The sequence below is a fragment of the Podarcis tiliguerta genome (assembly GCF_965153285.1).
Source record: "Podarcis tiliguerta genome assembly, chromosome: 16".
Lineage (NCBI taxonomy): Eukaryota > Metazoa > Chordata > Lepidosauria > Squamata > Lacertidae > Podarcis > Podarcis tiliguerta.
In genome coordinates, this window is record NC_139549.1 from 4103386 (window position 1) to 4390820 (window position 287435).

The 287435-nt window shown below is 48.1% G+C and overlaps 3 protein-coding genes and 3 long non-coding RNA genes across 9 annotated transcripts in view; 4 read left to right on the forward strand and 2 right to left on the reverse strand.

Annotated features, from left to right (window-relative positions):
* Positions 1–1406: 1406 nt before the first annotated feature.
* Positions 1407–130356, reverse strand: SEMA6C (semaphorin 6C). 3 transcript variants are annotated; one of them, XR_014505754.1, is made up of 19 exons: positions 130024–130356; positions 53615–53793; positions 52516–52630; positions 51463–51520; positions 50690–50746; positions 49350–49451; positions 48364–48454; positions 45535–45657; positions 44983–45071; positions 42646–42863; positions 41221–41352; positions 38392–38547; positions 37309–37482; positions 34635–34772; positions 31416–31493; positions 27732–27787; positions 26930–26980; positions 2582–4894; positions 1407–2535 (listed from the first exon to the last, which is right to left on the reverse strand). XR_014505754.1 is itself a non-coding variant. In XM_083416499.1 (19 exons), the coding sequence occupies exons 2-19, from the start codon at positions 53712–53714 to the stop codon at positions 3657–3659; spliced, it is 3132 nt and encodes a 1043-aa protein (XP_083272625.1). In that variant the 5' UTR covers positions 53715–53793; positions 130024–130347; the 3' UTR covers positions 1407–3656. The 3 variants fall into 3 exon arrangements, 2 of the variants coding, with proteins under 2 accessions (XP_083272625.1, XP_083272626.1); XM_083416499.1 differs by adding an exon at positions 22572–22727 and having other exon boundaries at positions 1407–4894; positions 130024–130347; XM_083416500.1 differs by having other exon boundaries at positions 1407–4894; positions 130024–130350.
* Positions 80836–81724, forward strand: LOC310665929. The gene is made up of 3 exons (XR_014505720.1): positions 80836–81282; positions 81341–81397; positions 81603–81724. It is a non-coding gene; the product is annotated as an uncharacterized lncRNA (long non-coding RNA).
* Positions 130357–226195: 95839 nt separating the features above from the next.
* On the reverse strand, positions 226196–228561 carry LOC310666269. Its single transcript, XR_014505830.1, has 2 exons — positions 228074–228561; positions 226196–226877 (listed from the first exon to the last, which is right to left on the reverse strand). It is a non-coding gene; the product is annotated as an uncharacterized lncRNA (long non-coding RNA).
* Positions 228562–237611: 9050 nt separating this feature from the next.
* On the forward strand, positions 237612–239387 carry LOC310667183. Its single transcript, XR_014506183.1, has 2 exons — positions 237612–238221; positions 239258–239387. It is a non-coding gene; the product is annotated as an uncharacterized lncRNA (long non-coding RNA).
* Positions 239388–242566: 3179 nt separating this feature from the next.
* PIP5K1A (phosphatidylinositol-4-phosphate 5-kinase type 1 alpha) overlaps positions 242567–287435 on the forward strand; it is a 171129-nt gene continuing 126260 nt past the window's right edge. The window contains exon 1 of the mRNA XM_083416564.1: positions 242567–242570. The gene's annotated coding sequence lies outside the window, so the exon portion shown is untranslated. The remainder of the gene's footprint in view (positions 242571–287435) is intronic.
* TNFAIP8L2 (TNF alpha induced protein 8 like 2) overlaps positions 283593–287435 on the forward strand; it is a 12184-nt gene continuing 8341 nt past the window's right edge. For both annotated transcript variants that reach the window (XM_083416855.1, XM_083416854.1), the window contains exon 1: positions 283593–284006. The gene's annotated coding sequence lies outside the window, so the exon portion shown is untranslated. The remainder of the gene's footprint in view (positions 284007–287435) is intronic.

Sequence of the window (287435 nt, forward strand, 5' to 3'; positions counted from 1 at the left end):
AAATAACCCAGAGATGCATTTTAAATAAAAGGACACATTCTACTCATGTAAAAACACGCTGATTCCCTGACCGTCCACAGGCTGGATTGAGAATGCGATTGGGCCGGATCCGGCCCCTGGGCCTCAGTTTGCCTACCCATGTTCTAGAGTAAGTATATCAGTATGTAATGAATGAAGCTTTGTAGGGTTAAAGAAATGGAAAAAACGGTGCAAAAGGTGTAAAGATAGAGGTGATTTACATTAGACACAACAATTCAGAAAGATTAAAAATTTTGAGGTCTCAAAACAGAGGAAGGAAGTCGATGTGGATGTGTATTTGTACGTAAAGTTTGTAAAAATAGCATGGTTTTCTTTGCAGGTTTGTTTTTTGTCCTTTTTGTTTCATTTCCTCCCCCCTTTATCAATTTTATGTTTCTAATTTTTGTTGCAATTTCGCTTTGGAAACAAATAAAAATAAAAATAAGGGGGGGAGTTGGTCTTGTGTTCGAATCCTGATTGTAGGTTTTCCACAGGCATTTGGTTGGCTGCTGCGAGAAAAGATGCTGGACTGGATGAGGAGATTTCACCCCTCCCATATCTAAGAATCTCCTGAGCAGTCTGCTGATTCTGCAGAGAGGAGGAGGCGTGTTCTGATATCTACATATTCTGCTCCAGCACCACAGTCAGAGAGTGAGTCGGTCAGTGAAAGAGAGAGTCGGTCAGTGAGTGAGTCAGTCAGGGAGAGCATCTCCATTTGTATATAGTTTGTGTAGTACAGTAGCTGTTAGTGAATAAAAGAAGATATTCTTCAGCACTGTCGTCCGAGTGATTTATGCTCTGCTGTACTCTGCTGTACAACGACTGTCTTCTTGTTGGAGTGATTTGCGGTGCTCACAGCTCTGAGTTGTGAGTCCACAGCACTTAGACCTGTTCCTGAGAGAAAGGTGGTCTTCTGGAAGTGCTACCCAGCTCGCCTAGCCCAGTCGGGGCTGAGTGGATGAGTCCAGTTAGTGGCACTGGCTCAAGGGCGATGCTGACACTGGATGGGCTCCCTCTGGCCTGATCCAGCAGGGCTTTTCTTATGGAATCAAGAGCCCACCAACTGCTGTATAGATCTCTGTGCAATTCCAGCTGGAGGGGCAGGTATATTAAGGGTGCAGTTTTATGTACCAGAGACTGGGAGCATCTATTTCCCCCCCTTTCTGGTGCTGCTAGGCTCCCTCCTTCTTTGCTCATCCCCTGTGGTCAGCATGACCAATGGTTAGAGCTGATGACGGGAGATGGGAGTCTTTCAATATCTGGAGGTTCCCCACCACCACCAAACAAGATATAACCCAAACTGGCAACTCCGGAGAAAACTCACAAAACAGGGTCTCCACAGACGTCCCCGTTTCCAAATCCCGCGAGGAAAGAACGCAAAGAAACGGTTCTTCAAGACACAAAGAGATTATACATATATTTCAAGCATCGACTTGGGACAGATAATTCTGGATACCAAATGTACAGGTCCTCAGCTCTGCCGGACAGGGCCTCCGGATTGGTGTTCCTACACAGTAGGATATATTTATGGTCTCTGCTCTTTTCATATATGAAGTTAAACAAGGAAATATACACATCTATGAATACCTATGTACAACGCTTTTTTAAAAGACCTTCCGAGAGCAGTGTGCCAAACCAACCACCCTCCACGCGTGTTTCCCCCCCTCCTTTTTTTGGGGAAAAAAAGATTTGGAACGGAGGTTTTCGACCTCGTCTGACACCCTCTCGGTTTGTATTCGTGGCAGGATCAACTGTCCTTTCCAAGGCTGCGGAAGCAGACGACGGCTGCTGAATCCATTCCAAAGGAGAGATTTCTCCCCTCTCTGCTTCTTGAATTGCTATCAAACCCATAAAGGATGCAGCCAGCAGTTTTAGGGACTGATGTAAACACCTACAGAGATTCAAACGGGGGTCTATATTTTTAAAAAGAGAACCCCCTCCCCGCTTTTTTTAATATCTCTCTTTTTTTAATATGGTTGCGTCTAATCAGCAAGGGAAATGGGGCTTTAGCCAGGCGTTCCCTGATTGCCTCTGGCGAGTCAGAAATGTTCCCAGGTGACCAAAGCTGAACTTTTGTAAACTGGGGAGCTAGCCTGTCCTTCCTGTGTTTTGCTTGCTAGTCACCAACCTATGCATGTTCTTATACATGGGGCAAATTCCTTGGAAACGAGGCCGCCGGAGGTCTTGAGGACTAGCGACTTGTGTGAGCTTGGTTTGCAAAACCGGCTTAATTCGGGGAGCTAAAAACGAAAGGAATACAAAAGGAGGGGTTGAGGGCCAAGGGAATAAATGGACGATCTTAACTCCGGTTGGGAAGGTGGTGGTGAAAAGTCAGTGAAGGAAATATACGAGGTTTAAGGGGATCTCAAATGCTACATTCTGCTCTCCAGGAGGTGGGATCCGCACAGTCCAGAATATTCTTGCCGAAGAAGTAACTCGGAAGCAACTGTCCAAGAGTGAGCCACAGGCTTGTCCCTGTCCCGGCTCCACCTTCGTTCCAAAAGCCAAGCCCAACAACTCGGAATAGTTCTGGAAACGATTTCTCCAGGGAGACTGTCCCCACCTTTCAGAGTCCTCTATTTCACATTCCCAGGATGGCCGCACCAAAGAAATAAAATAAACGGACACCACGTTCTGGTCTCGAAGAAAGAAAAGTGCTATAATTTTGGTTTGGGGGACAAGGTCTTCCCTCACTGGGGGGGCACCCAACATGCTACATTCTAGACTCAAGGAAGGGTGCCGATAAAATGGCTCCAAAGGCAGATTTTGTGCCGGAGGCGGCCTTGGCCACGTCAAGAGTCTCATTTCCAAAAGCAGTCCTCCTGTGTGTGTATAGGGTACCCAGCCCCAAAGCTAGCAAGGCCTGGGCCATTGTGGCTGTGCAGCCTGCTCTGAGAATATGGTGAACCTCAAGATCGGAAGCCAATTCAAGGTGAAAATAGCCGAAATTGGCCAAAGTGGTGAGCCTACCGTGATTTTTGCCCAGAGGGTGCAGAAATCCAACATTCTAGAAAGCTCAAGAGTTTGCGTTCTGCTTTAGCGAGCTTTTAGTCCTCAAGTCCTCAAACGGGGGCGATGTGGACACAGAAGTCGCCCGGACTTCTCCTACAACAACCAGTTGCTACTTTCCTTCTCCCTTTATGAACCCCATCTCGGCCATCTACCTCCTTGCCCCCCAAACGAGCCTGCCCGAATTTTCGGAAGCAGAACTGTGGTAACCTCTGTTGGTGTATCAATTGCGGGTGCCCGGGATTCAGGAATGGCCCCTCAAAGCCACCTGTCTGAATGCCTTCGAAGACAGGAAAAAGGAGCGGAATCTGCTTGTTTTGGCAACTTGGCTCAGTGGTCACGGGGAGGACCGGATAGGTCAAAAGAACTGCCTGCAGCAGGAGGCAGCCAATGGGGAGAGAGGAAAACCCAGCGCTTCCCCTCCCACCATTTCCCGTATGCAAACGCCTCCCCCCCCCGGCGAACCGCTGCAAGGCACGCTGGGAGTTGTAGTCCAGTTTTAGGCAGGTTGGCAGAAGCGGGTCTGCTTGCCTTCCATCTTGAACGGCTACGGCGGCGGGGGACCCCAAATTAGGCCTCGTTCGCCCCCCGGCACAGCTCCGGGTGTCCGAAAAACAAACCCTGGAGGCTCAGTAACTGAATTGCCTGGAGGATTGGGCCGGGGGCGAGGACGGCATGAAAAGCCCCTGAGTGCCCCCTCCTGGCTTGATCAGGGAGACCGAGCGCTTGATGCCCCCGTGGCCAGCCAGCGGGACCTGTTCGCCGTAGCTGTGCTGCCGGGAGAGGAAGATGGCAGGATGGGCACCCTCGTGGGGCACCGAGGTCCCCGTGGAGTGCATGCGAGTCAGGAGAGACGAGGGCGGCCGGCCCGACTGGCCCAGGCTGTGGTGGCGCGACAGCACGCCCCCGCCAACGTTCACCAGCTTGGGGGCGGCGCAGAGCGAGTGTCTGTGTGGCCGGGCGCCCGCTTTCTCGCCGGCCGCAGGCGGGTCCGGCGGCACGTCCAGCCTCCGCGGCAGGCTGTCCCTGGGCAGCGTGGAAGAGCTGTAGTACGGGGCGCTCTCCACGTCCGGGATCTGGGGCTGCACCCGGTTGGCGAAGGAAACGGCCGCGGGGGCGAAGCGGGGGCCGGCCAGGCCCTTAGCCGAGGAGCCCTCAGCTTCGTGGAGGTGTTTGAGAAGTTCCTCTAGGGCGGCCACCTCCACCCCTTTGGGCAGGTAGCACTGGGAGTGCCGCACCAGGACTCGTTCTGGGTTGGGGATTTTCTTCTCGTCCAGGTAGCCCGCCAGGGGGGCCTCGTAGCCGCGCAGGTGGCCGGGCCCCGCCACGGCGCTGGCGAACGGGAAAGGGTGGGCATTGGAGACAGGGGTGTGGAACAAGGGCACCTTCCCCTGCGACTCCTTGGCGTTGTTGAAATTCTGGTTCTTCTCCCACTGGTTGCGAATGGCTTTCATGTTCTTGACGGGAAGCTCCGGGGTGGATTCCGGGGTGGGCAAACCGGACAGCTCCGGGTGGTGGTCCTTGACGCCCGCCTTGGCCGCGACAGAGGTGGCCGTCGGTTCCTTCTCGCTGGGCAGCAAGGTGGTGTACAGCTTGGTGGCGGCGCCTTCGGCCAAGGCGTCTTTGGCCTGCGCCTCCAGCAGCCCGTTCATCTTGGCCAGGCTCCGCAGCGACAGCGGGCGCTGGAGGCCGCCCTCGGAGTCCTTCCCAGCCCTCTTGGCCTTCTGGAAGCTGTGGTTGCAGTAGCAGGAGACCAGCAGCCCCGAGAGGAAGGCCCCCAAGACGAAGGCCACGAAGATGCATCCGATCAGGAAGGTGAAGTGGACCGTCGGGGCGTCCTCGCGACCGCCCGACTCCTGACGCACGCCTGGAGCCAGAGAAACAGAGAGTTAGGGGGCTAGGCGCCAACGTGGCCGACTCGCATTACCTGGCAGGTGTGAGGGCGTCTCCGGCCTTCCAGATTGTAACAGCCACCTGACCTGCCGGGGATTTTTGAGACGTGATCCGTACATCTCTGCGGGTTGGGCTAGATGACCCTCGGGGCCCATTTCAGCTGTCCAATTTTATGATTCGATGTGGCCGAACTACAACTCCCATCAGCCCCTGCATGCATAAGGAAGGATGATGGGAGTTGTAGTTCAACAACATCGGGGGGGGGGAGCAAATTTGCCTCGTCCGTATTATACTGGGTTGTGGCCAATGCAAGTCTTACTCAGAGGAGGCCCACTGGAATGACTAAGACTAGAAGTAGAATTGTAGTGCTGGAGGGTCAACCTCCTGCAGCGCAGGAAACGTTTGTCCAACAGGGGACTCGAACCCACAACCTTGAGATTAAGAATCTCGTGCTCTATCCCATCGTCCTGTTCATTAACTTCTATGGGTCTACGCTGAGTAGGGCTTGCATTGTGTACAGCCCACCGCTCAGGTCCTTCTGAATACTAGGGAAGACTGGGAAGAGTTTCAGGGAAGGGGCAGAAATTGTGGACTTATTCCAAAGTCTTTCCTACTTTCCAGCAGTTGCAGCCAATTTTTTAAAAATAGAGTTACTACCGAAATTTCACCTCAAGCAGACGTGAAAAAAAGAAGAAACAAACCCTCAACGTGGAAGACTCTCATATGAGAAATTTGGAGATTAGCCCAAATGAGAAGAAGGTTTTGCTGTAAAGATTAGCAGAACATCACAGCTAGGAAGAGAGCGGTGGGCGTATGACTAGCCAAATATCTGGATTTTTTTCTGTCTATACATCAAAACAAAACCCACAGAGGTCACATCCACACCATACTTTGAAGGCACATGACACCCCCAAAAAGAATTCTGGGAACTGTAGTTTACCCCCACGGCACTACAATTCCCGGCACCCTGAACAAACTATGTTTCCCACGATTCTTGGGGAGAAGCCAGGTGTGTTAAATGCGCTTCAAACGTGCGGTGTGGCTGCGCCTGCTCTTTCTCCTCCGTGGAGAGACAGAATGGCGATGAGGTGGGATAAGGAAGGTTGAGATGGCTGATGGAAAATGGAAATGGCATTTGGTGGTTCAGCCGGGTGGATTTTGCAGGTGTGGGGAGACGGCGCCCCTCTTTACCCAGCCGTCACAAAGCTTCAAGGCTTCTCCTCCTCCTCCCTGTGTGTCCAAGGAAAGAGCCGGTACGATTCACAATGTGGCCCTCTATAGGTCTACTTGGAAGTCAGTTCTGCAGAGCTCCATGGGGCTGACCCCTAGGAAGTGGGGGGCTGGATGAAAATGATGTATAGATGGTATATCACTCCTGTTAAGCTAGCGAAAATGTATAAAACTAGTAATAAATGCTGGAAACGTAAAGAAAAAGAGGGAACATTCTATCATATGTGGTGGGAATGTAAAAAGGTGAAATGTTTTTGGGAGATGATATATAACGAGTTGAAAAAAATGTTGAAATATACATTTATAAAGAAACCAGAAGCATTTTTACTGGGCATTGCGAGGAGTGAGATAAACAGAAAGGAATGTAAGCTCTTTTTATATGTAATAACAGCAACAAGAATATTACTGTCCCAAAAATGGAAGCAAGAAGAATTACCGACGATCGAAGAATGGAGGATGAAGTTAATGGACTATGCAGAACTAGATAAACTAACAGGAAGGATCCGAAACCGGCGGGACCAGAAATTCACGGAAGACTGGAGTAAATTTATGGACTATTTCAAAATTATTTGTGAAGATCAGTTTGTAGGTTTGCAAGAAGTTTTGTGAGGAGTATTATTGGAATTATTACAAAAATGGATAAAGGGGAGGATGATTCGTTAAGATGGAGACTTAAAGGTAATATAAAATTGAGAAATGCAGAAGAAGTAATTACAGTGGTGGATTTTCAGAGGTGCTGATGGAAGTCTAAAAAGATTGTATAAGTGAGGTACATTTTATAATTTATATGTTAAAATCAATAAAAAATATATTTAAAAAAAAGGAAAGAGCTGGTATGATTCACAATGCAACCCTCTATAGGTCTACTCGGAAGTCAGTTCTGCAGAGCTGCATGGGGCTGACCCCTAGGAAGTGGGGGGCTGGACCAGGTTGGAGGAATTTCAGTCTATTTCCGGTTTGTGCCGATGTTGCATTGGCCACCCCCAATCTGTGGCCCGATTCCCCCCAGAAACCAGCCTGATCAATAGCCAGAGAAGTTGGGAGTTATAGTATGGCAATGCTAGGACGGCACCAGGCTCCCAATGCTGTGTTCATCGAGAGCGCCTTCCTTTCCTGCGGAAGGTCCTGGGTTCAAGTCCCGAGATCTCCCGGTGGGTCTGGGGACAGACTGTCTGCTTGAAACCCCGGACAGCTGCTGCCGGTCTGTGTAGACAATATTAGGCGGAACAGCAGCTCTGACTCAGTGCTCCCAGGCTTTGCGTATGCTCAAAGGTTCACAGAGGCCTTGGCCCTGGAAGCACAACAGCAAAACCTTAAAGCAGATTAAAAATGCCTTATGCCTTTTTAAACATTCTTATTTTAAGATACCCTTTAACGAGCCCTTTTAATGAGCTCAAATGGTACAATTAATAGAAAATGGATCATTTAATATGGCTTTAAAGGGCGCTAATGTAAAATTTCCATTTATACCGCACTTTTAATGGACCAGAATAATATATATATTGCTATTTAATAATAATAATAATAATAAAATCTTTATGCTATGGAAGATTGTGTCTCGCTTACCCAGGGCACGGGAGAAGTCTAGAGTTTTAAAATACAATATTAATCTCAATTATTTTTAATCTTGCCGCTGCTTTTTTTTACAGAAAAAGATCTTTACTGCTGCGTCTCTACTGCAATTTTGCCAGGGCGGAAAAGGCAGAACATTATATGTATTTTAGTAATGAAGTTCATTTATTTTACTGGATTCCTTCTCCCTCCCTCCTCCCCGGTTAATTATCTTTGATGCTTTCACTTTGGGCTTTTAGAAGTCTGAACGCCCCAATTTAATTAATTTCAGTATTTGAACCCGATTCTGCCTTCCCCTGTGTAAATAACGATCATTGAGGGAAAAGACTTTTGAAAGGCAGAAAATATGCTCTCATTTAATATGGGAGGAGGGGACCATTGCTCACAAGCGGCCCTCCACACCTCTCCTCTGGCCCTCAGAACTCTTCAATCCTCCTTGAAGGCTTTCGCCTGCCTGGAAGGAGACAATCACCTCTCTCTTTCTATCTGCAAATATCGTGACTTTTCCATGGGCGGAGCCTACTATGCAACAGGGGGAGTGGCCTATTTGGCCCCGCCCACTTTGGCCCTTGACCCCGCCCACCAGATTCGGGGCATGTGTGTGTGATGGAGGAAAGAGCACAAAAGCTCAGGAGAGCGAGAGATGGGCATTCTGCACATGCTCAGAGGCTTTTCATGATTCGGCCTTCTATTTTCCTACAATTCCCTTTTAACTGTTCTGCTACTTTAATGGGTTTCATTGCGCTTTTCTAAAATAGCAGACGCTTACTTCCGTGTTTCGATGCAATGGTTTGATCGTGTGTTTTAAATGCGTGTGCTTATATTTTTTTGGCAGGTGATTTTCCGCTTGCAAGTGGCTGGGGGGGGGTCACCTTGACAATTAAACAGTAATATATGATTATTAATGATGATGGTGATACTACTCATAAATTACATTTATATACTGTTCAATTATTAGGGTGACTTCCAAGCAAATAATAATAATAATAATAATAATAATAATAATAATAATAATTAGATTGATATCTGGCACTGTCAGCAAGTTCAGAAACAATAGTTTGTCTCGAACTGAGTTTTACTCAGAGTAGAACCTATTGAAACCAATGCACGAAAGGGAGCAATGTCAATTCACGTCAAGGGCTCTACTCTTAAGCAGGCCTAGCAATGGATCTAACACTTTGGTCCAGTGGGAGCCTAGAACACTAATGGAGTGTTAGGAGAAAAAAAATATATATGTTATTTTTTTTGAGCGGGATAAGTTAGGGTGTGTGTGTGTGTGTGTGTGTGTGTGTGTCTGTGTGTGTAAAGAATCCACATGCTTTAAATTAATTCAGAACCAGAGGCAAAGACTCAGCCAAATGGCTCTGGGATGCGTTTGTTCCTCACAGACCTGGATGATCAGGAAAAGCCATCAAGGAGCTGACCGTTTCGTTGTTAAAAATGTGGAAAAAGAATAAGACTAGGGGTTTTTTTTGGGGGGGGGGGAAGAAGGCGAATAGGGGGGAAAGGAATAAAAGAAAAAACAGATGGCAGGAGGGGGGAAAGGACAAAGGAAGGCCTAAAAAGCAAAAATTTGTATGTAAAAAAAGGAAAATACTAGGGGAAGATGAGAAGGGAAATGATGGCTGCTGCCTTTTCCTCCTTGAGAGGGTCAGTTCCACCCTGAATTGCGCCCGACAAGTTTCTCTCCTTCCCACTTTTGGAAGAGAGGAGAAACGGGCGCCTTCAAACTGGCTCAAACTCTGCAGACACCAAACTGTGTAAGCACCCAGGTTTCACAGAGTTCTGCGTCACATGCGACGAAGAGCTCTGTGTTACCCAGAAGATTGCATTCAGCGACAGAGGTCTGCATGGTTTTGACCTCACCGCTTTTAGAGGGGTGGGATCCAGCTGCCGAAGGGGTTGCTGCTTCTGACAAGCCACCTGCGTAAGCCTCGGCTGTGACCCTCGAAGGTGGATGTGAACCGAACGCACATTTCTTCCGTTTAGCCTCCCTGCCCCCTCTCCTCTCTAACACCTCGTATGTGGGTCAATTTCACCTGCTCAGGCCTGGCCATGACCTGCCGAAATTGGGGGTCCCGTTTCGGAATGGAGGCTCCTAGGGGCCAGAGACCTACCTGCCTTGACAAACAACCTTCTTTTAACTACGGATATTTATGAGGAGTTACCCACGCTGGAAGAATGGCAGATGAAAGTTATGGACTATATGGAATTGGCAGAGATGACTGGCAGAATCAGAGACCAGGGAGAAGAGACGGTGAAGGAAGATTGGAAGAAGGACTATCTACAGAAACACTATAAGATAATGAATGTCTGATGACACCAGATTGAATGTAAAAGGTTATTAGTAAAAAATGTAAAGATTAAAAAAGAACCAATATTTCAAGATATAAGAAAATACAGTTATATTAAGATATAAAAATTATGACAAAATCAAAGACAGAGGGAAGGAATTTGCTGATAGAATATATGATCTGGAATACAGGGAAGGGAGGTCTGGGGAGGTCGGAGAAATAAGTTAATGCCAAGAATATAATGAGGATAAAAATTGTTTTTGTTTTCTATTTTTCTCTATTTGTATTTTTTGCTGTTTTGTGTTTGTGTGTTGTTGTATTCTTTTGCTTTTGCTGTGTTGTGGTTTATTTTTTCTTGCTTTTGTCGCCTTATACTTATTGTAAAACTTAATAAAATGATTTTTTTAAAAAAAATTAACTACGGATATTTATGCTGCTAAAGGGGACGGATCTTCGACGAGGGAAGGTATTCGGGACACCCAGTGAGGAGGTGGAGAAGCCACGAAGCTTCGGGGCCCAATAATAGTCAAAAGTGATCAGCTTTGGGGGGGGGAATGGGGGCCCCTCTTCTTCCCTCCCCTCCCAATCCTGTGCTCCTTTTTCAGAAGTCTTGATGGTGACCAGGAAGACACACAGAAAAAGAATTAAGCCCGATATTCACTTGAACCAGACTTATCGGCTGCCGGGGAGAGGGCTGGCTCCAAAATTGAGCCCATCCACGTGGCACCTGGTCTCCTCTGCTCCTCGCGTGAGCAGAAAAGTTGGGGGTTTTTTTGTGATGATCCAAAGGCCACGGAAAACTCTGGACCATGGCATTTCCAGACACAAAGGCACGTCCGGTGGGTGCCAAATACATGGCCCGCCCCCCTCCCTCCCTCCCGGCAAAACACATTTTTCGTACGATGCACAACCCGGGATGGGAAGAACAGGGTGAAATATTTTGCAGAACGGGCCGGCCTCTCCTCTCGAGGGTGCAATAAACCATGCGGTTAGTAACCGGGAAAATCTCTTTCAGGAGAAGCACAGACTCTTAGCCCCCGCTTTCCCCCCTCCTTCCCCCCCAAGGTTACCCGGAGCAAACGTGCACAAGTGTGTTAACACGAGGGTCGTGAGACACGTGCGGAAAAGGGCACCCGTTCCACGGGGAAGCTGCCAGGCTGTTAGAGGAGGGTGCAAAGAGCTGAGAGGACACACGGAGCCACGTCAGACCGGCTGCCACGCATAACCAGAGCACGTGTCGCAGGGGCTCACGTTCACCAGCCAGCGGCGTCACACGATGGTGCTACGGAGAGTCTGTATTATCCAAACAGATCCCATCTCTTCTGCTCATCTCAGCAAATTTCTCTTTCTGGGCCTCCATCTGGGGACGGCCGAATTCGAACCCGGTGCCTTTGTCCCCTATTGCCTTCCCGGCACCAGTCGGATAAACACTACTCAGATAGATGCTTCTAGGAAGCATACAGTCACGCCTGTTAATTGCAAGGGAACTACCCTCGCACGATGCAGCGCTTCATCCTCTAAACCAGCCTTTCTCAACCTATGGGTCCCCAGATGTTGTTGGACTACAACTCCCATCACCCCTAGCTAGCAAGGCCAGAGCTCAGGGATGATGGGAGTTGTAGTCCAACAACATCTGGGGACCCACCGGTTGAGAACCGCTGCGAAACTCTCTTTAAAAACCTCTCCCTCCTTCAACGCTGGAACCTAGAGGGTTATCTGAAAAGGCTTTTCAGACTCAGGAGCGGCTTGGTGATGGAATGCCTAGTAGGATGGAATAAACCTGCGGAACTCCAGGCCACAAGATCCGGCGGTGGCCGAGGGCTTAGAGGGCTGGGGAAAGGATGAAGAGAGGTCGTAAGAACCTAAGAAAACTGTGCTGAATCAGGCCAGTGGCCCATTTAGTCCAGCCAGAAAGATGCCGCAATGGGAAGTGAGTGCGACTCTCCCCATTTACGACCCCCCAGCAACTGGTATTCAGTGGAGGCTGATAGGCCGTCCATCAGCTCGTGTAATTTAAAGCCCTCCAAGTTGGTGGCCTCCTGCAGCAGCGAGTTCCGCAGTTTTATCCATGCTCTGCGCATGAAAAACTCCATCTCCCAAACTTTGGCCTCCTTGGATAACCCTGCGATGGGTGACGATAGGGAGAAAAGCGTGTCCCTCTGGCCCCTTCCTCAGTACCGCAAATAATTTGAGACGCTCCTTGCAGCGTCTCCCGCTTCCTGGATTTATCTTTTGAGATCTCTTCCCCTCCTCTAAGTTCATTTGCAGCTTAATAGGCCCAAAGTACGTCAGCCGGCGCAGCAGAGATGATCTCGCCTTCGGATTTTTCCCGCGGACAAACAGATTCTCCCACCGTCTCTGCCCGGCAATTTCTATCTTCTGTGTTCTTCAGGGGTCAGCGGACAAAAGGATGTGTCCCCCCCCCCATCGCATTATCCGTGCCTCAATTACCGCCCCCCCCCCCAGTCCGCAGAACAAAGTATGAGGTGCGCAGGTTGGGGGCCCGAATTTTGTTAGCTTTCGGGAGTTGCAAAAATCCCGTCGTTTTGTCGGAAAGAAAGAAAAACCATTTCCCACGGAGAAAACAATGAAGCGCATAAAAAAAGGGCCTCCATGGAAACTCAATTTCTTTCTTTGCTTTTTTATATTATTATTTTTTTGTAAAAAGGAAAAGCACTGGGCGAGCGGAGGAGAGAGGGACAGAAATAAACAAGGCGGCTTTAAAACCCAATGAATGTCAAGGGCTATATAGCTAGCTAGCACTCAGCTTTTTCAAAAAAGGGCATTTTAAAAAAAAAAAACGACAAGAAAAGGTGCCGGTGCTTTAAAAGAGTAGATTAACCAACTATTTGTCGAGTTGATTAATCTGTCAGGACCCATTTGTAAGCATGTGGGCAGGAGAGTTTGAAGGACAAAGTTGTTGGTTTTTTCAGAGGCGGCTTGGGGAAAAGAGGAAGGAACAATATGTCCAGCCAGGCAGCCCTTTTTCTGCTCACAGCTGCCATTGAGCTCATCGTGGGCTGCACAAAAAGATCTGAATCGAGCCTTGCTTACGGTCCTGCTTCTCCAGCAGAGGCGAGGTTTGATGCCTTGGGGGGGCCTCCAAAAAACCAGGGCATGGAAACAGCTGTTGTTACACCTGCTATACTGCTCCTGGATCTGGAGGCTCCATTTAAGTTCTCAAGCCTCTGATCAGCCAATCTGCCCTTTCCTAGCTGTTATAAAAAGGTAAAGGGACCCATGACCATTAGGTCCAGTCGTGACCGACTCTGGGGTTGCGGCGCTCATCTTGCTTTATTGGCCGAGGGAGCCAGCATACAGCTTCCGGGTCGTGTGGCCAGCATGACCAAGCCGCTTCTGGCGAACCAGAGCAGCACACGGAAACGCCGTTTACCTTCCCGCCGGAGTGGTACCTATTTATCTACTTGCACTTTGACGAGCTTTCGAACTGCTAGGTTGGCAGGAGCAGGGACCAAGCAACGGGAGCTCACCCCGTCATGGGGATTCGAACCGCCGACCTTCTGATCAGCAAGCCCTAGGCTCTGTGGTTTAACCCACAGCACCACCCGCATCCCTAGCTGTTATATCGCTTCAGAAAACCTGAGAGATGCCCCTTGTCTAACTCGCTTCAAGCCCTCTCCTTGAAACCTCGTCCTTTCTGCAACTCTTTCGGCAGAATCCTCTGGTCTCTGCATCCTGCTTTGAAACCAATACAGCGGTATCTTGGTTCTCAAACTTAATCTGTTCCGGAAGTCCGTCCCAAAACCAAAGCGTTCCAAAACCAAGGCATGCTTTCCCATAGAAACTAATGCAAAATGGATTAATCCGTTCCAGGCTCTTAAAAACAACCCCTGAAACAGTAATTTAACATGAATTTTACTGTCTAACGAGACCACTGATCCGTAAAATGAAAGCAATGAACAATGTACTGCGATCCCACAATCAATCAATCAGTAGCTGAACTGGGTTGCACACAGTCGCAAAACCAAAACAAAAAAGAGCTACAAAAATGCAAAATAAATAGCAAAAACAAACTCAAATCGGAAGCGTAAGACTCAAAAGTTGCCCCGTTGGACGTTCGGCTTCCGATAGAACGTTCGAAAACTGGAACACTCACTTCTGGTTTTCGATCGTTCGGGAACCGAAACATACGAGTTCTGGGGCGTTCGAGAACCGAGGTACGACTGCACAACTGTAAGCCCTTTGGGGCAGGGAGCTACAGGGTTCCCCATTGTAACGCCACCATGTGCAGAGACCGTGCTACGTAAGCAAGTAAAAATATATATTTTTCTAGCTTTAGGTATATATATTTCGCAGTGTATCATCCTCTCCCCTAAAGCTGGATGTGGGTGGGGGTTTAAGGCCTACTGAAACCTTGCAACAGGAACATAACATTGCTAACTATTATTTCTTGACTACTTCCACCCATTGCATCAACAAACAGGACTAGCCTCTTTGGATTCTGCAAACAAAATCCAGCTATTGGGCTGGTGGTTGAGGAATAATATCTAACCATCTCCCTCCTGGCAAAGTCTGATTTCTCTCCCCCCCCTCCACTTCAGCTCACCACTTCCTGTATAAAAATTGAATTTTTTACTCCTCGTTTTCCTGGGACACCCCCCCCCCAAAATCCCTCGGACATTTGGAGGAATTTAGCAAGCAAGGCCCAGAATCTATTCAGACGCTGCAAGGTCCACAAGCATTTTGACAGGCAAGGGGGGTGGAATCTGTGGCCCTCCAGATGTGGCCGGAATCTCAACACCAGTCCTGACCATTGGTCATGCTGGCTGCTGTGAGCAGGACTCCAGCAGCAACATCTGGAATGCCACAGATGTTCCCCAACTCTGCTCATTCATAAAACCCTGGGTGAATTTATTTTGTTGACTATTATGGCTCTGCACTAATAAAAAAAAATTTCCAAACCACTCCCCCCTTGTAAGGACCTAATTAGAGTCTGGTTTCTGGATGAGGCCAGATCAATCGAGTTCAGTATCCTATTCTCACATTGGCCAATCAGACGTCTCTTTCGGGAAACTCAACATTTTGTTCGTCTTTTGGGGGCGAAGGGGAGAATGTCATCGCAAAATTCGGAGAGGTGTGAATTTCAAAGCTGCCATTCGGTTATTGAATTCTTTCGGGGAGAGCGAATTACTTTTAAAGACAGAATTAACTGAATTCTTTTCCCATCACTAAGCACTGCCTTGTTTTATAACAGGAACAGCCTGGTGCTCTTTGGAACGCTAAAATTATTTCGGAGGTGCTTTTGAAAGCAGCCCTCGCTTTCGGAAAGAAGATTGACAAGCCAGCGGTTCCTTCGATAAATACTCTCTTTCGGAGACCCCTTTTCTTTCTCCTTAACCCCCTTCATGGAAAACAGGAAGTCTCAAGTCTGGCGTATTTTTCCTGCCTTTTCAAAACTTCACAATAAAAGTCTCCCTGGCTGCAAGCCCAGATAGCAGCAGCCAGCGGTCTTATTTTACTGCCTCCAAGTCACAACCGTAACTTAAACCAGAGAGGCTTTTGCCCGGCTAAGCTCTACTCAGAGTAGACATGTTGAAAATAATAATAATAATAATAATAATAATAATAATAATAATAATAATAATACTTTTATTTATACCCCGCCCTCCCCGGCCAAAGCCAGGCTCAGGGCGGCTAACAACAGTAAAAATACAGTAAAAACATAAGGGGGGGGGGGGAACCAATTTAAAATACAGGTTAGAATGCAATTTAAAATGCAGCTGTATTAAAACCATAAGGGGAGGGAAACATAAGGGTCAGACTGAGTCCAAACCAAAGGCCAGGCGGAACAGCTCTGTCTTGCAGGCCCTGCAGAAAGATGTCAAGTCCCGCAGGGCCCTAGTCTCTTGGGACAGACCGTTCCACCAAGTCGGGGCCAGTACTGAAAAGGCCCTGGCCCTAGTTGAGACCAATCTAACCTCCTTGAGGCTCGGGACCTCCAAAGTGTTGTTGTTTGTGGACCTTAAGGTCCTCTGTGGGACATACCAGGAGAGGCGGTCCCGTAGGTATGAGGGTCCTAGGCCGCATAGGGCTTTAAAGGTCAAAACCAGCACCTTAAACCTGACCCTATACTCCACTGGGAGCCAGTGCAGTTGGTAAAGCACTGGGTGAATGTGATCCCGCGGCGAGGACCCCGTAAGGAGTCTCGTCGCGGCATTCTGCACCCGCTGGAGTTTCTGGGTCAGTCTCAAGGGCAGCCCCACGTAGAGCGAGTTACAATAATCCAGTCTGGAGGTGACCGTCGCATGGATCACTGTGGCCAGATCAGGGTGAGAGAGGTAAGGGACCAACTGCTTAATACAGTGGAGATGGAAAAAGGACCTTTGTTTGCCATGCCTGCTAATTTCAATGGGGCTACCCTGAGTAGGGCCCTTGCAGGACACAACCCTCCAAAATTCTCTTTGAAAAATCCCTCCCTTAGAGGATACTAGAACTTGCGGATCGTCTTGGAGAAACTGTTTTGCAGCATATTTAGGAGTAGCAAAAAAAGGAAAGGCTTCACTGTGGAATGTGTAGTAAGATGGAACAAACCTGTGGAACTTCTGGCTACAAGATCCGGCAGTGGCCAGGGGCTTAAAGGGCTGGAAAGAGGATGAAGAGAGTTCATAACCTAAGAAGAGCCAGTCACCCATCTAGTAGTTTAGCATCTTCCTCCTCCATGATTTATCTAATCCTTTTTCAAAGCCCTCTGAATTGGTGGCCATTACCGTCTCCTGTGGCAGGGAGTTCCACAGGGTAACTTTGTGCTGCATCTATGGAAACAGAAACTAGAGAGGTGGCGGGATACATTTAGCATTGTAATTGTACGGGTCGCAGAAAACCGCTTTCATCAGCACAGGATTTCATTGTTCGGGAGTTTTTTTTTGTTTTTTTAAAGTGGCATGCTGTCAAATAATTAAAATAAGGCCGAACGAGAAGAGCATCTGAAAACGGCACACGCAAACACCGTCCCGTTCACGTGTCCCAACGAAATCAGCTGATCTGGCAGCCTCGGCAAAGGCAGGCCGAACGGAAGGTTTAACGCCGAACAGCTGATCTCCAGAAATAAAAAAAAGGGAGAGCGTCCTTTTTAAAAATAAAATAAAAGACACGTTTGCCCCTTGGCAAGAAGATTGCAAGCTAATTAGCGGCGGGCCTCTGCCAAGCCTGCCTTCCTCTCCCCGCCCCAGTCAGGGCTGCGCAACGGTTTGATGTTTCGTTCCTTGAAAGCTGTTCTGTGAGTAGCTGTGCTTTTCTTTGCTCTGAATAGGAGGAAGGCCTCGGTTTGTTCAGAGGTTTCCCCCCTCTAACGGCATGCCCGTTTCCTCGAGTGCCGTGGGGGCCTGCGTGTTTGGATCTGCACGCCAGGTCAATAAAATGAGCAGAACCCAGAGCTAAGGGTTTGGCAGCCTCGGGGGGGCTGCCTGGCCCTTGGAACTACATTCAGGCCATTCGCTTTCTCTCTCTCAACCACAGCTTTATTTGCAACCCAAATATCCTTTGCCTTTCTGGGACATTTGCCTTTCTGCAAAACACTACTAAACCTTAGGGTACGTAAATACAATCCTGGTAACAACACACACAACGTAACAGGCTGTTTTTGACTATGCAACTTCTATTTCAAACACAATTCAACATATAATAAATAAATAAATTTTATTTATACCCCGCCCTTCTCAGTTCAGAAAACCGGGCTCAGGGCGGCTTACAACAAATTTAAAACACTTAATTGATGCAACAAAAAAACAGCATAAAATGCAGTATAAAACAGGAACAACAATAAATTCAGAATTCAAAAATCAATTTGGGGGGGGGGGGGAATCCATCCAATAAACATTGGATGATCACCAGGGCTAGCTGGCTAAATTAGTCCTGTTTGGGCCAGCGAGACGACCAGGGGAGAATTAGCTGTGGGGTGTCAGAGCGGGTAATCTTCATAAAAAGGGGAGGGGGAGGGAAGGAAGGGGAATAAAAGATCAGGCTAAGTTCAAATTGAAAGCCAGGCGGAATAGCTCTGTCATACAGGCCCAACGGAAGGAGGTTAAATCCTGCAGGGCCCTGGTCTCATGGAACAGAGCATTCCACCAGGTGGGAGCCATCACTGAGAAGGCCCTGGCCCTGGGGGAGGATAGTCTGGCTTCCTTAGGGCCCGGGACCTCTAAGCTATGGTTATTCATGGACCTTAAGGTCCTCTGCGGGGCAGACCAGGAGAGGCAGTCCCATAGATACGAGGGCCCTGAGCCATATTATATCTCCCAAATTGTAATTTGATAGACCAACCCATAATGAAAACAGAACATGGCCACGAGACCATCCATTGGGCTTTAATTTCTCTTGACATGTTCTGCTTGCATGATGTGTTGGTCTATGGAATTACACTTTGTGAGATATTATATGTTGAATTGTGTTTGAAATAGAAGTTACATAGTGAAAAACAGCCTATTACCTTGTGTGTGTCGTTACCAGGAGCTAGCCTGCGGCAGGAAAGTAACCTCTCCATTAACTGGACTACTCCCTTTTACCTCTGGATCCGTCCCCCATCAGAATGCGGCCCACAGGAGGTTTCAAAGAAGGGAAAGTGGCTCTCGGAGCACTGCTGGCAGTCAAGATGTTTTGACAAGCCAGAATTTGCTTTTGCTTCCAAGGGTCTGGAAACCATGCCGGATGAGGAATGGTTGAAGGAGCTGGGTTTGTTTAGCCTGGAAAAGTGGAGACTGAGAGGAGATACAACAGCCATCTTCAAATATCTCAAGGGGCTTCATCTTGTTTTCTCCTGCTCCAAAGGATAGGGCTTGCAAGAAAGGAGAAGAGGGCCTTCTCGGTGGTGGCGCCCGCCCTGTGGAACGCCCTCCCACCAGATGTCAAGGAGATAAACAACTATCTGACGTTTAGAAGACATCTGAAGGCTTGCAGATTGTTTTACGAAATGCCACAACCCCCCCGGACCTGTTCAGTCAGATGAGTGTACGGCTCTCACCCCTCCAAATTGAGGATTTTCCTGCAGCCAGAGAAAAGCTGCCCTATTTTCACAAGACCCAGACATGTGGGCAGGTGTGAGGGTGAGAGAAGCTAAAACTGGCTGACCCAGTTTGGCCTTCCCAAAATAAGGATCTAGTCCTCATGGCATTGGGGGAGAAGTTAATGGCTGCCATTTATGGCGAAGGGGCAAAGCTGGAACAAGCCGATGAGATGTCTCTCGTTATATATACATATAAAGGAAGATGAGCTATGTCCCAAATTCCTTACAGGCTGTGTGTCCCGTCCCCCATTCTGCTTTATTTAGGATTACAGGAACATATACTGACTCAGGCACTTGTTGTTGTTGTTTAGTCGTTTAGTCGTGTCCGCCTCTTTGTGACCCCCTGGACCAGAGCACGCCAGGCCCTCCTGTCTTCCACTGCCTCCCGCAGTTTGGCCAAACTCATGCTGGTAGCTTCAAGAACACTGTCCCACCATCTCGTCCTCTGTCGTCTCCTTCTCCTTGTGCCCTCCATCTTTCCCAATATCAAGGTTCTTTCCAGGGAGTCTTCTCTTCTCATGAGGTGGCCAAAGTCTTGGAACCTCAGCTTCAGGATCTGTCCTTCCAATGAGCACTCAGGGCTGGTTTCCTTCACAATGGATGCATTTGATCTTCTTGCAGTCCATGGGACTCTCAAGAGTCTCCTCCAGCACCACAATTCAAAAGCATCCATTCTTCGGCGATCAGCCTTCTTTATAGTCCAGCTCTCACTTCCATACATTTCCATACTGGGAAAACCTTTATATAGCTTATAACTATACGGACCTTTGCTGGGAAGGTGATGTCTCTGCTTTTTAAGATGCTAGACAGGCACTTAGGCCTGTCTAGATCAATATAGCCCACACTGACTGGCAGGAGCTCTCTAGGTTTTCAGACGGGGACATTCTCAGCCCATCCAGAGGGTATAGCGAATGAACCGGGGAACTTTCCCCTGTTCTGTCGCTGAAGTAGGTCCCTTTCCTCCTTGTACAGAGAGGCCACATTTCTGCTAGATGCGAAGCCTGCAGATTCACAACAGATCAATCCATTTTATTTAATCCTTTTTTTAAAGCCTTTTAAAGTGGTGGTCATTACTGTTTCAAGTGGGAGGGAGTTCCGCCGTTTAACTATGCACCATGTGAATAAATCTTTTCTTTTATCGGTCCTGAGTCTTCCAAAGTTCAGCTTCATTGAGTTCCAGTGCTTGGAGGGAGCAGGAGAAGAAATTCCCCCTCGCCACTCACTCTGTGCCATGCATAACTTTATAATTTTACAAAATGCAGATTATCACGTGAGCTTCCTTCCTTTGCTGCACGTCTGCCTTAACTACTGATAACTGCAACCCTCATCCTAGTCTCTGCTAGACCAGCCCTCTGCGGTTCTTCTCTGGTTCAAAAATGAAGAGACATACAGACCCCTATAATCGTAGCAATGGCTCCCACTGCCCTGCCGGGTGGGAAGGGAACCTCTGAGCATGTACAGAGAGGGACCTGGACTCAGAAGAGGAAACCATTCCAAAACCAGATTCTGCCTCGGGTTTGGCAAGAGAGAACGCTCACAAAACGCTTTCCCAGGAGACCTGCTTCCCCCTAAATTGAAAAACAAAATCCAGCTTATTTTTGGCGGCTGTTCTCTCCCCTCGCACACCTTTATCTTCCCTGCCAGCTTAATTCTCTCATTTCTACGCAGCTGTCTGGGGGCATTTTGTTTGCAATTTGAGGGCTATTTTCTCCCCCTTGCCAAAAACCCATCTCCTCACATTTTGCTTCGGAGTGGGGGCGGAAATATATATATATATATGCCTTGTTGTGTTCAGGAGAGAGCATGTTTGCAATACGCATTACGCCTAATTCTCCCAAAATGGATCAGCTCTTAAGAGCTATTTCCGCTGGGGGCCGTTTCTCTGTTCTTTCTCTCCTGCTTCATCAGGGTTATTTCCCGCCCCCCCCCCGACGCACAAAAAGCTTGCGGTTCCCTTCCTCTCCATCCCATCAAGTCCTCCTCAAACTCTGCCTGCCAGCGAGGCGATAGTGCCCACCACACAGCACCCCTGCGAGGCGAGACACACCAATCTCAACAATTTAATGTATTTTTAATCTTTTGTTGGAAGCCACCCAGAGTGGCTGGGGAAACCCAACCAGATGGGCAGGGTATAAATTCTATTATTATTATTATTATTATTATTATTATTATTATTATTATTATTATTTGCAGATGGGAAGACTGCAGACAAGACTCATTCAAAGCCTCCGCACGCCAGCCGAATGTCACAACTGAGCTGAGCCTAGAGGCTTGAGGCTTGAGAAGGAATTCGCTAAAGCGAGATGAGCGCCACAACCCCAGAGTCGGTCACGACAAGACCTAATGGTCAGGGGTCCCTTTACCTTTTTACCTTCACCCCGGTATGGCTCCCCTTCATCACATACACAGCCCAACAAGACAACGACATGAATCCACCAACAGCATATGAATCAATATGGCTAACCTGACTCAAAAACAACCACCCCACTCACACACGAAAACCAAGTTCAACACAAGCAAGCGCCCTCGAGGCCAACCCCAATTTCTCTCACCGCCAAAGGAACACAAGCGAATAGCAACGAGAACCTGCGCAAACGTCGCCAACACAAAAACACACACATACATTAAGCAAAATAGAAATATCGCCTCCCGACCCCACCCCCACAAACCATGGCCCCCTCCACCTCTTATCCTCTTTTTTCTTCCTAAAGATAAGAGGACCCCTGACCATTAGGTCCAGTCGTGACCGACTCTTGGGTTGCGGTGCTCATCTCGCTTTACTGGCTGAGGGAGCCGGCGTACAGCTTCCTGGTCATGTGGCCAGCAGGACTAAGCCGCTTCTGGCTAACCAGAGCAGCGCACGGAAACGCCGCTTACCTTCCCGCCGGAGCGGTACCTATTGATCTACTTGCACTTTGACGTGCTTTCGAACTGCTAGGTTGGCAGGAGCTGGGACCGAGCAACGGGAGCTCACCCCGTGGCGGGGATTCGAACCGCCGACCTTCTGATCGGCAAGTCCTAGGCTCTGTGGTTTAACCCACAGCGCCACCCACATCCCTTTTTTCATCCTAATGTCTCAACAAATGAAACTGACCTATGGAAAATGTAACTGGAAGAAAGAGACGTTGCGCGCATACCTTTGTACAGCAAGAAAACTTAAATAAAATATTATGGAAATAATAATAATAATAGAGAGACAAAGCTTTCGCTTCCGGTGAGCGCAATCATATCTCCCACCCGGGATCCTAAATAAGACTTGCCATCTTTGTCCTTTGCTCAGAGAGAGGCGACCGTGCGCGGCTTGCGCAACCCCTGCTCCCCAACGTGCAAGACGTGGCGGCGCAACCGTTTCACATGCGTCTGCATTCCAGCGCGCCTCCAGACCCTCCCCGCGCAAGTTAGTGGTTCTTGCACAGCTTGCTGTTATCACGGGGGTGCCATACTGCAGGGACGGGTCGTGGGGATACAGCGCATGTGTCTGTGTGTGCACATGCGGGCAGAAAGGGTCAGGGGTCAGGTGATCGGCCCCTTCTTACCCTGCTTGCTCACAGCCACGTGGAGGGTGGAGCGTGGCCCTCCTGCGCCCGGGGCCAGGCGGGCGTCGGGAGCCAAGCTAGCGGGAGGAGGCCCAGTGGGCGCTTCTGGGAAGGGAGAGGAGAGAGCGGCGGCGGTGGCGGAGGTCTGCGTCTTTCCTGCGTTGCCGGTGATAAAGATAGTGTCAGGAGGAGGAAGCAATAAAATGATGACATTTTTTGGGGGGTGGCGGCCAGTTAGGGGGTAATGGGAGGAGGGCCCCTCCGAAGAGCCACGGCGAAGGCTGCGGACCCAGGAAAGATCTTCGCAAACACCGTACAATCACATCTTATGCAGGGGATCAGTTCCGAGGTTTCCTCAAAAACACACACCGTATTTTTCCGTGTATAAGACGCCCCCATGTATAAGACGGCCCCTATTTTTTTTTGAGCCCCAAATTAAGAAATAAATAAATGCAACATTCTGTGTATAAGGCAACCTCCAATTTTAAACTTATAGTCTTATACATGGAAAAATACATATTCAAGCCACTCCTTTGGTTTGCGCCACTGCGCAAAGATTTCTAGACTTCCATAGTTGGCACGCTGAGCGGGCCTCGCAAGGCTAAAAAGCTGTTCTTTTTGCGCAGAGTAACTCATAGGGATCAGGTGCGGAAAGAGCTTTTATCCCTCACCTGCCAAGGCATATGGGGAAACCGTTCTGAAAGGGTTGGTTGGTACCCAACTAAGTTCTACTCAAGAGTAAACCCACTGAAATGAATGGGCCGAAGTTAGTTGTATTCATTCATTCCATGGAGTCTGCTCCGGCCGTGACTAATGTTGGGTGCAATGCGAGTGTCGCTGAGAGGAGCCCCATTGAAAATAAATCAACACGACTAAGTTCCATTCATTCCAGTGGGTCTACTCTGAGTAAGGCACACACCCTATGTTTAAGGCACTGTGATATGGCTTTAAATCAGCCTTTCTCAACCTGTGGGTCCCCAGATGTTGTTGAACTACAACTCCCATCACCCCTAGCTACCAAGGCCAGAGCTCAGGGATGATGGGAGTTGTAGTCCAACAACATCTGGGGACCCACAGGTTGAGAACCGCTGCTTTAAATGGTCAGGGCCTCCCCCAGAGAATTCTGGGAACTGCAGTTTGTTGAGGGTGCAGAGAGTTGTTCGGAGACCCCTATTTCCTCTCCCGGTGCTACAAATCCCAGAGGTGTTTAATGATTTCCCCAGGAAGAGGGAATGCGCTGGGAATTGTAGCGCCAGGAGAAGAAATGGTGAGCAGTCCTTAACCAGCACCCTTAACCAACTACAGCTGCCAGAATTCTATAGGGGAAGCAATGATGGTCGAACGTGGAATTATTGTGCTTTAAACGTAGCCTGCAAATACGGCCTTAGTCAGATATCACCCAAAAAATGTCCCCATGTGTCTCTCTCCTTCCTCAAAATGTTATGTGTCCTGGGCTTTATGTAGGCGATTAAGAGAAGGTTAAAAAGCACCCCCCCCCAAAAAAACTGATCGGCAGAGTTTGTGCAACTGTTTTGCAATCCGCAGAGCCTCCGTCTGCTTGCGTGTCAGCTGCCCCCCCCCAAAAAAACGCCGAGCCAGCCAAGTTGCCTAATGAATCCCAGACACGTGTGTGTCCCCCCCCCCCACGTCCCCCGCCAGCCCCACAGTCCTCGCAGGAAGTGGCGAGTGGAAGCGGCCAAGATTTGCAGCGAGACAGGGATAAGAAGCGGGGAAGGGGAGGAAGGGGGAGGCCTGTTGCTCCAGAAGACCCCCCCCCTAAAAAATCACCTTCAGCTGACCCCGGAGCCCTACTCAGAGCAGACCGTATCTGTTGCATTTCAATGGGTCTACTCTAAGTAGGACTGAGATCTGAGACGAGCCCGGAAAAGGACCGGTCTCGGGTCAGGAGAAAGGGGAGGCTTGAGAGGGGCTAGGAAATATGTGCGCACCCCCAAATTTTGCCCTCCTCCCCCCGCAAAAGATGCTCACAGAACACAACAGCCTCCTGTTCCTCCTCCTTCCCGCTCCTTCCTCCCCCCACCCATTAAATCAAGAGATTTCTCCCCTGCTGGGTAATTAATGGAGTCGCTTCGGTTTTAATTTCCTTCCAGGCGTCGGATTGGCTCTGGAGCTCTCTTGCTTGGGGGAGCTGGACTCAGGGGGTGAGGTGGGGAGGGCAGGGAAGCAGGGCCTCCTGCGGGGAGATGATTGCCGGCGCAGAGAGCTTCATCGCCAGAGCTGCTCGCCCCATCTAAGCTCTGGAGTGTGTGTTTTTCGGCATGCCAGGACGCCTGGGTTCTGAACAACCCGGACGCCTGAGTCCCGTATTCCCCAGGTGTCTGGGTTCCTCACACCCCGGACGCCTGGGTCCCGTATTCCCCAGGTGTCTGGGTTCCTCACACCCCGGACGCCTGGGTCCTGTATTTCCCAGTTGTTTTGAGTTCCTCACACCCCGGACGCCCGGGTCCCATATTCCCCAAGTGTCTGGGTTCCTCACCCCCCCCCCGGACACCTGGGTCCTGTATTCTCTAGACACCTGGGTTTTGTGTGCCCTGGACTTACTTATTTAACTAGAAGGTGTGCTTGTGTGTGTATGAAAAGGTCTTTTCTACCCTACAAGCTCAAATATGAGATAAGAGGGGGAAATACGCTTTTTTAAAAGGTTCTGAGATATGGGGCACTCAGGTGACATCACCCGATTTTAAGTTACGTAAGTGATGAGGAAAGGATTGAGGGGAGATATTTAGAGGCCTCCCGTATCCGTTCCATCCTTGACTTTGGCATCTTTTACCCCTCCGGAAAAACCCTTCGCTTAGAGTAGAGGGAGCCTGTGGAAATCAAGTTCCTATTGGTCTCCCCTCAGGTCTTGGATTATTGAAAGGACCATGGCTGAAGATCTAGGAGGACCATGGCTGAAGTTGCAGAAATTGCTCCCTCATCAAATAAACAGAAGCCACGTTTCCACCATGCATCTTGCTTTGAACGGTCATGGCTCCCCGCCCAAAGAATTATGGGAACCGTAGTATGTTTTAGGGTGCTGAGAGGTGGAAGAAGGACCCCCCTCACCCGTATACCCCCCCCAGAACTACGATTCTCAGAGTGGTTTAATGACCAATCCCTCTTCACGGGGAACCCTGGGAACCGTAGCTCTGAGAGGGCAAACGGGGGTCTCAGCACCCTTATCAGACGACCCGTTCCCAGAATCCTTTGGGAGAAGCCATGACTGTTCAAAGTTGCATTATAGAGCTTTAAATGGCACAGCGTGAGCGTGGCCCGGAGTTGGTTCGATTTCAACCCTTCGGGCTCGACATAAAAACCGCAGCTGCGTTTGTTAAGGGAGGGTCAAATTCTGCCCCGGGAGAATGACACACACACATAAAAAAAAGGAAAGGTTTCTTGGTTCGCACGGAGACCATCCCTCTCAAAAGCCATAAAGGGGAGAGTGGGTTTTATACACAGTCTCTGGAAATAATACAAAGAGAGCGGCAGGGGGTTGGTTAACCGTAACAAGACCTTCCGCCGCCCACCCCTGCCGTAAATGATGGGAGTGGGATGTTGGTGGGATGGATGAGGAAATGGCGCTTGACATGACAGGAAGTGAGCAGTGATTTGTCCCTTGTTAGTTTTGAAAACCAGTTTGTGGGAATTCCCGCATTCCCCAGACGACAGAAGCGGAGGGTATGGGGTTCCACTCTTCCTCCTCCTCCTCCTGTTGCTTTTGAGGAAAGAGTTTGCCCCTGTTTAAGAGAATAAACCTTCAATGGACTTGGCCGGCAGCCATCTTGGGCCTAAGCAACCGGAGGCTGGTAACCGTGGCAACGGGGAAAGGCCTTGAACGGAGGCGGCTTTGTCCCAAGGGGTCTTTTGAGACCCTCGCGATGGAGAAAATAGGACCATCCTGTCATCAGTTCACATACCAGTAGCCTTTTTGCTAAAAGAAACAACCACTGGAAGCTGACTGGATCCTCTCAAGATGGCGCCTCTGATTGGACGTCAACGTGGAGGATCCCAAGATCCAATGGCTTGGTCCTGCTTAGGGCAGACGCGTTGAAATTGACATAGACATGGCCAACGCAGAGGTCTATTAATTTCAACGCCTCCACTAGCAACAGAGCTAACCCAACAAATCCAATGTTGAACCGCCATGATAGTCCCATCCAATATGGTGGCCTTCCCCCATTTGAACCTCAATGGCCAAGACAGGCTTTTGAGTGTTGACAAGGCTGACCTCTACGCCACCGCTAGAGCGTGGGGCAGCGGGTGATTGGGTTTTTGGGGGCGGAATAAGCGGCGGAAGGAGACTGGAGGGGTAGAAAGGACAAGGAGCTTGGGGAAGGAGGGGAGACGGACGTACTGACCATATGCAGAGTCGCTGGTGCCATCGCGGCTCCCGGGGGCCGTTACGACATCTAAAAAGCGAAGGGGGAGACAAGAGACTGGGTCGGGGATAAAGGCAGAGGAACAGGGTGCTCCTAGGCAGCTAAGCATGGGGCAATCTGGAAAGGAAGAAGCCATTTGCTTGTGCGTGGAGACATCAGCCCTGGCCCTCCGGGTCTCTCCATCTGGCCCTTGGAAGCCTCCTCAGACTACTCATGGCCCCTACTTCACGCCCCGAGTGTCTTCTCCACCCTCGAACCCAAGACAGCGCCTCTCGCCAAGAAACGAGTCCGCTGTGCAACCACTTTTTCCTACGGTCCCGTCCGCCCCAGAATGTGGCCCTCGGGACAGTTGCTTGGAAGCGGATGTGGCCCTCGGGAATTAGCGGGTGGAAAGGGCCAGAGAGGCATTTTAGTGGAGCGTCAAAAACAAGCTGACTCGGTGGTCAACGTCTCGGAGTTCCATGAGGGACTCAATGGGGTCAGTGGAGAAATCTGGAGTGCGGCCAACTCAAGGCAAAAAAGGGAGAAAAACCCTCTTTAGGGGACGAGCCGTTATTTCCTACACAAAACAGCTTTTCAGACGCCCGCCAACGGAGCCGATGTTTCTGTGCGCCAGCAACAGGAAAAGGACACACGCCCAGCCATTTTCGTTCGGCTCAGTGACTTTTATAGCAGGATCGGAACTCAGAGCAAGCACCGGTCCTCTGTGCCAAAACAGCAATGTGGCTTCCTGGCCGGTCCGGCTGTGCAAAAGACCCCCTTACCCCCAGAAGACTCTCACCTTGGCAGTTCCCCACGTACTTGACGGAGCCTTCGACGTCTTGCTCAAAGCCGCCTCTGTGGATGGAGGTGGGGGAGCGAGAGAGACAAGGGTGGAAGAGAGAAATCTCATTAAAACGGAGCTTGCCGGCTTGATTAAATCCTCCGCTAATTAATCAATTGGCTGGCACTCAGGGAAAAAACGAGGTGGGAAATTAAAGAAAGCAGAACCCGACAAGTTACGAGCCCCCAAAGAGCCAGACAATTCACCCTTCTGTTCCCTTCCTTCGCCAGTCAGAGATGTTTGAGGAAACATGCCGGCATGGGATGGCTGTGGGTCAAGGAGAATATTTAGAAAATGGAGCATTGTGGGGGTCTGGGGGTTTGCGGAGAGGGAGGAGGGATGGGATTCGGGGTGAGGGGCGAAAAGAAGCTCTTCGCAAAATCAGCCAAGTTCTTCGGTGACCCTAAAGGCCCCTTTGGTTCATTGTTTCCAAGCAACAGAAAGTCAAGTTTGTAGTCCTCATGGTGAGGCAGAAAGGACGCTGGGGCAGAGACAGTTGAGGATGCTCAAACTGACCGGGCGGGGGGGGGTGCGTTCTTGGGGTTTCTAGGAAGCACCATCAGATCCAAAAGTGGGGGTGGGGGTGGGGTAGAAGAAATGAGGAGGAATTGGGCTTTATCTGTTAAATAAATCTTTACGTAGCCTGCTCCCCCTGTGTGCATTCAAAATGGTTCGCAGCGGAGGGAACAGCAAACTTGCATGTACTTCCAGCTACCGAGATAGGAAATCATTAAATGCAGGAGGGGAAAGAAGCAAAAGCATATAGTGTATTTAAAAAAAAAAACCCTCAAGAAAATGCATCTGTCAGCTGGAAGAGAATCTCTTCAGGAGTTTGGTCCAATTGAGAGAAATAAGATGCTTTTACAGCCCTTATTTATTTAACAGAATGTGTAAGGCCACTGAATCGTAAAAACTTCTAAGCGGCTTGCCGAAAATATGAAATATACATTAAGGCGATCATAAAACATTCATTAAGATGATTGATAAGAGTCAGAAACAAGTTTCACCCAAAAGCAAATTATAAATGTAACCAGTAGTTGAAATGTACGTCGTAAAACGAAATTACGTATTAAAATGCGCGGTCCTGACATATCTAAATAGGTTCATCTCCTAGCAAATAGAAGGGGAAGAAATGGAGGCAGTGAGAGATTTTACTTTCTTGGGCTCCATGATCACTGCAGATGGTGACAGCAGTCACAAAATTAAAAGATGCCTGCTTCTTGGGAGAAAAGCAATGACAAACCTAGACAGCATCTTAAAAAGCAGAGACATCACCTTGCCGACAAAGGTCCGTATAGTTAAAGCTATGGTTTTCCCAGTTGTGATGTATGGAAGTGAGAGCTGGACCATAAAGAAGGCTGATCGCCGAAGAATGGATGCTATTGAATTCTGGTGCTGGAGGAGACTCTTGAGAGTCCCATGGATTGCAAGAAGATCAAACCTCTCCATTCTGAAGGAAATCAGCCCTGAGTGCTCACTGGAAGGACAGATCCTGAAGCTGAAGCTCCAAGACTTTGGCCACCTCATGAGAAGAGAAGACTCCCTGGAAAAGACCCTGATGCTGGGAAAGATGGAGGACACAAGGAGAAGGGGATGACGGAGGACGAGATGGTTGGATAGTGTTCTTGAAGCTACCAGCATGAGTTTGACCAAACTGCAGCAGGCAGTGGAAGACAGGAGGGCCTGGCGTGCTCTGGTCCAGGGGGTCACGAAGAGTCGGACACGACTAAACGACTAAACAACAGCAACAACAAATCAGAAGTTTTTAGTAGGCGCTGAAAACAATGCAGTGAAGGCTGTTGTCAATGGGCAGGGACTTCCAAAGTTTAGCAGATACCACACTGAAGAAGAAGAAAAGATATCCAGAAGCAGGTGTGGGGAACTGTCGCCCCTCCCTATGTGGCTGAACTACAACTCCCATCATCATCCCTGACCGCTGGCCATGCTTGCTAAGGCTGATGGGAGATGTAGTTCAAAATATCTGGAGGGCAGAAGGTTGCAGGCAGTGTAAGAAAGAGGAAAGGGAGTCAGAAGCCAAAGAATGAATGAGAAAACTGGGTGTTGGAAAAGGAAGGAGCGAAAGGAAAAGGGGTGTCAGAGGGATAGATATAACATATACCGTATTTTTCGCCCCATAGGGTGCACCGGCCCATAGGGCGCACCTAGTTTTTTGGGGGGGAAATGAAGGGGAAAAAATTATTTTTCCCCCAGGCGCGGGGCTGGGGTGGGGGAAGCCGTGAGCTTCCCCCGGCACCAGCCCCCAGAACAGGCTGCTCTCCGCAAGCCATGGGAGGGCTCCCGTGGCTTGTGCAGAGCTACCCGAAGCCTGGGGCGCAACTGCTCAGTGTGCCCCAGGCTTCGGGATGCAGGCAGCTCTCTGCAAGCCGTGGGAGCCTGACGGGAACTTCCACGGGCTCCCAAGGCTTGCGGATAGCTTCCTGAAGCCTGCATTTGCCCCATAGGATGCACACACATTTCCCCTTCATTTTTGGAGGGGGAAAAGTGCGTCCTATAGGGCGAAAAATACGGTATGTTCAAAAATACAGTAAAGGTTCACTATCTATGCTAGCATCTGATTGATGTTGGAGAGAAACTGAGTTGAGAAATAAGATTAAGTGTACGTATTGATATGGGAATGTATTAGACAAAATGTAAAGAAATATACAATAATAAGAGTACGTTCATTTGTAAAAAAGGAATATACAGCAGGATTGACAGGAAGTCCGTAGTGTTGGTACATATATGATTTTGGAATAGCTTTTTGTCTTGGTTTTTTCCTTTTTCCTTTCTTTCGGTATATAAATTTTGTATATAAACTTTGCATACACGTTGGAAATTATATTATAACGAGCCTTATAATGTAATATGACAATGTATGCAATATGTAACGTAAGAACGTTGATAAATAAATAAAATGGAAACAAAAACAAAACAAAAGGAAAAGCGGTGTCAGAAAGTGAGGAAAGGAAGGAAGGAAGGAAGGAAGGAAGGAAGGAAGGAAGGAAAGGGGTATCAGGAAGAGTAAGAAAAGGGAGGTGTTAGAAAAGGAGGAGGAGAGAGAGGAAGAAGAGGTGGCAGAAAAAGAGAGAGAAAGCGGGGCAATTAAAGGAAAACTTTTAGAGAGACAAAGGTCCTTGGCATAGCTGTCAACCGTCCCTTATTTGGCGGGAAAATCCCTTATCCCAGTGCCGTGTCCCGCTGCTGTCCCTTATTGATGATGTCCCTTAAATTTCCCGGGTTTCAAAGGAAGCAGCTCCTCTCCCTCCCTCCCTGCCGGCCAGGGAGGAGGGAGGCTCCAACTGTGTTGCTTGGCTGCATTGCTCACCCAATAAGGAGTCTCAGAACGACTGGGGGGTGGAGCTTGCATGCCTTGTGCCGATCAAATCGGCCGCGTTGCCTGGGGACTCGCCTTTGCTCAGCGCTTCCCAGCGGAGAGGGGACGGTGCTTTTCCTTGCTGCATCCCCTTTGCCGGGTTGCTGCGCTGTGGGAACCACCGCTTGAGGCTTCGTTTGGCTGCTGGTTGACTAATATCCCTTATTTTGGCTGCTGATCCCTTATTTTCAAATCTGTAAGTTGACAGCTATGCTCCTTGCCCACCTGCTTTGTAAGAACAGGGATGGCCGCCCCCCAAACCACCTCACCTGATCTCGCTGCTGAACGCAACGCAGGCCCCCGGGCTCAGCCAAATGCAGTACGGATCGCGGGATCCCAGGCAGCTCCTGCAAACGGAGAAGGAAATAAACGTGTTCACTCGGAAAGTGGGAAGGTCAAACTGTGCCCCTGAAGGACCAGGTGCGCAGCCTGGGAGTCATTTTGGACTCACAGCTGTCCATGGAGGCGCAGGTTAATTCTGTGCCCAGGGCAGCTGTCTACCAGCTCCATCTGGTACACAGGATGAGACCCTACCTGCCCGCAGACTGTCTTGCCAGAGTGGTGCATGCTCTGGTTATCTCCCGCTTGGACTACTGCAATGCGCTCTACGTGGGGCTACCTTTGAAGGTGACTCAGAAACTACAACTAATCCAGAATGTGGCAGTTAGACTGGTGACTGGGAGCGGCTGCTGAGACCATATAACACTGGTCCTGTGAGATCTGCATTGGCTCCCAGTACGTTTCTGAGCACAATTCAAAGTGTTGGTGCTGACCTTTAAAGCCCTAAATGGCCTTGGTCCTATATACCTGAAAGAGCATCTCCACCCCCATTGTTCTACCCAGACGCTGAGGTCTAGCACCGAGGGCCTTCTGGCGGTTCCCAGGGAACCAGGCAGAGGGCCTTCTCGGTGGTGGCGCCCACCTTGTGGAACGCCCTCCCACCAGTTGTCAAAGAGAAAAATAACTACCAAACTTTTAGAAGACATCTGAAGGCAGCCCTGTTTAGGGAAGCTTTTAATGTTTGAGGCATTACTGTATTTTAATATTTGGTTGGAAGCCGCCCTGAGTGGCTGGGGAAGCCCAGCCAGATGGGCGGGTATAAATAATACATTATTATTATTATTATTATTATTATTATTATTATTTGTGTGTGTGTGCAGGGGAAGTGGGATATGAATGCAACAAACACACATGCCAGCTTTCGTTTTGCTCTAGCCACTAGTCACCGCTTCCCTGCCCCGATTTCTGCAGAGCTGACGGGAAGGCGAGCCAGGATGCCGCCCTCTGTTGGCGCAGAGGCTGCTTCTCTCCCTCCTTCTCCGCCCCTAGAGATCTTTGGGTCCCTGCCACGCTGGGATTTAGAAAGGGGGACGTGGCCTTTAGGAGAGCGAGATTGCAGCTGGCTCAGTTGACCATTAAAGGAAGTGGGCAGCTGCGGCCAGAATATCACGGCGAGCGGCATTTCCTGGAAGCGGCGAGGTCCGGCAGCCCACACCTGTTCAGGGCAGGAGGGGCTGGGTGGGACGGGTCACGCAAGGTGAATCAGGGGGCCGTAGGCAGCCCCTTGTAAGGACCTTACAAACACACACACACACACACACACACAACCTCTGTTGCCATGTCGCAGCGTGTCGAATGTTTCAGCTATCAAATTCCAAAAAGGAGGGGTGCTAAAAAAAATTGCAGCATCCTTGGGAATTCAAAAGACATTTTGGTTGAATTTATATCATATATATATATATATATATATATATATATATATATATACACACACACACACACACACACACACACACACACATATATATTCGTTATTTTTGTTGTTGCTGCTGTGTGGAATATATATATATTAGTATTTTCCACACAGCAGCAACAACAAAAATAATGAAAATTAACAATACACAAAACACAAAAACAAGCATTCTAAAAAACCCACACAAATCCAAATCTTACAAATTAATAATATAAACACTAAAAAGAAAAACAAACAGTGACTTCCACCAATCCGTCCTTTACCTCTCATTGTGCCTTCCAGTTTTCCTTATCATCTCTATCCTAACATCTAGCTATAAATCCCTCTTTCTTCTCCTTTCACTTCACAAGGTTATTCCAGACTCAGCCAGATTTCTGTCCTCGAACCTTGGCTTTTAAGGTATTCGTTTAGACACTCCCATTCCTTTTTCGGTTTCCGTCTTATTATATCTGCCAATTTGGCCAATTCTAAATATTCTGAAGGCTTACATAATATAATTTAGTTTCGCTTGTTAAGATTGCACAGAAATCATTAAAGGTGATTGCCAATGATAACCGCAGTCAACTCCCATGCAAAAAAAAAGCAAGAAAAAAAAGGCCTGCAAACACTCCCTAAAACTTTAGAAAAAACCAAAACTACACCAGAGAGGGATGCTGGTCTAATCGGCCTCCCACCTTTGGCTGGTTCTTCCTAGGTTCTTAGGAAGCCTTGGAGAGCCGGGTAGCATACAGACAAACAGGCTGATTTGGTATAAGAGACCTCCCTAGGCTCCTGTTTCAAATGAGCCCTTGGAATCATGAGGACCGGAAACTTGGCTTTATTTTTAGGAAGAACACCTGCTTTGTTGGGGGCGAGGAGAGGCCCCAGGTTCAATCTGCAGGTATGGGGCTGGGAGAAAGTATTGTATAATAATAATAATAATAATAATAATAATAATAAATTTTTTTACTTATATCCTGCCCTCCCCAGACGAAGCCGGGCTTAGAGTGGCTAACAACAGTAAAAATAACACAGCATTCTAAAATCAATTCATTCTAAAATCAATTCAGAATCAAATTGATGGCAACCATTGGGCTAGAGTTCTGTGAAGAATTGCCAAAGGAGGGGGTCAGGCTGTGCCTTGGCCCAAGGCCTGGTGGAACAGCTCCATCTTGCAGGCCCTGTGGAAAGATGTCAAGTCCCGCAGGGCCCTAGTCTCTTGGGACAGAGCGTTCCACCAAGTCGGGGCCACGGCCAAAAAAGCCCTGACTCTGGTTGAGGCCAGCCTAACCTCCCTGTGGCCCAGGACCTCCAAGATGTTTTTGTTTGAAGACCGTAAGGTCCTCCGTGGGACATACCAGGAGAGACGGTCCCGTAGGTACGAGGGTCTTAGGCTGTATAGGGCTTTAAAGGTTAAAACCAGCACCTTAAACCTGATCCTGTACTCCACTGGGAGCCAGTGCAGTTGGTAAAGCACTGAATGAATGTGATCCCATGGCAGGGACCCCGTAAGGAGTCTCGCCGCAGCATTCTGCACCCGCTGGAGTTTCTGGGTCAGCTTCAAGGGCAGCCCCGCGTAGAGCGAGTTACAATAATCCAGTCTGGAGGTGACCGTCACGTGGATCACTGTGGCCCGATCAGGGCGAGAGAGGTAAGGAGCCAACTGCTTAGCGAGTTGTGGCCAGTCAGCGTAGATGGGCAGAGTTAGGAAAGGAGGAAGAGGCAGAAAGCAGCAAAATTAGGTTATCCCACTAACCTGCGGCAGGCGCTGTAGGCAGCGCAGCGACTGAGAGGGACTCGCACCACGCACCCAGAGAAGGCCACGTAAACAGCGTGGTTGGCTTTGTCAATTTCGAGCCCCAGGACGCGCCGGTCTTCCCTCCTGACGCTACACCTGGGATGGGGGCGGAGAAAGGAAGAGAACACCAAAGAAACGCAAGATTATCGAAATCAAATCAAGCATTGCAGCGGGTTGGGCTGGATGACCCCTGGGGTCCCTTTCCAACTGCACAGTTTGATACAATAATCTTTATTGTTATTGTCCCATACAGAACAACGAAATTGAAAAAATCTACATCAGGCATTCAAAAACCAACCAGCCTGCTATCCCAGCCTGGTTAGCCCCCTAAAAACTCTGATACCCCATAATTAAATACAATATACTCCCATAGAGACTCCTTACACTGCGATTAAAACCAAAATCACATTTGGATAAAAACTGTTTCTCGGCTAGTCCTAGTCTTTATAACCGTGGACCTTCTTCCAGAAGGCAGAAGCTGAAAGAGGTCATTTCCGGGGTGCGCACTATCCTGCGCTATCTCTGCAGCTTTCTTATGGCACCTGGAAGCAGAGATTTGATCCAAGGTGGGAAGTGTGCACCCAATTATTCTCTCCGCAGTCTTTACAACCCTGGACAGCATTGTTTTTTCCCTGACCATGAAGTTCCCAAACCTGTGTTCTGCGATTCTCAGTCCATCTCTCTACCAGATGTCCGGTCAGAAAATTTCCCCTACGGGAAATTCCCAAGACATCTGGAGGGCCGAGTTTGGGGAGTTTGGGTTAGGCCTGCAACCTTTCTCAACCTGTGGGTCCCCAGATGTTGTTGAACTACAACTCCCATCACCCCTAGCTAGCAAGGCCAGAGCTCAGGGATGATGGGAGTTGTAGTCCAACAACATCTGGGGACCCACAGGTTGAGAACCGCTGGGTTAGGGTCTTTAGAGTATGCCACGTAAGAGGAAATGGTCGTGTTTTATTAGGCATTTTAGCTGCGGTTGCAGAAAATTCAGGGAATGTGGGGGTCGGGTGAGCGGGGTCAGCGGATGGGTGGGCAGAGGGCACCCCAGGGAGATAAGGAAATGGCGACAGGAAGTTGCGCAGAAGGGGGGTAGGAAACGGCTCGCCTCTCCAAACTCCTTGAAGCGCAAAGAAATTAAAAATGCTAAGACAGAACCCTTTCCCTCCTCCAGACTCCGATAAGATAAGGATGTTATTGCCAATTAAACTAGCTGTTCTATTTTTGCCTCGGTGGCTCCTGCCGATAATATTTAGAAGGCTAAAAACAGCAGAATTAAGGGGAGTTTGCATAATACGTGTGTGTGTGTGTGTGTGTGTGTGTGTGTGTGTGTCTGGAATCGTAGGGGGTAACACCCCCCCCCAAAAAAACCTACCCTCCATGCCCCTTTGCTGAGACGGGAAGCCAAAAGAGACCTTTTACGCCTCCTCAGATGCAGTAAATTTCCCCACGCTAGAACACCTGCAAATGTGGTTAGTAAGGCTGGGGAGAAGGTTTCAAATTCAAAATAAAACAGGTTCCTGCTGCGCGAAGAAGGAGCCTAATTGAAAAGATAGTGTGGGTGGGGAAGGGCAGAGTTGATCTTGCCGGAGGCGGGGAGGTTCTGCCAGGCTTGGGCTTTTAAAAATATTTTTTAAGAGAAAGACTTGAAAGCCGTGTGATGAAAGGTACCATTTGCTGGGAAGTGCCCAGGTTATCATTTCCCCCTCCACTGATGTCTTGGTCAAACAGGTCCAGCTGGCTTCTGAGAAGCACGACAAAAACCTGCTGGACCTGATGTAGTAGGATAACAAAACTTGGAGGTGGACTGATGCCGTTCCCTTTCAGGCACTCTCACATTTCTCATTGTTTCCTAGTTTTTAAGTTCAGTTTGCCACAATTTTTCTCTCCCAAAAGTCCTCACAAAAAACATCAGTGGTTTAGTTAGTGTACGGTGCAACAGACAGTTTTTCCCCCCTCCAATTCAGTTCCGCCCCCCCCCCCGTAATGTGTGGTTTTTCTTTGTTTTTTTCACTAACCAATGCATTTTAATGCACACATTTTTTTCCAGAGTTGGCGAAACTCTATTGCAAAATTCGGAGAAGAGTGGATTTCAAAGGATAGCTGTGCCACAGTTCACATATTGCTGTGAATTAGGCAAATGCACATTAATATACCAAGCAAATAGAAAAGTGCATTCAATTCCACATTATGTTTTGCATTGAAATGTGCATTCAGTTCCACATGACGTTTTGCATTGAAATGTGTATTCAATTCCACATTAAGTTTTGCATTGAAATGTGCATTCAATTCCACATTATGTTTCGCACTGAAATGTGCATTCAGTTCCACATTACGTTTCACATTTCTCTATTTAAATGGCCATTAAAACCCATTAAGATCGGCACTTCACACTGAGATTTGCATTAGATTTTGCTTTAAGTTTTGCATTTTGCCTTCAGATGTGCATCAAATTTTGCATTAGAATGCAGACCAAACCAAATTCTGCCCCCATCCCAACTGTCAACGCTCTGGAAGGAAACAGTGGCTGAGCTCCAATCCTGCAAGCAGAAGGCCTCAGGTTCAGCCCCATATATCTCCAAATTAAAGGATGGAAATAAAAGAGCGTGCATGGAAACAGAGGGGCAGAACTCACAGCGATGGGTTGTAGACAGAGATTTCCTCCAGCAGCAAAGTCTCGACCGTGGAATTCTCGGTGGTGGCGGAAAGGACCTTCAGCACCGTGCCATCTTCTGAGCCCAGAAAGAGGACCGTGTAATTTCGAAAGGGGCCGGCCGTTGTGTCCACAGCCAGACGGGTCAGCTTGTACCTGGGAGGGGAATGGAAGGAGCCAGGAGAAAAGACCACACTTTGTAGATTTTGCAAGGCTTGTTTTAAAGAACTTGCAAAAGGGGACAAGGCTTTCAAAAGCTGGCGGTTCAGGTTGTACGATGCTTCGTTTAAAAGAAGGTTTCGCAGGAGAATTTACCCAGCCGCTAGCTAGCAGCTCAGGTTCTGCAAGGCTTGTTTTAAAGGCCCTGGTTCACAAGGGGAGATTTCTCCCTCGCTAGCAGCTCAGGTTCTGCAAGGCTTATTCTAAAGACGCTTGTTCACAAGGGGAGATTTCTCCCTAGCTAGCAGCTCAGGTTCTGCAAGGCTTGTTTTAAAGGCGCTTGTTCACAAGGGGAGATTTCTCCCTAGCTAGCAGCTCAGGTTCTGCAAGGCTTGTTTTAAAGACGCTTGTTCGCAAGGGGAGATTTCTCCCTAGCTAGCAGCTCAGGTTCTGCAAGGCTTATTTTAAAGGCGCTGGTTCACAAGGGGAGATTTCTCCCTCGCTAGCAGCCCAGGTTCTGCAAGGCTTATTTTAAAGGCACTGGTTCACAAGGGGAGATTTCTCCCTCGCTAGCAGCCCAGGTTCTGCAAGGCTTATTTTAAAGGCGCTGGTTCACAAGGGGAGATTTCTCCCTCGCTAGCAGCTCAGGTTCTGCAAGGCTTGTTTTCAGGTGAACTTCTTCCCTTCAGCTAGCAGCTCAGGTTCTGCGTGGCTTCTCTTCCAAGAAAAGGAAAGCTCAGGTCTTGCAAAGCTTCCCCCAAAATGGCTACTATCGAGGGGAAAGCCAACCTCAGTGGAAACAGAGCTAACTCAAGAGAAAGGAATACCAGGAGCAGAGGGGGAAATTCAACAGAACGGCACATGAGCTCCCAAACCTGGCTGTATCCATGACTGGCAAACATTTACCTGCTGGTGGTCTTCGTAAACCAGGGCTGCTCCGTGACCGAGGGCACAGCTTCATCGAGGAGAGGGAAGGCCTTGATGAACCCAAGCATCTCGTCCGGGAAGCTGTTGGAGGTTTTGAAGCCGGACGCTTTCCCGATACCAGCACAGCAGCCCGGCCTGGAAGGGAAGTGGGAGATCCGGAGTCAGGACCGAGTGGGCGTGGTAGGAAGAAACATATAAACTGAAGAACCACACACATAACCTGTTAGGATATTTCCGTTCCACCTTAAAAGGGAGCAGGATGTTTGTGTCACAGCCTGCGCATTTCCTGTCTCACAGGATGTTTCTGTTGTGTCTTTGCTTTCGTTCTCTCTCTCTCTCTCTCTGCCGGAAACTCTCAAGCAAGCAGTCATGGTTTTCTTTGTTCTGACCAACGCTAAATAACCTTCTATATAATGCTCTCCTGACTGCATCTTTCGCTGTGTGCATATCTGCTGATAAGAGCGTGCATCGGCTCTAGAATGTGGGAAGCTATTTCTAGAGCTCCTGTCGCTAATTGCTGATACTGCGTGTCTACGGGAGATCGATGGACGTCCGGAGACGACGTGGAGTCAAGATGGACTTTGTCTCCCTGGCAGTATCCCAACAAACCCAAACTCCAAGCCCCACTCCTGCTTCTGCACACAGATTTCTACACACCCTGCCTACATGTTTGGACAATGAGGACTAGAATCTTGCTATTTTTTAAAATTGTGATGTGCTTGCAGGCCTCTGCACATGTTTATGTGTGTGAGTCAACGAATATTTGAAATTTTGAGAGACAAGGCTGATGGTGCATTTCCAGTTCTGGGCATGGCTGATTTCTTTACACTCTCTGCCTTCCAAACATTTCTTTACAGTGGTACCTCGGGTTACATACGCTTCAGGTTACAGACGCTTCAGGTTACAGACTCCGCTAACCCAGAAATAGCACCTCGGGTTAAGAACTTTGCTTCAGGATGAGAACAGAAATCGGGCTCCGGTGGCGCGGTAGCAGCAGGAGGCCCCATTAGCTAAAGTGGTGCTTCAGGTTAAGAACAGTTTCAGGTTAAGAACGAAGCTCCGGAACGAATTAAGTTCATAACCCGAGGTAGAATCATAGAATCATAGAGTTGGAAGAGACCACAAGGGCCATCGAGTCCAACCCCCTGCCAAGCAGGAAACACCATCAGAGCACTCCTGACATATGGTTGTCAAGCCTCTGCTTAAAGACCTCCAAAGAAGGAGACTCCACCACACTCCTTGGCAGCAAATTCCACTGTCGAACAGCTCTTACTGTCAGGAAGTTCTTCCTAATGTTTAGGTGGAATCTTCTTTCTTGTAGTTTGCATCCATTGCTCCGTGTCCGCTTCTCTGGAGCAGCAGAAAACAACCTTTCTCCCTCCTCTATGTGACATCCTTTTATATATTTGAACATGGCTATCATATCACCCTTAACCTCCTCTTCTCCAGGCTAAACATGCCCAGCTCCCTTAGCCGTTCCTCATAAGGCATTGTTTCCAGGCCTTTGGCCATTTTGGTTGCCCTCCTCTGGACACGTTCCAGTTTGTCAGTGTCCTTCTTGAACTGTGGTGCCCAGAAGGTACCACTGTACTTGAACCATGCAGCTTAAAAAAACTAAGAAAAAACCCTGATCTTTGGAGGAACATATACAATCATACCTCGGGTTGCGAACGCTGTGGGTTGCGAGTTTTCAGGTTATGGATGCGCCAAACCCGGAAGTACCGGAATGGGTTTTGGCGCTCGCGCATGCGCAGAGACCCTAAATCATGCTTTGCGCATGGGCAGAAGCGCCGAATTGTGTCACGTGCGTGCGCAGATGCGGCACTGCGGGTTGCGAACGTGCCTCTCGCACGGATCACGTTGGCAAGCCGAGGTTTCACTGTATATATTATCCTAGTAATAAAGTTCTGTAAACCAGAAAGTGAACAGCGCTGCTTACAATTATTTAAAAGAGTGGGAGAGGAGGTTAGCAACGGCTGAGGATGCAGTTTCAAAAACAGCTGCCATCTGCTCCTCAAATTCAATTAAAAAAAAGAGAAAAAGGCAACATGTACCAGAGAGAAATCTCTCCTTGCATTGCATGACAGTCTGCATGCTCTGCCCAAATGATGTGAAGAATTGCTACTGCTTCTTCTGCGACTCTGAACAGCTAAGGACGTCAGGAGAGCTTGGTGGATCAGGCCCCTTCGAGTCCAGCATCCTGTTATCACAGGCAGGTGCCTTTTTGGAAGGAAACCTGCAAGCAGGATTCGAATAAAAGACCGCTCTCCCTTTCTTGCCTGAAGGCGGGCACTCCTCCTGCGAGTACTCAGGTCCCTCCTTCTCTCGGACCTCAGTCTCTGCAGCTCGGGAGACGTTGGTGGGTTACTAGACCCAGAAGCTACCTCAGCCTCTCCTGACCCAACTGGTAGTGGAGCAGCTGTAAGTGATGGCCCAGCTGGAGGCAACGAGGTCATCCCCGCATCTGGAGCCAGGGCAGGATCAGGCCCCGGACTCGGCCCAGCTGGTGCTTGTTGCAGGGGAGCCTGTGCAGAATGGGACTCTTCAGGATCAGGCCCCAGACTAGGTTCAGCTGCCGCCTGAGGCAAAGGATCCACTGCGAACTGAGACTCCTCTGGCTCTGAGTCCAAGTCCCAGGCCATCACACCAGCGCTGCATATGCTTAAACGCTGCTCACATCTGGCATGAGGCCTGAGAGAGATTACCCCCTGTGGGAATATGCTACCATTGACAAGGAAAAAGAGCTTCTCTGCCCCCAATCTGTCAGTTCCAGGGGTGGGTGGGTGGGCAGGCAGGGGACGTTCCTACCTCGGCCGTGGTACTTTCTCCTCTGGGATGGGGGTCCAAGCCGCATCCGCGTTCCTCTGCTCCTTGAACTTGCCGTTGAAGACCCTCTCTACTTCATCCATGTAGAAGGCGCAGACAGCCGAGCCCGTGATGCTGGATGCAGAGGAGAGCAAGAACAGGGCAATCAGTGAGGACTAGCAACTTGCGACGTCTCCCCCCCCATATTTTATTACATTTCAAAAATTTCACATATATAATGATTTGTTTTGTTTTGTCGACTTCCCACCCCATTTTCCATGGTTTTTGTTTTTTTAAATTTCTCCCCCTTACTTCACCCTGTCTTCTCCCTATCATAACCACAATACAATAACAATAACATTTTAGAGAAGTTTTTAATGTCTGATGCTGTATTGTTTTTAATATTCAGTTGGAAGCTGCCCAGAGTGACTGGGGAAACCCAGCCAGATGGGTGGGGTATAAATATTATTATTATTATTGTTGTTGTTGTTGTTGTTGTTGTTGTTGTTAAATTATTATCTCTAACTCCTTCTGTAGCTCAGAGTTCGAATCCTGCTTGTGAATTCATCATGCTATAATGTTTCTTTAAATATTAAAAAAAGGAAAAAGCTTCCATTCTTCCACAAAGAATCTTCATTGGGTTCTCTTATTTTGGCTGTTAACTTTGCCAATTCTGCATAGCTCATCGCTCTAATGATCCATTCTTCTTTGGTGGAAATTTCTCCTTCCTTCCATTTTTGTGCATAAAGGATCCTAGCTGCTGTTGTTGCATGCATAAACCATGCGCCGTCTTTAGGAGGGAGAGCTCTCGGCAGCAGAGCAGCCACGCAGACAGTCACAAATTCAATTTCCAGGAATGACCCGGGAACATCCCCTAGACAGCTGCTGCCAGTCAGTGTGGACAATATTGTGCTACATGAACCAACGGTCCGTCTCCCTCTAAGGCAGCTCCCTGTATCTCTCCGAAGCAAAGCAGCCTCATCTTGTCGCGTGTTACAGCCGCTAGGATGCAAAACTGCAGCTCAGGTCTTGCAAGGCCTTGCCAGAAAGACGAGAGTCATACAAGCTAGCGGCTCGGCAAAACTTACTGACCACCTGTCCCATTCGTATCCTTCCTTTCCACCAAATGGTGGCTAATAGCAAGGAAGCCTTGTAAAAACAACTATCAGCTCAGGTTCTGCAAAGCTTATTTTAAGGCTGCCGGAAAAGAGGCAAGACTCATGCAAGCTAACAGCTCAGGTTCTGCAAGGCCCCTTTCAACCACCTGAGCTCTGCGCAAGACCCTTTAATTCCTTCTTGCTAAAAGAGAGAAGATCCCTTCGAATTAAGCGCTCAGGTTGGGCAAAGCTCGTTTTAAGGACCCAGACAAACTAGCAGCTCAGGTTCTGCAAAGTTTGGGGGAAGGCAAGGCTTTGCAGCAGCGGTTACCTGTTGGACTGGGTGGCAAAGACCCCGAAGATGGCCGGCCGGCCATTCACCTGCGTCACGTCCGTCACAGCCTGAAGGACATCGAAGTAGAAAAAGGAATCTCCAGGGACAGAGCAGTTGAGGCGAGCTTTGAGGAAGGAGGTCCAGTATTTTTCCAGCACTCGGGCAGAGCCCCCCATGTCGTTCTTGCACACCCGCCCCACCCGGGAGAAGATAACCTGGAATCGGAGACGGACGGGAGAGAGATCAGGGCGGGTTGTTTTCCCAGAGGGATAAAATGCATCTCTGTTGGAATAGCTAAACCATGAACCTTTGGATATTTAATAATGTTATCAAGTAGCTATTGCTGCTCATTAGGCTTCATTCGTCCCGTGCTATCATATCACAATCAAACAGCGTCATCATAAATTTGCTTTGTTTTTATACTGTCATGATCCACCTTGTAATAAAGAACGCCCTCCCCCCAAATTTAATAGTCTATACATTTAATAAGGGGACGCGGGTGGCGCTGTGGGTTAAACCACAGAGCCTAGGACTTGACAATCAGAAGGTCGGTGGTTCGAATCCCCGTGACGGGGTGAGCTCCCGTTGCTCGGTCCCTGCTCCTGCCAACTTGCAGTTCGAAAGCACGTCAAAGTGCAAGTAGATAAATAGGTACCGCTCCGGCGGGAAGGTAAACGGCGTTTCTGTGCGCTGCTCTGGTTCGCCAGAAGAGGCTTAGTCATGCCGGCCACATGACCCGGAAGCTGTACGCCGGCTCCCTCGGCAAATAAAGTGAGATGAGCGCCGCAACCCCAGAGTTGGTCACGACTGGACCTAATGGTCAGGGGTCCCTTTACCTTTTACATTTAATAAGCTACTGTATAAGACACACTTTTTTCTTCCCAAAAAGTAAGGGGAAATGTCTGTGCATCTTATGGAGCAAATGTGTGGTCCCTGGAGCCGAATTGCCCAGGGGCAAAAAGCACATTATGTTTTTTTTTTTCTTTGAAAGAGGGAAGAGGGTGTTGAAATAAGGCCGCTGATCGTTTGCCGATCGGGGAGAGAGATAAGGGACGCTAGAGATAAAGGAGGCTGCCTGGGAGGGGGGAGGTAAAGACAGCAAACTTGCAAAGGGGGGAAACAGGAAGACTAAAGCAATAAGGAGAGAAATTAGAAGAAAAGGAGGAGCAAAAAACTGCTCCAGCTAAGGGAAAGACACTAAGGCAAACAAGAGGGAAGAGAGTGTTGAAAGGAAACAGCTGATTGATGGGATCGGAAGAGAGATAAGGGACACTAGCGGAGGCTGCCTAGGAGGGGGGAGGTAAAAGCCCATGGATCCTCAGGATTTTTACATTGGGTCACCCCAAATTCACCATCCGATCACATAGCATGTCCATGGCTATAGCCTGCACCAAAAAAAATCACGCACCCACTGTTTCCTGGGGCTGCAATGGTGCAAAAATGTGGTTACAAAGCACAGATCCACATGGATCCTCAGGATTTTTGCATTGGGTCACCCCAAATTCACCATCAGATCACATGTCCGTGGCCACAGCATGAACCACCAAAAATCACACATCCACTGTTTTGTTCAGAATATTTTTTTTCTTGTTTTCCTCCTTTAAAAACTAGGTGCGTCTTATGGTCAGGTGCAACTTATGGAGCGAAAAATACGGTAACACACCAATGCTCCCAGTTACAGGAACAGACTATTTCTCCCAACCAAATCTCCTAAAAATGCAGTAAGGTTCCAGTCCTCATGGTCAGAATAAGAGAGGAAGCCACCTTATTTTGCATAATTATAGAGCTGGAATGGACCCCAAGGGGGAATTTTTTATATATTTAATTTTTTTTAATTGCTGCTTTTATTTCCCACCCTTTTCCCTCCAAGAATTCAAGGCGATAGTTTTCTGTCTCCCCGTTTTATCCCCAAAACATCCCTGCTAGGTCGCGCTGCCCCAAAGTCACCCAGGGAGTGTCATGTCTGAATGGGGATATGAACCTGGGTCTATCTCCCAGATCTGACACTCTAATCACCACAATAGTCTTACGGCAAAGCTGCACAATTCCCCTAGAGAGAAGAAGCCACGGCGGTTAAAAACTAGTCGAGGGCGGGGCCCGCGCATGTGGCCCTGTTGAACACGCACACTCGAAACCCCAGAAAACTCATGCACGCTGTCTGCCATCTTGGATACCCCAGAAAACTCATGCACACTGTCCGCCATCTTGGTTACCCCAGAAAACTCATGCGCACAGTCCGCCATCTTGGATACCCCAGAAAACTCATGCGCACTGTCCGCCATCTTGGTTACCCCAGAAAACTCATGCGCACTGTCCGCCATCTTGAATACTCACCCGTCCCAAGGTGGTGTATTCCATGGAGATCTCCCGGAAGAAGAAATAGACGTAATTGCCGTACTCGAGAGCATGCAGGAAATGTGGTTCTGGAGGGGGAGAAGTTGTTTTTTAAAACGTGGGCGCCTGGCGATTTCTCAGCAGCGCCGCACCGTCCCGCCCGACGCCGTTTCGTTTATCAAGGAAAGGGAGCAGAAATTGAGCAGTTACTCCCATTCTTGCCACAGGAGACTTCGTTCATTTCCCCTTCCACCGCGCCATCTCCCCGCATATGCGCTTAGCAGAGCACGTTCCCCTCACAGACGCATTTCTGCCGGAGAACGGCACTGCAAAATTTGGGGTTTTTGGCCTTCCGGTTGGCGGACCGCTTCCGAAAGCGTAAGTTGGGTCGGTTCCCCTTCCGTTGGCGAACCGAATCGAGCTCTTCCCCGTCACCCGAACTCGCTCCCCCTTTCGCCGTCTCCGGAACGTGGCAGAAAACGAGGACTCGCGAATCGCATCTGTTGGTCACACTCCGCCATCAACAGTTCCCGCTACACCCCCCCCCCTCACCTCTCAGCCACTTGGAGTCATATTTGACGGTCCTCAGCACCGGACTCCTCTCGCCCAGACTTCGGTAAATGACGGTGTCACTGGCCTGGAAGTCTGCCACCGTGGCGGAATAGAGATTTCCTTCTGCGAAGGAGAGGAAAAAGAGGGAGGGGGGTCACACCCCCAAATTTCCCATGAGGCTGCATTCAACTGTGCCAAAACCTCGAGTTATTAACTCCTGTTACAGTGGTGCCTCGCAAGACGAAAAGAATCCGTTCCGTGAGTCTCTTCGTCTAGCGGTTTTTTCGTCTTGCGAAGCAACCCTATTAGCGGATTAGCGCTATTAGCGGTTTAGCGGCTATTAGCGGCTTAAGGGATTAGCAGATTAGCTGCTAAAAGGCTATTAGCAGCTTAGTGCCTTAGAAAAAGGGGGTAGGGAGCGGAAAAAAATCGCAGGAACTCGCAAGACATTTTCGTCTTGTGAAGCAAGCCCATAGAGAAATTCGTTTTGCGAAGCACCTCCAAAATGGAAAACCCTTTCGTCTAGCGGGCTTTCAGTCTTGCGAGGCATTCGTCTTGCAGGGCACCACTGTATTAACTTCTTTCATAATATCAAAACAGAAGTGGGAACTTCAGCAAAGATGTTCAAAGGCACGCAACATCACAAGCACGGGACCAAGCGGGAGCTGCAACCGAGTGTTGCAGCACAGAGAGAGCTTTCGTTCGGATGGTCCATTACCATTCGCCACCTTGAGCTGCTTGAACATCATGTCAATGTAATGTTTTTTTTCAGGATGGGAAGGAGACTTTTATTCCAAACCGTGAGGACTAGAATCTTGCTTTTAGGGAATCTTTTTGGCCTGCCGGGCCAGATATTTTACCCTACACCCCACACCCCACCAGGGACCAACTTTGACAGGTAGGTGGGACCACCACCCCTGTCCGTCACCTGCCGTCAGAACGATGCGCCAGGTGATTTGACACTTGTCAAAGCACAACAAGAGGTTGCTAAAAATGGAGTGTTTTCCCCTCCACAGAAAAAGCAGCTTGTATTCAAATGGAGCACCTTTTCCCTTTTTAAAAAATATATATATCTTTATTGACTTAAAATAAATACATTTATGAAAAAACAGATGGATAAACAAGTAAACAAAAATACAAACAAACAAAAATACAAACAAACAAACAAATAACAGAAGAATCAAACCAACCACCACACTATAAGATACAACAAGATTAATATAACTGCCATCGTTATATACTCCTGGTACTGAAAGCAATTATAAAACTTATCGAGAAGAAAACTAAAAATGACTTCCACTTAATCTCACTGTTCTTTATCCTGTTCCATTACTTTATACCGCACAGTTACATATTTCTTATACATTTTTTTCCTTCCGTAGAAATTTGCAGAGATCTTTGCACAATGCTTCCCAGGGCCCCTCACTAGCCAGATGTGGAAGTCCGGCGGGTCAAATTTAGCTGGTGGGCTGGAGGTTCCCTGCCTGATTTAGGGGGGAAACCATAACTCACTCAGCATCTTCCAGGCAAGGCTAAGATCCCAAGGATGAACTCTTAAATATTCCATCCCACCTTTTTCTCCAAGGAGCTCAAAGTGGCGCACATGGTTATCTCTCTGTCCTCTTCACCCTCACAACAACCCTGCGGTATAGGTCACCACATTGAGCTGCATGATTTGAACCCTGGTCTCTCCTGCGTCCTTGTCATATACAGTCATACCTCGGGTTACAGACCCTTCAGGTTGCGTTTTTTCAGGTTACAGACCGCCGAAACCCAGAAGTACTGGAACGGGTTACGTTTCCGAGCACAATTCAAAGTGCTGGTGTTGACCTTTAAAGCCCTAAACGGCCTCAGCCCAGTAGACCTGAAGGAGTGTCTCCACCCCCATCGTTCTGCCGGGACACTGAGGTCCAGCTCCGAGAGCCTTCTGGCGGTTCCCTCATTGCGAGAAGCAAAGCTACAGGGAACCAGGCAGAGGGCCTTCTCGGTAGTGGCGCCCACCCTGTGGAACGCCCTCCCATCAGATGTCAAAGCGATAAATAACTACCTGACATTTAGAAGACATCTTAAGGCAGCCCTGTTCAGGGAAGTTTTTAATCTGTGATATTTTAATATATTTTTTGTTTCTATGCAAGCTGCCCAGAGTGGCTGGGGAAACCCAGCCAGATGGGCGGGGTACAAATAATAAATTGTTATTATTATTATTATTCCGGGTTTCGGTGGTCGCGCATGTGAATAAGCACTAAATCGAAGCACCGAATCGCAACCCAAGAATGCACAGACGCAGGTTGCGAACGCTGCGGGTTGTGAACGTGCATCCTGCATGGATCACGTCCGCAACCCGAGTGTCCACCGTACACTCTAACCACGACACCACACTGGCTCGAAGCTGGAGACCTGTAGTCCAGGTGGGACGCTGGTGGTGCTGTGGGTTCAACCACAGAGCCTAGGACTTGCCGATCAGAAGGTCGACGGTTCGAATCCCTGCCACGGGGTGAGCTCCTGTTGCTCGGTCCCTGCTCCTGTCAACCTAGCAGTTCGAAAGCACACCAAAAAGTGCAAGTAGATAAAGAGGTACCGCTCCGGCGGGAAGGTAAACGGCGTTTCCGTGCGCTGCTCTGGTTCGCCAGAAGCGGCTTAGTCCTGCTGGCCACATGACCCCGAAGCTGTACGCCGGCTCCCTTGGCCAGTAAAGCGAGATGAGCGCCGCAACCCCAGAGTCGGCCATGACTGGACCTAATGGTCAGGGGTCCCTTTACCTTTACCTTTAATAGTCCAGGTACAAAAACACACACCCTGAAACGCACCACACAAGTTTCAAAGATGTACCTGCGAAAAGCGCCACGTTGTTCTGCTTTGCGTCGAAGGGACACCGCGCTTGTCCGTTCAGCTCCTCCCCTTCCTGCTCCAAGTTGCTGATCTGGGGGCCACGGAAATTGGGGTGAATTTAGTCAAAGGCTGACACCCTAAGCCACAAACCCAAGAAAGTTCCCCACACGCTCTGTTTCGCAGTGCCACAACGTCCCAGCATGATTCCACCCAATTTGCGACACGAAGGTGTCTCCCTTTGCGGGTGAGGACTCTTCCTTAGCGCAAGGGCCGCAATGACCGCTGAGGGCCGCATGCCAGAGGTAGGCGGGGCCAAAGGGGGCGGGACAAAACACATGCAAATTTCGCACGTGCAAATGCATTTGCAAATTTCACCGGTGTAAATTTCGGAAAGGCAAATCTCCCTGTTGTATGGCAGGTAGGGTTTCCATCTTGTCTTAAACCTATTTGTTGTTGCCGCTTTTAGCAATCTTATGCGTCAGTTGCCTTGAGGTGGTTTGTTAAGAAGGCGGTTAAATAAGCCCATGACAGTGAAATAAAATAAAATAATTAAAATAGAAAACAAAACAATAAAACAAAACAAAACAAATAAATTAAAAAACAAAACAGAAATAATTAAATTTAAAAACTAAACAATAAAACAATTATATTACGTTACATTAGAAAACTAAAGAAAACAAAAATAAATAAATTAAATTAAAAAACAATAAAATAAAATAAAATAGGGGCTACTTTTGTCACCCTCTCACATTCCCTTCTCCATTCAGAAAAGCAAGAGGCATTATCAGATATTATCCAGCTGGTCAAAAACCAATCTGGGAGGTGGTGGCTTAAGGTCAGTGGAGGGGCGTGGCTTGGGGACAGGGGGCGTGGCCAGGGGCGTGGCCAAGGAGAGTTCTGCGGAGCAGAGCCAGGTGGCCGCATTTGGCCCCCGTGGGTTACGGTTCCCGACCAATCCATCAACTGGTTCCAAACCAGCTTCCTACCTTGTAGGTTCGGCACATGGGGTTGAAGGCGTTTGTCCCACAGGCCAAGAGGGTTTCTTCGTTCTTCTGAACCAAGACTTTGATGTAGTTGTAACATTCATTCTGGAATCGGGGGAGAGCGAGAAAGATCAAGGACTTGCCCCCAGAGTTGGGGGAAGACTTAGAATAATTTTTTATTTTCATATTGTGAATTTATGTTGTAACTGCCCTGCGACCTGCAGGTATATTTAATAAATAAGTAAATAAAATAATAGAATAATAGAACCGTAGAGTTGCAACCCCCTTCAGTGCCTGGTGTGCCTGGAGGCGGTTGGAGGATGGATGGCGGCTAACAGATTGAGGTTGAATCCTGACAAGACAGAAGTACTGTTTTGGGGGGACAGGGGGAGGGCGGGTGTGGAAGACTCCCTGGTCCTGAGTTGGGTAAGTGTGCCCTTGAAAGACCAGGTGCGCAGCCTGGGAGTCATTTTGGACTCACAGCTGTCCATGGAGGCGCAGGTCAATTCTGTGTCCAGGGCAGCTGTCTACCAGCTCCACCTGGTACGCAGGATGAGACCCTCCCTGCCCGCAGACTGCCTCGTCAGAGTGGTGCATGCTCTGGTTATCTCTCGCTTGGACTACTGCAACGCACTCTACGTGGGGCTACCTTTGAAGGTGACCTGGAAACTGCAATTAATCCAGTTCTGGTTCTGAGAGATCTGCATTGGCTCCCATTATGTTTCCAAGCACAATTCAAAGTGTTGTGCTGTCCTTTAATGCCCTAAACGGCCTCGGTCCAGTATACCTGAAGGAGCGTCTCCACCCCCATCATTCTACTCGGACACTGAGGTCCAGCTCCGAGGGCCTTCTGGCGGTTCCCCCCCTGCGAGAAGCTAAGCTACAGGGAACCAGGCAGAGAGCCTTCTCGGTGGTGGTGCCCGCCCTGTGGAACGCCCTCCCACCAGATGGCAAACAGATAAACAACTATCTGACATTCAGAAGACATCTTAAGGCAGCCCTGTTTAGGGAAGTTTTTAATATTTAACGCTGTACTGTTTTTAATACTTGATTGGGAGCCGCCCAGAGTGGCTGGGGAAACTCAGCCAGAAGGGCGGGGTATAAATAATAAATTATTATTATTATTATTATTATTATTATTATTATTATTATTATTATTACTTCAGTGGAGATTTCTTTCACACCATGAGGGGCTCGAACCCACGACCCAGAGATGAAGCATCTCATGCTCTACCCACTGAGCTTTCCCACCTCACATAGGCAAATGCCACTGTCAGTCCCAAGGATAATCAGGACGCAGAAACGAATACAGATCCTAGAACCGAGACACCTGCGGTTCTTACCCGGAGCTTTCCTCTCATCGCACAATTTTCCATGTCTTGCGTCTTCCATGTGAGGTGCTGAGGGTGCGGTGGAGGAAAGAGAAATTAGAACAGGGCAATGGTTAGAGGGTGGTGAAATCGTGTTCTAGGTGATACATGATCTAGAACAAGCAAGGCAAGGGACTGGTTTTCAACGTTGCAGACATTTCGCAGAATTCTTTCTAGGTAGTATGCTCTTCTCAGTGAAAGAGCGGTACGAGGCAACACACAAAGGATCCCACTGAGAATGTGGTCTAGGTTCCTCATAGCAACAATGACAGGTTCTAGGTAGCACAACTAGGTTCTAGGTAGCTGGACTATAAAGAAGGCTGACCGCCGAAGAATTGATGCTTTTGAATTCTGGTGCTGGGGGAGACTCTGGAGAGTCCCATGGACTGCAAGAAGATCAAACCTCTCCATTCTGAAGGAAATCAGCCCTGAGTGCTCACTGGAAGGACAGATCCTGAAGCTGAGGCTCCAAGACTTTGGCCACCTCATGAGAAGAGAAGACTCCCTGGAAAAGACCCTGATGTTGGGAAAGATGGAGGGCACAAGGAGAAGGGGACGACAGAGGACGAGATGGACAGTGTTCTTGAAGCTACCAGCATGAGTTTGGCCAAACTGCGGGAGGCAGTGGAAAACAGGAGGGCCTGGCATGCTCTGGTCCAGGGGGTCACGAAGAGTCGGACACGACTAAACAACAACAGGTAGCACAACCAGGTCTTAAGCCATTGGGTTAAAAAACAACAACTCACCCTTTTTGGAGAGAAGTCGTCTTTGGTCCGTCGGAGATCAAAGGCATAGACGTGGTCTCTGATGGCCGGCAGGGTGGTAGGGAGAGAAAAGAGAAAGAGATAAATAATTTCCTCACTTGTACAACTCAAGCACTGCTGAGGAAGGTAAAAGGTGAGAGCCACTTTGCATTTGAACAGTCTGGGATCCGGTAGGTCCTCCATCTTGGAATCTCTGTATCCTGACTTTATTACGGCTTCTGCTGGTCCGTGGCTGGTTCTCAGCATCAAAGGGCAAGATCCTAGCTCAGACCAGATCCCAGGAGCCCAAAGGTTGGAAACGCAAACAGAAGAAAAAAAAGAGTGTTGGAGATGTGAAACAGAGGCCCCGTTCTATCCTATGTGGTGGGATTGTAAGAAGGTAAAATCCTACTGGGAAATGATATACAATGAATTGAAGAAAATGTTAAAAATAACTTTTGTAAAAAAAAACAGAAGCCTTTTTATTAGGTAATTTAGGTCAAGACATACCAAAAGAAATGAGGACTTTATTTGTGTATGTCACTACAGCAGCAAGAATGTTGATTGCACAAAATTGGAAGACTGGAGAAATACCAACTTAAGAAAAATGGCAAGAGATACAGAACTGGCAAAAATGACAGAAAGACTAAGAGAGAAAGACAACAGAGCCTTTGAGAAAGATTGGGAACCATTCACACTATATTTGCAGAATATAAGGCAATAGACTTGATGGCAGGATTTAAATAAACATCCACATTATCAGCATCAGAAAATGTTTGGAAGATAGTGAAAGCGATGGTGTATTTAATTTTATTTTTATGTTTTTAAGGTGTGATGTTATGTTATTAATAACTTTTTCTGTTGAGAGGTAGCAAAGCGGGTGAGAATAGAAACAAACCAGAAACACAAGTCTTGGAGGGGAGGGAGGGAGGAATATATAGTAACTGTTAAGGATTTGAGATGTATGTAATGAATGAAAAATGAATAAAATAAAGTAAAAAAAGGAAACGCAAACAAAATGGCTGCCAACACAACCTTCCCCGCTCCGTCACTTACCGCGCGGCAATGAAAAGGGTTTGGTTGAGTCTCAGCATGCTCTGGAAATCCAGGCCTAGCTGGGCAGTGTCATTGTCCCCTGCGAGGCCACGGAAAACAGGATACTGGGATGTTCCTGGTGGGTCGGGAGAGAAAGAATGCCCTATTAGAAAAGAAAATGCCTCCTTCTACAGGAAAAGCATCTTCGGGGCCATTTCTCCCCTTTTTCCTCCATTCTCTCCAGTCGACGGAGGATGGGGGAAGCAACACCTGTTGAATACCTGTCCGCCTGTTAGAAAGAGTGCTTCCTTCCTTAGGAGACGCACCTTCAAACAGAGCCAATTGTTTTCCCACAATCCAATCCCTCCGGTCAAGGGAGGATGGGGAAAGCAATACCTGTTGAATACCTGTCTGCCTCTTAGAAAGACTGCTACCTTCTTCCTTCCTTAGGAGATGCACCTTCAAACAGAGCCGATTGCTTTCCCACTCTCCATTCCCTCCGGTCAAGGGAGGATGGGGGAAGCAACACCTGTTGAATACCTGTCTGTCTGTTAGAAAGACTGCTACCTTCTCCCTTCCTTAGGAGATGCACCTTCAAACAGAGCTGATTGTTTTCCCACCCTCCCAATCCCTCCGGTCAAGGGAGGATGGGGAAGCAAGACCTGTTGAATACCTGTCCGCCTGTTAGAAAGACTGCTACCTTCTTCCTTCCTTAGGAGACACACCTTCAAAGAGAGCCAATTGTTTTCCCACCCTCTAATCCCTCCGGTCAAGGGAGGATGGGGGAAGCAACACCTGTTGAATACCTGTCTGCCTCTTAGAAAGACTGCTTCCTTCCTTAAGAGATGCACCTTCAAACAGAGCTGATTGTTTTCCCACCCTCCATTCCCTCTGGTCCAGGGAGGATGCGGGAAGCAACACCTGTTGAATACCTGTCCGCCTGTTGGAAAGACTGCTACCTTCTTCCTTCCTTAGGAGACGCACCTTCAAACAGAGCCGATTGTTTTCCCACCCTCTAATCCCTCCGGGTCAAGGGAGGATGGGGGAAGCAACACCTGTTGAATACTTGCCTGCCCTGGTTTCACCGTGCAAATAGTTTGAAACTGGGCTGCAGACTCACCTGCCCCGCCGACGGTGCTGAGCGGAGTCAAATCCTTAGGGAAGGAAGTCGCAGACGCCAGGAAGAATAAGAGGGCAGCCTGGAGAAAGGGAAGGATCATTCTCAGAACTTTCCCGGGAGGAGAGGAGAAGCGAGGCAGGCAGGTCCTAGGAGCGAAACATACTTCCCTTTGGCAGGCCCTGGAAGACAGCAGGAAAGAGGAGGGTTAATAATAATAATAAATTTTATTTATACCCTGCCCTCCCCAGCCAAGACCGGGCTCAGGGCGGCTAACACCTGATATAAAAACCAATTGATTGAAATACACCTTAAAAACAAGATTAAAATACAACATTAAAACATTAAAATAAAACCTCATTTCAATGGAAACTCAAATCAAAAACTTTTTGGGGGATGAAAACGTCAAGGCTTCACCAAGGCTAACTATCCAGACTGGTCCTACATGGGGCAGAAAAAAGCCAGGGAAGTCCTCAAATAGAAGTTCCATCACAGGAGGAGAAAGGAAAAGGGTTCCAAAATCTGTTTTCTTTTTTAAAAAATCCCCCTCCCCATTTATTTTGGAGGAATGAGTTATCTATACTTAAAAACAAAAACCATTGCAACCTCCCACCCCAAATTTCACCAATAGTTCCCACACCAAATTCAACAGAGATTTTTTCGTAGCTTTAAAATCTGGTTGGTTTTTTTTAAAAAATCTATTATTTCCCTATTTCGGAGGAACGACTGCTATTTGCATTCTTAAAAACAACTGCAGAGTAGACTGGTCTTCAGCCCAAATGGTCCCCGCACCAAATTTAGTGGAGATACTTCATTTTCTAAAGTTTTAGTGCATTTTTTAAAACACAAAACACACTTTTTTGCATATTTACACATTTTTTTTAACACATTGCATGTACTTTTGTAAACCAAGAAATTTTTAATAAAAAATTGGGGGGGAGGGAGAGATATAGCAGCGAGAGAGTTTCCTATCTCCTTTCTTTTCTTCTAATTTCTCTCTTGTTATTAGACTTTTTAGATTCGTCCGTTCTTTTTATTTTATCACGGGAAATTTCAATAAAACTGGATTCCCAGCAAAAAAATAAAACAAAAGGCGTGTATGTCAGGCAAAAATTCATGCAGAAATGTGCGTATTATATTAGGAGAGATTTGCGGATATACTTTCACGAGGATTAAAAAAACCACAACTTTCCCAAAGTGATGTATGATTGCTAATAGGTGGAATTAATGAATGAATTTTATTATTTCGGTCAGAGACCAGTTCCAGCCCACATACAATATCAAGGAAGTCATAAAACACGATAGGGATACATTTGAATTTGCAATTAGGTATAACAGGGGCAATACAGTTAACAATAAAATACAGTTAAAAATTTATATAAATATATATAAATTAAAACTTAGCTAATAGGAGGAACAGCCCAAACGTCAGAAATTAGGTGGCAACGATTGGATAAAATAAGTTCAGACATTGATATATCGGCCCATTCCTCTCCAAGTGCAGTCAAGCTGTGGGAAGGTAAATGAACTCTGTGTATGCTCAGATGCACCCAACACACTTGCTGGAACAGAGCTGAAAAACTGAAACAGCTTTTGGGGGGCAGGGAGGGTGAACCCACAGATTTTGGGGGGCAGCTGCGGCTGCAATCAAGCCCCCTAAAATTTTCCTGCGGACCCGGAAAGAAAGGCGGGTGCAGCGTCTGCTAAGAGAACCTCAATGCTCACAGAACCAAACGCTATAAATATCTAAGGTGTGCCCCCCCCCCGATTCGTTTAGTGAATTTACAGTGTGTACAATTAGTCTATTTCTGAATGCGTGGCCACGAATCGGCGTAGGACAGCTGGCGTCCTGGATCGGGTTGCAGTGGAAATCCTCTTCCACAGATCGGATGGAAACAAGCTCCACCCCCCCCCCCAAAAAAAAAATATTTTGGGGAAATGGGGACATCATCCCAGAGCCCTAGAGGTCAGATTGTGTGGGGCAGGATGGAATACGGCAAGGATCAATTAAGGCTCGGAGTGTCTCTCTCTTTTAAGTTCCCTCTTTTCTTATATACATTGTATGTATATAAATAGTTATTTCCTTAAACAAACAAGGCAATTGCAAATCAGCACCTCCAATACATAGGCAACAAGTGTAAATTAGCATTCCCTATTGTTAATATTGCCGGGGACGCTGGTGGCGCTGTGGGTTAAACCACAGAGCCTAGGGCTTGCTGATCAGAAGGTTGGTGGTTCGAATCCCTGTGACGGGGTGAGCTCCCGTTGCTCAGTCCCTGCTCCTGCCAACCTAGCAGTTCGAAAGCACGTCAAAGTGCAAGTAGATAAATAGGTACCACTCCGGCGGGAAGGTAAACGGTGTTTCTGTGCGCTGCTCTGGTTCGCCAGAAGCGGCTTAGTCATGCTGGCCACATGACCCGGAAGCTGCATGCCAGCTCCCTGGGCCAATAAAGCGAGATGAGCGCCACAACCCCAGAGTCGGCCACAACTGGACCTAATGGTCAGGGGTCCCTTTAGCTTTACCTATTGCTATTATGCTATGCTATGGTTTTCCCAGTAGTGATGTATGGAAGTGAGAGCTGGACCATAAAGAAGGCTGATGGCCGAAGAATGGATGCTTTTGAATTCTGGTGCTGGAGGAGACTCTGGAGAGTCCCATGGACTGCAAGAAGATCAAACGCATCCATTCTGAAGGAAATCAGCCCTGAGTGCTCACTGGAAGGACAGATCCTGAAGCTGAGGCTCCAAGACTTTGGCCACCTCATGTGAAGAGAAGACTCCCTGGAAAGACCCTGATGCTGGGAAAGATGGAGGGCACAAGGAGAAGGGGACGACAGAGGATGAGATGGTGGGACAGTGTTCTCGAAGCTACCAGCATGAGTTTGTCCAGCTTTTGGGGGGCAGGGTATAAATAATAAAATTAATAATAAAATTGTTGTTGGTGTTGTTTGAGAATAGGATGTTCCTATTTTCATTGGAGAAATGTTGGAGGGTATGTAATAAATAATAATAATAATAATAATAATAATAATAATAATACAGCCATTAGTTTTTCAGAGTATAATTCCTCTCCCAAGTTATCGCTCATCTTTTTTTTTGTAAAGACTACAATGCACAGGCCATCGGCAGAGAAAACAAACAAGCTCTTATTCTCCGCAACTCCCAGTACTAAATAATTGGCAACTGTGGCATGGATGGAGCTCCTATTACATACAGGCCTTGCGCTAAATAATTAGCATTTATAGTATTTATGAAGCTCTCGTTACCTGCAGCTCCCAGCTCTGTAATAACAAATCAGCACATTCATCGTATTTATGGAGCGCTGTTTCTGTACAGCTCCTAGCACAGAGTAATAACGGACACGTCTAGCATTTAAACTCTTTTTGCTTTCCTCTCCAAGCGCTTAATAATTGGTTAGCTTTTATGAAGCAGTGATTATTACAGCAATTACAGGCTGCTCGATAGCCCGCGCCTCTCCGAGAGGTTTGCAGACCATAAGATAATTATTTTAAAAAGTCAAAGTGGAAATCAACAAATCAAAGTAACAGAATTGTGTAAAACCCGCAATAAAACCAGCAGCGATGACTATAAAAATCAAATCAAATTTCCTACATGGGGATTTCACTTTCCGGACAAACCTATAATGAAACGAAGGAAAAGCATCAGCTAAATATTCAGTTCACTGGGTTCGATACCAGCAGAGCGAGAAGCACAGAATTATCTAGGATTTATTACAGCGCAGGCTGAAATCCACAGGATCGGACGAAGTTTCTTACTACGTAGAGCTCCTGGTGCCAAACTGTTAAGACTGCATCCGAAAAGGTCCTACTCAGAGTAGGACTCTTAGCCTATAAATTTCAAGCAATCTATTCTCATCTTTGAAGAGACACGGGTGGCACTGTGTGTTAAACCACAGAGCCTAGGACTTGCCGATCAGAAGGTCGGCGGTTCGAATCCCCACGACGGAGTGAGCTCCCGTTGCTCGGTCCCAGCTCCTGCCAACATAGCAGTTCAAAAGCACGTCAAAGTGCAAGTAGATAAATAGGTACCACTCCGGCGGGAAGGTAAACGGCGTTTCCGTGCACTGCTCTGGTTCGCCAGAAGCGGCTTAGTCATGCTGGCCACATGACCCGGAAGCTGTACACCGGCTCCCTCAGCCAATTAAGCAAGATGAGCGCACAACCCCAGAGTCGTCCGCGACTGGACCTAATGGTCAGGGTTCCCTTTACCTTTTTATTCTCATCTTTTCTTAGTTGCCCAGTTCTATGCTGTAAGCTCCTTGAGGGCAGAGACTTCCTGCACCAGCCCTGATGAAGAGCAGTCGAGCACTGCCACAAATTACCATATTTTTCTGTGTATAAGACTAGTCCCCCGCCCAAAAAAACCAAATGTCAAAAATTAGGGGGCGTGTTATACATGGATGGTGTATTTAAGATTTTCTTAAACCTGAGTCCCCCAAAATAAGGGGCATTCTTATACATGGGGGCATCTTATAGACAGAAAAATATGGTGATTCAGAATTTTAAAAGGAGTTGTCCCCTAAGGCCTTTCTCTCTCTCTCTCTCTCTCTCTCTCTCTCGTTTCCAGCTCTTCTTCTTCTTCTTCTTCTTCTTCTTCTTCTTCTTCTTTGACGATCCCTCGTAACCGAGTAAGATTATCTTCCACAAACACGGCTTTAACAATGAGTCCGTAAGTGACTGTGGATGCCAATTCGGGACCCACACGTCCTTCCACAGTGGGGACATTAGTTTCCGGGCGGGAGTTGATCCCGGTGTGGATTTGCCAAGCATGCCTTCCTCCTAGCACGTTTCTCCCTTGTGTCCTGAGTTCGAGTGTCTACAAAGCCCATGACACCTTTGGTAAAGGCTGTGCTCCAACTGGAGCACTCGCAGGCCAGTGTTCCACACTTGTCAGTGTTTAAGCCACTTCTGCCCTACGGAGGAGATGGGGTTGTGGGTTTCACGGCCCCTCCACGTTTGCAGGGGCTGGAGCCCAGAACCCGCGTAATTGGGGGGATTCCTGGCCGCATCATCCCCTGGATAGCCAATCGGCTGGCTCAGGGGGTGTGGCCTGTCCTATTTAAGGCAGGACGCAGCCGGGGATCTCTCTCTTTGCCGCCCGCCAGCTGTTCCTGCTTTTCTGCCGTTTAAGGTTTTCGTTCCTTGGCCTTGCTATGGACCTTGGTTGGTCGCTGTTGAGGGGCCTGGTAGGAATTTTCCCACATGGCAAATTGGCACCAGCCACTTGGTTTTCGCCTAAAGTAAAAGGGACCCCTGACCATTAGGTCCAGTCGTGGCCGACTCTGGGGTTGCGGCGCTCATCTCGCTTTACTGGCCGAGGGAGCCGGTGTACAGCTTCTGGGTCATGTGGCCAGCAGGACTAAGCTGCTTCTGGCAAACCAGAGCAGCGCACGGAAAAGCCGTTTACCTTCCCGCCGGAGTGGTACCTATTTATCTACTTGCGCTTTGTGCTTTCAAACTGCTAGGTTGGAGCTGGGACCGAACAACGGGAGCTTACCCCGTCATGGGGATTCGAACCGCGACCTTCAGACCGGCAAGCCCTAGGCTCTGTGGTTTAACCCACAGCGCCACCCGTGTCCCTTTGGTTTTTGCCTACCTCGTAGCAAATCGTCACAACTTTCCTGGTATTGGTGGTTAGGCATTGGTATAGTTCTGAAGGTGGAAGAGGGGAGGTAGCGCCATCACCTGCCCCACATATTGAAGGGTAGTCCGGTAAAGGATTCCAGGGGGCGTGGCCCTGTCCAAAGCCTGGGGAGGTGAGGGCCTAAGGTGCACCCCCTATCGGTGACCCTGGGGGAGTTCCTAGTGATGTGCATCAGCAGAACTCCCCCTACTGGTGGTTAACCCTTCCTGGACTTCAAGCGGACCGGCTGAAGCCGGATATACAGTTATACTTCAAGTTGAATGCGCTTCGGGTTGAGCTTGTTCGAGTTGCGTTCCGCAGCAACCTGGACGTAACGGAGCGTGTTACTTCTGGGTTTCGCCGCTTGTGCATGCGCAGATGCTCAAAATGACGTCATGCGCAGTAGCAGGAAAACACGACCCGTGCTACGCAGCCGCATCTTGCGTTCTGTTCTGGATGTGAACGGGGCTGTGGAACGGATCCCGTTTGCATCCCGAGGTACCACTGTAGTCGGTTAGGACCAATGCCTAAGCCAATACCGCTCATCACCTTTAATCAATAAAGTTGTGGCCTTATTTAGCCCATTAACCTTAATACAGTGGTACCTCGGGTTAAGTACTTAATTCGTTCCGGAGGTCTGTTCTTAACCTGAAGCACCACTTTAGCTAATAGAGCCTCCCGCTGCTGCTGCGCCACCGGAGCACGATTTCTGTTCTCATCCTGAAGCAAAGTTCTTAACCTGAAGCACTATTTCTGGGTTAGCGGAGTCTGTAACCTGAAGCGTATGTAACCTGAGGTACCACTGTAATTGCGTCATGTGTCATTATTTCCTCGGGGGGGGGGGCGGGAACTCGCCACACAATACAGTCTTTAAACCTCCAGCCCCGCTTAACCAGCCCCCCCCCTCTCCCCACATGCTCCTGTCTCTCTGGATCCCCAAAGTCACAGAAGAATCGGTCACCAGCAGTCTGGTGACGTGAAAGGAAACTCTTGTGGGAACTGTCTGTCTCCTTTCTCGACGTCTACCTGGCGTAGTTTCGCATCCTTGGGGAGCGCAGTCTCTCTCTGTGTGCGTGAGCCAGAGGCCCAGATGTTCCTCCAATTACTGCAGGGAAAAAGTTGCACAGAGAGAAAACGGGATGTGTGCCTTGCCGGCAGGATGGGACCATGAGATTCAATCCTGCTTCTCCGCAATATGGGGAGGTATTGTCTAAACAGCGCCTAGAATAGCCCTTTTTTAAAAAATAAAAGAGGGGCTGATTTCTTTTGTGTGCTGCAAGTTAGGCTGCCTAAACACACCATAAAGCACAGTCCTTCCTCTAAGGAATCTGGGAACTGTAGTTTACCACTCCCAGAGCTACAGTTACAAGCATCCTTAACATACTATCAGTGGCGTAGCATGGGTTGTCAGCACCCGGGGCAAGGCAAGTAATTTGCGCCCCCCCCCCCGCTGCACTGTCCCTCCCCCAGATAGTCCCTCGCTCTCTCTCCGCACCGCACCGCACGCCTGGCACCCTCCCCTCCACAGTGGGCGGCGACCCGGCGGCTCGGATCGGATCCGCCCAGCCAGCACTGCAGTGAGAGAGAGTGAGTGAGCCAGGTAGGGGCAGAGAGCTGCGAGTGCGAGCGCGCCCCCCCAGATGTTGCGCCCGGTGTGGCCAGCCCCCCCTGCGCCCCCCACGCTACGCCACTGCATACTATAGTTCCCAGGAGTCTTTGTGCTTTGAATGGAAGGTGCGTATGCAGCCCTATACTACGTCATAACAGAGTAAAAAGTTGAAACTGTAATAAATACTGACTAATAACAATAATAATTTCAAATGATCTATTGCCCTTTATCAAAAGATCTCAAGGCGGTGTGCAACATTAGAAACATATTGCAAAGCATCAATGATAAAAACATTTTTAAAAATAGCAAAAAGCATGCTGGCAGGCTGCCTAGTCATGGTGAAAACTACCTCTTCGAAATAAAGCCTCCTAAGAAGGCTGATGGCCGAAGAATGGATGCTTTTGAATTCTGGTGCTGGAGGAGACTCTTGAGAGTCCCATTGACTGCAAGAAGATCCAACCTCTCCGTTCTGAAGGAAATCAGCCCTGAGTGCTCACTGGAAGGACAGATCCTGAAGCGGAGACTCCAATACTTTGGCCACCTCATGAGAAGAGAAGACTCCCTGGAAAAGACCCTGATGGTTGGGAAAGATGCAGGGCACAAGGAGAAGGGGATGACAGAGGACGAGATGGTGGGACAGTGTTCTCGAAGCTACTAACATGAGTCTGACCAAACTGGGGGAGGCAGTGGAAGACAGGAGTGCCTGGCGTGCTCTGGTCCAGGGGGTCACGAAGAGTCGGACACGACTGAATGACTAAACAACAACAAAAAAATTAAAAGCTGTCTATTTCAATTTCGAATCCTAACCAAGCCGGAGCATCATGACTAAGCCGCTTCTGGCGAACCAGAGCAGCGTATGGAAACGCCGTTTACCTTCCGGCCAGAACGGTACCTACTTATCTACTTGCAATTTCACGTGCTTTCAAACTGCTAGGTTGGCAGGAGCAGGGACCGAACAACGGGAGCTCACCCTGCCGCGGGGATTCGAACCGCCGACCTTCTGATCAGCAAGTCCTAGGCTCTGTGGTTTAGACCACAGCGCCACCCTCCACCAACACTGTACCCCCACAAATCAGAGAAATAACCAGAAGCCATTTTACACAACTTCAGTCCAGTTCCCGATACAGTGAAGGCTTGACATCAATTGGCAGGGAGTTTCAAAGGGCAGGAACTCCCATAGCTCACTAGTAGAGCATCTGCGTTCCATAGAAAAGGTCCCAGATTCAACCCCCAATGTCACCAGGGAGGGCGGGGGGTGTTCCCTCTGTCTGAACCCCAATAGCTGCTGCCAGTCAGTGCAGGGAATACTGAGCCAATGGGGCAACAGTTCGACTCAGCTGAAGTCTTGTTTCTAACATTAGGAAGCCCTTCTGATGGTCTGAACTGCTCAGCAGATCTCCTAGAGCCCCACGAATAACCCAGAGATGCATTTTAAAGAAAAGGACACATTCTACTCATGTAAAAACAAGCTGATTCCCGGACTGTCCGCGGGCCGGATTTAGGTGATTGGGCCGGATCCGGCCCCCGGGCCTTAGTTTGCCTACCCCTGTTCTAGAGTAAGTATATTGGTATGTAATGAATGAAGCTTTGTAGCGTTAAAGAAATTGAAAAAAACTGTGCAAAAGGTATAAAGATAGAGGTAATTTACATTAGACACAACAATTCAGAAAGATTAAAAATTTTGAGGTCTCAAAACAGAGGAAGGAAGTCAATATGCACGTTTTTTTGTACGTAAAGTATGTTAAGATAGCATGGTTTTCTTTGTAGGTTTGTTTTCTGTTCTTTTTTTTTTCATTTCCTCCTGCCTTTTTTTGGATTTTATGTTTGTAATTTTTGTTGCAATTTCGCTTTGAAAATAAAATATAAAATATATGGCCTAGAGGTTTGTAAGCAAAAGGCTGGCGGCTGCCTGATTGCTGGGTTTCCTGCGCCGGTGAGGGGGTGGACTAGATGTCCTTGAGGGAACCCTTTCGGCTCAACGAGTTGAACTCCAGGTGGCTTCAGCATTGCTGCAATAATTCAAGCCCCACGGCGGTTGCAGATTCATCCCAATTTCACTTTACTGCTGTGCTGTGGTTGTTTTTTTTTAAAAAAAGGAATTTGCCTACCTCGAAAGGTCGTTGTGGAATAAGATCCACAAACGGAACGTGAGGAGAAGGAACACAAAGTGGATTTCCAACGCCCTGGGCAGCGGGGCAGCCAGCCCAGATTGAGGGGCAAAGCGCCAGCCTTTATAAATAGCCCACGGGTGGCGCACGTTTTAGCCATGCATGGCAATGAAAACAGCCGTGTGATATTTATGGAGGTAGAATCGCCTGGCCAGGGAGAGGGAGGAGAGATGGAAAGGGTCTGTGGGGGGAAAAACACTGGGTGGCCTTTGGAACGAAGAGGTGAGCCAACAGGAGTTTCGCACAAAACTGAGAAACGCTGGACTTCTAATTTATTTTTAAATGTCAAGTTCATAGTCCTCGTGGCAGAAGAAAACAGGTTGCTTTTATGAACAATAGTCGTAATTATTTATTCTTTATTCTTTATACCCCGCTAGAGATGGAAAGGCCGGGGGGGACGGGACGGAAAAATTGGGGGGGAAACCAGTTTTCTCCCCGTTTCCCCCCCAGAAAAAATGAAAAAAAAAGTTTGAAATAGTTTGAATTTTCCACACACCTCCTCCCCCAATATTTTCCTGAAAAAGTGGCTTTGGGGGGAAACGGGGTGGGGGAACCTGCCCCCCCCATTTTTCCATTCCCCCCCCCCCAGACTTTCCAGCACCCACACTTTGGAGCGCCCTGTGGCAACAGCTCGAAACATTTTTGTTAGGACCAACCCATCTGAACATGCAGATACTGCAAGCGATTTACTTCCTTTTAACCACTGCTGATTTTAATCATCTTTCGAATACTCTCAAATACCTGCTTTTAACTGTGTTTCATCAATCGTTTTAATGTTCTGTTGTACATTTTTGCAAACTGTTTAGAAGCTCTCTTTCCATCAAGCGGTTTATAATATATAATAACAAATTCTATTTAAAACACACACACACTTCTTTTCCTTTCAAACAGAGTTTGAGCCTTAGTGCAACATATTATTCAGTAACTGGATGTTGGTTCCTTCGGGGCCTGCCATGCAAAAAAAATTGCCTTATGCTTTGCCCTGGCTGTCCTCAAGTAGAGATGGGAAGAAGGCTGGGGAAAAGCCGGAAAAATTGGAGGAAAAAACAGGTCCCCCCCCCCCGTTTCCCCCCAAAGCTGTCCATGAGAAAAATGACGAAGAGGAAGAAGAAATGGAAAATGATAGCAGTAGTTCAGAAAATGAGATAGAATAAACTGCATGTATATGTTGTGTTTTTTTAAACTAATCCACAATGAACTTTTTTTCAATTTTTCAAAAATTTCCATTCCCGCCCCCCCATGGCTTCAAAATTTCCAGAAATTTTGCATTTCTAACCCCACCCATCTGGCTGGGTTTCCCCAGTCACCCTGGGCGGCTCTCAACAGCCTATTAAAAACACGATAAAACATCATATATCAAAAACTTCCCTAAACAGGGCTGCCTTCGGATATCTTCTAAAAGTCAGATAGTTCTTTATTTCCTTGACATCTGACGGGAGGTGTGAACGAAATTGGTGTGACCTGAAACTGTTTTCATCCCTTTTCGGACGTGCACTTTGCACAAAACTGAGAAACCCTCGCCTTTTTGATTCTAAAGAGCCATGTTCCTAGTCCTCATTTCGGAAGGCTGGCGTTAATCCCTTTTACAGAGGGAATAGTTTTGAGGCCGATTTGTTCCCCCCACTTTTAAGACGCGCATTTCTTTTAGGGATGCTTTTTATTGTATGTTTTTTGGAGGAAGCGATTCATGAACGGAACAAACAAATACTGTATTTTTCGCTCTATAAGACGCACCAGACCCCAAAACGCACCTAGTTTTTGGAGGAGGAAAACAAGAAAAAAAATATTCTGAATCTCAGAAGCCAGAACAGCAAGAGGGATCACTGCGCAGTGAAAGCAGCAATCCCTCTTGCTGTTCTGGCTTCTGGGATAGCTGCGCAGCCTGCATTCGCTCCATAAGACGCACACACATTTCCCCTTACTTTTTAGGAGGGAAAAAGTGAGTCTTATAGAGCAAAAAATACGGTATTTCCCCCCACCCCCAGCAACCAACACCCAAGGAACTCAGAGGAGACTCACTAAAAACATCTCCCCGAACACATTCATTCCCCGAACTCTTTCTCTCTCTCCCATATTCCATCGCTCCAGGATGCCAGGAACTTGGGCAAACTGCTCCCGCCCTCCCTCTCCATCACGCCCCCCCCCCCCCGCACAAACTAGCAATCAACCATCTGAAATGAGTTTGCCAGTGAACAGAACAGGCAGCCAAGCAACCTTATTTTGGCTCCCAGCTCACCCCTCCCTCCCTCCCACCTTGCAGACGCCACGCATCCTTTTCTCAGGGAGCCTGAAAATTAATTTCCACCAAAATCTCCTTCCTTGAAGTCTCCTTAATCCTTCGATGAGGCGCTCGCTCGCTGGGGTTGTCTGTGGGTTGTTGCAGAGGGTTGTGGGGTTTTTTTTTGGGGGGGGAATATTACACACACACACACAAATATATATATATATATTCTCCCAAGACGCGGACGAGGTGAGAAGACTGTGATGTCGGATTATGTTTACACTTGTTAAACTGAACTTTCCAGCTGGTATATAATTAGAATCCAAGAAGCGAGACGCCAGAGATAGAATTGGTTTAATAATAATTCTATATCACGTATTTATATATCGTATCGGGAAGGAGGGGAGGATTCTGGGACAGCACAGATACAGAAGGGATGGTGCACTTCTGGTCGGCAGGTCAAATCCGGCCCCCCTAGGTAGCAGAATACGGCCCCCGGGACCCTTGCAAGGCCATGCCTCTTTTTCACTTCCAAATACAGTGGTACCTTTCGTTCCGAAACTGAATCCGTTCCAGAAGTCCGTTCCAAAACCAAAGCGTTCCAAAAGCAAGGAGCGCTTTCCCGTAGAAATGCGAAACGGATTGATCGGTTCCAGACTTTTAAAAGCAACAGCAATTTTGCATGAATTTTACTACCGAATGATCCATAAAATGAAAGCAATAGATAATGTACAGTGGTACCTCGGGTTACAGACACTTCAGGTTACAGACCTTTCAGGTTACAGACTCCGCTAACCCAGAAATAGTACCTCGGTTTAAGAACTTTGCTTCAGGATGAGAACAGAAATCATGCTCTGGCAGTGCGGCTGTAGCGGGAGGCCCCATTAGCTAAAGTGGTGCTTCAGGTTAAGAACAGTTTCAGGTTAAGAACGGACCTCCGGAACAAGTTAAGTTCTTAACCCGAGGTACCACTGTACTGCAACAAAACACCACCACCATAAACTGGCTTATAAATATAAAACCAAATTTACTAGAATAATAACTGGAATAGACAATGCACAACTGTATCTCAACATCTTGTACATTTATCCACTCCATGTTTACAGTATCTCCAGGCTTTGTTTTGCAAATGGCACCTTAGAATGTTTGTTGCTTGAATGTTTTCAAGTCTATCTCTATTCTACTAGTGGTGTTGCTGTTTTGTTGCATTAGTATTACTGTCACCACATTTGCTACTTTGTGCATATACCACTGTACTGCAGTCACACAATCAATCCATCAGTAGCTGAACTGGGTTCCACACAGCCGCAAAAAACAAAACAAAAAGAGCCGCAAAAACAAAAACACAAAATAAACAGCAAAAACAGACGGACCTCAGTGTAACACTCAAAATGGAAGTGTGACACAAAGCCACAAAAACGCAAAATACCGTCTTTTTCGCCCCATAGGGCGCACCGGCCCATAGGGTGCACCTAGTTTTTTTGGGGGGAAATAAAGAAAAAAAATTATTTCCCCCCCAGGTGTGGGGCTGGGGTGGGGGAAGCCCGAGCTTCCCCCAACCCCAGCCCCCAGAACAGGCTGCCATCCGCAAGCCTAGGGAGCCCGGCGGGAAGTCGAGCCAGTCTCCCCAGGCTTGCGGAGAGCTGCGCGAAGCCCGAAGCCTGCAGGCAGCTCTCTGCAAGCCGTGGGAGAGCTGCGGGACTTCGCGCCGGGCTCCCACGGCTTGCGGATAGCTTCCTGAAGCCTGGAGAGCGAGAGGGGTCGGTGCGCACCAACCCCTCTCGCTCTCCAGGCTTCAGCGAAAGCCTGCATTCGCCCCATAGGACGCACACACATTTCCCCTTCATTTTTGGAGGGGGAAAAGTGCGTCCTATAGGGCGAAAAATACAGTAAACAGCAACACTCAAAACGGAGCACGTTCGGCTTCCAAAATATGTTCGCAAACCGGAACACTTACTTCTGGGTTTGCAATGTTTGGGCTCCAAGTTGTTTTGAGTACCAAGTTGTTTGAGAACCAAGGTACTGCTGTATCAGAAACGTTAAGCTGGCGCAAGCAGGCATCACCAGCAAACCTTCCTTTTTCTCTCTCTCCTCTAATTCTTCAATTAGCACAGGGGTGAAAAACTTGCACTGTGGCTCTAACTATCAGCTTGTGGGAGGCTTTCGCATCCCTCTTTTCAAGGTGACTAAGCGTTGGCATTTCACGCCACACCAGATCAATTATATTATTATACAGAACAGGTGCGACCGACGCCTCCAAGCGCGCTGGCCAGATTTGGCACGCGGGCATCTTCCCTCCCCCCCCCTCCTGGCCCGTCAAGACCTCACTGATTTGGGCCGACGGGAGCAGCAAGACGAATGGGATTCAGGATGCGGCCTGGACTTTGGCTGACGCCAGAATCCTGAAGTGAATCGGGTCAGGGGATTTGAATCGCCTGGGCCAGGTGGAGACATCCTGGAGTGGTAGAGAAGTCACTGGAAAAGCAGACCCCCAGCAGGGCCGAATCCTGCACCCACCAGCTGCGGAGTGCAGGATTAAATCCCGTGGGTTGCAGGAAGCTCCGTTACAAGCGCCTTCCGGGGAAACAGTGTCTCCTTCTCTCCCCCTCCACCAGCCCCACTCCTGAGTGCGTATTAAATTTGGGTTTAAATCCCTAATTAAACATTAGCCCCCCAACCCCTAATTGATCTGGGTCAGATGTTCCCCTGGAAGCAGGCCAATCTATGGTCCCCAGTCGGATAGAAATTGTAGCCCTGATCAAGATGATGATGATTATCAATTAGTGATTGTTGTTGTTGAGTCGTTTAGTCGTGTCCGCCTCTTTGTGACCCCCTGGACCAGAGCACACCAGGCCGTCCTGTCTTCCACTGCCTCCCGCAGTTTGGTCAAACTCATGCTAGTAGCTTCGAGAACACTGTCCCACCATCTCGTCCTCTGTCGTCCCCTTCTCCTTGTGCCCTCCATCTTTCCCAACATCAGGGTCTTTTCCAGGGAGTCTTCTCTTCTCATGAGGTGGCCAAAGTCTTGGAGCCTCAGCTTCAGGATCTGTCCTTCCAGTGAGCACTCAGGGCTGATTTCCTTCAGAATGGAGAGGTTGGATCTTCTTGCAGTCCATGGGACTCTCAAGAGTCTCCTCCAGCACCAGAATTCAAAAGCATCAATTCTTCAGCGACCAGCCTTCTTTATGGTCCAGCTCTCACTTCCATACATCACTACTGGGAAAACCATGGCTTTATTACAAAAATCAATTTGTAATAAAGAATAATAATTTATAATTTGTCAACTTGAGTTCCCTAGAAAGAGGGGGTGGCTGTTTAACCACTCTGGGAACTGCATGCCCTCCAACATTTCTCTGATGAAAATTGGGGTGCCCTATTCAATGATAATGATGATGATGATGATGCTGATGATGATAATAATAATAATAATAATAATAATAATAATAATAATAACATTACCCCATCCATCTGACTAGGTTGTCCCAGCCCCTCTGGGCAGCTTCCAACATATATAAAAACATAAGAAAATATTTAAACGCTTCCCTATACAAGGCTGCCTTGAGACGTCCTCTAAAGATTGTATATATAGCTATCGATACAAACTGCCCCCTTCCTGATCGTCAGATCAATAATTTGATGATGACCTTCCACCTTCGGCAGCAGAGAAAAGGGAGACACTTTGTGTGCAGCACACAAACACACACAACATGTGAGAACGAGCGATGACCACACGCACTCCTCGCTGCATCCCCCTGTGGCCCCTGGGTGGGCGGACGCGGCCCTTGCTATCCTCCCCACAATACACAGCGGCCACTTCCTGTGGGAGGAATTTATTATTTCGCCCCCTCCCTCTCGCTCCCTCCGCCAAGCCTTCCATTAATTAAAACTTGTTCCTTGCTGCGGAAAAGGAGAGAGACAAGGAGGGGAGGGGGAGATGGAGAGATAATCGCAACGGAACAGATGGGAAGCAAGATGGTTCTGGAAGAGATGCCCATCTAGCTGTCCACGGGGCGACAAAACACGGCCCAGCACCGAGGCCTGAGTGGGGTGCGAGGTTTGAAGGGCACAATGCGAATTCACAAGGGTCGGGGATCTCCTCATCGCCCCGGCAACTGCCTCTGCCTCTTCCTTCCGACCCAGATTGGTGTGGTGGCATTTGGATTTGATATCCCGCCTTCCAGGGACACGGGTGGCGCTGTGGGTAAAACCTCAGCGCCTAGGACTTGCCGATCGCATGGTCGGTGGTTCGAATCCCCGTGGCGGGGTGCGCTCCCGTCGTTCGGTCCCAGCGCCTGCCAACCTAGCAGTTCGAAAGCACCCCCGGGTGCAAGTAGATAAATAGGGACCGCTTACTAGCGGGAAGGCAAACGGCGTATCCGTGTGCGGCTCTGGCTCGCCAGAGTAGCTTCGTCACGCTGGCCACGTGACCCGGAAGTGTCTGCGAACAGCGCTGGCTCCCGGCCTATAGAGTGAGATGAGCGCACAACCTAGAGTCTGGCAAGACTGGCCCATACGGGCAGGGGTACCTTTACCTTTACCTTTTATCCCGCCTTTCACTCCCTTTAAGGAGTCTCAAAGCGGCTAACATTCTCCTTTCCCTTCCTCCCCCACAACAAACACTCTGTGAGGTGAGTGGGGCTGAGAGACTTCAGAGAAGCGTGACTGGCCCAAGGTCACCCAGCAGCGGCATGTGGAGGAGTGGAGACGCAAACCCGGTTCCCCAGATTACGAGTCTACCACTCTTAACCACTACACCACACTGGCCATCTTAGCAATTTATTTTGCTAAGTGTAGTATAATGGTTAGAGTGTCGGACCAGGACCTGGGAGACCAGGGTTCGAATCCCCATCCGGTCATAATAATAATTAATAATAATAATAATAAATTTTATTTATATCCCGCCCTCCCCAGCTGAAGCCGGGCTCAGGGCGGCTAACAACAATAAAATAGTACAAAATTCTAAAATCATTCATTATAAAATTAATTCAAAACAAACTGATGGCAACCATTGGGCTAGAGATTCTGTGAAAATTACCAAAGGAGGGAGTCAGGCTGTGCCTTGGCCAAAGGCCAGGTGGAACAGCTCCGTCTTGCAGGCCCTGCAGAAAGATGTCAAGTCCCGCAGGGCCCTAGTCTCTTGGGACAGAGCGTTCTGGGTGTGACCGTGAGCCAGTCCCCGCCTCTCCCAGACTAAACCTACCTCACAGGATTGTTGGTGAGGATCTGTGTGTCCGACGAGGAGCTGGGTTCTAATTCTACCTCAGCCATGGAGATCACTGGGCTTGATATTGGGCCGTCGCTGCCTCTCAGCCTAAACCAACCTCACAGGGTCGTTGTGGAGAATTCAGCGAGGAGCGGGGACAAGCAATATTCCGCATCATCTCCAGCCCCCTGGAGAAATAGATGGGATTGCAACGTGGGGAAAACAATCCCCGGGTTTCCGATCGGGGAAGAGAAACTGTTTGCATTGCCATGTGTTCTGGAGACTTCTGCGGCTGAATTTAATTTTTTTTGGAGGGGAAACAAGAACCAGGAAAGGGGAGGGGGAGAAGAAAACACACACCACAACAACAACAAACAGTGCAAGAAGGATAGACCTGTGTTATCGAGTGAGATACTGCTAACACGACAGTGCCTGGGAAAACCATCTGTCAGCCTCAAATGCTTCGGCGCTATAAATACAACCACAATCGAGGCGCTTGGCTCTGCGTTTTATCCCAGGATCTCAGTCTACAATAGGAGGATCCACACGCCCAACATGATACAGTGCCACTAACTGGACTCATCCACTTCAGCCCTGACTGGGCTAGGTGAGCTGGGTAGCACTTCCAGAGACCACCTTCTGCACAGGGACAGGTCAAAGTGCTGTGGACTCGCAGCTTAGAGTTGTGAGCACCGGATTCACTCCAACAAGAAAACAGTCGTCGCACAGCAGAGTATAGCAGAGTATAGCAGAGTATATAAACAACTCGGAGAGCAGCTCTGTAGAATATCTTCTTTATTCTATCTACAACTATTATACAACTATATACAGAGCTAAATGAGCCTAAGCATAAAGAATGCTAAACCGCACTGAGTGTCTGCAGCTGCTCTTAGCAGCAACCTTATCTAAACACACAATCTCTCTCTGACACTCTCTCTCTCCGACACACTGACTGACTGACCGATTCACTCGCTGACTGACTGACTCTTTGATGTGGTGCTGGAGCAGAATAAGTAGAGAGCAGAACATGCCTCCTCCTCTCTGCAAAATCAGCAGACTCCTCAGGAGATTCTTGGATATGGGAGGGGTGAAATCTCCTCACACAGATGCGTCCGTGGCGAGGAAGGGAGAGAGTCTGGAGAGTTCTGGTGCAGAACCCGAAACCCCAGCCCTACAAGAGTTGCAAGTTCCTAGAAACACACACACACACAAACACAAACACAAACACAAACACAAACACACACACACACACACAGAGAGAGACATACACCTCTGTCCAAGCAAGCCAGAGGTATTGTGCTGGGCCCAGGAGTTAACCCGAGCAATGCGGTCCAAATCCAGTCCTGAATCCAAGGGTTCCTCAAGGAGTCAGTCCAACAGGGCCAAGACAGGAAACCAGGCAAGGACAGGCACAGGGTCACAGGCAGGTTCTGGCAAACAGCAACGTTGCTCCCGCAACCTGGGGCAGGGTCCAGCAGCCCTTTATCTTTGTCAGGGTAGCAGCCGGTCCTGATCCCCTGGCGACTCACCTCCCTGTCTCGCCCGAAGGCGAGCATCCTCCTGCGAGTACTCAGGTCTCTCCTTCTCTCAGACCTCAGTCTCTACAGCTTGGGAGACATCGGTGGGTTACTAGACCCAGGGGCCGCCTCAGCCTCTCCTGACCCAACCGGTAGTGGAGCAGCTGTAAGCGATGGCCCAGCTGGAGGCAACGAGGTCCTCCCCACATCTGGAGCCATGGCAGGCTCAGGCCCCTGACTCGGCCCAGCTGGTGCTTGTTGCAGGGGAGCCTGTGCAGAATGGGGCTCTTCAGAATCAGGCCCCAGACTTGGTTCAGATGATGCCTGAGGCAAAGGATCCGGTGCGGACTGAGACACCTCCGGTTCTGAGTCCGAGCCCAAGTCCCAGGTCATCACAGGTATCATCATGGCTCAAGGAAACATTCCTGACTGGGCATAACTACTCAATGGAGGCGTGGCTTGGGCAAAGTCCCAAGGGCCAGATGGAGACATTTTGAGGGCCGCTTTTGGTCATAAATGGACAGCGTCATTCGGAAGGAAAAGGAGCGGAACGGGGGCAATTGGGTTCGTAAACGGTAAAAGCTGCTTTACGAAGCAAGGAGCTCTACGTACCCTCCTCTCTGCCCCCCCCCCGCTATAAGATTTTTCAGTCGTCTCGTGGCCCCTCCTGTTTCCCTCCCCTCAATTTAAATAATCTGCGCCCCCCCCAGCCGTATTGTTCCAAAGGATGTTCTTGAGCCAGCACACGCATCGTTAGCAGAGTTAATTACCGCCGCGCAGCCAGCAGCGTCTCAGCCATGCAAAGGCGGTCGCTTTTAATTACAGAGCAGGCCCACGGCCCGGCAAGGGGCTGCGGGGAAGAGGAGATGAAATTGGAAGGCCGGGCGCCGGAACGGGCCACTTGGACGCTTCCCGCACAAATTGGTCGCGGGCCGGCAGAGCCGAAAGCAGCAAACAGCCCCGTTCGGAAGCAAAATAGTTCTCAAAGTTGGGAAGATGTTGCAGTTATATATATATATATATATTGCAGGGACCTACCGGCCAGCAAGAGGAATGCAGCCGTTGAAAAAAAAAAAAAAAAAAGCTGCGGTTGCGGGTTCGCGAAGTTTCCCACGCAATGACATTTGCAAAGGTTGCAATTGCGGGCTCTTGGCAATTTTCGCGCAATGGCAATTCCTCCCCAGACAGAGGGGTGTAGCCAGGATCTTAGAAAGACATGGGTGCAAAATTTGCTGGGTTAATTTATAAGAACAGGTGTTCCTGGGGACTTGAAGAGGCTGGGTGATTTCTCCCTAGGGTGGCCCGCCATTCTGTATAACACAGGATCATATTTCAGTGTAAAATGCTATATCCTGTTTTGATTCAATACAGACCCTCCGAGTGTTCCTATTTTCGAGCGACACTCCCGGATTTACAGAATCATAGAATCATAGAGTTGGAAGAGACCACAAGGGCCATCGAGTCCAACCTCCTGCCAAGCAGGAAACACCATCAGAGCACTCCTGACATATGGTTGTCAAGCCTCTGCTTAAAGACCTCCAAAGAAGGAGACTCCACCACACTCCTTGGCAGCAAATTCCACTGTCGAACAGCTCTTACTGTCAGGAAGTTCTTCCTAATGTTTAGGTGGAATCTTCTTTCTTGTAGTTTGGATCCATTGCTCCGTGTCCGCTTCTCTGGAGCAGCAGAAAACAACCTTTCTCCCTCCTCCATGTGACATCCCTTCATATATTTGAACATGGCTATCATATCACCCCTTAACCTCCTCTTCTCCATCCTGGTTTCTGATTTGATTCCCGAATGTCCCACTTTTCCTTAGGACGTCCCTATTTTCTTCGGAGAAATGTTGGGGGGGTGGAATTATCCGACCCTTGAGCCAGGGAGATAAGTAACTATACAACCTTCAGAAGACATCTGAAGACAGTCCTGTATAGTACAACTTTCCTAGCTTCTTGCAGAACCTCCAGCTGCAGAGGCAGTCTATTGGGATTCCTCTTTGGGGCATTTTGGGGCACCGCAAGGAACAGGAGTCTGGACTCTATGAGCCAGTGGCCCGATGCAGGCTCAGGCCTCTCCGTACGTTCTTAAGGACTAGAAACCCGCAGCGGCCTTGCAGAGACTGTCTGACGCCCCTGACCGCTGATGAAGCCGACGGGCAACGGAAAACCACGCTGCCCAGATGCCCACAAGCGCCCCACATTTGCAGGAAGGCTGGGGTCCGTTGCCTCCGTGTTTTTGCAAGGATGCAAACACACGACGCCGTCGCTTTTCACAAGGCAGTCGCCAGGAAAAAAAGGGTTTCTTTTCCAGTCCTGGGGTGGGAAAAGCGGAGGAGATCTTATCCCCCACACACTGAAAACACTTGGGAAGGGGGGGGGGAGCGTTAAGAAGATACTTTTTTTGGGGGGGGGTGCCTATCAGAATCCAGAGTCCCCTCCTTCGAAATACAAGCGCTTTCCTGAAAATTGGGCATTTGTTGGAGATGGGCTGGAGTCGCAGATAAAGGCAAAAACAGACGCTTCTCTAACCTCGCACCCAGCACAATCCCGGTATCAAAAACTCATTATTATGGTCTTACAGCCTTCCGTGCTTATTACAGAGAGTCATCTAGCGAGATCCACAACAGCTATTTTCTTCCGTCGCCCCCTTCCAGCTTTACCTGAAGGAGAGGGGGCAGCGGAAACGCTCCTCTCTCATTCCCCCACCCCCACCTCCATGCCCAGATCTATTTTTCCCCCTCGCAGCCCCCAAGCAAAAGCAGAATCCCGCTTGTTGTTGTTGTTTAGTCGTTTAGTCTTGTCCGCCTCTTCGTGACCCCCTGGACCTGAGCACGCCAGGCCCTCCTGTCTTCCACTGCCTCCCGCAGTTTGGTCAAACTCATGCTGGTAGCTTTGAGAACACTGTCCCACCATCTCGTCCTCTGTCGTCCCCTTCTCCTTGTGTCCTCCATCTTTCCCAACATCAGGGTCTTTTCCAGAGAGTCTTCTCATGAGGTGGCCAAAGTCTTGGAGCCTCAGCTTCAGGATCTGTCCTTCCAGTGAGCACTCAGGGCTGATTTCCTTCAGAATGGAGAGGTTGGATCTTCTTGTAGTCCATGGGACTCTCAAGCGTCTCCTCCAGCACCAGAATTCAAAAGCATCCATTCTTCGGCGATCAGCCTTCTTTATGGTCCAGCTCTCACTTCCACTTTCCACTACTGGGAAAACCAGAGCTTTTACTATACGGAGCTTTGTTGGCAAGAATCCCGCGATGGCTCCCCTATTCTGAAAGAGGGGCTTCGCGGGGTCCTGAGGGAGACGTGGACATGTAAGGAGGCAGCTGGAGCAGAGCAGCAGTACACCTGCTTTGCAGGAAGAAGGTCTCAGGTTCTGATTAGACCTGAGGATACTTCTAATTCTCATGAAGAGGAAATGTCTCAAATAAGTTTGTGCATTGCAGGCAGGCATCAGGCATAGGCAAACTTGGCCCTCCAGATGTTTTGAGACTACAATTCCCATCATCCCTGACCACTGGTCCTGCCAGCTAGGGATGATGGGAGTTGTAGTCCCAAAATAATCTGGAGGGCCAAGTTTGCCTGGTCTAGATGAGTCCCTTCCGACTCTACAATTCTGTGGTTCTCATTTGACCTGAGGAGGTTTCTAGTCCTCATGAGCAGCGAATGTAGCTTAGCAAAATACAGGCGTGCAGCCAGTTGCTAGACCTTACAGTGGTGCCTCGGGTTAAGAACTTAATTCGTTCTGGAGGTCCATTCTTAACCTGAAACTGTTCTTAACCTGAGGTACCACTTTAGCTAATGGGGCCTCCTGCCGCCACCGTGCGATTTCTGTTCTCATCCTGAAGCAAAGTTCTTAACCCGAGGTACTATTTCTGGGTTGGCGGAGTCTGTAACCTGAAGCGTCTGTAACCTGAAGCGTCTGTAACCCGAGGTACCACTGTACTGCTCTTGGTGTTAATAAACATGAGCAATTTAGGTTCATTATTTTACTCAAACGGAGTAAAAGCTCACAACCAGTGAATTTTGCAAAATGGGCAGCAATCTCTCTAATTTAAGGACTCTAATTTAAGGACTCCCCAACTCAGTAGTCTTGTTTCCACAGCTCACAGAAGCAAACAAGTCGCTAGCCCTCAGTGACTTTGCAGAAGCTGCCAGCATTCAGATGATGCCAAGGATTTTCTGGTGACCCACTCTCACAGCTTCTGCTAACTACTTATACCCCCTTACATTAGGCCTGGATGCTGCTGAGAGATTTTGTATTTTATATTAGGAAGTGGAAAGTGTTTAGGACAGGGTAACACAGCACATAGTTAAAAAAAACACGGCATGCTTCTCATAATCAGTTGCTGAAAGGGGAGAGTTTCTACTCAGGTCCAGCTTGCCAGATTCCCGTTGAAAAATGTGGTTGGGCCACTGAGAGACCAAGATCCTGGGCTAGGTTGGCCTGTCCTAATGGAACCTCCAGCTCCAGAGGCAGTCTATCTGGATACCTAAGTAAAGATAAAGGGACCCCTGACCATTAGGTCCAGTGGTGGCCGACTCTGGGGTTGCAGCACTCATCTCGCTTTATTGGCCGAGGGAGCTGGCGTACAGCTTCCGGGTCATGTGGCCAGCAGGACTAAGCCGCTTCTGGCGAGCCAGAGCAGCGCACGGAAACACCCTTTACCTTCCCGCCAGGGCGGTACCTATTTATCTACTTGCACTTTGACGTGCTTTCGAACTGCTAGGTGGGCAGGAGCAGGGACCGAGCAACGGGAGCTCATCCTGTCGCGGGGATTCGAAACGCCGACCTTCCGATCGGCAAGTCCTAGGCTCTGTGGTTTAACCCACAGCGCCACCCACATCCCACCTGGACTTTTGCTCGACTCCAACAATGCGCCTCCAGCTTCGAGCCAGTGTGGTGTCGTGGTTAGAGTGCACAGTGGACGCTGAGGTTGCGGACGTGATCCATGCGGGAGGCACGTTCACAACCCGCAGCGTTCGCAACCTGTGTCTGCGCACGCGCGGGTTGTGATTCAGCGCTTCTGTGCATGCGCAAAGCATGATTTAGCGCTTCTGCGCATGCGGAACTGCCCAAACCCGGAAGTTCCAGTACTTCCGGGTTCCAGCGATCCATAACCTCAAAAAACACAGCCTGAAGCGAGGTATGATTGTATATGGCAATGGCGCAGCAGAGACCAGGGTTCAAATCATGGAGCTCAATAATAATGATAATAATAATAATAATAATAATAATAATAAATTTTATTTATATTCCGCCCTCCCCAGCCGAAGCCGGGCTCAGGACGGCTAACAACAATAAAACAGTACAAAAGTACAGCACAAACAACACTCTAAAATCATTCATTATAAAATTAATTAATTCAAGCCACTGCCAACCATTGGGCCAGAGCTCCGCGAAGATTGCCGAGGGAGGGAGTCAGGCTGTGCCCTGGCCAAAGGCCTGGTGGAACAGCTCCGTCTTGCAGGCCCTGCGGAATGATGTCAAGTCCCGCAGGGCTCTGGTCTCTTGGGACAGAGCGTTCCACCAGATCGGAGCCACGGCTGAAAAAGCCCTGGCTCTGGTGGGGCCAGCCTAACTTCTCTGTGGCCTGGGACCTTCAAGATGTTTTTATTTGAAGACCGTAAATTTCTCTGTGGGGCATACCGGGAGAGGCGGTCCCGTAGGTATGAGGGTCCTAGCCCATATAGGGCTTTAAAGGTCAAAACCAGCACCTTAAAGCTGATCCTGTACTCCACCGGGAGCCAGTGCAGCTGGTATAGCACCGGGTGAATGTGATCTCGCAGCGACGACCCTGTAAGGAGTCTCGCTGCGGCATTCTGCACCCGCTGGAGTTTCTGGGTCAGTCTCAAGGGCAGCCCCACGTAGAGCGAGTTACAATAATCCAGTCTGGAGGTGACCGTCGCGTGGATCACAGTGGCTAGGTCAGGGCGAGAGAGGTAAGGAGCCAACTGCTTAGCTTGGCGGAGATGGAAAAATGCCGCCTTTGTTGTAGCTGCAATCTGCGCCTCCATAGAAAGGGAGGTGTCAAAGATTACACCCAAACTCTAGATCACCCAATGTGGTGATCTACATCGCAGGGTTGTTGTGAGGGTGAAAAGCACAGAGAGATAACCATGTGTGCCACTTTGAGCTCCATGGAGCTCACCCCGTCGCGAGGATTCAAACCGCCGACCTTCCGATCGGCAAGTCCTAAGCGTCCTAAGTACTTAGGGGCATTTGGCCACCGCAGGGAAAGGATGCTGGGGCCGGAGGGGCCCCCTTTTGGCCTGCATGCTCTTGCAAAGCCACTCCGCCTTCGTGCCCGATATTCATCGCCAAAACGCAGAGCGATTAAGCTCTGCTTCACGGGGCTGCAGCCAAGCAGGGAGGGCTTCTCCCCTGGGCCGTCTCAGCAGTAATTTTGCCAGCCTCACATCGGAGCCGCCTGCCACTTAAGAAGGACGCTGCCTTTCAGACGCCGGGAGGAACAGGCGGATTTCTTCCTCTCTGAAAGAGGGAATACGCCCCCAAGTTTAAAGCCATTAGGAAGCTGGCGTGACGGAGATGTCGGTGGGTGGCCCGCCGGGGACCAGCGCGGGCGAACAGGGCCTGTCGCCGAGGGAACGGCACGGCGGCTCCTCACATCTCACTACCGCTAGGCCAGAGCCTGTCGCCTCAGATTGGGCAGGTGCCAAACCCCCTCAGCTCAGTTTCTGGCTGTGGAAATCTCCAGGGCTGTCCTGCGTTCGAATCCTCGGCTCGGCTGGCACGTTCGTGATGGAGGAGGCCGTCGAGGAGTAGCAAATCGTGCGCTGCCTCGTTCTTGTTTCGCACGCAGAACAGCCTCTGCGCATTACCAGAGAGAGGGGGGGGGGGTGAACATTCCTATTGAGGACGGAAAAAGTGCCGGCGGTTTCCCCTCTGTGCCAAAATCCTATTTGCAGCTGCTCCTCCGCAGAAGCGGAGCGCCACTTTGGACCACTTGCGCCGCCTCTGAACGTTTTCTGTGGGGCCACATGGACTCATAGACCCGTAAAATTGGTAGGGACCTTGGGGGGGGGGTTATCTAGCCTGTTGCTGAGGGAACGGCACGCCAGCCCCTCACATCTCACTACCGCTAGGCCAGAGCCTGTCGCCTCAGACTGGGCAGGTGCCAAACCCCTGTGCCCAATTTCTGGCCGCAGAAATCCCCAGGTCCAGGCTGTCCTGTGTTCGAATCCTCAGTTCCGCAATGCAGGGATCTCGTTGTCCCCATCTCAATTTGACACCAGACTGGACTCTGCTTAGCTTTGTTTGTGCTGTACGTTTGTACTGTTTTATTGTTGTTAGCTGCCCTGAGCCCGGCTTCGGCTGGGGAGGGCGGGATATAAATAAAATTTATTATTATTATTATTATTATTATTATTATTATTATTATTACTATTATTATTATTATTATTATTATTATTATTATTATTATTTGCAAACATGCTAGCAGTTTTATTGCTCTACCATTGAGCTGCCGAGTTTCCCTTAAAAACAAATAAGGTTCCAGTCCTCATGGTTTGGAAGAAGAAGCTGGTATAAAGGAGAAGCAGCCTACCTAAATGGACAGGTCTACTCAGCTATGGTTTTCCCAGTAGTGATGTATGGAAGTGAGAGCTGGACCATAAAGAAGGCTGATTGCCGAAGAATGGATGCTTTTGAATTCTGGTGCTGGAGGAGACTCTTGAGAGTCCCATGGACTGCAAGAAGATCAAGCCTATCCATTCTGAAGGAAACCAGCCCTGAGTGCTCACTGGAAGGACAGATCCTGAAGCTGAGACTCCAAGACTTTGGCCATCTCATGAGAAGAGAAGACTCCCTGGAAAAGACCCTGATGTTGGGAAAGTTGGAGGGCACAAGGAGAAGGGGACGACAGAGGACAAGATGGTGGGACAGTGTTCTCGAAGCTACCAGCATGAGTTTGACCAAACTGCGGGAGGCAGTGGAAGACAGGAGTGCCTGGCGTGCTCTGGTCCAGGGGGTCACGAAGAGTCGGACACGACTAAACAACTAAACAACAACAACAGCAACAGGAAGGATTTGAAACCTGTGGGATCAGAGATTCTTAGAAGACTGGAGTAAATATATGAACTACCTGAAAAGTAATTGTGATGAACAGATTACGCTGGTAGGACGGCCAGAAGTTTCGTAAAGTGGATTATTTCAAATACTGCAAGAAAGACTAAGAAAAGAATTATTAGTTAAGGCTAATTAAGTGTAATAGGAAATCAAGAAATGCAGAATGAGCGATAAAGAATGGAAAAGCATCAGAGGTGTTGACGGAAGTCAAAAATATTGTATACGATGTGAAGATATGTTGTTTGACTGTTGGAACTGAAATGTTTAAAAAATCAATAAAAATGTATATTAAAAAAAAGAGCTTGATCCAGCTAGCTGGTCTCTTCTTATGTAACCAGTGGGGGAGGATTTGTCAAGAGGCAGGGAGAAGCGTGATCGGTCGCCGCCATCTGCAGACCATGTATGATCTTAAGGCGGAGGAGCGCGGGCTGGGGAAAAAGTTGGCAACCCGGTTTTCGAGGCAGCACCCTGCGAAGATATTGGTGGGGAGGAGTGTTGGCTGCCCTATTCTATAACCGCCCTCCCACTCGGAAAGCACTGTATGAATACCAGTCCTTGCTGGCGTCTGGCTTCCTCAGCGGGCTTAAGACCTGCCACTTAGCTACCCGCTAAGGAGTTAAAACCTTGTCACCGAATTGATCGCAAGGAGCTAACGGGGCCCCCATCATGGGGCCAGCCGCTGCAAAAGATTCCCTCCTCGCATTAAGATTTAAGACCCCGCGATGGCGTGGTCTCCGAAATTAGACAATGTAATTAAATGAAATATTATGCCAATTAAAATCCAGAGCCCCCCACACGCCAGTCTAATCCTTACCCTGGGCCATCTTCGATGTAAATTTAATATATTACTTCTCATCAACTCCACATTATATTCCGGCGCCTCTGAGCAACGATGGGCTAATTTTAGAGAATTCTCCAGCTGTCTTGCTGCCTCCCCATAAAGCAGGGAGAGAGAGAGAAAGAGAGAGAGAGAGAGAGAGAGAGAGATGACTTTGGGGGAGAAAGCAGGGAGTTTGAGAAAACTGTGTCGTCAGGGGTTTTTTGGAGGAGCTGACAGGGTTCCACATTGTTAGGCTTTCTGCCTTCTTGGAATCGAAGCGGTTTAAAGCTGAGCAGGCTTCTAGTCCCCATGAAATGAGATTTTTTGAATCCAAGCATTTTAAAGCTCAGCAGGCTTCTAGTCCTCATGAACACAGATCTTGGAATCAAAGCGTTTTAAAGCTGAGCAGGTTTCTAAGCCCTCATGAGCAGAGATTTTTGGAAACAAAGCATTTTAAAGCTGAGCAGGTTTCTAGCCCTCATGAACAGAGATTTTTGGAAACAAATAATTTTAAAGCTGAGCAGGTTTCTAGTCCTCATAAAAAAAGATTTTTCAAATCAAAACATTTTAAAGCTCAGCAGGCTTCTAGCCCTCATGAACACAGATCTTGGAATCAAAGCGTTTTAAAGCTGAGCAGGCTTCTGGTCCTTCTTGGAATCTAAGTGTTTTAAAGCTGAGCAGGTTTCTAGCCCTCATGAACAGAGATTCTTGGAAACAAAGAATGAGCAGGTTTCTAGTCCTCATGAACGTCCTAAAGCCGCCTGAACTTTGCAAAACGCAAAACTGCTGGTTTTCCTAGCCTCCAAATCCCCTTAAATCAAGACTCAGTGCTTGCTTACTCCACGCGCCGCACATTTTGTACCAATAAGCGAACCCAGCTTATGGACAGAAACGCCTCCCTCAAAACAGGGACCCCGAATGAAAGAACGATTCAACAAGTTTCTTGGGGAAGAAAGAAAACCAGCATCACATTTTTGTCAAATCTGAGGGCAGGATTCGCACTCGTGCCCCTGGCTCCACCCACCACCGGCATGCGGCCCCCGGGAAGGCGAGGCGGCCCTGGGGTTTCACCGTTCCTGCCTTACACTTTTCCTTCTAGCTCCAGTCCTATTCCGGCTTCTTTTGCAGGGGGGAACCTGGGGGGGGGTGGGCCTTCAAGGTGGGAGAACCCCCACTCCCCCCCCACGTGTGGGTCCACCTTGTTCCGGCCACCAGGGGGCAGCAGTGACGGAATCCGGTCGGCACAGGCCTCCCCCCTTCCCAGTCCCCCCCCTCTGTCCGCAGGGCTCTGGCGCTCGCATTGGAAATTAAACTATAAATAATTCAGACCTCGTTGCCGTTGCGAATACGGAATATGGAAGTGACAGAGGAGATGGGGCTGCAGGAGTCACTTACGCAGGGAGCAGAAATGGGGCTTAATACATTTTTGGGGGGGTGGGGGGAGAGGAACCAAGACACACACACAAAACCCCATTTCTCTCTTTTCCCCACCACTTAGAAACAGGACGAAAAATTAGCAGCTGTGCAAAGGAGAACACTATTGTAACGAAATCCAGGGCAGGCAAAAAACAAAAACGCAAGCAGAATCCCAAAATGTGCTGATTTTCCTCTCTCTATAAAAAAAGGCAGTGTTGTGCAGTGGTTAGTCTAGGACCTAGGAGAGATCAGAGTTTGAATGCCCGCTTGAAGCTCTCAAGGGGTGAGCTCGGGGCCAGATCACCGCATGGGGAGGTTGGGGGCCAGAGGGAGAGGCGGCGGCAGTCTGTACATGCTCAGAGGCTCCGCTGTGGAGGTTGCAGAAGAGGAGGAGTCCCCCTGACTGGGACAGCTCATTTAAGGCGACGGAAAAGTCACGAGACAGGTTACAGTTTTGCTCCAGCTGCATATTCCTTCACTGGACTATATCAGGGGTCAGCAAACTTTTTCAGCAGGGGGCTGGTCCACTGTCCCTCAGACCTTGTGGGGGGCCAGACTATATTGGGGGGGGGGAATGAATTCCTATGCCCCACAAATAACCCAGAGATGCATTTAAATAAAAGGACACATCCTACTCATGTAAAAACACGCGGGGCGGTCCGGATTTAGAAGGCAATTGGGCCGAATCCGGCCCCCAGGCCTTAGTTTGCCTACCCATGATCTAGTTCAATATTTCCAACACTGACTGGAAGCAACTCTTCAGGGTTTCCGGCAGGGCTTCTCTCACAACCCTACCAGGAGATGATGGAATTTGAACCCCGGACCTTCTGCATTCAACACAGCTGTTCTTCCGCAGGGCTGTGGCCCTTCCCCAAGATTTTGAGCAGATAGTGGTCAGAAAGGATGAAGGATTTCCACAAGGATCCCCCAGTGGGCTGGCCTATAGATCACGACCCCGGCCTCGAGTGCGAATTCAGCTAAGAAGACCAAGCCAGCGGTTTATGTATGAATGGATCAATGCGCTTGTTGCTGGTTTGCATGTTAATTTTAGCACTCGCTTAGAGGGGAGGGACGTTGCCAAGTAAGTTAGCATTCCCCAGTTTAATCCATCTTTACTATTTGCAACAGAATGTAACAGTTACGTTCCGGGGATTGGCAAATCGAAGCCATTGCCGCTCATTTGGCGGCGGCTTTTTATCCCCGCGTTAAAAACACAAAAACAATCAGGGGCTGCTTGCTGACATTTTCCTCCGGGCCTTTTCACACAAACTCCCTCTTTGCTTTTGAGGCTAGATTACGGCAGGCTTGAAAGTTAAAGGCAGCTTTCCCGCAAGGTGCCAGAGTTCACTTCCTCCTCCTCCCTCCCAATCCGCCTTTCCTTTTGTGCCGTGGCTTTTCAAGAGCGTTAAGAGCAGACGGCTATCTTGTGGACGAAAAGTTGCTCAGGGAGCCTTTGTGGTGATGGGGAGCTGAAGAAAAGGGGATCAAAAGGTCTTCATTTACTGTATTTTTTTACTCTATAAGACTCACTTTTTCCCTCCTAAAAATTAAGGGGAAATGTGTGTGCGTCTTATGGAGCGAATGCAGGCTGCGCAGCTATCCCAGAAGCCAGAACAGCAAGAGGGATTGCTGCTTTCACTGTGCAGCGATCCCTCTTGCTGTTCTGGCTTCTGAGATTCAGAATATTTTTTTTTCTTGTTTTCCTCCCCCAAAAACTAGGTGCGTCTTATGGTCTGGTGTGTCTTATAGAGCGAAAAATACAGTAATTCAGGAGTGGTGAATCTCAGGCCATCCCTGCCCTTGGGACTCCCCCCCCCCCCAAAAAAAAACCCCAACCTGTGAATTGCATTCTAGAACTGTTTTCATGCCTCTCATTTTTCCGGATGGAAGACCATGTAGCAGTGTGGATCCCTTGCCTACCTCACAGGCTTGTTGTGAACACAAAAGGGAGAAGCGGGAAAATGTGTGGGTGTAAACAAAATTCTGCCCCTTTCCCCCTTATGGGGTACCCAAGAGCCCATACAGAGTCCTTGCGTAGGTTCCCTATTGGTAGGAGAAAATAACAGAGACCAACCAGAGAATACTGAGGAGCAAAGCAGCTAGTAAGCCTGATCTTTATTGATCTGTTGCAACAGGGTGATCCCCTCACACGCAGGAGGGAGGAGGAACCCAGAACAATGGTGTGCAAGGCCTTATATAGACTTTTGAAATTGCCACCCTGTAGGGACGCGGGTGGCGCTGTGGGTAAAACCTCAGTGCCTAGGACTTGCTGATCGTAAGGTCGGTGGTTCGAATCCCCGCGGCGGGGTGAGCTCCCGTCTTTCGGTCCCTGCTCCTGCCCACCTAGCAGTTCGAAAGCACCTCAAAGTGCAAGTAGATAAATAGGTACCGCTTTATAGCGGGAAGGTAAATGGCGTTTCTGTGTGCGGCACTGGTGCTGGCTCGCCAGAGCAGCTTCGTCACGCTGGCCACGTGACCCGGAAGTGTCTTCGGACGGCGCCGGCTCCCGGCTTCTTGAGGGAAATGAGTGCGCAACCCTAGAGTCGATCACGACTGGCCCATACGGGCAGGGGTACCTTCACCTTCACCTTTAGATCAAGACCACCCCCAGAAACATCATACATACATCACAGAAAGCGTGTAGCTCAAGACCTCCACCCACATACCTACATCACAGAAAAGGCGGTCTACAACAGAAATCTGAGTGCTTTGTTTACCTCCTGTTTGCCAGGTTACCTGTTGAATGGTCACTTGATTGGGTTGCCTGGGGAGCCTGGCCAGTCTTTTGTAATGATAAATACTTAGTTCCTGAGCCAGGTCACAGGCTCACACCCTATTCATATCTTAAATGTGCCCTTAAGACAGGATTTGTGAAGGAAAAGACAATGGGGAGGCTTTTCCATTTTCCTTTGACCTTGCAGAGAAAGAATTGAGGTCAGTTGGGAATCAAAAATGGTTTCAGGTCGGTCTTCCTGTGTTGATCTATGTATGTGCTTGGTTGGTACACTTATGAACATTTAACATATATCTAAGACCTCAAAGGGACGCGGGTGGCGCTGTGGGTTAAACCACAGAGCCTAGGACTTGCCAATCAGAAGGTCGGTGGTTCGAATCCCCGCGATGGGGTGAGCTCCCGTTGCTCGGTCCCTGCTCCTGCCAACCTAGCAGTTCAAAAGCACATCAAAGTGCAAGTAGATCAATAGGTACCACTCCGGCAGGAAGGTAAACGGCGTTTCCATGCGCTGCTCTGGTTCGCCAGAAGCGGCTTAGTCCTGCTGGCCACATGACCCGGAAGCTGGACGCCGGCTTCCTCGGCCAGTAAAGCGAGATGAGCGCCGTAACCCCAGAGTCGGTCACGACTGGACCTAATGGTCAGGGATCCCTTTACCTTTACCTTTAAGACCTCAAAATTCCTATCACATGTGCATGTCCTTCCTTTGAGTTCCTTGGAAGAATGAAGGCAGGCTATATACATCATCAAGGGGAGAGCTGTCAATGGCTATCAGCCACAATGGCTACGATCTGCGTCCACGAACAGAAACAGAGGTGGTGCCGTGGGTCAGAGCATTGGACCATTAACCAGAAGGTTGGTGGTTCGATCCCACCCAGGGACGGCTGCGGGCAGGATTCCAGCATTGCAGGGGGGTGGACTGGATGTCCTTTGGGGTCCCTTCCAGCTCTAGGATACGATGATTCTGAATGATAGTTGCAGGAAACTAGCTTTTGTGCTCGGATCCTGTGTCTTGGTGGTTTCCAAGAGGCAACTGTGTTGCCGCTTGAAGAACAGGGTGCTGGACTTAAGATGGGCCTGATCCTGCTGCAGACCCTTCTTACGTTCTTAAGAAATAAAATATTAATCTTCCAAAATCTGGGGACGATTGAAAAGAAAGAAAGAAAGCAGGCGGGCTAAATTTTACTCTGAGTCAGCTGTGCCCATGGATTCCAATGGGTCTACTCAGCCAGCCAACCAACCAACCAACGGCCTGGCTGGCTGCAATCCACAGGCTGCCTGGGATTCAGAGATTTACCTCTGACCGCCTTTTCTGAAGATCCTGGGCCTTAATCCCGTTAAATACACACCATTTCCTGCCCAGACGCCAAGCTACCTTCCTCCTGCGCTCTCCAGCCAAAACGCCCCGCCGGCAGCTGCGGCCTGGCCTTGGAAGCCGCCCGGCAGCGAGGCTTTCCTGGAAAACTTCCCGCTCCTTCCTCCCTGCGAGGAAGGAAATCTAATGGGCTGGCTCTGTCAACCGGGGCAATTTCAACCGGGTTTCATTCGCAGCCTTTAAGAGGGACAGCAGAGCATCCCTGACTCCCTGGGGCAAAATCTGGGGGTGGTCTCTCCTCTGCCACATTACTCCGATCCACAAATGACGTTGGCACACCCCCTGCCTTTGTGAACCCTTGTCTTCTTTCTCTATAATATACCGTATTTTTCGCTCTATAAGACACACCAGACCACAAGACGCACCTAGTTTTTGAAGGAGGAAAACAAGGAAAAATATATTCTGAATCCCAGAAGCCAGAACAGCAAGAGGGATTGCTGCGCAGTGAAAGCAGCAATCCCTCTTGCTGTTCTGACTTCTGGGATAGCTGCGCAGCCTGCATTTGCTCCATAAGATGCACACACATTTCCTTCTAAATCCGGCCCGCGGACAGTCTGGGAATCAGCGTGTTTCTACATGAGTAGAATGCGTCCTTTTATTTAAAATGCATCTCTGGGTTATTTGTGGGGCATAGGAATTCGTTCGTTTCCCCCAAAAAATATAGTCCGGCCCCCTGCTGAAAAAGTTTGCTGATCCCTGGTTTAAGGCTTTATAGGTCAGAACCAGCACTTTGAATTGGGCCCGGAAACTAATTGGGAGCCAGTGCAGTCGGACCAGGATTTGTATAATGTGCACAAACCGTCTTGATCTGGTGAGCAATCTGGCTGTCAAATTCGGCTCCGGCTGAAGTTTCCGAACCGTCTTCAGAGGCAGCCCCACGTAGAACGCCTTGCAGTAATCTAACCTTAGTTACCAGAGCATAGACAACAGTAGTTAGGCCATCCCTGTCCAGATAGGGGCGTAGCTGGGCCACCAGCCGAAGCTGATGGAAGGCATTCTGGGCCGCTGAGGCCACCTGAGCCTTGAGCGACAGCAAAGGACCCCGGAGCAGCACCAAGCTGTGAACCTGCTCCTTCAGAGGAAGTGTGACCCTATCAAGAGCAAGGCTTTCCATCAGGGGACTTTCCCAGGCTTCCAGGGTTGGACCTGGGGCTTTTTGAACCTGCAGAGCAGGTGCTGGGACCCTTCAAAACAAAGCAAGGTTCTAGTCCTCATGGGGCAGAGGGCTGGTGCAAAGGAGGCCACATCCAGCTGCCTTTGGGGGTCAAAGTTGGGGCTGTTTTTCGTGCAGAGCAGCCGTTCTCCTGCCTTTCTCTGTCCCTTGCTCGAAATAAGAAACTCTCCCTGCTGCGTGGCTCTGATGAGACTGGCACGGACGCGGTCAGGCGGGAGCCGAATATATATATATATATGTTTTCCGCTTGGGTTCCCCCACCTTCGACATCTCACTCAGGGTCGCCTGAGACAAATTTTTCTCCTTTCATTAGGGTGATAAAACACTCCCCTCCTTCCAAAAGCGGAGAGGGGCTGCGAATCCATTGCTTGTCCGAAATTTGGTGCGGAGGAGAAGGGCACCCCTAGCTATAAAAAATGGGGTCTCCGTCTGTTTCTCCCAAATGTCTTGGCGCCCCCAGGAAATCTCAACACACAATGTTGTATTAGTGGGAGGTGGTATCACCCAGCCCTAGTGTAAGAGCTGGGAGATCAGGGTTCGAATCCCCACTCAGGGCGACTTTGAGCCAGCCTCTGCCTCTCTCAGCTCAACCTCACAGGGGTGTCGCGAGGATAAAATGAAGGGAGCGAGAACTACAGACGCCATCTTGGGCTCATTGGAGAGAAGCTGGGACAGAAATGAAATGAATCATAATTAATCATCTGACGCTCTAACCACTACACCACACTGCCTCTTGGAGACCTTTCAGGCAACAAGTGATTCATAAGTCAAATCAATAACCATAGTAATGAATGAAAAAGGAGATTTGGGGCGGGAATGCAAAGGGGCCCAGGGACACCCCCTAAAAAAATGTCCCCGTTTGTATTCTTTTAGCCTCAGAACATCCTCACACTTGGAAAGTTTTCAAAAATTTTGACAGATGGGGAGGCAAGGGAGCCCCCTCATCTTTATTCCACCCCAGGTTCTTGAGGAAGACACGTCCTGTCCCCGATCAGGAATCTTGCCCATCTGTCACCGGCACGGACCCCGAATCCCAACCAGCCGGAAACCTCGCTCGACGCGGCCCCTCGCTCTCCGCGACACCTGAATTCAAACCCGCCGCATTTAATAAGGGGGGGAAGGAGCGCTCAGAGGAGCATCGCAGCTGCTTCTGCGACCTGGGGCTGCGCGATGGAACGGGGCTGGTCCTTCTGGGGGGAAACAACTGCCAAGATTTTGCCCGCCACTCAACAAAGCACACTTGGCGTCTGTAAGCAGGCAGGCAAGCAGGCAAACTTGTAATGAGAGAGAGAAAAAAAAGGGGTCTTTCTCTCTCTCTGCCTCTCCTGACTCTGCCTGTTCATCTCTAAATTGCTTCTTCTTCAACGCCGGCCGTCCCATGCTGGTCAAATGATTCTCCTCTTGACAGGCACACTTCATTTTGGGTGGAGAGGCACAGGGCTGGCGGGGGGGGGGGGCGGAGAGGAGAAAAGGTTGAGATATTAAAAGGAGAGCTGTGTCTTGGAAACCAAAAGGAGATGGTGTTAGAATGGGAGACGAAAGATGAAGAAGTGAAATCAGTTACGATTAAAGATATAGGTCATAATATTACGTTGGAAGATTGGGAAAGACTATGGAAAACTGACTTGAAATTTACAGATTGCTCTCTTTGCTGAAAGAAAATTACATGACAATTATGTATAGATGGTATATAACACCAGTGGAGCTAGGAAGAAGGTACAAAACCAGCTCAAATATGTGTTGGAAATGTAAAGAAAAAGAAGGCACCTTTTATCGTACGTGGTGGGACTGTAGTAAAATTAAAAAGAATTGGGAAATGATATATAATGAGTTGAAGAAAATGTTCCAGCTAAAAAAAACCTGAAGCATTTTTTTCAGGATTGTAGGAAAAGACCTGCCAAGGAAATTTAAAAATATTTTCATGTACGCGACAACGGCGGAAAGAGTCTTAATAGCACAAGGATGGAAGAACGAGGAAATCCCGACCAAAGAACTGCGGCAAGAGAAATTGATGGACTACGCAGAACTGGCAAAACTGACACATAAACTACGAGACGAAGATAACTGCGACTTCAAAGATGAATGGGAACCCTTTACAAAGTACTTAAAGAAACAACAAAATGAACTGGACTCCTTGGCGGGTTTTGAACAAACATTCACAAACTTTTTATTGATAACTTTTAGATAGATGAATCAAGAATTTGTACAATTTTGCAACATGCAGAGGATAACAAATGTTGATAAATCAGAGAAAGGAGCTGAGGGGAGTCTGGGGGGAGGGGAGTTATGTGTTTCGGTGAGGGAAAAATAGGGGGGGGATTAAGGATGACTTGTTCCGTGCGCTGCTCTGGTTTGCCAGAAGTGGCTTAGTCCTGCTGGCCACATGACCCGGAAGCTGTACGTTGGCTCCCTTGGCCCATAGAGTGAGATGAGCGCCGCAACCCCAGAGTCGGCCACGACTGGACTTAATGGTCAGGGGTCCCTTTCCCTTTCCCTTTATCCAGTCATACAAAATCTGGTTCAGGGCAGGGAAGGGCAGATTTTGAACCGTGCCACCCTGTTTCAAACTTTGCCCTAACTCCTTTCTGGCTTCTTAGGTTTTTCATCTGTGCACTGCCCAGAAACCGTCCTGGCAATGAGGACTAGGAACTTGAACGCTTCGCATTTCCCTTCCCTTCCCAGAACACCGAGACGGTCAAAGTTGCAGACTCCTGAATCCAAGCTGGGCCCGTCCCCGGCTCATCAAATTTTATTTTACATGTAATAATTACAAACGAACACGAAGGACAAATTACAGCGCGGTGCCAGGAGTTTGGAACTGGAAGAGCTCCAGGAACGGCAGGCAGGCAGGAGCGCAAGGAAGAGGGAGATAAAAGGATTCGCAGCCTTTGCCGAGATCATGATGCTCACGCAGGCAACCAGTTTGCTTTTTAATCCCCTCTCCGTGACCCGCTGCAACCTGTATTGAACCGGCGGGATTACGGCCTGTCTCTGTGCTACAAGGAGAGCTTTGCGGCTGCCTTGCCAATCCTGCCAGTTAGAAACGCCAGAGCGGAAGAAGAAGAAGGGAATAATCACGAAAAAAGCAACAGCACCAAACGTGCATCTGCTGACACTTGAAACCGCCAAGAGAGGCAGGTGCGAAATATCAGAGTCCAGTGTGACTCTGAATGTCGGCTGCCGGGGACTGAAAAGGAGGAGAGTTGCGGTCGTTCCCTTTCAGGGTTCCCTTTGCGGCAATTGGCCGGCCATTGTGCCAACAGGACGCTGGACTAGACAGCCCCCCTTTGGTCTGATACAGCAGCCAGGCTCTTCCGATGCTCTTGTGGAACCTCCAGGTTTAGTCACAGTCTATCTGGGTTCCTAGGTTCTTTGGGGCATTTGGTCTCTCTAGGAGAAGAAGGTTTCTCATAGAGAAAGACCTGTATAGTTAAAGCTATGGTTTTCCCAATCGTGATGGATGGAAGTGAGAGCTGGACCATAAAGAAGGCTGAAAGCCGAAGAATGGATGCTTTTGAATTCTGGTGCTGGAGGAGACTCTGGAGAGTCCCATGGACTGCAAGAAGATCAAACCGATTCATTCTGAAGGAAATCAGCCCTGAGTGCTCACTGGAAGGACAGATCCTGAAGCTGAGGCTCCAAGACTTTGGCCACCTCAGGAGAAGAGAAGACTCCCTGGAAAAAACCCTGATGCTGGGAAAGATGGAGGGCACAAGGAGAAGGGGATGACGGAGGATAAGATGGTGGGACAGCTACCAGCATGAGTTTGACTAAACTGCGGGAGGCAGTGGAAGACAGGAGTGCCTGGCGTGCTCTGGTCCAGGGGGTCACGAAGAGTGGGACACGACTAAACGACTAAACAACAACAATAACAACAACAACAACAGGAAGGATTTGAAACCTGTGGGATCAGAGATTCTTAGAAGACTGGAGTAAATATATGAACTACCTGAAAAGTAATTGTGATGAACAGATTACGCTGGTAGGACGGCCAGAAGTTAGTCGACTAAATGACTAAACAACAACAATGAGAGCAAGGATGCTGGACTCGAGGAGCTCCCTTTAGCGCAGGGGTCAGTAAACTTATAGCGCCTCTGGCCGGTGTCTCCAGTGCCGATTGCGCCATGGGTCGTAAGGCGGGGAGCATGTGCCCATACACGTGTGCACACGCTATTTCCGGTGCACTTCCGGGTCGGAGGAGCACCGGAAATATCTTGTGCGTATGTGCACGGGCCTCCTCCAACCTGGATGTGCACCAGAAATAATGCGCATGCGCAAATCACGCTTGCGCATGCGCACAAGCTATTTCCAGTGCTCGTCCGACCCGGAAGTGGGCAGCCGCGCAGCGCAGTGCCGGTAAGAGCCAAATAAACGAGTGCCTCAGGCCTTATCCGGCCCGTGGGCCTTAGTTTGGGGACCCCTGCTTTAGCCTGATCTGACATGACTCTTCTTCTGCATATGAAACCCCAAAAAGGTTTTTTTAAAAGCACCAAACCAAGTCCTTTTCACTTCCCCAGACTTTAAGAAACTTTTGCGTTTCTATTTATTTTTAAAATTTCATTGCGTGGTACCAGAACAGGGAGTAGTCAAGATCCACAGCAGCAAACAAGGCTTGCGGGAGCCAGGGGCTGGAGTGTGCAGTCACGTCATCTACCTTGGGTGCTGTAGCCGAGATTCTTGCATTGCTGGGGTTGGACTAGATGACCTGTTGAGCCCTTTCCAAATATATGATTCTAAATGCAAACCAGCCGCTCAGCAACTGAGTGACGGCTCCTCGCCCCCAAACAAAGCAAACTTCTGGTCCTCATGGTTCATGGAAACTGCCGTATCGGCTGAGTCGAACCCTCCATGGGGCGTCCACACAGCTCAACGGTCCATCTTGCGAGGGTGGAGGACAGAGTTTATCTAAGGGAAGAAAAACTGCAAATATCTAAATGCTTCCTCTCAGAAATCATGAGACGGCAGATTCAGTCATGGGGCCAAAAAGAAGATGCAAACAAGGTCATTTATGCATTTTCCTGCCTCTCCTTCCAGAGAACTCCTTGTCCTCAGCGACTTACCTCCTGCAGACCTTGTGACTAAAATAAGATTAAGGACAGGGAGCTGGAAGCGGCAAGGCTGCTCAGCTTCGAAAGGCTCCATTCGGCAGCAACGGGTTCGGCTACGGAGAGGAGAGGAGCAACAGGCGACTGACCAAGCAGACACCGAGAGAGGAGGAAAGTGCTGGCAAGGACTGCCGTCCTCCCGCCTGCCTCTCCCCTAACCCCGCAAGTCGTGAAGCTGAATGGTGAAAGATTCCGGACAGCGCAGAGAAAGGACTTCTTCACGCGCTGAATAGTTAAACTGTGGAACTCCCTGCCTCATGAGGGCAGCGACGGCCCATCAACTTGGATGGCTTTGAAAGGGTCAGCGTGGCATAATGGTTAGAGCATGGGTAGGCAAACTAAGGCCCGGGGGCCAGATCCGGCCCAATCGCCTTCTAAATCCGGCCCACAGACGGCCGGGAATCAGTGTGTTTTTACATGAGTAGAATGTGTCCTTTTATTTAAAATGCATCTCTGGGTTATTTGTGGGGCATAGGAATTCGTTCATTCCCTCCCCCCCAAAAAAAATATAATCCGGCCCCCCACAAGGTCTGAGGGACAGTGGACCAGCCCTCTGCTGAAAAAGTTTGCTGACCCTGTGAAAAACTTCAGGGAAACGTTATATAATGAGAAGAAAAAGATGTTGAAAGATACATTTATTAAGAAACCAGAAGCATTTTTACTTGGCATTGTAGGAGATGATATCAATAGACAGAATTGTAAGTTGTTTTTATACGCAATGACAGCAGCAAGAATATTATTGGCACAAAAATGGAAGCAAGAAGAACTACTGACAAAAGAAGAACGGAGGATGAAGTTGATGGACTATGCAGAATTAGACAAATTAACAGGAAGGATTCTAAACCTGCGGGATCAGAGATTCTTAGAAGACTGGAGTAAATATATGAACTATTTGAAAAGTAATTGTGATGAACAGATTATGCTAGTAGGACGGCCAGAAGTTTCGTAAAGTGGATTGTTTGAAATACTGCAAGAAAGACTATGAAGACAATTATACTTAAGGACAATCAAATGTAATATAGAAATTAAGAAATGCAGAATAAGTGATAAAGAACGGAAAATCATCAGAGGTGCTGACGGAAGTCTAAAATATTGTATAAGATGAGAAAATATGTTGTATGGCTGTTGGAACTGATATGTTTAAAAAATCAATAAAAATGTATATATATATAAAAAAGAAAAAGTTTGCTGATCCCTGGGTTAGAGCATTGGACTAGCACCGGGGAGAGGAGAGTTCGAATCCCCACGAATCTCGCTGGAGTGGTCCTTCGGCCGGTCTCCATCTCTCTCAGCCGGTCCTAGCTCACAGGGCTGTTGTGAGGGTGAGATGGGGAGAAGGAATATCCCACCTTGAGACCCTCGGAAGACAAGGGTGGTTTATAAATGCAATACAAAAAATAAAAAAGAGGGGAGTTTAACTATGTCCTACGTGAAAGGAGTCCATTCTCCTCTCCTCCCAGCATTCAGTGCACGAGGTTTGATTTTATGAGAGATGGAGGAAAACCATGTAACAATGCCACGAATTGTCTTAGAAGCTTGTATCCTGCCATCGTTTACATGCCTTTTCCTTGACTAAAGGGTCCCTAAAGCTGCAAAACTTTGTCTTTGACAGTCACAACTTTGGGGCTTGTTTAAAAAAAGTTCAACCATTTTGGGGGTTTCCTTAAAAAAACAAAACTCAACAAGTGGCAACCCTAGAAAATAGGGTGTTGGAAATAGAAGAAGTTTGGATTCCCTCCTTCGCACATTTTCATAGATTTTGGACTGGGGTAGAGAGAACTGGAGGCAGTGAGAGATTTTACTTTCTTGGGCTCCATGATCACTGCAGATGGTGACAGCAGTCACAAAATTAAAAGACGCCTGCTTCTTGGGAGAAAAGCGATGACAAACCTAGACAGCATCTTAAAAAGCAGAGACATCACCTTGCCAACAAAGGTCCGTACAGTGGTACCTCGGGTTACATACGCTTCAGGTTACAGACTCTGCTAACCCAGAAATATTACCTCAGGTTAAGAACTTTGCTTCAGGATGAGAACAGAAATCGTGCTGTGGCGGCAGTGGGAGGCCCCATTAGCTAAAGTGGTGCTTCAGGTTAAGAACAGTTTCAGGTTAAGAATGGACCTCTGGAACGAATTAAGTACTTACCCTGAGGTACAACTGTATAGTTAAAGCTATGGTTTTCCCAGAAGTGAGAACTGGACCATAAAGAAGGCTGATCGCCAAAGAATGGATGCTGTTGAATTGTGGTGCTGGAGGAGACTCTTGAGAGTCCCATGGACTGCAAGAAGATCCAACCTCTCCATTCTGAAGGAAATCAGCCCTGAGTGCTCACTGGAAGGACAGATCCTGAAGCTGAGGCTCCAAGACTTTGGCCACCTCATGAGAAGAGAAGACTCCCTGGAAAAGACCCTGATGTTGGGAAAGATGGAGGGCACAAGGAGAAGGGGACGACAGAGGATGAGATGGTGGGACAGTGTTCTCAAAGCTACCAGCATGAGTTTGACCAAACTGTGGGAGGCAGCGGAAGACAGGAGGGCCTGGCGTGCTCTGGTCCAGGGGGGTCACGAAGAGTCGGACATGACTAAACGACTAAACAACAACAACAACAACAACAACAACAACAACAACAAGAGAACATCCATTGGCATACTACATGCCTGTTTATTCCCTTCCATTTGCTTTTTAACAAGGCCCAGGTAAGGATCCCCACCACATCGAGGTGTGACATTGATTCCCTCACAATCTGGCGCCTGCGAGCCTCCCGCCCCTCCAAATTCTGCCCCCGACCTTGAGGAGAAAAGTCCTTAAAACAAGGACTTAGTTCACAATCGAAGCAGCAAAAAAACAAGCGCCGTTTCTCCGCCGTCAACTTTCGCCTCCAGAACTTTTCGACCCAAGCACAGAAACAATGCAAGATTTCTTTTTTTAAAAATAAAAAGTTAAATGTGCCATCCATCAAAATTATAGACTTTGCGAGACAATGAAGAGGGGGGGAAAACAAAGGAGATGAAGGGAGAATTATTGACTTCCTAGATAAGGGGACAGGGAACAGTTGCCTGTGTAGGCCGTTCGGGTATTTCTGGACTACAACGTCCATTGTCCACGACCGCATCGAGAGAGGGCCACAGGTATTCTTTTATACCTTCATCAGGTTTTGCGTGCCTGGTCACAGATTCGCACAATCTCAACTTCAGGTTTCATTTTGTTTAAAAAACAAAAACAAAACACCCCCCCCCCAAAATATCTCCTGGCAGGCAACATATTTATTGCCTCTCCTTTTGCCCCATATATACATTTTTTTGGGGGGGGAGGGCAAATAATTTCCCTCAATACAATGCATATTGGGAGTATGCATTTTTCCACAAACGCATGCATTCTTCCCCAAAAATCTTACGCATGTTTTTCAACAGAAGTGCCACAAACCTGCTCCCCCCCCCCCCCGAGAAGCTCAAGTTTCAAAGAAGAACCGGGTTTTGTGTTTGGGGATCGGTTCCTTCAACTGCGAATTGCAAAGAAATAAGAAAATAATTAATAATAATAATAATAACCACATAAAGCGACCTCATTTTCTCCGTGGTCCTCACTGTTTAGTCCACAGAAAGGGCTACATCCAAAAACGCAGGCTCTTTTGACACCCTGTGCCAAGAGGTCTCTGCCCCGATGAGCATAGTCTCACGTCAGCCGGCAGAGAGAAATCAATGGAAACCTCATAAGAGTGTAAGAAGAAGCCTACTAGATCAGGCCATAGGATCACATTGGCTAACTAGATGCCTCTTCTGGGAAAGCAGCAAGTAGGATTCGAACTCGCATCCAGAAGCATCATTGCATCTGATTGTGGAGCAGAGCAGAGCCATTGCGGCTAGTCACCACCAACATCCCTCCTTCCTCCGTGAATTTGCCCAATCCTCTTCTAAAGCCATCTAGGCTTGTGGCCGTGACCGCCTCCTGTGGCAGGGAGTTCCGCAGTCTAACAGTGAACCTCGCCTGCGTTTATTGCAGAGTTTGACAGCCTCTCCCTTCTTCCAGAGGGCGACAGCTGGGAGAAAACAGAAAGCCGCTTTCAAAACGCTCCGCTGGGGCTCTCTCCCTGTCGCAGCGACTTTCCACCCCAGCCACCGTGGCACCGAGAGCTCACCCCCAGAAAGGCCCCATGGACTCCATAAACAACAAGCCCTGGAGGATCTCAAATAGGTTTCTGCCACCCAAAGCCAAGAGGAAAGAGGAAAAGGCGAGGGAGGGGGAGAGTAAGAGCGATGAATCCTAAAGAGCAATTGTGGACGGAAGCCAATCTGATTCCTCAACAGGCCATATCCTTGCTTGGGACGGACAGAACTGCTTCTCCGTCGGAGAAAATAAAACAGTATTGTGGGATAAAAAGGACGAAGGCTTTCTAACTGTTCTTGGGGTCACCAGGGCTGGATGGCTCGGTCCAATTCTGTCCTCAGGCTCGCTCATTTTTCCCAACCTTAAATTCTCCGCATTTCTGCAGTGATTTGCAATTAAAAAGAAAAGTCCTCATGAATATTTGTCATATCTCCGGGTGAATTTCCTCCTAAAATGCACCTCCTTTTGCATTTCCGCGAAGCCATTTCCCCCAGAAAAGAAAGCGTTTTTGGATGTTATCTTCACGGTTATATGCATCCTTAGGCACGCTTTCCCTCAGTACGTGGGTTTGAGGTAGGAGATTTTCCACTCTGCCCTACCCGGAGACGGCAGGAATCAAACCTGGGAGCTTCTGTGTGAAAAACAGGAGCTCTGCCACTGAACCACTGACATCCGCCGTAGAAAAAAAGCAAGTTACTGGTCCTCAGGGTTCTGAATAAAGAGCTGGTTTAAATGAGATCACAGCACAGACTTGCTCCAAGGTAAAAGACTTCTGGGGAAAAAATTATAATGAATTTTTAAAAAATGATGAAATATACTTTTATGAAGAAACCAGAGGCCTTTCTCCTTGGAATAACAGGTTCTGAATTGCCTAAAAGAGATGTAAAAGTATTTTTGTATGCCACAACTGCTGCATGGATTTTACTAGCCAAAAAATGGAAAACACAAGAAGTACCACCGGTAGAAGAATGGCAGACGGAGCTGGCTGATCTCACCGGGAGAATCCGCGACCAGAAAGAAGAGGAACACCAAGAAGATTGGAAGAAATTTAAAGACTATCTGAATAAATATTGTAATATTATAGATATGTAATCACTTTAAAGGCCTAGGACTAAATTGGGATTAAATAAATAAATAAGAAAATGTACGATAAGAAAAGTTGGGAAATATGATTATGACTGTGACATGGTTCTATCAAATAATGATATTGGCAACTGCTACATATAATTACTAAGAAATTCAGACGGAGGAGATTTGAGGAAGTCAAATAATATGTTTATGAAGATGGATCTTAATTAATTAATTAAGTGTTATTGTAGTGATGATTTGCTTTATTTTATGTTCTATATTCTTTTTTCTTTTTCTACTTCTCTCTTTGTCCTTAATTATTGTTCATTTTTTCTTTTGCTATGTTTATGTATGGAAAATAATAAATATTATTGTGAAAGCCAATAATAATACAGTGGTGCCCCGCAAGATGAATGCCTCGCAAGACGGAAAACCCGCTAGACGAAAGGGTTTTCCGTTTTGGAGGTGCTTCGCAGGACGAATTTCTCTATGGGCTTGCTTTGCAAGACGAAAATGTCTTGCGATTCCTGGGGTTTTTTTCCGCTCCCCACCCCCTTTTTCTAAGGCGCTAAGCTGCTAATAGCCTTTTAGCAGCTAATCCGCTAATCCCTTAAGCCTTTAATAGCCGCTAAACTGCTAATAGCGCTAATCCGCTAATAGGGTTGCTTCGCAAGACGAAAAAACCACTAGACGAAGAGACTCACGGAACGGATTCTTTTCGTCTTGCGAGGCACCACTGTAATAATAATAATAAAATGAGATCACAGCAAGCTGCATTTTTCTGAGTCAGACCACTGCTCCATACAGCCCAGGGCTGGTCTACACTGACTAGCAAAAGTGCTTCCAGAGATTTCAGGCAGAGGTCATTCCCAGTCCCACCTGGAGCTGCCGAAATTTGAACCCAGGACCCCCTGTGTGTGAAACGCACCCTCTTCCACCGAGCTATGTCCCTTTCCCCTTATCTTAGAGAAATACTTCGCCTATCCCTGAGGTGCTAGATTACTCAATGCGAGGAAGGCGTTTTAGGAAGACCCACGCTCATTTGGCGCCACCTGCAACTCGCATAGCCAGACACAGCCCCTCTGGCGCCATGTGCAGATCGGCATGCGTCAGGCACGACGCGGCCGCCTCCAGCGCCCCGCATTGATTAATCTGTTAGCCGGACCGCTTGACAAATGGTGTCTTCTCCACCTGCCAGCGGGCAAGGCTAAAGCAAGGGAGCCGGGCGACGGTGATTAATACGCAGCCAGGCACTAATTCGATTCACTTTGATCGGGGCAGCGATCCAAAAGCATCCTTAGTCCGTCAGGCCCATCCTCTCCCCGCTGCCAGATAGAGGCAGATAGAGAGGGACATGGAGAGAGAGAGAGAGACGAAGAAAGAAAGAAAGAAAGAAAGAAAGAGAAAGACAGAGAAAGAGAGGGGTGTGGAGAGGTCACAGAAAGGCTTTCAAATCTGAAACCTGCTTTCCTGAAGCACAGAGGGTTGACCCCAGACAAACCACACAGGAAGCTGTCCTCTATCATCTTCTTGTTTTAAAAAATAATTTTTTATTTGATTTAAAAAATATAAGCACACAACAAACGTCACTTCAAAATCCAAATACCGAGATTACTCTGAATCTCCTGACTTCCCCCATTGCTTCTGTGGGTCCTAATACAAATAATTACAGCTGCATATCAATATTTGTCCACGTATTTTTTATTCTAATGGTCCATTAGGGGGCTAACCAGGTTGGGATAGCTGGGATAGCAGGCTTGTTGGTTTTTGAATGTCTTACGTAGGGTTTTTCAATTTCGTAGTTCTGTATGGGGCAATGACAATAAAGATTATTGTATCGTATCGTACTTTGCAAGTGTGATTTAAATCCTGCCAGTGTTTTAACCTGGTTACAGTGGTCTCGTATATACAGTGGTGCCTCGCAAGACGAAAATAATCCGTTCCGTGAGTCTCTCCGTCTAGCGGTTTTTTCGTCTTGCGAAGCAACCCTATTAGCGGATTAGCGCTATTAGCGCTATTAGCGGTTTAGCGGCTATTAGCGGCTATTGGAGGCTATTAAAGGCTTAAGGGATTAGCGGATTAACTGCTAAAAGGCTATTAGCAGCTTAGCGCCTTAGAAAAAGGCGGTGGGGAGCGGAAAAAACCCTCAAGAATCGCTAGACATTTTCGTCTTGCGAAGCAAGCCCATAGAGAAATTCGTCCTGCGAAGCACCTCTGAAAACGGAAAACCCTTTTGTTTAGCGGGTTTTCCGTCTTGCGAGGCATTCGTCTTGCGGGGCACCACTGTACAGTAAAATATAAGCTGTCCCCATTCTTTTTTTAAAAGGTTCTTGTCTTCTTGATTTCGGAGCTTCCCAGTTAGTTTTTGCCATTTCGGCCTAGTCTATCATCTTGGTTTGCCGATCTTCTCTGGTTGGTGTTGACTTTACCTTCCATCTCTGGGTTAATAGCATCCGTGTGGCTGTTGTCGCACACATAAAACAATCTTTTTGGGCCCTTTGAGATTCCCTCTTATCAGGCACCTATCTCACCTGTGCGAAGGGATATTGCGCCTGCGCTAAGCGCATGAAATCAGGGTTGGCCTAAAGAAAGCCAACAGAGAGACGTTTTCTTCTCCCCCCTCCTAACACCCGAACCCGTGGACATCCAAAGTTGGAAGACGGGGGGAAAGGAAGGACTTCTTCACACAGAGCAGAGTTGAACTGTGGAACTCACTGCCACAGGAAGGCAGCAATTTGGGATGGCTTTAAAAGCGGATGGGGCAAATTCGGATGTCAGTGGCTACTAGCCACGATGGCTGTCTCTGCTTCCGCAGTCAAAGGCAGTGATGCTTCTGAACATCAGTGCTGGAAGCCACAGGAGGCAAGAGGGTTCTTGCGCTCAGGTCCGGCTTGTGGGTTTCAACAGGATACTGGCCTGATCCAGTAATCTCATGTTCTCATGGATTCACACTGGCTGCCTATTAGCCACTGGGACTTTTAAAAACTCCTGCTGGTTATATATAAATTCCTTTGAAAAATACTCTGGACCAGGTTACCTGAAAGAGGTGCTGGTTTTGACCTTTAAAGCCCTCTGTGGCTTAGGGCCCTCATATCTATGGGACTGCCTCTCCTGGTCTGCCGTGCAGAGGAGCTTAAGGTCCATGAATAACCAGAGGTACCGGGCCCTAAGGAAGTCAGACTATCCTCCACCAGGGCCAGGGCCTCCTCAGTGATGGCTCCGACCTGATGGAATGCTCTGTCCCATGAGACTAAGGCCCTTCAGGATTTAACCTCCTTCCGTCGGGCCTGTAAGACAGAGCTATTCCGCCTGGCCTTTAATTTGAATTCAGCCTGATCTTTTATTCCCCTTCTCTTCCCTCCCCCTCCCCTTTTATGAAGATCACCTGCTCTGAGACCCCACAGCTAATTCTCCCCTGGCCTCCTCGCTGGCCCAAGTAGGACTAATTTAGCCAGCTAGCCCTGGTGATCATCTAATATTTACTGGATGGATTTCCTCCCTAAATTGATTTTTGAATTCTGAATTTATTGTTCACGTTTTATACTGTATTTTATGCTGGTTTTTTGTTGCATCAATTAAGTGTTTTAAATTTGTTGTTAGCCGCCCTGAGCCCAGTTTTCTGAACCGGGAAGGGCAGGGTATAAATAAAAGTTTATTATTATTATTATTATTATTATTATTAAAGATCACCTTCTCTTCCACTGCCTGGGAAGGGCATGCAGATCATCAAATCGAACGCAGATCATTCTGCCACAGCCTTATCACTAACACAGAGGCAGGCTTTTTCCCTGGTGGCCCCCACCTTGCGGAATGCCCTCCCTACGAAAATACAAAAGGGTCCCATCAGCCTTGGCATCCCGCCAGCTCTCAAATACGCACCTGCATAGACAAACATTCCCCTGTTCTCTGCGCTCGTTTCAATTGCTGGTTTAACTCTCCTTAATTGTGCTGTTTTAATGGGCTTTGCTTTATCGCACGTTTTAATTGTGAATGTTTTAACGTTTCGATGAAATTGTTTTATTGTGCATTTCAATTATCCGTGTTTTCGCAATCGGTTTTTATACCCAAAGACCGGTTAAAAGCCGTCTTGGCAATTAAGTCCCCAATACGGATGATGATGATGATGGCAATAATACTAACATTAATATCAATATATCAATATCAATATCATCAATATTAATGAATTGAGTTCTGGAGCTGCCCTTATCCTGAACTTTTATATGCCTTTAACCTGTCGCAGCTCAAAGGAGAAAATGGAAACAGTCCCCGGTCTATCTCTTGTGGATTGGGCAGCCACAGATCCTATAGCTAGACCTCCTAAACTCTGAGGATCTGCGCTTGCCTGAGAGCCCTGAGAAACATGAGCCAACAGTGTGACGCGGCAGCTAAAAAAGCCAATGCAATTCTGGGCTGCATCAATAGGAGTATAGCATCTAGATCAAGGGAAGTAATAGTGCCACTGTATTCTGCTCTGGTCAGACCTCACCTGGAGTACTGTGTCCAGTTCTGGGCACCACAGTTCAAGAAGGACACTGACAAACTGGAACGTGTCCAGAGGAGGGCAACCAAAATGGTCAAAGGCCTGGAAACGATGCCTTATGAGGAACGGCTAAGGGAGCTGGGCATGTTTAGCCTGGAGAAGAGGAGGTTAAGGGGTGATATGATAGCCATGTTCAAATATATAAAAGGATGTCACATAGAGGAGGGAGAAAGGTTGTTTTCTGCTGCTCCAGAGAAGCGGACACGGAGCAATGGATACAAACTACAAGAAAGAAGATTCCACCTAAACATTAGGAAGAACTTCCTGACAGTAAGAGCCGTTCGACAGTGGAATTTGCTGCCAAGGAGTGTGGTGGAGTCTCCTTCTTTGGAGGTCTTTAAGCAGAGGCTTGACAACCATATGTCAGGAGTGCTCTGATGGTGTTTCCTGCTTGGCAGGGGGTTGGACTCGATGGCCCTTGTGGTCTCTTCCAACTCTATGATTCTATGATTCTATGACTTCCATGAACGACCATGAGCGTTCATGGAGCCAATCTCCACATTCCTGCCACCTAGAATGAGCCAGCAGCTCCACTTAAGAACAGGGATAAGGTGCCAGCGCTAGAATGCCAGCCAACACTCTGCAGGGAAGTGAAAGGTCTGTTCAGGTGGGAAATAAGTCATGCTTAAGAACATAGGAACAGTGAAAGACTTCTGGGAAAAGATTTATAATGAATTGAAAAAAATGTTGAAATATACATTTATTAAGAAACCAGAAGCCTTTCTACTTGGAATAATAGGTTTGGGACTGCCCAGGAAAGATGTTAGATTGTTTTTGTACGACTGCAGCTAAAATTTTGCTAGCCAAAAATTGGAAATTACAAGACGTCCCAGCAGTGGAGGAATGGCAGATGAAGATGATGGACTTTTTGGAGCTAGACGACCTGACCGGAAGAGTCCGCAACCAGAAGGAGGAGGAGCACCAAGAGGAATGGAAGAAATTTAAGGATTATCTAGTTAAATATGTTAAGATAATTTAAACAGAATTACTTGTGAGTAACAGACTGGCCTAGGATTTAAATATGTGAAATTGTATAATATTATGGATAGAAGCCAAAATGGAAAGAAAGATATTATTTGAACAAGTAAATTTTATATGAAAATAATATTGGAAAACTGCTACAATGAGCTATATGGAAACTCATCTGGGGGATTTGAGGAAGTCACCCAGCAATGGTAACAAAAGTGGGACCAGAACAGTTAGGATAAAGGTTTGTTTGTTTTTTGATACTGTAATGTTTTGTTTGTTTGTTGTTATGCTTGCTATAAACTTGGAAAATCAATAAAAAATAACTGAAGAAGAAAAAAAAAGAACGTAGGAACAAACCAAGAGCCCCAGGAATCGAGTCCAGCACGCTGTGGCCAACCACACGCCGGCGGAAACCTGCAAGCTCGATGTGAGCACAAGATCACAGACGACACCATCGCTTTAACCAGCAGGCTGCAGTGACCCAAGGCGGAGCTTGAACCCGGGTCCTCTGAGCCAGACCATAATGTTCCAGCTGTTGCACTGAGCCAGGCTGGTGCTGAGGCAACATGTTCCCTCTTGCTCAGCCAACAGCTACTGTCCGTGGTCCTGAAACTCTCGCCCTTGAACTCTGACCCAGCACCCTTGGCCCTGTCCAGGGTCCTGACCTCCCTCCGGCGTGAAGCCAACTTGGGAAGCCCTGAGCTCCTGAATTCTGAGTCCTGAGTTCCTCCCTGTGATGCCCTGGGAATCGGATTCAGAGGCTGAACCTGAGGGATCCCAGCCTGCACAGGATTCCCCGCCTCCAGAACCAGCTGAGCCGAGGCTGGGGCTTGAGCCTGAAGGGTCCTCACCTGTGCTGGATCCTCAGGTGCAGGCACCAGCTGAGTCTGCTCTGGCTCCTGAGGTGATGGAGGACCCATTGCCTGCATGTGCTCCACTCTCAGCCCCGTCAGGGGAAGCTGAGGTCGCCTCTGGGTCCGGTAACCCTCCAGCCTCTCCTGAGCTGCAGAGGCTCAGGGCAGAGAGGCGGAGGGAACTAAGTTCTCGCAGGAGGAGTGCTCACCTCCAGGCCAGGAGGGGCGAGTCACCTGTGGACCGGAGCCGCCCTATGCCTTGGGGCAGATAAAAGCCAGCCAGGCACAGTCCCAGGTTGCGGGAGCAACATTTTTGGTAGCCTGTTCCTGCCTGCACCCTGTCCTGCTCTTCTGCCAGAGTTCCTGACCTCACCCAACTCCCTGCCTTGGACCCAGCTTCAGCTTTGACAGACTGCCTCCATACTGCACCCTTGACCTCGACCTCGGACTGGACTCGGACCTTGCCTCACAGTTAGCCTGGCCCAGGACCAGCACATTCCCTCTTGTTCGGGTCTTCTTAGTGCAACGGAGGTCGCTGTGAATCAGATCAACTTTTTGGGTTGCACACGGACCAACAATCGAGAAGCAAACCATTCCATGGTTGAAATGAGCACAGAACAACTGCATGGGGGGGGGCAAGAGAAGGAATTTGAGAAAGAAGTGCTGGAAAGGTTTGCAGCAAATCAACGAAAACTTGCTTTGGTTTAGATTTTTTAAATCTAAAAGGTGTGCTCTTCGGAATTTTGCAAAACTGTGAACCACACGAAAGGTACTCCCTGATGTTAATTTTATATTTAACTTCCTCGTTTTCAAGTGAAGATTTGGACAGATTTTTCTGAGCACTTGGGGTCCAAAGAAGGTAATTTAAAACAACTGTTGTTGAGAGATTTCATTCCAAATCTGCTGGAGTCAGACAGAGAATAATAATAATAATAATAATAATAATAATAATAATAATAATAATAATTTATTTAAATCCCGCCCTCCCCGACCAGAGCCGGGCTCAGGGCAGCTAACACCAATAAAATCACAGTAAAAACATAATAGGAGGAAGAGAAAAAACCAATTTAAAAGACAGGTTAGAATGCAATTTAAAACGCAGCCTCGTTTTAAACGTAGCCATGACCCTGCCGGATTGGAGCCGCAGTCCACACATGACACCTAGTCTCCTGCTTCCAACCGCGTGCAGCAGCAAGCAGGGCGCAGACTGCAAACTGGTGACTTTGGGGTGCGTGCCGTGGCGAGAATCAAGGGCACGCTGGCACAAAACATCTCTCAATGCCTCCAAGGTCACAAGATGCTCCCCAGCAAAAAAACAGATAATGTCTCTGGCTGTTGCGTCTAAGTTTGCTGTATCTCTCTAAAAGCGAACAAGACCCTGCCAGGTTCTGCTTATCTCTTGCGCAACGCTGGGGTGGTTTAATAACAGAAGCTGTTCCTGGAAGGTTAAGGACCGTGCGGCCATCACCCGGTCTCAAGGCTGCCTGGCGTTCCTGGAAGCGCTCCAACGCTCCTCTCCCACTCTCTTCGGTTTGAGAAGCAGGGATTAAGCGCCCGTAATCACTCCCTAAACCAGCCAACAGGGCTTTTCCTGCCGCTGGGTCTGCCATCCCTCTGAGACATCTGAATGCAGCCCCACGCGGCATAAATTGAGGGGGCCCCACTTCCCTCTAAGGCAGTGAAAACACACACATAGACACACATGCTGTCTGGCTTGCCGGAATAAATTTGGCAACACATCGGGGGCCATTCGAGAGGAGAGGCGACCCCCGAAGAACTGGAAGTTCCACGGAAGAACTTATGAAAAGTTTCCTGGATCAGGAAAGAGGCTCATCTAGTCTAGCATCTTATTCCCACAGATGCCGGTGGAAAACCAGGAAGCAGGACCCGGGCTAAAGAACACTCTCTGCTCCTGCAATTTCCAGGAACTGGGTTTCAGAAGTACTGTACTCCTGCTTCCAGAGCACAGCCAACATAGCTAGTCTATAGACTTAATCTCCCTCCATGAATTTGTCTCATCTTCTTCTGAAGCCACCACTGCGTCCTGTGGCAAGGAGTTCCACAGTTTAACTTTGCACTGCATGAAGAAGGGACTTTCTTTAGCGCAACTTGAATCTCCCAACAACCCTATAAGGATTAAGACAGGGGTCAGCAAACTTTTTCAGCACAGAGCCGGTCCACTGTCCCTCAGACCTTGTGGGGGGACAGACTATATTTTGAAGGGGGAGAGAACGAATTCCAATGCCCCACAAATTCATTTTAAACAAAAGCACACATTCTAATGTAAAAACACCAGGCAGGCCCCACAAAACCCAGAGATGCATTTAAAACAAAAGGACACATTCTACTCATGTAAAAACATGCTGATTCCTGGACCGTCCATGGGCCGGATTTAGAAGGCGATGGGGCCGCATCCAGCCCCCAGGCCTTAGTTGGCCTACCCATGGATTAAGAGAAGACATATTTCAAGGCACTTCGCTTCCAAGCGGCCCATGACAGTTCTTATTCCGCTCCCAAAATCCTGCCTCGAAATTATGCCCCACTACACAAGGAATGGACTCCAAAGCTGTGACGTGGGCTGGAGTTTTTCCCCAGCACTTCATGAATTCTTCCTCACCGCAGAAAATGTTCTGTTTCGCGAGTTCTTTAGTCAGGACCCTGGCTGGGCGCCAACTGCATAGGCGATAGCAAGGCCAAAACTGGCAAGCGTCAAAGCTTTTGTTTACTAAATGCAAACAAAAAAACCAGAGAGGGTCCATTGGGGCACCGGACCCCTCGCTTATATTGGGAAATTCCCTACTTTCCAGTAACGCCCTTGAGGACTAGCACCTTGCCTAGTGGGTCTGCATCAATGCGATTCCTATTGGCATGTGCAAAGGTCCATATAGTTAAAGCTATGGTTTTCCCAGTGGTGAGAGCTGGACCATCAAGAAGGCTGATTGCCGAAGAATGGATGCTTTTGAATTCTGGTGCTGGAGGAGACTCTGGAGAGTCCCATGGACTGCAAGAAGATCCAACCTCTCCATTCTGAAGGAAATCAGCCCTGAGTGCTCACTGGAAGGACAGATCCTGAAGCTGAGGCTCCAAGACTTTGGCCACCTCAGAAGAAGAGAAGACTCCCTGGAAAAGACCCTGATGTTGGGAAAGATTGAGGGCACAAGGAGAAGGGGATGGCAGAGGACGAGATGGTGGGACAGTGTTCTCGAAGCTAGCAGGATGAGTTTGACCAAACTGCGGGAGGCAGTGGAAGACAGGAGGGCCTGGCGTGCTCTGGTCCAGGGGGACACGAAGAGGCGGACACGACTAAACAACAACAATAACAACTGAAAGCCAGCCACAACCGTTTTCTTGTTGCTGTTTTTTTAAAAAGGAAATCATCCAAATTATCCAGAAATGGAAGAAACTGAGGCCAACATCCCACAGCAAGCGCATTTTGTGACACCCACCCCCCTCCAGGGCGCTCCACCCGTGCCCCCCCCCCTTCCCCAGCTTAGAAGGGAAAAAAAGAATGTGTCTAAACAGCTTTAGCTGGTTCCCCCAGCTCAGGGCTGGGTATAAATCACAGAGGAACAGATGTCAGATATCATCGGCTTTACAAATCAACCTCCTTCTCCTGCTAAGATATTGGGATTCGGGAAGGGGGTGGGGAATCAGAAAGGAGTGTTGGGTGGGTGGGGAGACCTGGCCTGAACAGACCCCCCCTCCTTCCAGCACCAAAACCACCTGCTTCAAATGTCCAGAACCGGATCTGGCCAGCTTCTCTTACACCTGGGGGGACATCAATTTGGATCAATCAACTCTTTGTACTTTCAGGAACAAAAAGCCCTGCTTTATACAGAGGCAGATCTAGCTCAGTACTGTCAACATGGTGGGGGTTGGGGTCAGGATGCTTGTATTTGTCATTATGGTATGCATTTTTTTGCCTTTACATTGCAAACCATAGTTAAAGCTATGGTTTTCCCAGTAGTAGTAATAATAATATTTATACCCCGCCCATCTGGCTGGGTTTCCCCAGCCACTCTGGGCGGCTTCCACAAAGACCAAAAATACAAAAATAGTGATGTATGGAAGTGAGAGCTGGACCATAAAGAAGGCTGATCGCCAAAGAATTGATTCTTTTGAATTCTGGTCTGGAGGAGACTCTTGAGAGTCCCATGGACTGCAAGAAGATCAAACCTCTCCATTCTGAAGGAAATCAGCCCTGAGTGCTCACTGGAAGGACAGATCCTGAAGCTGAGGCTCCAAGACTTTGGCCACCTCACAAGAAGAGAAGACTCCCTGGAAAAGACCCTGTTGTTGTGGAAGATGGAGGACACAAGGAGAAGGGGACGACAGAGGATGAGATGGTTGGATAGTGTTCTCGAAGCTACCAGCATGCGTTTGACCAAACTGCGGGAGGCAGTGGAAGACAGGAGGGCCTGGCGTGCTCTGGTCCAGGGGGTCACGAAGAGGCGGGCACAACTAAATGACTAAACAACAACAAATTGCAAATCACCCTGCGACCTTCGGATGAAGGGAGGGGAGGTATGGAAATTTAATAAACAAATAAAAAATAAACACGGACTGGCAGCAATTCTCCAGGGCTTGGGTCAAGCCTGACTTGGAAATGGCAGGTACTGAAGCTGGCATCTTTTGCGTGCGATGCAAATGCTCTACTGCTGAGCTCTGGAGCTTTGTAAAAGTAAAGTAAGGTTCTAGTCCTCATGGTCCGAAGAAAAGGGCTGGTTTCAATAAGGACACTAGAAGCTGTCTTGTACAGAGCCAGGCAATTGTTGCATCTGGAGGTGTTGGAGCTGAATCCAGTGTGTGGCGTTTTGGGATGCCCTTTCTAACTTATTTTTTAAAGGGTTAAATCTAGTTTTGGAGGTTCAACAGGGGTAGCCGATATCCTCCAGATGAGGATGGCAACATCTGCAAAACTGTATGTTAGTTATCCTGGGGCAAAACATTATTTCCCCCTTCAATTTATATCCTTGCCCTTCTTCCCAAAGAAGCCCAGGGCAGCAAATAACCGATTATTATTATTATTTTTAAAAAAAATCTTTGAAAATGATTCCAGCACAGATGCACTTTAAAAATCAGACATCCACTGTTTCATTCAGAATATATATTTTTTTCTTGTTTTCCTCCTCTAAAAACTAGGCGCATCTTATGGTCAGGCGCGTCTTATGGAGCGAAAAATACGGTAATTGAGGAGGAGGAAGAGGAGACTACTAGTCACAATGGTTCTGTTCTTCCTCCATGGTTGGAGGCAGTAAATGTTCCTGGATCCCAATTTCTGGAAGCCACAGGACGGAAGAGGGTTCTGGTGAACGGATCCTGCTCACAGGCTTCTCATTCAGGGATCTGGTCGGCCACTGTGACTCGATGGGCGATTGGCCGGATCCCGCAGAACTCTTCCTATGCTCTTATGTCAATATTTCAGGGCATTTTTCAGGCCTTCAGTTGCTTTGAATCGTTTTGCGAACGGATTGCAAGGAAGCCCAGTAACTCAACCCCTGGGAACTGCCAGATAAGAGATGTGGGCTGAGATTCCTCCTTTTGTCCAGGGAGCAGAGTTACTCGCTCGGTCAGTAAGTGACCCTAACTGGCCTAACCAGACGGCCTTATCCCATTGCAAAACAGGAGGATGCGTTTCGCAAGGCAAAACCCGGCAAAAAGCTCGTCAGATAAAACCCGCAAGTGGGCCAGAGACGGCTGCAAAAAACGACAACTCGAAAGGATTGCAGCTGCAATTTGTTATGGATTAGTAAGATATAGCTGCAATTAACACAACGTAAATAGAAGCAGGAGTACTGTACTGAGGGTGCCCAGACAAGGAAGGGAAAGACACGGGTTGAAACGTCCCGTCCATCATGAAGAGCTGCTAGATGTCCTTAGGCATTGGATTCTTTTCCCTCATGAAGGGCCGGTTTCTCTCTGGGAAAAGCTTTCGGAGACCGCATGCTGGCGGTGGGAGGAGCTAGTTGCAAAACAGGCGGAGCACCGTTCTACTAAATTCACCTTTAAATTGACGTCGGCTAGTTTCTTGAGAGTCCCATGGACTGCAAGAAGATCCAACCTCTCCATTCTGAAGGAAATCAGCCCTGAGTGCTCACTGGAAGGACAGATCCTGAAGCTGAGGCTCCAAGACTTTGGCCACCTCATGAGAAGAGAAGACTCCCTGGAAAAGACCCTGATGTTGGGAAAGATGGAGGGCACAAGGAGAAGGGGACGACGGAGGATGAGATGGTGGGACAGTGTTCTCGAAGCTACCAGCATGAGTTTGACCAAACTGTGGGAGGCAGTGGAAGACAGGAGTGCCTGGCGTGCTCTGGTCCAGGGGGTCACGAATAGGCGGACACGACTGAACGACTCAACAACAACAAAGTTTCTACACACCCCTCTAAACCCTCCATCCAGCAACCCAGAGGCCCCAGCGAGTCCCTGAGGGCCAGAAAGAGAGTTTGGGAGGGCCACTCCAGCTCTGAGGTTCCCTACTCCAGCATCATAAAGTTTCCCAATGGGAATTTGCCCAGAAAACCTCCATCCTTGATCCGTCGCTCAGCAGTCGAGCCGTGCGTGCAGAAGATAACCTAGATTCAACCCCTGGGGTCTCCAGTTAAGAAAATTCTGGGATGTCGAGAATGAGAACGACCCTCTTCTGCCTGCCCCCACTCGGAGACCACAGAGCAGCTGCTGCCAGCCAGAGTAGGGAGGTGGGGCTATACACACCGACTCGGGATAAGCAAGGATAATGGATTCAACCAAGAGGTCACGAATCAGAGTTGGTGGTTTCCCCATCCCTCGCCTTCTCGCATTCTTGCTTTTACAGGGGTCTCCTGCATGAGATGGGGGGTTTCAGTTACACATTGCCAAAACAGAGAAATGCATTCCCTCCCCTCCCCCAAAAAGACAAAAGACAACCCATCTGCGTGAAATAGGCACCAGCTAATTAATATGCACGGATGCAAATTGAGAAATAATCACTGTAATTTTGCCCGGAATACAATGCATCTCGCCTCAGGGAAGGAGACTGCGGCCAGGTGACCTGCGGGCGCCAACTCAGCTGGCAGCCCAGGTGCGGAGGAATTGTGGGTGGGCAGCTGCAAGACGCCTCGCGCCCCCCCCCCCCAGTTTCCCTTCTCAGGGTTCTTGATCCTTAAAGGGGGGGTGTTGGACGGGACAACTCTTCGGACAGAGGGGGGCTGCCGAGAAAGGGCTGTCCTCTAAAACAGTCATTCAGAGACAGGGATGCCCACTCGGGGGTGGGCAAAATATCTGAAGGAAAAGGGTTAGCGGAATACGACAGCTCCACACACACACACACCGCCGAAAATTAATGAAAGAGGACATCCATTTGCATTATATTTGTACAGTCTAATTTACAGGCAGGGATGAAAATTGAGAAACAAAGGCTGCTATTTGAAAGGAAAATTCAGCACGTCTCGCTACAGTGGGGAGAACAGAGATCAGTTCTGCTGGGCAGGTGTAGACTGTGGAAGGGAAACTTAACAATAATCAATATTAATATTAACAACAACAACTGGACTAGGACTAAGAAGACCTTCAAGTAGAGGACTGTTGAGTAGTGCCCAAGCACCGTGCAAAGTCCTAACGTGGAGTGCTGAATCTTTTAACTCAGACAGGAGAGTCTTTCAAAGACAAGGTGCCTTCAAATAGCGAAAGAGAGATCTGGGTTTCGCAAAGAGGAACCTTCTTCCAAGTCCTGGCATTTCAGCACAGTTCTTCCGCATTAGGACTACATAGGGAAGAGAAATTGGTTTGAGTCTGCAATCTGAAGGTGATCCTACCTAACTTGTACTTTTCGATACAATACGAGAACCAAAAACACGACCATTTGTTGACGTTTGCCCTCCCGTGAATTTTGCAGTGGGATTCCCCAATGAATCATAGAATCATAGAGTTGGAAGAGACCACAAGGGCCATCGAGTCCAACCCCCTGCCAAGCAGGAAACACCATCAGAGCACTCCTGACATATGGTTGTCAAGCCTCTGCGTAAAGACCTCCAAAGAAGGAGACTCCACCACACTCCTTGGCAGCAAATTCCACTGTCGAACAGCTCTTACTGTCAGGAAGTTCTTCCTAATGTTTAGGTGGAATCTTCTTTCTTGTAGTTTGGATTCATTGCTCCGTGTCCGCTTCTCTGGAGCAGCAGAAAAAAACCTTTCTCCCTCCCCTATATGACATCCTTTTATATATTTGAACATGGCTATCATGTCACCCCTTAACCTCCTCTTCTCCAGGCTAAACATGCCCAGCTCCCTTAGCCGTTCCTCATAAGGCATCGTTTCCAGGCCTTTGACCATTTTGGTTGCCCTCCTCTGGACACGTTCCAGTTTGTCAGTGTCCTTCTTGAACTGTGGTGCCCAGAACTGGACACAGTACTCCAGGCGAGGTCTGACCAGAGCAGAATACAGTGGCACTATTACCTCCCTTGATCTAGATGCTATACTCCTATTGATGCAGCCCAGAATTGCATTGGCTTTTTTAGCTGCCGCGTCACACTGTTGGCTCATGTCAAGTTTGTGGTCAACCAAGACTCCTAGATCCTTTTCACATGTACTGCTCTCAAGCCAGGTGTCACCCATGGGGAAAATAAATGTTCATAGAATGTGCATATTAGCGCAAAGCATGCATACAAATGCGTATGATTTGTGCAACCAACATACAGAAATAGTCATATTGGGGGAAAGGGCAAAACTGCGTAGGCTGGGCACAGGAGCCAGCTCCAAGGGGCCAAGGTCTCTTCATTCCCCCTTGAGGGGACTTACCCCCCCACCCACCCCAGTTGATGGGTATTGCCATTCAAATGGCCTCTTGCGATCAGTTATGTGGGGCAGAGCTTATGTCCCACCCCAGTATTTAATTCAAGGTGGCACCCCTGACGTTGGGTAAAATTGCATTCAAACTGTTCAGGTAAATTTGCACTGGGATGTGGATGAATTTTCATGAGGACTTTTTATTAAAAAAGAGAGAGAAGTGAATTGATGTGGATAAACGAGGAACAGAAATGAACTGGTATGATGCTCTCTAGCTAGTTCACGGTTGAAAAGAAGTGTGTGTGTGTGTGTGTGTGAGAGAGAGAGAGAGAGAGAGAAAGAAAGAAAGAAAGAAAGAAAGAAAGAAAGAAAGAAAGAAAGACACAGACTGTGTGTGAATGACACAGACAGAAGAGGGACAGACAGACACAGCTATCTATTGATCGCTCAATCAATCTTGTTTGTCTGAGAGAGAAAGAGACAATGTGTGTCTTTGAGAGAATCAGTGTGTGAGAGAGAGATTTGTGAGTGAGTGAGTGAGATAGAGAGAGAGAGAGAGAGAGAGAGAGAAGGAACACAAGAGAGCCCATCACTCCTAGTTTCCCTGTCCTCATCCTATTGTGCTTCGAAGAAAAAAACGCTCCCTACAACCCGCACGATGCTTTGTTGGCCTTGCCGATGGAGGGTACCCCCCCCCCAAACTGCGGCCTCCCAGCGTCCCAGGCAAGCCATCCTGAGAGTCATGGGAAGGGCCGGAGGTCCGGCGGCTGAGGCTGACCCTGCCATACTTTTGTCCCGCTGTTGCGTCCTTCTCCAGGCCCTCCGGGGAACTGCCGGCACAGAGCCTCCGTCCCGAGGGGACCGGGCGCAGGACTTTTCTGGGAACTGCTGCGTCCCCAACAGCTGTTCCGGGAACCTCGGAGCTGCAAACTTTGCACCCTGAGCGCATCGGCACGTTCCAAAGTTTCCGAGTGTGGGAAAAACGGATCCCGGCATCTCCCAGGCAATCTGGGACGCCTCGGGAGGAAAGCAGAAGGGGGTCTGTGCATGCTTGTTTGCGTTTCTGGCACATAAAACCCGGCCAAATGTATATCACTGATCAGAGTTCAACACACACACACACAAACACACACACACACACACACACCTCTCCAGATCTGAAACGCAGAGGTCTGCTTGTTTATTGTTTCTTGGCTTCATGTATCCATTGCTCTGAGTCGTACACCACCTTGCCAACAAAGGTCCGTATAGTTAAAGCCATGGTTTTCCCAGTAGTGATGTATGGAAGTGAGAGCTGGACCATCAAGAAGGCTGATCGCCGAAGAATGGATGCTTATGAATTCTGATGCTGGAGGAGACACTTGAGAGTCCCATGGACAGCAAGAAGATCAAACCTCTCCATTCTGAAGGAAATCAGCCCTGAGTGCTCACTGGAAGGACAGATCCTGAAGCTGAGGCTCCAAGACTTTGGCCACCTTGTGAGAAGAGGAGACCCCCCTGTAAAAGACCCTGATGTTGGGAAAGATGGAGGGCCCAAGGAGAAGGGGAGGACAGAGGACGAGATGGTGGGACAGTGTTCTCGAAGCTACCAGCATGAGTTTGACCAAACTGTGGGAGGCAGTGGAAGACAGGAGGGCCTGGTGTGTCCAGGGGGTCACAAAGAGTAAGACAGGACTAAGCGACTAAACAACAACAAGAAGATTCGGAAGGGACCCGACGGGTCATCTAGCTCAACCCCCTGCTTTTGGTAAAAAGCAACTAAGAAGTATCTTCACTTCATCACTCTATATATCATCGCTGTCATATCATAAATAGATTCCTACTTTAGTGAAGTGAATTAAAAGTAGTAATAATAATTCTGGAATTGGAATCAATTCCAATCTTTAGTTTTCGATTCCTTCGATTCACCTGTTTCTAACACCCCCATTGTGATAGGCACAGACCTACAAAAAAGGTCATTTTGCTGTGAATCAATACTTTTGAGGGCAGAGTTTTAGTGGAAAAGGAAAAACACGAGGAGTCCAATTCGGAGGGACCCCCCAGGCCATCCGATTGACCCTGCTCCTACCCTGTGAGTAAATCTTGCAACTCCAGAGTCCTTGAGGAATTTTAATCTACCACACATGCAGTCGCTGGGATTGAAAACAACAACAACAACAACAACAATTTATTATTTATACCCCACCCATCTGGTTGGGTTTCCCCAGCCACTCTGGGTGGCTTCCAACAAAACACTAAAATACAATAACCTATTAAACATTAAAAGCTTCCCTAAACAGGGCTGCCTTCAGGTGTCTTATAAAAGTTTGGTAGTTCTTTTTTTCTTTGACAACTGGTGGGAGGGCGTTCCACAGGGCGGGTGCCACCACCGAGAAGGCCCTCTGCCTGGTTCCCTGTAACTTGGCTTCTCGTAGCAAGGGAACCGCCAGAAGGCCCTCGGCACTGGACCTCAGTGTCCGGGCAGAACAATGGAGGTGGAGACACTCCTTCAGGTATACTGGACCGAGGCCATTTAGGGCTTTCAAGGTCAACAGCACCACTTTGAATTGTGCTCAGAAACGTACTGGGAGCCAGTGTAGGTCTTTCAGGACCGGTGTTATGTGGTCTCGGCGGCCGCTCCCAGTCACCAGTCTAGCTGCCGCATTCTGGATTAGTTGCAGTTTCTGGGTCACCTTCAAAGGTAGCCCCACGTAGAGCACATTGCAGTAGTCCAAGCGGGAGATAACTAGAGCATGCACCACTCTGGCAAGACAGTCTGCGGGCAGGGAGGGTCTCATCCTGTGTACCAGATAGAGCTGGTAGACAGCTGCCCTGGACACAGAATTAACCTGCGCCTCCATGGGCAGCTGTGAGTCCAAAATGACTCCCAGGCTGCGCACCTGGTCCTTCAGGGGCACAGTTACCCCATTCAGGACCAGGGAGTCCTCCACACCTGCCCGCCTCCTGTTCCCCAAGAACAGTATTTCTGCCTTGTCAGGATTCAATGTGGTGTGTTTGTGTTCCCTGATGTTGGGAAAGATGGAGGGCACAAGGAGAAGGGAACGACAGAGGACGAGATGGTGGGACAGTGTTCTCAAAGCTACCAGCATGAGTTTGACCAAACTGCAGGAGGCAGTGGAAGACAGGAGGGCCTGGCGTGCTCTGGTCCAGGGGGTCACAAAGAGGCGGACACGACTAAACGACTAAACAACAACAAAAATCGGTTTACGAGGAACGCGAGACAATGGGAACTAATTCGGTTAAAACCTGGGAAGCACCCAGGCTGGCCCTGAGTTCGAGAGCAGCCTGCTCCCCCCCCCCTCTGTTTGCCAAGCCTTTCAGCTCACCCAACCCATCATAGATGTGCTGAGGCCAGAGATCAAAGAGTCATAGATTGGAAGGGACCCTGAGGGTCATCTAGTCCAACCCGCCCAGCACGGCTCTCGAACCCACAACCCTGGCATTAAGAATCTCATCCTCTACTGATTACCATCCTGACCGTGGCTTGCGCCTCAGGCCCAGCGCTCTCCCTCTCTCCCACAGCCGGCGTCCTCTTTAATTGGGAATTCAAGCCACGTGGCGGCGGCAGACGCCGATTCAATTTCTCCCCTCAGTCACCTTTTTAATAAAATTATGATGAACAATCCGAGGCCTTAAAATAGAAAGCGAGGAAGGAGAGGGAGAGGGAAGAGAGAGAGGTGCCTTCTTTTTCACCAAACCGTTCAACAATATTTCTTTTTTGGGGGGTTAAGTGCAAGAGAATTTACCCTTCGATTCTACCCCCCCCCCTTCCGCAATCTCAGCAGACTAACTCTGCAAAGGCTAAGAAGAGGCGAAATATTGAGGGGGGGAGAGAGCAATCGCCAGCAGAGAAAGGCCACCCCCACTTTACAATAATAATAATAATAATAAAAGCTTCCTCCTAAGCTTCACTTTGCCTTTGGCTCATTTTCCTCTTCCCGGTGGGATATTCGTCTGGCTTGATTAGCAATTAACGATGCAGAAATCAGCTGTCACTCGTTAACGGCGCAACTGGAACGAGCCAGTTGAGATGTTCCCTTCTGCACACCAGCTTATTTGTAATTATTTTTGAAAGTAAAAAATAAAAAATGGCTTCTTCCACAGTGAGCCTTGCTGGCATCGAACACCCCCCCCCTCCTCCTGCTGCCTGCACCCACAAACTGGGCCATGATCCGAACTCAGGATCCTTGCTCCCAAGAAAGGGGTTGGGGTTGGAGAACAAATCCGTTCCAGAGTGACCCTGGAACATGCGCAGAGGAGGGCGGGCCAAGACGACTGAGGCTCTGGAAACCACGCCTGATGAGGAATGGTTGAAGGATGGAGGGATGCTTAGCCTGGAGAAGACAGAGAGGTGATAAGATGGCCGTCTTCAAATATCTCGAGTAGAAGATGGAGCAAGCTAGTTTCCTCCGGCTCCAGAGGGTAGGACTCAAACCCAGGTTACAAGAAAGGAGATTCCAGCTAAACACCAGGAATAACTTTCTGAGGGTAAGAGCTGTTTGACGGTGGAACCGTCTCCCATGAGAGGCGGTGATTGACTCTTCTTCCTTGGAGGTTTTTAAGCAGAAGTGGGGTGGCCATCTGTCATGGATGCTGAGATTCCAGCATTGCAGGGGGTTGGTCCAGATGACCGCATAGGTCCCCTTTCAGCTCTATAGTTCTGTGATTCTCAGGTCACAAGGTGGTTAGATTGGTCTCAACTAGGGCCAGGGCCTTTTCAGTACTGGCCCCGACTTGGTGGAACGCTCCGTCCCAAGAGACCAGGGCCCTGCGGGACTTGACATCTTTCCGCAGGGCCTGCAAGACAGAGCTGTTCCGCCTGGCCTTTGGCTTGGACTCAGTCTAACCCTTATGTTTGCCTCCCCTTATGGTCTTGATTTATCGGCTACTTTTAAAATGAGGCTGCATTTTAAACGGCAGTTTAACCTGTATTTTAAATTGGATTTTCTTTCTTTTTCTTTTTCCCCTATCATGTTTTTTACTGTCATTTTATTGGTGTTAGCCGCCCTGAGCCCTGCTCTGGCAGGGTATAAATAAAATTTATTATTATTATGACCCGATCCCCTAGCTGCCAACTTTTCCTTTTTCTTGTGAGGAATCCTATTCGGAATAAGGGGATTTCCCTTAAAAAAAAGGGAAACGTTGACAGCTATGCCCAATCCTCAGAGCTGCTTTTGAGATGGAAGAGGGTCTTTAGGATCTCAGCAGCGGTGGCATAGGAAAGAGCCTTCTCTGTGGTGGCCCCTAAGTTGTAGGAATCCATCCCCTAGCGTTGCACCTTTATTTTACAGCTTTCGATGAATGCTGAGGTCGCCCCTCTCTGACCCCTGAGATATGTGTTTTTAGGAAACTACTCTGTTCTCAGGGCTGTAACTGGTTTCAAACGGTTTTTTAATGTTAGGCCTTAAATGGCTGCTACGCTCCCTGGGACCTCAGGGTAAAGGATGGGTAATAAATCAAAATAATAAATATTAAGAATCTTGCTCCACCCACTATGCCTCTGGCCCCACCCACCATCCACATGTGGCCCCCGGAAGGTTGGCCAGAACGGAATGCAGTCCCAAGATCCCCTGATCTAAGAGGATCACAGTGAGGCGATCACACAGCTAGAGAGCAGCGAAAATTATAATTAAGGGTTTGGGGCGCCTTGAACGCCAGCAGGGCAGGAGATTTTGTGCAGACTGCAGTCTATTTCAGCAGATTCTCAGAGGGCAGGGATGATTACTGGTGTGTTTTTTTGGAGGGAGAGCTGCGAATGGAGAGATCAGAAGGAAAGGGAAATGCAGAACAGCAGAGACAGAGATGTAATTACATAACGAACAGCAATGTTTCACTGCCGCTTCAATATTCAAAAGCTGGTCGGCGGAAGGGGGGGGGCGAATTTTAGCCTCCCAGGATACTCTGCAAATTTCCTTAAAGTGGCCACCCTGGAGCAAAGGAACTTCAAAGAGAGGCTGCCAAGTGAAACTGCTGAATTATAAAGCACCCACAGGTTTGGTGTGATCATTTGTGACCTGAGAATGAAGTGTTCTTGGCATGTTGCCTTGGTCAGTTGGCTTACCAATGCCAGGACGCCGGCATTATCAACAACTTTTTTTGTTCGGCGCTTATCCCCGTCTGCATTTTTCTGCTTGTTCCCTCTGACCTCGTTGTTTTACAACCTTCTTCGCCTCCACCTCAGACCTGTAACTCAAGATCACGCTCCACACATCTGAAAGGGGCCGTGACCCACAAAAATATTATGATTTTGTCGGGGCTGCGTTCGATGTTAGTCCCGCGGACCCATTGAAAGACATGGCCGTGGCTGACTGCCAGGAGCGAGCCAGCAATATATCACACGGCGTTACGTGAAGATAACTCTTTATGAGAAGAAACAAGGTCTGCTCAGGGGTGCCAGGCCTAGTGGGCACAGCAAGTCTACCTTGGAAGGTTTTGCCCAGGGGTCAGCAAACTTTTTCAGCAGGGGGCCGGTCCACTGTCCCTCAGACCTTGTAGGGGGCCGGACTATATGGGAGGGGGATGAACGAATTCCTGTGCCCCACAAATAACCCAGAGATGCATTTTAAATAAAAGGGCACATTCTCCTCATGTAAAAACACGCTGATTGCCAGACCATCCACGGCATCCACGGGCTGGATTGAGAAGGTGATTGGGCCGCATCTGGCCCCCAGGCCTGAGTTTACCTACCCATGGTCTTGCCCCTATGAGATAGACTGAAGGTGCCCGCCTCCCCCAGCCCACAAGTCACCTCCTCTCTGTGGTTTTCCCCAAGAAATCTGAGACTACACCGGCATGTCTACCTTTGCTCCTGCCGCTTCATGCCTCTACTGGTCCTGGGTGACCAGGAGAGAGGGGAGCTTGTCACAGCCAAAGGGAGAGACACCTGTGAGTCTTCACCAGACAGACTCATCTCTGCTTCTTGGCCTCCCTCCTCTGCTGCCTCTGATTGCGGACTGCTCTCTGACACAGACTCTCCCTTCTCACAAAGCCCTGTTACCCCTTCAACTTCCTTTTTTAAAATTTATTTATTGATACAGCAAGAAAAACGAAAAAACACAAATACCAAATTACACACAGGAATAACCATAGACACATAATTTTCTTAGCAAACAATAAAACATAAATTGGTCTTAACCCTAAAGACCCAGCCTCCCGTCTATGCCATGTTTCGATTTCATATTACTTATTGCCAATACACAATTTATCATAATTAAAACTTTCTCTTAATATATCTAATTTCTTATATATGCCTTGCAACTATTACTGAAGTTCCTTGAATGCTGCAACAGAATTTAAACCACTATATTTATTTTTCAATTATTCTTTGAAAACCTCCCATTTTGAGACAAATCCCTGTTTTGATTTATTCTGTATTTTTTCTGATAAACTGTCTAATTCGGCATATTCTGTCAGCTTTCGGATCCAATCTTGTATAAAGAGGATTTCATTACTCTTCCATTTTGCCGCGATAAGAAACCCCTTCAACTTCCAACACCTCCTTGTCCCAATCTTCTCCCTCTTCTTTCTCTGACCACCCTTCGCCGTCCCACCACCAGCCCCCTGGCTCTGAGCCTTATTCCCTTGGGCATTCCCAAGGTTCATTAAACTTCGGTTCATTCATTTCCCAGTAGGTCAACTTCTGTGATGCTTAGAGTGTTGGACATGGGAAAGACGAGGGTTAAAACCCCCATCGGCCATGTAGCTCACTGCTCACTGGCTGACTTTGGGGCAGTCACTGTCTGCCTCACCCTCGCAAAACATCGCACGGTTGTTGTGGGCACTAAACGAGGGCAGGGAATTCTAAAAAAGGGGGTAGTTCAATGCATATCTTTTAAGCTTTGTGTATAGACCTTTACATTAGTATAACTTTCAAAAGTCACTTGCAATAAGATGGAAAAGGTTGAAAATCTGAATTATTAAGCATATAAGGTTTAAAGGATGTGCGTGAATAAGTTCTAATCAAGGAAACCAAGCCAAAGTTATGGTTTAAAAATTTGTTGGTGATGTTTTTGTGTTGTTTCTGGAAAATTAATCAAAATGTTAACAAACAAAAACGAGGGCAGGGAGAACCAGGCAAATCACCGTGCGCTCCTTGGGAGAAAGTTAGGATAGAAATTCAAAACAGTCGTGCCTTGGACCCCAAACGCCTTGCGAGTCGAACGTTTTGGCTCCCGGACGCCGCATAGTGAGTGTTCCAGTTTGCGAATGTTCTTTGGAACTTGAATACGGGTTCCGCGGCTTCGGAAGCCGCACTTTGGTTTTGGAAGTCGAATGGATTTCTGGAACGGATTCCATTCGACTTCCAAGGTACGACTGTAAATCAATGTTGAGTCCAGGTTGGTTGGAGACAGGTGATTGTGTTAACAGGGCGACCCCCTTCTGGAAATCTACCTTTTAAGGTGACCCGGAAACTACAACTAATCCAGAATGCGGCACCTAGACTGGTGACTGGGAGCGGCCGCCGAGACCACATAACACCGGTCTTGAAAGACCTACATTGGCTCCCAGTACGTTTCCGAGCACAATTCAAAGTGTTGGTGCTGACCTTGAAAGCCCTAAATGGCCTCAAAGGCCCAGTAGACCTGAAGGAGCATCTCCACCCCCATTGTTCTGGCCAGACAGTGAGGTCCAGCGCCGAGGGCCTTCTGGCGGTTCCCTCCCTGTGAGAAGTGAGGTTGCAGGGAACCAGGCAGAGGGCCTTCTCGGTGGTGGCACCCGCTCTGTGGAACGCCCTCCCACCAGATGTCAAAGAGAACAACAACTACCAGACTTTTAGAAGACATCTGAAGGCAGCCCTGTTTAGGGAAGCTTTTAATGTTTGATGGATTACTGTATTTTATTATTTTGTTGGAAGCTGCCCAGAGTGGCTGGGGAAGCCCAGCCAGATGGGCAGGGTATAAATAATAAATTATTATTATTAATTGAAACATCAAGGGTCTCCCCCAAAAAAGACAACAAGATATTTGATCCCCGTTCCCTGTAAGGGAATCTCCACGTGGTAACAAAAGCAGGCAGACTGGAGACAGGATGTACTGGAGACATCCCAAATTTCGACATAGGCGAAAAACGATGATCGGTGCGGTTCTATCAGCTTTCCAAAACTCAACTCAAGTCTGATCGATCCCCTGACTTTCTGCTCCCCCAACCGCCAGCTGCCCATCCTCGGTCTTTGGGCCCCTCCTCATCCTCCGCCCGAAATCTATATAAGCAACATCAATTGTTGCAGAAATTATTAACCTTGCAGCTCGTTCAACGCATATCGATCCGCAAGCTTGTTCGATGCAGCCTTAATGCTACGAGAAAAGGCACTGGGATTTCCCATCCATTCAAAACCCAGGAGTTAATTCATGCCCCAGGTGCGGTTCATGAATCTTCGATGCTCCAGCTTAACCCTGGCCCATCCAGGGATTAAAAGAAGAAGCGGGTCCCTGAGAAAGTGCAGAGTGCACTTCCGCTGGAAAACCGGAAAGGGTCCGCACACATGCAGAATTAGGGGAACAGCCCACAGGAGGACCTAAAAGCCTGAGAAAGAGAGAAAGAACTGGGTTCACATCCCCACTCAGCCATGAAGTTATTTTCCCTGGACCTTCGACTAGTTGTAAACTCTCTCAGCCTCACCTACCTGACAGGGTTGTTGTGGGAAATAAGAGCGGAGGGAGGGAGGAACCATGGAGGAAAAAGCAGGATGTGAATGCAACAAATAAATAAATGATCCCATTTTCGTTTTTCAAGGAACTACGCAATTACAGCACGCTTTTTAAACTGTTGCTCCGCGTACGAAATGCTTTCGCCTTGCTCACAGCCCTGATCTTACTCTTTTCTTGGGCGAAAGGGATTTTGAAAATAAATAAATAAACGAACGAGCCGCCAAAACTCCAGCCTTATCCCCAAATTAATCGCAGGAGCGGATAGCGAGCCACCAGCAGCGAAAGCCCCTCACGGCATCTCGGCGTCGCCTGACAGAACGAGGGCAATGGACCCTTCAGATTAAGTGAGGAGCAACAGCCCCCCCCCCCATTCTCTGCAGAAACCAAGGCGATTAAATTCCCCTCTAGCCCAAATCCCTGCTACGAAACATTCCAGGGGAAAGCTTCCTTAAGTAAGCTTTCAAAAACTTTAAAACTGGCAGCCTGTGGCCAGCAGGCTCAGTGGGCAGTTGGGAGTCCAGCAACCTCTTTTCAGGGGCTATGGGGGTCATCATTCCTGCTTTAAAAACTACGGCTAAGGAAGGTTAGGGGAGAAAATGGACGACAAATAGGATTTTTTCAAAACAACAACAACTTTCCAGCTAGTTTTTCCGAGGACGTTGCTAGCAGGAAACAGAGGGATGTTTTCACCAAACTTGCCCGTAAAAATTGTGTGTATCTGTGGGTTGTGTGTGTGGATAGGGGGCTGTGCCTTTGCTGGATCTGCTCTCCAAACTTCCTGCCATTCCCCCCCCCCCCGCGCGCGCGTTAACCCCCCCCCCCGAGTTTCCCCTTCCCACCCCATGCAATTCCCGAAGCTTGCTTTCCACCTTCCCAACCCCACTGCATCATGCAAATCTGGGACGGTGATGCAGCACTGCATATCCTCCAATGGGGGCTGCATGACGACAGCCTTCAGTTTTTATGCATATAGGAAGATAGATCGATAGGCAGAGAAAGCGACTTAGGGGAGTGGCGCCTCGGTTTTTTTCGTTCGTAATTAACTCCCCCCCTCCTAGCAATCTACTTTAAGCAGACAAAATTCAGCAGGTGCGGTTTTGCTCGCAAGGGGCTCTGTTCAAGGGAAAAGCTTCACCCACAGGATTTCTTTGGAGGGCAACTAAACTGGCGGGGAAGTATGCAAGCATCCAGATCGAACTGCACTCTTCGTCATCGCAACCCCTGCTTCCACTTGGCACCCCACCCCTGGAGCAGGGAGAGAAACTGGAGGTTAACCATTTGGAACTGGGACCCCTCCCCTGGCAAAAGACGCCTCTCAAAATACGGCCAAAGGTGGTAGAGAATGAGACCTTTAATCGTGGGTTCAAGAACCCTTCTGTTGGGCAAAAGATTCCTCCTCGCAGTGAGTTGGACTGGCAGTGGTGTCCAAACTTTTTTCAAAGAGGGCCAGATTTGATGAAGTGAAGGGTCGTGAGGGCCAACCAAAGTTGTTGTTTTTTAGGATTTTTTTTTAGGATTGACGTTGTTGAGGGTTTCTTTAGGATTTTGCCCCAGGAAATCAACTGCTACAGGGGCCAGATGAAACCGACTGGCGGGCCGGATTAGGCCCCCGAAACGGACTTTGGACCTGACCCTCATAGCCCCTTCCAACTTTACAGTTCTACGACTCTATGATCCCCTGATTAAAATAACTAATTAAAAGTGAAGCTTCATGGATTACCACAGTTTACTAGAGCAGAAGCCGAGAGCTTTGAGTTTTATTTACTTCACAAAATTTGGGGCTGCTTGATTGTAAGAAAACCTCTAAGCGGTTTGCAAGAAAACCTCTCTGGAGGCCACCACAATGGCCCTACTCAGAGGTGACCCACTTAAATAATCAAAGGTGTAACTCTTGGGAATACTAATTTCAATGGGTGGTTTCCAACTAAGTTCAGCTTAGTGTGAACCTATTGATACAGATGGATCTAAGTTGGTTGTGTTAGTCAATGGGTCTGCTCTGAGCCAGTGGGTTTGCTTTGACTGGAATTTTGACAGAGACAAATGTAAGTCCCCTGGGGTGAAAATCACAGTCTCCTAGCCTAAACTTCCACGCAGGGTTGTTGTACGGCTGACGTGTGGACTCTGGCCGTTTGGAGGAAATATTTTGAAAGCAAACACTTAAAAAAGAGGCTGGTTCTCTATTAACCTTTTATAAAAAATCAAAACCGGAAGCTGCTGCTTGAGGAATTCACTTTCAAGCATAAAAATCTTCGAGTTTATCTACCGCTCTTTCAAACGCACAGAACATTCCCTTATTCCCATCAACAGCCTTACAAAAACACCCTTGCGAGGTAGGCCTGCGCTGTTTCAATGCATTTGTTCAACAGATTAAAAATGAAAATGGACCACCAACCCCCCCAAACACACTTTCCAGGGTGTCCACACCACCAAGATTTAAGATGAAGAGACAATAGACAACTTGAATCAATAAAAACAACAACATAGTGGCCCCACCCTCCAAAGTTCTTAAAATCTCAGCAAAGTAATAAAACAGCTCCATAGAATCCTAGATTTGGAAGGGTCCACAAGGATCATCTAGTCCAACCCCCGGCTCAAACTCCCAACCCTGAGATCAAGAGTCTCATGCTCTACCGACTGAGCTATCGCCCATCAACAACCAGTAAAACAAGTTATTAGAAAGCAGAACCACAAAATGTGGAGCAGAACAAAAACAAGCCTTTGGGGTTCTCCTGAACGCCCATGCAGAGGAGGCCCACACACTTTCCTCCTTTCTAGGGAAGATATTGAAAGCCACAAGAGGCCACCACAGAGAAGTCCCTGTTTTATTTCCCTATGAACGAGAGCCTGTGATGAGGTCTGTGGCAAAGGCAACGGCGGGACCCAGGAGCTGCAGGCAAGGCTAGTCCTACTCAGAAAACTCCAGTGGCTTCCCAGTTTTTTGGGGTCACTGCCCCCTTGGCGCCATAAACTCACCCCCTTACCCTATAAAAAGCATTATTTGGGGCATGTTGCCTTGGGCAAGTTTAAGCAATGTACAAATTTAATTAAATAATAACAATTTGGAATAGCAGTTTGCACGACTCACTAGGGAAGATAACAACATGGCGACATTCAGAACAATTAACTGCACATTTGTTCAAAATCCAATTAAAACTATTTAGCTTAGTTCAAGAGAACTGATGAATTCGATCCAGTGCCACCAGCTTCTCAAAGTCTGATAGTCATTTAGCAGGAATCCTCAATGTCACATTTAGTAACTGATGTACTTCAACGCGCGGTAAATTCTTAATGCGATGGTTAGGCTTGATGGAGAAAGCAGTTTCCACTAGGTCTGGTTTAAAGCCACGTAGCAGGAGACTTGAATCATCACCTCCAGTCCCCCTGATTCTAAGTGCCCCCCTAAATTATCCCACCGCCCCCCCCCCACAAGGCAGGACTGATCACTCCGAGAACCATTGAACCAGGCCCATCAAAATCAATGGGCATCACCAACTTAGGTTCCTTCATTTCAATGGGTCTACTCAGAGTGAAAATTATTTGGAGACAACCCCTGGGTCATCTTAGGGGGCTAGGCCTGTGATTGCACCCCATGCCAAAGGGGTGAGACCACACCCCCATTTCTCCCATAACCACCCATGGACACAGACACCCAGTTCACAACTTCTCTGACAATTAAGAGAGTGCAAATCTGACACACACAAAAACCCCAAATCACCTGCTCATACGATCTGACAAAACTTTCCAGAAGTTGCCACAGATAAGGCACTCTGCCCGTGCTCAGAGACGCTGCCTTGGGTGGTGTTTCCTGTATTTCTGCGGCTGAATGCTGTGCTGGGAACTGGGTTCTAATTAAAGTTCAAAGCAAGTCCCATGCTGTCTTATAACATCACCACCACCATCATCATCATAAGAATTTATTATTTATACAGTGCCCATCTGGGTGGCTCCCAACAGAACATTAAAAATATGATAAAAGATCAAACATTAAAACTTCCCAAAACAGGGCTGCCTTCAGATTTATTCTAAAAGTCAGATAGTTGTTGATTTCCTTGACATCTGATGGGAGGGTGTTCCACAGGGTGGGTGCCACCACTGAGAAGGCCCTCTGCCTTGTTCCCTGTAACTTCGCTTCTCGGAATGAGGGAACTGCCAGAAGACCCTCAGAGCTGGACCTAAGTGTCCAGGCTGAACGATGGGGGTGGAGACGCTTCTTGAGGTATAAAGGGACCCCTGACCATTAGGTCCAGTCATGACCGACTCTGGGGTTGTGGCGTTCATCTCGCTTTACAGGCTGAGGGAGCCGGCGTACAGCTTCTGGGTCATGTGTCCAGCATGACTAAGCCGCTTCTGGCGAACCAGAGCAGCGCATGGAAACACCGTTTACCTTCCCACCGGAGCGGTACCTATTTATCTACTTGCACTTTGACGTGCTTTCAAACTGCTAGGTTGGCAGGAGCAACGGGAGCTCACCCCGTCGCGGGGATTCGAACCACCGACCTTCTGCTTGGCAAGCCCTGGGCTCTGTGTGGTTTAACCCACAGTGCCACCCGCGTCCTTCAGGTATACATTACTGTTATTCCTCAGGAGCAAAGTTTCTGGAAAGCTACAACTATTGCCATTCATTTCACATGGGCAGGTGGAGTATCAGTGGCTGTACAGATGTTGTTGGGCTGGCTCAGGGATGGTGGTGGGGGTTGGAATATGCCAACATCTGGAGGAGCAGGCCACAGGTGGCTCTCCATCCTTGGGACAGTTTAGCAACCTCTGCAGTGATCTATACAACACGCCCACAGGATTAGGCCCATCTCAGTGCATTTCACCCTCCCCACCTGGAATTAACACACCATCTCAGCCCTCAGTTGCCATCTCTGTCGCAAAGACCAGGTGGGAATGAATGAGGTTTTGGAAGGGATCGGAACCTCCAGCTCAGAAGACAAAACCTAATGGCAGCAAGAGTCTTGCTAGCACAAGGATGGAAGAATGAGGAAACCCCAACGAAAGAACAATGGCAAGAAAAACTGACGAGCTATCTGGAATTGGCTAAATTGACATACAAACTGCGTGATAAGGACAATCGTGACTTCAAGGAAGAACTTTTTACAAACTATCTAAAAAGACAACAAAAAGATTTGGACTCCTTGGCAGGTTTTGAATGAACACCCACAAATTTATTAGTTGAACATATGATAGGCAAGGCAAGGATATGTACAATTTTATAATATGCAGAGAACAATATGGGTAAAGAAAGGGGAGAGGGGAGCTGAGGGGAATGGGGAAAAATAATGTAACTAATTATTTGGACTGATAATGTGTTATGTTGTTTAATAAAAATATTTTTTTTTAAAAAAAAGAAGAAGACAAATCCTAATGAGGGCTTGCTCAGAAGTCAGCCCCGCACAGAGTTTGGCAAGGTCTGTGCACATCAAAAGAGCCCCATATCAGGAACAGGTAAAAGAGGGCCCTTTCAAAGGTCTTTTCCGCCTCACTGCCAGGAACATCAGGAGCTGCCTTCTACAGAGTCCAGCTACCTCAGCACTGCCAGCACGGACTGGCAGCAGCTGTCCAGAATTCTAAGCATTTCCCAGTTCTACCAGCCGCTGCAAATCACAGGAGGGGGAGAGAGTTCTCTTGAACTCGGGTCCCACACAGAGGAATCTTTTAGAATTTTAGAAGACATCTGAAGGCAGCCCTGCTTAGGGAAGTTTTTAACAGCGTTTGAAGTTTTATTTTGTTTTCAGCGTTCTGTTGAAAGCCGCCCAGAGTAGCTGGGGAAACCCCAGCCAGATGGGCGGGGTAGAAATAATAATTTATTTATTTATTTATCATCATCATCATCTGGTTGCCCACTGGGAGAAGAGGAAGCTGGAGAAGCCCCCCCACACACACACACTTTGTCCTGATCCAGATTCTTCAACTCAACTCAGGGAAAAACACATCAAAATTAAAACTCATTTCGTTCCGCAACATTTATATACCGCTCCATTGCATTGAAATACACAAACAAAACCAACCCCTCATCTAAGCGTTTGCAAACAAAAGATGAACCAAAGTTTGCCAAGTCTATTTACCGCAACAGGTCTACTCAGAGTAGGGCTAGCATTGGATTCAACCCTTTGTGTGTGTGTCTCTCTCCCCGCCTCCCCCCCTTTTTCTTGGATTCTGGCAGTCCCAGAAGTCAGCTGAGCCTACTTTGTCCAAGATCAATGCCACAAAAAGAGTTTCAGAGCTGGCTCCTTTGACTGCTCCCCCTCCCCCTTTCCCCTCTCCGACTACGAAGGGAGCTCAGTTACAATTCTCCAGCTGTGTGAGTTTTGGCTTCACTTAATTGTTTCAAAACAAGAGTTTTTTTGGCCGCAGGATGGGAGTCCTGGAACTCAAGCCAACTCCACACACACACACACACACTTTTTCTCTCTGTGTTGCTTGCCCCCTTCAGCGCGCACACACACCCACACCAAAATAATAGCCTGTTTATTTGGGGAGGAAAGGAGAGCCCGACTGGAAAACAAGCTCGTGGCTTGATCCCTTGAAAGTAAACCGAAGTCCCCCATGAAGACAAGAGACATAATTCGAGGATCTCAGCTCCTGCCCGTAACCACCACTTCCTCCTCCCTGCCTCTCTCGGAGGAGAAGTTTCCAAGCCAAGAGCAACAACGGAGCCGAAAGCCAAAGCAACAGAGTTGGAAGTTCACCAGGTATAATTTCGCCGTCAGCAGCTCTGGGCGAAATTTCTGACCAGGAAATTGACTTACGAGGCGCTTTGGGTTCCAAACAGTGGCGCAAGCTGAGCGAAGGAGTCGTGCAAATAGAATATTCACAGAAACACAAAACAGAATGCAATTTAAAATTCGTGTATTATCCCTTGACGATTTTGTATGCGATTTTGGCTTAACACCCAACCAGTTATTGGTTACTATTACGGACACTGCAATTGAAGCTCTGATGGGGTTGGTTTTTTTTTTTTTGGAAAAGTGACGCTTGTTCTTCTTCTTGTTAAACATCTAATGCAAAGTGCGTGCGTTTATTTATTTATTTAAAAGGCAGTGAAATCGACCAGCTTCTAAAGTTGAAACTGATTGGGGGGGTTCTGTTTCGCGATCCTCGGAGTGGATCGGAACTGACGCGCAAAGAGAGAGGGCGCGCGCTGGTTTGGGGGCTACAGGAGAACGGTTTGTTGTATTTTAAGAAGGTTGAAGAGGGGGTTGAGGGTTTGTTTTTTGTTTCCTTTTTGGGGGTGACTAGATACAAGCCACCCCGCGCGCCAGCCGCCGCCGCCGCAGCGAAAAGACCATCGCCAGAGCGCGCTTGGCAATGCAAGCCCCAAGCGCATCCTCGCCAAATGAATGCCACCCGCCTCCCGGAAAGAAAGAAAGAAAGAAAAGAAGGAGAGAGATTTTGCCTTACCTTGGGAATCCAGAAGCTCCTTTCCTCGCCTCTGCAGAGGAGAAGGGATGGGGCGAACCGTCCGAGGGGGAGGGAAGAAAGAAAGGGGTTCTGAAAAGGCAGAGCCAGTACAAAAAAAAATAAAAAATAAGGATCAATCTGGTGCAAGATTCTCTGCGCGCCTGGAGAGGACTTAAAGAATTAGATGCCTTGCGTGGAGCTCCGATGGCTGAGCTGGAGGAAGGAAAGGCATAAGGCAGGGGTGGGGGGGAGAAAGGGGGGGAAAGAGGTGGAGAGACGGCGAGAAAGCTTACAAACAAAGCCCCTGGCAAGGCACAGCCTCGTAACTCAACGCCCCAGCGCAGGCCAGCCCGCCCCTTGCAGCAGGGCGCGCCAATCTGCGCCGGGCGCCCTTGCGCGCAGCTCCGCCTCGCCTCGCCCGGCCCGGCCAGGCCCGCCTTCGCCTCCCTCCGCGGCCGCCGCTGCCGCCGCCGCGAAAGCCGGGATCGGGGCCTCCGGCGGCAGGAGGCAGGACCCGGGCACGGGGAGCAAGAGGGTCCGGGTGACCTTCAGGTTCCTCCGGATAGCAGGGCGGTGAGGGAGAGGAGGGCGCAGGATGGAGGAGGGAGACAAGGAAGAAAAAAAAAAAAAGACCCAACTCAGCACTTTGCTAATGCAAGGGGGGGGTTCGAGAGAGAGCCCTGCTCGGAGTAGACCCATTGGGGTTGGAGGGCGGGGCGGATCCGGCTTGGGGTGGCAAAGTTGCGATGGGGTAAATCGGCAAGACTTCGGCGTAGAGTTCAGACGTGGTTGTGGTTGGAGAAGCGAAGCAGCTGAAAAGGAAGGCTCTGATTTTTTTGGGGAGGGGGGGTGTTGCAGGACTGAGCCCCGCGGCAGGATTTAATTCTTAGGCCAGCCTTCCCCGCGTTAGAAGCCTTCTTTGTAGAATCATGCAGTTCTGCGGAACAATGAGGACTGGAATCTTGACTTCATTTTAAAGAGCAGTGCTGTGGTTCAGGAGTGGAACGGCTGCTCTGCGTGCAGACATTCCCTGTTCAGTCCTCCTCGTCGTCAGATAGGGTTGGGAATGTCCCCCGTCTGAAACCCCGGAGAGCTGCTGCCGGTCCGTGTCGACAGTATGGAGCTATATGGAGCATGGTCTGACGCAGGATAAAGCAGATTCCTGGCTTCCTATTTGAAAACGTTCGGAAATAGCTGCAGGATAGCTCCGCTGGTAGAGGATGAGACTCTCACTTTGAGGATTGAGGGTTCGATTCCCAAGTTGGGCAAATGGATTCTTGCATTGGAAGGGGTTGGGCTCTTTGTGGTCCTTTCTGATTCTGTAATTTCACGAGCAACACTGTGTGTCGCAGGGGTCAGCAAACTTTTTCAGCAGGGGGCCGGTCCACTGTCCCTCAGAACTTGTGGGGGGCTGGACTATATTTTGAAAAAAAATGAAATAAATTCCTATTTCCCACAAATAACCCAGAGATGCATTTTAAATAAAAGCACACATTCTACTCATGTAAAAACACGCTGATTCCTGGACCGTCTGCAGGCCGGATTTAGAAGGCGATTGGGCCGGATCCGGCCCCCGGGTCTTAGTTTGCCTACCCATGGTTAAGGAGAGCAACAGTCTAATAAAACAGGTCAACAGAAGCTGAAGAATGAATTTGTTTTCTTCCTAAGCGCCTTTCTGGGTCCTGCGGCACTTACCCAAAGAGAGCTCTTTCCCACAGCTGAGCCGCAGTGTGCCTCTGAGCATGGGCTGAGTGCAATTCCTGCATCTTCCAATAACTGTTGCCTGCCTTCCACCCATCCAGGAATGGGGCTAAGGAAGCTCAAATTATTGGAACCGTTCAGGGCCTCAAAATGACTTTAGGCAATTACTCAACACGTTTAAGCGCCCCTTGGTCAGTTGCGGACTCTACTACATTGAAGGTTTTTAAGCAGAGATTGGAAGGCGTCGGGGTGTGTGTGACTATATTGCTGAATTGTCAAAATGTCAGGGAAAACCCGGATGCATGGCAACACAATGGAAAAAGCAGCAGAAACCGCTCCTAACACTTAAAAGCACTATTTTGGGGGTGAGGTTTCCCCGAAAAAGCTCAACAATTTGGGGGTGTCAGGAATTTTGCTTTTTGAAATACGGCAACCCTAGTCATGGATGCTTTAGTTGAGATTCCTGCGATGCCGTGGGTTGGACTAGATGACCCTCGTAGGGCCCTTTCCAACTCCTGGATGATTCTGTCTCTCCTACCAGGGTCTAATTTGGGGTTGGACGAACCACACTCACAATTTCCTTGAGTGAAAAGGACATTCACTCAATGTCTAATGGTGTGAGCGGAGTCAAGTTTTGTCTGTCTCTCAGTAGCCAAATAAGGACCCTGAGGACTAGCGACTTGTTTAGTAAATAATAATAATAATAATAATAATAATAATATATTATTTATACCCCACCCATCTGGCTGGCTTTCCCCAGCCACTCTGGGAGGCTTCCAACAAAATATTAAAATACAATAGTCTATTAAACATTAAAAGCTTCCCTGAAGAGCCTTCAGATGTCTTCTAAAAGTCTGGTAGTTGTTTGTCTCCTTGACATCTGACGGGAGGGCATTCCACAGGGCGGGTGCCACCACCGAGAAGGCCCTCTGCCTGGTTCCCTGTAGCTTGGCTTTTCGCAGAGAGGGAACCGCCAGAAGGCCCTCAGTGCTGGACCTCAGTGTCCGGGCAGAACGATGGGGGTGGAGACGCTCCTTCAGGTATACTGGACCTACCTGTTTCACCAGGTGCTGCTCAAGGCGAACAAGGGGACTGAAATATAACATCAAATACAATATAACAGTTTCTCTCTCTCTCTCTCTCTCTCTCTCTCTCTCTCTATATATATATAGGTAAAGGTAAAGGTACCCCTGCCCGTACGGGCCAGTCTTGGCAGACTCTAGGGTTGTGCGCCCATCTCACTCAAGAGGCCGGGGGCCAGCGCTGTCCGGAGACACTTCTGGGTCACGTGGCCAGCGTGACATTGCTGCTCTGGCGAGCCAGAGCCGCACACGGAACGCCGTTTACCTTCCCGCTAGTAAGCGGTCCCTATTTATCTACTTGCACCTGGGAGTGCTTTCGAACTGCTAGGTTGGCAGGCGCTGGGACCGAACGACGGGAGCGCACCCCGCCGCGGGGATTCGAACCGCCGACCTTTCGACTGGCAAGCCCTAGGTGCTGAGGCTTTTACCCACAGCGCCACCCGCGTCCCGAGAGAGATATATATATATCCCCCCCAAAAAACATGTGGGGCAGAACAATGCAATCAAACCAGTAAACCAGATAAACAACCACTGCCACCAGTTAAACTGTGGCTGGGGGAATTTTTGGTCCTGTGGACATTTTTCAGTTCCCATCAGCCCCAGCTGTCTTGGCCAATGATCAGGGGTGATGGGAGTTGTAGTTCAGCAGCAACTGTAGAGCCAAGGGCCCCACCGGCCTCGAGTGAAACAAATGGAGAGAGGCCGGTGTCTGGACAGCAGGGGGAAATCGCAGGTGAGATTTCAGCTGAAGATCAGGCGCAGCATCCAAACTCTGCCTTACACAAGCTGGTGGTCCGGCAGATGTTTGGGACTACAACTCCCATCAGCCACAGCGAGCATATGCAGAACTGCTGGCTGATGGGAGTTGTAGTCCAAACCTGCAAGCCTCTGGCTTGGAGAAAATCGCACAAAGGGTGGCTAACTTGTAGCACACTGGCAGCATACAGCGCCCCAGGACCCCCAATTTGTGATTATCTCTTTTTCTTGCTCCTCATGTGGTGCCGTGCAGGCGAAAACTTTATATGACCACCCCCAGCCTCTGCCTCCCAATTTTGGAGCATTTTTAAATTTAATTTTTATTCTGAAACTGGGCTGTATCCAACCTTAGAGTAGACTCACTGAAATGGCTGGGCCTGTTTAATCTGGATCCATCAATTTCGCTGGGTCTACTCTGAGCAGCACTTAGCTCATCGCCTCCCTTCGTTTCATTCCCTGCTCCTGTGACGCAAGAAGGTTTTAGCTCTATTAATTTCAACCAGTTTACTCTGCCAGTCAGTGTAATACTGAGCTGGATGGGACCAATGTGTTGCTATATCGGGGCTAAGAAATCCCCACAGTACCAGTTCTCAAGGATCCTTGGCAGCATCCATGGCCATTTGAACTGAGGAGGTTTCTAGGTAAAGGTAAAGGTACCCCTGCCCGTACGGGCCAGTCGTGTCCGACTCTAGGGTTGTGCGCTCATCTCACTCTAGAGGCCGGGGGCCAGTGCTGTCCGAGGACACTTCCGGGTCACGTGGCCAGCGTGATGAAGCTGCTCTGGCGAGCCAGCACCAGCGCAGCACACGGAAACGCCGTTTACCTTCCCGCTATAAAGCGGTACCTATTTATCTACTTGCACTTAGGGGTGCTTTCAAACTGCTAGGTGGGCAGGACCTGGGACCAAACGACGGGAGCTCACCCCGCCGCGGGGATTCGAACCGCCGACCATAAGATCGGCAAGTCCTAGGCGCTGAGGTTTTACCCACAGCGCCACCCGCGGTGACCCTAGGAGGTTTCTAGTCCTCATGAATTGCAGGTAGGGAGCATTACTTAGCAATATGGCGTTATGTCTAGTGCTAGGCCTGCTCAGAGTAGACCCATTACAACTAATAGGCATGGCTAGCTTAGATCCATTCGTTTCATTGGGTTTACGCTGAGTAAAACTTCTGGATAATCACTTTTGTGGGTCTCCTCCTGCGATTCTGCAACTCCTAAAGGTTTTGGGTGGTCCTCCAAGGCTGACAAAATGTACTCTTAAAACAAAAAAGGCCCCACACAGAGACACATAATTTAGTGGTATGGCCCTCTGCTATGGGTCCATGTGGCCCCCAGCTTGAAAAATGTCAGCCACGCCATCCCTACAAAATGGTATGATTTGTTTGACAGTGGAACTGCCCGCCTCATGAGTTGGTGGACTCTCCTTTGCTGGGAGTTGTTCCAGCAGGGCCTGTGGGACCTTTTGACAAGATCCTGTACTACAGCCTGAGTCGGGGGTTGGGATGGATGACCACAAAGGGTCCCCTACAGCTCTGTGACTTTAGGATGAATGGGCGCCGAGAAGAAGCGTTTGCTTTTCTTCGTTATATGGAGGGAATACTTCTCCGCAGATGGTACTTGCTGTAAAATACATACCACCTTTTTTTAACCAGAAAATAAAAAAAATAGTACAAAGCCTGCTTTTTTGTTTTCCGTGAAGGCTGTTTTAGTCGCAAGCAAAATTTCAGCAATTAATCAACTGAGGGTTTCTTGAAGAAGGTGACAGCTGTGATCTAGAGAACAAACAGTGGATCTCTCTCTCTCTCTCTCCCCGATAATACATTTATTTGCTTGTTTTATTCAATCCGTTTGTCAGCTTTTTATTTGTTGCATTTATACGCGTACAGAGTTCTCCCTCACCCTCATTTCATCGTCACAACAACCCTGTGAGGTAGGCTGAGAGAAGCAGGGATTAGCCCAGGGTCACCCAGGGAGCTTGGTGGCTGAATGTGGAGATTTGAACCCAGGTCTCTCGGGTCCTTTTCCGACACCTTAAGCGCTTCACCACAACGGCTTTGTAACTGGTTCCAGTTGGAGGGTGGAATCCCCGATTCATCTTTCATAGGGTTCCCCCCATCTCTGTTTAAAGTCATAAAGTACCATCAACACACTCCGAATCATAAGTGGTGCTTTTAAGTTAAGGGTTTTTCTTTTTCAGTGAGAGAGCAGCTATAGAGCTTGAAAGCAGATTTGAAACTCTAATAAAATACCTGCCCCTAAATGCCGTTCCTTGCCACACATCAAAATAACTCGGCAGCAAATCCTCAAATATCATCAGAGCTAAAATATCATCAAAATTGGGTAGAAAAAAGAAAGGAATCTTCCTGCAGAGCATAGTTAGACTGTGGAACTCCCTCCCACAGTAGGCACTGAGGTCCACCAGCTCTCGTCAAATGTCAAACAGTTAAATATATGATTTTGAGAAGACATCTGAAGGCATCCTTGTTATAGGGAAGTTTTTGATGGTTGGTGTTTGATGTGTTTTAAATATTTTGTTGGAAGCCGCCCAGAGTGGCTGGGGCAACGAAGTCAGATGGGCAGCATATAAATATTATTATTATTATTATTATTACCCAGAGATCCCGCTGGGGATGGAACTGAAGGACTTCTGCATGCATGCGCTACTGCAGAGCTATGTCTTCCTATATAAATAGAAATGTAAGGTGTCATCACGCAGAACCTTTATCAAAAAAATAGAAGCCTTTCTTCTAGGGATAATAGGACAGGACATACCGAAAGACCAGAAGGAATTATTTATGCCTGCAGCCACAGCTGCCAGGACGTTTGATGCGCAGAAATGGAAGGAAGATACCGTCCAAACCAAGGAAGAGTGGCGAGCGAAATTAATGGACTATGCAGAAATGGCAAAACGTACAGGAAGAATAAAAAAATCAAGAAGAAAAAGAGCCTTAAATAAAGATTGGGGAAGTTATGTAGTTATTTAAAGAACTATTGTAAAAACAACAACAACAACGTTATTATTTATACCCAAGCCACTCTGGGCTGCTCCCAGCAGAATAGTAAAAGCACAATAAAGCACCAAACATTAAAAACATCCCTAAAAAGGGCTGCCTTCAGATAAAATCAAGCAGTTAAAAGTTTATGGGGGGGGGGGTAGAAAGAATCTAAAAAAGAAGTCAAGGGGGAGGTGCAGTTTAATTACTGTATTTTTTGCTCTATAAGACTCACTTTTTCCCTCCTAAAAAGTAAGGGGAAATGTGTGTGCGTCTTATGGAGCGAATGCAGGCTGCGCAGCTATCCCAGAAGCCAGAACAGCAAGAAGGATTGCTGCTTTCACTGCACAGCGATCCCTCTTGCTGTTCTGGCTTCTGGGATTCAGAATATTTTTTTTTTCTTGTTTTCCTCCTCCAAAAACTAGATGCGTCTTGTGGTCTGGTGCATCTTATAGAGCGAAAAATACGGCAAATGATTTTTCTATGTAACCAGAGAAGGGGGGGAAGGGTCGATACAAATGTAAAGGAAGATTATTGTTAAACTGAAACTGAAAATAACAGAGATCATAATATATATAGATGGATAGATAAAAGGTGGTGTCACCAGGCGGTTCGGAGTTGGCCAGCGACATGGGCAAGGGCGGAGCCCCTAGTTCCTTCATATCAAGACTCGAATACTCTACTCATTTTCTGGTAAGAAGCCCCACTGAACTCAGTGAGACTCAGTGGCGTAGCGTGGGTTGTCAGCACCCAGGGCAAGGCAAGTAATTTATGCCCCCCCCCCCGCTGCACTGTCCCTCCCCCAGATAGTCCCTCGCTCTCTCTCCGCACCGCACGCCTGGCACCCTCCCCTCCACAGTGGGCGGCGACCCGGCGGCTCGGATCGGATTCGCACAGCCAGCACTGCAGTGAGAGAGAGTGAGTGAGCCAGGTAGGGGCAGAGAGCTGCGAGTGCGAGCGTGCGAGCGTGCCCCCCCCCAGATGTTGCGCCCGGTGCGGCCGCCCCCCCTGCACCCCCCACGCTACGCCACTGGTGAGACTTACAGTACTTCCAAGTAGACATTGTGCCATCAAGACAGGTTGTGCTATTGGCCTTTCCAAAAGCTTTCGAGAGAGCGCCTTTCCTCCGCAAGCTTAGCAGTCGAGGAAGAAGAGGTTCTTTTGTGGGCAAGGAATTGGTTCAGCTGCAGGAAGCAAAGGGCAGTTCTCCCGAATGGAGAGAAGTAGAAAGTGGGAGTCCCTTAAGGTTCGGTATTGGGAGACTGTGTTTTTTATATTATCCACAAAGGATGTTTAGATAGGAGCGAGCAGTGAGGTGGCCAAGTTTGCTGAAGCTCAGGGTCGGGAAAACAAAAACAAAACAAAGAGAGAGAGGGAGAGAGAGAGAGATTGAAGGACCTCTCCTGACTGAGTGACTGGCCTGATCCAGAAAGCTCTTCTTGTGTTGGGCTTGCGGATTGGAAGGTTGGCGGTTCAAATCCCTGTAATGGTGGTGAGCTCCCATTGCTCAGTCCCTGCTCCTGCCAACCTAGCAGTTTGAAAGCACGCCAGTGCAAGTAGATAATTAGGCACCACTGCGGCGGGAAGGTAAATGGCGTTTCTGTGCGCTCTGGCACTCGTCACCGTCTTCCGTGCACCAGTAGCAGTTTAGTCATGCTGGACACATAATAATAATAGTAATAATAATAATTTTTTATTTATACCCCGCCCCTCCCGGTTCAGAAAACCAGGCTCAGGGCGGCGAACAACAAATTTAAAACCCTTAATTGATGCTACAAAAAAACAGCATAATATGCAGTATAAAACGTGAGTAACAATAAAATCAAAAATCTGTTTATGGGGAAAATCCATCCAATAAACATTAGATGATCACCAGGGCTAGCTGGCTAAATTAGTCCTATTTGGGCAATGAGGAGACATGGGGAGAATTAGCCGGAAAGCTTTCTGCGGACAAACGCCGGCTTCCTCAGCCTGAAAGCGAGATGAGCGCCGCAACCCCATAGTCGCCTTTGACTGGACTTAACCGTCCAGGGGTCCTTTCCCTTTCCCTCTTGTGTTGGAATAAATAAATCTCTATATATGGGATGATTGGAGGGGAGATGCTCTCAGATGCCTGCTGAAGACCAGAGAGAGGACTGTGGCAAAAGCACCCCCACCCCCCCAGAGGCCGGCACAACCAGGAAATAACAGGATGAGGCGTGTTCCCTGCGGAACAGGCCAAGAACCGCATCTCCTTCCCAGGCTGAGCTCATTAGTTCCAGCGAGCGGATCCATTAGTGACACTGGCAATTAAGTGTGCAAAAGCAACGGCAACGTGCGACAGCCGGCCTCTCCCCAGTGGGGGGTGGGGCGGTGAGGCACCCGTAGGAAAAATGGGCCAAGCCCCCGAGCCACCATGGGGTGCGGTCTCCAGGATTCTCGTTAAGAAAATAAAGATGGGAGCGAGTTGTTGAGCGCTGGTTTCTGGGAATCCCAGACTCTCTGATTTACAGAAGCCGTCCCGGTTTCTGATTGGATCCCAGAATGTCCCACTTTTCCTTAGGATGTCCTTATTTTCATAGGAGAAATGTTGGAGGGTATGGACCTGTGAGCCAAGAAGATAAGAAACTATACCACCTTCAGAAGACATCTGAAGGCAGCCCAGTAAAGGGAAGTTTTTGAATGCTTTATGTTTTGTTATGCTTTTCTATACTGTGTTTTTCGCTCCATAAGATGCACTTTTTTCTTCCTAAAAAGTAAGGGGTCCCTGGAGCCGAATTGCTGAGGGGCGAAAAGCAGATCATACTTTTTCTTTTTCTTTTTTGAAAGAAGGAAGTGGGTGTTGAAACAAAGCGGCTGATCGGCAAGCGATCGGGAAGGGAGATAAGGGACGCTAGCAATAAAGGAGGCTGCCTGGGAGGGGTAAAAACCCTTGGATCCTCAGGATTTTTACATTGGGTCACCCCAAATTCACCATCAGATCACATAGCATGTCCATGGCTACAGCCTGCACACACAAAAACACGCATCCACTGTTTCGTGGGGCCACAATGGCGCAAAAACGTGGTTACAAAGCACGGATCCACATGGATTCTCAGAATTTCTGCATTGGGCTACCCCAAACTCACTGTCAAATCACATGTCTGTGGCCACAGCATGAACCACAAGAATCATACATCCACTGTTTCGTTCAGAATATTTTTTCCCTTGTTTTCCTCCTCTAAAAACTAGGTGCATCTTATGGAGTGAAAAATATGGTGCATTTGGCACCAGCTTGGCTGCAGAAGTTGCCAAAAGGAGGCGTTACAAGGCACCATCCAACCCTCTTAGGGACTCCACTCTGGATTTGTGTAGGGCAGGCATAGGCAAATTCGGCCCTCCAGGTGTTTTGGGACTACAACTCCCATCATCCCTGACCGCCAGTCCTGTTAGCTAGGGATGATGAGAGTTGTAGTCCCAAAACCTCTGGAGGGCCGAGTTTGCTTATGCCTGGTGTTGGGTTTACTCCTTAGCCTTGTATTCTCCTGAAGATATCCTGCAAAGCAGCAGAGGTTTAGGGTCAGAGTTGTCCTTCTACCTTCCAAGTGAGAGCTGGACCATAAAGAAGGCTGATCGCCGAAGAATGGATGCTTTTGAATTCTGGTGCTGGAGGAGACTCTTGAGAGTCCCATGGACTGCAAGAAGATCAAACCTCTCCATTCTGAAGGAAATCAGCCCTGAGTGCTCCCTGGAAGGACAGATCCTGAAGCTGAGGCTCCAGTACTTTGGCCACCTCATGAGAAGAGAAGACACCCTGGAAAAGACCCTGATGTTGGGAAAGATGGAGGGCACAAGGAGAAGGGGACAACAGAGGACGAGATGGTTGGACAGTGTTCTCGAAGCTACCAGCATGAGTTTGACCAAAATGAGGGAGGCGGTGGAAGACAGGAGTGCCTGGCGTGCTCTGGCCCAGGGGTCACGAAGAGTCGACATGACTAAACAACAACAACCTTCCAAACAGTAGAGGAATTCCCATCTCTGACCCCTGCACAAAAATGCATACAAGGTGTGACCGGAAAGTTCGGTGAATGGAAATCGGACAGCGAGACATATTTGAACATTTGAACATACATACCTTACAGGCCTTCAAAGTAGGTCTTATGGTTAGGTGCGTCTTATGTAGCAGAAATACAGTATGTTGGAAGCCGCCCAGAGGGGCTAGGGAAACCCAGTCAGATGGGCAGGGTATAAATGAGAAAATGATGATGGAATAGGACACCCCCATCACATTTTTATCAGAGAAATGTTGGAGGGTATGGAATCCCCATTGGGGAGAGTTGCGTTCATGCCCTGGAAGAGGAATCTGGTTGGCCACTGCGAAAACAGGATGCTAGACACGAGAGTCCATTGGCCTCAGCAGCAAGAATGTTGATTGCACAAAATTGGAAGACTGGAGAAATAAAAGGAACCATGGCAAGAGAAGTGGATGAACTATGCAGAACTGGCAAAAATGACAGATTAAGAGAAAAAGACAACAGCGACTTTGAAAAAAGACTGGGAACCATTCATATTATATTTGCAGAAACAAAGAAAGGCAATAGACTTGATGGCAGTATTTAAATAAACATCCACATTATTACCATCAGAAAATAGTGAAATGTTATAGTGTATTTACTTTTATTTTTAGGTTTTTAGGCTTGATGTTGTGTTATTGAAAACTTTTTCTGTTAGGAGATAGCAAAGTGGGTGAAAAGAGAAACAAACCGGAAGCGGAAGTTGGCGGAAGCCCTAGAGGGGAGAGAGGGAGGAATATATGATATATGTTAAGAAATTGAGATGTATGTAATGAATGAAAAAGAAAAATGAATATTTTTTTATATATTTTTTTAAAGAGGGGCCATTGGCCTGATCCTGCAGGCTCTTTGTATCTTTGGATTCAGCCTGTGGGCCAAAGTTTCCCTGAATCTTAAGAGATGGAAGGGAGCAAGGAGTCATCTCAGCAAAGCAGCAATCTCACCTCAATCCCCTTTGACAGGTCCTGAAAGATCTACATTGGCTCCCAGTACGTTTCCGAGCACAATTCAAAGTGTTGGTGCTGACCTTGAAAGCCCTAAACGGCCTCAGTCCAGTATCCCTGAAGGAGCGTCTCCACCTCCATCATTCTACCCGGACACTGGGGTCCAGCGCCGAGGGCCTTCTGGCAGTTCCCTCACTGCGAGAAGCCAAGTTACAGGGAACCAGGCAGAGGGCCTTCTCGGTAGTGGCGCCCGCCCTGTGGAACGCCCTCCCAGCAGATGTCAAGGAAATAAACAACCATCTGACTTTTGGAAGACATCTGAAGGCAGCCTTGTTTAGCGAAGTTTTTAATGTTTGATCTTTTATTCTGTTTTTATCTGTTGGGAGCTGCGCAGAGTAGCTGGTGAAACCCAGCCAGATGGGCGGGGTATAAAGGTAAAGGGACCCCTGGCCATTAGGTCGAGTCGTAGCCAACTCTGGGGTTGCGGCGCTCATCTCGCTTTACTGGCCGATGGAGCCGGTGTACAGCTTCTGGGTCATGTAGCCAGCAGGACTAAGCCACTTCTGGCGAACCAGAGCAGCGCACAGAAACGCCGTTTACCTTCCAGCTGGAGCGGTACCTTTTTATCTACTTGCACTGGTGTGCTTTCGAACTGCTAGGTTGGCAGGAGCAGGGACCGAGCAACTGGAGCTCATCCCGTTGCAGGGATTCGAACCGCCGACCTTCCGATCGGCAAGTCCTATTATTATTTTCGGGGGGGGGGGTCAGTTTCTTGGTCTGGATTTGGGGAGCGCAGTGGCAAAGGTGACGGCAACCGCCAAAGTTTTCCACGAGCAAGTCTTCCTGCGTGGTTCCTCACTGAAGCTACAGACCTTTGGCTTGTATTTCCAGCTTGGCTTCTCGCAACCCCTCAGGTTGCGACTTGTGGGGCTGCGAAGAGGAGGAACCGCCTGCTAGTCCAGACCCGGCACCGGCAAGCCCGGGCTTGGAGATCTGCAGGGCACGCCGGCACCCACACCCCTCCTGCGCTCCCCGAGGTTTCCCTCCCTTGCCCATGGTTTCGACACTCAGATTTTGTCGGATCAAGAGACGAGAGAAGCAGACCGGGCAAGAAGAGGGAGAGGCAGCGAGAGACCGGCGGTCTGTGCCAAGAGATCCCTCGTTCGAAAAAAATGCCTCGCGTCCCCAGAAAGGATGCTGGCTGGGGGCCACTTGCACAGTTGGCTCGCATCTTGTGCAGGAGCCGAGTTCCAAGGGTTCTGAGTTCGAGAATCGCTTATACTCAAAGCCTCAATATTTTACTGCAGCGGCACCTAAGCTTTGGCACTCCGTGCCTCTTGATTTCAGGCAGGCACCTTCACTGTACCCTTTGTAAAGGTAAAGGTAAAGGTAAAGGTAAAGGGACCCCTGACCATTAGGTCCAGTCATGGCCAACTCTGGGGTTGCGGCGCTCATCTCACATTACAGGCTGGGGGAGCCGGCGTACAGCTTCCGGGTCATGTGGCCAGCGGGACTAAGCCGCTTCTGGCGAACCAGAGCAGCGCACTGAAACGCCGTTTACCTTCCCGCCGGAGCGGTACCTATTTATCTACATGCACTTTGACGTGCTTTCGAACTGCTAGGTTGGCAGGAGCAGGGACTGAGCAACGGGAGCTCACCCCATCGCGGGGATTCGAACCGCCGACCTTCTGATAAGCAAGTCCTAGGCTCTGTGGTTTAACCCACAGCGCCACCCACGTCCCCTGTACCCTTTGTAAGGTCTGCTAAAACATTTTTTAAAAAAATAAATTTCTTTTATTGAGTTTTACATTGCAAATTTAAATTCAAACGGAAAACATCCTCGTCCTCATTTAGGATTCCCTGAATCGTCCGACTCCCCTCCACCCCTCCGTGGTTACCATTTTCAAACTTTCCCCACTGCTTCAGTTATTTTCTCATATAATTCAATTTTTCCCTAGTTCTTAATACATTACAAACGTTATTCGAATCCTCCCAAAGTTTTTAGTTGTCTGCAATGTTCTCTTAGGTACATTGTTAATTTCCCCATTCCTTTTTAAAGTTCTTCGCTTCCCGGTTTCTGATTTTCCTGGTCATTTTCGCCATTTCGGCATAGTCTATCATCTTCATCACCCATTCATCTCTGGTCGCGACTTTGTCTTCTTTCCATTTTTGTTTAGACAAGCCGACCCAGATGTTTAGGAAACTTAAGTTGTTTTCAGTCAGCTGTTATTTTAACTTTTCTAATGTCCTAAATTGTTGTTGCTAATTTTTCTAGCTGGTAATTTTACCGTTTTTTTCCTCTCTCTCTTTTTTTGTAAACTGCTTTGGGGGTTTTTTTTCTCTCTCTCTCTCTCTACATTCCAGTTGAGTATAACTTTTATGAAACGAAACAAGAAATAAATAAATATAAAGCTGTTTCCTGTATTTCTGGGTCCTGGGCCCGGTGAGTTTTGACGTCTTTGTGAAAGACAAGGAGTAAATGACAAATCTGTAGGTGACACTCCGATGGGCGGGGTGGCTAATAGCTCGGAAGACAGATTGGCGATGATCTTGACAGGAGGGAGAAACTGAGCCAAGACTAACAACATCAATTTCAGCCGAGATAACGTGCCGAGTGTTGCAAAGAGGGAGGAAGAGTCAGGCGCAACCCAGACAGGATTGGCGAATGCCAGACTTGGCACCTGAAAGAGATATAGGCGTGTGCTTGTTTTTAATAGACCACAAGCTGAACATGAGCCAGGAATGTGATGCTGCGGCAGAAAAGGCAAAGGCGATCCTGGAAGCTCAGATCACCGGGAAATAACAGCTCCCCCTCTGTTCTGTTTTGCCCAGACCCCACTCGGAGTCCAATAATAATAATAATAATAATAATAATAATATTTCTACCCCGCCCTCCCCAGACAAGACCGGGCTCAGGGTGGCTAACACCAGATATAAAACAATTGATTGAAATACAACTTAAAAAACAAGATTAAAATGCAACATTAAAACTCAAACTTTTTGGGGGATGAAAACATCAAGTCTTTACCAAGGCTAACTATCCAGACTGGTCCAGAAAAAAGCCAGGGAATTCCCCAACTAGGAGTTCCATCACAGAAGGAAAAAGGTAAAAAGAAAGAATGAAAGATATTAACAAGATGTGGGATTAATTCGGAAAAGGGCAACAAAGAGAGCTTCGTTAGCTGAAATAAATCAATGACTGAAATTAAGACACTGCTTGATCGGAAAGGGAACCGCAAAGCCAATGGAATAAAAACAATGGAAATTTCAGTAAAAACAGTTCTAAATTATAGAATAAGAGAACAAGAAGAACATAGGTTGAAAGAAGATTGGGAAATGTTTATTAAATATGTGAGGGAAAATGGTGTACGTTGGAAAACATAGGCAGCATTAAGATAAATTCAGCAGTGTAAATAAGTTTTGATGGAAGTAATAAGGAATACTGAGCGGTTTAGTTGATATAAAATATGCAGGGATTTATGTTATGCAAAATGAACCATGGAAAGAGAAGAACGGAAGTCACTGATATTTTAAGGTTGGTTAAATGAATATTCTAAATTGTAAAACAGAAAATTTTATTATATATATATATATATATATATATATATATATATATATTTCTATACACAGAGAGTTAAAAGCAGCTATTTAAAACATTCAAAAAATAATAATTTTCATGAACAATAAGCTAAAAACTAGATAAAAGGACAGGTCGACATTCTACATCTCTGCATAGGCTTGCCTGGACTAAAATGTTTTTAGTGGGCACTGAAAAGAGTACAGCACCGACCTGATAGCAAGTGGCAGTGAGTTCCACAGTGTAAGTGCTATCACGCTCAAATATTGATTTCTCACCAGTTTTCAGGTTAAGAACAGTTTCAGGTAAGAACGGACCTCCAGAACGAATTAAGTTCTTAACCCAAGAAACCACTGTAGTACATGCTCTGGTTATCTCCGGTTTGGACTATTGCAATGCGCTCTATGTGGGGCTACCTTTGAAGGTGACCCGGAAACTACAGCTAATCCAGAATGCGGCAGCCAGACTGGTGACTGGGGGCGGCCGCCGAAACCACATAACACCGGTCTTGAAAGATCTACATTGGCTCCCAGTACGTTTCCGAGCACAATTCAAAGTGTTGGTGCTGACCTTGAAAGCCCTAAACGGCCTCGGTCCTGTATACCTGAAGGAGCGTCTCCACCCCCATCATTCTGCCCGGACACTGAGGTCCAGCTCTGAGGGCCTTCTGGTGGTTCCCTCATTGCGAGAAGCAAAGCTGCAGGGAACTAGGCAGAGGGCCTTCTCGGTAGTGGCACCCGCCCTGTGGAATGCCCTCCCATCAAATGTCAAGGAAATAAACAACTACAGTGGTACCTCGGGTTACAGACGCTTTAGGTTACAGACTCCGCTAACCCAGAAATAGTAGCTCGGGTTAAGAACTTTGCTTCAGGATCAGAACAGAAATCGTGCTCTGGCGGTGCGGCGACAGTGGGAGGCCTCATTAGCTAAAGTGGTGCTTCAGGTTAAGAACGGTTTCAGGTTAAGAATAGACCTGCAGAACGAATTAAGTTCTTAACCCGAGGTACCACTGTATCTGACTTTTAGAAGACATCTGAAAGCAGCCCTGTTTAGGGAAGCTTTTAATACTTGATGAATTATTGTATTTTAATATTTTGTTGGAAGCCGCCCAGAGCGGCTGGGGAAATCCAGCCAGATGGGCGGGGTATGAATAATAAAATTATTGTTGTTGTTATTCCCGCGGGCAACTGCTTGGCCACTAGACTAGGTGAGCCACTGGCCTGATCCTGCAAGTTCTCCTGATGGTCTTCACCCGGCTCCTTCAGACGATGCTCAAAGGCCGTGTGAGCACAGCTTGTTAATTGGACTGCAATCGATGCCCCAGACGGAACGCCATCAATTAAAGGCATCTCCTGTTCCTTCGCTGTCCTCGCTCCCTCTCCGAATTAATCAGCTCCTGTCCCAGCTGCCTTAAACCTCCCCTTCTCCGTCTCCCATTAGTATTTTTTATCCTTCCATCTATTCATTACACTCTTTCGCTCCCTAACCGTCCGAGTTTCACCCTTCCAACGTTTTCCCCCTCCATTATCTCGCATCTTCGCTCTCCATCTATCTCTCTCCCCCTGACAAGGAGGTATGGATCCGTACCACGCCAGGAATACCAATGCAGCACGTCCAAAGCAGATTTGGCGACAGCGGGCAAGGGGCTGCCAGTCTCGGTGCAAAACCAATTGTCTGGCCCGGTCAGTGGGTGCGGGGTGGTGGTTGCCCGTCTTTGGTCTATGTCGGGACAGCGGTGGCAGCGTGGGGTAGTGGTTAGAGCGTCGGGCTAGGACCTGGGAGAGGCCAGGGTTTGAGTCAGCGCTTGTGCTGGGCCTGGGGGTAACTCATGAAACGCAGTTCAGGTCCGGTCCAGAATCCGGAGGTTCTGCGAGGAGTCAGTCCGACAGGGCCAAGGCAGGAAACCAGGCAGGAAAGCAGGCAAGGTCAGGCACAGGATCACAGGCAGGTTCTGGCAAACAGCAACATTGCTCCCACAGCCTGGGGCGAGGTCCGACAGCCTTTTATCTCTGTCGGGGTAACGGCCGGTCCTGATCCCCCGGCGACTCACCTCCCTGTCTCGCCCAAAGGCGAGCACTCCTCCTGCGAGTACTCAGGTCTTTCCTTCTCGCAGACCTGAGTTTCTGCAGCTCAGGAGTTTAAATCCAAGAGTTTAAATCCATCCGCAGCTCTGCCTAGAGACTAGACCCAAGAGCTTCTCGATTCAGAGCCACATGCTCTGTCCCTTAGCGAAACAAGCTTGGGGGGGGGGCTGAATAAAGGAACCGATATAAACAGGGGCCTAAGAAGCCGAGAAGGGATGCGGGTGGCGCTGTGGGTTAAACCACAGAGCCTAGGGCTTGCTGATCAGAAGTTCGGCGGTTCGAATCCCTGCCATGGGGTGAGCTCCTGTTGCTCGGTCCCTGCTCCTGCCAACCTAGCAGTTCGAAAGCATGTCAAAGTGCAAGTAGATAATTAGGTACCACTCCAGCGGGAAGGTAAATGGCGTTTCCATGCGCTGCTCTGGTTCGCCAGAAGTGGCTTAGTTATGCTGGCCACATGACCCGGAAGCTGTACGCCGGCTCCCTCGGCCAATAAAGCGAGATGAGCGCCACAACCCCAGAGTCGGCTATGACTGGACCTAATGGTCAGGGGTCCCTTTACCTTTACGAAGCTGAGACAGGCCCAAATACACCCATTTCCCCCATCCGAGGCCTGATTTCTCTCCCCCAGCCCGCAATCCCTGAATCAAACACTCATTGGAAAAAGCACCCCAGTGGCAGGGAGCTGGGAAGCGGCAGGGAGACCCCATTCAGGTGCTTCTCATCAGCCCAAGCCCTGGGGCTGCTCTGATGCCTTGCCAGCGGGCAAGCGCCATCTGCGGCAGAAATGCCAGCAGTTCCAAAACGGCCTTCATTACAGCCCAGCGGGGGGACAGCCCCCCTTAGGAGCGGGTGCCTGCCAAAAGGAAGGCGTCACTTTGGCAGCGGCTAGCGAGAGGAGCAATCCAGAAGTGGCACGCAGCGGGGCGCCGCCTCTGAAATTGACTCGGGTCTCTCTCTCTCTCCTTCCTCTTTCTCTCTCCCCTCCAACCTTTCCTTTTCTCCCCTAAGAAAGAGATTAATTGAGTTGGACAAGTTGGAGTCACAGAATTGACAGGGAAAGGGAGCAAGCGAGTTTGAGAGAGAGAGAACACCACTGGGGAGAGATTGTGTGTTTTGGTTGTCGTGCTTTTGTCCCCCGTTTCCCAGTCGCCCATTCTCCAGGTTGCACGAAAACCCGCCAGCAGTTTGCCGCAAATTTCTCCCAATTGGTGCATTTTTTAAAGATGCGCTTTGCACATTTTTTGCAAGCTTGTTTCCACACTAATATGACACCTTTTTGCATGCTGGTTTCACTAATATGTTCATTCTTAGACATGCTCTCCCCTACAATAAGATTTTTAATAAATATTCTCCAGTAGGAGAACTGCACCTCAAAATTCAGAGAAGTGTGTATTTCATTTCGCAAGATTGTTTCAGAAAGTTTGCTTTTACAGTGGAACCTCAGGTGGAGAACTTGATCCGGGCGGGAGGCACGTTCGCAACCCGCAGTGCCGTGTCTGCATACACATGGGTCATGATTCAGCGCTTCAGCACATGCGCAAAGTACGATTTAGAGCTTCTGCGCATGTGCGAGCGCCAAAATCCAGAAGTAACCCATTCTGGTACTTCCGGGTTCGGCGTGGTACACAACCCGAAATCGCTTAAGCTGAAGCGTCTGTAACCCGAGGTACCACTGTAAATGTAAACTGAATTTAATTTCTCTCTCTCCCCCGGCCCCAATCCCTTGTGTGAGTAATCAAAATTGAAGTGGAAAAGCAATCCCTAACAAAACAATCCCTGTTTTGTCTGACTCTTTCTGTCTCTTCCTATATAATAAAAATGTAAGTTGTCATCACGCAGACTGATGGGCAGCCATGCCAACTGCAGTGTGAGAAACAGGAGGCAGGGAGACCCAGGCAAGCTGTTTAATGGAGGTGGGAAAAGAGTGTTTCTCTGTGTGTGGAAACCTTGCAATAGGTCTGGCATGATTACCAGGAGGTCCAGGGGTCAGGGGACCTTTCGATAGCTGCATTCATTTGTGAACAGCAACTCAGCCTAGCAGCTGGGACTTGCTACTAATGTAATCTTGAGGTTCTTCCAAGTAGTTCTCCGTGAGCTATAGCAGGAACCACACCCAGGGAGCGATCAGGGACGTCTCTGAAACAGACAAGCCATACTCGTGACACTCACGGGTGTCAGAATCCTTTCATCCCAGGGACCCCTCAGAGTCCAGCCTTATCTCAGGGCCTGCCTGGTATATCCCTTAATTTCTAGGGAGAAGGTGTCTCTTCTCATCCCAGGATGCCTTGGGGCACCCTTGCAACGACGCATTTTCTCATTTCCCCAATCTCAAGTTTGGCTCCTCGCGAAAATTCATCACAATATTTCAACTAATGCACATACTTTCCATATATATATATATATATATATATATATATATATATATATAGCAAATGATTTCCCCTAATCTAATGCCATTTATTTTGTGTGCCATTTCCCATAATATAATATGATGATATGATATGCATTTTTTATCCACTTTCCTCTGACAGATGCATTTCGGCACACAGCACCAGGAAGCATTTGGAAAAGCGTGGGCTTGTTTTCTTTTTCTTTTAAAAAATGGAGCGCTGCCTTTCAGTCTCAGTGGAAATTCGGTTGGGTTGCTTTGAAATGCAAGTGAAATTTATCCCCCACGCAAGGAATCATCCAGCAAACACAGTGTGACCGCTTGCTAAGCTGTTCTCGGTGCCGGTTAGGGCAGGCATCTGGGCATGCGCAGAGTGTTTACCTCCTTCCTTGATCTCAGCCATCAGGGACTCTCGGAAAAGGACCACGTCTTCTTCTTTCATCTTCAAAGGATGCACGGAGGTCACAGGCCACTCCAGGCTCCTTTGGGAGGAAGAGATTGAAATCCAGTAAATAAATGCAAATAAATAAATGCAAAGTCTGAGCAGGGCGGGAAGGTTCTCGCTAATCATCATCATACATAACATTTTTCAGGGCTCTGGCTGCACGTTACTATGCCAGGCTACACAGCAGGGTTGTTGTAAGCCCCTCCCCCTCCCACCTCTTAATTGTCCTCAGCAATTAAATTTGGTTTCCCTTTTTTTTCTGTGCTGGGGGAACTCTCAGCGCAGAGAAAAGGGCAACGCAATTTAATTTAATCACAGCAATAAAAAAAAGGGTTTTGACTCTACAGTCAGAAGTTTTGCAAAGGCTGGTATAGATGGCAGAAACCCCCCAGGAAACAGATAACAGAGACAGACAGAGGGGAAACCAGGCCTCTCCTCAAGACCTCCTAGGATGTGCTTTCTGCAAAAACCCCAGGCTGAAAGGCAACTGCCGAGCTCAGCAGATCTCTTCCCTTCGACAGCCTGCGAAATGGGTCTCCCGCCTCTTTCTCCCGCAGGTGTCCTGCCACTCAGCTTGCCAAATGGGACTGAACAGGCCTCTGCCCTCAAGGATGCTCCAGTTAGGATTCATTATCATGCTGATTAAGACTGAAAGCATTTTCTAAGCACCGTATTAAGAGGCGAGACAGCTCTGGCCTGCAGGCTTACAGTCTAATAGACGTGATGCAAAAGGGAAAAGGAGCTGGAGAACTGAACCCGGGACTTTATGCATGCATGCAAAGGAGGTGCTCTTCCACTGGTGGCCTTTCGAAGGATAAAAAGCAATGTAAGATGCCGGTCCTCATGGTTCCCAAGAAAGGGCTGGCGCAAATAGGAAGTTGGGAAGCTGCCATAGAGTAGCGTATTTTTCGCTCTATAAGACGCACCAGACCACAAGACGCACCTAGTTTTTAGAGGAGGAAAACAAGAAAAAAAATATTCTGAATCTCAGAAGCCAGAACAGCAAGAGGGATCGCTGCGCAGTGAAAGCAGCAATCCCTGTTGCTGTTCTGGCTTCTGGGATAGCTGCGCAGCCTGCATTCGCTCCATCAGACGCACACACATTTCCGCTTACTTTTTAGGAGGGAAAAAGTGAGTCTTATAGAGCAAAAAATACGGTAACTCGGACCCTTGTTCCATCTCGCTCGGTGTTTTCTCTGCAGAGCAGCAGTGGATCTCCGAGGTGTTCTTAGGACAACCTGGAGATGAACCTGCGCTGTGCATGCAAAGCAAATGCTCTACCCACGAGCTAAGGGCCGTCCCCAAGCCTGGGGCAGTGCCAGACCATGCGATTGCCGCTCAGAATATCAGGATGTGGAAAGCAAGGTGCCTGCTCATTCCTTTCCCCTTATCTGCACCGCTGATGTTCGTTTTGCATTTAAATTTCCACCCGAGAGGGAATGAGAGAGAGAGACAGGCAAGCGACGAGCTGCAGGCCTCTCCGACAAGACAAGCCAGCTTCCTCCCGGGTCTCTGTCCGGGCACGCAGAGGCAGGAACGCGGTTTGTCAACTCCGCCCCTCTCCCCCCACCCCACCCTGTCGGAAACGAGAAACAGGCTGCCGCCATCGGGTGCACCTGTTGACGCTCTGCCAGGAGGAGAGGGTGAGCCCAGGCAGGTGAACAGGTATGCGGCAGGTGTACGCAATCCAGGGAAGAAGGTTTTTGTAGGCAGAATTTTAGGGGTTGGAGGCAACCCGTGGTCATCGAGTCCAACCCCCCTGCAATGTAGGAATCGCAGCTAAAGAATGTCTGACAGATCTCTTTTTAAAAAAATATTTTTATTAAGAATTTCAGCACAACAATTTATCAAAGACATATCATCCTCATTTCCCCCTCTAATTTTCCCTCCCCAAGAAAAACCCACCCCTCCCGGACTTCCCTCATCTCCTCTCTCTGGTTTTTTCAGCACATGTTATTCTCTGCATATTATAAAATTGTAAAGATCCTTAAATTATCTGTCTATATGTTACCGGTAATAAATTTGTGTTTGTTTATTCAAAACCTGCCAAGGAGTCCAGTTCATTTTGTTGTTTCCCATTCTTCTTTAAAATCACAGTTGTCCTTGTCGCGTAGTTTGTGCGTCAATTTCGCCAGTTCCACATAGTCCTTCAATTTCTCTTGCCACAGTTCTTTGGTCGGGATTTCTTCGTTCTTCCATCGTTGTGCTATTAAGACTCTTGCCGCCGTTGTCACATACATGAATATGTTCTTCAATTTCCTTGGCAGGTCTTTTGCTACAATTCCTAACAAAAATGCTTCAGGCTTTTTTACAAATGTTAATTGGAACATTTTCTTCATTTCATAGTATATCATTTCAGATGATCCATCCAACCTCTGTTTCAAAACCTCCAAGGAAAGAATGAATGAATTTTATTATTTCGGTCACAGACCAGTTCCAGCCCTCATACAATATATCAAGGAAGTCATAAAACATGACAATGCAGATATAGCAACAGTTAAAAAAATATATATAAATGATAACTTGAAATTATCATTTAAGGCCTTAATCATTATGATAGCACAGCTCCTTCCCTAAGTTTTATGGCAATCGCATAGAATTTGGCTACCCTTAACGTGATCTCAGGATCCTTCTCCTCTACCAGGGATTTTACACATTGACGTTCGGATTCATTTGCAGATTTTTTGCAAAGCAGGGGTAATAAATACCTAGCATATATCCCTGTAGAAACAGCAGCGTAACAAGGCATGTGAGAGAGTTTCTACCTCCATCAAGCCACAGGGGCAGATTCGTTCCACGTACGGTTTACCCTTGAATCTGCCCTGCAATAAGGCAGTTGGCAGCACGTTGAATCTAGCGAGGGCAAATGACCGTCTGTATTTGGGTATTTGTCTACAAGGAAAGAGAGGACACCATCTTCCGAGGGAGCCAGTTCCGCTATCGAACAGCTCTTTACCACCAGAAGTTTCTTCCTAACGTTTAGTCGGAATTGCGTGGCAAGGTCCCAAAGCCTCCCGGGACGTGGAATAAAGACACATGAAACAGTACTTTTGGTTAATGGGCAAAAAAGGCCACAACTTTATTGGTTACAGAATGTGAATGGTATTGGCTTAGGCACTGGAAACCACACAACTATATCTGTCACGGTCCGGTCTACGGGTGATCAAAGTCCCGGCTGAGGACGTCGGGACCAGAGGCAAGATGGCGGGGTGGGAGCAGGAATGAGAGTCCAGAAGCCAGGGGTCCGAGGGTCAGGAAGCAGGGAGTTGCGAAGTCTGAGGGCCGAGAAGCAAGGAGTTGAGAAGTCCAGGGTCCGAGGGTCAGGAAGCAAGGAGTCAAGAAGCCAAGGTCCGAGGATCAGGAAGCAAGAAGCCAAAAGCAGCAAGGCAGGGAACGTGTTGCTGTGGCAAAGAGCCGAAGGGAAATGCTGACCGTATATCCCTTCCCAGCTCTTGCCACCAGGTGCAGCAAGTTACCAATCGGCCTCACCTGTGCGGCCGCGCCTTGCCTCTCCAGAACAAACTTAGGAAGGCCCCAGTCCTGCGAAGCCCTACTGGTCCCAGGGCCCGGCTCCTGCACGCACTCCTGACAATATCTGACTCCTGCCCATCTGCAGGACCAGTGGTCAGGGATGATGGGAATGGTAGTCCCAAAACATCTGGAGGGCCGAGTTTGGGGGTGCCTGGGCTAGCCTAAAGCACCAAAAGTAAAACTGGCACATTTTGCTCTACCCACTTTTGTCTCTGGCCATGCCAGGTGGCTTGTGGGAGGTTACACGTGAAAAATATTCCTCTTCCCTGTTGGTTTCCAGAGCCTTCAACACCCCCCGATGGCCCTCATCCTCCAGATTATCAGGATCCTCAGTGAGACTTGGCACTTTTCCTGGAGATTTTTTTAACCTTCACCATTCAGCTCTCGGTTACAGTCAGGGGTCCACAGAGCTACGCATTCCCCTCCATCCTTTGGGAAGGACCGATGGCAGATTCAGTACATCACAAATCCATTGCCAGCAGAGGGTGGCTGGCGGCCGTCTTTCATCTACGCTGCAAACATTTTGCCTTTATATGTATGAGAAAAAAGGGGTGGTGGGAGAGAGAGAGAGATCTGATATCAGCCAGCGGCTAACAGAGCCCGCTTGGCTAGTAAATAACGGGGCCGTTTATTTATAAAAGGATCTCTTTGATGTAGATAATTAAAAAGTTGGCCTCCTTCCCGCGGGAATTAATTGTCCCCGACCAAACGCGGCGACGGCAGCGTTTTTCGGAAACGGCAAGAATCGGCAAGGGGCTGCTGGTGATATATATATATATATATATATATATATATATATATATATATATACCCTTTCATTTGGGGCACTTGTGCCGCAGTCTAAATAAGTTCAATATTGGAGATTAATGGGCGTTTAGCCTCGCTGAATTAATAACTTCGGCGGCACACACACAGAAAAAGATGCAACACGTTTTGTCTTTTCTGGGAGAATGACATTGGAAAGGTGGCATGGTCTTGGCTCCCAACCAGCACTAGGCCTCTAATAATAATAATAATAATAATAATAATAATAATAATAATAATAATTTATTTATACCCCACCCACCTGGCTGAGTTTCCCCAGCCACGCTGGGCGGTTCCCAATCGAGTGTTAAAATCAACACAGCATTAAATATTAAAAACCTCCCTAAACAGTGCTGCCTTCAGATGTCTTTTAAAGATAAGATAGCGGCTTATTTCCTTCACATCTGGTGGGAGGGCGTTCCACAGGGTGGGTGCCACTACCGAGAAGACCCTGTGCCTGGTTCCCTGTACCCTCATTTCTCGCAGGGAGGGAACCGCCAGAAGGCCCTCAGTGCTGGACCTCAGTGTCTGGGCAGAATGATGGGGGTGGAGACGCTCCTTCAGGTATACTGGACCAAGGCCGTTTAGGGCTTTCAAGGTCAGCACCAACACTTTGAATCGTGCTCGGAAACGTCCTGGGAGTCAATGCAGATCTCTCAGGACAGGTGTTATGTGGTCTTGGCGGCCGCTCCCAGTCACCAGTCTATCTGCCGCATTCTGGATTAGTTGTAGTTTCCGGGTCACCTTCAAAGGTAGCCCCACTTAGAGCACATTGCAGTAGTCCAAGCGGGAGATAACCAGAGCATGCACCACTCTGGTGAGACACATCCCATTAGCAGAAGGGTTTCCAACTTGCCCCCAAAGAATTTACCTTCCTTCTCCTCCTCCCCACAATCTGCACACCCCACTGAATCCGTTCTGGGTTTTCCGCCGTCGCTTAATTGGCTGCGCATGAGACTCTTAATTTCAGGGTTGTGGGTTCGAGCCCCATGTCGGGCAAAAAAGATTCCTGCGTTGCGGGGGTTGGACTAGATGACCCTCGAGGCCCCTTCTGACACCGCCATTCTATGATTCTATGAAACAGCTCTGGGGAAGATTTGGGGAGGGGAAAGTATTAACTTTCTGTGTGTGTGGTTTGGGAGCTGCACGGTCAGGGGAAAAACAACGCTGTCCAGGGTTGTAAATACTGCGGAGAGAATAATTGGGTGCACTCTTCCCACTTAGGATCAAATCTACGCTTCCAGGTGCCATAAGAAAGCTGCAGGATAGTGCGCACCCCGAAATGACCTCTTTCAGCTTCTGCCTTCTGGAAGAAGGTACAGGGTAATAAAGACTAGGACTAGCCGCCTGAGAAACAGTTTCTATCCTATGCCCCACAAATAACCCAGTAATGCATTTTAAAAGGGCACATTCTACTCATGTAAAAACACGCTGATTCCTGGACCATCCGTGGGCCGGATTTAGAAGGCGATTGGGCTGGATCCGGCCCCCGGGCCTTAGTTTGCCTACCCATGGGCCAAACTCAATGTAGGAAATCAGTAAATGTCGTGGGGGGGGGGGGGCTTCTCCATCCCATCCTAAATTGGAAGCAGCTATGAGGAATAAATTGCGGGTCATGTCCAATGCTAATCCTATTTCAGAGACGCCGTATTTAAATGAATGCATGTGACTTTGATTCATTACCTTTATGGAGTGGCGTGATTCTGTTTAAGTTTGGAAAAAACCAATAAAATATGTTAAACATTTCCTCCCCCGTCCCCCGGAGCTTGCTCTGAGTCACAACTTGCTTGAATACAACCCTCAAGGGGTTTTATGGGAAGTTTAAGATGGCGTAGAGCAAAGGAGGGGCCCCAATCCAGTTCACACACTGCCAGCTCCCCCCCCCCGCCGTAGCCAACAGTCCTCTTGCCTTATTCGTCACCATGACATGCCCAGTTTGACCCTATAATAGCAGACCTTAATTTCATTTAATCCCAGTGTGCAGAAATAAGAATGTATCCAGCTGTAGCCCCTTGCTTAAAAATAAGCAATATTCTAGTCCTCATCGGTCCTGATTTAAATAAGAACATTGCCTGTTTCATGGGGGGGGGGCGTTTCTTGGGAGGTTCCTCCTGCCCTCCTCCCAACCAAAGGAAAAAGAAAAATATTCGGTTGATACCCAGCTCTACCTCTCTTTTAAATCAGAACCAGTGAAGGTAGTGAAGGTCCTGTGTGAGTGCCTGCCTGGAGGTGATTTGAGGATGGATGGCAGCTAACAGATTGGGGTTGAATCCTGACAAGACAGAAGTACTGTTCTCGGGGGGCGGAGGTGGGCGGGTGTGGGGCAACTGTGCCCCTGAAGGACCAGGTGCGCAGCCTAGGAGTCATTTTGGACTCACAGTTGTCCATGGAGGTGCAGGTTAATTCTGTGTCCAGGGCAGCTGTCTACCAGCTCCATCTGGTACGCAGGATGAGACCCTTCCTGCCTTCGGATTGTCTTGCCAGAGTGGTGCATGCTCTGGTTATCTCTTGCTTGGACTACTGCAATGCGCTCTACGTGGGGCTACCTTTTAAGGTGACCCAGAAACTACAACTAATCCAGAATGCGGCAGCTAGACTGGTGACTGGGAGCGGCCGCTGAAACCACATAACACCGGTCCTGAGAGATCTGCATTGGCTCCCAGTACGTTTCCGAGCACAATTCAAAGTGTTGGTGCTGACCTTTAAAGCCCTAAATGACTTTGGTCCAGTATATCTGAAGAAGCGTCTCCACCCCCATCGTTCTGCCCGGACACTGAGGTCCAGCTCCGAGGGCTTTTTGACAGTTCCCTCCCTGCGAGAAGCGAGGTTACAGGGAACCAGGCAGAGGGCCTTCTCGGTGGTGGCACCCGCCCTGTAGAACGCCCTCCCATCAGATGTCAAAGAGATAAACAACTACCTGACATTTAGAAAACATCTGAATGCGGCCCTGTTTAGGGAATTTTTTAACATTTAATGCTGTATTGTTTTTAACACTCAATTGGAAGCCGCCCAGAGTGGCTGGGGAAACTCTGCCATATGGGCGGGGTATAAATAAATTATTATTAATATAAAAATGCTTTGCCCAGAAGACGCCTCTGTGAAGGAGCCTTGCCTGATCCAGAACAATAGCTGCCTACACAGAGAGACACCAGTGCACAGAAACCCTTTATCATTGTCTCCATCAATCATGCTAAAACAATTAAAGGCAGAGGCAATTAGCAGAACAGCAATAAGCATCTGCAGAGCCCAGGTATATTACTCTCATCCATTAATATCAGGCCGCAGAGACTTAGATGGTGAACTAGCAGGAGATTCAGTGGCAAGGAGGGGGTGGCTTCATTCAGAAGTGGGAGGGGAAAGGGACAGGGGAGAGGGCATTGGCCGCCCCCTCCCTGGGCTCCTGGCAGGGCCCTCACAGCTGTACAGCAGGCAGAAATGCCCCTGGGCAACACTCTTCCCTCTCACTGCGGAGCCAACCAGAAGCCGCACCTGTTGAACATCAGCCGTGAGAAATTGTTTTGCTGGACGTGCTGTTTGTTTCTGAAACTCTCATATTGTATAAGATTTTGCAGTCTCCATTGTCTTGAGCACCACCTGGTGGAACAGGCAGGATGCAGATTTACTAAAACAAAGTCACTAGTCCTCAGGTTTTTGTCCGTGGAGTTTTCTTGGCAGGGATACTGGAGTGGCTTCCTGCTCCAGGTGGATCGCGTTTGGTCAAAACTCTCCACTATGACCTGTCCATCTTGGGTGGCCCTGCACAGCATAGCCCATAGCTTCTCTGAGTTATTTAAGCCCCTTCGCCATGGCAAGGCAGTGATCCACGAAGGGATCTAAAAAACGAAGATCATGGCCACTGGTCCCATCACCTCCTGGGAAATAGAAGGGGAAGAAATGGAGGCAGTGAGAGATTTTACTTTCTTGGGCTCCATGATCACTGCAGATGGTGACAGCAGTCACGAAATTAAAAGACGCCTGCTTCCTGGGAGAAAAGCAATGACAAACCTAGACAGCGTCTTAAAAAGCAGAGACATCACCTTGCCAACAAAGGTCCGTATAGTTAAAGCTATGGTTTTCCCAGTAGTGATGTATGGAAGTGAGAGCTGGACCATAAAGAAGGCTGATTGCCGAAGAATTGATGCTTTTGAATTATGGTGCTGGAGGAGACTCTTGAGAGTCCCATAGACTGCAAGAAGATCCAACTCTCCATTCTGAAGGAAATCAGCCCTGAGTGCTCACTGGAAGGACAGATCCTGAAGCTGAGGCTCCAGTACTTTGGCCACCTCATGAGAAGAGAAGACTCCCTGGAAAAGACCCTGATGTGGGGAAAGATGGAGGGCGCAAGGAGAAGGGGACGACAGAGGACAAGATGGTGGGACAGTGTTCTCGAAGCTACCAGCATGAGTCTGACCAAACTGCGGGAGGCAGTGGAAGACAGGAGTGCCTGGCGTGCTCTGGTCCAGGGGGTCACGAAGAGTCGGACACGACTAAATGACGAAGCAACAACAGTCCTCAGGTTTCTTATTTGGCTGCGGAGGGGCAGACTAGATTTAACTCACACAACTAGCAATTGAGTGGCTGCAGTTTCCACTCAAGGGAATCGTGAAGACCAATTCCAAAGGGGATCCTGCTGGTGGAGATAAAAGAGGGGTGGTGGTTCCTTAACCTGTTGTACATCTGCCTTGCAGAAGCTTAAAAGGTCTGCTGGAAAAATCCCAAAGAATGTGCCTATTCCAAGAGTTTGAGCTTCTCTAAAAAGCCCTTTCTGGATTGGTGGAAGGCAGGCAACAGGTATGCAAAAACGAGGCAGTCTGCACGTGCTCAGGGACACACTGGCTTGGCTGTGGGAAGGAGCTTCCTGGGAGGCGAGTATTGCTGAAGACAGCAAGGCACTTAAGAAGAAAACAAATTAATTCTTCAGCTTCTGTTGATCTGTTTTATTTGACTGTTGCTCTTAACAGTGTTGCGCGCGACAGTTATTTTAGGGTATTTTAAAACAGGAGTATAGGAAGCTGTTTTATAGTTTTTATAGTTTTATATGTTTTATAGTTTTATATGTTTAAGGATGTGTACAAAAAATGGAAAAGGGGGGAAACCACCAAAGAGGAATTCAAACAAATAGCCAGCACGTGTAGACACAAAGTCAGAAAAGCTAAAGCACAGAATGAACTCAGGCTTGCTAGAGAGGTTAAAAGCAACAAAAAAGGCTTCTATGGGTATGTTCGTAGCAAAAGGAAGAACAAAGAAACAGTGGGGTCACTCAGAGGAGAAGATGGTGAAATACAAACAGGGGACACAGAAAGGGCTGAACTCCTCAATGCCTTCTTTGCCTCAGTCTTCTCCGATAAAGAAAACAATGCCCGACCTGAAGAATTTGGAGGAAATGATTCAGCAGAGGAAACACAGCCCAGAATAACTAAGGAGATAGTACAAGAATACTTGGCTAGTTTAGATGTATTCAAGTCTCCAGGGCCAGATGATCTGCATCCAAGAGTATTAAAAGAACTGGCAGATGTGATCTCAGAACCACTGGCAGTCATCTTTGAGAATTCCTGGAGAACAGGCGAAGTCCCGGCAGACTGGAGGAGGGCAAATGTTGTCCCTATTTTCAAAAAGGGGAAAAGAGAGGACCCAAATAATTACCGCCCAGTCAGTCTAACATCAATACCAGGGAAGATTCTGGAGCAGATCATTAAGCAAACAATCTGTGAGCACCTAGAAAGGAATGCTGTGATCACCAATAGTCAGCATGGATTTCTGAAAAATAAGTCGTGTCAGACTAACCTGATCTCATTTTTTGACAGAATTACAAGCCTGGTAGATGAAGGGAACGCAGTGGATGTAGTCTACCTTGATTTCAGCAAGGCATTTGACAAGGTGCCCCATGATATTCTTGTAAAGAAGCTGGTAAAATGCGGTCTTGACTATGCTACCACTCAGTGGATTTGTAACTGGCTGACTGACCGGACCCAAAGGGTGCTCATCAATGGTTCCTCTTCATCCTGGAGAAGAGTGACTAGTGGGGTGCCACAGGGTTCTGTCTTGGGCCCGGTCTTATTCAACATCTTTATCAACGACTTGGATGATGGACTCAAGGGCATCCTGATCAAATTTGCAGATGACACCAAACTGGGAGGGGTGGCTAACACCCCAGAAGACAGGATCACACTTCAAAACGACCTTGACAGATTAGAGAACTGGGCCAAAACAAACAAGATGAATTTTAACAGGGAGAAATGTAAAGTATTGCACTTGGGCAAAAAAAATGAGAGGCACAAATACAAGATGGGTGACACCTGGCTTGAGAGCAGTACATGTGAAAAGGATCTAGGAGTCTTGGTTGACCACAAACTTAACATGAGCCAACAGTGTGACGCGGCAGCTAAAAAAGCCAATGCAATTCTGGGCTGCATCAATAGGAGTATAGCATCTAGATCAAGGGAAGTTATAGTGCCACTGTATTCTGCTCTGGTCAGACCTCACCTGGAGTACTGTGTCCAGTTCTGGGCACCACAGTTCAAGAAGGACACTGACAAACTAGAACGTGTACAGAGGAGGGCAACCAAAATGGTCAAAGGCCTGGAAACAATGCCTTATGAGGATCGGCTAAGGGAGCTGGGCATGTTTAGCCTGGAGAAGAGGAGGTTAAGGGGTGATATGATAGCCATGTTCAAATATATAAAAGGATGTCACATAGAGGAGGGAGAAAGGTTGTTTTCTGCTGCTCCAGAGAAGCGGACACGGAGCAATGGATACAAACTACAAGAAAGAAGATTCCACCTAAACATTAGGAAGAACTTCCTGACAGTAAGAGCTGTTCGACAGTGGAATTTGCTGCCAAGGAGTGTGGTGGAGTCTCCTTCTTTGGAGGTCTTTAAGCAGAGGCTTGACAACCATATGTCAGGAGTGCTCTGATGGTGTTTCCTGCTTGGCAGGGGGTTGGACTCGATGACCCTTGTGGTCTCTTCCAACTCTATGATTCTATGATTCTATGATTCTATGATTCTATAGTGAGCTGGGCCATTGACCCCTCAAGCTTAATATTGCCTACACTGACTGGCAGTTGTTCTCCAGGGTTTCAAGGATGGGGACATTCCCAGCCCTTCCTGGATATGTCAGCGATTGAACCTGGGACCTGCTCTGTCAATGAGCTATCGCACTTCCCTTAAAATTAAAGATATAAGATTCCAGTCCTCATGGCTCTGATTTAAATGAGAACATAGCAAGCTGCCTTCTACAGAGTCAGGCTATTGCTCCATTTAGCTCAGTATTGTGTCATCTATCAATATTCTTGTTAATTAGGTGAACCAGCCAATCAGGGACCATGCAACCTCCTTGATGACATCACAGCGCCACATAGCCAATCAGAATTGGCAACACGTTCCGTCACCAAGCCGAACCGGAGCGAGGGCAATGCTTTTCACCCTCACTCTGTATGCAAAATGACACACACACACCCCACACATTTTTAGCAGACTCTCCATATTATTACCAAAGCAGACGATTTGCAAGGGGCAGACTTTTTGGAGGAAGGGGAAACCATTGTTTGGGTTTTGCCTTAGCACTGCTCATTCTGTGTGCTAGATCTCTGCCCCTGATACACACACAAACAACTCAGCATCCCTGATGGCTTCTGGCTAGCAGCCCTAAATGCTAAACGAGATGATCTCTTGCTAACAAGGATTACGATCTATCTTTAGGGCCGAGAAAAGGAATCCACTTTAGGAGCCGTGAACCCTTCGCTCAGAGGGTGACAGCTCCATACGTTTCAGCCAATCTCTTCGGATGGATGGGGGTGGGACGCTTACGACTCTGGGGCTTCCAGCTTCGCCCCACAACAACACCGGGATGTTTTCCCCTTGAGCAACCTGCCCATTCCTCATATCCTTCAGACTCCCTGTCCTTGAATTCACGCAATAATCCAATTTAGCCAGCTGTGCAGAGAGACGCCAAACTTAACTCGAGACGGGAATTAACTCCTCTCAAACAGCAAGGGCCCAATCCCGGAATGTGTAAGGTGCTCGTAGAACATGTGCGGAGTGCGTTTGCTTCCCCGCTACCTGTTATACAAGGTGCGACCGGAAAGTTCGGTGAACAGTCACAGAAATCGGACAGCGAGAAATATTCAAACATACAATCAGCCTTAAGGTAAAGGTAAAGGTACCCCTGCCCGTACAGGCCAGTCTTGACAGACTCTAGGGTTGTGCGCCCATCTCACTTAAGAGGCCGAGGGCCAGCGCTGTCCGGAGACACTTCCGGGTCACGTGGCCAGTGTGACAAAGCTGCATCTGTCAAGCCAGCGCAGCACACGGAAACGCCGTTTACCTTCCCGCCAGTAAGCGGTCCCTATTTATCTACTTGCACCCGGGGGTGCTTTCGAACTGCTAGGTTGGCAGGCGCTGGGACTGAGCAACGGGAGCGCACCCCGCCACGGGGATTCGAACCGCCAACCTTTCGATCGGCAAGCCCTAGGCACTGAGGCTTTTACCCACAGCGCCACCCGTGTCCCCTACAATCAGATTTAGGTAAAGGTAAAGGGACCCCTGACCATTAGGTCCAGTCGTGACCGACTCTGGGGTTGCGGTGCTTATCTTGCTTTATTGGCTGAGGGAACCGGTGTACAGCTTCCGGGTCATGTGGCCAGCATGACTAAGCCGCTTCTGGCGAACCAGAGCAGCGCACGGAAACGCCGTTTACCTTCCCGCCGGAGTGGTACCTATTTATCTACTTGCACTTTGACGTGCTTTCAAACTGCTGTTGGCAGGAACAAGGACTGAGCAATGGGAGCTCACACCGTCATGGGGAGTCGAACCGCCGACCTTCTGATTAGCAAGTCCTAGGCTCTGTGGTTTAACCCACAGCGCCACTCGCGTCCCTTACAATCAGCATTGGAAACCCGCAAAATGCTCATAATTGTTTATGGAGATGAAGTTGAAACTCGAAAGACAGTGTACGAGTGGATTAAACATGTCTGCGAAGGGTGGCAAACCATCGAAGATGACCCTCAGTCTAGCAGACGATTGACGGCAGGACGGCAGCAAATGTTGACAAAGTTTGTGAGTTATTGATGCAGGATAGGTGTTCGTCCATCCCAATGATGGCGGAAGAATTGCATAGTCTGCGTGAAATCGTTACTGAGGTTACTAAGTTGTCCCACCCTCCATATTCTCCCAATCTGGCCCCACCGGATTTCTTTCTTTTTCCAGAACCGAAATCTGCCCTGAAAGGGCACAGATTTCCCAACATTTCACATGTCCAAGCTGCTGTGACGAGGGAACTGGAAGTAGTACGAAAAGAGGACTTCTTAACTGTTTGTTAACAAACGTTGTCAATGGTACATTGTATCAGAGGAGGCCTACTTTGAAGGCCTGTAAGGTATGTATGTTCAAATATGTCTCGCTGTCCAATTTCTGGGACCATTCACTGAACTTTCCAATCACACCTTGTATGTATTTTTGTGCAGGGGTCAGAGATGGGAATTCCTCAACTGTTTGGAAGGTTGTTGTTGTCGAGTCATTTAGTCGTGTCCGCCTCTTCGTGACCCCCTGGACCAGAGCACGCCAGGCACTCCTGTCTTCTACTGCCTCTCGCAGTTTGGTCAAACTCATGCTGGCAGATTCGAGAACACTGTCCCACCATCTCGTCCTCTGTCGTCCCCTTCTCCTTGTGCCCTCCATCTTCCCCAGCATCAGGGTCTTTTCCAGGGAGTCTTCTCTTCTCATGAGGTGGCCAAAGTCTTGGAGCCTCAGCTTCAGGATCTGTCCTTCCAGTGAGCACTCAGGGCTGATTTCCTTCAGAATGGAGAGGTTTGATCTTCTTGCAGTCCATGGGACTCTCAAGTGTCTCCTCCAGCACCAGAATTCAAAAGCATCCATTCTTCAGCGATCAGCCTTCTTTATGGTCCAGCTCTCACTTGGAACGTAGAAGGACAACTCTGACCTTAAACCTCTGCTGCTTTGCAGGATATCTTCAGGAGAATACAAGGCTAAGGAGTAAACCCTACAGTTGTCGTTTGGGACTACAACTCCCATCAGCCCTAGCTAACAGGACCAATGGTCAGGGATGATGGGACTTGTAGTCCCCAAAACACCTGGAGGGCCGAGTTTGCCTATGCCTGCCCTACACAAATCCAGAGTGGAGTCCCTAAAAGGGTTGGATGGCGCCTCTTACACATCCTTCCTGCAACTCCTGCAGCCAAGCTGGTGCGAAATGTGCTTTCCTTTGGACCACATCAGTGAGGCCAAGAGGAGAGTCTTGTCATCTTGGCCACCCAGGACTTCCAGACATGCTGCCAAGGCTTGTGCCCTGGGGAGGTCACTTCAGTGCTGCTAATGCAGCGGTTAGACTTCGCCCCCCAGAAGCGCACTCCAGAGGTGCACTCCATTGTCTCCATTGACAGACAGAGGCCAACAACTATAAGCTTCGTCTCAGTCATACAAAAGCCAGAGGTTTTTACCGTCTTGTTATGCACCTACCTACAGCACCCATAAGGGACGCAGGTGGCGCTGTGGTCTAAACCGCAGAGCCTAGGACTTGCCGATCGGAATGTCGGCGGTTCGAATCCCCGTGACGGGGTGAGCTCCTGTTGCTCGGTCCCTGCTCCTGCCAACCTAGCAGTTCGAAAGCACGTCAAAGTGCAAGTAGATAAATAGGTACCGCTCCGGCGGGAAGGTAAACGGCGTTTCCGTGCGCTGCTCTGGTTTGCCAGAAGTGGCTTAGTCATGCTGACCCAGAAGCTGTACACCGGCTCCCTCAGCCAGTAAAGTGAGATGAGCGCCGCAACCCCAGAGTCGGCTACGACTGGACCTAACGGTCAGGGGTCCCTTTACCTTTATTGCACTCACGTTTGTGGGTTTCCCGTTAGGAAAGTAAATGGATGTTTATTGGGAGAAATTCACTGATGATTTTTCAGTAGATTTTTTTTTTTTTTTTTTTTTTTTTTTGCAAACTTATGCGGAAATGCGAAGCCCTGAACTTAGGGAATCGGTTTGGACACTGGACTAGAGTCGGGCTGATCCAAACCTCATAATGGGAAATTAAATGAAACTTTATTGGATGTTAAATGACAATACAAATTAAAATGTAAAATACAATCAAGGTAATGAATTGTATCTGTAAATGAATATAGACAAACAACAAGATGTGTATATACAGAAGGATTTATTTGTATATATACACTGTATTGATAAAGTTGAAAGAAGAAGAACAATATACAAAATCGATAAAGACAATGTGAAAAACTTATAGAGACGACATAAAAAAGCCAGAAGAAGGAAGGAGGGAAGTCAACTTTTAGGAGTAAATGTAAATGTAAAGTAATGTGTACCGTATTTTTCGCTCCATAAGACGCACCTGAATATAACACACCTAGTTTTTAGAGGAGGAAAGGTGGAAACCCCTGTTTTTTTTGGGGGGTCAGCTCAAAGTTTTGCAGCTTCTTTTGCAAAGGGGGAAATCCAATTTTTTTGAGAATCAGCTCAAAGTTGTTGAGCTTACTTTGCAAAGGGGAAAAATCCTGTTTTTATGGGGTTCAACTCACAGTTCTGCAGCTTCTTTAGGAAAGGAAAGGGAGCAGTTTCTACAGTTTCCAGACAGATAATCTAATCAGCCAGTCCCATGTTGCTGGGGAAACAAACAGCCTCCGTCTGCAGAACATTCAACAATGGAGGCCTGGGCAAGAGGTGGAAAGGGAGCCAGTGATCGACCACACATTCGCTCCATAAGACGCCCAGACATTTCCCCTTACTTTTTAGGAGGAAAAAGGTGCGTCTTATGGAGCGAAAAATAAAGATTATCTTAAAAAGTCTTAATCTAATCAATAATTATCTTTAAAAAAAAGAGAGTTGGGCTGATCCGATTACAGGGCTCTTCTGATATTCTTATCGAACCTCCAGGTCTGGAGGCAGTCTATCTCAGTTCTTAAATTCTTGGGGTACCTGGCAACTGTGAGAACAGGGTATAAATACAACACTCATCACCATAATAGGCACAGCTGTGTTTTTAATACAGCCTCAAATTATCTACCTTTCCCACCCAAACTGACCAGTAGCCCTACATATCTCTGAAGCCTGCCTCCCCACCAGGGCACTTTGGTCAAGACAGATGTCACCAGGAAGGAAACGCACCCCTCCCTCAAATCTCTGCTGATTTTCATTTCCTTTTCCCTAGCGCGGCTCACAACCCCATTTAAAGATTGTGTAACCTTTATTGCAGGCCACCAGCATTAATTGCCTGAAATCAATTTGTTTTGAAGTGGAAGAGGCTGCCTTGGCCCCTTCTATGCGGGCGCCGCAAAAGAGGCAATTTTTTAACATACGCAAACGAAGACCTACCCAAGCCAGCTGGGGGGAAAACATCAATTACCGATGGACGGACGCAGGGAGATTTATCCGGAGGACTGATGCTATGGGATCATTCTTCTGTCTCTCTCGCCGCTGGGCTGTGAACATCCATCTCCCTGGGATTACAGATGATAATGAATTCCTGGGCACGATCCAAAACTGAAGGGGCGGGGAGAGGAGGGGGTGGAACCCATAAAAAGTGGATTGATGTGCCCTAGTTATTTTCCTAAGGGGCATAAAGACTGGAGCAGGGCGATGTGGGAGCCAGACTTCTGCAAGGCGCAAGCCCAATGGGATATTGGACGCCGAATCCAGCTTTCAGAGTCAAAACAGCAACTCCGAAAGGTTGTACGTAAATCAATCCACTACTCCGAGTAGACCCCTCGGGTGGTGTCCAACTCAATTCCACTTGCAAGTCCATTTTAAATGAATGGAACACAGTCTGGCTGTGTGTACACACGCCGTATGTTTAAAGGACATTCTCATCCCCAAAGAATTCTGGGAACTGTGGTTTGTTAAGGGCGCTGGGAATTGTAGATCTGTGAGGCTTGTGCGGTGGGGATGTGCTTTGAAGGTATGGTTTGTATGCAGCCCTGGTCACATTGTTTCATTTCAGTGGGTCTACTCTGAGTAGGACTTGCTGGGAGATAACAAGACACGTTCTGAGTCCTTCAAAGGAAATATGATTTTTATTTATTCATTTCTTGTTTATGTATTAGATTTATATACCGCCTGTCATCATAAGATCTCAGAATGGATCGCAGGCTTTAAAATAAACTTTCAAATCAAATAAAATTCTTAGCCCTTGCAATCACAAACATGCTCAAATTTTGAACTATTATTATTATTATTCTCAAAGAATTATGTTCTGGTATACAGGTGGCAAGAGAGGGATGCGGGTGGCGCTGTGGGTAAAAGCCTCAGCGCCTAGGGCTTGCCGATCGAAAGGTCGGCGGTTCGAATCCCCGCGGCGGGGTGCGCTCCCGTTGTTTGGTCCCAGCGCCTGCCAACCTAGCAGTTCGAAAGCACCTCCGGGTGCAAGTAGATAAATAGGGACCGCTTACCAGCGGGAAGGTAAACGGCGTTCCGTGTGCTGCGCTGGCTCGCCAGAGCAGCGATGTCACGCTGGCCACGTGACCCGGAAGTGTCTGTGGACAGCGCTGGCTCCCGGCCTCTTGAGTGAGATGAGCTCACAACCCTAGAGTCGGACACGACTGGCCCGTACGGGCAGGGGTACCTTTACCTTTACCTTTATACAGGTGGCATAGAAGTGTACGAATCTCCATTTCTGGGGGTGTCTGGCTTAGGGTTTCTTTTGTCCCCAAGATCAAGTTCCTTTCCTAACGGCTGCAAAAATATCAGAGATTTCATTTTCTTTTTGAAAAACAGATCAAGTTCCTAAATCTTGAAAAAATCTAGGAGTTTGTTTGGGTTTTTTGTTTTTGTTTTTAATCGAGCTCCTAGGCCCAATGCTTGCAAAAAATATACCCAAGTTTTCTTTGCTAGGACTCAGGGGAAATGTCAAGCCTCCCTTTCTTAGGGATATTTGTTTTAAAACTGGACTTGCACAGGAAAACCGTTCAGACAGAAGACACCTTGTGACAGAGGACTGTCTGCAAAGTACTGTAAAGTAAGACATGGATTGTCGACGTGGTGCCCTTGAGATGTTGTCGGACACAGCCTCCCCATCCCAGATTTGGTTCAGCTGCCGCCTGAGGAAAAGGATCCGGTGCGGACTGAGACACCTCTGGCTCCGAGTCCGAGCCCGAGTCCCAGGCCATCACAAAGGGGTTTTTCAGAGACACAGGGAGCAGCGGCCAGTCCCTTCCCAATAACAGGAAGGTGCTGTTGCTCTGAAGCCTAGAGACCTGTAGAAATTATGGTGTCCGAGAGGAAAAGGCAATTAAGAGACCCGCCCAGCAGTGTGAAGCTCGGAGCCTGGAGGAATCGGCAGAAGCAATTTTGTCCCACTTGAGGAAGATGCAGACCTCCTTGCTTTGAAAGAGATTTTTCATTAATCCGCTGGGGAAACATCCTAACAATGGAAGCGGCGGATGGTTGACAAGTCCCCATTTTCTCGCAGCTCAGGAAAAGGCTTGGCCAGGCATCTGGGGAAACACTTTTGTGCGAGGATTTGCGGAGGGCCGTGTTGGATCAGGAAAAAGCTATTCCTCGCTGCGATTCCCATAATGGCTTGTCCGAGGCCACAGGGGAAGCCTGTAATGAGGACAGGAAGGCGACAGACCTCTCCTGTGAGCCGAGGGCGAAGCTTTCGCCTGGTTGAAATGCCCTTTCACTTCTCCACAGAGTGTTGGGCAATATTCCATTGCTGACAGCTCACCTGAGCTGTTAGGTAACCCCACACAGCATCTCAAAGCTGAGAGTGGAAGGACGCCTCACTGACAAACTTAGCACGCACAAAAGCAGCACTAGAACGAGCCCCATCTGCACTATACATCTAAAGCAGCAGCAGCAGCACACCCCCAGGGAATCCTGGGAACTATAGTTTGTTAAAGGTGCAGAGACGCTGTCATTCCCCCGAACAGAGCTACAATTCTGAGTTTTCTGGGAAGAGGGAATGGCTGTTAAACTACTCAGGGAACTACATATCCTCCAACATTTCTCCAATGAAAATAGGGACATTCTATTTAATAATAATAGGGACGCGGGTGGTGCTGTGGGTTAAACCACAGAGCCTAGGATTTGCTGATCAGAAGGTTGGCAGTTCGAATCCCCGCGAAGGGATGAGCTCCCGTTGCTCCTGCCAACCTAGCAGTTTGAAAGCACGTCAAAGTGCAAGTAGATAAATAGGTACCGCTCTGGCATTTCCGTGCGCTGCTCTGGTTCACCAGAAGCGGCTTAGTCTTGCTTGCCACATGACCAGAAGCTGTCTGCGGACAAATGTCGGCTCCCTCGGCTCATAGAGCGAGATGAGCGCCGCAACCCCAGAGTCGGTCACGACTGGAACTAATGGTCAGGGGTACCTTTACCTTTATTTGATAATAATAATAATAATAATAATAATAATAATAATAATAATATCGCCCCAGCTACTCTGGCGGCTTGCAACATACAGTCATACCTCGGGTTAAAGTCGCTTCAGGTTGAGCGTTTTCAGGTTGCGTTCTGCGGTGACCCGGAAGTAACGGAACAGGTTACTTCCGGGTGAACCGCTCGTGCATGCGCAGATGCTAAAAATGACATCATGCGCATGCGCTGAAGTGACAAATAGTGACCCGTGCATGTGCAGGCGTGGGTTGCGTTCTATTCAGAATGCGAACGGGGCTCTGGAACGGATCCAGAGGTACCACGGTATATAAAAACATAATAAAACATTATTTAAAAAACCTTCCCAATACAAGGCTGCCTTCAGATGTCTTCTGGTGGTTGTATTGTTCCTTATCTCCCTGGCTCGGGGGTCACATAGCTCCATACCCTCCAACATTTCTCCGATGAAAACAGGGACGTCCTAAGGAAAAGCGGGAGATTTCAGGATCAAATCAGAAACTGGGACAGCTTCTGTAAATCTGGGACTGTCCCTGGAAAATAGGGACACTTGGAGGGTCTGGAATTGTAGCCCTGTGGGGGGAATTGGTGCCTGTGGGGGGGGGGGTCTCCTAACAACTCTCAGCACCCTGAACAATCTATAGTTTCCAGGCTTCTCCAGGGTGGGGGGAAGCTATGGCTGTTAAAGTAGTTTAAGAGTGCTTTCAATGTATCTTGCATATGAGGCCTGAGTGCGTATCTGCGCAAGGAGAAAGGATTTGTGCTCTTTTAAGGTTTGGTTGACAATTAAAGGGTAAAGGGGACCCTGACCATTAGGTCCAGTCGTGACCGACTCTGGGGTTGTGGCGCTCATCTCGCTTTACTGGCCGAGGGAGCAGGCGTACAGCTTCCGGGTCAGTGGCCAGCATGACTAAGCCACTTCTGGCGAACCAGAGCAGCGCACGGAAACGCCGTTTACCTTCCTGCCAGAGCAGTACCTATTTATCTACTTGTACTTTGACGCGCTTTCGAACTGCTAGGTTGGCAGGAGCAGGGACCGAGTAACGGGAGCTCACCCCGTCATTGCGGGGATTCGAACCGCTGACCTTCTGATCGGCAAGTCCTGGGCTCTGTGGTTTAACCCACAGACCCCAGGCGCATCCCAGTTGACAATTAGTTCCTCTATTTTCCAAATTCAGGCAGCGAGTGCCGATGGCTGCGTGGCTGAAAATGGAAAGACCCACAGACATGAGGGAGGTGTCAAGCTGCGTGGGAGAAACTCACAGTGTGCAGAATACATGAAAAAATGGGGAGAGGGAATGTTGAACAGGGGCACCCCCAAAACAGCCAAGACAAGGACTAAGCATGCTCCATGCCCACAGAACTAAGGGACGGCGGCAGAAACCCAAGTGAGCCGGCAAACCAAACGGAGAGCTCACACACTGCAACATTTTCTGTTCCGTTTGCATAGCTATCGCCGATCTCCTATGTTCAAAGCCCTGCACATCAAATGAAATTAAAGTCAAGTTGTGTTAACTTCAGCAATGCAAGATCAAAAAGGCCCATTTTGAAAGCCCAGATCTCTCATTACGCAAAGCCGACACCGCCCGCTGCCATGCAGAAGGCTTCCAGATTCATTCCCCAGCATCTGCAGGTAGGGATGGCCTCATCCAGAGTCAGGGCTTTTTCGGTTGTGGCCCCGATCTCGTGGAACGCTCTGTCCCAAGAGACCAGAGCCCTGCGGGACTTGACATCTTTCTGCAGGGCCTGCAAGACAGAGCTGTTCCACCTGGCCTTTGGCCAGGGCACAGTCTGACCCCCTCCTTTGGTAATCCTCATAGAACTCTAGTCCAATGGTTGCCATTAATCTGACTTGATTTTAGAATGAATTGATTTTAGAATGTATTTCAATTAATTGATCATGATTTTATGTAAACTGTGTTACTTTTACTGTTGTTAGCTGCTCTGAGCCCGGCTTCGGCTGGGGAGAGCAGGATATAAATAAATTATTATTATTATTATTATTATTATTATTATTATTATTGAGATCCTTCTCTCACATCCCAGAGAGCCTCTGCCGGTCAGTGTGGATCAGCTTTTGCCAACGTGGGGGGATTGCCAGATGCTATTGGACTACAAAGCCTATCAACCCTGATCACTGGTCATGGAATGATGGGAAATGTAGTCCAACACGATTTGAGGACCCAAAGTTGACGAAGGCTGCTGATACTGAGACAGATGGGCCAATGGTTGCACCCGATGTAAGGCAGCTTCCTGTGACTCTGTCTCCATGCAGTGTGCTGTTTATTATTATTATTATTATTAAAGATTTTGTTGATTTACAAAAGCGTGTGCAATGTCTCTCTCTCGAATATTTTCCCCCCATGTAACATTTTTACAAATCAGTTTCATTTGTTGAGACATTAGGAAGAAAAGGGGGAAAGAGGTGGAGGGGGGGGGAAGATGGGTGGGGTTGGGTGGCGATATTTCTATTTTACTTACTATATGTGGGGTTTGGTGTCAGCGTTGCTTGTGCAGGTTCTTTGCTGTTCGCTTCTGTTCCTTTGGTGGTGAGAGAGGTTGGGGTTGGCCTAGGGTGTGGCTGTTCATTTGTGGTTAGCTGTGGTGCTCTTTGTTTTTGTGTGTGAGTGGGGTAGGTGGGTGTTTTGGATCAGGTTAGCCATATTGATTTGTATGCTGTTGGTGGATTCTTGTCATTGTCCTGTTGGGCTGTGTATGTGATAAAGGGGAGCCATACCGGGGTGAAGGCGTCTTCTTCTGTTTGTCCCCGTGTCGGTTTCAGTTTATTGATTAATTTTTCTAGTAGGGCTGTTTCCCAGACTATTTGGTACCATTGGTCCATGCTTACTCCTGACAGGTCTCTCCAGTGTCTGGCTATGATGCTTCTGGCTGCTGAAAGTAGGTGGGTTATGAGTTCTTTGTGGTGTGTTGTTGTTTCGTCGTTTAGTCATGTCCGCCTCTTGGTGACCCCCTGGACCAGAGCACGCCAGGCCCTCCTGTCTTCCACTGCCTCCCGCAGTTTGGTCAAACTCATGCCGGTAGCTTCGAGAACACTGTCCAACCATCTCGTCCTCTGTCGTCCCCTTCTCCTTGGGCCCTCCATCTTTCCCAGCATCAGGGTCTTTTCCAGGGAGTCTTCTCTCCTCGTGAGGTGGCCAAAGTCTTGGAGCCTCAGCTTCAGGATCTGTCCTTCCAGTGAGCACTCAGGGCTGATTCCCTTCAGAATGGAGAGGTTTGATCTTCTTGCAGTCCATGGGACTCTCAAGAGTCTCCTCCAGCACCAGAATTCAAAAGCATCATGGTGGTGTAAGTGGGCATTATTGTCTTGGAAGTGGTGTAAGTGGGCATTATTACTTTGTGGTGTAAGTGGGCATTATTGTCTTGGAAGATGTTTAGCCCAGATCTGGAGACAGCAAGACCCAACTTCCCTCAGCGCAGATGCCCGAAAAATGCCCAGGCTTCACCCTTTGACTCCTGAGGCCTCTCACAAAAGGAGGGCGCTAAGCCTGGGAAACATCTGAATCAATATCAAGGACTGACCCCAGAGATTCGACAGAAATGTTTAATCCAGGACCGAGGTTGTCAGACTGGTCACAAAAATAGAAGGATGGTGCAATCCCCAGCAGTGGCAAACGGAGGACGCTGGTCTATCAGGGCGAGTGGGGCACTGCCCCACTAATCTCAGCCTGCCCTCTGCCAGCTTCTACCTTACAACCAGCCTGGATCTCAACCAGATCCTTACAACCAGATCTCATCAGGGAGGAGCGGAGCAAAGCTAGCATTATCTGTCTCTGCCTGCCGTTGCCTCTGGCGCCCCCTACTGCCGGGCTCCCTGCCTCCCAACCTATCGCCGGCAGCAAAAGCATCTCTCTTTCTCGTCAAGGCCATCGCTTCAATCGCTCAGCACCCAGAGACCCCCTTGCAGGCTGCCTCGCCAGCCCTCCCACCACCACAACGGCATCTTTCAGAAGTGCTGGCGGCCAGAGATAATTGGCACCTTTCATGTCGCTGCTGAGCAGACGCTCGGAGGGAGATCTGACGCAGAGATTGGATGCCGCGAGCGGGAGAGACGGATTGCCGGCGTTGTCTGAGCTCAAGGTCATGGGCGCCGCAAAGGGGGAAAGGAGCTCAGATGCTACAGATATGCACAGGACATGCAGTGCCAGAGTTAAAACTCTGGGATTTTGGGTGGCCGCAATAGCTGTGTTTTATCTCCTCAGTCAGAGGCCGGATCCATCTGACTACAGGTTACTGACAACCACAGGGAGGGAGAATGGGGCTGCTGTGTTCAGGCCCTCCCTTCCCGGAGTCCCGCCTCCCCTGTTGGAGACAGTATACCTCTGAATTGCCCATTGCTCAGAATTGTACGTTTCCAAGCACAATTCAAAGTGTTGGTGCTGACCTTTAAAGCCCTAAACGGCCTCGGTCCAGCATACCTGAAGGAGCATCTCCACCCTCATCGTTCTGCCCGGACACTGAGGTCCAGCTCCGAAGGCCTTCTGGCGGTTCCCTCATTGCGAGAAGTGAGGTTGCAGGGAACCAGGCAGAGGGCCTTCTTGGTAGTGGCGCCCGCCCTGTGGAACGCCCTCCCACCAGATGTCAAAGAGAACAACAACTACCAGACTTTTAGAAGACATCTGAAGGCAGCCCTCTTTAGGGAAGCTTTTAATTTTTGATGGATTGCTGTATCTTAGTATTTTGTTGGAAGTCAGCCCAGAGTGGCTGGGGAAGCCCAGCCAAATGGGCGGGGTATAAATAATAAATCTATTATTATTATTATTATTATTATTATTATTATTATTATTATTACAAGCTGGGAGAGTTACTGTTACATTCCGGTCCTGCTTGTTGTCTTCCCAGAGGAGTCTGTTGGGTCAGTGTGAAAACTCTGAATTATCCCTGCATGCCAGAGGTTTTTGCACCACCAGTTATTTTGCAAGCAAAGGGAGATCGCCTTCCTAAGGATGGGTGCCACTGCTTTTCGGCAACATGCCACCGCCGCAATAATAGCACATTTGTGCTGGGTTTATACTCTACCTTCCATTCATCCTTCCACTTTATTAGTTGTTCTGTGATGTTTCCCCAATATCACTCTGTTGTTGACAGCCGGGGGGGGGCACTCCTCCTCTACAGTACAACAGGAGTGGAACAAATAAACAAACCAGAATATTTGGGATACAATATGTTGCAGGATTTCGGCAGGAAGTTACGGGACATGCATGGGTTGAAAACCAAGGGCCTTTCCCTGCTTATAGTGGGATACTCGCTTCCTCCATGCCCCATGGATTTTTTGGGCATGTTGTCACATGATGTTGGCATCCTAAAAAAATTGAAATTAGTGGACATCAGCTCTGAGTCCCCAGAGAAAGCCTTCACCCAAATGCAATGGGCATTTTATTATTTCATTAAACTACAATTAACTCAGAATGCAGCAGCTAAACTGGGGACTGGGAGCGGCTGCCGAGACCACATAACACCGGTCTTGAAGGACCTACATTGGCTCCCAGTACATTTCTGAGCACATTTCAAAGTGTTGGTGCTGACCTTGAAAGCCCTAAATGGCCTCGGTCCAGTAGACCTGAAGGAGCGTCTCCACCCCCCTTGTTCTGCCCGGACACTGAGGTCCAGCTCCTTTTGGCGGTTCCCTCATTGCGAGAAGTGAGGTTACAGGGAACCAGGCAGAGGGCCTTCTCGGTGGTGGCGCCCGCCCTGTGGAACACCCTCCCACCAGACGTCAAAGAGAAAAGCAACTATCTTTTAGAAGACATCTGAAGGCTTCTGAAGGGAAGTTCTTAATGTTTGATGTTTTATTGTGTTTTTAATATCCTGCTGGAAGCCGCCCAGAGTGGCTGGGGAGGCCCTGAACCCCCTTTCCCCCTCATTGCCGCAGAGCACCCCCTGCCTCACCGAAGCTACCATTCTAAGCTGGCATAGCTTTGCCAGACATGCAAGCACAAGTGGCAGATTTTCACCAGGTGAAGCTTCCCCCGCCTGTCATCCTACAGGTGTAAAAGCATGCCTGCCACCCCCCCCCAAAAAAAACAACCAATGCCATGCACTGCTGCCCACAGAAGAGGCTGGCAACTGGCCATGCCAGCCATTTCTATTTTTAAACGGTGCTTAGCGAGTGGAGTCATTTTTCTTTAGCAGCGTTCGATGTCGAGCACGGCTCCCTTCCGAGAGCAGCAGTTCCGACACGGGATTCTTTTGTAAGAGCAAAAGCGGGGGAATTTTATATATATATATATATATATATGCAGGTTTTGGTGTCCTCGGGTGTCTTCCCGTGTAAAAGTTGGGGTGTCTAGGCGACGTTTCGACGAGGTCTCACTCGTCATCTTCAGGCTGGTGCTTTCGGCTTCTTGTTACTGGAACAGAGCAGGATCTCAGTGTTTGCTCTGTTCCAGTAACAAGAAGCCGAAAGCACCAGCCTGAAGATGACGAGTGAGACCTCGTCGAAACGTCGCCTAGACACCCCAACTTTTACACGGGAAGACACCCGAGGACACCAAAACCTGCATTCCTGTACCCGTGAAAATCTACGAAAGCATATATATATATATATATATATATATATATATATATATATATTGGAGAGGGGAGGGAATGAAGACAACATGTGGACCTCTAGATGCTGCTGGAGTCAAAGCTATCTCAGCGTCAGCCACACTGGAGGTGGTGGGAGCACAGCTGCAAAGAATTACATTGGCTAACGTAAGGACACATGAAGAGCTCTGCAGGATCAGGCCCCTTGCCCACCTAGTCCAGAATCCCCTTCTCACAAGGGCCACCCAGTGGGAAGCCACAAAATCAGGATTCGAACACAAGACCCCTCACCCCTCCAGTGGTTTCCAGGAACTGGCATTCAGAAGAGTTGCTGCCTTTGAGCCGAGGCGGCCATCATGGCTCGCAGGAGGGGCCGTGGGTGGCATTATAGTCTAAACCACAGAGCCTCTTGGGCTTGCCGATCAGAAGGTCGGCGGTTCAAATCCCCGCGACGGGGTGAGCTCCCATTGCTCTGTCCCAGCTCCTGCCAACCTAGCAGTTTGAAATCAGGCCAGTGCAAGTAGATAAATAGGTACCACTGCAGCAGGAAGGTAAACGGCATTTCCGTGCACTCTGGTTTCCGTCACGGTGTCCCATTGTGCCAGAAGCGGTATAGTCATGCTGGCCCCATGACCTGGAAATCCATCTGTGGACAAATGCTCGCTCCTTCGGCCTGAAAGCAAGATGCGCGCCGCAACCCCATAGTCGCCTTTGACTGGACTTAACCGTCCAGGGGTCCTTTACATGGCTAACAGCCCTCCATAGACACTGAGGTCCAGCTCCGAGGGCCTTCTGGCGGTTCCCTCCCTGCAATAAGTGAGGTTGCAGGGAAACAGGCAGAGGGCCTTCTGGGTGGTGGCACCCGCCCTGTGGAACGCCCTCCCATCAGATGTCAAGGAAATAAACAACTATCTGACTTTTAGAAGACATCTGAAAGTAGCCCTGTTTAGCACGCTCGTTCGGTGTTCCCCGGACTCCCGTCTGGCGCCCTCCAGAACCTGGCACCCTGGCGTCCCGCGCCAGTAGCCTCAATGGGTAAGACGAGGCTGGTGACTAGAAGGGCCCCCTCTGGCCTAATCCAGCAGCCAGTTTCTTCTGGTATTCGTAAGTGGCTCAGTGCCCTGTTGGATCAGAACACCAGTCCGTTTCACCCAGTCTCCTGCTTCCAACCGTGCGCAGCCAGGCAGCGAGCCGGTGAGAGACTGCCACCCTTTTTCCACTGCCAAGAGGCAAAACTGCCTCCGTCTGCAGAGAATCCACAGATTTCATCCGAAAGCTGGAGAGGGGCATCGCTCCCCCTTGTGGCATAAAAGAGCTCCCCGTTATCTCATTCCCTTTAATCTCAGTCCGTTTGCTTGCATTAAAGAGAGAGAGACAGGGGAAAGATGGTGGAGGGCGTTGCCTGGCAGAAATCCGGACGGATAATTAGCTGGTGCCTCGTTAGCTAGACAAATTTGCATTGCTCCGAGGAGCTTCCTGGGACTTAGCCCTGGCACAGGATCCCGGGGCGAGGGGGAGTGGAGGGTGGCCTTATTGGAGTCAACAGCGCTTGCCCTCCCAGAGGCCTTTGGGCGTTGCCAGCAGATGCCACTTATTGGGGGGGGGGCGTTGAGAGGGGGAGACTTGCCAGCGAATGACAGCTTGTGCTGCCAGCTCAGAGTTGCCATCCGAGAAGGGCAAACAGCTGGCCAAGATTAGTCGGGCACACTAAGTGGCGTTATTAGATTGGCATCGGAAAGGAAGCACGCAGGGTAGGGGTGGGGGCAGTGCCAACTGGCTGCGGGTGGGACCCAGGCGTCCGGGGATGGATTTTTTTTTTGGGGGGGGGGGTCTTCGTCTGCTAGCTAGAGTTACCCTGGAAAGGGTAGCCTGTTTCCTTCTTAGATGTGTAGGTTAAAAGCAAAGTTTTAAAAATATAAATGTAGACATAAATAAAAGCAGTGCTTTTTTCTGGGGGGACGCATACCCCTAAGTATTTTGTGAATCTTAAGTTTGGTCTCATCGAGGGACAGTATTTCAATAGGAGTAGGAAAGTGAGAGTAGCCCTAAACATTTTTTTAAAGGAAAAAAGCACTGAATAAAAGCAACTTTACATTATAAACTAGAATTAGGTAGGATTAGGGCCCACCCTGTTCTTGCAGTTTCAATTTATTTTAAACAGTTTTTGATGTTGAGGTTTAAATGGTTGTAACATGCCCTTATAGTGAGGGACGAGAAATAAATCAAAATAAAATAACAACAACCACCTGACAGATTACAAACCAGAACAAATGAGCACACACACATGAGTGCATGTTCACACACACAATTTTGCCAAATACACTCACACAAATTGCAAGTCCACAGAATGGCTTGCTGGACAACCAGAGCACTTGTGCCCACGCCTGACGTTTCTGGCATAAGGTGAGGACTTGGGGACTTGGCCTAAGATTGGGGACTTTGCAATAAAGTTTGCAAAGTTTCCCCCTCTGGTCGGAAACTGCGGTTCCCACTCACCGCTAGGTGAGTCACGGCATAAATGCCAAGCAACTGAACAGCTGGCAAGCCTCGCTTTCCCCTTCCCTTCTGCTTGCAAGACTCAGTAAGCAAGAGAGAGATTTATTCCGAGAACACCTGAAACTGGCTGTTCCTGGGTATTTCGAGAGCTAATTGCAGCGTGCCAAAGCCATCTGGCGCCAGAGCGATGCTGACAGCGTGAGGCGCTGCCATGGCGCATAGGCAAGGGGGGTGCTCTCAGGTGCTGCTGACGGAATGCAAGATTTGAAATATTCCAGCGTTCTTGTGTCAGATTTCCCCCCCACCTGAGCTCCTGTGCCTGTCATCGCCAGGCGCCAATTCAACAGGTGAGCTTCTGCTACTGCAAAGGTGCCACAAGGAGCAAGCCTTCCCTGTTGCGGCTCTGCCTGCGTTGCTTTCCGGGGCTGACTAGGGGCAACTCCAGATGAAGATCAACCTCACAGCGCTAAAAGATTGATGGTGCTGGGATGGCGAAGGACTAAATCTAAACCCTAAATCTATGGACGGACCTTCTTCGCTCAGTTACAGGTTCAATCTATGGCAGGCATAGGCAAAGGCCAGTCTTCCAGATGTTTGGGACTACAATTCCCATCACCGCTAGCTAACAGGACCAGTGGCCAGGGATGATGGGAATTGTAGTCCCAAACATCTGGAGGGCCGGCGTTTGCCTGTGGCTGATCTATGGCATCTCCAGGTAGGGCAGAGAATGACAGCTGCCTGAAACCCTGGAGTTAATTTGATTTTGAATTGATTTTAAAATCAATTGATTTTTGAATGATGTTACGTATATTCTTGTTAGCTGCTCTGAGCCCTGCTTCGGCTGGGGAGGGCAGGATATAAATAAATATATTATTATTATTATTATTATTATTATTATTATTATTATTAAAGTTTCGAACACCATCTCCTTTGCTAAATACGTTCCCCGTGAAATAATAATAATAATAATAATAATAATAATAATAATAATTTATAATTTGTACCCCGCCCATCTGGCTGGGTTTCCCCAGCCACTCTGGGCAGCTTCCATAGAAACAAAAAATACAGTAAAATATCACAGATTAAAAACTTCCCTGAACAGGGCTGCCTTAAGATGTCTTCTAAATGTCAGGTAGTTATTTATCACTTTGACATCTGATGGGAGGGCGTTCCACAGGGTGGGCACCACTACCGAGAAGGCCCCCTGCCTGGTTCCCTGTAGCTTTGCTTCTCGCAATGAGGGAACCGCCAGAAGGCCCTCGGCGCTGGACCTCAGTGTCCGGGAAGAACGATGGGGGTGGAGACGCTCCTTCAGATAGACTGGACCAAGGCCATTTAGGGCTTTAAAGGTCAACACCAGCACTTTGAATTGTGCTCGGAAACGTACTGGGAGCCAGTGTAGGTCTTTCAGGACCGGTGTTATTTGGTCTCGGCGGCTGCTCCCAGTCACCAGTCTACCTGCCGCATTCTGGATTAGTTGTAGTTTCCGAGTCACCTTCAAAGGTAGCCCCACATAGAGCGCATTGCAGTAGTCCAAGCAAGAGATAACTAGAGCATGCACCACTCTGGCGAGACAGTGTGCGGACAGGGAGGGTCTCATCCTGCGTACCAGGTGGAGTTGGTAGACAGCTGCCCTGGATACAGAATTGACCTGTGCCTCCATGGACAGCTGTGAGTCCAAAATGACTCCCAGGCTGCGCACCTGGTCCTCCAGGGGCACAGTTACCCCATTCAGGACCAGGGAGTCCTCCACACCTGCCTGCCCCCTGTCCCCCAAAAACAGTACTTCTGTCTTGTCAGGATTCAACCTCAATCCGTTAGCCGCCATCTATCCTCCAACCGCCTCCAGACACTCACATAGGACCTTCACCGCCTTCACTGGTTCTGATTTAAAAGATAGGTAGAGCTGGGTATCATCTGACATTAGAAACACCAACGGAGTCTTTCCCATGTTGCAGACCAGGTGTGGGAAGCCTTTGGCCCTCCAGATGTTAATGAACCGCAACTCCCATCAGCCCCGGCAGTCATGGCGGGTGTTGATGGGAGTTGTAGTGCAGCAACATCTGGCGAGCCAAAGGCTTCCCACACCTGTGCTGAAGGGCACTAAATAAATCAGTGCAGCCTGGTCTGTTAGGGCAAAGGGGGACAGTACCTCTCCAAGCTCAGCCCGCCATCTGCCAACCCTCACCAGCCTTTCTCCTTATTTACATCCGGTCGGGGGTGGCGGCGGCACTGTCCTGCCTGCTTCTTCCTCCTCCATCTCTCTGTTGCCCCTTATATTTTTATTTTTATTAAAGATTTTCTTCTTTTACAAAAGTGTTTGCAGTCTCTCTCTCATATATTCCCCCCCCCCCATGTAACATTTTTACCTTGTAGAAATTGGCAGGGAGGGAGAGGCTGGGAACAGAACTAGAATGAGCTGGCTCTGGCGCCCCCTGCTGCTGGGCTCCCAGCCTCCTGCCCTACCAGTTCCAATGGGCACCAGCAGCCCCTGAAACACAAATACAGTGGTACTTTGGTTGTCGAAATTAATCCGTTCCAGGAGTCCATTCGACTCCTGGAACAATTCGAAAACAAAGGTGCAGCTTCTGATTGGCTGCAGGAGTTTCCTGCATACTCAATCAGAAGCTACGTCGGATGTTCGTCTTCCAAAAAACGTTCACAAATCGGAACACTCACTTCCGGGTTTGAGGCATTCAGGATCCGAAACGTCTGTGTACCAAGGCGTTTGACAACCAAGCTGTTGTTGTTGTTTAGTCATTTATTCGTGTCCGATTCTTCGTGACCCCCTGGACCAGAGCACGCCAGGCACTCCTGTCTTCCACTGCCTCCCGCAGTTTGGTCAAACTCATGCCGGTAGCTTCGAGAACACTGTCCCACCATCTCGTCCTCTGTCGTCCCCTTCTCCTTGCGCCCTCCATCTTTCCCAACATCAGGGTCTTTTCCAGGGAGTCTTCTCTTCTGCTGAGGTGGCCAAAGTCTTGGAGCCTCAGCTTCAGGATCTGTCCTTCCAGTGAGCACTCAAGGCTGGTTTCCTTCAAAATGGAGAGGTTTGATCTGCTTGCAGTCCATGGGACTCTCAAGGGTCTCCTCCAGCACCCAAGGTACGACTGGAATAAAGACAAACAGCGCAGTTAAATTTGACAGGGCCACCTTTTCATGTGCTCTTTGTCTACGCTTCAGCCAAGAACCTTGGGCCGTTTCGTGTGCAAGCGACGAAGGTCCCTTTTGCTCAGCCAGAGAAATAGAACAGGATGGAAGTGCCTGGGGCCTCTCATGGTTGATTGGGAGAGAGAGAAGGAGCTGGGAAGCGGGTGGGATGGAGAGATGGCTGCTACATCCCCAGGCCGTCTTTGCAGAAGGTAGGAGAGAGAGGTGGGGAGCAAACCAGCAGGATGCAGAAGGCTGTCCTGAATTTAAGAGGCGTCGTGCTGAGTCCCTTTTCAAGGCAGGTGGCTTTCAAGGAAAGGCGACGCGGCAGGATTGAAGAATGAACTGGAGGCCGCCGACCCGAGCCAGCGATGCATTTTAACGTGGAGTGACACTGAACCAGGCACAAATTGTATTCCAAGGATACAAGAAGGTCCAGCCCAGACATACAGGGCCGCAATTACACCATCTGTTTTATAGAATCGGCTGCTTTGAAACAAAAGTGGGCAAACTGAGAAACAGGGAGGACACAGAATCGACAGATTTGTCCTTGCCTAGCCCTGTGTTCCACTTCCACCCCATCCTGAATCAGCAGATCAAGCCCCATTGAAACCGAGGGCAATACTTAGGCAACAGGGAGGAAATCTGGTGATGCTGAGAATTAGACGGTGACCAGCTGACGCTCTGTTTTAAATAAAGCTCAGTCTCTCAACTTGGAAATTTAATTTCAGCCTTGGGGTGTATGGAGGCATAGTGCAGGTTGCCCTTGAGCATGTGCTGAGTGTCTTTCCATCACTAGTCCTGGCCTGGTCAGCCCTGCCTTGATTCAGGAAAAAAATAAATCTCTGGCTTCAAGGGGACTTACTCCTGAGCAACTAAGCAATGGTTGGGAAGTTGAGGACTCCCTGGAAGGTTTTTAAGCAGAAGCTGAATGGCCACCTGCCATGGATGCTTTAGCTCAGATTCCTGCATTGCAAGGGGTTGGACTAGATGACCCTGGGGTCCCTCCAACTCTACAGTTCTATGATTCTAAAGCCATTTCCGAGCTTGGGAGGAGAGGGGGTTGCGGGCTACCCCCTCCCACACATGCGGGGGCTGGCCTTTTGCCCCCGCGAGATCCAGGGAATCCCCTGGCGTGCCTTCGACCCGACCCGCCAATCGGTGGGCAGGGGAGGCGTGGCCTAGCCTACTTAAGGCCAGGCACGCCCGGGGACCGCCCTCTTTCCCCTTGCCAGCTGAGCGGTTTTCCCATCCCACCCACCCTTAGGCTTAGCTAGCCATGACCTTGCTATGGACTCCGGTTGGTCGCCGCAAGGGGCCTGGTAGGAATTTTTCCAATTTGGCGCACTTCCAGCCTTTTGGTTTTTTCGCCTACCTCGTAGCAAACGTCACAACTTCCCCGGTATTGGCGGTTAGGCATTGGCAGGGGTTAATTGTTATGCAAATGAATGGGGGGGAAGGAAGCGCCATCACCTTCCCCCAATGAAAAGGGCAGTCCGGTAGAGGACTCTGGGGGGCGTTGCCTTGTCCGAAACCTAGGGAGGTAAGGGCCTCCGGCACGCCCCAGAGCGGTGACACGCGTGGGATCCTAGTTGGCGTACTTCAACAGGACTCCCACAGCTTGTGGATAACCCTTCCTGGTCTCCATGCCGGGTAGTCGATAGGAGCCAATGCCTAAGGCCAATACCTTTCAATTCTGTAATCAATAAAGTTGTGGCCTTTTTATGCCCATTAACCTTAAATAACATGTCCAGTGTCTTCATTTCACATGGGGGAGGGGACTTGCCACGCAATAGGAACTTCATAGACTTAATGGGAGCTGAGCAGCTGGTACTGAAGCCATCTGCAAACAGAAATGTGCAATCTCGTCGAATAGAGCCACATTCCCTCAAAGCAATTTTGCCTACTATCATGCACTTGGGTATGTTTATTTCAGTAATATATGCATTGTATAGGCATTTACATTACCCTAATAGACACATTCCTGCACACATTAATTGGCTGCAGACCTGCATTGCAAATTTCGGAGAAATTGGGTTTTTTGCAAGGTGATTGTGTTAGCCTCACCCCCACCCAACCCACCTGCTGAATCTGATCCACACACCTGTGACTTGAGGTTAAGAGAGAGCTCTCTCCTGCAAATGAGCTATTATTGAAAAGGCAGCGAAGGCTCGCAGCACACTTTGAAAATCTCCCACTTCAAAGGAACTCGAGACCTCCGCTTACAAAGGAAAGAATCACAGGCTGCACGTTGTTCAAAAGAAAAGTCCAAACCACTCTGCTTTAGAGAGCGATTTCAAAAGTCCTCTTTGCAATTTTATTTTTTTTAGACCTTTCGAGCTTAAAGTGGGGCCACCAATAAAATCTCATCCACTGGCAAGTCAAGTCTGAAGGATGTAAGAAAAGCCTGGCTTTAGGATCAGGCCCTTCTCACAGTGGGGAAGCTCATAAGCCTGGGTGCCCCAGCTACTCCCCCCACTTGCAATCCCTAGCAATTGGTATTCAGAGACATATTGCCTTTGACACTGAGTGAGGTAGTATATATGTGAGCACTGGGACATTCGCAGGGAAACTGAAATGCTTGTTTAGAAGAAGAAGAAGAAGAAGAAGAAGAGTTTGGATTTGATATCCCGCCTTTCACTCCCTTTAAGGAGTCTCAAAGCGGCTAACATTCTCCTTTCCCTTCCTCCCCCACAACAAACACTCTGTGAGGTGAGTGGGGCTGAGAGACCTCAAAGAAGTGTGACTGGCCCAAGGTCACCCAGCAGCTGCATGTGGAGGAGCGGAGACTCGAACCCGGTTCCCCAGATTACGAGACTACCACTCTTAACCACTACACCACACTGGCTCCACACTGGTTTACAAAGCTATTCTACCACCAACTTTACTACATGCTTGTGGAGGAGTCTCCAACTCCTCGAAAGATTCCATCAAAGGTATCTCTGAAAAATTTTACACATCACTTGGGAAGACAGGCAAACTAATGCCAGTGTACTGGAAGAAGCAAAGACCACCAGAGTCAAAGCTATGATTCTTCAACATCAACTTCGTTGGACTGGTCATGTTGTGCGAATGCCTGATGATCGTCTTCCAAAGCAACTACTCTATTCCGAACTTAGAAATGGAAAATGAAATGCCAGTAGGCAACAAAAGAGGTTTAAAGACACTCTCAAGGCAAATCTAAAATAATGTGGTCTGAACACCGAAAACTGGGAAACACTGGCCTGCGAGCGCTCCAATTGGAGAACAGCCTTTACCAAAGGTGTCTTGGACTTTGAAGATGCTTGAACTCAGGATGCAAGGGAGAAACGTGCTAAGAGGAAGGCACGCTTGGCAAATCCACACCGTGATCAGCTCCTGCCCGGAAACCAATGTCCCCACTGTGGAAGGACGTGTGGATCCAGAATTGGCCTCCACAGTCACTTACAGACTCATTGTTAAAACCGTGTTTGTGGAAGATGTTAAGTTGTGGGCGAACATATCAGACGACACAGCGATTCTTCCAAAGCAGCTCTTTATTTGTAAGCTGGAACAGAACTAACTGAGGAGCTCAGTCAGCCTGCTTATATAGAGCTCCAGAACAATGTAACTGTTGCCATTTTCTAAAACTATCCAATCACTGAACGTCACTTTCGATCCTTCATTTGCATACAAACTATCCAATCACTGAACGTCACTTTCGATCCTTCATTTGCATAACTATCTACAGTATTCCCCTGCTGGCCCAGAGTGAGAACTTCAGTACATAACAGAAGACAATCTTACTCGGCTACAAGTGATCACCAATGAAGATGAGGAGTGAGGTAGCTGGATCAGGGCAAGATCCACCCAGTCTTGCCTTCTGTTCTCATAGTGGCCATTCAGATGCCTTATTAGGAAGCCCACAACCAGGACCTGAGCAGAAAAACACTCTCCCCTCCTTTGGTTTCCAGAAACTGGTATTCAGAGACATATTGCCACCAGCAAGGGATAGCCATCAGGTTTAGCAACCATAGATAAACTTCTCCTTGGATGTGTCTTAATTCTCTTGCGAAGCCACCCAAGTTGGTGCCTGTTACTGCCTCCTGTGGCAGCAAGTTCCAGAGTTTAACACTGAACGGCATTTTAAAAAAAGTCATTCCTTTGATCTGTCCCAAATCTTCCAACATTCAGCTTCATTTGAGGTCCATGAGAATTCTGGTGTTATGAGAGAGGGAGAAAAAGATCTCTCTCTCTCTTTCTGCTTTCTCCAAGAATCTTCACATGCACCCCAGTTCTGTTCCCCTTTACTCCCCTGCCCAAGTTAAAAAGCCCCAAATATTGAAAAACCCAGGCCTGGGATTCGTACCCCGATTTTGTACAAACCAAACAAAAATGCAACACTCCAAACTTAAGGCTTTTTTTATTCACGTTGCAGATTCCTGATGCAATTGGCTGAAAGAGGGGTGGGGAGGGCAGCAAGATACATTTTTTGAAAGTTTAATTTCCAGCTGATTTGCATTTTAATAAGCACATTTCTCCCCCTGCCCCCTCGGCCCTCTTCCTCCCAGAGCTCCTTGGGGGCCTGCATTTGGAAAATGAAAAAAGGGAGGGGGGGTTTTATATAAAAAAGAAGAAGAAGCTAGGCTAGAACACAAATTGATCAAGCGGTGTCTTATGAGAAATTCTAGCTTTTGGGACTTTAATAACCAAGGCTTTGCCGTTCTGCATATAAGGTCAGGCAGGTGGGGGAGGAGAGGTCAGAATTAATGTTGGCTGGGGAAAAGGTTTTTAAATATGAAACACAGGGGCCCCCACATTGGGGATGAAATTCTGCTGACTTCCGTGGAAAGGAGCTGCAGACTGAGAAGATCAGGGGCCCTTTGGCACCCAGCAATCAGACAGAACTGGGTTCCCTTGGAGTGGAGAAGGAGGGGGCTAAGAGAAGGTTTTGTGTTTATTTTCCCTTTCCTTCCTCCCCAAGGACCAGGCAATTCTCTCACGAAGAGAAAAGCCTGGAGGCGCTTTGTAAAATTTGTTTTCGGATAATATAAGCCGAGTGCAGGGGGTCCACGCAGCCTGGGAGGGCAGCTCATTGCTTGCCTCAGCTGTGTGTGGCAGGCACCAGTTCAACAGGTTAAGCTTTTGCTGTTGCAAAGGCTCAGCAGCCAGCAAACCTTCACTGTCGCAACTCGGCCTGTGCTGGTTTTCGAGGCTGATGTGTGTTACGGAAATTACGGGGGGGGGGGCACATCTTTAAAGTTGTTAAAGGTTACAGTATTATGCATAAATGTACCCTTTTGGCTTGACAGTTCAGGGAAGTTACCTAGCTTCTTAATGTAAATATTTTTGTATTCAATTTTCTCCAATATATATATATATCCTCCTCTATACATAAAAAGGCAATGCTGTCGTCACACTGCAGTTTTCATGGTCACCAATAGGGGGCAAACGGGCAAGTGCGTGAGCAAGCAGTGTGGGGGGCATGTGGCTCGGGTGAACTGTTTACTGGCAGTGGGTGGAGGTGCTTCGCAGAATGGTTTAGAATGTGCCTCCCCCTGTTAAACGCAGCTACAGCCAGGGGGAGGCACTTCTTTAAAAGGGCTTGGGGTGAGCTGCGAGGGAATAGGGGAGGGGGCGGTTGAGGTGTAAAGGAGCAGAGTGGACAGGGTTGGGGTGTGTGTGTGTGTGGTGTGGTGTGTGTGGGAGAGTGTGATGGCCTGGGAATCTGATTCAGAGGCTGAACCGGAGGAACCCCAGCCTGCACAGGAGTCCCCGCCTCCAGGGCTGGCTGAGCCGGGGTAGGGGCTTGAATCTGACGGGCCTGCACCTGTGCCGGATCCTCAGGAGCTGACACCAGCTGAATCCACTCTGGCTCCGGAGGTGATTGAGGACCCATTGCCTGCAGGTGCTCCTCTCCCAGCCCCGTCAGGGGAAGAGGAGGTTGCCTCTGGGTCCAGTAACCCTCCAGCCTCTCCTGAGCTGCAGAGGCTCAGGGCAGAGAGGCGGAGGGAACTAAGTTTGCGCAGGAGGAGTGCTCGCCTTAAGGCCAGGAGAGGCGAGTCACCTGTGGGCCGGCACTGCCCTAGGCCCCAGAGAAGATAAAGGCCAGTCAGCCCAGTCCCAGGTTGCGGGAGCAACGACGTTGGAAACCTGTTTCTGCCAGCACCCAGACCTGTTTTTCCGGAGTTCCTGACCACGCCCGGCTTCTTGGTTTGGACCCTGCTTCCCCCTTGGTGGACAGTCTCCAGACCCTCGGCCCAGGACTGGACTCTGACCACGCCTCACGGTAACCCCACCCCCCGGGACCAGCACAGAGAGAGAGAGGTGCAATTTCCCAATACAATGCATTTTTAAAATCATATATACACATCCTCCTCTAATATATACATTTTCCTGCACAGTCTTTATTTGGAGAGCTATGCTGCAGGCAGGCAGGCAGGAAGGAGTGAATTTGGAAAGGGTACCTGCATTCTGGTTCACACAGTGGCGTAGCATGGGTTGTCAGCACCCGGGGCAAGGCAAGTAATTTGCGCCCCCTAACCCGGGGCAAGGCAAGTAATTTGCGCCCCCCCCCCGCTGCACTGTCCCTCCCCCAGATAGTCCCTCGCTCTCTCTCCGCACTGCACGCCTGGCACCCTCCCCTCCACAGTGGGCAGCGACCCAGCGGCTCGGATCGGATTCGCACAGCCAGCACTGCAGTGAGAGAGAGTGAGTGAGCCAGGTAGGGGCAGAGAGCTGCGAGTGCGAGCACCCCCCCCCGATGTTGCGCCCGGTGCGGCCGGCCCCCCCTGCACCCCCCACGCTACGCCACTGGGTTCACATTGTTTTGGGAGGTGCGAACAGAACCAAACTGACCTCCCCCCACTCCACCCACAAGGACCACCTAACAGCTGCAGCAGAGGCAGAAAACCACAAACAGCAAGGGCTTCTGTGACAGCAGTTACTTGCCAGATGAACGAGCTCCCTGTACAATTCCATAAATTCTTCTCTACGTGTCGCCTGGAACAACTGATCAAAGCCCGCCATTTGCCATTATTCAACATATTTGGCGGGGGGCTTGGAAAAGCAGTGCTGTTTTTCTAGAAAGCGAGGTGCCAGAACGCACTGTGAATGCCTCCCTTACAACGGCAATGGAGCCTGCTGGAGAGGGGCCGGAACTGAGTTCCAACAGAGAAAAAGTGCAATGGAAAAGCAACGCACCAGGTTGTGAAACTGATTTAACACACAGCACATATCCCCCACCCACCCAAATTAGGGTCTGTCTCTTCCTATCTTTTGTCTCTTGCTGGTGTCCATTCACCACTTGTGGACCCAAGAGCTGGAAGCGAGACAAAAGGTAGAAATCAATCGATGGTGAAGAAAGGTTGCCAGCTTCTCAGCTAGGCTCTGCAGCTGTGCAGCTGAGCCAGTGTGGTGTAGTGGTTAAGAGTGGTAGACTCGTAATCTGGGGAACCGGGTTCGCTTCCCTGCTCCTCCACATGCAGCTGCTGGGTGACCTTGGGCCAGTCACACTTCTCTGAAGTCTCTCAGCCCCTCTCACCTCACAGAGTGTTTGTTGTGGGGGAGGAAGGGAAAGGAGAATGTTAGCCGCTTTGAGACTCCTTCGGGTAGTGATAAAGCGGGAGATCAAATCCAAACTCTTCTTCTTCAACAGTGACTCGTTGCACAGACCCAAGCAGGCAATGGTGTTACTCCCAGGGGCCTGCGGGCAAAGCTGCGATTTCTGCTTTGCAGAGGTTTGGAATAGATGTCTGTTGGAGTCCCTACAAACTCTGCAATTCCATGATGTCGCCCTGTTGTTTCCTGCTGTTAAGTGCATGGGAACTCAATCACAGCCTCTCCGGCACCAAGCAGCTTACTCCAAAAAGGGCTGGAAGTTAATCAAGGCCTTTTAAGCAACCTTGGCCCCAGCCTACCTCTCCTAGGCTCTGCCTACTTGCAGAATGGCAGATTCTCAAAGGAGTCAACTCATTAGCATCACTCTCTGGCCGGGGTGGGCTACGGGGGACATTTTCCGCTTATGGGGTATCCAGGAGCCCATACAGAGTCCTTATGTAGGTTCCCTATTGGTAGGAGAAAATAACAGAGGGCAACCAGAGAATATTGAGAAGCAAAGCAGCTAGTAAGCCTGATCTTTATTAAACTGTTGCAACAGGGTCCTCACTCACCACACGCAGGAGGGAGGAGGAACCCAGAACAGTGGGGCGCAAGGCCTTTGATTGGATTGCCTGGGGAGCCTGGCCAGTCTTTTGTAATTATAAATACTCACATCCTATTCATATCTTAAATGTGCCCATTAGACAGGATTTGTGAAGGAAACGATAACGATAACAATAAAAGTAACAAAGATAACGTTAACAAAGATAACAATAACAGTGACGATAACAGATGATAACGATAACAACGATAAAGGTAACGATAACAACGATAACGATAACAGTGAGGATAACAATAACAGACGATAACGATATCAACGATAACGTTAACAATGATAATGATAAATGTAACGATAACAACGATAACGATAACAGTGGCGATAACGATAACAACGGTATCGTTATCGTTACCATTATCGTTATCGTCACTGCTATCGTTATCGTTGATATCGTCATCGTTACCTTTATTGTTATATTTATCGTCTGTTATCGTTACCCTCACTGTTATCGTTATCGTTGTTATCGTTACCTTTATCATTGTTATCGTTACCATTATTGTTACCGTCACTGTTATCGTTATCGTCACTGTTATCGTTATCTTTGTTATTGTTATCGTTATCGTTTCCTTCACAAAGGAACTACTCTATTCCAAACTTAAAAATGGAAAGTGTAATGCTGGTGGTCAACAAAAGAGGTTTAAAGACTGTCTCAAGGCAAATCTAAAAAAAATGTAGTATAAACACTGACAACTGGGAAACACTTGCCTGTGAGCGCTTTCGATAACAACGATAACGGTAACGATAACGATAACAACAGTATCGGTATCGTTATCGTTACCATTATCGTTGTTATCGTTACTGTTATCGTTACCGTGGAGGCCAATTATGGATCCACATGTCCTTCCACAGTGGGGACATTAGTTTCCGGGCGAGAGTTGATCATGGTGTGGATTTGCCAGGTGTGCCTTCCTCTTAGCACATTTCTCCCTTGCGTCCCGAGTTCGAGTGTCTTCAAAGCCCATGACACCTTTGGTAAAGGCTGTTCTCCAACTGGAGCGCTCACAGGCAAGTGTTTCCCAGTTGTCAGTGTTTATATTACATTTTTTTAGATTTGCCTTGAGACAGTCTTTAAACCTCTTTTGTTGACCACCAGCATTACGCTTTCCATTTTAAGTTCAGAATAGAATAGTTGCTTAATAATAATAATAATTATCAGATCCTGCCTCACGGACCAAATTTGACTGGTGGGTGCCCCCCCCCCACCTGCCAATCAGCAGATGTTGCAAATGACCTTAGGTGATTTGGTGCTTGGAAGCCCAAAAGCAGGGACTTCATAGCATAGCCAAACTGAGCAGGCTCCAAAGCAGACCCTCCTTTATTCAGAGCTCGGGGGAAAAGGAGAAGGGCTTGGGAAGATGGCCACAGCTACCGCCATCTTCACTACCCCATAATGCCTCTGGGCCCTGACCCAGAGGCATTCTGGGAAAATAACAACCACAGACCCCCAGTCATGTTCCTGCCCTTCCAAGATCCCAATTTGGACAAACTGCGTGCTGAAGAAAAAATGAGAAGTTAATCCAAAACTCCTATATCCAGGGACAGATTTTGGAAATCTTCACAGCTTTCAAAAAACAATCTCCTCTGTGGCATCTGTCGCCTTCCTCTCCATCTTCATCCCACTACCCGGCCATTTCCCAGCCTGACCCGAAACAGGATGCACAAAGAAACCCCTCCAATCTGTGGCCTCCTGTCCTCATCGTCTGCCACTTCATCCAGCTGAATCAGTGCAGGTTTCCTGCTGATGTTTGCAAACCCAAACAGATGCTGCACTCTTGCGTTCTCCTGCCTGGGGGCAGGGAAGCAGCTGGCCAGCTCTGCAGGGTGGAGAACAGTTTGCTCCCAGGGAGTCAGTTCAAATCCAGGGCATTGGAAAAGAAAAGAAAAGAAAAATTGCTGCTCGAGACAGACGGATAGTGGTTTAGATTCCTCCCTCCAGGATATTTGTCGATGGTCAGCAAGAAGCATTTCATCAGGCAAATAAGGCCCTCCGTGAATTATTGTTTTATTGATTCAATTTACATCCTGCCTTTCCAAAGGAGTCCAGGGTTGCAAACGTATCAATAATAGCAATTTTAAAAAGCATTTTTTAAAATAAAAAATGTTCTATAAAGAGGGAACTACAGTTGCCAGGAATGATATCTTCCAGCCATCAAATGCCTGCATATACAGGAAGGTTTACAAATTCCTCCTGAAAGTCAGTAATGAGAGAGACAAGCGCATCTCACCAAGGAGGGCAATCCACAAATGGGGAGCCACCACTGAGAAGGCCCTGTTGATTATCACCAGCTGGGTACATTAAAGGTTTAGATCTCTGGATGCAAACACCCAACAGCTCTCCAAAAATTAGGAGGAACAGGGGGCCAGGATAGAACACCCTACATACTTGCTAGAATCAGAATGGATGCCTTTGATCCATCTGAAAACTAAAAAAACTAGGAGAGAATGGTTATGTATGCTTTCAGAATATTTAGAATTAGCCAAATTGACAGATATAATAAGACAAAAACCAAAAAGTGAAGTGAAAAAGGAATGGGAGTGCCTAAATGAATACCCTAAAAGCCAAGGTTCGAGGACAGAAATCTGGCTGAGTCTGGAATAACCTTTGTGAAGTGAAAGGAGAAGAAAGAGGGATTTATAGCTAGATGTTAGGATAGAGATGATAAGGAAAACTGGAAGGCACAATGAGAGGTAAAGGAGGTGCTGTGGGACTGGTGGAGGTCAATGTTTGTTTTGCTTTTTAGTGTTTATATTATTAATTTGTAAAATTTGGATTTGTTTTGTTTTTTAATATGCTTGTTTTTGTGTTTTGTTATTTTTCTTTGTTGTTGTTGTTGTTGTGTGGAAAATACTAATAAAATTTACTATTTAAAAAACAACAACTAACAATTGGGCTTGTCTGGTACTGCTCTTAGCTTCTTTCCTCTTACTCTACCCCTTCCCACAAAGCACTCACACACATGTATGGTGTGAGAACCACTATGGTGTGGTAGTTAGAGTGTTGGACTAGGACCAGGAAGAGCAGGGTTCAAACTCCCACTTAGCCATGAAGCTGTGACCCCGAGCTACTTGCTACCTCTCAGTCTAACCTACCTCACAGGTGTGTTGTGAGAATAAAATGGGAAGCGAGAGAGCAATGCTCCTCCTTGAAGGTAAGGTAAAATAACAGCAATAAAATTATCGCCATCATTATAATTGCAGCCATAGTAACAATAGTAGTAATGATAGTGATAACAGCAATAACCGCAGTAATAATGTTAGTAGTAATAATACTAGTAACAGTAAAAATAGTAATACCAGTGTCTTCATAGAATAGAATCATAGAATCATAGAGTTGGAAGAGACCACAAGGGCCATCGAGTCCAACCCCCTGCCAAGCAGGAAACGCCACCAGAGCACTCCTGACATATGGTTGTCAAGCCTCTGCTTAAAGACCTCCAAAGAAGGAGACTCCACCACACTCCTTGGCAGCAAATTCCACTGTTGAACAGCTCTTACTGTCAGGAAGTTCTTCCTAATGTTTAGGTGGAATCTTCTTTCTTGTAGTTTGGATCCATTGCTCCGTGTCCGCTTCTCTGGAGCAGCAGAAAACAACCTTTCTCCCTCCTCTATGTGACATCCTTTTCTATATTTGAACATGGCTATCATATCACCCCTTAACCTCCTCTTCTCCAGGCTAAACATGCCCAGCTCCCTTAGCCGTTCCTCATAAGGCATCGTTTCCAGGCCTTTGACCATTTTGGTTGCCCTCCTCTGGACACGTTCCAGTTTGTCAGTGTCCTTCTTGAACTGTGGTGCCCAGAACTGGACACATGCATGCGGGAGAAGAACTCATCCCAAAATGCCCACTCCGCCACCAAATCTGGAGGGTGAGCCAGGACAGGACACCCCACACAGGTGAGCAAGGAAAAGGAGGCATCGTTTTAAGGGAAGGGCTCTATTTCGGTGTTAGAGCACCTCTTTTCGATGCAGAAGATCCTGGCCATTCTCTCCATCTTGCGGTACCCAAAAATGACCGCTAGATGTCTGCCTGGCTCCACATTTGAGAAAACCTCACCCATCCCGTTTAATGATCCCTCTTTAAAACTGTCACGAAGCGTAGTTTGTTAAGGGTCTGGCTGCTGTTAGAGAGGGCCCTCGTTCGTGCCGGAGCGCTGCAATTCCCAGGGTTTTCTGGGCACGAGAACTGTACGAACATTGAAAGATTGGCAACCTTTTTTTTTTTTTTTTTTAATGACTGAATTAGCCAAAATGACGGCAACACTTAGAATGCAATCTAATCAAAATCTCAAAAAGGAATGGAAATGCATAGAAGAATACATGACCAAAATATGCGCCATCAAGAATTTATTGATATGTATAGACTGATTTCCCAAAGTTAAGCTAAGCTAAGCAGATATACAGTATAAGACTGAATGTTTAATAATTAAGATACAAAAGTAGAATCTCAATAATAAAGTTATAAAACAATCGCAAGGAAGTCACGCACGGGTGGAGGGAAGACACAGGGCAAGAAATAAGAAATGGATAAATGTTGGTACATAATGAAATGTGAAAATGTGAATTTACAAATATAATGTATATGTATCACTATGTAAAGATTTCATGTATGTATTGCAACATTAATAATAAATAAATAAAGGGGGGGGGAGAGGAGGGAACTGATAAACCACACTAAGAGTAGTAGCTCTGAGAAGGGAACGGCAGTTACTGTTAAGTTGTGGGTGAACATATCAGACGACACATCAATTCTTCAAACAGCTCTTGTTTACGCATATTGATAGTGTGCTCAACTTAACAGATACAGTGGTACCTCAGGTTACAGACGCTTCAGGTTACAGACGCTTCAGGTTACAGACTCCGCTAACCCAGAAATAGTACCTCAGGTTAAGAACTTTGCTTCAGGATGAGAACAGAAATTGCGTGGTGGCAGTGCGGCTGCGGCAGGAGGCCCCATTAGCTAAAGTGGTACCTCAGGTTAAAAACAGTTTCAGGTTAAGAACAGACCTCTGGAACGAATTAAGTTCTTACCCAGAGGTACCACTGTACTTGCCAGTCTGTATTTACAGGGAGGTGTCAGCCCCCACAGTCCAAAGACAATTGGAAAGCTTTCCCCATTTCCTTCTTCCTTGCAGGGAAATATTTGAGGTTAATTCTTAACCTGAGGTTAATTTGGGAGAGTCAAAATGGCTTCAGGATTGTTCTCCTGTACTATTTCAGACACGTGGTTTATATACAGTGGTACCTTGGTGTACAACCATAATCCGTCCCTGGAGGTCCAGTTGTAAACCAAAACAGGTTGTAATGCAAGGCGCACTTTCGCCAATGGGGCCTCCAAAAAAAATGGGTTGTAATCCAAAAAAAGGGACAGGCACTTCCAGGTTTGACGTGGTTGTAATCCAAAACGGTTGCAAACCAAGGTAAAGGTAAAGGGACCCCTGACCATTAGGTCCTGTCTTGGCCGACTCTGGGGTTGCGGCGCTCATCTCGCTTTACTGGCCGAGGCAGCCGGCGTTCAGCTTCTGGGTCATGTGGCCAGCATGACTAAGCCGCTTCTGGCGAACCAGAGCAGCACACGGAAACGCCGTTTACCTTCCCGCCAGAGCGGTGCCTATTTATCTACTTGCACTGGCATGCTTTCGAACTGCTAGGTTGGCAGGAGCAGGGACCGAGCAACGGGAGCTCACCTCGTCGCGGGGATTCGAACCACCGACCTTCTGGTCGGCAAGCCCTAGGCTCTGTGGTTTAACTCACAACGCCACCCGCGTCCCCTGCAAACCAAGGTACCACTGTACTTATGTATGTGTTTGCCTTGTACATTTATTGAACATTTATTTTTTATATATAAGACCTTAGAATTCCTATAATACATGGATGTTTAAAGTGGTATCATACTGCTCTAAATGCATGGTGCAGATGGGACCTAAGCATCAAATGTGGAGAGTGGGATCCTGTCGACCTCTACTCTGAACGAAGCAAGCCCGGTTGCTCTGAGTGGGACTTACTCACACGTATGTGTGTGGCCGTAGGACTGCCACCTTAGGCACTTTAACTAAACAGCAGCAACTGCCTATAACTTATAGGTTATTGAATTGAAAGAGCCGGAATCTCTTCCTTGGGTTGCTGAGAGCATTAAATTAATTTAACCTGCCCCGCAATTCAATTTAATTAACCGCCATCACTTTATGAGTTATTCTTCTCTCATCTCCATTGCTCTGCAAGGCAGATTCCTGGAAAATAGCAAGGATGCCCCAGCAGGGATGAGCTACATAGGAAACTGTGCATACAGAGTCAGACCATCGACCAGTGTAGCTCAGTGCTGTCGACACTAACTGGCAGAAGCTTTCCAGGATACTGTCGTCCCCTCCCCAAGTCCTACCTGGAGAAGCAGGAGAATGAACCTGAGACTTTCTGCATGCAGGGCTGCTGCTTGTGCTGGGCCCTGGGGTAACCTGGGTAACCCGGTTCAGATCCAGTCCCGAATCCAAGGGTTCTGCGAGGAGTCAGTCCAACAGGGCCAAGGCAGGAAACCAGGCAAGGTCAGGCACAGGATCACAGGCAGGTTCTGGCAAACAGCAACCTTGCTCCCGCAACCTGGGGCGGGGTCCAGCAGCCCTTTATCTTTGTCGGGGTAACGGCCGGTCCTGATCCCCTGGCGACTCAACTCCCTGTCTAGCCTGAAGGTGAGCACTCCTCCTGCGAGTACTCAGGTCCCTCCTTCTCTCAGACCTCAGTCTCTGCAGCTCGGGAGACGTCGGTAGGTGACTAGACCCAGAGGCCACCTCAGCCTCCCCTTACCCAGCCAGTAGTGGAGCAGCTGTAAGTGATGGCTCAGCTGGAGGCAACGAGGTCATCCCCGCATCTGGAGCCAGGGCAGGATCAGGCCCCGGACTCGGCCCAGCTGGTCCTTGTTGCAGGGGAGCCTGTGCAGAATGGGGCTCTTCAGGATCAGGCCCCAGACTTGGTTCAGCTGCCGCCTGAGGCAAAGGATCCAGTGTGGACTGAGACTCCTCTGGCTCCGAGTCCAAGCGCGAGTCCCAGTCCATCACACTGCTACTACATCCATCCTTAAGGTTTCATTGGCACAAAATGCAGTACAGATCTGTAGGTGTAGACCATCTCCCAACTTAAACTACAGTGGTACCTCAGGTTACATACGCTTCAGGTTACAGATTCCACTAACCCGGAAATAGTGCTTCAGGTTAAGAACTTCACTTCAGGATGAGAACAGAAATCGGGCTCTGGCAGCGAGGTGGCAGCAGGAGGCCCCATTAGCTAAAGTGGTGCTTCAGGTTAAGAACAGTTTCAGGTTAAGTACCGACCTCCGGAACGAATTAACCTGAGGAACCACTGTAATTCGTTAAGAAAACCCCCAAACTTGGTTCTATGGGTGACTCTGGGTCAGCTCCCTGCGGTAGTTTATTGTTGTACTTTGTTTTTAAATTTATTGTTGTACATTGTTTTAATTGTTTGTTTTCCTTCTGTGACTGTACCCCCAAGTTTGTTTTATAAGCTGGTCTCGGACCGTAATAAATTATCTATCTCTCTATCAGTCGCCAAGCAAAGTGTGGTCAAACGTGGCCTTGGAATTTCTGGAAATAAACTTCTAAAGCTGATAAACTCACTTTGGAATCAGATGAGTGTAAGAAGAGCCCAAATATCAGGATCAGGCCGAAGGGGGCCAACCTACTCCAGCATCCTGTCTCTGTAATGGTCCGATGCCCCTAAGAACCTAGGAATCCAGATAGACTTGCTCTGGACCTGGAGGCTCCATAGGAACATCGGCTGGCTGCTGGATGAGGCCAGAGGGGACCCAGTCTCCTGTTCTCACAGTGGCAAACCAAACGCCTCTTCTGTTAGATACGAAAATTTTTCTTTTCTTTTCTTTTCCAATGCCCTGGATTTGAACTGACTCCCTGGGAGCAAACTGCTCTCCACTCCAATCAAGCAGTTTCTACTTGATCAAGTAGGACTTACCTACTATGCGGCAAGTCCTAGGCTCTGTGGTTTAACCCACAGCGCCACCCGCGTCCTTAGCCCTGCATAGAGTGAGCCTCAAAAATCCAGTTCAGATGCTACATGGGCAGCAGGTGTGACCATGGCCAGAGCAGTTTTCTCCAGAAAGACAGGGAACAGGGACACTAGGCAAGGTTTTGCAAAACCACTCAGGACCATGGCTGCTATCTTCTTTTCCTAGCTGGCTCCAACCATGAAAGTACCCATTTTCGCATTTCTAAAAGCCCCAATACAACTCTAGGTTAAAATTTTCTGTTCAGCCCTAAACAATCCCAGTAGCACAACTCCTAGGATGTAAAGATTTGAGTTCTTCTTCCCAAAACGGCTTCTTGTCTCTCAATTGGCAGCTAATTGAGTTGAACCTAATTTCGGAAAATGCGTGGGTCCCTGCTGAATCAATCACTGAAGGGTATCTAGTGGAAGTATTCCACAGTTTGTTCCCGGATAAGCCCAAACCATTAGCGAGATTCTGGGAGGAGGAATTTGGACCCACGGACGACGAAGGGGATTTTGTGGGTTTTCCTGCCTCCGAGGAGGAGGGAGAGGAGGTGTCCGAGGGAGAAGAATCAGACTGGGAGGGTCAACCAGCGGGAAGAGATCCGAGTGGATGGGAGGCTGGTTTCGAATCCTCAGAAGATGATGCCAGCTCTTTCAGGGGATTCCCCACATCGTCGGCCGAGGAGAGGGAGGAGGTTGTGCCGGAAGATCGCGCCCGGGGTGGGAGGGGTCCTGAGGAGGAGGTGGATGTCAGGGAACTGCCATCAGTGTCCGAGGGAGAGAGCAAGCTCTGAAGGGATCCCAGAGAGCGTCCCGGGAGTGGGAGGGGCAGCCCATCTTCTGGGGGAGAGAATTAGCGTAGCTCCAGTGGAGAAGGGGGAGAGATGGGGGAATCGGCGAGGTGATCCCATGACTCCTTGCCGGGGACCAGCGGGGAGAGAAGGGGTACTCCGCTGCCCACGCCCTCCTTGCGCAGAAGGCTTCCGCGCAGGGAGAGTAGGCGGAGACTGGGCGTCAAAGAACTTCTTTGCTGGAAGAAGTTTAAGAAATGCCCACTGACGGATTCTGCCAGCGATTGAGACGGTCACGGGCGAGTGGCTGCCCGGACAGGAAAGGTTCACTCAGGCAACCCAGCCAGACGTTGGGACAAGCTTACGCATGAGCAACCCCTAGAACCATTGCAGTTGGCATGGGGTCACTAATTTGACTACCTTTACCCCACCTAGATTCACTTGATGTTCCTAGCAATTCAGATGCAACTTGACTCCAATGTTATGTGTTTGGATGAATTACTGTCATGTCAGCATCCTGCTTTGCTTAGCAAGCCACTTCGGGGTGGTTTTTTTGCTTGGCTTCACTTTGCATGATGTTCTCCATGTTCCTTCTAATGGAATTTGGTGCGTTTTATTGTCTCCCTGAATAAGAATAATGGTAATAATTATTTTAATTTTGTTTTGTTCTACCCCGCCCTCTGATTGGGTCACCTCAGTCACTCTGGGCAGCTTCCAGCATATACAGAAACATAAGAGAACATCAAGGGACACAGGTGGCGTTGTGGGTTAAACCACAGAGCCTAGGACTTGCCGATCGGAAGGTTGGCGGTTCAACTCCCCGCGACGGGGTGAGCTCCCGTTGCTCAGTCCCTGCTCCTGCCAGCCTAGCAGTTCGAAAGCACGTCAAAGTGCAAGTAGATAAATAGGTACCACTCCAGCAGGAAGGTAAATGGCGTTTCCGTGCACTGCTCTGGTTCTCCAGAAGCGGCTTAGTCCTGCTGGCCACATGACCCAGAAGCTGTACGCCGGCTCCCTCGGCCAGTAAAGCGAGATGAGCGCCGCAACCCGAAAGTCGGCCACAACTGGACCTAATGGTCAGGGGTCCCTTTACCTTTACCTGAAGAGAACATCAAAGATTAAAAACATCCCTATAGCCTTCAGATATCTTCTAAAAGTCAGACAGTTCTGTATTTCCTTGACATCTGATGGGAGAGCGTTCCACAGGGCGGGAATATAATAATAATAATTTCTTAATTAATATCCCACCCATCTTGATGGGTTTCCCCAGCCACTCTGGGCTGCTTACAATATATATAAAAACACAACAAAGCCTGAACTTTATATAAAAAGCAACATTAACAGACTAGAATGTGGGGGGAGAGCACCCATTTCTGATTCACGAGGTGCCCAAATGTCTGGGGCGTGACCAAGGGGCTCACCGTGTGCGGACTTTCTGCCAGTGCCTTCTGGCATCTTCTTCAGTTCTTTTGCTAACTTATCTTTCACTTACTCTCTTCTTAGGGTAGGGAATGAAGGAAACACTTGCTTCCGAAGCAGATATTTATTTGAGATTTTATTCAGCATGATTTGATGTCTATCGACAGATAAAATTCAGATTGGTGGAAAGAGACGTTCAAATCTCCACACACAACTGGGCGTGCCACTGAAATTGTTTAGGGCTCAAGTGAAATTTCACACAAATGGGAACTTAGACTTCCAATTAGACTCTTAGAGATGCGAAGGTGGCCACCCTCGTGGATTATTTTTCGTTTTTGTTTTCCAATTCATTTTGTTAAAGTTTGAAAGAAAATACATGTGTCCTACCTTGAGCTTCTTGGAGGAGGAGGTGAGATATAAACCTGGTCTATAAACCAGGCTAGGTGGGAGCTATTTTGCCTGACTTGAGCTGTGAAATTACTAACCATGGTATTATCCAGGGTCCTGAAAGAGATGACATAAAAATAAGGTCTTTACTTCAGTCTACATTAATTTCTTCTTTACTGAGAATCTGTCATTGTTGGTTGGTTGAAGGTATGGATGACATTAGAGAATTCACATATTCTAGACCAGCGGTTCTCAACCTGTGGGTTACCACGTGTGCAAAAGAGAGAGAACCCCGAACAAAGAAAAAAAGCTTACATTTACAGTGGTGCCCCGCAAGACGAATGCCTCGCAAGACGGAAAACCCGCAAGACGAAAGGGTTTTTGTCTGCAGAGGCGCTTCGCAAGACGAATTTCCCTATGGGCTTGCTTTGCAAGACGAAAAATGACGAAAAAAATTGATTTTTTTCCCCGCTCCAAAACCCCTTATTTTGAATCGCTAAGCTGCTAAAAGCATTTTAGCAGCAAAACCGCTAATCCCCCACCCCTTAAAAAGCCGTTTTTAGCCCTTAAAGTGCCAATAGCGCTAATAGCGCTAATCCGTCAATGGGCTTGCTTCGCAAGACGAAAAAACCGCAAGACGAAAAGACCCGCGGAACGGATTCTTTTCGTCTTGCGAGGCACCACTGTATACTTTTCCCCATTATACATAAAAGATACACCCATTTCCTATTACCTTTTATGGGAGACAAAGAGCTATATTTCCTTCTATCCATAAATGGCAGACAAGTAGCCATATATCTTACATTTGCCTCGACAAGGCACCTTAATTACCAGATCACCTTTTGCCCCTGTTGCCCCTGCATTCCAAAACAAATGGCTAAAACAGATGGCTCATGGTATTAAATTCTATCTAAACAGAGAGCTTGGGTTCCCATTCTCACACACCATCAATGAAATAAGAATCTAACATAAGAATCTAACATTTCTTACTTTCTAAATCCTTTGCATAATTACATTAAGCCAATAAATGTCATACATAACATAGATAGCTTTTTAGAAGAAAAGGCCTTTGCAAAGTAAAAGGAACTCAGTAAAAAGAAGCCTCTTCAGTTTACACCCCCATTTCCCAGCCAGCTGCTTTTCCCATTAGCCCTTCCCAAAATTTATTGCCCTTTAACTTTCTCAGGATACCTTAAACCTTGGGGAAATATGGCTAGAATCTGATGGGAGGCACATGGTATTATTTTCTGTTAAACAATAAATCTTACTATTTACCAACTCTTAATTAGTGTTTTTGCAGCTTGATGGTATTCTGTAATATGTAGAGTCAGTATAACATTTGCTCCCAGCCTGTAATTCCCTTTTACAACTTTGAGAAACTTGTCTCCTGCTACTGCTATAAATCGGGGGGGGGGGGGGGGGGGCTTGTTCAGGAGAGCAGGAAGAAAAACAACTGCCAGAGTACTTAGCCAGCTGGTTTCTGCCTGGCATGAAACATACAAACATTTGCAAATATATCTTTAAGCTCATTTTAAAATACAGGCCTTGATCAGATGCCTCACTATAACATACAGTTTTAAGGATAAAGAGCAACCGATCACGTGAGAAAGTATATTTGGGCTGAGAGACATATTGGGAGTGGAAAGGTTTACCAAAACAAAAACCTCTTGAGGTTTTATGACAATCAAGCAGTTTCGAAATGCTGTGAAATAAAATAAATATAATATTATGAATGGTGACGAGTTTTAGCTTTAGGAAACAAAATTTCAAATCACTCCCATTTCCTAAGCTTTAAGGAGGAGTCTGTGATTCTGCCATGTGTACAAACTTCCTCCCTCTGCTGTACATCCACTTGGAAGATGCAACTGCCAGGCTAAAGTGTCCACATAAGTACAGATAGAACTATAAATACAAATAATATCACTGAACATCACACGCAGAGGAAAATTGCTTTGCAAAAATGTCTCCGCCCGCCGTGTGTCTTTCTCCCCCTCAGTCCTTCGGAGGAGGCACATAGGAGAGAGAAAATGGTTCCCCTTGTTCTTTTGGTTCCCTGAAATGAGCCATAAGATATGGGCGTAAGAGATGCATTGAAGAAGGCACAGAGAGTCCCATAGTCATGGGAAGAGCCTTTTGCCCTTGTGGGAAGCGGAAGCGGCCCTTTTGCTGTGGGGCTCAAGATGGCCACTGAAATCCACTATAAAGGAAAGGCTCTGGGCCTCAGCCGTTTGCCAAAGGGACTAAAGAGCTGTTTCCTAAAAGACTCTTGTCTCTCCTTCAGTGGAAAACAGAGAACCGCTCTGAAGCCCCACAGCAATGTTACATGGAGAGGACTAGTGGCTCCAAGCCGTTGCTCTCCCAAGGAAAATGGCCGCCTGCTCCTCCCTCTCGCACAAGGGTTGGTGTGGGGCAAAGGACTGCGCTGAGATGAGAACAGGGTGAAGACGAAGGGCAGCGCTGTGCTCCTCATACCCAGGAGTTGCTGTTTACCATTATGGAAATCGGCGTGGGGCGAAACGGCATTTTCTCATCCCACTGGAATGCCACCCCAGTTCTTAATCAAGACAACCACCACCCTGTGTTACTGGAATTCCCCTCCAGAGAAAAGAGGAAACAATTTCCACAATACATAATTAAACTGCGGAACTCCCTCCCACAGGAGACAGCTTAAAGATCTAGAGTGCCTAATTGCGTGGCGAGTTCCCGCCCCCCACCAGGATAAATAAAGAGAGAAGACACCATAATTTAAAGGTTAAATGGGCGAATTAGGCCACAACTTTATTGAATTCAGGAATGAGAGGCATTGGCTTAGGCATTGGTCCTACCGACTATCTGGCTCCAGCCCATTTGCTGGAGACACGGGAAGGGTTAACACCAAAGGGGGGAGTCTCCTGCCAAGGCACGTCAACTAGGAGCTCCCCCGGGTCACCGCTCTGGGGCGTGCCTTTGGCCCACATCTCCATAGGCTTCGGACAGGGCCATGCCCCCCGGAGTCCTTTATCGGACCACCCTTCGTTCACTGGGGGGAGGTGATGGCGTTCCTCCCCACCACACATCCTCTTAACCCCTTCTTACCAATGCCTAACCGCCACACGAGCAATCGCTCGCCGCCAATACTCTCATGCCTGAAACCAATCCCTTATCCCCTTTGCTATACCCATCAGCCAAATATCATTTCCCGCATCCGAAAGATGCACGCCATCAAGCCGGTAGAGGGCCTCGCAGTTGAAATGTATGCCCGGGTGGTCAATGACCCTCCCACCCAGGGCTGCCACTCTACGCACCACCGCCCGATCCAAGGCTTTCCTAGCCCTATTTATGGCTATCGGGCACCTGCAATCTCTCCAAATCGGTTCCCCTTGTTCTTTTGGTTCCCTGAAATGAGCCATAAGATATGGGCGTAAGAGATGCATTGAAGAAGGCACAGAGAGTCCCAAAGTCATGGGCCCTTTTGCCCTTGTGGGAAGCGGAAGCGGCCGTTTTGCTGTGGGGCTGAAGATGGCCACTGAAATCCACTATAAAGGAAAGGCTCTGGGCCTCAGCCGTTTGCCAAAGGGACTAGAGAGCTGTTTCCTAAAAGACTCTTGTCTCTCCTTCAGTGGAAAACAGAGAACCGCTCTGAAGCCCCACAGCAATGTTACATGGTGCGGACTAGTGGCTCCAAGCCGTTGCTCTCCCGAGGAAAATGGCCGCCTGCTTCTCCCTCTCGCACAAGGGTTGGTGTGTGGCAAAGGACTGCGCTGAGATGAGAAGAGGGTGAAGAGGAAGGGCAGCGCTCTGCTCCTCATACCCAGGAGTTGCTGTTTACCATTATGGAAATCGGCGTGGGGCGAAACGGCATTTTCTCATCCCACTGGAATGCCACCCCAGTTCTTAATCAAGACAACCACCACCCTGTGTTACTGGAATTCCCCTCCAGAGAAAAGAGAATACAATTATCACAATACATAATTAAACTGCGGAACTCCTTCCCACAGGAGACAGCTTAAAGATCTAGAGTGCCTAAAAATAATAATAATAATAATTTATTTATACCCCCCCCCCATCAGGCTGGGTTTCTGCAGCCACTCTGAGCGGCTTCCAACAAAAGATTATACTTAGCCAAATTAGTGACGCCATGCCGAATTAGTGACGCCATTCCAAAGTGTTGCCCAAAAAGTCCAGAGAGAAATGGTATAAAAGGCTTTTCAACCAGTGCCTTGAAACATCTCCTCTCTCCCGTCACTCGGCTTCTCCATCACTTGGTAAGTTGTCTTTAACTGAATTTCTTCTTAGAGGAGAGAAGGAAGGAACTGTTTGATTATGGAACAAAATAATTTTGAAATTGGGTTTGACTCAATTAGCTGTCAATTGAGAGACAAGAAGCAGTTTTGGGAAGAAGAACTCAAATCTCTACATCCTAGGAGTTGTGCTACTGGGATTGTTTAGGGCTCAACAGAAAATTTTAACCTAGAGTTGTATTGGGGCTTTTAGAAATGCGAAACTGGGTACTTTCATGGTTGGAGCCAGCTAGGAAAAGAAGATAGCAGCCATGGTCCTGAGTGGTTTTGCAAAACCTTGCCTAGTGTCCCTGTTCCCTGTCTTTCTGGAGAAAGCTGCTCTGGCCATGGTCACACCTGCTGCCCATGTAGCATCTGAACTGGATTAGTGAGACTCAGGGCTGCCTTGTTCCAGCCACACTGACCCTTTCTTGCATGAGGCAGGTCTGGCAGAGCCAGTGCTCCCCTGAAACCCTGGAAAGGGAATCCTTCTTTCTGGTGAAGAGAGGTGGGGAACCTCTGGCCCTCCAGACATTGCCAAACTACAACACTCATCTTCTCTGCTTCCTGCAGCTGCTGAGATTTATAGTTCAGATTCGAAGCGTTTCCCATTTCTGCTTGAGGGACAACACTCTGCTAGATGAACCCATAGTCAGATGCATTAAAAGGAGCTCCCTGTCTTCTGAATGTAATGCTGAATGTGGGAAGGTGGCTTGGAACATCCAGTAAAATCTAGAGTAAATTGAGGTGCAGTATTCTTAGCCAAATTAGTGGCGCCACGGCAAATCGTTTGCTTGAACTCTCATGAGAAACCGTATAAAAGGGCCCACAATGTATGGCTTTTCCACCAGCTTTCCACCAGTTTCAGTGCTTTCTGGAGAAAGCTGCTCTGGCCATTGTCACCTTTGCCCATTTTGCATTTCAACTGGACTGCTGATGCTCATTCTGGGTGGGGATGCCTTGTTCCAGCCACACTGACCCTTTCTTGGATGAAAGGGCAAGTCCCGTATGAAGAAACGGTGCAGCGTTTGGAACTGTTCAGTTTAGAAAAAAGGTGAGTACGAGGCACATGATGGAAGTTTATAAAACTAGGCAGGGCAGGGAGAAGCTGAGTAGATGGACTAGAATTCCTGGACGTTGGAAGATTTGGAAAATGAAAGTAGTACCTCTTCACGCACTGTGAAACTCGTTCCCACATGAGGTGGCAAGGGCAAGCAATTTGGGTGGCTTTCAAAGAGGTTTGGACAAATTCATGCAAGAGAGGGGTACTGCTGGCTACCAGCCACCATGGTTATGCTTCCCCCTCCATAATTGGAGGCAGCGTGTTTCTGAACAACAGTTCTGGAAATCACAAGAGCGGAGAGATTTCCTGTGCCTGATCCAGCCAGCTCTTCTTAGGTTCTTTTTAAAATTGTTGTTTAACCTGTCACCCATCACTTACCCTTGCGTCCCAGGGCAGGCTACAACATTAAACACTTATTTCTTTGGGAATCCACATCTTTCTGAAAGTGTCCTTGAAAATGTTCTCCTTTCAGGTTCTCCAAGACTCCTCCAAGATGTCCACTGTCAGCATGGGATTCACCCCTGTGGTGATGATGATGTCAGTCAAGGGACCAATTTTCCTTCCTTTTCGTTTTCTAGTATTGGCAGATGCCGTCATGATGATTTGAGGATTTGCTTGTGCTGCTTAATTGGATATGCCAGATGTTCTCATGGTTAGAAGAGAATGCAGTTTTAATGTCACTCAGAATATGGACCCTAGAATAGCCCACGTTCCCCATCCTAAAGGAAAGCCCCCAGCTGGAAACTGAAATCACAAACCTGGAGATGGTTCGTAATCTCGGAGGCCAGCCAGGTCTCTGCGATGACAGCGATGCCACCTTTTCTGACATCCTTAGCCGCCCACGCCTCATCTCTGCTCTGTCCCACGTTACTCTTTCCTTACCCATTTCCCTTCTAGCTCTGCTGACTGTGTATCTTCCCTCCATTTGCGCCAAGCAACCCTCAAGAGCTGCACATCTTCCACTGAGGATTCCCGTCTGGGGCCCTTTTTAGCCGGCTGGGCCAGGGCAAAGGAAAGGATGAGCTGCATTCCCTATGCAACCGTGAGATGAATTTTGACAGAGACCTTGGGAAGGCAGCTCAGTCTGCATGACTGTAGGAGGCTCTGTTAATTGGGGAGAAGGAGTTTGACCAGAATGAGGGATCAGAAAGGGGTGGCAGGCAGGACGCAGGCTTGTCACGGAGAAACAGGTGCCCCCCTTTGCAGCTGGAATCAGACAAAGCTGCCCAGATGCACAGACAGCAGAGAAATGGTTTTGCGGGTATCGTCCTTAAAAGCCTGCCGGTGTGCGTGTCAACTGTCGGGACATTTCCATCGCTTCTGTTCAGTTATGAACCTGCTCCCTCGCTCGTGTATCCTGGAATCTGGACTTCTGAGCTTGTGCTAATAGCCTGAATAAAGATGCTTTTCTTCCTTCCTTCCTCTTTTCTGAAAAAGCGTTTATTAATTTTCCAGTAAGAACATCCAATTAACATATCAAATCCAATCCAATAAAAATAAAAAACTAAACTAAAAAAGTCCAAATTGTAATCTTAATTTTTTTGACTTCCCACGGTCTGAATTCCAAAGCATTTCCCACATCGTCATAGTCCTGCCTCTTGTCGTCCGTGTTTTCACAATTCCATATCACGATTTTATCCGCCTTTCTTCCTTTCAAGCAAGAGTCGGGGCGTGTTTGGGGATGGGAGCCCAACGTCAGCCTTGTCTCCAGTCCTCCCAGTCCTCCCAGGAGACGCTGCTGGGGTTGATCTTCTGTTTGCCATACATGTGCTCTGCCAATGGAGTTGGATGCTCCTACTCATCGGGGGTGCTTTCCCTTGTTAATTAGTCGGTGCACTCATTAGCGCTTCTGAGGCATGAGATACACCTTTAAAAGTAATAGTAATGATACATAACAGCTCGGTCTCATGCAGGCAGCTTTAATTACAGAGGGTGCCTTGCAAGGAAGCATTTCCTCAGCTGTTCGTTTCTGAGGGTCAGTATGGAAAGTGTCTCCTGAAAGCAGACAGTTCAAAAAATATGGGAAACCCCAAGTCCTGGGAAATACTGCTGGCCTCACACTCTGAGGCTGATCAGTTTCTTCTAAATTATCAAGTCATGGTTTGGGGATTAATTAGGGTTGCCGTATTCCCAAAAGTGAAAATCTGGACAGAGCTGTTGAGCTGCTTTTTTTGTGGGGGGTTTCAGAGTTGTTAAGGTGTTTCTTGTTTGTTTTGTTTGAACATCTGGAAAAGCTCTGGGGGCTTTATTATTATTATTAAACTTGCCATACGTCTAGATTTCCCCGGACATTCAGCAAGAATCTGCCCAGACGACATTTTGCTTAGCTTTTCCCGGACATATGGCAGCCCTAGAATAAGAAGGCAGCCAAAATGGATATTTGCAAGTCCTTGTGGTCATGAAAACACATATGCTTTGAGCCTGGGAGGATAAATACCTACTTACTTAATATTAATTTATTCATTTCATGAGATTACTCTACTGCTGGATTGTAATAAAAAAGTTAATACAGCCGGAGGGGACAAGGGTTATCAAGCGAATGGCTGCTACTTGAAATCTTCCGTTTTCCCTCCCTTTTTTTTTTTACCTCAGGAATGTCGCCACCAGCGGCAACATGGCTGCCCCAGCCTCCTTTTTCCCCCCTCAGTGCCTCAGAGCAGACACCTAGGAGAAGACTGGCTCCTCTATTCTTCTAGCAGATTAGAACCCAAGCGATCAAATAAAACACATATAGTTTGTGGTTGTTTTCTGAGGCGTGAAGAACAACAGCAGCAGGGTCCACAGTGGTGGTGGTGGCATTTATCAAACAAATGGCTCCCACTTCAAATACTTCTGCAAAAAACCCGAGACTCTTCTGTTTTCCCTCTTCCCCCCATTTTTTTACCTCAGGAATGTCAGCCCCTAAAAGTGTTGCTGCTCCAGTCTACATTTCCCCCTCAGTCCTTCAGAGGAGCCATAAGAGAGAGGGAAAATGATGGCTCCCCTCAGCCTTTTAGGTCCCTGAAATGAGCCACTTCCCCTCACAAGTGCTGAAATGGCCTCAGATGTGCAGTGAAGAAGTCACAAAGAGTCCTATCATGGTGGTAAGGACCCTCTGCCTCCCTGTGGGAAGCGGAAGCGGCCCTTTGGCTGTGGGGCGCAAGATGGCGGCTGGAATCCATTACTGTATAAAGGAAAGGCTCTGTTCCCTAAGAGGCTGGTGTCTCTCCTTCTGTGGAAGTCAGAGAACTCCTCTAAAGGCCCATACATACCCTCCAACATTTCTCCAATGAAAATAGAGATGTCCTATGCTATTATTATTATTATTATTATTATGCCTCTCCCATCTGACTGGGTTGCCCCAGCAGTTCTTGGCGGCTTCCAACATATATACGGCAAGCATTCAACATTAAAAAACTTCCCTATACAGAGCTGCCTGCAGATGTCTCCTAAATGTTGCACAGTTCCTTATCTTCCTGGCTCAGGGGTTGCATAACTCCATACCCATGAGCCATAAGATATGGGCACAAGAGATGCACTGAAGAAGTCACAGAGAGCCCCATAGTCATGGAAGAGCCTTTTGCCTCTGTGGGAAGCGGAAACGGCCCTTTTGCTGTGGGCTCAAGATGGCCGCGGGAATCCACTGTAAAGGAAAGGCTCTGGGCCTCAGCCATTTGCCACAGGGACTAGAGAGCTGTTTCCTAAAACTCTTGTCTCTCCTTCAGTGGAAAACAGAGAACCGCTCTGAAGCCCCACAGCAATGTTACACGGAGAGGACTAGTGGCTCCAAGCCGTTGCTCTCCCGAGGAAAATGGCCGCCTGCTTCTCCCTCAGCAGATAGTTTTATTGCAGCATCAGCAGAACGTCTTTACTGCAGAGTGGTCTTAAATTACGTACCGCTGACCACAAGCTGTTCTATTTTCTATGCCCCTAACTCAGGTATAGGGAAACTCGGCCCTACAGATGTTTTGGGACTACAACTCCCATCATCCCTAGCTCACAGGACCAGTGGTCAGGGATGATGGGAGTTGTAGTCCCAAAACATCTGGAGAGCCGAGTTTGCCTATGCCTGCCCTAAGCACTGACTGTTCCTTCATATGAGGTCACGTCAGTTTCTTATCTGATAAAGACAGGTGCTTAACCAACAGGTATATAGATATGCTCATGTTCACAGCCGCTAGCTACATCCTGTGTACCTTGGATGTACACAGTGTACCTTGCAAAGTTCTTGTGGTTAATTTTATCACTCTAAGCGATCAGCTTTGCTTCTATGCCCAGTAGCCTAGCAGGCATATGCCTGTCTGTCTGTCTGTCTGTCTGTCTGTCTGTCTGTTTGTTTGTTTATGAGAGGAAAATAAAGAATAAAAAGAGAATCAATAATTGCTAATGTTAAGGTAAACAATTGCTTAGAAGCATCTTGTGCAAACATGGCCAAGCTATGGATTAATGAAATGTGTGTGCTCAAATAAATGTATGAATAAAACATAAACAACAAAAAGGCAACAATATATGATTTCTCACATCTTCTGAGAAGCAGGACCAGAGTGCAACAGCAATGCTCTTCCCAGAGGCATAATGCGGAGGATGAGAAGCAGGCTCCACGGCCAGTAGCCATTGATAGCCTTATTATCCTCCACGAAACTGCCTCATCGCCTTTCAGAGCCATCCAAATTGGCGGCCGTCGCTGCCTCTTGTGGGAGGGAGTTCCGCAGTTTAATTATGTATTGTGAAAATTGTTTTCTCTTTTCTCTGGAGGCGTCTGCCTTTTGGGGGATTCCAGTAACACAGGGTGGTGGCTGTCTTGATTAAGAACTGGGGCGGCATTCCAGTGGGATGAGAAAATGCCTTTTCACCCCATTCCAATTTCCATAATGGTAAACAGCAAGTCCTGGGTATGAGGAGCAGAATAATTGCCACACACTGGAAGAGCGAGGATATAGTTTGAGTGCCCCACCTGTGGTTTTATAAACCATTTAATGTGTGGAATATTGCAGTTGCTATATAAGGGATTGTTATTTTGACCAGAGTGTAATTAAAAAGATTTTGGAACGCAGAAATAAAGTAAATCATCAAACCATCAATTCTAACACACTGGGGGCGGGGGGAGCATTTAAATTATATAATTTGGTACCTGAAGGATTGGTATTAGTAATTGTATTCTAAATTGGCATTTTTACAATGAGGTTATTATTGGATTATTGCAGAGGTTTTCTCTAAAAAAAATGTTTAGGGGTTCTCTCATTTTCCTACTCATGTTGAAATACTGCTCCTCAATGAGGCCAAACTTAGATTCACAAAATGTTTAGGGGTATGCGTACCACTGCATCCCCGCAGGAAAAAAAACAACACTGGGTTATTGTAATTGAAAACTAATAAAAATTATTATCAAATAAAGAAGGAATGGTGCTGTGGGGCCACCATAAGTTTCCCCCATCGTCCTCTGGTTCACTCTGCCCAATGGTAGGGCCGGCTCTGGGAGTTATCTCTTCAGGGTATGAGGAGCAGAGCCCTGCCCTTCCTTTCCACCCTGTTCTCATCTCAGCGCAGTCCTTTGCCACACACTTAAAAAGCAGAGACACCACCTTGCCAACAAAGGTCCGTATAGTCAAAGCTATGGTTTTCCCAGTAGTGATGGATGGAAGTGAGAGCTGGACCGCGAAGAAGGATGATCGCCGAAGAATGGATGCTTTTGAATTATGGTGCTGGAGGAGACTCTTGAGAGTCCCGTGGACTGCAAGAAGATCAAACCCGTCCATTCTGAAGGAAATCAGCCCTGAGTGCTCACTGGAAGGACAGATCCTGAAGCTGAGGCTCCAAGACTTTGGCCACCTCATGAGAAGAGAAGACTCCCTGGAAAAGACCCTGATGTTGGGAAAGATGGAGGGCACAAGGAGAAGGGGACGACAGAGGACGAGATGGTGGGACAGTGTTCTCGAAGCTACCAGCATGAGTTTGACCAAACTGCGGGAGGCAGTGGAAGACAGGAGTGCCTGGTGTGCTCTGGTCCAGGGGGTCACGAAGATGCGGACACGACTAAACAACTAAACAACAACCCTTGTGCGAGAGGGAGAAGCAGGCGGCCATATTCCTCAGGAGAGCAGCGGCTTGGAGCCATTAGTCCTCTCCACGCAACATTGCTGTGGAGCTTCAGAGCAGTTTGTTTTCCACTCAAGGAGAGACACCAGCCTCTTAGGAAACATCTCTCTGTTCCCCGTGGCAAACGACTGAGGCCCAGAGCCTTTCCTTTATACAGTAATGGATTCCAGCCACCATCTTGAGCCCCAGAGCCAAAGGGCTGCTTCCGCTTCCCACAGGGAGGCAGAGGGTCCTTACCACCACGATAGGACTCTTTGTGACTTCTTCACTGTACATCTGAGGCCATTTCAGCACTTGTGAGGGCAAGTGGCTCATTTTTGGGACCCTCCAAAAGGCACCCTCTGTAATTAAAGGTGCCGAGCTGCCTGCACGACACCGAGCTGTTATGTATCATTACTATTGCTTTTAAAGGTGTATCTCATGCTGTAGCACCCTGCTTGTGGTTAACGCTTAGCTGGAATGAAATATTCAACGCAGCAATAGAGAAATTAAAATAATAATTTATTTGTCAGACAAATAAATGATTGGCACAGTGGTATATTTACCAAAAGCTCTGCACACTCCAGCCCTGGTGACCAGCACTTATATTCCCTCAGCCCAGCCTCCTTACTCCTCCTTTGGCTGCCTCTGTCCAATCAGCCTGGTTGAAATTCCTATTGGCTGTTTGCTAGAACCAATCATAAATGATACACCCATTTCCTATTACCTTTTATGGGAGACAAAGAGCTATATTTCCTTCTATCAATATCTTACATTTGCCTTGACAAGGCATCTTAAATATCAGATCACCCTATGCCCTTTGCTCTTCTGCTCTTTGCTCTTCTGCCCTTGGCAACAGGGGCAAATGGCTAAAACAGATGGCTCATGGTTTCAAATTTTGTCATATAAACAGAGGTCTTGGGTTCACCTTCTCACACACCATCAATGAAATAAGAATCTAACATAAGAATCTAACATTTCTTACTTTCTACATTCTTTTGTATAGTTACATCAAAGTCAGTACATATATATAGATTGATTTTTAGAAGGGAAGAACTTATTAAAAATCAAGTTTCTAAAGTGACCAAAAGAACAAGAACTGTTTCCAAAGTGACCAAAAAAACAACCTCAGAGCAGTTTCTCTTCCTCACCAGGCAGCAGCTGTTGTTGCTTTTAGCTCTTTGCCTTTTAACCTTCTCAGGATATCTTAAACCTTGGGAAGATGTTTGATGGGAGGCATTATTTACCAACTCTAATTAATGTTTTTGCAGCTTGGATTGTATTCTGTAATCTGTATGACCTTTGTTCCCAGCTTTTGCTCCTTTTTACAACTTTGAGGTACTGCAACAAATCAATGAGGGGCCCTTGTTCAGGAGAATAAACAAAAGTTCTTAGCCTGCTGGTTTCTGCCTGGCCTGGAGCAAGCATTTGGAGCAAGCATCTACAAATATATTTTTAAGCTTATTTTAAAATACAGATCTTTGATCAGATGCCTCAATGCCTCAGAAGCACTAATGAGTGCACCGACTAATTAACAAGGGAAACCACCCCCGATGAGTAGGAGCATCAAACTCCATTGGCAGAGCACATGTCTGGCAAACAGAAGATCAACCCCCAGCAGCGTTTCCTGGGAGGACTGGAGACAAGGCTGACGTTGGGCTCCCATCCCCAAACACGCCCCGACTCTTGCTTGAAAGGAAGAAAGGCGGATAAAATCGTGATATGGAATTGTGAAAACACGGACGACAAGAGGCAGGACTATGACAATGTGGAAAATGCTTTGGAATTCAGACCGTGGGAAGTCAAAAAAAATTGGAAGACAATTGGACTTTTTTAGTTTAGTTTTTTATTTTTATTGGATTGGATTTGATATGCTAATTGGATGTTCTTACTGGAAAATTAATAAACGCTTTTTCAGAAAAGAGGAAGGAAGGAAGAAAAGCATCTTTATTCAGGCTATTAGCGCAAGCTCAGAAGTCCAGATTCCAGGATACACGAGCGAGGGAGCAGGTTCATAACTGAACAGAAGCTATGGAAATGTCCCAACAGTTGACACGCACTCCGGCAGGCTTTTAAGGATGATACCCGCAAAACAATTTTTCTGCTGTCTGTGCATCTGGGCAGCTTTGTCTGATTCCAGCTGCAAAGGGGGGCACCTGTTTCTCCGTGACGAGCCTGCGTCCTGCCTGCCAACTCCTTCTCCCCAATTAACAGAGCCTCCTACAGTCCTGCAGACTGAGCTGCCTTCCCAGGATCTCTGTCAAAATTCATCTCACGGTTGCATAGGGAATGCAGCTCATCCTTTCCTTTGCCCTGGCCCAGCCGGCTAAAAAGGGCCCCAGACGGGAATCCTCAGTGGAAGATGTGCAGCTCTTGAGGGTTGCTTGGCGCAAATGGAGAGAAGATACACAGTCAGCAGAGCTAGAAGGAAAATGGGTAAGGAAAGAGTAACGTGGGACAGAGCAGAGATGAGGCGTGGGCGGCTACGGATGTCAGAAAAGATGGCATCCCTCTCATCAGAGAGACCTGGCTGGCCTCCGAGATTACGAACCATCTCCAGGTTTGTTATTTCAGTTTCCAGCTGGGGGCTTTCCTTTAGGATGGGGAACGTGGGCTATTCTAGGGTCCATATTCTGAGTGACATTAAAACTGCATTCTCTTCTAAACACGAGAACATCTGGCATATCCAATTAAGCAGCAGAAGCAAATCCTCAAAACATCATGACGTCAACGACCAATATTTGCAAAAGATAAGGAAGGGAAATTGGTCCCATAACTGGCATCATCATCACCACAGGGGTGAATCCCATGCTGACAGTGGACATCTTGGAGGAGTCTTGGAGAACCTGAAATGAGAACATTTTCAAGGATACTTTCAGAAAGATGTGGATTCCCAAAGAAATAAGTGTTTAATGTTGTAGCCTGCCCTGGGACGCAAGGGAAAGGGATGGGTGACAGGTTAAACAACAATTTTAAAAAGAACCTAAGAAGAGCTGGCTGGACCAGGCACAGGAAATCTCTCCTCTCTTGTGATTTCCAGAACTGTTGTTCAGAAACATGCTGCCTCCAATTATGGAGGGGAAAGCATAACCATGGTGGCTGGTAGCCAGCAATACCCCTTCCCACATTCAGCATTACATTCAGAAGACAGGGAGCTCCTTTTAATGCATCCGACCTTCTAGCAGAGGGTCGTCCCCAGAGCAGGAATGGGGAACGCTTCGAATCTGAACTACAAATCTCAGCAGCTGCAGGAAGCAGAGGAGATGAGGGCTGTAGTTTGGCAATGTCTGGAGGGCCAGAGGTTCCCCACCTCTCTTCACCAGGAAGAAGGATTCCCTTTCCAGGGTTTCAGGGGAGCACTGGCTCTGCCAGACCTGCCTCATGCAAGGAAGGGTCAGTGTGGCTGGAACAAGGCAGCCCAGCATAGAGTGAGCCTCAAAAACCCAGTTCAGATGCTACATGGGCAGCAGGTGTGACCATGGCCAGAGCAGCTTTCTCCAGAAAGACTAGGCAAGGTTTTGCAAAACCACTCAGGACCATGGCTGCTATCTTCTTTTCCTAGCTGGCTCCAACCATGAAAGTACCCAGTTTCGCATTTCTAAAAGCCCCAATACAACTCTAGGTTAAAATTTTCTGTTCAGCCCTAAACAATCCCAGTAGCACAACTCCTAGGATGTAGAGATTTGAGTTTATCTTCCCCAAACTGCTTCTTGTCTCTCAATTTACAGAACCAAATTTCAAAATTATTTTGTTCCATAATCAAACAGTTCCTTCCTTCTCTAAGAAGCGATTCAGTTAAAGACAACTTACCAAGTGATGGAGAAGCCGAGTGACAGGAGAGAGGAGATGTTTCAAGGCACTGGTGGAAAAGCCTTTTATACCGTTTCTCTCCGGACTTTTTGGGCAACAGTTTGGCATGGCGTCACTAATTTGGCTAAGTATACCCCACCTCAATCAAGTCTAGACTTTACCAGAATGCTCCTGGCCACCCTCCCAGACCATGTAACCCAATTCTAAGATGCTATCTTTCATGTCAGGCGACGCCTTGGCTCAGGAAACTGCTTTGCTTTCTTTTGGCTTAGCTTCATCTTGGAAGTTTTTCGTGTTTCTCTTTATGGGATTTGGGTTTTTTTCTCATGCCTTCATGCTTCTGAAGCATCATATGTGGAGCATCACGGCTACAGACAAACTTCATTGTTGAAACACATTTAAAGCACTTTTTCCCCCTTCACAGAATTCTGTTTAGGGAAGGTTTTAATATTTGATGAATTATTGTATTTTAATCTTTTGTTGGAAGCCGCTCAGAGTGGCTGGGGAAACCCTCCCTGATGGGTGGGCTATGAATAAATTATTATTATTATTATTATTATTATTATTATTATTATTATTATTATTAGACACTGTAGATCTTTAAGGGCCCTGGGAATTGTAGCACTGTGAGGGGGGGACAGGCATTGGACACGATCCACACACACCCGGATCCCTTAAAGAGGATACCCATAATGAGCAGGGGCAGGCAGAGGCTACAACCTCCCCTCCATCCAAGCAAAGGCTTACCTGCATTTCCCAGCAGCGGGTACCCAGAGGCAGAATGCAGAGGAGGGAGAAGGAAGGCTCCATGGCCAGTAGCCATTGATAGCCTTATTATCCTTCACGAAACTGCCTCATCGCCTTTCAGAGCCATCCAAATTGGTGGCCGTCGCTGTCTCCTGTGGGAGGGAGTTCCGCAGTTTAGTGAGAGGAGAAAACAGGATGGGCGCACCGATAGGTGAAACCATGGGTAGGCAAAGTAAGGCCCGGGGGCCGGATCCGGCCCAATCGCCTTCTCAATCCGGTCCGTGGACAGTCCGGGAATCAGTGTGTTTTTACATGAGTAGAATGTGTCTTCTATTTAAAATGCATCTCTGGGTTATTTGTGGGGCATAGGAATTCGTTCATTTTTTTTTTTTTTTTCAAAATATAGTCCGGCCCCCCACAATGTCTGAGGGACAATGGACTGGCCCCCGGCTGACCTCTGGTAAAACCCATCGACCTCTCCCATCCTATTGTCAACATGTTTGTATTCGATGCATAAGCAGGATGCCCCCTACAGTTCCTCAGTCACTGAAATATAAACCCTTTGTCCAACACTTACCTGGCAATCGTACCATCCCTCTTCGTGACATTTTTTGACCACTCTGTATAACGGGCAAAAGTATAAATGTAAGCTTTTTTTCTTTGTTTGAGGTTTTCTCTCTTTTGCACACGTGGTGACCCACAGGTTGAGAACCGCTGGTCTAGAATATGTGAATTCTCTAATGTCATCCATTCCTTCAACCAACCAACAATGACAGACTCTCAATAAAGAAGAAATTAATGTAGACTGAAGTAAAGACTGTATTTTTATGTCATCTCTTTCAGGACCCTGGATAATACCATGGTTAGTAATTTCACAGCTCAAGTCAGGCAAAATAGCTCCCGCCTAGCCTGGTTTATAGACCAGGTTTATATCTCACCTCCTCCTCCAAGAAGCTCAAGGTAGTACACATGTGTTTTCTTTCAAACTTTAACAAAATCAATTGGAAAACAAAAACGAAAAATAATCCACGATGGTGGCCACCTTCGCATCTCTAAGAGTCTAATTGGAAGTCTAAGTTCCCATTTGTGGGAAATTTCATTTGAGCCCTAAACAATTTCAGTGGGCACGCCTAGTTGTGTGTGGAGATTTGAACGTCTCTTTCCACCAATCTGAATTTTCTCTGTCGATAGACATCAAATCATGCTGAATAAAATCTCAAATAAATATCTGCTTCAGAACCAAGTGATTCCTTCATTCCCTACCCTAAGAAGAGAGTAAGTGAAAGATAAGTTAGCAAAAGAACTGAAGAAGATGCCGGAAGGCACTGGCAGAAAATCCGCACACGGTAAGCCCCTTGGGCCCGCCCCAGACATTTGGGCACCTCGTGAATCAGAAATGGGTGCTCTCCCCCCACATTCTAGTCTGTTAATGTTGCTTTTTATATAACGTTCCGGCTTTGTTGTGTTTTTATATATATTGTAAGCTGCCCAGAGTGGCTGGGGAAATCCAGCAAGATGGGTGGGATATTAATTAAGAAATTATTATTATTATATTCCCGCCCTGTGGAACGCCCTCCCATCAGATGTCAAGGAAATACAGAACTGTCTGACTTTTAGAAGATATCTGAAGGCTATAGGGATGTTTTTAATGTTTGATGTTCTCTTCAGGTAAAGGTAAAGGGACCCCTGACCATTAGGTCCAGTTGTGGCCGACTCTGGGGTTGCAGCACTCATCTCGCTTAACTGGCCGAGGGAGCCGGCGTACAGCTTCCGGGTCATGTGGCCAGCAGGACTAAGCCGCTTCTGGCAAACCAGAGCAGTGCACGGAAATGCCATTTACCTTCCTGCTGGAGTGGTACCTATTTATCTACTTGCACTTTGACGTGCTTTCGAACTGTTAGGTTGGCAGGAGCTGGGACCGAGCAACGGGAGCTCACCCTGTCATGGGGATTCGAACCGTCAACCTTCCGATCGGCAAGTCCTAGGCTCTGTGGTTTAACCCACAACGCCACCTGTGTCCCTTGATGTTCTCTTATGTTTCTGTATATGCTGGAAGCTGCCCAGATTGACTGAGGTGACCCAATCAGAGTGCGGGGTAGAACAAAACAAAATTAAAATAATTATTACCATTATTCTTATTCAGGGAGACAATAAAACGCACCAAATTCCATTAGAAGGAACATGAAGAACATCATGCAAAGTGAAGCCAAGCAAAAAAACCACCCCGAAATGGCTTGCTAAGCAAAGCAGGATGCTGACATGACAGTAATTCATCCAAACACATAACATTGGAGTCAAGTTGCATCTGAATTGCTAGGAACATCAAGTGAATCTAGGTGGGGTAAAGGTAGTCAAATTAGTGACCCCATGCCAACATATTTTCTTCAAAGCACAGAGAGAACCCATGTAAAATACCATACCCAACAGCTTAATTACCACCTGTTACACTGCTTCATAGCTGTAAAACTTGGTCACATTATTTGCTCTGGCCCTTAAAGACATACACATCTTGTGAAACAATAATGAACCTTCAAATTTAAAGAGACCATTCAACAGATTCAGATTCAGTTTCCAAAAATGGTATGAGAACTGAAAAACACCAGCCTTCGAATTGCACATTTGTATGAATTTGTGGGGACGAGGGTGGTGCTGTGGTCTAAACCACTGAGCCTAGGGCTTGCCGATCAGGAGGTCGGCGGTTTGAATCCCCGTGACTGGGTGAGCTCCCGTTGCTCGGTCCCCGCTCCTGCCAACCTAGCAGTTCAAAAGCATGTCAAAAAGTGCAAGTAGATAAATAGGTACTGCTCCGGCTTAGTCATGCTGGCCACATGACCCGGAAAAACTGTCTGTGGACAAACGGCGGCTCCCTCGGCCTGTAAAGCTAGATGAGCGCTGCAACCCCAGAGTCGTTCGCAACTGGACTTAACTGTCAGGGGTCCTTTACCTTTTATGAATTTGTGATGCAGGTCCCCAACCAATTAATTACTTTGCAAAGCTAAGCTGGGTCCTGTATGGTTTCAGATTGGATGGGGGACTACGTGTTGAGATTCCCTGGGGGGCTGGACTAGATGGCATTTGGGGTCCCTTCCAACTCTACAATCCCATGATTCTATGCGCTAATGCAGAGGTCAGCAAACTTTTTCAGCAGGGGGCCGGTCCACTGTCCCTCAGACCTTGCGGGGGGCCAGACTATATTTTGAAGGGGGGAAAATGAACCAATTCCTATGCCCCACAAACAACCCAGAGGTGCATTTCAAATAAAAGCACACATTCTACTCATGTAAAAACACCAAGCAGGCTCCACAAATAACCCAGAGATGCATGTAAAATAAAAGGACACATTCTACTCATGTAAAAGCAGGCTGATTCTTGGACCATCCACGGGCCAGATTTAGAAGGCGATTGGGCTGGATCTGGCCCGCAGGCCTTATTTTGCCTTTGTTGTTGTTTAGTCGTGTCCGACTCTTCATGACCCCCTGGACCAGAGCATGCCCGGCACTTCTGTCCTCCACTGCCTCCCGCAGTTTGATCAAACTCATGCTGGTAGCTTCAACCATCTCATCCTCTGTCGTCCCCTTCTCCTTGTGCCCTCCATCTTTCCCAACATCAGGGTCTTTTCCAGGGAGTCTTCTCTTCTCATGAGGTGGCCAAAGTACTGGAGCTTCAGCTTCACGATCTGTCCTTCCAGTGAGCACTCAGGGCTGATTTCCTTAAGAATGGATATGTTTGATCTTCTTGCAGTCCATGGGACTCTCAGGAGTCTCCTCCAGCACCAGAATTCAAAAGCATCAATTCTTCGGCGATCAGCCTTTTTTATGGTCCAGCTCTCACTTCCATACATCACTACTGGGAAAACCATAGCTTGAACTATACGGACCTTTGTTGGCAAGGTGATGTCTCTACTTTTTAAGATGCTGTCTAGGTTTGTCATTGCTTTTCTCCCAAGAAGCAGGCGTCTTTTAATTTTGTGACTGCTGTCACCATCTGCAGTGATCATGGAGCCCAAGAAAATAAAATCTCTTACTGCCTCCATTTCTTCCCCTTCTATTTGCCAGGAGGTGATGGGACCAGTGGCCATGATCTTCGTTTTTTTGATGTTGAGCTTCAGACCATATTTTGCTCTCTCCTCTTTCACCCTCAATAAAAGGTTCTTTAATTCCTCCTCACTTTCTGCCATCAAGGTTGTGTCATCTGCATATTTGAGGTTGTTGATATTTCTTCCGGCAATCTTAATTCCGGCTTTGGATTCATCCAGCCCTGCCTTTCGCATGATGAATTCTGCATATAAGTTAAATAAGCAGGGAGACAATATACAGCCTTGTCGTACTCCTTTCCCAATTTTGAACCAATCAGTTGTTCCATATCCAGTTCTAACTGTAGCTTCTTGTCCCACATAGAGATTCCTCAGGAGACAGATGAGGTGATCAGGCACTCCCATTTCTTTAAGAACTTGCCATAGTTTGCTGTGGTCGACACAGTCAAAGGCTTTTGCATAGTCAATGAAGCAGAAGTAGATGTCTTTCTGGAACTCTCTAGCTTTCTCCATAATCCAGCGCATGTTTGCAATTTGGTTCTCTGGTTCCTCTGCCTCTTCGAAATCCAGCTTGCACTTCTGGGAGTTCTCGGTCCACATACTGCTTGAGCCTTCCTTGTAGAATTTTAAGCATAACCTTGCTAGCGTGTGAAATGAGTGCAATTGTGCAGTAGTTGGAGCATTCTTTGGCACTGCCCTTCTTTGGGATTGGGATGTAGACTGATCTTCTCCAATCCTCTGGCCACTGCTGAGTTTTCCAAACTTGCTGGCATATTGAGTGTAGCACCTTAACAGCATCATCTTTTAAAATTTTAAAATTTAAAATTTTAGTTTGCCTACCCGTGCACTAATGTCTAGGAATTTAATGTGCTTGCAGCTTTCTTGCTGCACCACTAGGAGGACTAAATGGAACACGTTCCAATAAATTACCTTTCATATCAGCCACCCGTTTGATCAGGAAGCTGTTTAGCTTTGTTTTTCCGCAACTTCATCTTGGATATTCTTCATGTTCCTCTTAATGGGACTTGGGGTGTTTCCTGAATCATTCATGCTCCTTTAGCGTAATGTTTGGAGCATATGTTATCCTGGCCACAGAGGTACACACATCATACCTTTCGAGCACATTCACAGCACAGTTTTCCCCTTTAAAAACGATGGGCTCTGTCAGACAGCTGGGAATTGTAGCTCTGTGAGGGGTAAACTGCATTTCCCCAAATCCTTTGACGGGAAAATATTCTGTGACCCCAGGACTGTGAACGTTTGAGGCCTTGTACTTGGGCTCCATGCTCACTTCAAATGGTGACAGCAGTCACGAAATTAAAAGATGCCTGCTTCTTGGGAGAAAAGCAATGACAAACCTATATAGCATCTTAAAAAGCAGAGACATCACCTTGCCGACAAAGGTCCGTATAGTCAAAGCTATGGTTTTCCCAATAGTGATGGATGGAAGTGAGAGCTGGACCATAAAGAAGGCTGATCGCCGAAGAATTGACGCTTTTGAATTATGGTGCTGGAGGAGACTCTTGAGAGTCCCATGGACTGCAAGAAGATCAAACCTCTCCATTCTGAAGGAAATCAGCCCTGAGTGCTCCCTGGAAGGACAGATCCTGAAGCTGAGGCTCCAGTACTTTGGCCACCTCATGAGAAGAGAAAACTCCCTGGAAAAGACCCTGATGTTGGGAAAGATTGAGTGCACAAGGAGAAGGGGACGACAGAGGACGAGATGGGTGGACAGTGTTCTCGAAGCTACCAGCATGAGTTTGACCAAACTGCGGGAGGCAGTGGAAGACAGTAGGGCCTGGCGTGCTCTGGTCCAAGGGGTCACGAAGAGTCGGACACGACTGAACGACTAAACAACAAAAACTGTTAAAATACCTGCAAGCATGTGTAGCAGAAGTTCTTCTTGAGCAGTCTTGGAAGGTGAGAGAGAAGAGAAAACTTCGGATCAAGTCAATTCATCCACACTGGTCTGGGTGGGAGTGGGTTCTGGACTATTTGGCAAGTGTGGGGATTTTGGGAATGTGGCCAGAGGGTGACACCACTTAGTGATTGGTGTCAGCAACGGTGTTTCCTGAGGCTTCAGAAACTCTAATCAAGTACCATGAAGACCCTAGTATAAATATCCCCATTCCTTCCTGTACATATTGTCCCCTTTAGTAGATTGAAACATTAATTCAAAGTTCATTTTGTCTCTAGTTCTGGTGTCTAGCTCATGCCTCTTACACCAACTACTAGGAGGTTTGGAAAGCATTCAGAGTAAACTGGGGGGGGGGGGCAAAAAACTAAAGGAGGGCAGCATTAGGGAAAGTGTTTGTTAGGTTAATTCCACATAAATTGGCAATGCTGACTCATGCCCCACCTGGCTAAATCTGGTGACTTTCTTATCCGTGTCACTGGGCAGATATGGCAGGTATATTTGAGTACAAAAGGACTCAGGTGACAGGATACAGTGTTGGGTTGTGGTAGGAGTTTGCAGGTGAAGCACATATTCTGCCTCAAAAGACTCTGGTCCCTCTAGATGGCTAAGGGTGCTGGGAATCATAGCTCTGTGAGGGGTGAGCTACATTTCCCAGAATTCTTGGGGAAGACAATGTTCCATGATTCCTGGGACTGACAACGTTTGAGGCCTTTAGGCTGTTACAATGACCCTGTAATTGTTTGTAGCTGAGATTACAGTGGTACCTCGGGTTAAGGACTTAATTCATTCCAGAGGTCTGTTCTTAACCTGAAACTTTTCTTAACCTGAAGCACCACTTTAGCTAATGGGGCCTCCTGCTGCTGCTGCGCCGCTGGAGCACAATTTCTGTTCTCATCCTGGAGTAAAGTTCTTAACCCAAGGTAATATTTCTGGGTTAGCAGAGAAGCGTATGTAACCTGAAGTATATATAACCCGAGGTACCACTGTACTGGTGAGCAGGCCTTTGAGTAGATAGAGAGGGAAGGACTTTATTTAAATGAGAGGGGCCTGGATTCCTTCTTGTCACAGTAATCCTGGCTGCTTGGACACTTCAGCTGACTTGTGTCACCTTCCTCTTGTCAGACCTTCACGGGGGGCACCCTCTCAGACCACCTCAGCCCCTGGCTCCCTTCTTCTGATCTTCCCCAAATGAGTATGAATAACTAATGGGGTCTCCAAATCCTGGTCTGTTCCTGTGTTGTGTCTGTTACTCATGTCCTGTACCCATCAGTGACATCCCCAAAGATAAACTCCCTGGAAGTCCATGCAAAGCACACAGGGTCTCCAAATCCTGGTCTCAGTTTCTCCCACAGGTTTTTCCTGCTCTCCTCCTCCCTGCACCTTCCTCACCAAATTCCTTTATTCCCACAGACTCATCTCAGCTTACTCTGCCCCCAAGTACCTGGAACTTCCAGCCAAACAGGGTCTATGGTCACAAAGAGCAATGAAGATCCACAGACCTGATTTTGGCCCTGCTTAATATATTCTCAAAGGGACCCGGGTGGCGCTGTGGGTAAAAGCCTCAGTGCCTAGGGCTTGCCGATCGAAAGGTCGGCAGTTCGAATCCCCGCGGCGGGGTGCGCTCCCATCGTTCGGTTCCAGTGCCTGCCAACCTAGCAGTTCGAAAGCACCCTTGGGTGCAAGTAGATAAATAGGGACCGCTTACTGGCGGGAAGGTAAACGGCGTTTCCGTGTGCTGTGCTGGCTCGCCAGATGCAGCTTTGTCACGCTGGCCACGTGACCCGGAAGTGTCTCCGGACAGCGCTGGCCCTCGGCCTCTTAAGTGAGATGGGCGCACAACCCTAGAGTCTGTCAAGACTGGCCCGTACGGGCAGGGGTACATTTACCTTTTTAATATATTCTCAATGCATTTCTCTCTCCCTGCATTCACAGGACCTCTCACCAAGGACTTCTACTGCACACAATCGCTGTGATGCCCTGGGAATCTGATTCAGAAGCTGAACCTGAGGAGTCCCAGCCTGCACAGGAGTCCCCGCCTCCAGGGCTGGCTGAGTCGGTGCAGGGGCTTGAATATGAAGGGCCTGCACCTGTGCCGGATCCTCAGGAGCTGACACCAGATGAATCCACTCTGGCTCCGGAGGTGATTGGGGACCCATTGCCTGCAGGTGCACCTCTCCCAGCCCTGTCAGGGGAAGGTGAGTCTCCCCCTGGGTCCAGTAACCCTCCAGCCTCTCCTGGGCTGCAGAGGCTCAGGGCAGAGAGGCGGAGGGAACTAAGTTCTCTCAGGAGGAGTGCTCGCCTTAAGGCCAGGAGTGGGCCGGGACCGCCCCTGGCCTCAGAGAAGATAAAGGACAGTCAGCCCGGGCCCAGGTTGTGGGAGTAACGTCGTTGGAAACCTGTTTCTGCCAGCACCCAGACCTGTTATTCCGGAGTTCCCGATCACGCCCAGCTTCTTGCTTTGGACCCCACTTCGCCCGTGGTGGACAGTCTCCAGACCCTCGACCCAGGACCGGACTCTGACCACGCCTCTCGGTAACCCCCCACCCCACCCAGGTCCAGCACAATTGCACACAATAGTACCGGTGGTAACACAACATTTTGCCCCCACAATGCTGCCGTTCCCAACACCCCTAAGAGTCTACAGTGCCCAGAGTTCTATGAAGGGGGAAAGATGCTTCAGATGTGTTTTAAAGAAGTCGTCTGTATGTAGGTTATGCTCCACAGATGATGCTTCTGAAGCCTGAAGGAGTCAAGAGAACACCCTGAATTCCATTAAAAGGAACACAGAGAACATCATCCAAGGTGAAGCTGAGCCCAAATTAAGCAAAGCAGCTTCCCGAGCCAAGCAAGATACCTTTCGGAACATAGTATGGGAAGGTTCAATATTGTCCTGGTCTTGTGGTAACAGCTTAGGAATGCTTGTCCCTTCAACCTGTCAATTTTAGATATCCCAGTTTCCCACTGTTTCCAAATGTGAATTCAGCTCCCTTCGTGTCTACAGCAGTTTGTGATTTATTTATTTATTAAGCCTTGTGGAAATTCATAAGCATCAGTGAAAAATTCTCCCAATTCCCCACATTTCAGCATGGAATTTTGCAATAAAAGTCCACTGATATAATCCACCTTTGCATGTTAAGCTAATTCACTAATCTCTTCATGCTATGCACTCTTTCATCTTGACATATGGGTTTTTCTTTCTTTCAAAATATTGCTTGCTTGGGGAACAGCACCACACCTTCATACAAGCGTGTATTTCGAAGGGTGCCGTGTTTTGGCTATTATGTCAATTTGCAAATTGTGAATTGGATAGATTCACCTTTAAATGCAAACTCAACTCAACGCCCCTAACCCCATTCCTGAGTCCTCTTTCTGCTGACTTCATCCCGACTGGACACCTTGGAAGTGCAGAAACAGTTTCCAAGGAGTAGCCGGGATCCCTCCTTCCAACTGAGCGGTGCCTGTCTTGGCAGGGACTTTCAGGCAGGAGAAGCCAATCGGGGTCAGCACAGAGGGGTGTCCGACAGGATCAGACACATATCAAGGAGACATATTTGCGATTGCCAGTTGCACTCCATGAAAGGTGAGCTGAGAACCAGTAAAGCAGGAGAGAAACAGGCAAGAGGCCTCTGTGATGCTGCAGTGAAGCTTTAATGGCTAGCAAGGAAGGAGGGAACATTCTCTGGGATCAACAGGTCAAGCAGGAGAAGAGATTCAACATTAAGAGATTAAAGGAAACCAAAACACTCATGAAAGTGTTCACAGGCGGCCAAAAAGGCCCCAGGCAAGAGCCTCTCGGTGGAAGATGTGCAGATCTTCTGCCAATTCTGACTCAGTGAACTGAGGCTTGCTTGGCATAAATGGAGGAAAAATACACTCAGCAGAGGAGGAAGGAAGATTTGCAAGGGGAAAGAATGTGTTACAGAACAAAGATGACATGTTGGCAGCCGTGGATAGTTTTGCGTAGTGGGCGCTCAGCATTTCGGACTTCCTGTCCCTCAAGAGCACAAACTATACGCAGGTTTCTTGACTTTGGGGCTTTACATTAGGATCAGAAAAGCAGGCGATTCTCAACAGGGCACATCTGGTGAGTGACATGACTGCCCTGCATTCTGTTCAAAACGTGAGACCATCCATAATATCAAAGGAAGCAGCAGAAGTGAATCCTCAACGACGCAATGGTATCAGCTTGATAAGCATTCTCATTTTTTTTACTGTAGCAAAAAATTGATCTATTCGGTCGGAGTCCTCCGGGATATCTGAAGAGGGAGTTCCATTGTTGACACTGGACATCTTGAAAGAATCTTGGATACTCTGAAATGATACGTTTTCAAGGATACTTTCAGAAACACGTGAAAACAGGGGGAAACAGACATTATCTCTCAGATAACCAGAGAAATATTTGTCAGACAGGGAGAAGGCAGTTCCCCTCACATTTCAGCTTTTATGTTGAGATTCCTTTATGATGACTTAAAGAATGCATCTCCAGGAAGCAGACAGTTCAGATAACGAGAAATATAAAACATTAATTTAATGTTGATTTTTAATTGCTGCAGCCAGGCCTGGGACAGTAAGGTGAATGATGGTAGAACATTAAAATAGTGATTTTAAAATGGAAAAGTCTCCATGATTCCCACCCCCATTTGACAGGTTGTGTCTCCCTGAGCCTTCTCCCTCTCCCTCTGACATTTGAGAGACTTCTCTCACTCTCTGGCCCTGCAGGATCCTTCCTCTTCTGGGGTCAGACTGTTAGTCCCCCTAGCTGAGTGTTGTTTCTACAGCAGGGATGGGGACGGGTAGCCTTCCAGAGCTTGTGGAACTACAACTCCCAGCAGCCCTAGCAGCCAACATTGGCCAAGGCCAGAGGGGGTGGGAGTTGTTTTACATCTGGAGGACCACAGGTTCCCCAGCCCTGCTAAGCTGTGAGTGGGATGGACGTCCCAGGAGCTCAGCTGAGCCTCTTTCCCTGTCGGACCTGCCTCACCCAAGAAAAGGCAACTGTCAGCCCTGCCTAAAGTGCTCCTCAGTCCTCCCGTTGAGATGCAACGTGGGCATATCCTGTGACAACGGCACAGCACCTTTCCCAGAAGAAGAGGAGGATGGGGCACTGGCCAGAGATTCCCAGAGGAGGGAAAAGGGGTCCAGGGATCTTCCCATTACACAGAGCTGCTCTTTCAAACAAAGCACAACCAGATCTTCCCCTTGCCAGTTCTGGTCTCTTAGGAGAAAGAGACCCCCCTTTTCACCCTCTTCTAACTCCATCCCAGAGAGTGCCCAGCTCCACATTTCAGAAGTCCTGTTAGAAGTGGGATTTCTCTTTGAGCCCAAAACAATGCCAGTGGCACAGGGAATTGCATGTAAAGACCTGAAGGTCTCTTCCCAAATCTGATTTCCATGTGAAGCTAAGCAGGAAGGCATGTTGGAAAAAAACCCCAGTAAATAACTGCCCCATAGTCAATCAATTACAAACTTATTTGCTCTAGTAATCAATTTACTTAAAAGGAGCCTACCAAAAGCTGAAGAAGCTGAGCAGCCGAGGAGTGGAGATCTTCAAAAGCGCTGGTGGAAAAGCCCTACGCCCTGAGCCCTTTTATGCAGGTTCGCTCTGCACCTGCAGCGAATACTTTGGCGCAGCATCACTAATCTGGCTAAGTATGGGCCACCTCCACTTTGGGGCCAGACTGTCCCTAGCCATTGGAACTCCATCCGACTGCAATGTAATGTGTTCCAAGAAGTTATTGGTCTTGTCAGCCTCCTGCTTGGCTTTCTCTTGACTCGGCTTCAATTTGGGTGATGTTCATTGTGTTCCTTTTAAATGTAATTTGGGGCATTTACTTGACTCAGCCCTGCTTACGCCTTTTCACCTATGAACACACTCGTTGTTGCAATCGCAATTGAAGCCCATTTTCTGCCTCACAGGACTCTCTACCTATAGATGGCTACGGGTGCTCTGTGAGGGGTAAGCTACATCTCCCAGATTTCTTTGGGAGGAAAACGTTCTGTGATTTCCGCTATGAGCTATGATTAGCCAAATTAGTGGTGCTGAAGCAAGATACTCGCTTCAGCTGCAGAGAGAAACTGTGTAAAGGGGCTCAGCGCGTAGGGCTTTGGACAGAAAGGACTTCTTCACACAGAACAGAGTCATACTGTGCCAGTCTCTCCCATGTTCACACAACATTTTGCCCCCACAATGCTGCCGTTCCCAACACTCCTAAGAGTCTACAGTGCCCAGAGTTCTATGAAGGGGGAAAGATGCTTCAGATGTGTTTTAAAGAAGTCGTCTGTATGTAGGTTATGCTCCACAGATGATGCTTCTGAAGCCTGGAGGAGTCAAGAGAACACCCTGAATTCCATAAAAACGAACACAGAGAACATCATCCAAGGTGAAGCTGAGCCCAAATTAAGCAAAGCAGCTTCCCGAGCCAAGCAGGATACCTTTCGGAACATAGTATGTTGTGGGAAGATGGCTAGGAACATTTTGGTATAATCTAGAGTTAACTGAGGTGGGGTGTAGTTAGCCAAATTGCTGATGATATGTAATGATACATTTTCAAGTATACTTTCAGAAACACGTGAAAACGGGGGAAATCAGACATTATCTTGTTGAATAGTTTTTTCAATGTTAGGGTTTATTATTGTTCCACAGAATGTGTGCACTTTAAAATCCCTAGTGCATATTCTGACCTAGTTCTTACATGTAACAGGTGCTGATAAATCACTGTAAATAGCTGTGTCAGCAGTTGTGAATTGTATATAATGTGCTATATGTACCTTAATCTGATCCCTAGTGGATGGATGGGTGATGATTATAACCACTATGTAAGGTGTATGTTAGGGGACGCGGGTGGCGCTGTGGGTTAAACCACAGAGCCTAGGACTTGCTGATCAGAAGGTCGGCGGTTTGAATCCCCATGACGGGGTGAGCTCCCATTCCTCTGTCCCTGCTCCTGCCAACCTAGCAGTTCGAAAGCATGTCAAAGTGCAAGTAGATAAATAGGTATCACTCCAGCGGGAAGGTAAACGGTGTTTCTGTGTGCTGCTCTGGTTTACCAGAAGCGGCTTAGTCCTGCTGGCCACATGACCCAGAAGCTGTACGCCGGCTCCCTCGGCCAGTAAAGCGAGATGAGCGCCGCAACCCTAGAGTCGGTCACGACTGGAGCTAATGCTCAGGGGTCCCTTTACCTTTTTAAGATGTATGTTTGAGGAGTTTTTGTTATTAAACCTTGCAAAGATCTCTCTGCGTCTCTTCAGTGATTCCATCTGTGTGGTCTACTCTGCACCCAATCTGTGGCATGTTTCAAATGCCCAATATCTCTCTCACATAACCAAAGAAATAATTGTCAGACAGGGAGGAGGGAGTTCTTCTTTCTTTTCAGCTTTTAGATTGAGATTCCTTTATGATGAATTAAAGAATGCCCATCCAGGAAGGAGACGGTTTGGGGGCGGAGGGTCTTTGCAGGGCCAGCAAGCTAGGAAACATCTCCCTGGGTGGGAGAACAGGCAAGCATCCAGGTGAGAGCTTCTGCCTGTGGGGATAAATGGTAGGACATGTAGGACATGAGGGGAAAGACTCCATCAGGCAAGGCCTCCTTCCACCTGCCTTGCTCTACCCTCTAGTCTCTGCTTCTCAATGCATATTGTATTATTTTATATACTGTGGCTTGCCGTGGTTTTATTGATTATAGTTTAGATGTTATTGTAACTGTTGAGTGGATTTCTGTTTAACTTTTATATGTTGATATTATTATTTTATACTATTCTAATGGTTGTTGAATGTTACATTTTGATGGAGGTTGCCTATTTTAAAGTTATGTTTTATTATCACATTTTTGCATTGCATTAGATTGTTATAAGATGTTATACATTTTTTGTTTCTTCAGCTTGTAAACCGCCTTCAGTATTGTAAGATAGAAAGGCGGTATACAAATTAAAAATGAGGAGGAGGAAGAGGACATAAAGAGTCTTTCTTTTTCTTTTTCCTATATGATTGTGTTTGTACTTGTGTATAGATGAGATAGAGTTTGAAGGCCAGACTGTTGCAGGGAGGAGGAGACCAGGAAAAACCTGTGGGAGAAACAGAGACCAGGATTTGGAGACCCTGTGTGCTTTGCATGGACTTCCAGGGAGTTTATTTATGGGAATGTCACTGATGGGTACAGGACATGAGTAACAGACAGAACACAGGACATGGGTTTGGGGATTTTGGCAACCATGGACCAAGATCCAGGAAGGCAGAAGAAAAGTGAACAAGACGCATCTGTGATGCTGCACTGAAGCTTTAATAGAGAAGCAGAAATGAGTGAGCCTTCTCTGTGATGAGCAGTTTAAGTGGGAGAAGAAAAATAAAAAGATCCCATTCCGAGTAAAGAGCACATTCACTACTGAGATGATGCAGATAATGAGGAAACAAAATATCTGGCACAGTTTGACTCTGCTCTGTGTGAAGAAGTCCTTTCTGTCCAAATAACTGCCCCATAGTCAATCAGTTGCAAACTTCTTTGCTCTAGTAATCAATTTACTTAAAAGGAGCTTACCAAAAGCTGAAGAAGTTGAGGGGAAGAAGAGAGATCTTCAAAAACACTAGTGGAAGAGCCCTACGCGCTGAGCCCCTTTACACAGTTTCTCTCTGCAGCTGAAGCGAATATCTTGCTTCAGCACCACTAATTTGGCTAATCATAGCTCATAGCGGAAATCACAGAACGTTTTCCTCCCAAAGAAATCTGGGAGATGTAGCTTACCCCTCACAGAGCACCCGTAGCCATCTATAGGAAGAGAGTCCTGTGAGGCAGAAAATGGGCTTCAATTGCGATTGCGACAACGAGTGTGTTCATAGGTGCAGAGGCGGAAGCAGGGCTGAGTCAAGGAAATGCCCCAAATTACATTTAAAAGGAACACAATGAACATCAACCAATTGAAGCCGAGTCAAAAGAAAGCCAAGCAGGAGGCTGACAAGACCAAAAACTTCTTGGAACACATGACATTGCAGTCGGATGGAGTTCCAATGGCTAGGGACAGTCTGGCCCCAAAGTGGAGGTGGGCTATGCTTAGCCAGATTAGTGATGCTGCACCAAAGTATTCGCTGCAGGCACAGGTAGAACCTGCATAAAAGGGCTCAGCGCGTAGGGCTTTTCCACCAGCGCTTTTGAAGATCTCCTCTCTTCGGCTGCTCAGCTTCTTCAGCTTTTGGTAAGCTCGTTTTAAGTAAATTGATTACTAGAGCAAAGAAGTTTGTAATTGATTGACTATGGGGCAGTTATTTACTGGGGTTTTTTCCCCAACATGCCTTCCTGCTTAGCTTCACATGGAAATCAGATTTGGGAAGAGACCTTCAGGTCTTTACTTGCAATTCCCTGTGCCACTGGCATTGTTTTGGGCTCAAACAGAAATCCCACTTCTAACAGGACTTCTGAAATGTGGAGCTGGGCACTCTCTGGGATGGAGTTAGAAGAGGGTGAAAAGGGGGGGGGGGTCTATTTCTCCTAAGAGACCAGAACTGGCAAGGGGAAGATGTCCTGTTCTGGATCTGGTTGTGCTTTGTTTGAAAGAGCAGCTCTGTGTAATGGGAAGATCCCTGGACCCTTTATCCCTCCTCTGGGAATCTCTGGCCAGTGCCCCGTCCTCCTCTTCTTCTGGGAAAGGTGCTGTGCCGTTGTCACAGGATATGCCCACGTTGCATCCCAACGAGAGGACTGAGGAGCACTTTAGGCAGGGCTGACAGTTGCCTTTTCTTGGGTGAGGCAGGTCAGACAGGGAAAGAGGCTCAGCTGGACTCCTGGGATGTCCATCCCACTCACAGCTTAGCAGGGCTGGGGAACCTGTGGTCCTCCAGATGTAAAACAACTCCCACCCCCTCTGGCCTTGGCCAATGTTGGCTGCTAGGGCTGCTGGGAGTTGTAGTTCCACAAGCTCTGGAAGGCTAACCATCCCCAAATCCCTGCTGTAGAAACAACACTCAGCTAGGGGGACCAACAGCCTGACCCCAGAAGAGGAAGAATCCTGCAGGGCCAGAGTGTGAGAGAAGTCTCTCAAATGTCAGAGGGAGAGGGAGAAGGCTCAGGGAGACACAACCTGTCAAAAAGGGGGAGGGGGTCAGTATTTTAATGTTCTACCATCATTCACCTTACTGTCCCAGGCCTGGTTGCAACGATTTAAAAACTAATATTAAATTAATCTTGCATTTCTTTGGTTATCTGAGAGATAATGTCTGATTCCCCCCATTTTCACATGCTTCTGAAAGTATCCTTGAAAATGTATCATTTCAGATTATACATGAATCTTGCAAGTGACGATTTTGATGATAATGACTATGCGATGATGCAGCTACTTCTTCACTTACGAGTTGTTGACGAATATGGTAACGTTGCGTAACGTTATACGCTTCGCAATGTAAAGCCCCAAACTGACAACTGAGTCAAGAAACCTGCGTATGGTTTGTGCTCTTGAGGGACAGGAAGTCCGAAATGCTGAGCGCCCACTACGCAAAACTATCCACGGCTGCCAACATGTCATCTTTGCTCTGTAACACATTCTTTCCCCTTGCAAATCTTCCTTCCTCCTCTGCTGAGTGTATTTTTCCTCCATTTCTGCCAAGCAAGCCTCAGTTCACTGAGTCAGAATTGGCAGAAGATCTGCACATCTTCCACCGAGAGGCTCTTGCCTGGGGCCTTTTTGGCCGCCTGTGAACACTTTTATGAGTGTTTTGGTTTCCTTTAATTTCTTAATGTTGAATCTCTTCTCTTGCTTGACCTGTTGATCCCAGAGAATGTTCCCTCCTTCCTTGCTAGCCATTAAAGCTTCACTGCAGCATCACAGAGGCCTCTTGCCTGTTTCTCTCCTGCTTTACTGGTTCTCAGCTCACCTTTCATGGAGTGCAACTGGCAAGCGCAAATATGTCTCCTTGATATGTGTCTGATCCTGTCCGACACCCCTCTGTGCTGACCCCTATTAGCGTCTCCTGCCTGAATGTCCCTGCCAAGACAGGCACCGCTCAGTTGGAAGGACGGATCCCGGCTACTCCTTGGAAGCTGTTTCTGCAGTTCCAAGGTGTCCAGTCGGGATGAAGTCAGCAGAAAGAGGACTCAGGAAAGGGGTTAGGGGCGTTGAGTTGAGTTTGCATTTAAAGGTGAATCTATCCAATTCACAATTTGCAAATTGACATAATAGCCAAAACACGGCACCCTTCGAAATACACGCTTGTATGAAGGTGTGATGCTGTTCCCCAAGCAAGCAATATTTTGAAAGAAAGAAAAACCCATATGTCAAGATGAAAGAGTGCATAACATGAAGAGATTAGTGAATTAGCTTAACAAACAAATGTGGATTATATCAGTGGACTTTGATTGCAAAATTCCATGCTGAAATGTGGGGAATTGGGAGAATTTTTCACTGATGCTTATGAATTTCCACAAGGCTTAAGAAATAAATAAATCACAAACTGCTGCAGACACGAAGAGAGGGGGACAGAGGTTCAGCTGAGAGGAGTCTCTGGGAATAAAGGAAGTCGGTGAGGAAGGTGAAGGGAGGAAGAGACCAGGAAAAACTGGAGGAAACAGACCAGTATTTGGAGACCCCATTAGTTATTCATACTCATTTGGGGAAGATCAGAAGAAGGGAGCCAGGGGCTGTGTTCTTCTGAGAGGGTGCCCCCCGTGAAGGTCTGACAAGAGGAAGGTGACCCAAGTCAGCTGAAGTGTCCAAGCAGCCAGGATTACAGTGACAAAAAGTAATCCAGGCCCCTCTCATTTAAATAAATTCCTTCCCTCTCTATCTACTCAAAGGCCTGCTCACCAATAATCTCTGCTACAAATGTAACAGCATAAAGGCCTTGAAAGGTTGACAGTCCCAGGAATCATGAAACATTGTCCTCCCAAAGAATTCTGGGAAATGTAGCTCCCCCCTCACAGAGCTATGATTCCCAGCACCCTTAGCCAGCTATAGGGACCGGAGTCTTTTAAGGCAGAAAATGTGCTTCACCTGTGATTGCAGCACCCAGTGTGCATTGGAAACCACACGACTATATCTGACTCCTGCCCATCTGCAGGAGTCTTGGAAGGGTTAACCTCCAGTAGGGGGAGCCCTACTGATCCAGGGTCACCGCTAGGGGTCATGCCATGGCCCTAGCCCCCCATCTGGGGCTTTGGATGGAGACCACGCCCCCCCCCCCGGATTCCTTTAACGGAATACCCTTGAATTAGGAGGGGTAGGTGATGGCCACTACCTCCCCTCACCTTCAACCAAATACTCCAATGCCTAACTGCCACTCAAGCCAAATGCTCGCTGCCAATACCCTCACTCCTGCAACCAATTCCTAATACCCTCAATCACATCGGCCAACCACACATCGTTTCCGTGATTGGAAAGATGCATGCCATTTTCTCGGTATAGGCCAGGGTCACTGGCTTTTATGGTGGGGTGCTCAATCACCCCACTGGCTTTTATGGTGGGGTGGCTTTTATGGTGGGGTGCTTGCTCAATCACCCGACCCTTCAGCGCCACCACTCTTCGAGCAACCGCTCAGTTCACAAGTTTCCTGGCCCTGTTAACAGCAGCTGGGCGATGACTGTTGCACCATACGTGCCTCTCCAAAAGGGCCGACCGAAAGAATGTAATGTCCGGGAAAAGGGAGGCCAGCTCATCAAAGTCCTTAAGGATATTCCAAATCAAGTCCACGCCTTTTCGAAAGGCCAAATCATTCTCGCCCAGCTGCACAACCAACGCCTTGGGAGGACCAATCAAAGCGGCTCTTGCTTTCACTGTTGGCAAGAACTCGTCCCAACGAATTCCCCTTTGTGCGATCCAGGAAACTCTTCCGTCTTTGGGTAATCCTAGTCGGTACCCCAGGGAATGGGAAATGGCTTTAGCAGTGTAAAAATGCAGATCCAACCAGCTGTCAGGTTTGGTAGTCTCTCCCACACAAGATGCAGCCTCTGAAAGTTTTATTACTTCAGTTTTATTCAGCAATTCCAGGGTTCAGCGGTCTGAGCTTCATGAACTCATTCGTCACTCTCAGACTCAGTTGACGGAACTAGTTTCTTTTTCCGGGTGAAACAAGTTACCGTGGATGCTCAGGTTGGGAACGTGATCCGTGCGGGATGCGCGTTCGCAACCCACAGCATTCGCAACTCATGTCTGCGCATGCGCGGGTTGCAATTCAGCGCTTCTGCGCATGCGCAAAGCTCGATTTAGCGCTTCTGCGCATGCGTGACCGCCAAAACCCAGAAGTTACTCGTTCCAGTACTTCCGGGTTTCCATGGTCCGCAACCCAAAAAAACGCAACCTGAAGCGGCTGTAACCCGAGGTATGACTGTATTCTCCACCTCTTCTCCTTCCTTTTTCCTGCCATGCACTTTTCTGCTAAATGACTCAATCACCAACTTTTCGGAGTCTCTGGTCCTACTTTCTCATCTTCCTCTTCTGTTGCGTCCTGTTCTTTCAGTTCTGTTTTACTTTCAGAACTGTCAGGCTGCATAACTGAGTGAGATACCCTTACCTCACTTTTACTGGGCAAAGGAATCAGGTTCCTACTACGCTCTGGCTCTTCCCCCTCCCCTTCTGATGATTCCTCTCTATCTATCAGAAAGGGAACGTCTCTGACACCAGCTTCCTATGTTCAGGAAATCACCTGGGAACTCAACCATTAGCCAAAGAGGAACAGAAAATGCTGGTACCCCAGGAAAGTCAGAGAGAGTGAGGCCTCTGTGCCAAATGGAAATTGGGAGGGGCCCCTCCCTCAACCCAGAGTTAGTTTTGAAGACAAAGGAGAATTTGAGATGAAGTATAGAGTTGAGGACTGACTTTTTGCAAAAAGGTTGCAGTCTGTAAAATGCAGCAAGCTGGACAGAGGGTCAGAGCCACACTTAGGAGCATGTTTGAATCTAGCGATGATGTGGCTATGGTAAGAAGGAAGAACCTGTTGGGATGTCTGTGCTGTAGGCCCCTCCATCGTCGGCTCAGGTGCAAATATGTGCAAATAAACCATATGTCATAAAGACACTGCAGTCTCTACTGTCCCTCATTTCCAAAGGAAACATAGTCCCTGGTTCAGCGCTTGTACCCCTTTGAATCTGGCGCCGATCAGAGATTGGAACGCCATGCAACAATATTTAGGTGAGCCCTGCATATATGCAATTCCTGAGTTTGGTCCAGAAAGCAGGAATTTAGCCATGCAGGCAGAGGGGTGGCTAACACGCCAGAGGACAGGATCACACTTCAAAATGACCTTGACAGATTAGAGAACTGGGCCAAAACAAACAAGATGAATTTTAACAGGGAGAAATGTAAAGTATTGCACTTGGGCAAAAAAAATGAGAGGCACAAATACAAGATGGGTGACACCTGGCTTGAGAGCAGTACATGTGAAAAGGATCTAGGAGTCTTGGTTGACCGCAAACTTGACATGAGCCAACAGTGTGACGCGGCAGCTAAAAAAGCCAATGCAATTCTGGGCTGCATCAATAGGAGTATAACATCTAGATCAAGGGAAGTAATAGTGCCACTGTATTCTGCTCTGGTCAGACCTCACCTGGAGTACTGTGTCCAGTTCTGGGCACCACAGTTCAAGAAGGACACTGACAAACTGGAACGTGTCCAGAGGAGGGCAACCAAAATGGTCAAAGGCCTGGAAACGATGCCTTATGAGGAACGGCTAAGAGAGCTGGGCATGTTTAGCCTGGAGAAGAGGAGGTTAAGGGGTGATATGATAGCCATGTTCAAATATATAAAAGGATGTCACATAGAGGAGGGAGAAAGGTTGTTTTCTGCTAGTCCAGAGAAGCGGACACGGAGCAATGGATCCAAACTACAAGAAAGAAGATTCCACCTCAACATTAGGAAGAACTTCCTGACAGTAAGAGCTGTTCGACAGTGGAATTTGCTGCCAAGGAGTGTGGTGGAGTTTCCTTCTTTGGAGGTCTTTAAGCAGAGGCTTGACAACCATATGTCAGGAGTGCTCTGATGGTGTTTCCTGCTTGGCAGGGGGTTGGACTCAATGGCCCTTGTGGTCTCTTCCAACTCTATGATTCTATGATTCTATTCTATGATTCTAGGTGCTCCTGCCTGGGACGTGTGTTCTGGTCCTCAGGTGGGTTTTGAAGCAGCCGGGTCATGGCAAAGGGATGTCTTTGCCCCCAGAAGTGCTCTATCTCTTAAAGAACTGCCCAGGTGACTGCAGATCCCAGAAGAAGACTGCAAGAGAGGCCATATTGCGCATTGAGGCTGCTGCTCAGGTGCAGAACAGACACAGGGAGCCCCCCTGTCAATCTCGCTGCTGCCCCAAAACCCACTCCCATCCTGCGCATTACATGAGGGGAAGATGCTGTACTTTTGGCCCAGGAAAACTGGTGGAGTTTAATCTGTCGGCTTGGCTTCTCTCTGTTCCCCATTCTTTCAAAATGAAAATCCGGCTCCCTACAGGTCTGCAGCAGTTTTCAATTTTTATAAACCGCCTTGTGAAACTTGCAAATTTCTCCTAGTAAAAACATGTTGACTAATATGCAAAATTCCCCTGGTACAATATATTATTGTATGCTATCTGTGTTGAATGGTCTCTTTAAATTTGAAGGTTCGTTATTGTTCCACAAGATGTGTATTCCTTTAAGGGCCAGAGCAAATAATGTGAACTAGTTTTACAGCTGTGAAGCAGTATAGCAGGTGCTGTTAAGTTGTGTTAATTAAGCTGTTGTGAGGCATCTGATCAAGGCATGTATTTTAAAATGAGCTTAAAAATATGTTTGTATGTTTCATGCCAGGCAGAAACCTGCTGGCTAAGTACTTTGGCGGTTGTTTCTCCTCTTGAACAGGGCCCCCTGATTTATAATAGTACCTCAAAGTTGTAAAAGGAAATTACAGGCCAGGGAGCAAAGGTTATATTGACCCCTACATATTACAGAATATAATCAAGCTGCAAAAACACTAATTAAGAGTTGGTAAATAGTTTAACAGAAAATAGTTTACCATGTGCCTCCCATCAGCCACATTTTCCTAAGGTTAAAGGGCAAGAGCTAATAGGAACAGCAGCTGGCTGGGAAAGGGGGGTGTAAAATGAAGAGGTTTTTCTCTTTACTGAGTTTCTCAGGCAAAGGCCTTTCTTCCAAAAAAATCTATCTATGTTATGTATGAAATATGTTGGCTTTAATGATGCAAAGGATGTAGAAAGTAAGAAATGTTAGATTCTTATGTTAGATTCTTATTTCATTGATGGTGTGTGAGAAGGTGAACTCATGATCTCTGTTTAAGATAGAATTTAAAAACCATGAGCCATCTGTTTTAGCCATTTGCCCCTGTTGCCAAAAGGGCAATAGGGCAATAGGGCAAAAGGTGATCTGGTAATTAAGGTGCCTTGTCGAGGCAAATGTAAGATATATGGCTACTTGTCTGCCATTTATGAATAGAAGGAAATATAGCTCTTTGTCTCCCATAAAAGGTAATAGGAAATGGGTGTATCTTTTATGATTGGTTCTAGCAAACAGCCAATAGGAATTTCAACCAGGCTGATTGGATAGAGGCAGCCAAAGGAGGAGCAAGGGGGCTGGGCTGAGGAAATATAAGTGCTGGCCATCAGGGCTGGAGTGGGCAGAGCTTTGGTAACCATATACCACTGTGCCTATCATTTATTTGTCTGACAAATAAATTATTATTTTAATTTCTCTATTGCTGCATTGAATATTTCATTCCAGCTAAGCATTAACCACAAGCAGGGTGCTACAGTTGGGTATAGTATATAAAGAGCAGCACCTGGCTCTCTCAGTACCCTGGTGGACGGGTCACGCTTATTGATATATTGTAAAAGGAGTTTTTGTTTTTGTTATTAAAACCTAGCAAAAGTTATTTTTGCGTTCCTTGTAATGTGTGGTCTCCCCAGCACGCCTTCTGCAGCGCAACTAATCTGCAAATCTGCACTAATAAATTCATTGTTGTGCCCACTTATCCCTTAACAGATGCTCTTTTTTAAATAAATAATGTTTGGATGGGGAACTGCATCACAGATTCAAATAAGTGCAAATTCCGGAGGGTGGCTGTGAGTTAGATAGATTCGCTTTTAAATACAAACTGAAACGACCTTCTGCCTGATTCCTAGTTGAGGTTAAAAGTACAATTTGGGGTGAACTCCACAGGATTGCAGAGCCTGGAATGGCACAAACGGTGGCTGGGAATTCCTCCTTCACCTCAAGCGCTGTCTGCTTGGCATGGACTTCCTGAGAGTTTATCTTTGGGGATATCCCTCTGGAGGGTCAGGACACGGGTCATTCACACATCACAGGACACGGGTTTGGGGTGAGGCTTTGGGGATTTTGGTGACAGTGGACCAAGTTCCAGGAACGCAGAAGATAAGACACATCTGTGATGCTGCAATAAAGCTTTAATAGAGGAGAAGAAAGGAAGGAACCTTCTCTGTGGTCAGCAGTTTAAGCGGGAGAAGAAAAATAAATAGATCCCATTCTCAGTAAAGAGCACATTCACTATTGAGATGATACAGATTAATAATAATAATAATAATATATTATTTATACCCCACCCATCTGGCTGGGTTTTCCTAGCTACTCTGGGCAGCTTCCAACCAAATATTAAAAACAATACAGCGTCAGACATTAAAAGCTTCCCTAGAGAGGGCCGCCTTCAGTTATCTTTTAAAAGTAAAATAGTTGTTTATTGCCTTGACATCTGATGGGAGGGCGTTCTACAGGGCGGGTGCCACTACCAAGAAGGCCCTCTACCTAGTTCCCTGTAACCTCACTCCTCGCAATGAGGGAACCGCCAGAAGGCCCTCAGAGCTGGACCTCAATGTCGGGGCTGAACGATGGGGGTGGAGACGCTCCTTCAGGTATACTGGGCCGAGGCCGTTTTAAAGGTCAGCACCAACACTTTGAATTGTGCTCAGAAACATACTGGGAGCCAATGAAGATCAGATTGTGAGAAAACAAAACATCTCTAAAGAGAGGTGGTCAAGCACAAGGAAGGAAGGAAGGAAGGAAGGAAGGAAGGAAGGAAGGAAGGAAGGAAGGAAGGAAGACAGGTGTGTGGTTCTCTCCAAACATTCCTTTTGTCCTGGCCCAGATGGCTAAAAAGTTCCCAGTTTGGAACTCACTGGAAGATGTGCAGATCCTGATGCTCTCCTTATTCAGACTCAGAGAACGGAGGGTTGCTGGGCATAAATGGAGGAGAGATAGCAGAGGAAGAAGGGAGATGTGCAAAGGAACAGTCAAGGGCAACTGAGCACAGGTGAGGCATTGGCAGCTGCAGGTGTCAGAAAAGATGAGCACCTGAGACCATCTTTGCTTTGGATCCCGGATGCTCATCATTCCTGACTTCCTGCCCAGAAAAGAAAGCAAATCATATACAGGTCTGTCATCTCAGTTTTCCGCTTGGAGCTTCCCTTGAGGATGGGGAATTCTCAGTTGGGTCCATATTGTGAGTGATGCTGAAACTCTGCCTTCTCTTCAGAACATGAGGTCACCTGGAGCGTCCAAGGAGGCAGCAGAAGGGAATACTCAGAGAGGAAGAGGTTAAACTCGGATAACGTAGGTTCCTGTTGGAGTTATGACAGTGACAGTAACAGTTCCATCCATGGGTGGCATTTGCTGCAGCAGAGAGGGGCTGATACTGAACATCTTGGAGGAAGCTTTGAAATCTGAAATGAGACATTTTCATAGATAATTTCAGAAATATATGGATTCCTAAAGAAAGAAGAGTTTGAATTAACGTTTAATTGCTGTAGCCTGGCCTGGGACATTAGGGTGAATGAGGCATAAGAAGTGCAATAATGATTTTGAAATAAGAAATGCTAAAAGATTCTTCCCCCCCCCCTCCACCATTTTGACAAAGCCTCCTCTTTCTGCACCTTGTCCCTCCCTGCCCCTCTGATGAAATCCAACCTTCTTCTTCCATAAGAACATGAGAAGAGCCGACTGGATCAGGCCCAAGCCATCTCTTCCCACCTGTGGTTCCCAGCGGCTAATGTTCAGAAGCGTTGCTGGCCCCAATTGTGCAGGGAAAGCATAACATTGGTGACTGGTAGCCATCAATAGCCCACTCCTACTCCTCCTCCTCTTTTTTAAATTTTTCTAATCCTCTTTGAAAGCCATCCAAGTTGCTGTCTGTGCTGGTCCTGGGGGCTAACCGAGAGGCAAGCTCCGAGTCCAGTCTGAGGTTGATGGTGCGGTATGGAGGCTGTCCATCAAAGCTGTAGCTGGGTCCAAAGCAGGGAGTCAGGTGGGGTCAGGAACTCTGGCAGAAGAGCAGGCCCGGGTGCAGGCAGGAACAGGCTAGCAAAGCCACTCCCGAACTTAGGAGGGGGGGTTGCGGGCTCATGCCCCCATCCACATCCTCGCGGGACTCGGAATTCTCATTCCCCATTATTATTTATTTCTGGTAGCACCAGCCAATAGGCTGGCGCTGGGGGCGGGCCCACCTGAGGGCACTTAAGGTCAGGGCAGCCCAGGCTCTCCCCTTTCCTCTCTGCAGCAGCCGCGGTTGGTGCTTAACCCTTCCCTGTTAGACCTGTTAGTCTGTTAGGGCCAATGCCTAAGGCCAATACCGCTCTTACCTGTAATCAATAAAGTTGTGGCCATTTTCGCCCATTAAGTTAATTTTCTGGTGTCCAGTGTCTTTATTTATTCCATCTGTGGGAGGGGGCGGGTATAGCCACGCAACAACGTTGCTCCTGCAACCTGGGACTGGGGCTGACTGGCTTTTATCTACCCCGAGGCATAGGGCAGCCTCGATCCTCTGGTGACTTGCCTCTCCTGGCCTGGAGGCAAGCCCTCCTCCTGTGGGAACTTGGTTCCTTCTGCCTCTCTGCCCTGAGCCTCTGCAGCTCAGGAGAGGCTGGAGGGTTACCGGACCCAGAGGCAACCTCAGCTTCCCCTGACGGGGCTGAGAGTGGAGCACCTGCAGGCAATGGGTCCTCCATTCCCTCAGGGGCCAGATGAGGACCCTTCAGGCTCAAGCCCCAGCCTCGGCTCAGCTGGTTCTGGAGGTGGGGAATCCTGTGCAGGCTGGGATTCCTCAGCTTCAGCCTCTGAGTCCGAATCCCAGGCCATCACACCGTCCTTCACTGCCTCCCATGGGAAAGTCTGGCCCAGTTTGACTCTGTTCTGTGTGAAAAAGTCCTTTCTGTCCAAATTCTCCAACATTCAGCTTCATTGGCTGTCCAGGAATTCTAGTGTTATGAGAGAGGGAAAAAAACCTTTCTCTGTTCAACTTCCTCATGCCCTGCCTGGTTTTGTAAACTTCTATCATCATGACTCCTACTCGCTTTCCCCCAAAACTAAAAACACCCAAACACTGCAAACTCTCTTCATAGCTCCATCCCGCTGATCATTCTTCCTGCCCTTTTCCACTCTCCAAGAGATTTTTTGAGGTTAGGAGACCAGATCTCTACTGGGCATTACATTCAGAAGACAGGGAGCTCCTTTTAATGCATCTGACCATCTAGCAGAGGGTCGTCCCCAGAGCAGGAATGGGGAACGCTTCGAATCTGAAGTACAAGTCTCAGCAGCTGCAGGAAGCAGAGGAGACGAGGGCTGTAGTTTGGCAATGTCTGGAGGGCCAGAGGTTCCCCACCTCTCTTCACCAGAAAGAAGGATTCCCTTTCCAGGGTTTCAGGGGAGCACTGGCTCTGCCAAACCTGCCTCATGCAAGGCAGCCCTGAGTCTCACTGATCCAGTTCAGATGCTACATGGGCAGCAGGTGTGACCATGGCCAGAGCAGCATTCTCCAGAAAGACAGGGAACAGGGACACTAGGCAAGGTTTTGCAAAACCACTCAGGACCACAGCTGCTGATTATCTGTTTTTCCTGAGCTGGCTCCATAATAATAATAATAGTAGTAGTAGTAGTAGTAGTAGGAAGAAGAAGAAGAAGAAGAAGAATTTATTATTTCTACCCCGCCCATCTGATTGGGTTTCCCCAGCCACTCTGGGCGGCTTCCAACAAAGATTAAAAATACATTAAAATGACACACATTAAAAACTTCACTGAACTTCAGATGTCTTCTAAATGTTATGTGGTTGTTTATCTCTTTGACATCTGATGGGAGGGCGTTCCACAGGGGAGGTGCCACTACCAAGAAGGCCCTCTGCCTGGTTCCCTGTAGCTTTGCTTCTCGCAATGAAGGAACCACCAGAAGGCCCTCGGAGCTGGACCTCCAACCATGAAAGTACCCAGTTTCACATTTCTGAAAGCCCCAATACAACTCTAGGTTAAAATTTTCTGTTGAGCCCTAAACAATCCCAGTAGCACTACTCCTAGGATGTAGAGATTTGAGTTCTTCTTCCCAAAACTGCTTCTTGTCTCTCAATTGACAGCTAATTGAGTCAAACCAAATTTCAAAATTATTTTGTTCCATAATCAGACAGTTCCTATCTTCTCTCCTCTAAGAAGAAATTCAGTTAAAGACAACTTACCAAGTGATGGGGAAGCCAAGTGACAGGAGAGAGGAGATGTTTCAAGGCACTGGTGGAAAAGCCTTTTATACAGTTTCTCTCTGGACTTTTTGGGCAACACTTTGGAATGGCGTCACTAATTGGCTAAGTATACCCCACCTCAATCAAGCCTAGACTTTACCAGAATGCTCCTGGCAACCCTCCCAGAGCATGTAACCCAATTGTAAAATGCTATCTTTCATGTCAGGCGACGCCTTGGCTCAGGAAACTGCTTTGCTTTGTTTTTGCTTCATCTTGGAAGTTCTTCGTGTTCCTCTTTATGGGTTTTGGGGTTCCTCCTTCTCCTCATGGCCTGTGAAGGCATCCCTGCCCTGGACTGGCCAAGAGGGAGGGAGGGAGGGAGCAGTCTGAGGACAATGAATGGAAGGCACCTGCCTCTCCTGCCGCATCTTCCTCACGTTGCCTTCCTCCCACCCTAGGCCCACCGACAATCACCCGTCCTGGGCACCAGGAGACACGCTCCACCACTGCTCTCAAGGCTTCAGAAACTCACAGGAACTGCCATGATGGCAACAGCATAAGTATCCACCTTCCTTTTGGTATATATTATCCCTTGAATGCGATGTGGGTGGCAGTGTGGGTTAAACCACTGAGCCTAGGACTTGCCGATCAGAAGGTTGGCGGTTCGAATCCCCGTGACAGGGTGAGCTCCTGTTGCTCGGTCCCTGCTCCTGCCAACCTAGCCGTTCGAAAGCACATCAAAGTGCAAGTAGATAAATAGGTACCACTCCAGCGGGAAGGTAGACGGCGTTTCCGTGCGCTGCTCTGGTTCACCAGAAGCGGCTTAGTCCTGCTGGCCACATGACCCGGAAGCTGTACGCCGGCTCCCTCAGCCAATAAAACGAGATGAGCGCCACAACCCCAGAGTCGGCCACGACCGGACCTAATGGTCAGGGGTCCCTTTACCCTTTACCTTTCTCCATTTAATAGAGCAGAACCAGAGTTCAAAATTCATCTTGTCTCTAGCAATGGGGTTCAGCTCATTCCTAAGCCTTCTTCACCAACTGCATTTGGAGGAAACGGGTGGGGGTGGCAGAAAATCCAAAAAGTGGATTAGATAAATCTGGGTTTCTAAAAGTGAGGCTGAGGGAATGGGTATCCCTGACTGAGATGAATCAAATGACTTGCTGAATCAAAATGATAATATCTATTGTGGTTGGAATTGCTATTTGTGAGTCTCCTTATAAGTACGAAGCTTTTGGAGTCCTCTGGAAGCACACTGCTGCTGTGAGCCAAAGGCATTTGCAGAATCTGGAACGTAAAAGCCTTGCTCAGGTGTTTAAAAGCCTTGAGGGTTGGACCAGAGAAGGCAGCATATTGTTAAGCAGGTTGTGTTCCTTCAGCTCTGCTGAGTTGACGGAGAACATTCACTAATTCATGCCAAAAGTCTTGGTCAAACCCTGAATTATAGTCCAATTGGTCTCTTTAATTTCAGGATATTAAAGAGCTAAATAGGGCACACAACCTCCCTCACTGTTGCAATTAATTGATTCCAGTTACAACAAAGGAGATTCCGACTAAACATCAGGAAAAAGACTCTGCCAGTAAGAGCTGTGTGACAGTGGAAAATATTTTTTTTAAAAAAAGGAAAGTCTGGGGAGAACCACCCACCAGTCTTCCTCCCTCCCTTCCTTCCTCTCTTCCTTCCTCCCTCCCTCCCTCCCTTCCTTCTTTCCTTCCTTCCTTCCTTCCTTCCTTCCTTCCTTCCTTCCTTCCTTCCTTCCTCCCTCCCTCCCTCCCTCCCTCCCTCCCTTCCTTCCTTCCTTCCTCCCTCCCTCCCTCCCTCCCTCCCTCCCTTCCTTCCTTCCTTCCTTCCTCCCTCCCTCCCTTCCTTCCTTCCTTCCTTCCTTCCTTCCTTCCTTCCTTCCTTCCTTGTGCTTGACCACCTCTCTTTAGAGATATTTTGTTCTCTCACAGTCTGTATCACCTCAATAGTGAATGTGCTCTTTACTCAGAATGGGATCTATTTATTTTTCTTCTCCCACTTGAACTGACCACAGAGAAGGTTCCCGCCTTTCTTCTCCTCTATTAAAGCTTCAGTACAGCATCACAACGTGTCTTGTTGATGGGAGTGGGTTTGGGGGCAGCAGCGAGCTTGACAGGTGGGCTCCCTGTGTCTGTTCTGCACCTGAGCAGCAGCCTCAATGCGCAATATGGCCTCTCTTGCAACCTCCTTCTGGGATCTGCAGTCACCTTGGCAGTTCTTTAGGACATTGAGCACTTCTGGGGGCAAAGACATCCCTTTGCCATGACCCGGCTGCTTCAAAACCCACCTGAGGACCAGGACACACGTCCCAGGCAGGAGCACCTCTGACTTTTTGGCCCCTGAGATCACAACCTCTATCCAGGTTTGCCACTTCACTTTTCAGACTGGGGCCCTTCTTTTAGGATAAGTATCTTGGACTCTTTACAGTAGGGTTCGTGAAGTCAGGGATAGGATTTTTTCTCAAAACATGAGTAGCCCTTGTAGTATTCCAGAAGGGAATCCTCAGCCACAAGGAACAGAAATCAACACAGAGGCCGATGGTCCAGCCAAGATACCAAAACACGAGAAACTTCTGTATATATTACTTCTTCTTTTTTGATAATAATTTTTATTAGTTTTCAATTACAATCCATTAATAGACTTGTTCCAACAATACCAATTTGTAATATATTAATACCAATAGTTCAAATACCAAATTATGTAATTTAGATAAGGTGGCCCCCACATGCTAGAATTGATGGCTTGATTACATAACAGAAACCTTAGCTAAAACCTTACTTGGTTCTTGTGTGTTCTTTTCACTAATATACTCATTTTTATACACAATTTCTCCAAAAACACATTTTAAATTTGTTGTGGTGCAGAATCATAGAATTGTAGAATCACAGAATTGTAGAGTTGGAATTACCCAAAGGTAATTCCTGTCCAACTCCAGGAAAAGCCATCCAGCCTCTGCTTAAAAATTTCCAATGAAGCAGAGTCCACAAACTTCTGAGGGTGTTTGGTCCACTGTCGAAAGCCTCTTACATTGGCAAGTAGAACTGGGCCCGAAAACCTGTAAAAAATGGAGTTGTCGAACCAGGGCGTAGTATCTTGGGAATCATAAGACTTGCTCCAACGTTGGCAGTGGACATCTTGGAGGAATGTTGGGGAATCTGAAATAAATCATTTTTAAGGCATATGTTCACAAATATGTGGAAACAGAGGGAAATTAGTCATTAGCCTTCAGATTGCCAAACAGATGAAAATGTATTTGACTGTTGGGCATTATTTTCAGCAAGGACAGGTAGTAACTTAAAAGTATTATTATTATTGGTATAAAAACCCCTGAGGCCAGCTCTCTGTGCCTGTTCTCCTTCTCTGCCTGCCTGTGCTGAAATCCAGCGTTCTTCTCAGGCTGGGCTTGCAAGAAGCTTCCTCTTCCTTTAGACCATCAAGAAGAGCCTTGACCCAACAGCAGGGAGGGGAAGCACTGGCCTTCCGTCACTTAGGGAACTACAACTCCCAGCAGCCCCGGCAGCCAGCATGGCCAAAGGCCAGGGGACATAGTTTGGCAACACCTCAAGGGCACGGGGCTCAGCCATGAATGGGATTCCCTTCCCAGAGTTTGAGGTGAGCATCTCTCTGTGCCAGACCTGCCTCACCCCAAAAAGGGCAAGTGTGACTGGAAGAAGGCTGGAAAAATGGATCCAGGGATGCTCTCATGCCATACAGGGATGCTCTCTTGCCCACAGAATCCAGCCAGATCCAGAAGAGGGAATCTCCCTCTTATCTGCTCTGATCTCTTAGGAGATCCTCATTCTTCACCCTCATCAGACTCCATTCCCCAAAGTGCCAGCTCCACTGTTCAAAAGCCCTCTTAGATGTGAAATTTCTGTCTGAACCCAAAACACTGCCAGCGACACAGGGAATTACATATAAACCTTTCAAGGTCTCTTCCCAAATCTGATTTCTATGTGGAACTAAGTAGGAAGGCATGCTGAAAAGAAAAGCCCCCAATAAATATCTGCCCGATGGTCTGTGCTTCTATCGTAAAAAATATTTAGGGTACTCTCATTCCGTCTGAGACTCAGGAAACACCGTGACAGGAAATAAGGCCGCCATCGGGCGCGGCAATGGAAGTGACGATTCACCGTGTTAGAGAAGAAACTAAACATTTCTTCTCCCTTTAGATTCACAAAATGTTTAGGGGTATGCGTCCCCCCAGGAAAAAAGCCCTGCCCATGGTCATTCACTTCCCACCTTCCCTGGTCTATGAATCGATTTCAAGTAAAGGGACCCCTGACCGTTAAGGCCCGTCGTGGACGACTCTGGGGTTGTGGAGCTCATCTCGCTTTACTGGCCGAGGGAGCCGACGTCTTTCCACAGACAGTTTTTCCGGGTCATGTGGCCAGCATGACTAAACCGCTTCTGGCGAACCAGAGCAGCGCACGGAAACGCCGTTGACCTTCCCGTCAGAGCGGTACCTATTTATCTACTTGCACTTGATGTGCTTTCAAACTGCTAGGTTGGCAGGAAACCCTAGGATCTGTGGTTTAGACCACAGTGCCACCCGCGTCACGAATCGATTTACTTTATGGGCTGAACGTTCCTCGCCACTGAGACTCCATCCAACTGCAATGTCATGTGTCCCAATAAATTAATTAAAATACATTAAAATGACACACATTAAAAACCTCCCAGAACAGGGCTGCCTTAAGATGTGTTCTGAATGTCAGGTAGTTGTTTATCTCTTTGACATCTGACAACAGTTTGGCATGGCGTCACTAATTTGGCTAAGTATACCCCACCTCAGTGGGACGCGGGTGGCGCTGTGGGTAAAACCTCAGCGCCTAGGGCTTGCCGATCGCATGGTCGGCGGTTCGAATCCCCGCGGCGGGGTGAGCTCCCATCTTTCGGTCCCAGCTCCTGCCCACCTAGCAGTTCGAAAGCACCCCTAAGTGCAAGTAGATAAATAGGTACCGCTTTATAGCGGGAAGGTAAACGGCGTTTCCGTGTGCTGCGCTGGTGCCGGCTCACCAGAGCAGCTTCGTCACGCTGGCCACGTGACCCGGAAGTGTCTCCGGACAGCGCTGGCCCCCGGCCTCTTAAGTGAGATGGGCGCACAACCCTAGAGTCGGACACGACTGGCCCGTATGGGCAGGGGTACCTTTACCTTTTACCCCACCTCAATCAAGTCTAGACTTTACCAGAATGCTCCTGGCCACCCTCCCAGACCATGTAACCCAATTCTAAGATGCTATCTTTCATGTCAGGCGACGTCTTGGCTCAGGAAACTGCTTTGCTTTGTTTTGGCTCAGCTTCACCTTGGAAGTTCTTCGTGTTCCTCTTTATGGGTTTTGGGGTTCCGCCTTCTCCTCATGGCCTGTGAAGGCATCCCTGCCCTGGACTGGCCAAGAGGGAGGGAGAGAGCAGTCTGAGGACAATGAATGGAAGGCACCTGCCTCTCCTGCCGCATCTTCCTCACGTTGCCTTCTCCCACCCCTTTTTTTTTATATATATATAATATTTTATTGGGTTTTACAATAAACAGAAAACAACAGTAGGCAAAAAAACAACACAACAAAAAAGGAATAAACAAGAAAACACAACAACACACAAACACAAGGCAGCAAATCACAAAAAAGAAAAGTAAAAATATTTAAAAACAGTTTTTGTCTCCTTGTATTCTTTGCATTAACTTATTTCTCCGACTTCCCCAGACCTCCCTTCTCTGTATTCCAAATCGTATATTCTGTCAGCAAATTCTTTCCCTCTGTCCTATTTTAGTTTTATAATAATCCTAATGCATAATATATGATTGCATTTCCTTATATCTAAAAATGTTAGATCTTTTTCTTTACACTTTTTTACTAATAACCTTTTACAATCAATCTGGTGTCATCAAGCATTCATTATCTTATAATATTTCTGTAGATAGTCTTTGAATTTCCTCCAATCTTCCTTCACTGTCTCTTCTCCCTGGTCTCTGATTCTGCCGGTCATTTCTGCCAATTCCATGTAGTCGATAACTTTCATCTGCCATTCTTCCAGCGTGGGTAGCTCCTGTGTCTTCCAATACTGTGCGATGAGTATTCTTGCTGCTGTTGTGGCGTACATGAAGAATGTCCTGTCCTTCTTGTGCACCTGTTGGCTGACCATGCCCAGGAGAAAGGCTTCTGGTTTCTTGGGAAAGGTGTATTTAAACACTTTTTTCAGTTCATTATAAATCATCTCCCAGAAGATCTTAATCCTTGGGCACGTCCACCAAAGGTGAAAGAATGTACCTTCAACCTCTTTACATTTCCAACATTTGTTATCGGGCAAATGATAGATTTTTGCCAGCTTGACTGGTGTCATGTACCACCTGTATATCATTTTCATAATATTCTCTCTTAAGACATTAGATGCCGTAAATTTCATACCAGTGGTCCATAACCGTTCCCAGTCAGCTAGCATTATATTGTGACCCACATCTTGCGCCCACTTAATCATTACAGATTTCACTTCCTCATCCTGTGTATTCTCGTTGCCTTCCTCCCACCCTAGGCCCACCGACAATCACCCGTCCTGGGCACCAGGAGACACGCTCCACCACTGCTCTCGAGGCTTCGGAACAGGAACAAAGCCTTATTGCGCTGTTGGAGAAAATGTCTTGAGGGCTGTAAGCGTGAAGGTGGAATGTTCTGGAGGAGGCTCTTGGCCTTCAGGAGAGTCGGTGGAGAACATTCCCTACTTGGATCCAATTAACTCCCTTTCATTTCAGGTAATTAAAAGGCTATGGACGGCCACCCTGTTGCAATTAGGAATTAGGACTAGACGTTATGGCTTCTAAAATGTTATCATCAGGCCCAACAACAGCAACACAACATTTTGGCACTTGTACCATCTGGGTAACAGGATTGGGCAAGAAATGTACAGGGTAACTGCTGGACCTCAACCTTCAGCAAATTAAATGTCATCCTATTTATCTAAACCATTTCAAATCCAAAATAGATAAAGGTACCCACTTAAAAGGCTGTTTAGAAAAGGAGTGTCTGCTCTAAAATGGCATGTACCGTACTTTCCCCTTGTTGTTGTTGTTGTTTAGTCGTTTAGTTGTGTCCGCCTCTTCGTGACCCCCTGGGCCAGGCCCTCCTGTCTTCCACTGCCTCCTGCAGTTTGATCAAACTCATGCTGGTCTCTTCGAGAACACTGTCCCACCATCTTGTCCTCTGTCATCCCCTTCTCCTTGTGCCCTCCATCTTTCCCAACATCAGGGTCTTTTCCAGGGAGTCTTCTCTTCTCATGAGGTGGCCAAAGTCTTGGAGCCTCAGCTTCAGGATCTGTCCTTCCAGTGAGCACTCAGGGCTAATTTCAGACAACAGTTTCCCCTTACAGAACTATAATTCCCAGCACCCTTATCAATCTAGAGTTCTTTCGGGGGTGAAATCTGCTTGAAAGGTATAGTGTGCATGTAACTGTCATGACTTCACTTCAAATGTGGCTCTTCAGAAGCATGAAGGATTTTGGGACGGGTGCGGGGTAACTAAATCCCATTACATCCCAGATGAAGCTGAGCCAAAATAAATCAAAGCAGCTACTTGTGCCAACGAGGAGCCTGGCATGACAGATAACATCTCTGAAAACATTACATCAAGATGTGTCTTAATGGCTAGGAATATTCTGGCCAAATTCTGAGCTGTGGTTGGGTATACTTAGCCAGATTACTACCGCCAGGCCAAACGATTAGCTTCCAGGGCCAAGAGGAACCATAGAGAAGGGCTCACCTCCTGGCTGGGCCCCTGGGACTCCTTTGCGCCCAGAAGGAATTTCACTCAAATTTGAGCTTGCACTTCTCATTAGACTCTGAGAAACGTGCAGCTGGCTACACTAATGTAGCATGTGTACATAACCAACAGTTCGCTTGGACTACTGCAATACACTCTACGTGGGGCTACCTTGGAAGGTGACCCAGAAACTACAACTAATCCAGAATGCGGCAGATAGACTGGTGACTGGGAGTGGCCGCCAAGACCACATAACACCAGTCCTGAAAGACCTACATTGGCTCCCAGTACGTTTCCGAACACAATTCAAAGTGTTGGTGTTGACCTTTAAAGCCCTAAATGGCCTCAGTCCAGTATACCTGAAGGAGCATTTCCACCCCATCGTTCTGCCCAGACATTGAAGTCCAGCTCCGAGAGCCTTCTGGCGGTTCCCTCGCTGCGAGGAGCCAAGTTACAGGGAACCAGGCAGAGGGCCTTCTCGGGAGTGGCGCCCGCCCTGTGGAACGCCCTCCGATCAGATGTCAAAGAGATAAACAACTACCTGACATTCAGAAGACATCTTAAGGCAGCCCTGTTCTGGGAAGTTTTTAATGTGTGACATCTTAGTGTGTTTTTGGTCTTTGTGGAAGCCGCCCAGAGTGGCTGGGGGAACCCAGCCAGATGGGCAGGGTACAAATAATAAATTATTTCTATGACTATTATTATTACTTGTCTGTGTCAGGGACTGGAGTGTCTTCTTTCCTCTGCAAAGCCAGGAGGCCCCTCTGATACGTGGGCTGCCCCATGGGACTCTTGTGAAGATCAAAAGAGGAGCTGAAGGAAACGTACACACCGGAAAACCCGTGTCCCTTAAGGAAAGCCATTCAAGAGCTGATTCCTCAAGGTGCAGCTGCACTTTGTGACTGCCTTGGCATCGTTGCTGGGCAGACCTGGCACAGTCAGGCTGGGAAGGTAAGGGGCTCAGGGTACAGCCTTCAGAGTGGGAAAGGGCAGAGAGCGCAGAGCACTCTGGAGAGAAGCATTGGAGCTGAGGCCTTAGAGGAAGAGTTGCAGGACTCCATTGCAAGAGAATTGCAAGAGAACTCTTGCCGTGCAGACTTTGGCGCAGCAAGGGCTTCGTAAGCACAGAAACCGTCCGGGCTCAGAGAGGGAAAGCTGCTTGTAACATATTGTAAATAAATATGTGTGGGAAAGAAAGAAAGAAAAAAGGAAGGAAGGAAGGAAGGAAGGAAGGAAGGAAGGAAGGAAGGAAGGAAGGAAGGGAGGGAGGGAGGGAGGGAGGGAGGAAGGAAGGAAGGAAGGAAGGAAGGAAGGAAGGAAGGAGGAAGGAAGGAAGGGAGGGAGGGAGGGAGGGAGGGAGGGAGGAAGGAAGGAAGGGGCAGCTGGGCACTTTTGTGGGTGGAAACAGATGAGGGTGAAGAATTGGGATCTCTTGTTCCCAACAGAGCAGAACTTGCAGGCTGGTTGTGTGTGTGTGTGTGTGTGTCCTGTTCTGGATCTGCTTGGCCTATGTTTGAAAGATCAGGTGTGCAGCATGGGAGCTCCATGGGGTCCATCCCCCCCCCCCCTTTCTGGGACGCTCCATTCATGGCTGCTGGCATGACTTGCTTTGCAAAGCTTTGGCCAGTGTGGTGTAGTGGTTAAGAGCAGTAGTCTCGTAATCTGGGGAACCGGGTTTGAGTCTCCGCTCCTCCACATGCAGCTGCTGGGTGACCTTGGGCCAGTCACACTTCTCTGAAGTCTCTTAGCCCCACGATTTGTTGTGGGGGAGGAAGGGAAAGGAGATTGTGAGCCGCTTTGAGACTCCTTCGGGTAGTGATAAAGCGAGAGATCAAATCCAAACTCTTCTTATTCTTCTTGGCCAGTGCTCCTGCTCAGGGCTCTGCTTCCCAGCAGCCTTAGCAATCTGGAGGGGCAGTGTCCTTTGAGAGAGAAAATGTGCTTCACCTGCGATTGCAACATCCAGTGTGTTCGTAGGTGCAGAGCCATAGGTCCTAAAGGAGGATTGAGTCAAGAATATGCCCCAAATTCCTTTAAAAGGAACGCGAAGAACATTAGCCAAGGTGAACCCGAGTTAAAAGAAAGTGAAGCGGTGCCTTGAGAGAAGGAGGAGGCTGACAGGACAGCTAATTTATTGGAACACATGACATTGCAGTCGGATGGAGTCTCAGTGGCGAGGAACGTTCAGCCCATAAAGTGGAGGTGGCCCATACTTTGCCAAATTAGTGATGCTGCACCAAAGTATTCGCTGCAGGTGCAGAGAGAAACTGTATAAAAGGGCTCAGCGCGTAGGGCTTTTCCACCAGTGCTTTTGAAAATCTCCTCTCTTCAGCTGCTCAGCTTCTTCAGCTTTTGGTAAGTTCCTTTTAAGTAAATTGATTCGTGATGCGGGTGGCACTGTGGTCTAAACCACAGAGCCTAGGACTTCCTGCCAACCTAGCAGTTTGAAAGCACATCAAGTGCAAGTAGATAGATAGGTAAACGGCGTTTCCGTGCGCTGCTCTGGTTCGCCAGAAGCGGTTTAGTCATGCTGGCCACATGACCCGGAAAAACTGTCTGCGGAAAGACGTCAGCTCCCTCGGCCAGTAAAGCGAGATGAGCTCCACAACCCCAGAGTCGTCCACGACTGGCCTTAACGGTCAGGGGTCCATTTACTTTAAATCAATTCATAGACCAGGGAAGGTGGGAAGTGAATGACCATGGTCAGTGCTTTTTTCCTGGGGGGAAGCAGGGGGACACATACCCCTAAACATTTTGTGAATCTAAAGGGAGAAGAAATGTTTAGTTTCTTCTCTAACACGGTGAATCGTCACTTCCATTGCCGCGCCCGATGGCGGCCTTATTTCCTGTCACGGTGTTTCCTGAGTCTCAGACGGAATGAGAGTACCCTAAATATTTTTTACGATAGAAGCACAGACCATGGGGCAGATATTTATTGGGGGCTTTTCTTTTCAACATGCCTTCCTACTTAGTTCCACATAGAAATCAGATTTGGGAAGAAGCCTTGAAAGGTTTACATGTAATTCCCTGTGCCGCTGGCAGTGTTTTGGGCTCAGACAGAAATGTAACATCTAAGAGGGCTTTTGAAAAGTGGAGCTGGCACTTTGGGGAATGGAGTCTGATGCGGGTGAAGAATGAGGATCTCTTCCTCCTAAGAGATCAGAGCAGATAAGAGAGAGATTCCCTCTTCTGGATCTGGCTGGATTCTGTGGGCAAGAGCAGGTGTATGGCATGAGAGCACACCTGCCCTTTTTGGGGTGAGGCAGGTCTGGCAGAGAGAGATGCTCACCTCAAACTCTGGGAAGGGAATCCCATTCATGGCTGAGCCCCGTGCCCTTGAGGTGTTGCCAAACTAAAACTCCCGTCTCCCCTGGCTGCCGGGGCTGCTGGGAGTTGTAGTTCCCTAAGTGACAGAAGGCCAGTGCTTCCCCTCCCTGCTGTTGGGTCAAGGCTCTTCTTGATGGTCTAAAGGAAGAGGAAGCTTTTTGCAAGCCCAGCCTGAGAAGAACGCTGGATTTCAGCACAGACAGGGAGAGAAGGAGAACAGGCACAGAGAGCTGGCCTCAGGGTTTTTTATACCAATAATAATAATACTTTTAAGTTACTACCTGCCCTTGCTGAAAATAATGCCCAACAGTCAAATACATTTTCATCTGTTTGGCAATCTGAAGGCTAATGACTAATTTCCCTCTGTTTCCACATATTTGTGAACATATTCTTGAAAATGATTTATTTCAGATTCCCCAACATTCCTCCAAGATGTCCACTGCCAACGTTGGAGCAAGTCTTATGATTCCCAAGATACTACGCCCTGGTTCGACAACTCCATTTTTTACAGGTTTTCGGGTCCAGTTCTACTTGCCAATGTAAGAGGCTTTCGACAGTGGACCAAACACCCTCAGAAGTTTGTGGACTCTGCTTCATTGGAAATTTTTAAGCAGAGGCTGGATGGCTTTTCCTGGAGTTGGACTGGAATTACCTTTGGGTAATTCCAACTCTACAATTCTATGATTCTGCACCACAACAAATTTAAAATGTGTTGTTGGAGAAAGTGTGTATAAAAATGAGTATATTAGTGAAAAGAACACAGAAGAACCAAGTAAGATTTTAGCTAAGGTTTCTGTTATGTAATCAAGCCATCAATTCTAGCATGTGGGGGCCACCTTATCTAAATTACATAATTTGGTATTTGAACTATTGGTATTAATATATTACAAATTGGTATTGTTGTAACAAACCTATTAATGGATTGTAATTGAAAACTAATAAAAATTATTATCAAAAAAGAAGTAATATATACAGAAGTTTCTCATGTTTTGGTGATCTTGGCCGGACCATCGGCCTCTGTGTTGATTTCTCTTCCTTGTGGCTGAGGATTCACTTCTGGAATACTACAAGGGCTACTCATGTTTTGAGAAAAAATCCTATCCCTGACTTCACGAACCCTACTGTAAAGAGTCCAAGATACTTATCCTAAAAGAAGGGCCCCAGTCTGAAAAGTGAAGTGGCAAACCTGGATAGAGGTTGTGATCTCAGGGGCCAAAAAGTCAGAGGTGCTCCTGCCTGGGACGTGTGTCCTGGTCCTCAGGTGGGTCATGGCAAAGGGATGTCTTTGCCCCCAGAAGTGCTCAATGTCCTAAAGAACTGCCCAGGTGACTGCAGATCCCAGAAGAAGACTGCAAGAGAGGCCATATTGTGCATTGAGGCTGCTGCTCAGGTGCAGAAGAGACACAGGGAGACCACCTGTCAAGCTCGCTGCTGCCCCCAAAACCCACTCCCATCAACAAGACATGTTCTGATAATGCACTGAAGCTATAACAGTGGACTTCCTGGGAGTTGGTCTTTGGGGATATCACTGATGGGGGTCAAGACATGGGTCATTCACACATCACAGGACACGGGTTTGGGGTGAGGCTTTGGGGGGTTTTGGCGTCGGTGGACCAAGTTCCAGGAAGGCAGAAGACAAGACACATCTGTGATGCTGCAGTAAAGCTTTAATAGAGGGGAAGAAAGGAAGGAACCTTCTCTGTGGTCAGCGGTTGAAGCTGAGAGATAGCAGAGGAAGAAGGGAGATGTGCAAAGGAACAGTCAAGGGCAACTGAGCACAGGTGAGGCATTGGCAGCTGCAGGTGTCAGAAAAGATGAGCACCTGAGACCACCTTTGCTTTGGATCCCGGATGCTCATCATTCCTGACTTCCTGCCCAGAAAAGAAAGCAAATCATATCCTGGTTTGTCATCTCAGTTTTCCGCTTGGAGCTTCCCTTTAGGATGGGGAATGTGGACGATTCTCAGGTGGGTCCATATTGTGAGTGACGCCGAAACTCTGCCTTCTCTTCAGAACATGAGCTCACCTGGACCATCCAGGGAGGCAGCAGAAGGGAATACTCAGAGAGGAAGAGGTTAAACCTGGATACAGTGGTACCTCGCGTTGCATAGGCTTCAGGTTACAGACTCCGCTAACCCAGAAATAGTGCTTCAGGTTGAGAACTTGGCTTCAGGATGAGAACAGAAATCATGCTCCGGCGGTGCGGCAGCAGCTGGAGGCCCCATTAGCTAAAGTGGTGCTTCAGGTTAAGAACAGTTTCAGTGAAATTACTCATCTCCGTATCTAATGGTGCACGAAACCCGAGGTACCAGTGTATCGAATATTCCTGATGGAATGGTGAAAGTCATAATAACCGGTTTATCCATGTCTGGCGATTTCAGCTCCATTTCGTAGATGACAATGGACATCTTGCAGGAAACTATGAAATCTGAAATGAGACATTTTCATAGATACTGTCAGAAATATGTGGATTCCTCAGGAAAGAAGAGTTTGAATTACCTTTTTAATTGCTGTAGCCTGGCCTGGGACATTAGGCTGAATGAGGCATAAGAAATTCAATAAGGATTTTGAAATTGGAAATGTAACTTTATTGGTTACAGGTAAGAGCAGTATTGGCTTAGGCATTGGTCCTATCAGACTATCCGGCTTCAGCCTGTTAGCATGAAAACCGGAAAGGGTTAACCCCAGCAGGGGGAGTCCTGCGATGCACATCAACTAGGTACTCCCCTGGGGTCACCGCTCGGGGGCGTGCTTTAGGCCCTGACCTCCATAGGCTTCGGACGAGGCAACGCCCCCCGGAATCCTTTACCGGACTACCCTTAAATATTTGAGGGAGGTGATGGCGCTCCTCCCCCCCAACACATCTACATAATAATACCCCTACCAATGCCTAACTGCCGGGACCAAAGACGTTGTGACGATTTGCTACGAGGTAGGCGAAAAACCAAATGACCGGTGCCAATTCGCCAAGTGGAAAAAGAAGAAGAAGAAAGAAGAAGAAGAAGAAGAAGAAGAAGAGGAGGAGTTTGGATTTGATATCCCGCTTTATCACTCCCCTTCAGGAGTCTCAAAGCGGCTAACATTCTCCTTTCCCTTCCTCCCCCACAACAAACACTCTGTGAGGTGAGTGGGGCTGAGAGACTTCAAAGAAGTGTGACAAGCCCAAGGTCACCCAGCAGCTGCATGTGGAGGAGCGGTGAATCGAACCCGGTTCACCAGATTACAAGACTACCGCTCTCAACCACTACACCACACTGGCCCCTCAATGGCGACCAACTGAAGTCCATAGCAAGGTCAGAATGAAGACCTAAAGGGTGGGTGGGTGGGAAACCGAATCAGCTGCGTGGTCGAAAAGGGGAGATCCTAGGGCTGCGCCAGCCTTAAATGACCCAGGCCACGCCCCCAGAGCCAGCTGATTGGCTGGCTCCGGGGCTGACGCGGCCCGAGGATTCCCCTGGTCGTGCAGGGCTGAAAGCCAGCCACCGCGCGAGTGTTGGGGGCGTGAGCCTGAAACACCACCTCCTCCTGATGTCAGAAGTGGCTTCGCAAAACCACTCAGGACCACGGCCACAATCTGAGCATCCCAGAGGCAGAAAACATGTTCCAGGCATCCTCGAATACTGCACGCCTGCTCTTTCAAACTGTAGCAGGAAACCCCCCCCCCCCCCATCATTCAGTTTGTACAGACTTCACACACACTCACACTCACACACTACATACGCTACACTTCTGTTATAAATTCATAGAAAATCAACCATACATCAGATTTGCACTGTTCCACTTTTATTTTACTCCATGAAGAAAAGACTACAAAATGGGGAGGTTTGATACAGGGTGCCATAATCCCTTCACCATCCCAGCACATCCACAGTAGCCCTGCCCAGTTGCTATGCCAACCCTGATGATCCCAGACAGAAGACAATCAAAATCACAAAGAACTTGCATATGGGAGTGGATTCAGCATGATCAGATTTCCCTCAGGGGGCAGGAAACTGGACTACCTTTTGTCTTTGGAGAATGACTCATGGGGAGGGGGAAAGAGGGGAACCAGCCAGGTGACAGGACACTCAGGTTACCACCACAACTCCTCCCTCAACCCCTCCTTTGTGTAATGTATGCATGATGTTTCTGGGGGTGGGCTTGACCGAGAGGAGGGGAATTTCAAAAGTTTTTATAAGGTCTTGCACACCATTTTCTGTGTCTTTCCTCTCTCCTGCGAGTGAGGGGAACACCCTGCTGCAACAGTTCAATAAAGGCCAAGCCTACAGGCTGCTGATTTGCTCCAATTTACTCTGGTTGGTGTCTTTACTTTTTGTCCAAGGGAGCCCTCGGATTTTTCCGGTAACAAAACATAGTCCAAACAAATCCGGAGCTGGGCATCTCCCCTTCCCAGTTCTGATCTCTTCGGAGGAAGACATCCTCATTCTTCGCTCTCATTGCACTCTGCTTCAGATAGCTAAACGCCCCAAAGTCAAAATTTGTGTAGATTTTTCTGTTGAGCCCTAAAAAATGCCAGGGGCACAACCCACTGGATCTTGTGTCTCTTCCCAGAACAGATCCCAACTCAATCTCTGCTCCATAGTCAAACAATCACTTCCTTCCCTGCTCTAAGAAGTCATTCAGTTGAAAACAACTGACCAGTCATTGATTGATTGTGTTTGACTAAAAGCCATTACAAATTCAATTACAGATCCAGCAAGTCAATTGAAACCTGATAAAATAAAATCCAGAGATGTACATCCATTTACAATAAGTCAAATTAAGGAATCCCCTGCACAGAACTTACCAAGTGTGGAAGAACCTAAGCGGCAGATGAGAGGAGATCTTCCAAGGCGCCAGTGGAAAAGTCATACGCGGTGAGCCCTTTTATACAGTTTCTCCCGAGAGTTCAGGCAAACAGTTTGGCGTGGCGTCACTCATTTGGCTAACTATACACCCACCTAAGCTTACTCTAGATTTTGCCGGAATGTTCCTGGCCATCTTCCCACACCATCTAACCCATCCTACGTTCCAAAATGTTGCCTTTCGTGTCAGGTTTCTCCTTGGCTCAGGTCACTGTTTTGCTTTATTTTGGCTCAGCTTCACCTTGGGTGAAGCTGTTCTTCAATGTTCTTCATGTTCCTTTTAATGGAATTTGGGGCGTTCTCCTGGATCCTTCATGCATCTAAAACATCATATTTGGAGCATAAATCATGGCTGCTACCTGCAGACGTCATCTTTAAAACCCCTGTTTCCTGCTTGGCAGGGGGTTGGACTCGATGGCCCTTGTGGTCTCTTCCAACTCTATGATTCTATGATTCTATGGAAGCACACTGCTGCTGTGAGCCAAAGGCATTTGCAGAATCTGGAACGTAAAAGCCTTGCTCAGGTGTTTAAAAGCCTTGAGGGTTGAACCAGAGAAGGCAGCATATTGTTAAACAGGTTGCGTTCCTTCAGCTCTGCTGAGTTGACGGAGAACATTCACTAATTCATGCCAAAAGTCTTGGTCAAACCCTGAATTATAGTCCAATTGTTCTCTTTAATTTCAGGATATTAAAGAGCTAAATAGGGCACACAACCTCCCTCACTGTTGCAATTAATTGATTCCAGTTACAACAAAGGAGATTCCAACTAAACATCAGGAGAAACACTCTGCCAGTAAGAGCTGTTTGACAGTGGAAAATATATTTTTTTAAAAAAAGGAAAGTCTGGGGAGAACCACCCACCAGTCTTCCTTCCTTCCTTCCTTCCTTCCTTCCTTCCTTCCTTCCTTCCTTCCTTGTGCTTGACCACCTCTCTTTAGAGATATTTTGTTTTCTCACAATCTGTATCACCTTAATAGTCAATGTGCTCTTTACTCAGAATGGGATCTATTTATTTTTCTTCTCCCGCTTAAACTGCTCATCACAGAGAACGTTCACTCATTTCTTCTCCTCTATTAAAGCTTCAGTGCACCATATGGAACTGATAGAAAGGACTGACAGAATCCGAGTCCAGGGAGAAGAGACGGTGGAAGAAGATTGGAAAAAAGTTTAAAAATTTATTTAGAGAAATATTGTAAAATTAATGAGCGTTAGAAAAATGTTGAAATGAAATTACATTGCTTTTGTAGAAACATTATAAGGAGTTAAGTACAAATAGGTTTTAGGGTTTTAATAGTAAGATAAGGTTAAAATAAATTAAGACAATTAAATGACAGAAAACAGTGAAAGGTGGAAAGGATTTGCCGAAATAAATAATAACTAGAACACAAAAAAGGGAGGTGTGAGGAGGTCAATGAAACAAGTTAATGAAAGATGAAGATAAATATTGGATGTGTTTTTAACTGTTTTTGCTTTTGTTTTTGTTTTGATGTATTGTGTCCTTTGTTTTCTTTTTATGTATTGTAATGTATTGATTTGTATTGTTTATCCTTTCTCTTTTTCTTACTTCTTTCTGTAATCTTTAAACTTTTAATAAATATTATTTTTTTTAAAAAAAATAAAGCTTCAGTGCAGCATCACAGATGTGTCTTGTTGATGGGAGTGGGTTTGGGGGCAGCAGGGAGCTTGACAGGTGGGCGCCCTGTGTCTCTTCTGCACCTGAGCAGCAGCCTCAATGCGCAATATGGCCTCTCTTGCAGTCTTCTTCTGGGATCTGCAGTCACCTGGGCAGTTCTTTAGGACATTGAGCACTTCTGGGGGCAAAGACATCCCTTTGCCATGACTCGGCTGCTTCAAAACCCACCTGAGGACCAGGACACACGTCCCAGGCAGGAGCACCTCTGACTTTTTGGCCCCTGAGATCACAACCTCTATCCAGGTTTGCCACTTCACTTTTCAGACTGGGGCCCTTCTTTTAGGATAAGTATCTTGGACTCTTTACAGTAGGGTTCGTGAAGTCAGGGATAGGATTTTTTCTCAAAACATGAGTAGCCCTTGTAGTATTTCAGAAGTGAATCCTCAGCCACAAGGAACAGAAATCAACACAGAGGCCGATGGTCCGGCCAAGATCACCAAAACACGAGAAACTTCTTTTTTGATAATAATTTTTATTAGTTTTCAATTACAATCCATTAATAGGTTTGTTACAACAATACCAATTTGTAATATATTAATACCAATAGTTCAAATACCAAATTATGTAATTTAGATAAGGTGGGCCCCCACATGCTAGAATTGATGGCTTGATTACATAACAGAAACCTTAGCTAAAATCTTGCGTGAGTCTTGTGTTTTCCCCCCACTAATATACTCATTTTTATACACACTTTCTCCTAAGAAAAACATTTCAAATTTGTTGTGGTGCAGAATCATAGAATTGTAGAATCACAGAATTGTAGAGTTGGAATTACCTTTCCAACTCCAGGAAAAGCCATCCAGCCTCTGCTTAAACATTTCCAATGAAGCAGAGTCCACAAACTTCTGAGGGTGTTTGGTCCACTGTCGAAAGCCTCTTACATTGGGAAGTGGAACTGGACCCGAAAACCTGTAAAAAATGGAGTTGTCGAACCAGGGCGTAGTATCTTGGGAATCATAAGACTTGCTCCAACGTTGGCAGTGGACATCTTGGAGGAATGTTGGGGAATCTGAAATAAATCATTTTCAAGAATATGTTCACAAATATGTGGAAACAGAGGGAAATTAGTCATTAGCCTTCAGATTGCCAAACAGATGAAAATGTATTTGACTGTTGGGCATTATTTTCAGCAAGGACAGGTAGTAACTTAAAAGTATTATTATTATTGGTATAACAACCCCTGAGGCCAGCTCTCTGTGCCTGTTCTCCTTCTCTCCCTGTCTGTGCTGAAATCCAGCGTTCTTCTCAGGCTGGGCTTGCAAGAAGCTTCTTCTTCCTTTAGACCATCAAGAAGAGCCGTGACCCAACAGCAGGGAGGGGAAGCTCTGGCCTTCCGTAACTTATGGAACTACAACTCCCAGCAGCCCCGGCAGCCAGCATGGCCAAAGGCCAGGGGAGATGGGAGTTTTAGTTTGGCAACACCTCAAGGGCACGGGGCTCAGCCATGAATGGGATTCCCTTCCCAGAGTTTGAGGTGAGCATCTCTCTCTGCCAGACCTGCCTCACCCCAAAAAGGGCAAGTGTGACTGGAAGAAGGCTGGAAAAATGGATCCAGGGATGCTCTCATGCCATACACCTGCTCTTGCACACAGAATCCAGCCAGATCCAGAACAGGGAATCTCCCCCTTCCCTGCACTGATCTCTTAGGAGGAAGAGATCCTCATTCTTCACTCTCATCAGACTCCATTCCCCAAAGTGCCAGCTCCACTTTTCAAAAGCCCTCTTAGATGTTACATTTCTGTCTGAGCCCAAAACACTGCCAGCGGCACAGGGAATTACATATAAACCTTTCAAGGTCTCTTCCCAAATCTGATTTCTATGTGGAACTAAGTAGGAAGGCATGTTGAAAAGAAAAGCCCCCAATAAATATCTGCCTCATGGTCTGTGCTTCTATCATAAAAAATATTTATTATTTGTATTATTTATATTTAGGGGTATGCGTCCCCCTGCGTCCCCCCAGGAAAAAAGCACTGCCCATAGTCATTCACTTCCTACATCCCCTGCTCTATTAATCGATTTAAAGGTAAAGGGACGCCTGACTGTTAAGGCCAGCCAGTCGTGGACGACTCTGGGGTTGCGGCGCTCATCTCACTTTATTGGCCGAAGGAGAAGGTGTTTGTCCGCAGACAGTTTTTCCGGGTCATGTGGCCAGCATGACTAAGCCGCTTCTGGCGAGCCAGAGCAGCGCACGGAACCGCCGTTTACCTTCCCACCAGAGTGGTACCTGTTTATCTACTTGCACTTGATGTGCTTTCGAACTGCTAGGTTGGCAGGAAGTCCTAGGCTCTGTGGTTTAGACCACAGTGCCACCCGCATCACGAATCGATTTACTTAAAAGGAACTTACCAAAAGCTGAAGAAGCTGAGCAGCTGAAGACAGGAGATTTTCAAAAGCACTGGTGGAAAAGCCCTACGCCCTGAGCCCTTTTATACAGTTTCTCTCTGCACCTGCAGCGAATACTTTGGTGCAGCATCACTAATTTGGCAAAGTATGGGCCACCTCCACTTTATGGGCTGAACGTTCCTCACCACTGAGATTCCATCCGACTGCAATGTCATGTGTTCCAATAAATCTCCTGTCCTGTCAGCCTCCTCCTTCTCTCAAGGCACCGCTTTGCTTTCTTTTAACTCAGGTTCACCTTGGCTAATGTTCTTCGCATTCCTTTTAAAGGAATTTGGGGCATATTCTTGACTCAATCCTCCTTTAGGACCTATGGCTTTGCACCTACAAACACACTGGATGTTGCAATCGCAGGTGAAGCACATTTTCTCCCCCAAAGGACACTGGCCCCTCCAGATTGCTAAGGCTGCTGGGAATCAGAGCTCTGAGCGGGAGCACCAGCCAAGAAGAAGAAGAAGAAGAAGAGTTTGGATTTGATATCCCGCCTTTCACTCCCCTTCAGGAGTCTCAAAGCGGCTCACAATCTCCTTTCCCTTTCTCCCCCACAACAAGCCGTGGGGCTGAGAGACTTCAGACAAGTGTGACTGGCCCAAGGTCACCCAGCAGCTGCATGTGGAGGAGCGGAGATGCGAACCCGGTCCCCCAGATTACGAGACTACCGCTCTTAACCACTACACCACACTGGCCAAAGCTTTGCAAAGCAAGTCACGCCAGCAGCCATGAATGGAGCGCCCCAGAAGAGGGGGGCGGAATGGGCCCCATGGAGCTCCCATGCTGCACACCTGATCTTTCAAACATAGGCCAAGCAGATCCAGAACAGGACACACACACACACACACACACACACAGCCAGCCAGCAAGTTCTGCTTTGTTGGGAACAAGAGATCCCAATTCTTCACCCTCATCTGTTTCCACCCACAAAAGTGCCCAGCTGCCCCTCCCTTCCTCCCTCCCTTCCTTCCTCCCTCCCTTCCTTCCTCCCTTCCTTCCTTTTTTCTTTCTTTCTTTCACACATGTATTTATTTACAAGATTTTACAAGCAGCTTTCCCTCTCTGAGCCCGGACGGTTTCTTTGCTTACGAAGCCCTTGCTGCGCCAAAGTCCGCACGGCAAGAGTTCTCTTGCAATTCTCTTGCAATGGAGTCCTGCAACTCTTCCTCAAAGGCCTCAGCTCCAATGCTTCTCTCCAGAGTGCTCTGCGCTCTCTGCCCTTTCCCACTCTGAATGCTGTAACCTGAGCCCCTTACGTTCCCAGCCTGACTGTGCCAGGTCTGCCCAGCAACGATGCCAAGGCAGTCACAAAGTGCAGCTGCATCTTGAGGAATCAGCTCTTGAATGGCTCTCCTTAAGGGACACGGGTTTTCCGGTGTGTACGTTTCCTTCAGCTCCTCTTTTGATCTTCACAAGAGTCCCATGGGGCAGCCCACGTATCAGAGGGGCCTCCTGCCTTTGCAGAGGAAAGAAGACACTCCAGTCCCTGACACAGACAAGAAATAATAGTAGTCATAAAAATAATTTATTATTTGTACCCTGCCCATCTGGCTGGGTTCCCCCAGCCACTCTGGGCAGCTTCCACAAAGACCAAAAACACACTAAGATGTCACACATTAAAATCTTTCCTGAACAGGGCTGCCTTCAGATGTCTTCTGAATGTCAGGTAGTTGTTTATTTCTTTGACATCTGGTGGGAGGGCGTTCCACAGGGCAGGTGCCACTACCAAGAAGGCCCCCTGCCTGGTTCCCTGTAGCTTTGCTTCTCGCAATGAGGAAACCGCCAGAAAGCCCTCGGTGCTGGACCTCAACGTCCAGGCAGAACGATGAAGGTGGAGACGCTCCTTCAGGTATACTGGGCCGAGGCCGTTTAGGGTTGAAAGGTCAGCACCAACACTTTGAATTGTGTTCGGAAACGTACTGGGAGCCAATGTAGGTCTTTAAAGACTGGTGTTATGTGGTCTCGGCGGCCGCTCCCAATCACCAGTCTAGCTGCCGCATTCTGGAGTAGTTGTAGTCTCTGGGTCACCTTCAAAGGTAGCCCCACGTAGAGCGCATTGCAGTAGTCCAAGCGAACTGTTGGTTATGTACATATGCTACATTAGTGTAGCCAGCTGCACGTTTCTCAGAGTCTAATGAGAAGTGCAAGCTCAAATTTGAGTGAAATTCCTTCTGGGCGCAAAGGAGTCCCAGGGGCCCAGCCAGGAGGTGACCCCTTCTCTATGGTTCCTCTTGGCCCTGGAAGCTAATCGTTTGGCCTGGCGGTAGTAATCTGGCTAAGTATACCCAACCACAGCTCAGAATTTGGCCAGAATATTCCTAGCCATTAAGACACCTCTTGATGTAATGTTTTCAGAGATGTTATCTTTCATGCCAGGCTCCTCCTTGGCACAAGCAGCTGCTTTGATTTATTTTGGCTCAGCTTCATCTGGATGTAATGGGAATTAGTTACCCCGCACCCGTCCCAAAATCCTTCATGCTTCTGAAGGGCCACATTTGGAGGTGAAGTCATGACAGTTACATGCACACAATACCTTTCAAGCAGATTTCACCCCCGAAAGAACTCTAGATTGATAAGGGTGCTGGGAATTATAGTTCTGTAAGGGGGAAACTGTTGGCTTTTTCCATGGAGTTTTCTTGGCAGGGATACTGGAGTGGCTTGCCGGTTCCTCCTCCAGGTGGATCACGTTTGGTCAAAACTCTCTTATCATAGAGATATGCCATCTTGGGTGCCCTGCACAGCATAGCTCATAGCTTCTCTGAGTTCTTCAAGCCCCTTCGCCACGGCAAAGCACTGATCCATGAAGGGGAACTACCTTGCCAACAAAGGTCCGTATAGTAAAAGCCATGGTTCTCCCAGTAGTGATGTATGGAAGTGGGAGCTGGACCATCAAGAAGGCTGATCGCCGAAGAATGGATGCTTTTGAATTCTGGTGCTGGAGGAGACTCCTGAGAGTCCCATGGACTGCAAGAAGATCAAACCTCTCCATTCTGAAGGAAATCAGCCCTGAGTGCTCACTGGGAGGACAGATCCTGAAGCTGAGGCTCCAAGACTTTGGCCACCTCATGAGAAGAGAAGACTCCCTGGAAAAGACCCTGATGTTGAGAAAGATGGAGGGCCCAAGGAGAAGGGGACGACAGAGGACAAGATGGTGGGACAGTGTTCTCGAAGAGACCAGCATGAGTTTGATCAAACTGCAGGAGGCAGTGGAAGACAGGAGTGCCTGGCGTGCTCTGGTCCAGGGGGTCACAAAGAGGCGGACACAACTAAACGACTAAACAACAACAGCAACAAGGGTGAAAGTACATGCCGTTTTAGAGCAGACACTCCTTTTCTAAACAGCCTTTTAGATAAATAGGATGACATTTAATTTGTTGAAGGTTGAGGTCCAGCAGTTACCCTGTACATTTCTTGCCCAATCCTGTTACCCAGATGGTACAAGTGCCAAAATGTTGTGTTGCTGTTGTTGGGCCTGATGGTGACAACATTTTAGAAGCCATAACGTCTAGTCCTAATTCCTAATTGCAACAGGGTGGCCGTCCTTAGCCTTTTAATTACCTGAAATGAAAGGGAGTTAATTGGCTCCAAGTAGGGAATGTTCTCCACCGACTCTCCTGAAGGCAAAGAGCCTCCTCCAGAACATTCCACCTTCGCACTTAAAGCCCTCAAGACATTTTCTCCAACAGCGCAATAAGGCTTTGTTCCTGTTCCGAAGCCTTGAGAGCAGTGGCGGAGCATGTCTCCTGGTGCCCAGGACGGATGATTGTCGGTGGGCCTAGGGTGGGAGAAGGCAACGTGAGGAAGATGAAGGAGGAATCCTAGAATCCTAGAGTTGGAAGAGACCACAAGGGCCATCGAGTCCAACCCCCTGCCAAGCAGGAAACACCATCAGAGCACTCCTGACATATGGTTGTCAAGCCTCTGCTTAAAGACCTCCAAAGAAGGAGACTCCACCACACTCCTTGGCAGCAAATTCCACTGTCGAACAGCTCTTACTGTCAGGAAGTTCTTCCTAATGTTTAGGTGGAATCTTCTTTCTTGTAGTTTGGATCCATTGCTCCGTGTCCGCTTCTCTGGAGCAGCAGAAAACAACCTTTCTCCCTCCTCTATGTGACATCCTTTTATATATTTGAACATGGCTATCATATCACCCCTTAACCTCCTCTTCTCCAGGCTAAACATGCCCAGCTCCCTTAGCCGTTCCTCATAAGGCATCGTTTCCAGGCCTTTGACCATTTTGGTTGCCCTCCTCTGGACACGTTCCAGTTTGTCAGTCTCCTTCTTGAGGAGAGGCAGGTGCCTTCCATTCATTGTCCTCAGACTGCTCCCTCCCAGTCCAGGGCAGGGATGCCTTCACAGGCCATGAGGAGAAGGCGGAACCCCAAAACCCATAAAGAGGAACACGAAGAACTTCCAAGATGAAGATGAGCCAAAGCAAAGCAAAGCAGTTTCCTGAGCCAAGGCGTCACCTGACATGAAAGATAGCATCTTAGAATTGGGTTACATGGTCTGGGAGGAGCATTCTGGTAAAGTCTAGACTTGATTGAGGTGTGGTAAAAGGTAAAGGTACCCCTGCCCGTACGGGCCAGTCGTGTTCGACTCTAGGGTCGTGCGCCCATCTCACTCAAGAGGCCGGGGGCCAGCGCTGTCCGAGGACACTTCCGGGTCACGTGGCCAGCGTGACGAAGCTGCTCTGGTGAGCCGGCACCAGCGCAGCACACGGAAACGCCGTTTACCTTCCCGCTACAAAGCGGTACCTATTTATCTACTTGCACTTAGGGGTGCTTTCGAACTGCTAGGTGGGCAGGAGCTGGGACCGAAAGACGGGAGCTCACCCCGCCGCAGGGATTCGAACCGCCGACCATGCGATCGGCAAGCCCTAGGCGCTGAGGTTTTACCCACAGCGCCACCCGCGTCCCACTGAGGGGGGTATACTTAGCCAAATTATTGACGCCATGCCAAACTTTGGTGAGACGTCAAAGAGATAAACAACTACCTGACATTCAGAAGACATCTTAAGGCAGCCCTGTTCTGGGCGGTTTTTAATGTGTATCATTTTAATGTATTTTAATGTGACATCTTAGTGTGTTTTTGGTCTTTGTGGAAGCCGCCCAGAGTGGCTGGGGGAACCCAGCCAGATGGACGGGGTACAAATAATAAATTATTATTTTTATGACTATTATTATTTCTTGTCTGTGTCAGGGACTGGAGTGTCTTCTTTCCTCCTCTGCAAAGGCAGGAGGCCCCTCTGATACGTGGGCTGCCCCGTGGGACTCTTGTGAAGATCAAAAGAGGAGCTGAAGGAAACGTACACACCGGAAAACCCGTGTCCCTTAAGGAGAGCCACTCAAGAGCTGATTCCTCAAGATGCAGCTGCACTTTGTGACTGCCTTGGCATCGTTGCTGGGCAGACCTGGCACAGTCAGGCTGGGAAGGTAAGGGGCTCAGGGTACAGCCTTCAGAGTGGGAAAGGGCAGAGAGCGCAGAGCACTCTGGAGAGAAGATTGGAGCCGAGGCCTTTGAGGAAGAGTTGCAGGACTCCGTTGCAAGAGAATTGCAAGAGAACTCTTGCCGTGCGGACTTTGGCGCAGCAAGGCCTTCGTAAGCAAAGAAACCGTCCGGGCTCAGAGAGGGAAAGCTGGTTGTAAAATCTTGTAAATAAATACGTGTGTGAAAGGAAGGAAGGAAGGAAGGAAGGAAGGAAGGAAGGAAGGAAGGAAGGGGCAGCTGGGCACTTGCAGGCTGGCTGTGTGTGTGTGTGTGTGTGTCCTGTTCTGGATCTGCTTGGCCTATGTTTGAAAGATCAGGTGTGCAGCATGGGAGCTCCATGGGGCCCATTCCCCCCCCCCTTCTGGGGCGCTCCATTCATGGCTGCTGGCGTGACTTGCTTTGCAAAGCTTTGGCCAGTGTGGTGTAGTGGTTGAGAGCGGTAGTCTCGTAATCTGGGGAACCGGGTTCGCATCTCCGCTCCTCCACATGCAGCTGCTGGGTGACCTTGGGCCAGTCACACTTCTCTGAAGTCTCTCAGCCCCACTCACCCCACAGAGTGTTTGTTGTGAGGGAGGACGTGGAAGGGGAATGTTAGCCGCTTTGAGACTCCTGAAGGGGAGTGAAAGGCGGGATATCAAATCCAAACTCTTCTTCTTCTTCTTCTTGGCTGGTGCTCCCGCTCAGAGCTCTGATTCCCAGCAGCCTTAGCAATCTGGAGGGGCCAGTGTCCTTTGAGGGAGAAAATGTGCTTCACCTGCGATTGCAACATCCAGTGTGTTCGTAGGTGCAAAGCCATAGGTCCTAAAGGAGGACTGAGTCAAGAATATGCCCCAAATTCCTTTAAAAGGAACGCGAAGAACATTAGCCAAGGTGAACCCAAGTTAAAAGAAAGCGAAGCGGTGCCTTGAGAAAAGGAGGAGGCTGACAGGACAGTTAATTTATTGGAACACATGACAATAATTATAATTAATTTTATAATTGAATGATCTTAGAGTGTTGTTTGTGCTGTGTTTTATTGTTGTTAGCCGCCCTGAGCCCGGCTTCGGCTGGGGAGGGCGGGATATAAATAAAAAATTTTATTATTATTATTTATTATTGCAGTTGGATAGTGTCTCAGTGGCGAGGAACGTTCAGCCCATAAAGTGGAGGTGGCCCATACTTTGCCAAATTAGTGATGCTGCACCAAAGTATTCACTGCAGGTGCAGAGAGAAACTGTATAAAAGGGCTCAGCGCGTAGGGCTTTTCCACCAGTGCTTTTGAAGATCTCCTCTCTTCAGCTGCTCAGCTTCTTCAGCTTTTGGTAAGTTCCTTTTAAGTAAATCGATTCGTGACACGGGTAGTGCTGTGGTCTAAACCACAGAGCCTAGGACTTCCTGCCCACCTAGCAGTTCGAAAGCACATCAAGTGCAAGTAGATAAACAGGTACCACTCTGGCGGGAAGGTAAACGGCGGTTCCGTGCGCTGCTCTGGTTCGCCAGAAGCGGTTTAGTCATGCTGGCCACATGACCCGGAAGCTGCACACTGGTTCCATCGGTCAATAAAGCGAGATGAGCGCCGCAACCCCAGAGTCGGCCACGACTGGACCTAACAGTCAGGCGTCCCTTTACTTTAAATCAATTCATAGACCAGGGAAGGTAGGAAGTGAATGACTATGGGAAGTGCTTTTTTCCTGGGGGGAAGCAGGGGGACGCATACCCCTAAACATTTTGTGAATCTAAAGGGAGAAGAAATTTTTAGTTTCTTCTCTAACACTGTGAATCGTCACTTCCATTGCTGCCCCCGATGGCGGCCGTATTTCCTGTCATGGTCTTTCCTGAGTCTCAGACGGAATGAGAGTACCCTAATTATTTACAAAGATAAAAGCACAGACCATGGGGCAGATATTTATTGGGGGCTTTTCTTCTCAACATGCCTTCCTACTTAAAGGTAAAGGTACCCCTGCCCGTACGGGCCAGTCTTGACAGACTCTAGGGTTGTGCGCCCATCTCACTCAAGAGGCCGGGGGCCAGCGCTGTCTGCAGACACTTCCGGGTCACGTGGCCAGCGTGACATCGCTGCTCTGGCGAGCCAGAGCCGCACACGGAAACGCCGTTTACCTTCCCGCTAGTAAGCGGTCCCTATTCATCTACTTGCACCCGAGAGTGCTTTCGAACTGCTAGGTTGGCAGGCGCTTGGACCGAACAGCGGGAGCGCACCCTGCCACGGGGATTCGAACCGCCGACCTTTCGATCGGCAAGCCCTAGGCGCTGAGGCTTTAACCCACAGCTCCACCCGCATCCCACCGCCTTCCTACTTAGCTCCACATAAAAATCAGATTTGGGAAGAGACCTTGAAAGGTTTACATGTAATTCCCTGTGCTGCTGGCAGTGTTTTGGGCTCAGACAGAAATGTAACATCTAAGAGGGCTTTTGAAAAGTGGAGCTGGCACTTTGGTGAATGGAGTTTGATGAGAGTGAAGAATGAGGATCTCTTCCTCCTAATAGATCAGAGCAGATAAGAGGGAGATTCCCTCTTCTGGATCTGGCTGGATTCTGTGGGCAAGAGAGCATCCCTGTATGGCATGAGAGCATCCCTGGATCCATTTTTCCAGCCTTCTTCCAGTCACACCTGCCCTTTTTGGGGTGAGGCAGGTCTGGCAGAGAGAGATGCTCACCTCAAACTCTGGGAAGGGAATCCCATTCATGGCTGAGCCTCGTGCCCTTGAGGTGCTGCCAAACTAAAACTCCCATCTCCCCTGGCTCCCGGGGCTGCTGGGAGTTGTAGTTCCCTAAGTGACGGAAGGCCAGTGCTTCCCCTCCCTGCTGTTGGGTCAAGGCTCTTCTTGATGGTCTAAAGGAAGAGGAAGCTTCTTGCAAGCCCAGCCTGAGAAGAACGCTGGATTTCAGCACAGACAGGGAGAGAAGGAGAACAGGCACAGAGAGCTGGCCTCAGGGGTTTTTATACCAATAATAATAATACTTTTAAGTTACTACCTGTCCTTGCTGAAATAATGGCCAACAGTCAAATACATTTTCATCTGTTTGGCAATCTGAAGGCTAATGACTAATTTCCCTCTGTTTCCACATATTTGTGAACATATGTCTTGAAAATGATTTATTTCAGATTCCCCAACATTCCTCCAAGATGTCCACTGCCAACGTTGGAGCAAGTCTTATGGTTCCCAAGATACTACGCCCTGGTTCGACAACTCCATTTTTTACAGGTTTTCGGGTCCAGTTCTACTTGCCAATGTAAGAGGCTTTCGACAGTGGACCAAACACCCTCAGAAGTTTGTGGACTCTGCTTCATTGGAAATGTTTAAGCAGAGGCTGGATGGCTTTTCCTGGAGTTGGACAGGAATTACCTTTGGGTAATTCCAACTCTACAATTCTGTGATTCTACAATTCTATGATTCTGCACCACAACAAATTTGAAATGTTATCTAAATCTAAATGTTATCTAAATTACATAATTTGGTATTTGAACTATTGGTATTAATATATTACAAATTGGTATTGTTGTAACAAGTCTATTAATGGATTGTAATTGAAAACTAATAAAAATTATTATCAAAAAAGAAGAAGTAATATATACAGAAGTTTCTCGTCTTTTGGTGATCTTGGCCGGACCATCGGCCTCTGTGTTGATTTCTCTTCCTTGTGGCTGAGGATTCACTTCTGGGATACTACAAGGGCTACTCATGTTTTGAGAAAAAATCCTATCCCTGACTTCACGAACCCTACTGTAAAGAGTCCAAGATACTTATCCTAAAAGAAGGGCCCCAGTCTGAAAAGTGAAGTGGCAAACCTGGATAGAGGTTGTGATCTCAGGGGCCAAAAAGTCAGAGGTGCTCCTGCCTGGGACGTGTGTCCTGGTCCTCAGGTGGGTTTTGAAGCAGCCGGGTCATGGCAAAGGGATGTCTTTGCCCCCAGAAGTGCTCAATGTCTTAAAGAACTGCCCAGGTGACTGCAGATCCCAGAAGAAGACTGCAAGAGAGGCCATCTTGCGCATTGAGGCTGCTGCTCAGGTGCAGAACAGACACAGGGAGCCCACCTGTCAATCTCGCTGCTGCCCCCAAACCCACTCCCATCCTGCGCATTACACGAGGGGAAGATGCTGTACTTTTGGCTCAGGAAAACTGGTTGAGTTTAATCTGTCAACTTTGCTTCTCTCTGTTCCCCATTCTTTCAAAATGAAAATCCGGCTCCCTACAGGTCTGCAGCAGTTTTCAATTTTTATAAACCTCCTTGTGAAACTTGCAAATTTCTCCTAGTAAAAACATTTTGACTAATATGCAAAATTCCCCTGGTACCATACATTATTGTATGCTATCTGTGTTGAATGGTCTCTTTAAATTCGAAGGTTCGTTATTGTTCCACAAGATGTGTATTTCTTTAAGGGCCAGAGCAAATAATGTGACCTAGTTTTACAGCTGTGAAGCAGCATAGCAGGTGCTGTTAAGTTATGTTAATTAAGCTGTTGGGTATAGTATATAATGAGCAGCACCTAGCTCTCTCAGTACCCTGGTGGACGGGTCACGCTTATTGATATTTTGTAAAAGGAGTTTTTGTTTTTGTTATTAAAACCTGGTTGTTTAGTCATTCAGTCGTGTCCGACTCTTCGTGACCCCATGGACCAGAGCACGCCAGGCACTTCTGTCTTCCACTGCCACCCGCAGTTTGGTCAGATTCATGTTTGTAGCTTTGAGAACACTGTCCCACCATCTCGTCCTCTGTCGTCCCCTTCTCCTTGTGCCCTCCATCTTTCCCAACATCAGGGTCTTTTCCAGGGAGTCTTCTCTTCTCATGAGGTGGCCAAAGTATTGGAGCCTCAGCTTCACGATCTGTCCTTCCAGTGAGCACCCAGGGCTGATTTCCTTAAGAATGGATGCGTTTGATCTTCTTGCAGTCCATGGGACTCTCAAGAGTCTCCTCCAGCACCAGAATTCAAAAGCATCCATTCTTCGGCGATCAGCCTTCTTTATGGTCCAGCTCTCACTTCCATACATCACTACTGGGAAAACCATAGCTTTTACTATACGGACCTTTGTTGGCAAGGTGATGTCTCTACTTATTAAAACCTAGCAAAAGTTATTTTTGTGTTCCTTGTAATGTGTGGTCTCCCCAGCACGCCTTCTGCAGAGCAACTAATCTGCAAATCTGCACTAATAAATTCATTGTTGTGCCCACTTATCCCTTAACAGATGCTCTTTTTTGCTCTTTTTTCGACTCCCAAGGCGTTCAGGAGCTGAGGTACAACTGTATTACTTTCGGAAGAGGCCTCTTTCTGTTACACCCCCCTCTCACACACACACACATCTGCTCAAAATTTTGCAAGTCTAGTATCTTGACTTAAAGGCTGCATGAATTCATGTGGGATCTGAAGTTACAGAAGCGAAGTGGCTGTTTCAGAGGAGACGCTCCTTTTCCAAACAGCCTTTGAAATGCATACCTTTATCCCACTCTGTGTTGTTGAAATTGTTTTGGTATGTGGAATGCCTTCTAATTTGTCGAAAGTTGAAGTCAAATCAACAATCGGCTGACAAACTTCCAAGGGAATCTTTTCCACAGTCAAACAGCTCTTTCTGCCAGAGTGTTATTCCTGATGTTTAGTCGGAATCTCCTTTGCGTGGCAAGTCCCCTCCCCCATGTGAAATGAAGACACTGGACATGTTATTTAAGGTTAATGGGCATAAAAAGGCCACAACTTTATTGATTACAGAATTGAAAGGTATTGGCCTTGGGCATTGGCTCCTATCGACTACCCGGCATGGAGACCGGGAAGGGTTATCCACAAGCTGTGGGAGTCCTGTTGAAGTACGCCAACTAGGATCCCACGCGTGTCACCGCTCTGGGGCGTGCCGGAGGCCCTTACCTCCCTAGGTTTCAGACAAGGCAACGCCCCCCGGAGTCCTCTACCGGACTGCCCTTTTCATTGGGGGAAGGTGATGGCGCTTCCTCCCCCCCCCCCCATTCATTTGCATAACAATTAACCCCTGCCAATGCCTAACCGCCAATACCGCGGAAGTTGTGACGTTTGCTACGAGGTAGGCGCTCAGCTGGAAAGGGGAAAGAGGGCGGTCCCCGGACGTGCCTGGCCTTAAGTAGGCTAGGCCACGCCTCCCCTGCCCGCTGATTGGCGGGCTGGGTCGAAGGCACGTCCGGGGATTCCCTGAATCTCGTGGGGGCAAAAGGCCAGCCCCCGCGTGTGTGGGAGGGGTTAACCCGCAACTCCCTCTCCTCCCAAGCTTGGAAATGGCTTTGTTGTAACTGGAATCAATTAATTGCAACAGAGAGGGAGGTTGTGCGTCCTATTTAGCTCTTTAATTAATTAGTCTCCAATTAAAGAGACTAATTGGACTATAATTCAGGGTTTCGACCAAGGATTTTGGCTCTGAGTAGTGAATATTCTCCGTCAACAGCAGAGCTGAAGGAAAGCAACCTGTTTAACAATATGCTGCCTTCACAGCAACTAACAGTGTCCTTCCAGAAGATTCCAAAAGCTTCATACAGTGGACGCTCGGGCTGAGAATGTGATCCGTGCCAGATGCACGTTCGCAACCCGCAGCGTTCGCAACCCACAGAGGCGCGTCTGCACACACGTGGGTTGCGATTCGGCGCTTCGGCGCATGCACAAAGCGCAATTTAGCACTTCTGCGCATGCACGACTGCCGAAACCTGGAGGTAACCTGTTCCGGTACTTCTGGGTTTCAGCGGTCTGTAACCCAAAAAAAAACACAACATGAAACAGCTGTAACCCAAGGTACGACTGTACTCAAAAATAGCAATTCCAAGCACAATAGATAATATTCATCTCAGTCAGGGTTACTCATTTCCTTATCCCTCTTTTATACACCCAGGTTTATCTATTTCTGCTTTTGAATTTTCTCCCCCCACCAGTTCACCCTGAATGCTTGTTTACAAAGCTATTGTACTACTAACCTTACTGTACGCTTGTGAAACATGGACCACTTATAAATGCCATCTCCAACTCCTCAAAAAATTCCATCAATGGTATCTCTGAAAAATTATACACATCACTTGGGAAGACAGGCGAACTAATGCCAGTGTACTGGAAGAAGCAAAGATCACCAGTGTCAAAGCTATGATTCTTCAACATCAACTTCGCTGGACTGGTCGTGTTGTGCGGGTGCCTGATGATCGTCTTCCAAAGCAACTACTCTATTCCGAACTTAAAATGGAAAGCGTAATGCTGGTGGTCAACAAAAGAGGTTTAAAGACTGTCTCAAGGCAAATCTTAAAAAATGTAGTATAAACACCAACAATTGGGAAACACTGGCCTGCGAGCGCTCCAGTTGGAGAACAGCCTTTACCAAAGGTGTCGTGGGCTTTGAAGACACTCGAACTCAGGACGCCAGGGAGAAATGTGCAAACATGAAGGCACACTTAGCAAATCCACACCGTGATCAGCTCCCACCCGGAAAAAGTATTTTTTAAAAAATACTTTGCTTTTTTTGCATTTTATTTATTTATTAACATTTAAATATCATAACTAATGTCTCTCTTCTTTGCAATATTTCATAAATCCCTCCTTACAAAACTTTTTGTAGTCCTACTAGCGTAATTTGTAGATTACATTTGCTCTTCAAATAGTTTGCATATTTCTTCCAATCTTCTGTGAATCTCTGGTCCCGCAGGTTTCGAATCCTTCCTGTCAGAGATAAAAGACTTTTTATGCACGCAACGACGGCAGCGAGAATGCTACCAGCCCAGAGATGGAAGGAAGGGGAGGTACCAACAAAAGAAGAATGGCAGACAAAACTGATGGAATACGCAGAGATGACGAAACTGACGGAGAAGATCTGAAACCAGGAAGATTGCGTATTTTTAAAAGGCAGGAGTAAATTCTTAATTTCTTTAAAAGACCACTGTAAACAGTTAAAATCATTGGCAGGGATGCAATGACACTTGCAATGTGGAATTCACAACGGTAACTATGGATATGCAACAGATGGATAATGGTAAAAGAGGCAGAAAATTTAATCTTAAATATGGAACCTGTGGAGGGAGGGAGAGGAAGTCTGAAGGCTCAAAAGAACCTTTTGCTTTAGGTTTGAAACGGTTAAAGTTAAAATGTATAAAATTGTGTAAAACCAATTTGAAAAATTATTTGAAAAAAGATATACAGTGGCACCTCAGGTTAAGTACTTAATTCGTTCTGGAGGTCCGTTCTTAACCCGAAACTGTTCTTAACCTGAGGTACTGCTTTAGCTAATGGGGCCTCCCGCTGCCGCCACCCCATTTCTGTTCTCATCCTGAAGAAAAGTTCTTAACCCGAGGTACTATTTCTGGGTTAGCGGAGTCTGTAACCTTAAGTATATGTAACCCGAGGTACCACTGTATATCTAGCCATCAGTTTAGGATCCTTCTTCCTAGCTCTAATGAAACGGTTTCAAGAACTTGCGCCATAATAAATTGCGCCAGCCTCCAGGGCGCCACAGGACTCTTTGATGTGACTGCGGCAGCTGACTTAATGCCACAGCTTCTTCTGTGAAAGGAATTTCAGGCGGACCGTGAAGGCAAACTGCATTCCAGTGAAATTTTGAGAGTTTCAATATTGCCTTCGAGGCGCCTTTGTTGCTGCCGGACAGGCTAGGTGGGTTTCAACCTGCCTCTTTTGGTCATGTTTTTCCCCCAGGTGGCTGAATGAGGCTATTGCTCTGTATCTTTCTCTGTTTGCTTCCGCTTATCCTGCCCTGAAACTCGACGGTTCCTGTCACCCTCAGCCATCTTACATGAACATAGGAACCTGCCTTAAACTGAGTCACCCCACTGGCCCACCTAGCCCTGGGTTGTCTACACAGGCCGGCAGCGTTTCTCTGAGACCGGAAGCCAGGGATAGTGAAATATACTCAGAGTCGAGAGTGGATTTCATGCTCTTTATTCAGCTCATAGTGGTGAGGAGGGAATGAATGTCCCCTCAAAGTATCTGCTTTATATACATTATTTACACAATGGGCTGCACGTGATTGGCTAATTCTGGAATTCTCCTGTAGGCCAATCAGGTTGTGGAGTCACTTCCATCTGGAGCCGGATTGGGTGGCTCCTGCAGACCAATCATACTGCTGCATTGTTCTAGGACCAATCAGACTGCTGCATTTTGGATCCTATTGTTCTAGGACCAATCAGACTGCTGCATTCTGGATCCTATTGTTCTAGGACCAATCAGACTGCTGCATTCTGAATCCTATTGTTCTAGGACCAATCAGACTGCTGCATTCTGGATCCTATTGTTCTAGGACCAATCAGACCGCTGCATTCTGAATCCTATTGTTCTAGGACCAATCAGAATGCTGCATTTTGGATCCTATTCAACTCAGTACATAACAGATAGCATCCCCTCTGACCAGAACGCAGGGGATGGGGGTGGGAATGGGACATGTGAGAAAAACTGGGACCAGCATGAGATCATGGCCCCCCCCCAAAGATGCATGGTGCCCCAAAAGCACACATCTGTGGGTGCTGTGCAAGATCTTGCCCCTGAAAAAAGCACTTTGTTCAGGGTGAGATTGTGAGACCCAAAATGCCCACTGTCACGGGTGCCAACTTGAATAAAATACTGGGTCATCTGGCAGAATCTGGCAGCCTGCATCATCTGGCAGAATCTGAACAGAAAAGAGGAAAGGGCAGGGGTTGTTCATACAGGGGTACGACGGGGAACCTCTTCTGCGGGTGGCCTCCACTTTCAGCTCTGCAGAGCCTTTAACAATGGCCTGGAGGAGCCTGCAGCCTTCCATCTGCTGCTGAACTCCCAGTCCCGATCAAAACCCCTGACCACTGGTCAATAGGACTGATGGGAGCTTTCGGGGGGGACAGAGTCAAACGACTTCCGAATCTGGCTCAACGGTTTTGTGGAACACTCTGCCTTGCATTTCTGAAATATGAGGTCTGTCTTTGCTTTGTAACTCACTCTATGTGGGGCTGCCCTTGAGACTGACCCAGAAACTCCAGCGGGTGCAGAATGCCGTGGCGAGACTCCTTATGGGGTCACGGGATCACATTCACACGGTGCTCTACCAGCTGCACTGGCTCCCGGTGGAGTACAGGATCAGGTTTAAGGTGCTGGTTTTAACCTTTAAAGCCCTCGTACCTACGGGACCGTCTCTCCTGGTATGTCCCACGGAGGACCTTACGGTCTTCAAACAAAAAGGTCTTGGAGATCCTGGGCCACAGGGAGGTTAGGCTGCCCTCAACCAGAGCCAGGGCTTTTTCGGCTGTGGCCCCGATCTGGTGGAATGCTCTGTCCCAAGAGACTAGGGCCCTGCGGGACTTGACATCTTTCCGCAGGGCCTGCAAGACAGAGCTGTTCCACCAGGCCTTTGGCCAAGGCACAGCCTGACCCCCTCCTTTGGCAATCCTCACAGAACTCTAGCCCAATGGTTGCCATTTTGATTTTGAATTGATTTTAGAACGAATTGGTTTTAGAATGTTGTGTTACTTTTATTGTTCTTAGCTGCTCTGAGCCCAGCTTCGGCTGCGGAATAAAGGGACCCCTGACCATTAGGTCCAGTCGTGACCGACTCTGGGGTTGCGGCGCTCATCTCGCTTTATTGGCCGAGGAAGCCAGCGTACAGCTTCCAGGTCATGTGGCCAGCATGACTAAGCCGCTTCTGGCAAACCAGAGCAGCACATGGAAACGCCGTTTACCTTCCTGCCAGAGCGGTACCTATTGATTTACTTGCACTTCTACGTGCTTTCAAACTGCTAGGTTGGCAGGAGCAGGGACTGAGCAACGGGAGCTCACCCCGTCGCGGGGATTCGAACCGCCGACCTTATCGGCAAGCCCAAGAAGGCTCTGTCGGCTGGGGTGGGTGGGATATAAATAAGTAAAAATTATGAATTATTATTATTATTATTTCGCACAGCTGCCAATGCCTCTCTCTTCTGCTGAGACGTCCCCCCCTTCTATATTTTGCATTTTCTGCAGTTCTGATGGACTGATTAAACAAACACAGCCCCCACCAAAATAGCCTGCCGCTTTATGAAGTCTCCGCTCAGCAAAACTTCCCCCTTATCTGCCCCTCACCCTGCCTCGTGGCTTCCTCTCGGCTTCTTGCGGTTTTGCTGGGTGCTTCCTCTATGCAGTCGCCACCACCGCCCGCATTTGCGCGTCAAACATTAGAAGGAGTTTTATTTAGAAACCCCAAAGCTATCTGCCCAATCAGCAAAGATGAGCCAGAAGAAGAAAGGGGGTGTGATTGCCCCTGTGATTTGGGGGTGAGCATCCGCCGCTGCTCAACAGGTCTCCCCTTCAGCACAGCGTGGGAGAAAGCGTTTCCATCCCCTTTAAAAGATTTATCTGCATTTCTCGGTGCTCAGAAAAATAATCAGCCTCCCTCCTTTCACTCGCCCATCACGGAAACTTTCGATTTCCGGAGGGGAGGACAAGACATCTTCCGAGAGAATCGCTAAAACGTTAAATCAATCAATCACGCTGCTTCTGTGAAGCGAAACAGCTACTGAATCAAACCCCACGCCAGCCAGACGAGGTGGGACACATTTGTTAAGGTTTCAGTCGTGCTTGAAATGCATTTCCTGTTGTTGTTTTTCTGGTTTTTAATTATGGTATATGCACTTGAGATGGTGGTTTAGGAGGCAATGAATAAATGAAGAAACAGAGAAATTGTTGCGACTGAAGAGCCTGCTTGATGGATCGGGGCCGAAGACACACCTCATCCAGCATCTGGTCCTCTGAAGTGGCTAAGGCCACAGGGAGGACCTGAGGACCTTAGAGGTCATCCAGATAACCAAGGCTGTGTGCAGGGTTCTTGCAGACTCCAACATCCTTGACCAACAGTCCTCCAGATGCTGTTTCACACACACAATCCAATTTGGGGCCAGATCCAGCACTTCAGAGCAGCCCTGATGTGACCCTGGGCCAACCCAACACAACCCCTCTCTGGCCAAATCCTGGGCTGACCCAAATCACATTGGGATGTAGGATTTGGCCAAACCCAACACAATTTTCCTTAACGTAATGCATTTCTGTACGCGAGGTTCATTCATACTTAAGGATTTAAGTTCCCTCTTTACCCCTGGAGACCTCGCTGGAGAACTGCGTTGCAAAATTCAAAATGCAAATTTCAAAGGCTGGTTGCATCTCTGCATTGTTTTGGAAAGTGGAAATCGTTTCAGCCTTAACTCCAAACTGAGGTCCCCGTTTGCACTGTACAGACCACATTAACAGTCGTTCCCAAAGAATCCTGGGAATTGTAGTTTGTTAAGAGTGCAGCTGAGAGTTGTTAGTAGACCCCCTCCCCCCCCACACACACATTCCCCCCACAGAGCTAGAATTCCCAGACTGCTCCAACAACCAATCTCTCTTCCCAGGGAACTCTGGGAAATGTAGGCCTGGGAAATAAAATAGGGCCCTTAACAAACTACAGCTCCCAGAATGCTTTGGGGGAAGCCATGGCTGTTTAAAGGGCTATCATCGTGCTATAAATCTATAACGCTTCTGGGCCTGAATCTGATTTCTGCCTCCTCCTGACTGTCATTGGGCATTATCTTCACCAACCTGGTTAACCTCCTCTGGTTACACTAAGGATGTTCAACGTCCTTCTTTAAATGAGGCTCCCAAAATAACACCCCAGCGGTGGGCTGACCACTTCCTAGGAGGTTGGAGGGGAGTAAGAGTCCCAGGCCAGACAATTACTCCTCCAAACCCTCCTTTCCCAAGGTCTTGGGCTGAACCCCATTTTTGTCACACACCCCAAACCGGAACCAAACTCTCAGATAGAGAGAGAGATTATTCATTCATGCTCAGCCCTTGAACTGCTCGCCTTTCTCTCTCCCACCCGTTTCTTACAGTTGAACTGAGATTGTGTAAGCGCCTTGCGGGCAGAGACTTGTCCTTTGTCCCATGTTCGGCCTTCACCTCTTCCTGTCCCCTCCCCTCTGCCGCATTCCAACGTCCAGCATAGATTGCCAACTCCCTGAGGGCAGAGATCCTCTTCCCTTTCCCTCCCCCACTTCCCTTTCCCTTACGAGACACCCCGTAAAACAGGGAAATATATGGCGGGGCACCGTATAAAAGTACTTCGGAACTCCCCGCCCATTGATGCATCTGGCAGCCCCCTCACTGTACTCTTTTCAGCACCCACTAAAAGCATTTTTTCTTCAGGCAACACAACCCTGTTGATGTGTGAGTTTTGCCTGCTTTCGGTTTATCGGTGCAAACGCTTTCGAGTGTTTGTTTTTAGCTGTTTCCAACCCACAATTTTATTGTCTCTTTTTCCCCCCGCTACTGTGGGTCCCCTGATGTTGTTGGACTACAACTCCCATCATTCCTAGCCAGCATGACCAGCGGTCAGGGATGATGGGAGTTGTAGTCCAATAACACCTGGGGACCCACAGATTGAGAACCGCTGCGCTACGTGATGAATTACAGTGGTACCTCAGGTTACAGACGCTTCAGGTTACAGACTCTGCTAACCCAGTAATAGTACCTCGGGTTAAGAACTTTGCTTCAGGATGAGAACAGAAATTGTGCTCTGGTGGCACGGCGGCAGTGGGAGGCCCCATTAGCTAAAGTGGTGCTTCAGGTTAAGAACAGTTTCAGGTTAAGAATGGACCTCTGGAATGAAGTACTTAACCCGAGGTACCACTGTACCGTATTTTTCTGTGTATAAGATGCCCCCATGTATAAGACGACCCTTATTTTTTGAGCCCAAAATGAAGAAATAAATTTATTTATATATTTAATTGCAACATTCCGTGTATAAGACGAAACCCCAATTTTAAACCTAAAAAAATGTGGGGGGGATATAGTATTATACATGGCAAAATACAATAAATTTACAAGTTAGGAGGGAACCAGGCAGAGGGCCTTCTTGGTGATGGCACCCGCTCTGTGGAACGCCCTCCCACCAGATGTCAAAGAGAACAACAACTACCAGACTTTTAGAAGGCATTTGAAGGCAGCCCTATTTAGGGAAGCTTTTAATGTTTGATGGATTATGGTAGTTTAATATTTTGTTGGATGCCGCCCAGAGTGGCTGGGGAAGCCTAGCCAGATGGGCGGGGTATAAATAAGAAATTATTATTATTATAAATAAATGAACCAAATGCTCTGCCCAATCAGACGCCGCGGCCGCCAAGGCCCTGCACCCGTGGGCGCCAGCGATGCAGAGAAACACACACGCACACACGCTCAGGTATGCAGGTTAGGCCTTGTCTGGTCAAGTCTGGAGCTGAACCTCCCAGCAGGAACGGGTGGGGAAGCCTCCAGGCTACAGATGCTAGCAGAGCAGAGGCGCAGGTCACAAAATATGCAGACGGTCGAGGCGGCCGGCCAGTGGCTCTGCTCCCTGGGCACCTTTCAACAGGCAGCTGTGCTTTCCGCCTGTGAAGAATGAAGCCGAGATCCGTCAGCTGACGCAGGGCGGGCCTGTCACTCGAGGAAGTCTCCCCGAGGCCACCCCAGAGTCTCGCTCCTGCCTGCTGGGTCCGGGCTGCTTCTCCTTTCGCTCCTCGAAGCCTGGCGGAGGGCCGTCCGCATGACTTGCAGAGCATCGTGGTCCCACGGTGAGTGAGGCGTGCTTTGCCGGGAGGGCTTAATAGCAGAGGTGCTTCAGAGCAAGGGGCAGAGAAGGCAGGGCAAGGAGACGCCCGCCTGTCTCTTTTCTGTTTTCAACAAGAGCTGAGCATTCGTGCTCCTCCCGGGCGAGCCGTGACAAGTCGGCGGGGTTGAGTCACCGGGGCGGCGAGAGAACCAAAAACCGGGAAGTGTGTCCGCAGGTTAAGATCAGGGAAAACTTCAGCCCCAGAAGCTAAGCTTCTAAGTCAGGGCTTTTGCTTAGGGCAGGCTAAGTCTTCGGAGAGAACCGCAGCGCCCCTGGGCATGGGCAGAGTGCGTCACCACCCCACGCTGAGTAGACAGACCTCAGGCATTTGAGGCTGGGAACATGGGAATTAATGCGCCAAAGGCCCATGAAAAGCGCGGCAGAATCGTAGAGTTGGGACCTCAAGGGTTCACTAGTCCAAACCCCTGCAATGTTGAAACTTAGCACTGCTGGGAAGCTAGTCTGAATGGTTATCGTCCTTTAAGATGAGACCACATGTGGGCAGAATGTAGAAATAATAATAATAATAATAATAATAATAATAATAATAATAATAGATTATTATTTATACCCCCCATCTGGCTGGGCTTCCCCAGCCACTCTGGGCGGCTTCCAAAAAAATATTTAAAAACTGTGATACATCAAACATTAAAAGCTTCCCTAAACAGGGCTGCCTTCAGATGTCTTCTAAAAGTCTGGTAGTTGTTGTTCTCTTTGACATCTGGTGGGAGGGCGTTCCACAGGGCGGGTGCCACTACCAAGAAGGCCCTCTGCCTGGTTCTCTGTAACTTGGCTTCTCGCAGGGAGGGAACCGCCAGAAGGCCCTTGGAGCTGGACCTCAGTGTCCGGACAGTGTTCTGGGTGCATGGTTGAGTGCCTTACTTTCTTTGGAAAGTGTACAGCAAGGTGCTAGTCCTCAAGACTTGAAAATGCAGCTGCACAAAGGTGATGCATGGGTGAGGCAAAGATCAGCTTTTTCCCCATTATTAGGACCTTTGGCAAAGGGAGCAGGCCACAGTTTTCCAGCGTGAGGACAGCTTGCCTCAGCCCTATAAGAACCGCTTTGCCGTATCAGACCCAAATAGTTCCATCATGCTTTGCACCCAGGTTCCTGACACTGTGGACAGCCAGGTGTCTCCCTGAGAAAGCTCCCTGACACTATTTGTCCCCGCTATCAAATGTTCAAAAAGGTAGCCTATCCCTGTATATGGAGGTTCCTCTAGACAGATGAAGCCTCTCCAAGAATCTGTGCAACCCTTTCTTTGAACCTAGCAGCCGCCACCCTCTCATATGGAAGGAAGTTCCACAGGTCAACACAAGTCGCCTTTTAGGGCCTCCCGCCAATCAAATTCGCTCAGCAAAAAACCCTAAATTCCACACTTGCGAGACAGGAAAGTCCCTCCCGACCCCCTTCTCTCCCCGTGCTGTTCCCAATTTCAAAAGCTTCGCTCGCATTTCCCCATCGATGCCTTTCAAGTTCTGCTTTTCTCCTTTCCGTTGAGATGGCGGAAGTGTGGAAAAACAGTTTCGCCTCGCAGTTTTGCCTGTTTCTGCTTCTGTTGCCCCTAACCTGAGCACGGCGTTGAGGAGAAAGCCGGGAATGGGGACCCTCATTTTATGCCGCCCTGCTGTGACTCTAGCTGAGTGACCCAGCCCTCACAGAACGAGAGGAACGTACGAGGGCTGCACCTGTTGGATTTCTGCCTGCTGCTCAGCTACCCAGACCCTGCCAGGATACAGCAGGGGGAGGTGGCACACCTAGAGGAAATGGCTCTCCTCCCAGATATGCCTTCTGAGGGCTCGCGCCTGGGTCCGCACACCGTCAAGGATGTCCATTTCAGTCCCCTGCAATTATGACACACTCATTTATTATTACACGGAGCCAGGAAGCCATTAAGCGGCAAGGCTAAACTGCGGCTCGTCAGCCAGCTAATTAGCATCCTCCCTCCTGGAACAGAGGAATCGTTAAAAGGGGACAGGATATGCAAGAGGCAAGGATGTAGCTGCAAGAATCTTTTTTGTTACTCGTTTTTTTTTTCCTTTACAAACCACACAAAGATCTGGAACACAGGAAGAAGAGAGCGTGATGCCTTTGTCAGAGTCAGGCCGGTGGGGTTCATCTAGCTGAGTGTTCCCCGCACTTACTGGCAGGTGGTCTCCAGGGTTTTAGACAGGGGCCTCTTACCTAGATATGCCTATTGGGACTGCCTGCCTGCAAAGCAGAGCTATAATCATCATAATAATCATAATAGTCATAATAATCATAATAATCATAATACAGTGGTGCCTCGCAAGATGAAAAGAATCCGTTCCAGGAGTCTTTTCGTCTTGCGGTTTTTTCGTCTTGCGAAGCAAGCCCATTGACGGAGTAGCGCTATTAGCGCTATTGACATTTTAAGGGCTAAAAACGGCTTTTTAAGGCTTGGGGGATTAGCGGTTTTGCTGCTAAAATGCTTTTAGCAGCTTAGCGATTCAGAATAAGGGGTTTTGGAGCGGAAAAACCCCCCGAAAATTTTCGTCAATTTTCGTCTCACGAAGCAAGCCCATAGGGAAATTCGTCTTGCGAAGCGCCTCTGCAGACGGAAAACCCTTTCGTCTTGCGGGTTTTCCATCTTGCGAGGCATTCGTCTTGCGGGGCACCACTGTAATTTATTTCTACCCCGCCCATCTGGCTGGGCTTCCCCAGCCACTCTGGGCGGCTTCCAACCAAATATTAAAATACAGTAATGCCTCAAACATTTAAAGCTTCCCGAAACAGGGCTGCCTTTAGATGTCGTCTAAAAGTCTGGTAGTTGTTTATCTCTTTGACATCTGGTGGGAGGGCATTCCACAGGGCGGGTGCCACCACCGAGAAGGCCCTCTGCCTGGTTCCCTGTAACTTGGCTTCTCACAGTGAGGGAACCACCAGAAGGTTTGCTGCTTATGTATCCCGAAGGATACATAACCAGAGGTGAACGTAAGTAGAGGTACCACTGTACTTTAACCATTGAGTTCTGCAGCTTTCCTTCAAAAATAAAATAAGGTTCCAGTCTTCATTGTCCCAATATAAGGGGCTGATTTAAACAGAAGTGTCGGAAACTGCCTTAAGTCGAGGTTGGATGGCCATCTGTCTTGGGTGCTCTACGATTCTACGAAGTCCAACCACAATGATGCCATTGGGGATTGAGCTTCTGCATGCAAAGCAGGTGCTCTAACCACTGAGCCGCACAGCCCTCTCGTCATGCCAGCCGCCAAAAAGCTTTCCTTGCAAACAGGGACCTCGACTCTGCCTTTTCCTGGGGCTGATGATTCTCTCGCTCAAGATGTTTGTCCCAAAAAAAAGAAAGCACCGTATTTTTTGCTCTATAAGACTCACCTTTCCCCTCCTAAAAAGTAAGGGGAAATGTGTGTG

Bases quoted from the DNA above. Each gene is read 5' to 3' on its own strand.
- SEMA6C (XM_083416499.1), bottom strand. From the start codon at position 53,714: ATGATCCTTCCCTTTCTCCAGGCTGCCCTCTTATTCTTCCTGGCGTCT. The intron at 41,353-42,645 runs GTAACCGCTGCT...CTCTGCATCCAG, and splicing joins TTTGCCACCCAGTCCAACAG to CATCACGGGCTCGGCTGTCT. The intron at 26,981-27,731 runs GTGAGAGTCTTC...TTCGCTTTTTAG, and splicing joins GTACGTGGGGAACTGCCAAG to ATGTCGTAACGGCCCCCGGG.